Genomic DNA, 288,358 nt, shown 5'->3' with positions numbered 1-288,358 from the left:
ACACATTTTAATGGTTTAGATTTAATGCTGTGGAACGTCCAAGAGACAAGTGAGTTCCTGTTCTCACTTTCTCTCTCTCAAAACACTCAGCTTCTTGTTTTATAGACAAATCAGAAAGTGTAAACTCCTCTGTCCTGAAGACTTTCCTATGCTGGGAATCTTTGCAAAGCAGTATGGCTGTTACAAAGCACTGACACTTGAGACTCCATCCATGAATGTTATATTAATGTCTCCTAACAACAAAACTTCATCACATCAATGACATGTACATTTATTATTAGTCTCTATATTATGTATAGCGTTTGCTATTAAAGTATCTGTGTATGAACTGTTATTGTGGAGACAATAATGTATTAGAATGGGCGCATTAATATAAACCTGTCAGTCATGTTACAGCAGGAACTACTGTCCGAGCCTTCTGATAATGCACACTTTCTGACCAATCAGATTCGAGAATTCAACTGTGCCGTGGTATAAATATAAATATCAGGAGCTGTATTATTTATGTAACTTTGGCTAGTTTGTGTTTGTTGCATTGTTGGTTTTTTTTGTACATGCATGTGACAAAGCTTTGAACCAGAAGTGACAAACAAAATGCATGCTGTTATACAAAAATAATGCACACCTTCTGACCAATCAAATTGGAGAATTCAGCTGTTCTGTGGTACAAAACAGATTGGCCAAATATTCAATTCAATTCAATTTTATTTTCTTTGTATAGCGCTTTTAACAATGGACATTGTCACAAAGCAGCTTTACAGAAATAAATACATTCAAATTAAATTAAATCAAAATCACTTGTAAATGTGTGAATTCACCCCTAATGAGAAAGCCAGAGGTGACGGTGGTGAGGAAAATCTCCCTGAGATGATATGAGGAAGAAACCAGAGAGGAACCAGACTCAAAAGGGAACCCATCCTCATTTGGGTGATAACGAATAGCGGGCCTATCAACAGTCCACTGATGGAGACCTGAATGCAAAACTGCTCACGGCAACTGCAGCCCCAAAGCCACCACAGCAATCACAATCCCAAGCCATCACAACCTCCCATATGAGACCCCCAAGCCATCTCCACAGCCCCCAAGCGGCACCATCCCCAGCAATCCCAATTATATTAAATTAAATACAATTAAATATTAATTGTCAGAACCCAAAATAGTTTAATGCACTTTACCTCCATGTCTTAGTGGCACAAATACCAGGTTATATACACCTGCTTGTCCCCAGGCATGATTTTCCTGTTTCGCAAAAACAGACGTATTCAAGGTTGGTCATTTAAAATATCATTTTGTCACAGCTTCTCAAAGTCAATATGACCCCTGAAGAGTACATCCATTACTAAGTAACAAACAAAACAGGTTAAAGAAGGTAACGAAGTCCACCGTTAAGGAGGTAATAACACTGCAGAGCAAGACCCAGATTAAACTCACCCCTGTCTGATGATACATAATTACTGCTGAATTGTTAGATTTAAGGGTCTTCGAGGTCTACTGGGTATAGTTACATAACCAAGCAAGCAAAACCAACAGTCTTCACACTGCTTCCTTCACGATGTTTAATCTGCCCAGCTAATCTAAATGCACATGTACACAGGATTGCGTTTACAGTAAATGTTTATTGCTTGGTGAAGTACAATCTGTGTATGTATGTGTGTAAGGGTGTGCGAAGGTGTTTGGAGTGGATGCGTATTAGAGAGATTGGTGGAGTGAAGTGGCGGAATACAAAGAATGAAAGGAGGATAGAAAAATATGAGGTGGCTAAGAGGAGAGAGTGCATCTGAGAGAAAAAGCGAAGGGCAGCCCAGTGTCAGAGTGAGCCCATGGTGACACTCATCTGTGTGGATGGGTGTAATGAGACACAGAGAGCCGGGCAGGGTGAGTCAGCGATAGAAAGAGAAGAGAAAAGAGAAAGAGACTGGGGGAGAGGAGAAGAGGGGAAGAGAAGGAGGAGGGGTATTTTTTTTTTTTAATGAAATCAGTGCAATGCTGCTTTAGTGTAAACACCAGCTGTGAGCAGGGATAAAACAGCACCTGAGTCTTTAAAGCTGTGTTCATGTTTGCAGTGTTTCTATGGCTGGAAGAACGTCATGTGTCGAAGAAGGTATCACCATATTCTTCATATTCAGGCTTTGTTTATTTGATAAGATCTGCCTGTGTGCACTCTGCTTTCTGATGAGACTTTCCTTGCAGTACTGCAGTGCCTCAGCCCCACACACACACACACACACACACACACACACACACACACCCCTACTGCAAGCTTATTCAGCAGTCCTGCTCCCACTGGCACCCAGAGAAGACAGAGTGCTCCGACCAGGCTGTTCCCCCTCCCTGTCTCTCTCTCTCTCTCTCTCTCTCTCTCTCTCTCTCTCTCTCGTGCTTTTTCAGCAACACAGGCAGCTCTGTCCTACTACCAATCCCCACAGTTAGGAGAACAGTCAGACGGCGTCCCTTCAGGCTCATTACATCACCCTGACTGACCTGAGATCTGTAATGCAATCTAAACTAAGCAGTCTGAGAACAGCAGTAAACACTACAATACTATCTGAACAAGTGTACGCTATTCTCAGCCTGCTGTTTGTCACAGATTTAAATTATTCATAATGTGCATATATTTGTCTGGCACCGGGGACAGTTTGTGGTTCATAGACCTTACATGAACTTTCAGCAGTATCATTTCATTGCATAGTAGAAAACATTCTGCCCTGTGCAGAGCTAAAGCCATAAAAAGCATTAGGCTTCTGAGAAAGAGCCAAACAAAGGAAGTCAATTGTACGTCAGGTGCTGGTGTCAGTTACAAATAGTAAATAAAAGGTTGTAGAGCCAGATTACTCCTCAAAGAAACAATGGACTGTAAATGTAAAAGGTTTGCATAGCATGATGGGATAGACCACATTTGGGTATTGAAGTTATTTATACCTCGTAAGGTTAACTGAGTGCATTGAGGGCTTACACTGCTTATAAACTAAGAATTAAGAGGCACTAAAAAAGCTTAGTAGTGTTTGTTTTTGAATTTCATAATTTAAGGGCCAATATGTATAATGAATGGACACATCAGTCATTCTTTTATTTGATTATATTTTAGCTAGAAACTACAGATACAGATTATGTTCACTTGTGCAACTGATGGATCCAGTGTCCATATTTGCAATATTATAGAAATATGCACATTGTTGATACAACAATCTCTAAGAGCCAATGTAGAGAGACACACACAAAGTAGCATTTTATTTTACAGTTTTTTTATTCAATTACATACTAAAGTGTGACTCCATGTGAATTAATGGGTAAATATGTAGTAACTACTAAGTAATATTTGTTCTATATTTTGCATGTTGAGTATTCAGTTAATAAGTAAATAAAATTTGTAATCCTAAAATTATGTTGCAATTTGAAGTTGTAAATATAATATAAATATAAATAAAGAAGTACATACATACTAATGTGAGCAGCATACCAGAAATACCAGAAATGTTGCAGTGTTGGTACTAAAATCCACATTTGGACATGACATTATCAATAACAATTTACTTTAAAATAACTTGATTGCTTAAGTGCGTACACACTTTTATAATGTGGCATGTGACTGTGCTCAGAATGAACCAATCACATTCAAACTTATGTTCAAAAGTAATTATCCTAAAGCTAAAAAAAAAAAGTTCAAATAAAGATCAGCTGTTTCTGTTGGATTGTCTTGACACCTTCTTGGTTTCTTCCGACTGCTGAAGCCAAAGAGTCTACAAAACATGTACGGTATCTTATTGATGAATAGTATTGATAAGGAGAGGGGTACAAAAGAATTACTAAAACATTAGATGAACCATGGAACACTGTGAAGGCCATCATCAACAAGTGGAGAAAATGGGGCGCCATGGTGACATCACTAAGGACAGAACATCCCTATAAAAATTGACAAAAGGAAGAAGAAAACATATCAGAGATGCTGCCAAGAGACCTGCTGCAACATTAAAGTAGCTGTAGGCATATCTGACAAGTACTGGTCACTCACTGCAAGTGACAACACTCTTGTATTTGGAAGCCCTTTCTCAAAAAAAAATAAATAAATAAATAAAAATTAAGGCCCATCTAAACCACCCAAACTATGTGGCAAAATGTGTTATGGTCTGATTGTGATTGCACAGGTATTGACCGTCCTTTCTGTGAAACTCCTAAATTAGTTTTGGTAATTCAGTGCAACCAGTTGCCATCGGAAGTCACATATTTCGTTGAATAGAGCCCACCTGTGTGCAAATAAAGTGTCACATGATTTCAGTATAAATACACCGGTTGATGGAAGTCTCCAGGAACAAAGAACATACCTAAACAAACAGCATGAAGACCAAAGAGCTATCAAAACAAGCCTAGGACAAAGTTCTGGAAAAGTATCAATCAGGGTTTGGTTGTTAATAAATATCCTAAACATCCTACAGAACACCATTAAATCCATTATTTAAAATGTAAAGAATATAGCATGACCATGACTCTGCCTAGAGGAGGCCATCCATCAGACATCAGTGATCGGGTAAGGAGGGTATTAGCCAGAGAAGCAACCAAATGGCCAAGAGTAACTCTGAAGGAGCTGGAGAGATCCACTAACCAAACACCAGGTTGGTGTTTGCCAAAAGCCACATTTGAGACAGAAAATTTTTTAATGTAGAAAATACATATCTACACATTTTAGGCTTAGAAACCCAACATCACTCATCACCCTGAAGACATCATCATGGCAGGCAGTGAAGCATAGTGGTGGTAGCATGATGTTCAGCATTACCCATGGCCTCTTGTTTGCTTCACTGACTAATCCCCTCTTTACCCAATCACTGGCTTTTGCAGGCAGTGTCATGGTTGTGTCATATTCTTTCTATTTTTTAGTAATGGATATAATGGTCTTCTGTGGGTTGTTCTTGCTCTTTGGTCTTTTATGTAGAAAAGGTCAAGTGGGTGAATGTTTATACAAGGCACTGTACATGTAGAACATACAGTATTACCTAAAAATTATTATACACTGTCTTTTTAAATACTAAGTGTTGTAAAATGAAATGCTAGTGAGATTTTTTTTTATTAGTTATTAAAAATCATATTCTGATATATTGCACATCTAAGATAACCTCCTTATGTATTCTGTATTCTGTTAACACATTCCTTCAACACTGTTAACAGCAGTCATAATTCAGCCGACTAATAAACACTCTGGTAATATCCAACTGCTCTTACTGCTCTGAAATGACCAATGCTTGCTTGAATTTGTGTGAAATTTCAGTAGTTGAGGGCAGATGGATGCCTTTAGAGCTCCCTGCTGCTGGCCATCTTTCTTCGACTAGTGCTGCACAGCGTCTGCGCTTGGCACGCTCACTCAGAGCCATCGCCTCCCTCCTCTGCTCTCTTCCTCCTAGTTTTTAGAGTCAGAACAGTGAGCAGAAACAGGAGAGCAGTAAACTCTATGCATGCACTGAAGAGCTATAAAGATGAATGAACTAAATCTTGAACAATTACATAAGTCGAGTTGGAGGATGGCATTGAGCAAGGTGTAAAAATAGTGCAAGGATAGGAAATGTGTTTGGATTGAGTAGGCATACAGGCATATATAAACAGTGTTTGTCTTTTGCCGTGGCCCGTTCTGTTATTCAGCTGTAGCTGTGTAGACTGATGAAGTGTTGGTTCATGATAAGCTTTTAATAAAGTCTCACAGCACACAGACAAGTATGAGCTCACTGTAAACATACAGTAATGACATGCTAGTGTGCCAGGATAAATTATGCAATTATCTTTTTTTTTTTTTTTTTTTTTTTTAGTACAGTCTGGGTTGTAAAGCTTCAAGAGCTTCATGTTCCTCTGTATGCAGCGTTATTGATCGCAAATGCAGCATCAAAATTAGTAACTCCAATCAAAGGTGCTTTAGAAGTAATGGAGACAGAGCGAGGGCTTTGTTTTGTATAGTATAGCTTAAAGCAATCACATTGCAGTCCAGTGGTAAACATTAGTGTGTGTAGCTGCGTGCTAGAGCTCATGGACAATAAATCAGTATGGACTGCCGGGGCAGAGACAACAGTACAGAGGTGCAGTCCTTCCATCGATCCAGCGAAGTGGCAATGGTTTCACTGCAGTGGAGTCATGTACCATTCTACCTTGAGGCCATCACGTATACACACACACACACACACACACACACACACACACACACACACGAGAAGGAGTGAAGAAACCTTGAGGAAATCCGTAAGGACAGATACTTATTGTCAGTCACTTTGCACTATCTATGTGTGTGTGTGTGTGTGTGCAGTATAGTTTTTTCATATGCACAGGCAGTGCCAAGTGCGTGGCGTTTTCTTCCTCTACAAAGACTTGAGTCTTAAGCAAAAGTAGGAAAGAGACGACAAATCGAGGCTGCAGGTGACGCAGGCGGACTGGAGAGGAACCCTGCGTTTCCATGGCAACGCACAGGTGAAGGTGCAGAGGGCTAATCAGGTGCTCCATCTGCGGTATTGTCCCACTCCCTTATACACAAATACACGTCCACACCAATCTCTCTCTTATACACCCACACACACCACACACACACACACACACACATGTGTTTTTCTCTTGCCTGAAGTCTTGCATTAAGCTTTCAGTGTTAACGATTAGCAGCACAAGCCTTGAGTCATCAACCGGAACAATGACCTCCACAGCAGAGAGAGAAAAGGGAAGAGGGGAAAAAAAAGCACAGTAGCTGTGTGTAGGAGGATTGATGGTTTTGGTGACACACTCCACTCATCCCTCTCTCCATCTATTTTCCAAATGGCACACTCACCCACAACTCCACAACACCTCCCTTCCTTATAAAGCAGACTCTGTAGCAAAATGGCCGGCTGTGAGTGTGATATCTCAGTGCTATTTTTATTTAGGCCCTGATTTTCCTTATAACGATTTAAGAGTTATAGTACATCTGCTCAGAGCACACATCAGATAATGTCATGCGACAAGGATTACTCAGCTGACACACAGACACACAACCTGAATACACTCATGCAAATAAACACTCATGCAAAAGAAGAAGAAATGAAGCACTTGCAGAAGAAACACACATTTCATTGGTTTCCTGTGAGTTGGCCAGAAGGGACATTGCATTCTGGCCTACTGCACACACACACACACACACACACACACACAGTATGCTACCACTACCATCCAGATCTGATATAGACTCACACAAAAAGCACCTATTATTGTGCAAATTCCATCAAATAGTGTTGCTCAGAGGACAAATATCAAGTTGTCAATTGGAATTCCAAGCGAGTTTACAACCAGGCCCTCAGGTAATGTGAGAAATTACCAGCGCTGATATAGAGTTTTATCAAAGCAATCTGCTTTCTACTTAACCTCTGCCTGAACTCATTCGTGTTGTGTATGCATGTGCATCGTCTTGTTCAGACTGCACTCACCATTGCTATGTGACATTGTTATTACTGTCATGAGTATCTGAGCATCTGTACAGATATAGTCATGTATTCTGTACAAGTAGGTTTCATTAATTTATTCATATTCAGTAGCCACTTTATCCTGGTCAGGGTTAAAGTGGTTCCAGCCTGGGAACACTAGACGCTGGGATGCCTGGGACACCACACATGTATATACACACACCCACACACATTCACATGCTCATTCAAGACACACAGACTGATAGACAGACAAATAAAAATGTGCATTTATCCTTATTTTAATACAAGAAGCTATAACAAATTTCACTTCACTACATTTTTGCCATTATCTCTCTTCTCTTACTTTACACACGGCTCTTTGACACTTCTCTGCACCACAGGCATACAAGCGGGGCCCGATTCAGCGGGCTACGTCCCCACCTCATAATGTTTTACTGCCAGATTACTTAACATGTGCAGATTTTTAATCTCCAAACCAAGCAGTGCCTGTTGGAGAGTCAGAGAATCCTCTGGAGGACTTGGACGTTAGCGTTAGCGCTCCTCCAGTTAGCACAGCTACACAGTCAGAAAAGGGAGATATTGCTACTATTTAGTAGCAATATATTGCTATTGATATAGATACTCTGCTAGTGTTGACCATGGTTTAAATACAAATCCCAGCCAGTCCTACAAATCCTACACTATGTGCATGTTTAACCAGTCCTAGGGCATTTAACCCAAGTTGCTATCAAAGCTAGAACACTCAGTGCATGCACCTGCTTCTTCTGTTGAAGATTTGGGCCCACAAATGATATTGTAAGGTACAGATATTAACTATTAATTAAATTAAATATTAATTTTATTTTAGTCTTAACAGTTATTAACAGATATGAAGCTAAAAGATATTAATTAAAAGGTGAAATAAAATTTAAATAAAACATATTGCAGACAGCCTGCAGTTCTTCATTATGATCCGAATCTTATATTTCATTGGCCAGTATGACGACCGTAAAAGATGCGCACTCAAACGTTATGACTTCACCCCCCCAAGCTACACAGGCTAAATCAGGCCCTGCATACAAAACCTTCACCATTGCACTTATCATTGTCCTCTCAACACTGCCATTAAGACCAAATACTTACCAGGCTTATAATTACTTCATATATTTCTAATACTTATTAGGCTAAATAAGACCTGCATCTGCATCACCAACATGATAATCCCAGCAAGGACACGGCATGTAGCTGTGCTAAGAGTGCTTTCCTGACTTTCCTCTAACTACAGCTGCGAGTGCTAAAATAATTAATTAATCAACACCTTTTGATTTGAGAATTTAACTGCGCTGTGGTATAATTATTGTAATCAGCACATAATCTCTGTTCAAAGAAAACTGATTTGACTATTATTCAGGCGTGACGCCATAGCTCACGTCACATGCATGCTGCTTAAAACTGCAGGGTTTCCAGTGTAAACCCCCTCCCACATCCCTCAATAAAATATTCACCTTTAACTCAAAATTCACAGCCAACTATTCAGTTATGTGACATGTATTGTAAGTTATATGGTAATTATTCATTAACTATAGTAAACATTTATAGTATGTAGCTACAAGAACCAGGATTCTACATCTGGACCCAAGAACAGATCCTTGTTGTTGAAGGTGCTTCAGTTTGGAATGAGTAATTTCAAATGAACATTTTACATGGAGTGGAGGTGTTTAATAGATTGTAGGTTGTGCCCCCTGTGTAGCAAAAACACAGAAGTCATATATCATTATGTTTTGTATGTTGTTATGTAAGGAATAACACACGATAGACCATGTGGTTATATGAAAATAATCCACGCTGGGGTGGTGTGATGTGGCACGATGCGAAGCAGAGTTACTGTTACCACCCTGAAGTGGATTATTGTCTTATAACCGCACAGTCTGGAGTGTGTTAATCCACTTATACAACAGCAATTTTCCAAAGATTACAGTGTTTAATCTATTAATGGACAACAAGTCACACATTTTAATGGTTTAGATTTAATGTTATGGAACGTCCAAGAGACGAGTGAGTTCCTGTTCTCACTTTCTCTCTCTCAAAATACTCAGCTTCTTGTTTTATAGACAAATCAGAAAGTGTAAACTCCTCTGTCCTGAAGACTTTCCTATGCTGGGAATCTTTGCAAAGCACTGTGACCGTTACAAAGCGCTGACACTTGAGACTCCTTCCATAAATGTTATATTAATATCTCCTAACAACAAAACTTCATCACATCAATAATTGTAAGTTTATCATTAGTCTCTATATAGATTATGTAGAACATCTGCTATACAAGTATCTGTGTATGAGCCGTTACTGTAGAAACAATAACGTATTAGAACGAGTGCATTAATATAAACATGTTGTTCATGTTAAAGCAGGAACTACTGTCTGAGCCTTCTGATAATGCACACTTTCTGACCAATCGGATTCGAGAATTCAGCTGCACTGTGGTATAAATATAAATATCACACCTCGTGTAGCAAACAAGATAGCATTAAATAATACAGTAGCTGTATTATTTATGTAACCTTGGTTAGTTTGTGTTTGTTCCTGTTTTTTTTTTTGTACATGCATGTGACAAAGCTTTGAACCAGAAGTGACAAACAAAATGCTATAAATAATGAAGTCAAATCATGACAATAACTATAATAACAATAACTACAATGATCAGTCCAGTGAAATGACAGTGATGTGACAAGGCACACGTTCCCTTGAGTCATCTCTGTGGCCTGTTTCTCTGGAGCAGCAGGGTAGAGACATGTTTATTGGGGGAGACTGCTGAGTCATGGGTAGAGTCCTTTTGCAGAAGCACCACACTCGCCCCCTCCCTCTCTTGCTTTTCAACAGCTCTCCTCCTCCATCCAGTCCTTTCTCTCTGGCCTGCACACCTCCTCCCACTCTCTCCCTCCCACTCAATCTCTCTCTCTCTCTCTCTCTCTCTCTCGCTCTGTTTCATCTCATCTCCCACTCATGCCTGTACAATATCTCCCTGCAACCCCCTCCTAACATCTTACTCTCACGCTCTGATATTCTCTCTCTTTCCCTCTATCGCTGTCATTTAAATAGGAAGAACCAGGCAGTAAGGGCAGGGTCAGAGGTCAGCAGTCAAGCACACACAGAGTCAATAATGCATAATATACAAATCATCATTTGGACTAGCTGTCTCTGATTCAGCATTAAAAAACAGAAACCATATTAAAGATCTGATAAAAGATTCAGAAAGAGTAACATTGCAGCATCATATAAGTAACAGAGCAGACAGATTATTCAGAGCGTAGGAGTGGACAAGGACCATATTTCTGGATAAAACATTTGCACAGTCATGGCACTGCTCTCATTCCAAAATGTGTCTTTATGCCAATCATATTAAAATGTAATACAGCTTTTTGGGAATATTTGCTCGCTTTATAAGATGTAATAAAGAAATCTTGCTCATGAGTATCCATTCAGATTCACTGCGTCTGTGTGTGAGGAGGACCTTCTGACCTATTTCAAAATTTTGCAAGTCATTGCTGTTTTTTTTGTAAGCTGTTGAAGTGTTTGCATCCTTCTGCCTTTGTACTATCCAGAATAAAGGGCTGTCAGAAGCTAAAGCTGAACATTCACTGTCAGGTAAAAAAATATTTCAGAGATGCAGAGATGATTGACAAAGCTCAGTGGGAAGCGAGCAAGAACTGAAAGATGTTATTTGTATCCTTCCACTCTATCTTTCTCTATATCTTTAAAGTGGTGAAAGTGACAGAGAGAGAGAGAGAGAGAGAGAGAGAGAGAGAAAGTGTGTGTGTGTGTGTGTGAGAGAGAGAGAGAGAGAGAGAGAGAGAGAGAGAAAGGGAAAATACAAGACAGTGGATGCCAGTGCATTCACTCCATTTTTCCTTCTCATGAGGATTGGTCACTACAGGAAATTGGGTTTATATTAGAGAACATTAGTGGCTCATTTTTCAGCTTTGTCATACCAAAGTAAAACATCAACATGACATTTTGTAGTAGAAACCCTGCATCTTACATTACAGCATGCAAAACTTGAGCTAAAGCAGTAACTGGAGAGCCTGCTGGCAAGCAACATAAGTAACACAGGGAATACCGAGGGACGTGCTGTGCTTAAACAGATTTCTGGGAAATATGAGAAACACTCAGAGCCCTAGTATTATTATTATTATTATTATTATTATTATTATTATTTGCTGCCTCAGACATGATAAAATACTGAAATACTTTTACAGAACTCAAGATTCAGAAGGCCATAGGAGAATTATTATATAAAGCAGACATATTTAATATATATATTAAATGCTGGAAGAAAACAAAACAAGAAGAACATGAAAACAGATTAAAGATTTCAGATTACAGATCATTTATCATTATTCCCAATCAAAAAATTAGCTCCTGCAAACAAAACAAACAAAACAAAACAAACAAACAAATAAAAATCCCACTTTTTTGCTCCATAGTGGCAGTGGCAGTGAGATGATGACACAGGAGCAGCTCTTGCACCACCACTAACTACATCACTAAGCTTTCTTGTTCTTATGAACCTTTTGGTTGAAAATGATTGACAGTTCAAACCAAAAAAAAAAAAAAAAAAATCTTTCCTTCATTCATTCATTCATTCATTCACGTGTTTTGTTGTCCCTGTAGCGTGTGCAAACGCTGATTTCGGTGTTGGCCTCCTCTTCCCCCCCGCGCCAGACTACTATTAAAAGGCGCTGACGTCAAAGCGGCGGCCATGTTTGGCGCGGGCAGAGCGCGTCTCCATTGAAGAAGAAGCTGCAGTAAAGCCACGCAGCGCCAGCAGGAGCGGGCTTCAAAGCGGTCAGCTGCTGAACAGCGCACATCATCAGGTAAGAGTCTATTCCTTTCAGGACTGGGGGACAATGTGGAAAACAGAGAGAGAGAGAGAGAGAAAGAGAGAGAGAGAGAAAGTGTACATTTTTAGGATGCTATAGAATTCTTTCAGTGTGTGAACCTGATTGCAGATTGATCGTGTTTTCAAGCATTGAGCTCATGTGTATCAGTGGTCAGTGTTAGTGCTGTGATCAGAAAGGTGGATGGGATGTGATCATGATGGTGCTGTGAGGGGTTTGAGTGCTGGATGCCGCGGGCCGGTGCGCACGGTGTGGGCGGATTCTGCGCTTCAGCACCATGGACAGCGACAGCGCTCTGAACACTGAAGCCTGTTCCCTCTGCTTCCTGAACCTGAATAAGAGTTAGCTGGATTATACACTATACTTACACATTATACATTATAGACTATACATTATACATTATACTTTATACATTACAACGTCGAAACGAAGTGCACCTTTTTCTGGTACAAGGGTAAGATTTTTTTTCCCCTGCTTATATATATATTCCTCTAGATTTCTACATGGTCGGTTTGACCATCAGTAATAATAATAATAATAATCATCTCTCTTCAGTCGAACATCATGGCTTTACAGTAACCTGAGAGAGGTGGTGTTTATCTGCTCGCCGAGTAAACACGTCGTATTTAAACACACGCCTTGCTGCGGGGTTTTTACGCACCGCATATGTGCCTTTGGTTTTAGCCAAATTATTGCTCAGACTTCAGTAAAAAAGGAGAAGAATGTTATTAACAAAGTGGCGTGACGTCGAAAAAATCATAATAATAGCTATATAAATATATACATATATAGCATTTATGATCGCGGAGATCACGGAAAAGGGGGGGAACTGGCGTCAGATGGCGTGATAAACTGCGACATAACATGAAAGACAGAGAGAGAGAGAGAGAGACGGGGTGTTGTGGACAAGAAGGAAAGACGTGATCACGCATCAGACATTAGTGGAAGCGCTGGACGCGTTTGTTGTCTCCTATTGTTATTTCCCCAAAAGAAAGAAAGAAGGAAAGAAAGAAGGAAAGAAACAGGCACATCCTGTGTGTATTTACGTGACAGGGGCACTAATTACCGCCCGCGTCTTCTCAGTGACGGTCGGTGGGTGATGGGCGGGGCCTGGTGTGCGGGGGCGGAGAGGGGAGAGACCCGCACTGACGGCGCATCTGCGGGATCGCTGGTGTTCACGTTCTAACGCAGTATTTTAGTGTTATTATTATTATTATTTATTTATTTGAACCGTGGCTCTGGGTGACACAGTCATAATCAGCATTAAAGCTCGTTAAACAGGAGCAGACATGCGGGGCTGCTGCACGCACATCTGTCTCTATCCCGTGCCTGGTTCTTCTGAATCAATTCATCCTTTGTTTTAATGTGTAGAGTGTTACTGCTGTTGTTGTGTTTTAGTGTTTCTAGTTGAGCCATTTGATGTGTACGCCATCATCCTACCTCTGATTAGTCACTGCACACTCGTGACGCAGGAGAGAGGAAAAAAAAAGAACATCTTCATGTCGTGCTTTCTGGGAGAGAGGGTGGAAAATCCCAAGAGCTCTTCTCACTGACCTCAAATATTGATAAAAGCTTTTTTTTTTTTTTTTTAAACCAGACACCCTCTGTGGAAAGGCGTCTATTGTGCAGTGCAGGCCTACATTGTGTGCTTGTGGTTGTGCTTTTGTGAGAGGCAGGTGGGCTTGATCAGGGCACGACTGGTTAATGCGGCTGTTGGACTGCAGCGCTGCTGTTTCTGTTCCTGCTGCTGCTTCTGCTGCTGCTGCTGTTTCTGCTGCTGCTTCTCTCTGAAATGGTGACTCACGACGCCGACCACGTTCACCAACCTGCACCAGTATTCACACCATGCCACTGCTTTGCATTAATAACAGGCCATGTTGTCAAGATGCAACCATTTGTTGATAGACATGGACGAGTGCTGATGCACTGACTGCATTTTATGGCCTTTTTTTTAACCCTTTCGTGCAATTTCTTTTTTTTTTTTTATAAACATCCAGATTCTTTTTCCAAATGTCTCATAATAAAAAGCAAATGGATTGTCCATATGTATATATATTATTTATGCATCATCATCATTATTTATCATTCAGATATATCATACCTGGAGAATATCATTTTTTGGACCTCCCCCCTCAAAAAAAATAATAATAATAATATTTACATGTATGACATTTACACAGTTTGGGATTGTGCCTGATTTCAGAGGTAAAAAATAACCTATCTAGCTTTTGCAGGAAAAAAGATAGAATAAAGAAAAAAGCTAAGGAATTCATTGGAGTATGGCACTTTAAAGTTATTCTTTTCTTTATATAGGATTTTGTGTGGAAAGTCTGTAAATATATATCAGAGCCATGCTGCACTGAGACAGGACAGAAATCAAGATAATTATTTATTTTAAACTGCTGTAATGGTCTCTAGTGATTTGGAGGTGATTTAAAAAAGATTTTTTTTCCAAAAAAACACCCTTAAATTGACTGTCCATAACTATTGGACACTGTGCATGAAAGGGTTAATATGATTGACAGCCAAATATTCCTGGAATAGCATGCAAAATGTGAACACATTTAAAAATATAATTAGAGTAAAAGGTTAAAATTATGCTATTTAGCCTAACTTCTGATAAGAGTGTTTTGTCTGTACGTACAGACCAACTCCACTAGTCCCATTTTGCACTGTGTAGCATATAATTAACACGTGAATATGTGGAATGTGTGAATTCCTGACTATATGGAGTGCATTTATATGGACTAGGTAGTAAAGTGAATATTGTGTTTTGGGATACAGTTGTTTAGTTTGTGCCTCATGGCGATGCGTCAGAGTCGAGGGAATATGACATCACAAAAATATGAGTTCACAAAACGATATCTGGCCTCGTAGCAACTTAATGGGGAGTTTTCCTTATACATGTATAAAACCCAGTTTTAATCCAGTTTTAGTCTGGCCTGAGAAATGTGTAGGCAGTTTTGTAGGCCTTTATATCAGCTGCCTGTTACAAATGTTAACAATTTAATTGAACGTTAACATTAAACATATATGCTGTGCAGTACATAAGGCTATTCAATGACACCGAAAGAATCCCTTTATAATCGTAATATATGTGTTGTTACACAGCTCTTTCATACAGAGTGATGCTGTAAAGGCACATCATGATTCATGTTGTTGGACTTTACAATTAGTGGATCAATAGAGCAAAATAAGGCATCATTAGTTAAAACATTATATTTATGGCATTTGGCAGATGCTCTTATCCAGAGTGACTTTCATTTATCTCATTTGTACACCTGAGCAGTTGAGGGTTAAGGGCCTTGCTCAAGGCCCCAGCAGTGGCAGCTCGGCAGTGCTGGGGTTTGAAATCACGACCTTACGATCTGAATCTGCCCTTACAGTTTCAGATTACAGCCTGCTGATTCAATAAGTCTTGACTCCGTTCTGTTATGTAGTAAACGTCTCGACTACGTTACATAGTGAATGTCATTTGAGATCATTTATTTCATGAGAAAGAATACTCTCAATACTCCTATACAGGGGGTGGGGTCAGTGGGGGTGGGGAGCAAATAATAATAATAATAATAATAATAGTAATAATAATAATAATAATAATAACAGATCTCTTTTCTGTAATGCATGACTGTCAGATTCCCTCAGAAATGTTTACTTTTGTAAGGAGTTATTATCACATCGTATCATCATAACAGCTTTAGCTCTAATCCTGTTGTGATAGCGGTTTGCCAGATTGAAAGATGTAGCTCTCCGTCAGTCTGTGAAGAAGGAGATATGCTTCTTTTTCTTTACCCTTCCATCTTTCATGCATAAATTATTTACAGACATATCTAATGTTGTTTATTTATTTATTTATTGTGATTTTTTTTGCTTAATATTGCTTGTCAAGACTTAGACCCTTTCTAAATATGGCTTATATTAAAAAGTAAATGGATTATCTATATATATATATATACACACACACACATATTCTTTCAGTGTGTGAACGAAAATTGTTAACACTTAAGCCTAAAATATTGAATGTTGTCCAAAATTATACTAAACTTACACAGTTTCAGTAAAGTAAAGTATAGAGGTAAAAGAAATTTGAAAAACTAGTTTTATACAAGGTTGTCAAGGTTGTAAATATGGTTTAATTAATTTTGTATTTTGTGTAGAAACAGTCTAGACAGCCATAGTAATGATCTCAAGTAATATGGGAGTGATTTACATCTTCTAAAAACATATTGACTGTCTATAAGGTTAAGGGTTAAGTGCTCCAAGTTGTTTTTAGACCTGTTCCTTGAGGCTGTATTAGATCTTTTAAATGGTAGATCCCTGCTGCTGTATTTGTCATGTTGGAACAGCTGCAATGCACTGGGTGGTGTTGCCATATATATCTTCCCCCACCCTCTTATTTATTAGTGATGCCTGTCTCCTGCTGCACAATCCTCTGGCTGCACTTACAGTAGCCGAGGGGGTCTGAATAATCGTTTCCTCGTCTGCTCTTTTTTTCCTTTTTCTTCAATGATGCTGCTGAGATTATTGGTTAGCTTACAGAGAGCACAAAGAGAAAATATCCAAAGTGTGGACAAATATAATATGAGATTTTAAATGACCACCACACCAATAAATGGCACGTTCACAAAAAACAATGACTCAAAAAAAAAAGACATTTAAATGTTGAAAATGATGAAGGCCAGAGGAATTGCAAGTGTCGTGCACAGGGGACTGAATGAGACTGAAGGAATCTGCTTTTTCATGAAAGCATATAGCAAATGATAGATAAACATGATCTACTGCTTTATGGAAGCATTAAAAAAACATATTGTAAAATAAACAGCTTCCCCAAAGCAGTTTGAGAGCTATCTGACACACAGTCTCCTGAGAATGGACAGATTAGAGAGGATGGATGGATGTAAGAGGTCAGTTAAAGAACACTGAAGGGAAAAAAGACAAGATGCCCAGAATGATTAGTCTTTCTCATAAATAATGGCTGAAGAGGGTGCAGGGGATTGGGGTGGGATTGGAACCAGGGGGTCATCCGATGCTATTTAAAAAGAACATTTTAAAAAAATATCGGGAATTTATGTCTTTTGGTTTCACAGCACATGCCTGCAGGTCATAAGTTCATGTTTGTATGCAAGAGCAAATCCATTTAACTGAGCTCTGTTACAGGTCACAGGCCAATCTAAAGCCTGAGCATCTGGGATTATAATGCCACACATTAATCCCTTTCTCAATGTGCACGTTAGGCGTCTGTTAGCTGCACACGTTCAGTCTTACCCATTTATAGTCTTTACATTTCACTTCTTATCAATCACTCCAGCAAAAATTCTTTAATAAGAGAAAATGATATAGAGTACGTATGATGGAAAATATTTTGCTCTTTCTTTTATAACATTCATACGTTTGGAATCTATATTTGCTGTAGAATCAGATTTTCAATCCTAGATTATTTTTCTGAATATAATATGCATTGATTTGAATGTGACAATTTAAGTGACTGTGAAGTAGGACTATTATTCATCACAGAAGCACAAACGCCAAGCTTGTTCCCGTTACATTTGTTCCAAAAAAGGGTGTTTTCTTGGAGTAGAAGCTGTTTGCGGTGTTTTTTTCTTATAATTCTTATAATTATTCTTATAATTAATCTTATATAATAGAACCTAAGGGAAGGTATTGTTCATACGTTCTGGCTTTTGGCTCCCTAATTGCTTTTTAATGTCTCTTTTTTGCTGCTCTTTAAATATTTATCACTCGCTGATGCCAAGACCTGCTGCTTTCAGCTTTAAAGCTTAAAAGCTCCTCAGCTCTACCTTTCTTCTCGGTGCATATAGTCAGGGCCATGATCTTCATTGTCAGACTCGCAGCTTGGTTTTTGAGATGCAAATGTGAAACACTGTATTATAATAATAATAATAATAATAATAATAATAATACGTATAAACAGGTGCACATGCAACAAATACACTGCTTGTATATAAGATCTCTGATGAGCAACTGAAAATGGTAAAACACAGAAGATGCTCATTTTGTAGATGAGGCTGATTGATGATGAGGATGTAGCACATACAGATCAGGAATTCTGCCTTCTGCCATTTGCTTTGCTTATTGGCACGGCACCGTGCAATAAAATAATGAGAAAGCTTCATTTTAAACAGGCTTAACCTATTTAACAAGAAGATTTGGTGCCTTCTGGTCAAGTCTTGCAGTGCTAATTGCCTGTCATAAAATACAATTGATCTGTTTTGGCATCCTAAAGAGAAAGGGCAAAAGTGATTGCACAAAATAAACATTAGGTGAAGTATTTAAAAATTTTCCACTTAAGCAATCAAAGAAACTGTGTAGATTTTCTCTAAAAAAAAAAAAATCAGTAACAAGAACTTTGTTTAACCGCATAAACAGTTAATACCATCAAGCACAATAAATAACCATTTAAAAATGTTCAATTGTTTCATAACATTTACATTTAAACCAAAATGCACAGCTAATTTGATTACTGTCGTTAAGGTTCAAGTCGTTTGGAAAGGTTGCACCAAACGTCATTAGAACTGCATGTGTTGTGGTCATGAACACCGTCAGCATGTTCAGCCAGATCAATACAAATATGTTGCAGGAACACAAAATCAATGTTTTGCAACAGCCAACTCAGTCTCAACCCCAGATTTGAACTGTGGTGTGAATTACAGAGGGCAGTCCACATGTGCAAACCCAAGAATCACACGAGCTTGAAATGTTCTACATAGAAAACTGGTCCAAGATCCATCTACAAGTGTAGACATTACAGGATGAGGCTTCAACGAATATTAGCTGTGTGTGCCAATACTTAAAAAAAGTTTTAAATATAAGCTATATATTTTAAATATGTTATAAATATATTTAAATATATGTTAAATATATGCTGTGTTTAAATATATAGCATAAAGCTCTAAATATCACTCATCGCAGTTTACCATGTCGATTTTTGGTTATTTTTATGAAGTGTGCCAATATTTCTGGAAATGACTTCAAGGAGCAGGGAGAAGTAAGGGAAGAGTGAAGAATAAGAGTTTGCTTTTTAAACCTTTCCGTCCAGTTTTTTTTTTTATATATAATGTTCATATGTTTGTTATTTTTTTCCCCACATCTATATTTTTCACATTTTTGTCATTTATTTATTTTTTTCTCTTTTTTCATGTTTATTATTTTTCATATTTTGGCTTTTTTTCATATCCACCTTTTCCATTTTTTTCTGCTCATATCTGCTGCAGTGGACTTTGTTTTGTTTTTTTCAGTAGTCGCAACGTTGCTAGAACTTTTCCATTGGTATTTGTATTCTTTTACATAAAAAAATAATTTGTGCATTATGATGAAGGAAAATCTGTGAATCACGTGACAGTGATTACAATGGACGCTAGGACTGAAAGGGTTCATGCGTGTGCGCTGGTAATGAATCCGTCCTATTAGGGACGAACATCATAAGTCTGGCTCAGTGTGTGGAGAGACTGCAGGTAGACTGCCGGGTGTCGGGGTTGGGAGGGGTTTCAGTGCTGCAGTGGATTCTGGCGCTTTGACTGCAGGAGGATCACAGATGGGCACGTGAAACAGACCCGTGTTAGATCAACTGCAAAGGCATAAAGATTCTCATTATATCACCAGCCTTCAGCAGTGGGCACAGGGAAAGTGCTCCGGCCATAAATACCATTGTACCTTTATCATTCCAAGGCTTCCTATTGTGTTTCCACAGAAATAAATGCATTGTCTTGCCTGATGATTATAAATATAGTTTAATTATACTGAGCAGTAAAAAGAAATATCATTTAAATTAGTAGCATGGCACTATCAGCAATATAAGCTCACAGCATTGTTCTATAGGGACTAGAGAGTAATGCCTACCTTTGCACAATTTTTTTTCATGGTTTCTGCATTTTATTTGGCTTTTTTTTTCTGGTGCTGTGGGCTTCTGTTGATGCAGTATGTTACACATAAACACATTCCCTAATTTAGCTCATTAAAAGGCTATATTGCATTACTTATAGTTCAGTGGCATTTCAAGTACAAAGCACTTAACTTTGTACTTTAAAATTACATGTGGGGTGTTAGGCTTGCAAGTGGCGTATGTAAAATAAACAGCTTTTGAAGAAGAACGCTTTACTTGTCACAGCACAGTGAAATTCTTTTCTTCACATATCCCAGCTTGTTAGGAAGCAGGGGTCAGACATGATATAGTATCCCTGGAGCAGATAGGGTTAAGGGCCTTGCTCAAGGATCCAACAGTGGCACCTCAGCAGTGCTAGGGCTTAAACCGGCACCCATCTGATCAGTAACACAGAGCCTTAACCCATCAAGCCATGACATTACAGCTATAAAACAAAAATGGTTTGGATACATGCTTACTGTCAGGTTATTCTTGTGGCACAGGCACTCCTCAAGAATGTGGATACATCACTGAGAGAATAATGAATGGCAAGAAGTGAAAAACTAAGAAATCCCTATATCTAGCATATCCAGAATCCTGATACCTTGACCAGATTTCAAAGATAATGGTACAGAACTGGTCTATTTCCCTAACTCTAAAATTCAAGGTTGAATGCGTTAAGTTTATTCCCCTTTCAGGGAACAGAACTGCTATTAGAACAGCTACAGGAGAGACGGAGGCTGCGAAAACAAAATGGCAGCCAGACTGGCGCAAAGACAAGCTGTTCTGATTAGGCCTGTGTAAGAAGGCGTTCCAAATTTTCACACCTCTCCCAATTTTTTTGGGGGGGAAAAGCTTGCAGTTTCTCATATGAATTTAATTTCAAGCACTACATGCAGTGGTGGAAAGATTACAAAACAAAGTGCTGCTACTGTGGTAATAGTTTATTTGAGTAAAAAGAAAAGTAGTGATCAAGAAAATGACCCAAGCAAGAAATAACAAGTCATCTGGTGAGTAATTACTTCACAGATGACTTTTTTTTTTTTAACATGTCTACCATTGCCACAACTAATCCAAAAATGTTCTACCCAAGGGATCTATGCTGAAGTGAACATGACACATTAATACATACATGTTTCTCGGTACATAGTTAGCAAAGTTGTCCCTTACACACTGTCCTGAGAGTTACCTATAGGCTGTAGCAGCCCTTTATATTTAACACAACAGACAAAAGCTACTGAACATCAACGTGACATCTTATGTTTAATACAGAGCCTTCATCGTGTAAAGCATTGAAAGATCTGGCTAGCTCATTATCACGCTTTCCTCTGAAGAATTTAAAACTGAAGATACTTGATAAATTGGGCTCAAAGGATGCTCATCTGTCTTTAATGTCTCAGACATTGTGGCATCTGAAGGAAACAGCTTTATTTTGATTTGGTCTAGAAAGTAAGCATTTTTTAATTGGCTTACAGGGGGTAAATGCATTACTATTATTATTATTATTATTATTATTATTATTATTATTATTAAGGGTGATTAATAATAAATATAGCAGAACTGAATATTTAACAAGAAATATTATAATAAGACTTGTAGCCATTAGAACACTATAATCGATGACTATGCTTTTATAATTAGTATGTTCTTGCATCCTCATGGTCTTCAAGGGTTATTTTTTTCACATATACTGTACAATTTGGACAATTTGCTTAAGCCATGTGTTGGTGTTAATATCATGCCTGCATGAGCACAAATGTGATTGTTTCTGATAGTGGTTTCAGTTAAATGCAGCTGTCTGTAAAGGGGAATTGAGGTAAGGTGTTTTAGTGCTGAGCTGCGTTCACTATAGAGAAAGTGAAAATAATGACAGCTGTCAGGGACTGGAAATGAGGCACTCCATTTTTTTTTTATCTTTTTCATTACACTGCAATAGTTGATTATGTTGCTGAGGACATTTCACAAACCAATGCCTTTACAGTGTAATGAAATATTGATGACAACAAGAGCTAAATAATGCATGTCTAATAAAGCCAAGACGTGATGCTGATTGAGTATAAATGCGTTACATTACTGTGATCTGTCAAGTGAAAGCAGGATTAATAAACCCGGTAGAAAAATGGTTGCAATACCTAAAGAAATTGTAATAATATGCATCGTTGCTCTGTACTCTGTACTCTGACAAAGTCTGTCCTTTTATGCTTTTTTTATGCGTTTGTTTTTCACTCTAAAGTGCTCTAGAGAGAATAATCACTGCACTCTGGGTGAGATCAGGTCTTTGAGTCAGGATGGGGGTTTTATCTCTGGACATAGGCTCTCTGACCTTCACTGAAATATGGTCAAAACAGGATATGAGGTCACAATAGTCACAATATGAGTCCAAACAGAACTGTCTCTCTCTCAATGCAAACTTAAGCAGGTGGACAGAATTGCAAAATCTCATTTCAAGAAATTATTACGAGTATTTTTCTACATATTTGATAAATTTATCACTTGGAATGGCTTACGCAACACAACAACCAGCAAGCGATGCCACTGATTGTTGATTGTTTTGTATAGTACTGCAAAAAATGACATCTTAGCAAGTTAAAATATCTTGAATCTAGTCAAAATGATCTAGCATTTCCTATTAGATGATTATAAGAAACCAAATATAAGATTATTAAACCTATTTCTAGACTATAAGACTACATTCAAGATATTTTCACATGGTAAGATGTCTTTTTTTGCTGTGCAGTACTTTAATGGTTTATGATGACTGTTGTTTTTGGCACGTGCATTCTCCTTGTTATTGTGTAATCTCTTTAGTCATGCTCTCTTGTTTGGATCTCTGCTATGTTGTTGTGGTTGTTGTCCTGCGTAACTATGCCCTGCCATTTAGTTAACCTTGACCAGTCGAGGAAATCAGTGTGTAGCTTTTACTTTGTCAGAAGCATATTTTACTGGTCACAAAGGTTTTTTTTTATTTACTCAGCAAAGCACAAAGCAGGTAGAAAGACAGAAAGATAGAAATGGAGTAAATGGCACATTAAAGGAGCAGGAGGATTAAAGAATAATGGTACAGATGAAAGGGAGAAGGACAGAACAGAAGAAAAGGAGTTTGGCATTTTTAGCATAGATGGACCTAAACACTGCAGTACTTTAATGGAGACATAGTATTTATTGTATGTTTAAGTGGGCGTGGTCTTGATTGTTTTTAATAGCAAGAGCTCCGGGTTTTCTCCTAAAAGTGTGTATTTGAAATCCATACCATTAAGTGAGATCAGCATTGCTATGATCTATTACAAATGTTGAGGAATGGACTTTTATGAACTCCTTATTGCGGAGTTACATATCCAAACCACATGAGCTTGTAAAGAGTGAAGGAAAAGGAAAGGACGGACAGTAAAGTAGCTTAGTGTTAGTACTGGGTTTAGACTTAATATTGATCATCTCTGCCAGCTGTCAAGTGCCATGGGACTTCATTTTGTTTTACTTCAGAAATTCCCTCCATTGCATGAAGATAATGCTCAACCCAGGTACTGCCTGGATTCTCTGGTTATTTTATGGCTGCTTTCGGCTGATATTTGTTTTAACGTGTCCTCGTTTGCCAGGCTGTTGGTGGTGAATGTGGCTCGCTCATTAGCATTTTGCTGGGTAAATTTCTAGAGATCATTTTAGACACTAACCATTAACACACAAACCAGATAAATAATGTGATAAAAGAAAGAAATCCACATCAATTTTCTGCTCCGCCATCGATTAAGAGGTTTTGTATACTGACTTGGTGCCTTTGTCATTCACTAAAGGTGAAGTCCATGATGAAGTAGGTTTCAGTGTCTCTGAGATTCTATCCTCCATTTTCCATTGCAGTATAAGGTCAGGCTGCCACATTAAATCTAATTGCTCAAGTTCGGTTCATGTAATGAATAGAGGGCATGTTCAGATTTTATAGCACCTTTAATGTCTGCTCAGGCCTAATTGAATTTTAATTGTAAATGCAACATCTGAATATGTGTGAACTCTATAGCCGCTACTCATATTTGACTGCTGAACATCACATATCATACGTTCGTTCCTGTACTGCTAACTGTATAATTAGAATATTTTTAAGTGTGATAGTTTTCTTTGGGAGCAAAAAAAGGAGAAACATTTTTTGTTTCCACCAAAATGTTCTTCCAGCACCCTGGGGATCCTGCTGGCTGTCAGCAGAGAAAGTACATAGCTATCTAGTAATGTGCATGAGAAGAGAAAAAAGTGATGGTACACCAAACTCCTTGGGGTTGAATTTTTATAGGCTGAGTTCAACAGACATGAAGATGCTTGTTACATTCCCACTCATAAAGGTTGCTCTGCCTTCATTGTTATACAAGTCTCTGCTGCTTCATCATTATACAATTCCCTAAAAACTCCAATACATAACACAGAGCCACTAGGTTATGGAACTGGCAAAGTAATTGTATAAGGAACCAGTCTTTTTTTTTTTCCCCGAGGTGTTTATTGATGACATTTAAAATAGCCTGTGTAAATGAAATGGCTTTACTGCGACTATAAATCCAGCTGACCTCTGCAATTGCGAATGCTGTGAAGGAGGATAAATCTTCGATGGAAATGGATCTGAGGAACCCTTTAAATCTGACCCAGCCTGACACAAATCCTCTCCCAACCCTCGCCACTATTTAGGAGACCTGCATGGTTAAATAATGTACTGTTATGTAGGAGCTTCTTGAAATGATTAATTTCAAACAGTCCTGCGATGTAAATAGTCTAACTCGTATCTCTTCACTCTCTGTCCTATTTTCTTCCAGCTCTCCCCATCTCCCTGTAGGACCTACACTTCCCAGTTGGAGGTCAGCTCCACCGACTCCACCCCAGCAGCCATGGCAGATGACGCAGATATGCGCAATGAGCTCTCGGACATGCAGCAGCGTGCCGACCAGCTGGCCGATGAGGTGAGGATGAGCGCCAGATTTTAAATTACTTTGCATTAATGTCTGTTCTGCTGTTTGGTTCATTAGGTTATCAGTATATAAAATGGTGGAAGGAGTATTTTCAGCATTCATTAGAATTGTGTAATGAATACTCATTTCAGTCATGCGGGGGTTCAGTTATGACTCATTTCAGTGGTCGTTAGAGTTGCGCCTTGATGGTAATTGTGTGGCGAGGCGAACTTTTGTAGTTTTTGCATATGTAGCTGACGTGGCAGTTCTTTCCTTTGCCACTAGAATGCTTCAGGCTGTTTGCCATCTTGCTACAGGGGGAGAAGCTGGGTAAAATGTAGACATTGTAGACATTTCTGCCTCCATTTGCTAAAATTCATGTGCCGTATTTATGAGCAATGTGAGGAGCAAAGCCTTATCTCATGAGAAATTTATACCAATTCAAATGAACTAGGGTGATGAGGTTGGAATGAATGCTAACCAGGTACAAATGCTACCAAAGCTCCTACACTCTCAATATACATATGTAGCTTTTACATATAGTAATAATGTGGAACTACAGAGAAGCGTTTGCCCTCTCATTTGGAGAGTAATCCCACAGTTCAAATCCCACAGCCATCCAAGGCAAGGAGTCCAAGAAAGCAAAATGGGCCATGTGCTCAGTGAGGGCAGGGTGACATACTCTTTCTCCCGTACCAATCACAGCAAAACTAGCCAATCATGGGCATCTGTGAGCTCATGCATCCTGAAGCGGGTGGATAGCACTGTCATCCAGGTGTGTTACACTACCCCCTGACACTTGAGCTGGAACTCACATATTTCACTTAAGTGAAAATTCTAAGAATTATTTTTTTCAGCATGGTTGGAAATGTAGGAGTTGTTAGGTTCCTAAAGCCAGGAACCCTCTCAGATAGGGAAATCTATACTGTATATGAGCCTTCAAACAACAAATGTGATATGATGGTAAAAGAGTTCAAATACTCACATGATGCCTTTCATACAGACATGTATTCAAGTATGACTGTGAAGGCCTTTAGATGTTCAATAGGAAATGAACAAGCAGTAATGGCACAGAGTTTAGCATTGATTATTTTGATATATGTTGTATATAATAGAGTGAGAGTAAAAAAAGAAGAATTTCAGTAACTTAGTGCTGTCAATAATAATAACTGCTCAATCATTAATTACCATGTACATCTGTTCTCTACCATGCTTCTCCCACATATATAAGGTCTTAAAGATCTTTATCTTCTATCTTTCTTCTGTTTATAATGTTTTGTCTCTCTTTCTACAGTCACTGGAAAGCACTCGTCGTATGCTGCAGCTCGTGGAAGAGGTAAGCCATGTATACTGCATATAGTGTATTCTATATAACAACTATATATAGTATGCTATCCATTAAGGAGAATGAAATGTGGTCAATACAATTTTAAAGCAATACGTTAATACAAAAAATGCTATCTTTAATAATGAAATGAAATGAAAAACAAAAGAACAATGTTAGAGACTGAGACTGCATTAACTAGCCCTGACTAGAACAATTCTTTGTTAGACATGTTAAAGAAAATTATTTGAGTAATAGTGAAATTGTAGTATTTTGTGTGTGGGGGGGGGATGAATTACAAGATGGGAATCAAAACTGATATTTGAATAAGAATTGTTGTGGTATATCAGTTGGGTTGTGTGGTCTCTGTTGCATTTCTGTCTGCTGCCTGCTGAGCTCAACTGACAGATGGACTTTGTGGCCAGGAGCAAGTTTAGTCTTTCTTAACAAGGCTAGACAGGATGACAGTTGGGCGAGACGGAGAAAGGAGATGGACAAGAGAGAGAGAGAGAGACTCCAGTGGCATATATCTCAAGGTCATGTTTATAATCAGTGTCCATAATACTCTTTTATAATACATGGCCTCTAAAGTAAGGAACGGTAAGGAGTAAGGACAAACCGTAGGTGATGGAGGACAAGACTGACTGAATATGGAGACATTCTGGCTCGCAGCAAATAATTATTCCGTTATTGACAAGACCTAGATAAACTAGGCTGCAAAATGTGCGATACATTCTCACAGTCCAGACGGTCAGCAGCTTATTTCAGGTTTTCCAGAGCTGGAAGGACACCCTGACACTAACGCATTAACCCCTCAGGATTCATTTACTAGCCGAAGCAGGCGTGGCTGCCGTGCTCCATTTCAGCCTGATTTATGCCACCATGCAGCCTCTTGATTATAGGAAACATTGATGCTGCTTCCACCGCAAATGCTGACGCAGCCGCTCTTCTGATTTAAGCTCAGGCACATTAATTGATGCTTCCAAACAGTGGAGCGAAAACATCCCAAGAAACACACCTGATTTTGTGAAGAAGGTTTTTTTAATAACTTGTGTATAAAAATAACGTGAGAGGTGGGAGATATACACAGGCCAGCAGAAGTCAATACTTTCACTAAAGCTAATCAATGACTCTGAGTATTCAATATATCCATGTCTGTGTCTTAGTGTTTCATAACCTCATCCCAACGTAGTCTCTGAGTGTAAAGGGTACAACTGAACTAGTAATGTAAAAAAAAACTCATGTGTGCCCTGTTCAAGAATCAAGGATACCACAGTGCTCTAATTTGTATAGCGTCATTGTGCATTGACATTCACATGTTTTCATCTATAGCATAGATTCCCTGCTTTGTGGCTTTTTGCACATGTGGTAAAAGTTAGCTGGATCATATAATAATACTAAGAAATGACATTCTGAATGAAGATAATCTGATTTAAGTCATTCTCACTAGTGATGATTAAGTCTAACCTGATATTATAATTCCCAGAAGTGACTATTTGCTGCATCATTTTCATAGTGCAGTTATTTGGCCAAAGCAGAAGGGTTCAACACTTACGTTTTTGCTCCTGAATCCTAAAAGTCGAACTCCAAACTTCATACGGAAGGAATTTATCCATTCTAAAGGCTTCCTTAATCCTTCCTTAAGGATGCCACTAAGCCATTCATTTAAGAACTTTAATGGTTTCCATGATAAATAAACTACAACAATTGGACTATAATCAGTGCTGACCCAGTCCATAGATATCACCTTATCGCCTCTCTAACAGGTTTCTCAGAAGCAATGTTGCATGCCATACATAATTAAGATTCATCACGCAAATGCTTAAATCTGAGGAAAGGAAGAAGGCAGTGTGTTTGGTATCTGTGCATTCTTAACTGCTGATATTTATCCTACACCTTTCCCTGAGTCCAACTCATAAAACAACTCTGTAACCCTGTAACCTGACATTTCGTTATCCTGCACCTTTCCTTGACTCCAACTCATAAAAGAATCCTGTAACTTCTCCTAGTGATCGTACCTCATCTTTGTTTCCACTCTTTCCTACTTTCTTTCACCATCATCTACGCCAACCTCTCCATGCCTCTTGGTGCATAGAGTAAAGATGCTGGTATCAGGACTTTGGTTATGCTGGATGAGCAAGGAGGTAAGTCTAAATGCTTTACAGATGGATAATGAAAGCATGATTTGCTAAAACATGATTACTTACATAGAATCTGTATTTCTCATTGTAAATGTATACCAGGTATTAAGTAACATTAAGTAATATTAAGTAATCTAACTGATTCGCAGATGATGAATCAAATTGATGACTTAAAGAACCAATCAATAGTTCGATTTTTTTTTTTAATGTTTTAGGGTGTTTATTCACTGTTTTCCTTTCAACTAACATCTTTCTGAATCTTTCCTTATCCTTTATTTTTCTGTCCTTCCAACCTTTTGTGCCTCTTTACTTCAAGATGCACACTAAACAGAAAAAAGTGTGGCCACTGAGACTCTCAATTAACTGTCTTTTGTATTTTACATCTGGTCAGTTTAAAACTGTACCATCAGTAGAGAAAATTTTAAATGTAAAGAAGAATGAGTTTCTTTCTCTGTGTGGGGAAAAAAACGATCGATTTAGCTGGTGATGACAAACATCACTCTTTCCCATTAAACACTAATATCTTTTTTTGTATAATCCCTGGTTACACGTGTCAAAAACATGCTATGTAATGTGATTATGTGGCATACGATATCAGAAAATGAATCCACAGTGCCAACCAATGTCCAGTGACTTTGCCTCGAGCCCTGATTAAAAAAACATGAGCTTGGGACATTTCAAGGAAATTGGAATTATTTGATGTAACGAAAGGCAAATTGTAATTCAGTAAATTTCATTGCCACTAAAACCATTACATTCTCACCATTGCAAATGTTTAAAGTTTGAGGTTAATAATGGTTACATTTAGGAAAAAAGACCAGGTTTTGTGCACTGTAAATTGTCTGAGATTTCTCTGAATATGCCTACATGCTAGAAACCAATAAATATGGCTTCAAAGCCAGGGATTCTACAAATCTGATGATGGTGCTGGGCTTTCTTCTTTCCAGACCCATCCACAGTCTGCCTTTCTTTTTCTCCCCTAACAACATATCTAACAGTGCCAGACTGCATCCCCACTGATCACGCAGCCACCTCCGCCATGTTCATGCCTTACCCCCACCCAGACAAATAAACTGTGATTTACACACACTGTTTTAGTGAGACTCGCAGACTCTGACTCAGCATGCTATAGCCTTGGGCTGGGGTGAGAGAGTTCTTTCCTGAGGTTTAATTAAAATCAAAAGAGCTTTGAAATGCTGCTGGGCTCTTGTCACTGTTACTGCTTTTGACCTCAGGGATCTGTTTCAATATTCTGTGGACCCTCCCATTATGAAGTGGTCAATTTTTTTGTTCTCAAACCCATTTAATTTTAGAAGGAAATATCTTATATATATATATGGAAGGTTTTCAAGTGTAGGTATCGTTTTGCTGTCAGTAGATCCACTCAAATGCATGCTGTCCCCTCTAGATAAGCCACATCCAGCTTGATAGTGTTCATTTCTCCAAAAAAATAAAAAAACAATAAAATTCATTCCACTGCTGTCATCCCTTTGTCCTGACCAGAACAACTCGATCGTGTTGAAGATGGCATGAACCATATCAACCAAGACATGAAGGAGGCCGAGAAAAATTTAAAAGATTTAGGGAAATGCTGTGGCCTTTTCATATGTCCGTGTAACAAGTAGGTACTGACCATGTGACGGAGGGGTCTTTTGCGTATGTGGTGGCGTCCGTTTTTTTCCTCCTTTGTTTTCCTTTTGTCACAGTGACTGTCTGAAGTTTTTTTTTTCTTTCTGTCTTCTCTTCTTTGTCCTCTCTTTCCTCTTTTCTTTCTTTCCTCCCTGTCTTCTTCTGACGTGCTTCGTTCTGTGGGGGATAAATTGCTTGTTGTTTAATCAGAACAACTGGAGCGCATCGAAGAAGGGATGGACCAAATCAATAAGGACATGAAGGATGCAGAAAAGAATTTGAACGATCTAGGAAAATTCTGTGGTCTTTGCTCCTGTCCATGTAACAAGTAGGTGCTGCTTGCCTGCCTGCCTGCCTGCCTAAAAATATTAGAACATAAAATAATACACCCTAGGAGTCTAGTAGCCCTATAGCCAGCAGTAGCCAAACTCACAACCCACGCTCTTCATCACGACCTGCCCCAAAGGAAACAACAAGCATGAGCCATTGGTCGAGCACACACACTCTCACACACACATACAGCTGCCCTGCAGACTTGGCTCTGAGTCCTCTATGAGAGAGCGACTCTCCATCAGATATACGAAGTAAGGCATGCTGCACTGATCCTAAAGTAGAAACTGCTCTGAGAACCGCATGCAAAGATGAATAGGATGGTCCTTTAGAAAACTTTAGAGTTTGAATTGTCAAAGGATCCACCATAAAAACTGTATGGATGTGCCAAAGTTGAATTATTAATGTAGGAATAAATTTTTTAGTGTGTGTGTCAAATCGGACACTATAGTCATTTTGGTGAGCTTTTGGTGAGCTAATTTTTCAATCACAAATCAATCATGGCAATTTTTTAAAAAGTTCAGCCTTGCTTTAATTTATTATAAAAAGAACAAATTCATTAAACATCATAAGCTTACCAAAGTAATAAACTACCTTCCATGCAACTTTGACAGCACATCCATCAATGCCACTGGCTTGAATGACTGAAACAGCATGTCCCTGAATGCCAAATGCATGTTGATGCAACTCTTGCTATTAATGATATTAATCTTGATATTAATGCTGCCTGTTAAACCTGTTAAACAATGATACATAATGACACTCACAATGCTGAAGATTAACACATATTGTTTCTCATTAAGCACATCAATTAACACAACACTAAGCAGGTCTACATTAGGATTTAATACAGGAGTGGTAAGGAAAGAAGAAGACGACTGATCAAAAGACTGTGAGATAGCATGTGCGGTGGAGAGAGCCATGTTTTCACTGGTTACCCCCAAGGGGAGAGCAGGACAGATCTAGGTCAGGCAGAGAGGGCTACGGTGATGTCTGCTTTAATTTGATTATATTGGCCACTGTTAGCAATGCCTTTGGTTGTATAAGTCAAATAAAAGAATATCCAAGCAAATAAAACTTGAAGTAATAGCTTTACCTCTGACTGTTACAAAGCTTTGGCTTATGTGGAGCATCTGCCATACAAGTCCCAGTGAATTAGTATTTAATATCGCAATTAGCTTGAACAAATTTCAACCTTACTAAAACATTAAGCAATTAGTAAACAAGCTCCAACCTTGAGATGGATTCACCTGCTTTGTTTAGCAGTGTGATATAAAGCATCCTAAAGTTAGTTATAGCTTAGATGTTAGATATATCATACCTGTGATATATCAGTCCTAAGAAGAAATCTTTGTTAAATTCCTCAAAACGGCCAATTTCCTTCAAATTATTGGTTATGACTATCAGACAGGGGTTAAAAAAGCATGTTTGGGTCATATATTTCAACATCACATTTTGATTTTCAGATTTTACATGACATGCAGTATATTGCTACTGATTACATACTGTTTAGCATTTATAAGTATCACATGCAGTGTGTTAAAGCAGTTAAAGCATCCACTAGCCTGCAACATTAAATAAAGCTAAACACACTGCCAAGATAGTTAGATGGTGGAGAATATAAATAACACTGCAGTGGGCAGTCTAGCTTTGTCTCAGCTTAGCTTCAAGATCTGGATCCCTGATAACAGTATTTATCCATGTGAACAATCCCAGAGATAAATGTTCTGGCTCATTTTAGACAAACGATGCTAAACTAGATTGCACTTTAGGAGGATGACAGATGTTCATATAACGGATGGAACAGAACGAGAGTAAACAAAGTTTAGGTAATCTAAATTTGATCATTCTCAATCAATGTAAATTTTCTGAAGGATTTGTGGCATCTAATACTATACTAATCATACCGTAGAGACAAAACTTAATATAATTAGTTCGTTCCCTGTTATATGCCGAGCTAAAATGGTCAACGTTATAATAATCACCAACCATAAATATCACTACTGTAAACAAGGCGAAAACATTTTACCAGTGAAGCCCAAATTAAAATGGTGGCCTAGGAATGGGTTCTCGTCCCTCCAGTTTCTTTTCTTTTGCAGTTGTTTGCACTTGTCTCTGACAGTGTGGCAGTCCTGTTATTCTGTGTTGTCTGTCTGCCATGGCCTGTCTTCTTTGTTATTTGTTATAATTAGAGATAGGGAAACAAGCCATTATCACTGGGAAGGGGAAGCAGTCCAACAAGAAGTAATGCACTGATGACCTCTGAGTCCCAGATTTCTGTTGCTAGCTAGTTTCCCCTTGTTTTTTCATCTGTTAAACAAAGGTATGTGTTTTAGCCAACAAGCCATGTATGTTATATGTCAGCAAGGCCTAACATTTCAGCTAGAACTGATTTGGTTATGCCTGTTACTGCCTGCCTGTTAGTCCAGCATTTGTCCACTGTTGCTACTGTGTGTGGGTGGAAACACTGGTCATATGGAGGCTCTCAGGCCACCTTGGCGCTTATGTTCTTCATGATTCATGCAGAATGAAGAGTGGAGGCAGCAAGGCCTGGGGCAACAACCAGGATGGTGTCGTGAACAGCCAGCCTGCCCGTGTGGTTGATGAGCGGGAACAGATGGCCATCAGCGGAGGTTTCATCCGCAGGTGAGGCTACTTTGGATGAGAACTGGATTTGTCCAGAGGGGGCACACAGGGATGGTTAAGACAGCTATACCGCTGAGACAGCTTTGATAAGGCCAGTTGATATACTGTATATAGCTAGGGGTGAGGCTAACTTAGTCTGCTGTGAGTAAATAATAGTGTGCATGCTCAGAACAAGTACTCATTCATCTTCAGTAACCACTTTATCCTGGTCAGCGTTGACGGGGACATACCCAGGGTGGGACGCCAGTCCATCCCACACACACTTATGCACACTCATTCATGCCTATGGACAATTTAGAGTCACCAATCCACCTACTGGCATGTCTTGGCGATGTAGGAGGGAACCAGAGCACCCAGAAGAAACCCACTTTGACATGGGGAGAACATGCGAAAGACCTAACCCAAGCTCAAATTTGAATCGGGGAGCCTAGAGCCATGAAATACTCCTATAATGTACTCATGTCCTGTCCTGTATGTGATTGTCTGTTCAGGGTAACAGATGATGCCCGGGAAAATGAGATGGATGAGAACTTGGAGCAGGTGGGAGGCATCATTGGTAACCTGCGCCACATGGCCCTTGACATGGGTAATGAGATTGATACTCAGAATCGCCAAATTGACAGGATCATGGACAAGGTAGGTCCCAGTAGAACATTCCGATTTTTAGAGGAAGTGAAGTTTTATCATGCGTCTGTCTATAAAAGTTACAAAATGCATCACATTACTAATATATATTCGTTTATGATTTTAACAAAAGGAAATGCATTTATACGGTCACATGCTATTTGCACCTGGGTGAAAATAGGAATGTTGGAACATTTAGTTGCTACCACTGTAACCCCTAATGTTAGCTAGGTGATTAGCGATCTTGGTTACTAGTTTTAATGACACAATTTTTTATTATTAGTCTAATAACTTAGTTAGCTTGCTAGTCAACTTGGCTAGGGAATTTTTGTTAAATCTACACATTAGCTAGCTTGCAAACAACCTTAACTGATGGTATTATTTACGTTTTATATATATATAATAGTGAGCCTAGGATCAGCTAGGAAAATTTTAAATCACCCAATGTTCAAGAGGTCACATTTGCTACTGTTACTGTAAACTATTATATTGCGTATTGGATAGGCAGTATTTTATGCTTGGCAATAAGTCTACTAAGTCAGATTTAACACTGCGTACTTGTATGGGGGGCACAATGCAAAGTACAAAACAAAATGCTGTAATAACTTGGATTTTCTTTTTTGTTGTTGTTGTCTCTCAGGCTGAGTCCAACAAGACCAGGATTGATGAAGCTAACCAGAGGGCCACAAAGATGCTTGGCAGCGGTTAAGCGTCTGAAATGCCTGCTTTTACTAACCATGCAGTTTGTCAAAAGGCGCAAACATGCTTTTATCTTGGTATTTACCTTCTAGGTTTGCACACATGCACATATCACCCCTACATTGTAAATGTTGTTCTGTGTGCTGTCTGTCGGCTTTTTCAATGATAGTCCTCGTAAAATGATTTCTTATACTCTGTATCATTCTTTCCAAAGGTTGTATATAGTGCTGGCTCGATGGCTCTAGCTCACTTGTGAAGTTTTTATTCTTTTTTTGTCACCTATATATGTATGTGTATATATGTATACATATACACACACTTATATATGTATACATATATATTATATATGATATAAATCTCTTTACTGGATGAAATATATAATAGGAATGCTCTACAAACTGTCTTTCCTTTTCAGTATCTCAGTATCGTCTTAGTAAAACTGTGTCATTTCATTAGGCTACTGTCATGCTCCTTATTTTGATGTTGTCATGGCAAATGATGAATGGGTAAAAGATGATTAATTATATGATGATGATACAAAAGCACTTACAGTATCCTTCCTTGGTTCATTTTCCTCATCACAAACATAATCAGTTACTGTTTAGACAAAGTGCAACTAGATTCTGTAGCTGTAATAGACATTGCATTCCAAGTGGTGTGAATTGTGCATTATGCATGATGAATAGTAGATTTTAGAGTCTTATAAATAAAACTTGTCTTAAAAATATAAAAAAAAATCATGGCAGTAGCAAAAATTGACAAAGCATGCTCAGTATTAGGACACAGTTGAACGTTCCATATTCCTGCAAGTTTGCAATAGTGCTCTCTTTCTGTCAATATATATTTACAGACTGTGACCATCGATGTAACATAATGCAACATGACCGAAAGAAGAACTGTAACAGACATGACAAAAGTGGTGGTTCTGCAAAAATGACCTGTTTTCTAAATGATTATGCAGCCTGGAAAAGATAATGACTGAAGTGCTGAATGGTGGAGACTAGTTGTTTTCTGTATCATAGGTTTTGGATGCTCTGAGAAAAAAATAAATAAACAAACATTTGCAATGTAAAGCAAAGATGCATATTTCTGAGAGATCTTACTTTTATAAGAAGACTGTATCCTGTTAGTTTACTTTCCCTGTGTGGTTTGTTACTGGTTTAAAAAAAAAGAAAAAGAAAATAATCCATGACAAAAAAAAAAGGGTTTTTGTTGCTTCTGTACTTTAGAGCTATGCACACCAAATTGCTACGATGTTGAATAGTCTGTATAAGAAGACAAATAAATACCTTACCTGAATGACACATAGGTTAAACTGTGAGACTGGTGTCCTCAATGCATGTAATATTAAAAACTCCCTCTGTATCCTGTCAGTCTGTGACGTGGTTGACATTTTGTAGCTAGCTGAATTAATTAAAATGAATATAACCCCTCCTGTATGGGTTGTCATTATTGTTTTGCATGGATGTATGGAACTGGAAACTATCAGAACTGTCTTTTTTGGACAGATCCTGAATGGTCAAATTTGATAACCCTGATAAAACCTAAGGGGGGGTTATGGATTCATCCAAATTTAACTATAAAGCATTGCTACTTCATAGCGCGTAGCCTTCGTAACCATTTACCAAATGACTAAATCTTACCTGATTAAAAAAACACACACACACACAAATCAAAAATATTTCTTCTTTAAAACATCTGCGCTTGTAAAAGAAGTGGGTCGTCCCCAAAGCTGTTGATTAATTAAATAATGTTGATTAATGCTAATTAAATAACTCTATGTCATTCATTTTACTACAACAGATAAGATAGTGAAACGTGATCTAGAACATTAAATATTAATTCTTTAACCGAATTTCTCATCTCTTGATATTAGATGGAGAGACTCATATTTTACTATAGTTGGAAACCAAATCCTAGTTTTAGTTTAATTACTTATGAGATAGGATGCACCACAGACTACGGATGCACAGACTGAGGTATAGCTGATGTATACAATAAATAAAGCAATGCTAAATTTGACCAACAATGTTGTTTCATACTCTAAGGCCCTGTTCACACCTGGCATTAATGTGTCCTGGGTGATCCGATCATAAGAGACAGCACTATGTACAGTACATCCAACATCTGTAGCGTGAACGCAAACAAAGAACTGCCTAATCGACTGCACCATTGCCCTAGCTGGCAAATACGTAATCATTGCGAGACACTGGATAAAGTTGATGCTGTAACCTCAGAGACAAAAGCAGCTGCATTTCGTAGCTTCTTTCATCATCTCATCTTCCATTCGTTTATAAGTTTCGTTAACAGACCACGCGAGTGAAACATTTGAAACAGTCAGTACAGGTACATGACATATGATTCGCAGGACATTTCTACCTGAAAACAAACGCAACACAATGATGTAATAAATGTGCATGACACCCTTCCTCCAGCGGAAATGATGTACGAAATCCCATCACAAGTTCTCACTGGTGACGTCTAAAATGCCAGGTGTATACGTTTCGGCTGTCCACTTGTGATCGGATCACTCGAGACGGATGTTAATACCAGGTGTGGACAGGGCCTAAGACCTTAACTAGTAGCCTAATAAACAAAAATATCCACAGTAGCTTTTTTAACCTATTCAATCTTTGTTCACACAAAACCTTTAGGAATTCTAGGAGGTGAGAGTGATTTCATTAAGTTTCATATAGAGGGAGTCTCTAGAGAAAAGAAAACCCTGCAACAACACTAACCTCTATTTTATACAAGCTGGCTCTTGGAGATTCTTACAGAGCTGCACTTGTGAGACAGTGGAACTGGAGTTGTTAGAGATGTTCAGAAGCTTCGTTGCAACTGAGGGCACATATGTAACGGTCAGATGAAGGATACAGCCTTACAGAACATTCCTCATATCTACTGTCCGGCTTGATCATTGCTGGTGTATGAACTGGTGGAAGGTATACAGTATACTGTTCCCTCCGAAAGTATTGGAACGGCAAGGCCAATTCTTTTGTTTTTGCTATACACTGAAGACATTTGGGTTTGGATCATGAGCAGATCCTTTCTTTCTCCACACTTTGACCTTTCCATCACTTTGCTAGAGATTAATCTCGGTTCCAGAACTTTTGTGGCTCATCTCTGTACTTCTTTGTGAATTCATATCAGACCTTCTGATTCTTCCTGCTGATGAGTGATTTGCATCTTGTGGTATGGCCTCTATATTTCTGCTCTCGAAGTCTTCTTCGAATGGTAGATTGTGATACCTTCACCCCTGCCTTGTGGAGGTTGTGGGTGATGTCACTAACTGTTGTTTTTGGGTTTTTCTTCACAGTTCTCACAATGTTTCTGTCATCAGCTTCAGTTGTTTTCCTTGACCTACCAGTTCGATGTCTGGTTGTACTAACACACCCGTGGATTCTTTCTGTTTCTGAACATTCCACACCATTGTATTGGCTATAAATATCAGGAAATGAAAGCTGAAATTCTGATCTATCATCATATCATCATCTTCATCTTTTGCTCTCGAACCCAAATTTCTTCAGTGTATAGCAAAAACAAAAGAATTGGCCTTGCCGTTCCAATACTTTCGGAGGGGACAGTATATGTTGCATTATATATGGATCTGTTGTTCAACAGATGCTGGCTTATTGATAGTGCTTCATTCATCATCTCTGTCTGCATTGTAAACAGGCTGACATCTGTTGCGTTAGCCTGCAAACAGATCTGCCTGTTCATGCTGGCATTGTAAGGTGGTGTGGGAGAATAATACATCCCTTTGTTTTCCTCCTGAAACAGACAGATACACAAGGCAGCGAGAGACACCTCTTTTCTCCGTTATTTCCCCTATCTGAGCTTGTAAAAATGAGCGTGTTGAGTCGTAGCCCCTCCTGCACTGGAGTAAAATAGGATTTCCTTTCTCCCCCGCACCAGGCTGACAGAGGAGGCATGGCTGGCTGTGTTTGTGGCACTGCAGTGGTGATTAAGCATGATGGCAATTGATGAGGGAGAAACAGCCTCTGACAGATGAGGGGATGATTCCTGTTCAACAGCACCTGCCTACAGTCAGCTTTCTGGATTTCCAGATCCTTCATTTTCATTCTCTTTCTGTCTCACACGCTGAATTTCATGTCCTCAATAACTCTCCTGATATGCCATCACCTCCTCCCTGCTTCCCTACATCAAAGAAGACATGTGGATAGGCTGAGCTGATAAAGGCCTTGCCCACACTGCAGTGCCCACATGCTTCTTACTGCTCTGGGGTGTGTAATCTGCATATAGCCCTCAGAGCAAGGGAAGCTGAGAAGACAGGAAAGAAAAAAGGATGAGTGGAGGTAAGCACTGTGTCGAGTGACAAATCGGCGTATGTGATGGGAATACCTGAACGCAACAGAGAGATGGAGAAGAGAGAGACATGGAGAGAATAAGGGTGGGGCTCAGTCAGATCACACTGCATTCTCTCTCTCTCTCTCTCTCTCTCTCTCCCCATTATTTTGCTCTCTCTGCTTCCTCTCTCCTCCCCCTCTTTTCCCACCCTCTCAGCCCTCAGTAATGTAGGCATGCGTTACACATTGCCTTAAATTATGCCATCATCATCATCATCATCATCATCATCTTTTCTCATGGAGTGTGAACATACAGAGCAAAAAAAAGCTGCAGTGACTTCAGAGGAAGGTCACATGACGTGTGACAGGATGATCTGCTGTGTTGCGATTGGTGCGTTGGGCTGCTCACGTAAGATGGCTGACTCATAATCACATAGCCTACTGACTAGTGATGGGAACTCCAGATCTTTTCAGTGAGTCAGACAAAACGACTCTTTCAGCTCAACAACGACTCATAGACAGTTTGCATGAGAACCAGCCAAAGCTTTTGGGCTTTGTTTAGTAAAATCCTCTCTCTTTCTCTCTCTCTCTCTCTCTCTCTCTCTCTCTCTCTCTGTCTCACACACACACACAAACATAAGGCACTTCGGTACTACTGAGTACCTAAGAGTCTCGAATAAAGTATTAATAAATCTATATAAAAATGCCGCAGAGGTCTAGAGTCCGGCTGGAAGTCGTAAAATTAATGAAAACATTTCCTTAATAGAACATTTGATTAAATACAGGATTAATCTAATCAGTGGTGTCCAATCTTATCCAGAAAACGCCAAGCCAAGAAAACCAAGCCTGAAAGCCAAGATCCACTGATTAAACAGGTGGAAACAGGTGCGGCTCCGGCTTGGGTGAAATGAAACTGCACCCACACCGGCCCTCTGTGGATAAGATTGGACTGATTTTAATGAAATGGCTGTATGAAGAGCACTGCTCTGTCGCCACTGGAGCTACTATTGCATTTGTCACTATTGAGTGTGAACAGGTTTGGGTTCAGAAGCTAGCACATAAAGTAGCATTTATTAGCCAGAGATTTTCATGTGGCAAAGCGACATAAATAATGACATAGCCTCAAACAAAGTGAAGTCGAGATGCTGCCACACTAGTGAATTTTTAGAGGAATCCTGTTATAGGCAGTTCAGAGTTGACCACAGTTATCCAGAAGAAAGGCTATCAGCTTGTTTTGAGCAGTTTTAGGGTGTTTTCACACCTATGCTTGTTGGGAGCATTTGTCTCAAAACCTGCTTCGTTTTCTCCCTTGATTAGGTTCGTTCAGATATATATGAACACAGCAATCGGGCTCGGATCCGCACCAAAACAATCGGGCTGAGGCCACCTTGTTTAGCTGGTCTTGGACTGATTGTTTTGGTGTGGATCCAAGCCCTTGACCTGTATCTGCATGATTTTGTTCATTGCTCTGCTGCTACTTGATTGGCTGATTAGATAACTGCATGAATGTGCAGGTGTCCACATTTTCCTAATAAAGTGGACAGTGAGTGTAATAGTGTGATAAATGCCCTACTTGAGCACTGCTGATTTAATCTTCCAAAACAATCAACATACAAGCAAACCAATGTATTACTCTGATTGCTTTTTATGCTGAGTGTGATACAGTTAGAGATAACAACATATACCTTTTGCAGTTTCCCAGGTCTTATAGGTAGAATTACTCCAAATACCAATTACTAAAAAAAAAAGTACAGTGCCTCCAGAAAGTTTTCACCCCCCAGTGATTGTTACTCTTTTCAGTGTATTAATTGCTCCAGTACATTCAAGTTCAGTGAAGGGAACTCTTAAAGCTACAGTATACAAAAACATCCTATACAATTGTGTGCCTCCAACTTTAGGAGGCAATAGTTTGGGAAGGCCAAACTGGGTGTGATGGTCAGGTATCCACATACTTTGGGCATATAATGTATCTCAGCATGCTTCATCAGGTCAGAAGTTGTATCTTTTGAAGCAGAGAGAAGTTTGGTTGCCGGCAAACACTGATTGCTTTGCTCTCTTATGTCACGACCTTTGCTGAATTTAAAAGTAAAATGCTCCCTGTATTTCCATGACATTAAAGCATTTAGCTCATGTCTTCCTGTGTCTTCCATTCTCGTGTCTTTTGAGTCAAGCACGCTACACATCAATATATAAAAAACAGGGTGTGCTCTCTTTTTTTAACATGAGAGGGTATATAAGAAATAGCCTACACCGAGTTGCCTTATTTGATAGATTTTCCACCTGAATAATTATCAAATGAAACAAAAAGACAGTAAATTCCTTCAGTAATATAGCTTTTTTTTAGAACGTAACTGTAACCTAAACTGTAATTTACAATGTAATCTGATTACCATTTACAACTTAAATTGTAACTCTAATGAAATACAGTTTTTGTATATTTGTATACAATATATACACTGTATATTTGTATACAGTGACACTTGTGCAATCAAGCTCACTATCGGATTTTAAAACATTTGTAAAGGAATTGATTTGCAGGGCTGTTTTTAAGTGTTTTCACGGGTAACTATTGCAATGTCTTCCTCACTTGTAAAAGATTTCTATCTCAGTGTGACTACCCTGTTTGAATAACAGGTAAATACTTTTTTTTTAATGAATGAAATCTGTACACTGTGGAATAGCCCAATCACTCAGGTGTCTGGCTGTACTATAAAATGGATTAACACTGGCAATCAACTTATCGGACATTTTCGGTCAGTATAACAGGTAAATACATTTAAATAACAGGTAAATACATTTTTTTTAAAGATAAAAAAAACTGAATTATTTTATCACCACAAGTCTGTTATAAGGTTAGTCAGGACACTGTTGGGTTTCTGTGTGTAGAGTATCACGACTCTGTATTTAGCTACTGGTGAGTAGGATGATGGGAAAAGGGAGGGGTGTGAGCCACCTGCTGGGCAAACAATTCACACCTCTCCATAGTAACACTGGTACAGAGATAAAATGAACAGCACAACTAAAGCTTTTTTGGTAGTAAAACACGGTATACAACTGCCACAATAAAAGTATAACAGTCAAACCTAGTAGACAAGGTAAAAAAAAAAAAGAAATAAATGCAAATTCCTAAAGCCCTGAGTGTCTACTTTCATATGAGCCATTAACCACTACTGTGGAGTGTGACATCACAAATAAATTCAATGCTAAATTCCATGCTGGTGAAAAGAGTTATGAACTTGTCCAGTGTGGACATGTGCCAAGGAAGTATTTAAATTAAAGTCTTCTGCCCATTTCTGTTTCATGCCCATTTCCACAGCCAGCGAGGCGTACTTCATACGTCTCTAACAGCATTATGCGGCAGTTAGGTTAGGGTTCCTCTCACATTCTGCCCTGAGATACACAAAAGGTCAGGAAAGTTGACGAAGTTTCAACAACTACAGACTTGTTAGGATTATAAGATTAGTAAGTGCCCATGCTGCTACACACCAACTTAAATGTCCAAAGACCATTGATGCCAGAGTGTCTGAAAGTGGTCCTTTTATTGACTAGTAAAAGCTACGGCTAATATTACAGTGAAAAGAGAGTGTAACAATGAGTCTACCTTGTAGATCACATTTGCTAGTCACTGTGCAGAAGGATATAGTTAGCCAGCTTGCTATATCACTCTGGCTATTGAAAACTGTACTGTATTATCTAGATCCACACAGTGGCACCATTTCCCAGCTTGTTTAACTCTCCTTCTCTTTCTCAAGCCATTACTTTATGAAAGCCAACATGGGAATGTGTGTGAGGGACCTGTGGAGGAATATTTCGTACTGTAATAAATACATAAAAATCTTTGTGCAACATTTAATTATTTCTGCTTGATTTTCATTTTGTTCATTCATTCATTCATTCATTCAATATAGTCTGAAATATTCCTCCACAGGTCCTTCACATGCATGCAAGATCTGAATAACTGTCATGCCGGCTTTCATAAAATAATGGCAGCATTGGAAAAGCAGAATTATTAAAGCTGAAGCTGCATCTGTTCTCATTAGGAAAAAAGCGCACCTCAGATGGCAGGCTGATTTGCACAGCATTTAGAAGATGCACTTTTTCACTAGCATAAGCAAAACTGGGTACAGAACGAAAACCCCACAAGTAAAAGAGATGCATTGGCAATATTCTTTTTCCTCATGAAACTCTAATGAAGGAAGCTTGGCTCTACCACCTCCTTAAATCCCAATCTAACCAATACCCAGTGCTTCTCTGAATGCCCATAGCAATGGGTCACTCTCATAAGCACAATATTAAACTGCAGAAACACACAAGGTGTATCAAATCAAGGTGGCAGCCAGACAGGACAGACTTGATTTTTAGTTCTACATGTACTCTGCATATAATCATACTTTATATTTAGTGTTAATTTAGAGAGTTTATAAGATAATTTAAAATCAGTGGAGGAAAAAAAGACAACAGGACTCCTTAATATGTTATTAGTAAGCCACAGTAAGGCAGATGTTAATGGCCAGAGTTCTTGCTCAGACTGTATTCAGAGCCAAGATGGCTGAATTCCATGTCACACCATGGCCGCAGTCACCACTATGATAAAGACAGAAAGCTGAAGTTCAGCCAAAACACTCTGCAGGCCACAAGTCAGACTCAGCATAGGTCTAATTCAAACAGCTGATTATAAGAGCCAAAAAATCTTTTCAGTTGAAAATGTAGCTCAAACTAAAATGAATCTCATTAATGGCAAACCTTTAAATCACCTTTAATAAAGGTTGTACATTATAGCAACATGATAGACTTCTGTCATAAGCACTTCAAGCTACCTAGTTAGGGAGAAACATACTGTAACTGGGTAGCATTAATTAAATTTATAATATAATTTATAATTATAATATAATTTTCATGTGACATGGAGAGTACTTTGAGTTGAGCCTTGGTTTATTTTAATAAAGTTTATATACCCAATCATACCCAATGGCAAATTACCAATTTGGGGTATTCCTTTGTGTCCAACTGAAAAAAATTCATGCAGTGTTTGTTGAGACCAAATTTTTCAGTCATTGCAAATTTAACCACAAGCATATAATGGGCCATATTTTTTCAAGCTGGATATGACTGGATTTATTTCTAAATCTTGAGTTCAAGCATTTACACAAGAAATTTGAGTAACACTTTCTATGAAGCCCATGTTCACAATGAATTATAGCGTTTACTGTTCTATAAATACATTTATAAAGACGCATCAAGACCTATACTTCATTATAATAACCGTTATAGTTACATTTATATTTATATATATTTACACTTTTCTCTGACCCATCAGAATGCTGTTCATAGACTTCAGTTCAGCATCCAACACAATCATCCCACAGAAACTGATAACAAAGCTGAGCCTGCTGGGTCTGACCACCGCCCTCTGCAACTGGATCAACTGGACTTTGACTGGGAGACCCCAGTCTTTCAGGATCAGCAACTCCACCTCCAGCACCACCACACTGAACACTGGCGCTCCCCAGGGCTGTGTGTTCAGTCCACTGCCGTTCACACTGCTGACTCATGACTGTGCTGCAAAGTTCAGTTCTAATCACATCATCAAGTTTGCTGATGACACTACTGTTGTGGGCCTCATCAGCAACAATGATGAGTCAGCATAAAGACAGGAGGTGAACCAGCTCTCAGAATGGTGCAGAGACAACAATCTATCTCTTAATGTTAATAAGTCTAAAGAGATGATTGTCGACTTCAGGAGGACCCAAGTGGACCACTCACCACTGCACATCAATGGGACACCTGTGGAGAGAGTCAAAAGTTTCTTGGTGTGCACATGACGGAGGACCTCTTCTGGACTCTCAACACCACCTGCCTAGCCAAGAAGGCACAGCAGCACCTCCACTTCCTACGGAGGCTGAAGAGAGCCAGATAGAGCTCTTCTACAGATAGAGATCATCCTGACCAGCTGTTTCACCGTGTGGTACGGGAACTGCACTGCCTCTAACCACAAGACCCTACAGCGAATTGTGAGAACAGCTGAAAAGATAATCAGACTCATCTTATGGACTCTACACCCTCCTGCCATCTGGCAGAAGGTACAGGAGCATCTGTGCCACCACCAGCAGCCTCCGCAACAGTTTCTTCCCTGAGGCAGCCAAATTACTCACCACCCTGCTGCCTCCCAATGCTCACCTGGGCTAGTCCAACACCTTACCCAGTATGACTCAGTACCACTGCACACCTTTTATATACAGTTTAATATAAAATATAATAAAGAGATATAACATATAATAAATAAAGATAAATATTTTAAAAATTAAAGAAAGCAAGCCAAAATAAATCCATAAATTAAGACAAATAAGACCTGTCATTCAGTTCAGAATGAGGCTGTATAAAAGGAGGACAGGCCCCGGCGGTGTATATATCCGTTCTGTTTGCCGCAGCATCTTCTTTTAATGCTGTGCTACACTTTATTAGAGCCAGATAATATATCTCAAGCTGCATTGTATACACCTCAGTGTTCTGCAGACCATTGGCTTCCTGCAGACACGTACCCTTCTGCTTTTCTAACATGGCTCCAGGGAGGGTGTGAGAGATTTCTGACCAAGAGTCACTGAGACATTTGACTTTGAGTAAAAAACAATTAAAAATAGCAGTTTCTTTGTGCAATGTTATTGGTTTTTCTCCATTTTCATGTCAAACCATTTTCTTTCTACTTCACTTACTTCACATCTAATTCACCTTTTTCTGAAATTTGGCTCCTGATTTTGGCCTTTCAGGTGCTGTTACAATGACAAATATAATATATATTTTTTACTTGCATAGAGCTGAGTCAAAATAACTTTCACTTCTACCTCAGCAAAAGTCTTTTTTTTTGCCTTTCACTCATCATTTCAGCTGTGTGAGCTTTGCCTTTTATGGAGTTTTGTGGGCGTCACCAAATGCAAATCAGCTGTGCCGTGATTTATCAACATACACATGAATATGAAGAAAATCGTCATTTCTGAAACTTTTTTGTAAATCCAGCAGAAATTTTTAGCTCAGTTTGGCAAACATTTACAACAACTTTACTAAAAGATTGATGAATCAGGCCCATTGTTTGTCAATCATTAATCCAACATTTTATTGGATATTGGCCATTTAATCAGCACAATTTGCCACTCTCTACCCTTGGTGGTGGATTGTTCTGAGCACAGCAGTGACACTAACATGGTAGTGTGTATCAGACGCAACACAGTGCGTACTTGCTGGAACATACCCGTGCAGTGCAGTTATAGACTGTAGCTCATCTTTTTTCCCCATGCATATCTGCCCTTACTCACTGTTAATTTCTGGTCACATACAGTATAAATGGATACGTACAGTTTGAGGACTGTTTTCAACAGCTGTGATACTGTTACAGGAAAGTAGTAGAAATGATTAGTAGAAAGAATTTGGAATCATTGTGCGTTTATTTTATACGTATCGTACATATTTTGCACTTTATGGGTCCCTATAATTTCAGGTTTGCCTGTATTTATATTCATATTTGTATGTATTTAGCATAAAATATATACATTATACAGTTCACTTTTTTATGTCTGTGTGATTGAGGGCACACTTAACAGAAGCATTTTTTTTTTTCATACAGACTTTTAAGAATGGGACAGTGAATATAGCTAACAATAAAGTTCGGAATATGAAAAAATAAAAATGAAAAAAGACGCATTTCAGTGTCTATCCATAAATGAGTCTAGCCATAATTATGTACAAATTATTAAATAGATTCTCTTAACAGTAAATTCAGAGCACATACTACCCTGCTTTTCATCTGGTCCTCTGCTGCGACGAATCAACCTTTTTTTTTGCACATCATGTACATCATGTACAAAGAATTTCCAGATGTGTGCACTTGTGAGTCATAAAAGATTGTGAGCATAAAATATTGCCTGATATTATATAATACAAAACAAGGTTAAGATTTATAAGCAAGCAAATTCTGTGGTGATAAAGTTGTCAACTGTGCAGTATAAAGTTGCCAGTACATAATTAAGGAACATTATTTCTTCATATTTCAACAAAAGAAATAAAATAGAACTGGTGAAACAAGCCATCAGCGGAATTATCTCAACAGAGTTATTAGTTAATCGGATGCAGTAGTTAATATAATGTGAATTCTACACAATCTGTGTATAGTGGAAGCTCAGACTCCACTAACTGACATTAAGTTCGCCTGCTTTTACACATGAATGCTTGTCCAGTTGTCTTCATCAGGTAAAGAGGTATCCTTTGTTTCTGCTGTTTGACAATGAAAACAGATTAGAAGGAAAAACAGGAGTGTGTTACCAGTGCAACAGGGCTATGATGATGCAGGAATGAACCAGTGTGTGAGAATGTCCACCACTCGGCGTATAAATCCAGAGCAGAAGTCCATGTTGTGTGAGAAATCAGTGCAAATATTTGAATAAGCCCCACCCAGGAAGCAGTAGAGCATGGTACCTCCCATGCTGATGACCACTGTTACCAGGCACAGGAAAAGGAGGAACAAACAGGAGTCTTCACCCTCTTCATCTGTACATTGATACAATACGAATATTACATACTAGGATGTATCACACCAAGTATAAAATTCTACATAAGAAAATCATACCATTGTCCAGTAAGGCATCTGTTTCACTGAAGCGGACTTTGAATTTGGAGGAGGTTCTGGGTGGAGAGTGATTGACAGGACTGGATTCCTCCGGACATGTTCTCTTCTTCAAGATGGAGATGAGACCATTGGAGGGAAAGGTCTACAATAACAACAAAGGCAGATACCCATTAAATACCATCCATCCCTCTAGACCACAACACTGGGGAAAAGTGTTGCCCGGGTTTGTTCAACAGCCACTGACCAGAATCACGTAGATTAGAAAAACACCGCAAAATGACAGAGTGATCACATACACTTCTCATTACTGAGGTAATGAAAAAGAGTCACCGCATGGGGTCAGTGTGAACAGCAATTTATTCATCATCTCGGCCTGCACCTCACACTTTTAACCATTTAACTGCCATGACTTGCAATAAATGTTAAATGCTGTCTGATTGCACACAGTCCAAAGTAGGTCTAGACTCACTGAAATGTCATAGTCAACTATTATTTCACACACTTTTTACACACAATATTTTATTAGATTTAATGTAATCTATTTTATATGTAAATGAGATATACAGTACTGTGCAAAAAAGTCCTTTGTGGGATTCAGTTAAAATACATTTTCCCATCATTATTGTTCATTATTTTTATTATTCATAAATCACATGAAGTTGTTTAACACTATAAAAACAGTATGAAATCTGTAAATATTTTAATATTGGCAGTTTGAGTGAAGACGGAATTAATGCACTGTACATTTTCCCATTATATATATGTGTGTGTGTGTGTGTGTGTGTGTATATATATATATATATATATATATATATATATATATATATATATATATATATATACATATATATACATATATATAGTATTTGCATGTATTCCTCAGTGTGAGCACATTAGACAGTTACATATGCCATTTGAGACAAAGCTTATGTTTTTTTTTTGTTCAGTCCAAAAGAGAGAATCTTTGCTGCTTTTCTCCAAAGGGCCTGTGTGTTATATAAGAGGCCCACACCCAGCCGATCAGCAAGTCATTACTTTCCCTCAACAAGTTTTCCACAGATTCCTTCAGCTGGCTGTTGTAACTCCTGCTGGTGACATTATAATATTTTGTTTTTAGAGGCCTACTGGACTGACCAATGGAGCCAGATAAATAGAAGCAGATGCTTTGAGGCTTGGTCAGTGATTACTGAACTGCAGTGTTGTTTACATCCTTAGCCAGGCCACTAAAAGTCTAAAATCCTAAATATAATGATAACACCTCGACTTACTGTGACACCAGTACAAATGTATATTGACTCATAATGGAATTGCAATATGGCAATGCATTCAGGCCAATTTGACAAAAAAAAATCAAGTCGTCCACATACTGAGTAAATAAAAAAAAACTCGCTTGAAGGGTATATTTTAAGGGTATATTTTTTAGACTGAAAGACGTTGCTGTACAAACCTACTTATCAAGCTTCTGTCTAGTACAGATCCTGTGTGTACATTAAAGATCTCCACAACACAACATACAAGAGTCCTCTTACCTCCTCAACTTCAATGGGTTCAGTCAGTTCTTCCCCAGATAACTGCTGTCTTCTGGCCACCGCCTCCTGCACCACCTCAGTCAAACTTTCAGCCTCTCTGTCCTCTTCTTCACCCCCATTTTCCTCTTCTGGGTCACTCCATGGCTGCTCTGTCCACTCCTTCATTTTAAAAGGATTTCCTGTACTTGAACTGTACTGAACTGTAATGCTCTCCTTGGTTACCTGCTTTTCCAGTGTCAGATCAACCATGGTATATTAAAAAAAAAAAAAAAAGAAAGAAAAACACAACCTCAGATCCCACATACTGTATGTCCAACCCTATTTTCAGTCATTCTAGCTTTATTTGTGAAAAAAGAGAGAAGCTCTTACCTTTTCCCCACTGCGATTAGGTCTGGGGAGAAAGAAGCGGTGTGAGTTCAGGCATGTTATCTGCATGTTTAATAATTATTAAATTTACACTGCAGCACTACTAAATAACTTTATGTGAAGCACTGAATTCAGAGAACACGTAGGTGTGGTAGACCTGCAGTACAAGACAAACTACAAAACACATTCCTATAAATCTAAAACGTTTTACTAAAGGAAAAGCCAAAAATCATAAATTCAGGAATGCATTATTAATAAGATGTGGTTTCTTGTCTAGACATGAATCTTTTTGGGGGGAAGATAGCTGTGTTCACCCTGCCTTATGAACAAATTTATATTCAAGTTTACCCAAAAAAATGAGTATAAATGTTTCAGGGCTCATTAATATTGCTTAGTGAAAACCAAATGAGGTTTTTCATTCAGATAGAGTTGCATCAGAGCAGGCATACAGGACACATTAAAACAAACATCATCAGATTCTTTCAGCTTTTTCAAATAAACCTTTGCTCTCAGGTGCAAAACTAACCTTGTTCGTGTCTGTTTGGGATGAACATGTATCTGGTCTGTAGAATTATCTTTACATTGCCTAAAAATGAAGCTTTTGACTTGTATGCTTCTATACCTTTGGTGTGATCTGCAGATGAGATTCAGAGAGTTCATGTGCTTTGCCTCGGGCTCAGTATAGTGGATCTTCACAGGAGAACCATTTTTGGCTTGAGAAACAGCCTTCCACCTGGATTCTGAATGCAACCATGGCAAGACACACACATATACACACACACACACACACACACACACACACATTCACAAAGTGAAAGTTCACTTTCACACTCAACAATGTCTACAATCATCATCACTGCATTTGGCCTTTGCAAAACTGATATTATTATATTGTAAAAGATTTGCATACCAATGAGCTCACCAACCAAAGTTTTTTTTTTTTTTTTTTTTTGCTCTGAACATCTTTGACCAGCCCCAGATCTTCTAGATAAGAGCTGCGGATGTGGATGTTTGATAACCAACATAAAACCTCTGGTCAAAAGAAGTTTTATTTTATTACAAATGGCAAAAATAATACAATTATTGGTGTTTTATAACCTAATCATTGGTGTCTAAAATCTTTAAGTAAAAAGATATAAAATGTGACAAGCTAACCAAGGCATTCAGTAGCATTGCCTTCGTGTTGTCGCTTTAATCACATGAAAAGCAGAGAAACCATGTACATACTGCTGAGGATGTTACTAGAGAGCAATTTTAGGCCTCCAGTGTTCCACATTCAGTTTTTGAACTAATTATTGTGCAAAGAGTATGCTACTATGCTAGCTTTTAAGCCTGTTTTTTTTATCTCCAGCTCACTTACCCCAGGCCTTCTGCATGGAGGCCAAGTTGGAAAGCAGTCTCTCATGATATAGCATCTCCAAATGCAGGAAGTGAACTGCCCACTGATCTGGCAGAGTCAGCGAGTTAAAGGTAACACTAGAAGTGACATTCATAGTATGTAGTTACCATAGCTGTATATTGTATTTCCTTTGCATGCAGATTTTTTTTACATAATAATATTAAAAAATCTCTAGTTATTTCTGCATGGGACAGTAATCACCTCTGATTTTTGCATATAATTTGTCTTGTATATAATATTACCATTTACTTACTGTTTATGAAATTCCTACCAGCCATATTTTTGTGCCATCATAAAAAAGGATACAGTCTTCTTCAAGAAAATAAGCTTCTGCTATCTATAACAAAAGTAAACGATTAGAGGAATAAAGCCAACTTTAACTCAATTAGGTTTGGCTACAGTGTTCCTACAGTTGCAAGTGCTGATCTTAAAGCAAACATGTGTTACCTTCTAATCTAATAAACATTCAGTTTTAAGATGGCAGTTTGACAAAGTGATAGTGTGTAGGCCAGAAATCTAGGTATCAAGCGAGATTTAGCTCGTATATCACAAAAAGCAGTCGCTATAGCAGTAATTTTGCAAGATATAATTAGAATCATGTCAGTGTACAGTGAGTGTACTGATGTCACATTAACCCCAGGCATTTTGAAGACACGTGAGCTGACTGCACTATGTATTCAGGGCAAATAGAAATAATGCATGTGAATGCTTCTATTAGGAGTAGACTCTACAGGATAATGTCATGACTGTACACTCAATGTCATGGTTTTCAGTATATCCTGTTATCTGTTTCTGAAAACAGAAGGTTATGAATGTAGTGGAAGACTGTCAGTGTGGTTTCCCTCAGAATGATTAGAGGATTCTTGTGTGCTTGTTCCCTTGTTACTGTACTAATACTGTTTTTTCATTGAGGATAAGAATCACTCAGCATCTTGATACTGTCCTCTATTGAGGATGAGTATCGCTCAATCCCACTGGTGCACAAGCAACATTCAACCTGTAAAATCTGATGAATCTGGACCGTGATATCATGTTGACGCTTCACAAATGTCCAAAAGTGCTTGTGTATGTGTATGTGTATATACTGTGTGTGTGTGTGTGTGTGTGTGTGTGTGTATGCCCCCACCATAGTGAGAAACTTTAACCTTGCTTTCATACAGCGGGAGCCTATATGGAGCACACACACTAATGAGAGCATGTCTGACCCTCACCTGCATGACCAAACATGCCAGTATGCTGGGATCAGACCCATCATTTCGAGGTGTGTGATCTGCTGTATCACAGTGACCTGTTCAACTGAAACCACATGTCTCACGGATTACCATGTTGTAAATTTTCCTAATCCCAGGTCTAAGGTGACACATTTTGTGAGTACCCTGGGTGCCGAAGCCAACCCAAAAGGGTGTGTACGTCACTCTGTTGATGTGAAAGGGGAGAAACCAACTGTATTCCACAGCAAATGGAATGTGAAAATGAATCTTTTATCAGAGACTTATTAGTTGGCATGGCTTTCATGTAACATTCTGTGAATAATGCCCTGAAAGCATTGTCATGCCTTGATCTGGCACTGACAAAATCCAACTCTAGTAATGGCAGACAAGACCACCTAACATATAGTCTGCTGCCTCAAAATGTCAAGGTTGTTTCTGGACAGAAGGAGGTAACAGTCTAGTGCCTCCTAGGCTTGTGTGCCAAAGATCTGTCTAGATACTAGCAGTAGTTGGCACAGAAAGTTTTTACCAAGCAGCGAGAATGGTATTTGAGCTAACCAACTTGCCTTATCCTCTGCATTAATAAACTTAATGATCTACTTCAGTCCACTGCTCTGTTGTTTGAAATGTTGCTTGTAAGATTTCATTTTGCCTGCAGTTATGGGCATTATTTCATTAAGAGCCAGGAACAACTGTGCCAGAATGTCAGAGGATGGATAATGAATAGTCAGCAGTATTTACAGTACCTAGCCTGCAATCTTTACACATTGGTATTGGCATCATTTTGAAGTTAGGGCAAAGCTTTTAAGAGCATTTCGAAGATACTCCAGTCAAAAATAATTTATGTATCGATTATTGTCCATCATCCAACTTCATCCAGCTCACTGTCCTGCCCTGAAAGCTGAAACGGTTCGGAAAGTTAAAAAAAAAAGTTATGAATTTATAACATAATGAAATATATGTTTGGTTTATAGTTTATTTTTCTCAGGTTTGATACAGGAAAATAATAGCAAGTTAACTAACATTGTGTGTGTTTATGAGACTGAACATGACTTGAATGATGAGCAAATTCATTTAAGGTAGAAGAAGTTCACTTCAATCTTCACTATAATATGTATGTATAATATATCCTATGTAGTTCTCCCGTTAGTAGTGACATGCTAGAATTCCACTCTACATACTCCTTTGACGGAGCAGATTTGATAAGAAAATTAGCAAGAAACAAAGGATTAGCGCTATACTTAGTATCTTGAATTCACTTCCTCACCTCCTCAGCAAGATGAGAATGGGAAAGGGGAAAAGTGTGACATACCAGAAATGTTTTGTAGGCAACCTACGTGGTTGCGATTGGTACTCAGTGAAGGAAAAAGCACATGAAAATATGAAACTAACCATGAAGGAAAGCACCTTGACAGTCAACATTAAACTTAATGTAAGACTACACTCTTAAACGAAAATCTAGATCCCTTAATGGTTCTTTGGTTGTCCCTCAGACTGAGACCTTAAGGGTTCTAAGCAGAACAATACAACTGAGTGTTTCACTATAAGAAATAATTTCAAGTAGAAAGCTAAGAATCCACAGTAAAAAAAGATGTGTCGTGACTTTATCCATACAGTATAACAATTTCACATGAATGAAAACTCATCCAAATGAGTTAAATAATAGCACTATACTTAAGGGGGTGGATAGAGTAGCAGTAGAACTCACATGCTTGTATAAATCCACACCATGACCTCACAAATTACAAACTGAGGAGTGTTGAGCAGTTGGCACTACTGAAATCAGTTTCAATTCCACAGTGAGGCTTTAATTGTTAACTTTGCTAGTTCCTCAATCACTCAGGCTTGAAAGTCATGTTACTATTAAGTCTAGCCTGTAAGCCTTTTAAGCCTGTAAAATCTGTAATGAACAGCAATATAAAGTTTTTACATGGACTTGAACCCAAATCTTGTCAAGAGTCGCCATCCAAAACATCTAGAAAACATCCAATATGCACAATACGGTTTAGTTAAGACAACAAAGCCAAAAAGAGTAATACTATCAATAATAATAATAATAATAACAATAATAATAATAATAATAATAATAATAATAATGAGCAGCAAGATTTAAATTCTTGCTTGTGTATCAATAGCTGCAAAGAAAAACATGTATATATTGTATATATTGTAAAACATAATTTAGTCAATTTAAGCTTAATGTTAAATATAGGACTTTTTAACGTATACATGTGGGACAGACTCTGTTTCTGCCATTTGACTGCACAATCATTTTACAGTTAATGAAACCCACCTGATGTAACGAGTGAGGCAAGAGCATGTGATCGGTGTGTTCACCCAGAGAAGCCAATGCAGCCAAAAAGGCAGGACTGGGCCCTGTAGCACTATGCAAATTACCTACAACACCATCACACCACCATCATTAATATCATTATATCATCAAGCCATCATATGACAAAAAATATTTTAAGCACTTTTTCAACCTGCTCTGTCAGACTAAATGGAAAATCTCATTGAGGAAACATTCCGTACATCATATTTCAGAAAATCTTTCATATGACTGTGTTTGAGGTTTCTATACAGGTTATATGTAGATATCTTTTGGCATCCTGACACTTTTCAATTCTCATATCAGTTAAAATAAATAGGAAAATATATTTATATTAATAATATATATATTATTTATTTATTTATTTATTTTTTTGAAGGTAGCATGCAATCTTTAGTCATTTTGAGTTACCAGCTGTGAAAGTAGACAGAAGCAAATTAAATAATAACGTAATTAGCTGAAAGCTTTAGTGACATTGTGCTGTTTCTAATTTTGACCAAGCTTTCTATGAGTTCCCAAACAAATACTAACTTTTTACTCCATTTTGTTAGTATGCTACTACAGAGTCTAGTCTTTTGATTGTGCCTCTGTCTAAAAGGGAACAAACTTCTTGGAACAGAGCAGCAACTTGATGGAAACTGGCCAGGTCCTGAGCCCTGAAGGCTGGGATCGATGGCAGAATTAAAATTTATACTCCTGCGGCTTTGTCATCAGAACCCGCTGCTCCGACGTAGTTACCACCCAGTGAGCAATCTCACTTTTTTTTTTAACCGAAAGCATCCTGAGAGCAGCACCTTGTCCTTTATAGATGGGATCCTTGGGGCTCTTTAGTGGTAGAGATGTTTTTTGGAGGTTGACCCATGAGGTAAGTCAGGGGTACTTAAACGCCTGACAGAAGTCTGACAGACACCTGACAGATGTCTGTTTGGGGCTCATAAGAAGTTGCTATAACGTACAGTATGTAGCTGCTTAACTGATCAGCCAGGTTGTGGCAATTTAAGAGAGAGCTCCTGGTTAAACCATTCGTTTGTTCTGGTCTCTGATTCTAAAATGCAGAGGGAGGCCCACAATGGGCCAAACAGAAAAATGGAGTTGAACCCACACATGTTAGCAGTATGCACTAACTTCACATACTCAACAGTGTGAGCACAGTATGGTGAGAGAGCTACTCAACCACGCTAGTGGCAGGCATTACAGACCTGCAGTTTATCGGATGGTTCTGAACAACTCAGCTTGTCAAGGAGAATTGCATTCGGCGAGTCGTACACAAAGCCACTTGAAAAAATAAGAAGTTACTCTATCACCAGTTTTGGAGCCACAAGCTGTTACAAAGATAGCTTCAAGATATACAAAAGCATGTACAAGGTGAGAAGGTGAAAGGGACAGACAGCCACTAACAAGGGTATTTTATATCAAATACTACATCATACAGTCACCACGTGACTTCTCCCCTTGGTGGTTTGAAGGGGTGAAACAGACCTCCACACAAACAGTAACCCAAGCTTCAGGAACCTGGAGCTGTGAAGTTGCAGTGCTACTCACTGTGCTAGCATGCCACCTAATTCCATTATTTATTTTATATAAGAAATGTCAAATATTTTACTCAGTTTTCTAACGTTATATATTGAGTCTATAAAATAGTAATGGACGAAACACTGCTCCATGTTTCAGCCCATCATCAAAAAATTGCTAGGATGTGACATGTGGCATGAAAATTATGACATACTTGAGACATGTTATGAAAGTCTGCAGGTGCAAATGTGTGCCTTACATTTATGTGCATTAATGGGAAAGAAAGCTAACCCTAGCCTAAGCTTTCAGACAGTTAGCACCAAGAGAGAATGTATGTCTCTTTAGCTTGGAGTGGAAAGCCTAAGGCCTGTTCACTGTAGTGCACTGACAAGTTTACCTGATGCACTGCCATCTAAGGAGAACCTTATGGTATTGTTCTCAGATTTCTCTTCTGGCTTGTTATTCATCATGTGTTGTTTCTCCAGTGGCCAATCCATCGTTTCTCTCATCATCGATTTGTTCTGGTTCTCATGAGAAACAGAGAGGTCTGAGCTGATGATCGCTTCTGTACCATTGGGCCACAGAGTGATGTGGTCTTCCTGTCCTCTCATGTCCTCTTCTGTTTTGGGGTCTCCCATAACTTTAAAATATTCTGGCAGGTGACCATTACTTATTCAATGTTCAAATCTGCCAAACAGAATTGTATTTATTTACTTATTTATTCTCTGTCAGTAAAAAAGCTTACTATCTTTGTAAACACCACTGACATGAGCCAATACATACTTTCTGTTTAAATGTACTGTACATTATGGTATAGAGCATCACTGCACCCTAAAGCATGATCCTCTTTGATGGAGTAAAGATATCGTTCACATTGCTGCTCTTATAATGTTGTTAAAACCAAAACATCTTTTAGCTAGTCAGAAGTCTTTTGAATGATTTTACAGCTCACTTTAATGTATATTAATACAGTAGTTTTATTACTTGTTTTACAATTATCTGATACCTTCTGTATTGTCTGGATTATTTTCCCATGTCTTTATTTTCTCCAACTGTTTTGCAGTACTGAAAATGAAATGTTAGGTCACAACAAGTCAGCAAGTAAAGCCTGATTTTTTTCTTTTCAGTCAGCTTGTCACAAGAGCTATACATACAGGCAAGTACATCCAAATTCACATTGTACCATAAAAGGCAATTTATACATGGTGTAGTCTGTTATTGACATATTTAATATACTAGGCTTCATAATTGCACTACCTTTTTTCTTTTTACCTGTAAGAAGATGCTCATTTGGCTTCCTATTGATACATGAAATGTGTGCATGCATAATTAATGTGTAGGCTCCCGGCATTACCTATGCAGCCTATGCAGCATATACCGTTGCTCCGTTTATTTTACAGTACGTCCCTTCACACTGTCACACAGCCTGTGCCTGCTCTTCTGCATTTCATTGCAGAGCTAAATGCTTCTCCATCATGCCACAGTGTTTCGTTCGGTATAGGTCTACTTACATTTGCATTGCAAAGCGAACACCATAAAGACCTGCAGCTGCAGCCGTAGTCCAGTGGTTTCTGTATGCAGAGCTTTGCCTGGTTGACACACACATCTGGAATCAGGTTTGGGTTTTGGCTTTTACAGCTGTGTAGCTGTTTTCGATGAGGACCAGGGGCGTATACTCTTTGAGCCCTTGTTCCATGCTTTTAATAAGTTTTTAGTGCCACTTGCTGGCTCACTGGAAGAAGTACACCATATGGCTAAAAGTAATATACTATATCTTTATAAAACACCATTTTAAGGGGCCAAGTATATAGTAGAACCCTCTTGCTTTCATTTTATTTCATTTTTCTCAGCTGTAACTGATCTGTAGGTTTGATATTACTGAGATTGATTGTAATCAGATGTAAAGGTTTACATGGTTATTATTCTTCTAGTCAACAGATTATTAGGCTGCATGTATACGTAAATACAGACAATCGGAATAGAGTAAACCAAGTGAGACCAATTTGAATGAATGATTTTTAGCTTTTTGAACAAGGTGGGTTAATATTCTGGTAATAAATAGATTAAATAAAAGTATAACAGCCATGTAAAACTTTGCATCGAATTAGTTTCACAAACACAATCACGGCACGTGCCTTCTATAACATAACAGTCGTATAATAAAACCCAGTTCATCTTATTTATATTAATCTTTATATAATAATTGTGAGGATGGATTGGTGATGTGATGGACGTCAGACTAACATTCTGAGGCAGATGCAGGACGCAGTAAAGTTCAGCGTTTTTGTCAACCATTAAGTGAGGATGTATAAATGGTAAAAACAAAGAAGAAAAACTTTGATTCTTTCTCGTGCCATTATTCCTAATATTAATATTGCTAACATTGGTAACATTGGATAATGAGTAACTTTATGTTATTTTCAACAACCAGAGCATCCATGCATTTGTCATGAAAATGTGAATTAACGAATTAAAAGCCTTTTAACTTTACTGAGGTCATCAACTCTTCTTCTCACTCTCTGTTTAATAACCACACTTGGATCTTTAAAAAAAAAACGAAAAACACACAAGCTACCACAAGCTAGTGTCCAGTTTAGGAAACATATAAACAGTTCATACTGAATCTCATCCAGATTGACAAAAATCTTTGCTTATAACCATAGCCAATTATGTGTTCACATTAATGTTTTTTTGTGTTCTGATCGAGCATTCAGTCATGTTATTAACAGATTATTAGGCTGCATGTCAACCCCTGACTGTATATGAGTGGATAACATGGTGCCATTCACTGCCATTGTGCAGTTTTAAGATTTTTTTAGGGTCAAAATGGGAGTCGCCATATTGTAAATATTGGATCCAGAGCCTGCGTACAAGAGACCAGGGGCAGAATTAGCACTAGGCAAAGGTAGACAACTGCCTTGGGCCCCCAGAAGCCAAGGGCCCCCTAAAATGCAAATTCTATATATTTTTAATTATTGATGCTAAATAACATATGCTGAAAATTTTAATATTTATGTTAAAACACTGAAATGATTTATATCGCTGTTATTTCAGCAGCGTCAATGCAAGTCTCCTCCCCCCCAACCCACCTCATGCTATGATGGAATATCGAGGGAAATGTGTGCAGTTGAATAGGGCCCCATCCCTATATTTTGCATAGGGCTCCCAAATCACTAAATCCACCCCTGAGAGACCTTAGAGGCAGAGCATGCACAGTAGATAGAGTCGGTCGGACAGTAGGTCCATCATTCGCCCGCCTACGTTGGTGATCAACACTACTTACCTCTATATATCGCTATATCAGGAGAACAAACGCAATTGTGGATTGGAATCAGATTAAAAAAGAAAATCTGTCTTATAACTATCGTTTTAACCATTGTGTGTTCCAACTATCATTATATTATCAATCAGTGTAATATTGTACATGATTGAATTTATTCAACCTAGTCTCAAATACTCAGTGGGCTAAACCCTTCTCTGGTTTGGTGTTTCACTGGTCGAGGAAAGCTACACAATAAAGCTCAGAAATCTTAATTTGCTAAACTACGTTTACATCTGTCAAAAATAGTTATACCCAAATATGTTAAACTAAGTAAGTAACAATGTATAATCTTGAAATAAATGCATTACAGAGGAAGCAAACTCTGTGCAAAGCATACGAATGATAGATTCTTGTTACATCCAAGATCTCCATGACTTCAGTCATCATGTCATGGTTACACCAACTTCATTTTGATTGTTTGTTTGTTTTCATTAAACTTTAATCTGCACTTGCATCCGTCTTCACCTCCGTTACATGACACATCAATATACAGTGCCATGAAAAATATTATTTATTTATTCTATTTTTGCATATTTGTCACACTTACAGTAATTGTTTTAGAGCTTCACCCTAAATTTAATATCAGATGATGGGCCTCATTTATCAATCTTTTAGTAAAGTTATGTGTAAATATTTGCGTAAGCCCAAGCTAGGTAAACACCTTAAGTTTTTAGTGCCACCTGCTGGCTAACTGGAAGAAGTACAGCATATGACTAAAGGCTCCCCATAAAGTCATCTACTAATCTTTATAAAACACCATTTTAAGGGGCCAAGCATGTAATAAAACCCTCTTGCTTTCATTTTATTTCATTTTTCTCAGCTAAAAACCTAGGTTTGATATTGATGATATTGACTGTAAAGTAATCAGATGTAAAGGTTTACAAGGTATTTATTATTAGGCTGCATGTATACGTAAATGTAGGCAATTGGAATAGAGTAAACCAAGTGAGACCAATTTGAATGAAATTTTTATCTATTTGAACAAGGTGGGTTAATATTCTTTTAATATTAATATTCTTTTAATTATTTAATATTCCATTAAATAAACATATAATAGCCATGTAAACTTTGCATCGAATTACTTTCACAATCACGATCAGTGTGTGTGTGTTTGGCACATGTGTGTCTGAGACATGGTACGTGCCTTGTATAATACAACAGTTGTATAAGAAAACACTGTTCATCTTACAGGTTTTAATCTATATAACATAATTGTGAGGATTGATTGGTGATGTGATGGACATCAGACTAACATTCTGAGACAGATGCAGGAAGCAGTAAAGTTCAGCAAGGTAAACAAAAGTTTAGGAAAGGCTAATTTTCTATTCTCAGGTGTGTATGTTGATCATCTGTACTGTGCAAAGCACGAAATGAACTGTCAGGGTAAAACAGAAAAACAGAGCTGGAAGTTATTTTGACTTCTTTGGGAGTCTTGTGTCCCATTACACCTGGCAAAAAGCTAACACAGCATTCCACAGTATGAACAATTAAACATGGTGGTGGTAGTGTGATGGTGTGGGGATGCTTTGCTGTCTCAGGGCCTGGGCAACTTATTTACATGCATGTGGCTTGTGAGCTAGGGCTAGAGATAGGGTTACCAAAACCACATGCAGATTCTGATTCTAACTGATTCTAACTGATAACAATGCAAATGGGTTTTGTAAGACAATCGTCACTCCACAAAACTATCTTTATGATTTTTAACTATTTTTTTGCATGCATTACTGTAGGCTTAGGGGCCAGGGCTAAGTTTAGGGTTACAGGAACAGGAGGACATAAAGCTTCCAAAATTAATATTCAAGCAGTTAATAATACCAATAGGTTTGGAAGCCAACTGATTTTTATTTAGCCAACTTTCATGATTTTTAACAATATTTGCATGTATTACACCTTATACACAAACAGAAGATTCTTAAAATCAGCTCTGAATTTAATCAGGAGCCAGTGCAATGAGGCATGAACAGGAGAAATATGATCCCTTTTCTTTGTTCCCGTTAACAGTCTGGCTGCCGCAATCTGAACCATCTGCAACTGAGACAGGGTGGACTGAGGCAGACCAACATACAGGGAATTACACCAATCCAACTGAGATGAAATAAGTGCATGGATCACAATTTCAAGGTCCTTACAAGAAAGAAAGTGTTGTAATTTTGCAATAGCTCTAAGGTGGAAAAAGCTATTCTTTACAACAGCATCAATTTGCTTATCAAATTGGAGCAGAGGATCAAGACAAACTCCAAGATTTTTTGCATAACTGTTACGTAGAGAGCCTAACTGATTTTTAAGTGGATTGTTGGATACCTGAAAGCCCAAAAAGAGAACCTTAATTTTGTTTTCATTTAACTGTAGGACGTTCTTTGCCATCCAAGTCTTGATTTCAGCTAGACATGGAAAAGATGGTCAAATAAGTATTGCCTGGTTTGGAAATCATCAGCATAAGAATGATACTTAATGTTATATTTTTGAAATATGGACCTCAGAGGAAGCATATAAGGGGAAAACAAAAGAGGCCCCCGAATGAAACCCTGTGGAACACCACAGGAAATGGGTGCAGGTGTTGAAGAAAAGGACCCAATGCTAACGGAAAAAAGTCAGACCCTTTAAATAAGAAGCAAGCCACTGTAATTCCAGGCCCTGTACACCAACTACACATTCAAGGCATTTTAAGAGAATCTCATGATCGATAGTATCAAATGCTGCACTTAGATCTAACAATATCGAAATAGCAGATGATCCAGAGTCAGTGACTAACAAAATGTCATTTGTGACCTTCAGCAACGCAGATTCAGTACTATGAAAAGCTATAAAACCTGAATGAAATTGATCTAAAATGTTAAATGTATCCAAGTATGAGATGATTTGAGAAAACACAACTTTCTCTAAAACCTTTGAGATAAAGGTCAATTTGGAAATGGGTTGGTAATTATTATATACAGTGGGGTCAAGATGAGAACCTTTCAATAAAGGTTGTACAATGGCATGTTTAAAACTAAGTGGAACTACCACATTTATCAAAGAGCTATTTATTATAGCTACAACAATAGGACTATATAGGTATCAATGACCTCCCTAAACAAACAAGCAGGCAATACATCTGACTGGCACGTGGGCTTCATCTGGGAAATTATTTTGGATAATTGATATGAGGACAAAAAATGAGACCTAATATCCTGGATTTTCTGAACAAAAAAATTCTAAAAAAAATTGTTTACATGTCTCAGGAGTAATATCGAGATAAGAGCAAGTGATAGGATTAAGGATAGACTCAGTGGTTTTAAACAGAACTTTAGGCCTACTGGCATTTTTGGCAATCAAGACCAAGAAATATTTTGATTTTGCCTCACTAACAGAGTATTGATAAACAATTAGATGGTCCTTCAGAATCTGGTAAGAAACCTGGAGCTTTTTTCCAGCTACGCTTGGCCCTCCTGCACTCTTGTCTGAGAGTGCAGGTGGATTCATTTAACCAGGGTTGAGAACTAGCCTTGGCCTTACATCTCTTTGGCCTTAGTGGAGCAGCTGTATCAAAGGCAGCAGAACAAACTGAATTAAAAACCTATGTTGTGTCAGTCCAAAGGATATTGGAGAGAAGGGGCTTTTTCCTAGCCACTTCCATGAAAGCCATACTTGTTAAGTCTTTTTCTGATTGTGCTGTCATGAACATTATATTTAATGTGCATATAAAGGCCTGTAGATCACATGGTGTTGCTCTTGGGGTTTTCTTTATATCTCTGGGCATTAAACATTCTGGCCTTGAACTGAATTTGCTGAGATGCCCACAAGATTTGCAACTGATTAATCAGATTTATCTCTGACTTGAAGGCTCTCCATTTGCAAACAATCCTTCTCACTGTAGAATGGTGAATTTCAAAATGTTTGGAGATGGCCTTATAACCCTTCCCAGATTGATGAGCAGCAACAGTTGCTTCTCTGAGGTTAGGTTTCTTCTTGGCATGATGTAGACACACATCTGAGTGCTCTAGATCACTAAAATGCTTTTATAGAGGTAGTCATACTTCTTGATTATTAACAAAATATGTGCATTTCATTAGCAACACCTGCCTGCTAATTACTCTCTTAATGATTATGGAAGTAGGAAGGATGAAGTTGTTTTTTCCCACCTGGTTTCTGAACATTGATTCACTTTTTGAGAAAAAATTACTAAATATTGGAATATGTTGTGTTTTTGTTTTCACCTGAGGTTATTTGTTTATAGAAGCTGGGGAGGACCACAGAATTGTTATTTAGGCTCTGATCAATACAAAAAATAGGATTGAAGGAAAGTGTACTTTCTTTTTCCCATGACTGTACATCTGTAGGCTTGGAGGCTGATACAAGGGAAACCAGAGCACATTCAGTTTCAAAATGTACAATTTTAACTGATAACAGTGCAAGTAGGGGTGGAAGATAATTGTTGTTCCTCTAGACTACCTTTATGATTTTTGAGGGGTGTGCACACTTATACAACCACTTATACAACCTTGGTTTCATTTTTTTATATCACAAAAAGCTGCAGTTTTAACAGGGATATGTAAACTTTATATATCCCCTGTAGGTGTACTACATGGAATAGAAAACAATAACTTTTATGTGATATTTAATGCCCTACAGTGAGCCATTTGGGATTCAACCAATAACTTATATGCATGAAAAAAAACATATATACAGCACAGAAAAAACTAATAAAGAAAGAAATTATTTTTCAATAAATGAATTCATTATTGATAAATAAATATATACATATTTTGAGAATAAACCAAACTGGAAATCAATATAAAATTAGATCTAAAAATAAAAAATCTGAGAAATATATCAATGAAAATTTTCAGTTTTACTTTGGATATAGACATGAATAAAGAGATAAATTTGTCTCATGTAGGAAATTATTTCAATTAGCTGCATGATCACAGATGTAGCCTGTCAAAGTGGACTGTAATATTTTGTGTCTTAATTTTCATATCATAGTTAAACAACTTAAACAGGTAATGGGTCTTTAGTCACAGTCCTTATTATACACAATGCACGCTACAAAATATATCACCTGGGTTATCAACATTATATAATGAAAGGTAATATTAGCTGGTTAGCTAATAGCCAAAGGCTGTTGGGATTTCAGTAGCTTGCTAGGTTTTTAGCTAGCTAGCTAGTTCATGTTAATTCTTATATGCCTCTTACACATTATCACAAGATTGGCTAGTTAGATAACTGCATGAATAAGCAGGTGTGCAGGTGTTCTTGGTAGAGTGGTAGTGGGGGGTAAATATATATTTAATAATATTTGTGAATATGTATGAATATATGTGTATAGCCTGTGTGTGTGTGTGTGTTTCCTAGGTATCTGATTGTTTTACTGTTGCAAATACTGTTATGTATATGTACACCACATCCACAACTTCATAATATATTTTTTTCTATCTTTTTCTTTCCCCTTTGCTCTCTTAATAAAAAAGAAAAAATGAAACATTTAAAACTGAAGGTGTTTGATAAATTGGTCATCTCCACTGCCTCAGTGCTGTTGACTAAGCATTTGGGACCTGAAGTGTAGACTTTCATCAGGCAACTGCTTTATTTTGATTGGCTTTCAAAATTTAATTATTTAACAAAAAGCACATGCTGTCTTTTAACTGTCTTACAGTCTGCAGTATTAATGCATTATTCAGTATTAAATGCACAATAATTGTCCATTCATCCATGCGTCCATCAGAGATTCTCGTCAGCACGATATCTCAAGAATGAGTGGTTGAATGTCTGTAGGATTTATATGGAATTATGCTTGTAACCAGCTGATGAACTGATTAGATTTTGGAATTGATCCAAACAAGGTCAAGGTCTGAAATGTTTTTTCTTCAATAGCTTCCTTCCTGTTTAATGTATATTTTAAGGGTATTTTAAGGGTATTTCTGGCAAACAAGACTTGTTGACTGTTGGTGTGTCGAGTTCCGCTTGCTTTATTGTGTTCAGTGTTAACTTTTTGTTCAATATTGTGTTTTTATGTATTTAAAATATTTTTATGTATTTAAAATATTCATTGCCTGATTTGTGCAGGTTGCCAACCATCTATTTCTTTTGTGTTCTTTGGGTTTCACCATGGTGATAGATGAAAAAGTTATTTCGCATGTCTATATATATATATATATATATATATATATATATATATGTGTGTGTGTGTGTGTGTGTGTGTGTATATATATATATATATATATATATATATATATATATATATATATATATATATATACATATATATATATATATGTATATATATATATATATATATATATATATATATATATATATATATATATATATATACAGTTAGGTCCGGAAGTATTTGGACAATGACAGAGTTTTTGTGATTTTGCCTTTATACACCACCACAATGGATTTGAAATAAAACAATCAAGATGTGATTGAAGTGTAGACTTCCAGCTTTATTTTAAGAGGTTCCACAAAAATATGGCACTTACCATTTAGGAATTACAGCCATTTTCAACAAAGTACCTCCATTTTCAAGGGCTCAAAGTTATTTGGACAAAGTGACATAATTGTAAATATAACCATAATTTTAATACTTGGATGAAAATCCTTTGCAGAAAAATCCAGACTGCCTGAAGTCTGGAGCCCATATTCTCAAAACTCAAATTCTGAGTTTCCTCCCTGGAGATGCTTTGCCAGGCCTTCACTGCAGCCACCTTCAGTTGCTGCTTGTTTGTGGGTCTTTCTGCCTTCAGTCTTGTCTTCAGTAAGTGAAAAGCATGCTCTATTGGGTTGAGATCAGGCGACTGACTTGGCCATTGAAGAATATTCCATTTCTTTGCCTTCAAACTGTTCCTGGAGGTACTGCAAAACCAGGTCGATGCGTGGAGTGGACGGAGCAAGCTCCTCTTCCCGCTCTCTGCTCTAAAAATCCTCGAATGGAGGACGTATCAGTTTAATATCTGATACGTCCTCCATTCGAGGATTTTTAGAGCAGGGAGCGGGAAGAGGAGCTTGCTCCGTCCGCTCCACGCATTGACCTGGTTTTGCAGTACCTCCAGGAACAGTTTGGGGGCAGTCGTGGCCTAATGGTTAGAGTCTCGGACTTGTAACCTGAAGGTGAACCCGAAGGTCGTGGGTTTGAGTCTCAGGACCGGCAGGGATTGTAGCTGGGGGGGAGTGAATGACCAGCGCTCTCCCCCACCCTCAATACCACGACTGAGGTGAGACCCTTGAGCAAGGCACCGAACCACCAACTGCTCCCCAGGCGCCGCAACAAAAAAAAGGCTGCCCACTGCTCCGGGTGTGTGTGTGCATTTGGATGGGTTAAATGCAGAGCACAAATTCCAAGTATGGGTCACCATACTTGGCTACACGTCACTTATTATCCACCTGCACTGTGAAGCGGCGTCCTATCAGTTTTGTAGCATTTGGCAGAATGTGAGCAGAGAGTATAGCCCTATACACCTCAGAATTCATCTTGCTACTTCTGTCAGCAGTCACATCATCAAGAAACACCAGTGAGCCCATTCCATTGGCAGCCATACATGCCCATGCCATAACACTGCCTCCACCATGTTTGACACATGATGTGGTATACTTTGGATCATGAGCTGTTCCTTTCTTTCGCCGTACTTTTCTCTTCCCATCATTCTGGTACAAGTTAATCTTGGTTTCATCAGTCCAAAGAATCTTATTCCAGAACATGGGGGGCTTTTTTAGATGTTTTCTGGTAAAGTCTAATCTGGCTTTCCTGTTCTTGAATGTTACCAGTGGTTTGCACCTTGTTGTAATACCTCTGTATTTACATTCATGAAGGCGTCTCTTGATTGTAGATTTTGACAATGATACGCCTACCTTCTCCAGAGTATTCTTGACTTCTGTTGATGTTGTGAAGGGGTTTTTCTTCATCAAGGAAAGGATTCTGCAATCATCCACTTTAGTTGTCTTCCGTGGTCTTCCAGGCCTGTCGATGTTGTTGAGCTCACCAGTGCTTTCTTTCTTTTTAAGAATGTACCCAACTGTTGATTTGGCCACACCTAAGGTTTTTGCTATCTCTCTTATAGATTTATGTTGTTTTTTCAGCCTAACAATGGCCTCCTTCACTTGCATTGAGATCTCCTTGGACTTCATATTGGTAGCTCCAGTTGAACAGCTGCCAAATGCCAACTCAATACCTGATATCAACTCCAGTCCTTTTATCTGCTTCATTTGTCTTGAAGTAACAAGGGAATGGACCTCACCTGGTCAATTAACTTCTTGTCAGTCAATTGTCCAAATACCTTTGAGCCCCTGAAAATGGAGGTACGTTGCTTAAAATGGCTGTAATTCCTAAATGGTAAATGCCATATTTTTGTGGAACCTCTTAAAATAAAACTGAAAGTCTACACTTCGATCACATCTTGATTGTTTTATTTCAGATCCATTATGGTGGTGTATAAAGGCAAAATCACAAAACCTCTGTCATTGTCCAAATACTTCCGGACCTAACTGTATATATATATATATATATATATATATATATATATATATATATATATATATAAATATATATATATATAAAATCAAGAATAATAAATTGTTTTATAATAATTACAAAAATGATGCTTTATGCACTTACAAAAAAAAAAGGCAAAAGAAAAAAAAAAAGGAAGAAAATAAAGGAAACTAGTATGATAATAGATAGTATAATAGATAGTATATGTAGATAGTATGTCCCTATCTACTGTGCATTCATATCTTAGAGTGGAGATAAATCTGTTAAATCAGCTCAAATGTAGGAACTGGAGCAGAAAGAGACAAAACACTGCCCTGGAAAAAGGAATTCTGAGGTCTTACTGAGTTTATGACTACATAGAGCTGCTTTCCTATTTTATCTTAGATGAGACATATTCTTTCTGACAGGACAACAGGCTGGTTAGGTGAGTCACTTTGTGCATTACAGTTTATAGTGGCCTTGTAATATATTTTTCACAGTATGTGACGACATTTCAGTTTATTATTTAAAAAAAACATTTTCACAGCAAATTTCTTAATAAAAATGAATTAAACACTACACAAATTTGTTATAAAGTGCTAAAGAAATGAATGAAATGAAGAAATTTTATGAAAAGCATTAAAACTAATGGTGAATACTGTATGTAGTAAGCAAAATGGGTTTGTTTAATTAAACTAAGAAGCATCCTACATACAGTATAAGGTTATTTGTTAGTGTATATTAGTGAGAACTTCGGACCAGTACAGTTCCCATATTATATACTGAAGAAAATGTATATACATAAATAAGATCAGTGCAAATAAATATGTACAAACTGGTATGACAAGTTGGACAACATTTGTATTGCCATACAACAACCTTACTACAAAGTATATTTATTTTTAAAAACCAGCGATATATGAAGATAAATTGTCAAAGTAATGCATTTGGAATGTTGTTTGCTTGGTTGGGGAAGCAAATTAGGAGCAAAGGCATTTGTAAACTGGTTTTATTGGCCAGCTTGATTTAGGTCCTCCATCTGCCAAGGTCATTTGTATCTCTGCTGTCCAATATGTTGCCTTGACCTGTATCCAAGCATTAGCTGTTGCCAAAGCGGCCATTTGTTTTCAAGTCTGACACGACCAGCAGCAGTGTGTGTTAGCTACATACACTAGTGGTACTTTAAAGCAGCAGTTCCCAAACATTTTTGGGGGTGGGCAAACAACCCCCAATGGACATTATGAATTTTTTGTGACCCCAAGCTTTGACCACTCTACTTTTTTTAATCTTTGATTGAGAATTTAGGACTAGAGTAACATTTGAACATTTCATTATGTTCGTAACATACGTATGTGTATGGTAAATATACGTAAGTGACTAAAAACCAAAGGAATATTCCTTGCACTGACTTACCATTCTAGTTCAAAGAATTGTTGTTATAGGAAAATAATCCATGCCTGGGTGAGGTGATATGGCCCAATGAGAAGCAGAGAACTCTGGTTTATACTTGGCACATGTCTTTGCATGCACGTGCAGAAGCAGAACTGTAAAATGTTTAGCGTTTTCATGCACAGCGATGTTAAACACACTGACAAGCTCTGTGTCTCTTAAAATTTTCCGCTGTTGTCGTGACTGTTGTCATGATCTGTGTCTCAAATCGAAAACTCTGACCTTACATTCAAAGGTATTTAATAATCTAGAAAATCCAGAAGAGGGGTATGCAAAACAGACCTTTTGGTAGGTTCAAAGGCTACATAAGAAATTCAAACTTCAAAAACTAACTGTAATAGGAAACCCGGTCAGTGTTGCTACTCAAAAATGCTAAATCAAAAATAGTACATAAGTATGCCATTTGAGACACAATGCTAGTTTGTTTCGCGGAGGTAGATGGACAGGGAAATTTGTCCATTTTTATTGCTGAACTACATCAGTGCTGCATGTCAGGATAGTGAAGACTAAAAGACTAAGACTAAGACTAAAATTACTTGTACCCTATTAATTTAAATGTGGCTTGTTTGAATGTGACTCTCAGTAACATTTCAAAATATTAGCACACATCTGTCATTGGTATTTGTATTAATTTGGAAAATAACTGAATGAAACAAAAGAGGAGATTGTGAGTTTCTCTCGCAACCCCGTTTGTAAATCAGTAGTCTGGGAAACCCTGCCTTAGAGGCATGTATGATGGTTTTGTAATATTCTTTTCAGCTCTATTTTACCCCACCCAACCTCAAGGTGTGGTAAGAAACACCTGGGTACCTCCTTGTGCATGTGCACATATGCTTAGACGTTCCATAAAGTCACATACTTATGGTGCAGCATTTACAATTAATACAGCCTCTATACAGCCATCTTTCCCTTTTCCTTCTTCTTCTTACCCTGTACACATGTTGGACTACATTTACACAATATGTAGCTATCTGCTTAACAGCTTATGACTACAGTCTGAACTACAGGTGTCTTCCAAGTTTTTTTTCTCTCTGGAAGCTGGGCACCAGCTATATGCAAGTTACCTTGGTATACAGTATGCTCTCAAGGATGCAGTTTCTTCCCACTGGTGAGAGATAATTGCTACAGATGCCTTTGTTACAGGCTGGGAAGTGATGTGGTGTCACAGAGAAAGGGCAGATATGTGGCCCCCTGATTTAAGGTCAAAACATATTACCAAGCTGGAATTGAGGAAGGTCCACATCGTCTTCAAGTTCTTATTGCTTCTGAGATGTTGCCACATGTTGGTCAGCTCAGACAATGTCAGCTATATCAACCATCAGTATGACACAAGGTCAAATGTCTCTATTCCTTGGAAATAATCTCCTCAGGTGGGTCCATCCACTACTAACCTCATTGAGAGCAAGGTATAGGTGGACTTCTTCACCAAGGTAACCATTGCAGATTGTGGTTTTCCATAGAAAAACTGAACAGCCTCCTGGGATGGGATGCTTTGGCCAATGACTGGCCTCACAACCTACTTATATGTCATTTGTCCTCTCTGTACAGAACTCAGCAACTAGGCCACAGAGTCCTTTTTGTGTCCCTGAAATTGCCTGAAGAAGACCTTGGTTTCTACTACTACCTCTCGCTAGTGGTCAGAACATCCTGGTATCTTCCTCCCAGAGGTCTGCTGTCCCTAATGGATAGGAGAATTTGGCATTTGTGTGTGAGGGGGTCTAGCCCTTGTATTGAATCACTGACCGAAGACTGTGACCAAGCAGTCCAGGAAACACTCCTGAACAGAAGAGCCCCTAGCACACAGGTTTTTTTATGCCATTAGGTTGCAGCTGTTGTGCAAATGATGTTTACCTCATTGTCTGGTCCCAGCCCACCTGACAAGAACCTGGCTTTTCTTCAGAGAGTGCAAGACAGCAGCAAGTCCCATCTATGATAAAGCTGTACGTGGCACCATAGCACCATGGATAACATCTCTGTGGGGTCTCTGAAAAGAGTGAGAGGCCTCCATCCTTAATAATGGCTTGATGACTTGAAATGGCCCTCTCTCTATTTTGCTTGGTATCACGTTCACTAAAAGACTTGGTGAGTTACATGTTCTGGTGATACGTACACCTTGCATGCACTGGTGGCTCAATGATTTGTGATGGACGTCATCACAATGGCCTATAGATGGGCTGGACACCCTGTGATATACACCTCTACAAGGAGCAGTCCCTTCTAATGGGCATTAATTATAGGTGGACCACTCCAGGAAGTCTGTGTTGCTGCTACCTCGATATTACCATATACCTTCACCAGGTTCTACAAGGATATCTTTGCCCCTTCCAGTAGTGTGTGTGATGGCCAACTCTGCGCACCTTTCTGGGCAGACCTAAGGTGAATCCAGTTCCTCATGACATTGTTGCTGGTAGTTAGCAGGGGTGAAATAGCATGCTAGTTACATAAAGTATATAAATATGGTTCTATGAATGCCAGTAACAGTTATTGGCTTGAAGAGAAGGTTCCAGGGAAAGATGGCTGTATGGCACAGGTACAGGTATTTATTGCAAATACAACATCATACATCATTACAGGAAGGTCCTTGAGTGCATGCACATGCATAGAAGGTGGGGTTTTTCTCACCTGGTGGTTTCAATGCAGAGTTGTTACAGTGCATACTGTATGTAACTAGCATTTTGTACATCATTAAAAGTAAAAGGTAAAATCAATTAGACTATGGGTTTATGGGCTATATTCCTATGAACCCCTTATAATCAACAGGTGGCCGGTACTTCTTCTTCTGTCTTCGCTTTGGTGAAGCATCAAAACTCGTTACCATCATGACATGTGCCTTGCAGCGGAAGACTTGGCACTCCAGACGCTGTGTCACCAGCTCAAGGGCCTCTAAGTGCTCCAGAGAATCTACTTCAAATGTCTGCCAGAGGTCAACTGTGAAGACCAAAGCAGAAATTAATTATTGAATGAAAATTGTATAGCACTTACTTTTTATAGTATCTACAACAGTCTGTTATAATATTAGGTAATAATAAGTATTTGCATTTTGTTGATACTTTAGCACATCAAATTAACTCTTTAATTTGGTATAAAATGGTTGGTATGATTACTCTGTTACAAAAGATTGAGGAAATATTCAAGGAATATTGCCCATCTCAAACTAGCAGTGTGCTCTACTATATATGTAAGGAAAAAATATTTATGTCATAAAACTCTAATGCCTTGGCTTATGGTATCATTACACAACAAATATTAAAAGTCACATCCTGGTCCAAGACAGAGTAAAAAAAAAATTTACTCGAATGGTGAGCCAAAATATTTTACATCATAATGCTAACTGAAAGAAACCGCTTGAAGAATCAGTGTGTTGCTGGGCAAAACTCTAAAAGAGCAAGGACCAAAGTAAAACATTTTAAAATTACTTTTGTCACTCACATTCATGCATCCATTTCTCTGGATCCACCATCAGATGCTGTTTGGCTAGCTCCAGCTCTCTCTTTAGGGTGTTGTACTTGGCCCTCATCTCTGCAATCCTTTGTTGTCGATGCTCCAGGAATTTCAGCTTGGCACTGAAGCAGACAACACTCTGACAACATGGCCAAAATGAAGTCCCATTAACCACAGCCAAGACCATGAATGTATGCTAAATTTGAATTGAAATTCAAATGTGCCATTACAGCTTATCCATTATTACCTTCATGGCTAGTGGTATAGGGGACAGTATTATAACATAACAACCTAGGAGGGATGTGGACAGATCCACCAAATGACAACTTTATATATATAGACTTTTTTAGATATTACCTTGTTCCCTGCCTTTCCTCTCCTCTGCAAACTATCCACATTGTCGATCTCATAAACTTTAATTTCATATGCATCTGTGGTACCATGATCAACCCAGCGTATTTTGGACCCACTTCCAGACCTCCTTAAAGATGAGAGGGTGTCCTGGGATGGATGTCTTTGATGGGATCCTGTAAACAAAAATGTCAGTGTTAAAAAATAACTGAGAATTAATAGTGAAAAAGGCATTAATTAACATTTCAATTAAAAAAATGATTTATCTATAAATATTTTGCCTGGTAGATGACTTACCTGTGTTGTTTCTTTTCTTGGAACTTCTGGCACCCTTTAGAGTACTGTAGAAGCAGCTCTGATCACTGATTGAGTCATGTATTGAAGTACTACTATATGTGGTTTCACTGTCCCTCTTCAGGCTTTCATAACCACTGCTGACCATACTGTTGCGATCGTACAGCAACGCAGTCTTACACATGGCAGGAGGAAGCTCCCCACTCAGTACGCTTGTGTTATCACTGGCATGCCCGCTGCAGTGGTTTGGTTTACGTGGTGCTGTAATCCTACTGTATGGGGAAGGTAAGGTGTGGCTCAACAGTTTAATCTTTCGTTTTGACTCCTCAAGATCATCGATATCTGAGCTACCTGGGCTGGAGCTAGAGAGAGAGTCCTCACTTGCTCTAAGAACCTCAACCCGTCCATTCAGTATTTTGCTTGGATATTTGGAGGAGATAGAAGCTTTCGCCTGCTTTCGGGATAAAGACTGGGATGACCATGAGATTTGTTTTCTGGAAAATCCATCAGGAGACAGACTTGAGCTCCTATTTATTGAGCGTCTGTTAGATTTTGGTGATACACATAAATTGGGGGCAGTTCCAGACAACTTGTGAACCACTGGGCTAGACAAAACCTTGTTTACACTTGACATATTGGACTGACTATGCTTGCAAGGCTGAGTAGTGTCACTTTCATCAACATCATAAAGTGGGAAAAACCTTGGAACTCTCCTAAGGCTATGGTTAGCCTGAGACAAAGTGAGGAGGTCTGCTTCAAAAACTGTCAGCAAACCAGGACAGGCAATGCTTTTGGCATGAGCTGATGCATATTGTGCTTCCAAATTTCCTTTAGAACCCAAATTCTGGCAATTTTCCTTCTCAAGATGTCTGTTGACCTTTGGTGGGGTACAGTTGCCCTCCATATTCCTCGAAGAACCCTGAGTGAACACAGTATTGCTTTGCTCAAAAGGCTGCACAGCAGCACACTCTACATGTGATCTACTTAGGGATCGGCTTCTGTTTGTTAGCTGCTCCAATTTTGCACTAAATAGCTTAGTGCTCTCATCAATAGGGGATTTGGGGTTTGTAGATTTGAGCTGATTCTCTGAGGTTGTCTGGGTCAGAGTAGGTTGAACTTGTTTTCTATTTTTCTTACTGGGACTGTTGTTATCTGATCTTGGCACTGAAGGCATTGATTTACTATATTCTGCCCATTCCACAAGACTTGGTATGGCAACATAATTTTTTTCAAGTGTTGTTTTTGGACTATATGAAGTCTCATTTTCCCAGCTTGTACAGGGATAAAGGGAGTCCTTACAGGTATGCTGTTTGTCAGCATCAAGCCAAGCTCTTGTAAGACTGCTCGTGTCATAAGTTGAGTAACTGCTGACTATATTTTCTGCTGATTTCATTTGAAAATCTTCTAATATCCTCTGATTTGTTGGAGAAACCTTGTCTTTGAACTCTCTACAAAGCTGCCCACTACTTTGGTTACACTTTCTCTTAGCATCTTCTTGCTCTGCTGCCACCTCAAATGCATTCTCCCTGAACCTTGAGGTCTCATATTGGAAAGTGGAGCCAAAATCAGTTTTGGCCACCTCTATGTCTGTCTTAGACTGGGATTCTTTTGACCTAACATCGAGTTGTGAGGGGTTATTTTCAGTCTTTGAGTTGACAACATGGTTTTGACCCATAGAAATGGTCTTGCCTACAGCTAAATCTGATGATGTCTTACCAGTTGTACCTAAAGCCTGAACTTCAGATACAGAATCAGCAGCAGTTTGTTCCTTTCCAACATTGCCAATGATCTTCACAGGCTGAGACCCTAGTGGCAAGTTCTTAAGAGAATCAAGCTCATCGATATTTGCTATTTTTGCAGCCTTGCCTTTAATAATTGGGCCACTGACCTCTACTTCCTTAACCACAGAATATATAAGTTCATCATGTCCATTCAAATCCAGTGGCTGCTGAACTGTTACAGTGATGGTCGTTTTCTCTCCTTGGTTCTCTGTGGGAAACTGTGGAATAACTTCACATCGGGTGATAGGGAAAGGAACTGGGGACGCTAGGGCAGTAGCCAGGGAGGATGAGCTTTTACCCACAGGAGGTATCCGAATCTTGGGGGGCAATGTGGACTTATCTGATGACAGCCCTTCCACTGGAAAAGGTACGGAAGGAGTCGTTGTTTTAGTAAGGTTTTGGGATTCAGTGTCTCGTTCACACTGCATGGAGCTACTAGCCATGTGAAATCTTGGTGAGGATGGAAGAATTTTTTTAGTGATTTTTTCTTGACCAGTATACTCACAAGGTGTTTCCTTAATGTCCTTAATAAAGGCATCTCTCTGAGTAGGTTGTCCTTGTTCGTGGTTATTAGCCTGTTTTATACATGGAAATTGTTGAATCTCTGGCTTTTCAGCTGGTATCTTCACAACTTTGCTTGAGAGAGGTTCAGATTTAAAGACAGCATTTGCAGGCTGTATCTTGCAAGAATGCGAGCCAGCCATTTCACTTTCATTAATACATCCCAGTCGATTCTGTAGTTCAGCAAAGGTGTTGCACTTGAAACACTCCAAATCAGGAGCACTAGAATTCTGTGGAGTAGGAAGTTTTTTCATCTCTTTTGAATTTTGAGTTAAATGTAAGATATCACAGTGCTTTATAGAGAAGGAGCTTTTTAAGTCTGCCTTGTTCCTTTGCAAAGATGGAATTATCGGTACAAACTCTTGATTCCCTCTGACCTCTTTATCATGGAGGACACCTTTTGGATCCACACAGAACACCGTGTCGCATGACTTTTCACTCCCAGAATAGTCCTCTACATCATCAAAGAGGTGAGGCAAAGAAAAATTATGATCCAGTGAACCTGCATAGCGAAATGCTCTTAGCTTAGAGGAGTCATTCCCTTTTTTTTCTTTGCCCAAGCTTCTTGCTCCAGGTGAGTTGCAGGCTTGTTTCTAATAATGAAAAGAAAAAAAAAATCATTATTTTTTTGTTGATTAAATTAACTGCTTTTATTGTAGGCAATAAATGCTTGCATTTAAAGCTTATAAAAGCTTAAAAGACACACTCTGATCCTTTGTAATCTTCGAATGCGAGAGACAATCTGGATGGTGCACAGAGTTTCAGACAGGTCATCATGAGACGTGGAGACATGGGCTACAATTGTCGTGTGGCAGTTGACATTTCCAAGAGACTCTTGCATGAGCATTGCCAGTTTACTTCCCCTGTTTAAAAAAAAAAAAAGTGACAGTATGTTGGCTGCTCACATCGTAATTTTCCATTCCTGCATTTGATTTCAGTGTGTAACTGAATATTTTATTGACATACTTTTTAGGTACATGTTTGTGCCCATTCAGCTTGGCCATAATAACATTGCCCAGGTCAAGAAGACAGACCTCCGTGTTGTTCTTAGTTCTCTCCCTGGTACAGCTTCCTAAGTCAATTAGGCTCAGCTTGCTTTGTTCCACATACACTGGGGAAGATTTTTTTTTTTTGACACAACAACAATATAATAGCTTACATTATTTTATACATTATATATATATATATATATAAATATTATATATTTTGGTCAAAGAAAGCATGATATCAGAATAGAATCAATGCTACTTACTCCCAGATGTGGGACTGCTCTTTATGTGTTTTTGGCAGACATGAAGAGTGTAGAACATATGGCAGTGATGATGAAACGTCCCTCTGCACCCTCCCATGCCTGTGTTTCGAGATGCTAGGGCTGCATCCAATAGGCAGGCTGCTCTTTCTGCTGTAGGAGCACTTAATACCCTGTTGTTGTAAAGCTAAAAGAAAATTTTGACATGAAATTTTAATTAGCACAATCATAATGTCTGGATTATAATATTAATGAGGATTTAATTTATTCAACATGATTTTTGCTTCCTTATAAATATTCACATAGGATCTAGTCAATGAATAATGCATTTATGTGGACATTTGTTGCAGGTCCACCATATGTTATCTCTTAATAATTTTTTTCAATGCACATTCAGTCTCAACACTGCATCTGAAGCCTTACCTGTATTCCACAGACAGGGTCTTCCTGGAGGTAAACATTTGGCTTATGGGTGTGATCACCAGCCTCAAAACCAGACAGTAAATCCCTGATGACCTCAGTCTCCCCGCACACCTCCACAGCTGACACAGATACCGAGATGTTTGCCCATGTCTTGTCCTTCTTCTTGTTAATGAGCTTGAAAAGCCAAGAAATGGCACAAGGGATGATCCCTAGGTTTGGTGTGCCATCATCACGCCCGATCATTGTGTAAGATGTTCCTGTAAATAACAAAGAGAGTGATCAGGAAAGATGTAAGAAGAAAACAGAATATACACGTATGTTTATGTGTCACAGCTGTGTCACAGCAATTCTCATATGATATAAAATATGTTCCTGAGATGTCATCTCCAATAAAATGCAAGCCACCATTAGCCGCACCTAACCGCAATCTGCTTTAAAAGATTTATAACTTCTGTCTCTGTGCCAGGAATCATGACAGATAGGCTGCAAATTCAATTAGTTAATAGCCAGTGATGTAATTCTCCAAGGTTGCTGCAAGGAAGAATTGTTTTCATGATTTTAGGTGGATAACTATTAATAACCCTCTAAGTGGATAGCCCAAGATGACCTCCATTATAGAGACCCCACTAAAGAGAGGACAACATTAATGCACATCCATTAAGTGTCATTCTAAGTCACCACCACTGGCATTTACAGAGTTGAATCTCAGCCTCTATGTGCTGAAAAGTAAATGGTGCACAGTGGCCTAAAACACTGTACTGTGTCTTTGCAATGTATAATTTATTAATTTAGCTTTAAGTGGGAAAATGAAACAAGTCAAAGATCATGGATCTAGATGCAAGGTGGAGAAAGCAGCTTTCAGCAGCAGGCTTTAATACAGTATACACATTTGCACATACCCACTTTGGTTTGTCCGAAGCTTAGGATGCAGCCATCTGCTCCAGCAACAACAGACTGGAGAACCTCACACAAACTCCTCTCACAGACCTTAGCCTAGTGAAAGGATTAAATGGGTTAATGTGGTTTGTGCAAAAGAATTCAGGTTGTTGTTTTTTTTATCCTAATCTGAATTGATTGCACTAAAGTACAAAGCAGGAAGCTCTTTTTCCAAAGAGTTTTACATTTAGGCTATTATAAAACTCCCCATAGTATTATAACACCTTTGGGGTGTTTTAAATTTGAGTATCTAGCTCATGGCTACAGCTGCCATTACATGTTGATGAGTGATATATTGATACATGCTATGTAATTTCATTTATGTAACATATAGCATGCTGCTATTCCAAGTGTCCTAGATATGAAGTAATTTTTTTTTTTATTTGCGCTGTAAAAAAAAAAAAAAAAAAAAAGCTGTAAATCTGCGATAATTAATTTACAGCTAAATACGGTTTTATTCTTTTACAGGATTGTACTGTAAACTGTACTGTAAAAGGCAGTTAGAGCAGTGCATTGGTTTATAGTAAAATATCAGAAATGCAATGCATAGTGGGATATCTAATGTTTTTGGAAGGGAGAATAGTAAAAAAATTCTCCTTGTGTCTACATTCGGTTTAACTTTATATGCTTTTAAAAATGTTAATTTTTTTTTACTAATTCAGTGGCAGAGGTGGTTGAATCAGTGCAAGCTAGTCGAGCTAGTTGTGGTGGCTCAGTGGTTAAGGATTTGAGTTTGTGTGTTCAAATCCCAGCACCGCAAACCTGCCATGGTTGGGTCCTTTAACCTTCAGTTCAGTTGTATCCGGCATCAGCCACATGAGCAAATGTACTAGATTATGTTTTATTAAATACTATAATTATATTTATAAGGATTTTACTGACAAAACGTAAACATACAGTAATAGACTGTAATTACAGGAATTATCTGTAAAGAAAAAATTATCTGTTGAAAAAAATTACAGGAATTATCTGTAAAGATATACCAGAAAATCATTTCTAAATATGTTAACAGTTATTTACTGTAAATTTAAAGTGCTTTGCTGGCAACTGTTTTACAGTGTGGCTTCTTGACAGATTTAACTAATGTCACATTTTCATGCGAGATATAAATCAGTTTTAGCATAAATCTACTACTACTACTACACACACTACTGGTAATGTTGACAAATGACAAATCAAAGGCCAACTATGTTAAAATAACCATACTGAAAATGAGGGTGGGAATTAGGATCATGATCATTGTGAAGATTGCATGGTAAAGGCGTATGCTTTGAGGTCATCGGACTGAAGTAAAAAAAAAAAAAAAGTGTGATTAGCACCTGGGATGACTCAGGGCCAAAAGTAGCATCAAATGTGAAGGTCTTTGGAGTGAAACTGGTGCCTGCTGCTGATCTCTGCGTGTTTTGTATGGCAGGCTCCAGTACTGTGACCTGTTTCTTATGTAGGTCCACTTTAAGGGCATGGGACTGAGACGTGTCTGCCGTCTGAATCGGGTTGAGTCTCAGCATAACTCTGACCTGGAAACATGACAAAACATATAAATAAAACATCAGCTGGTCAGGGCTTTATTAAACATCATAGATGCCTTCAGTGTGTGTCTGTGGATGTCAGTCGAACATACTATATCACCATTATATCTTCTCATAATGGACTTTGGAAAGTGGGACTTGCTGATATATACAGGATAGCATGTTATAAACACTACTTATAATGGATGTTAACAATTCATAATGCACCATAAAGATAGCTATAAAGTATGATGCATTTTCATGCAATAATTATAATAATTATAACAATGTGTATAAATAATTATAACAATGTGTATAATGCCTTATGAATGCATTATAACATGATACGTACAGTAAGCATTGATAGTTTATTATAGATATTACCTTTATGGAAAATGATTATTATATTAAAGTTTTTAATAATTTAAGTAAATGAGGAGTAAAAAAGTGTTACTTTGTTAATGATAAACTAAGTAATAATTACTTTTCTTTCCAAAAATCACAGGATAAACTGATATTCCATCTCAGCAAGTTGTGACAACTGTGGCAAATACATCATCTGTTTGTTTTCTTTGTTTTTTGGTTTTTTTTGGGTCCGTAGGATAATATGAAGTTCACTCATAGGTTTCTGGAAAGGTAATTTTTCCGATCTGCAGAGTAGCTGTGTGATGATAAAAACTGATTACCCATTACTGAAGCCCTGAGATAACCTGTCTCAAGGAATTATATGACTGACTCGCTAGCTCACTAAACTTGAGTCTGATACAGAATGCACTTCTTCAATGACTGGCGATATCTTCAAGTCTTTTGAGTGTCCTTTTAAATTGCGTTTATGAGAGATGAATTATTTAAAAGTCCATTTGCTCTGGCAGATTTTCTTGGTGCAGCCAGGCTAAGTGCCTGTTCACCAGCAGGTGCTACAGTGAGAGCTGTCTACTGTGAAACTCAAGAAGATCCTCCATCGGTGTGAACTGGGAGGCATGAAAGCAGCGTATGCTTCAATTAAACTGAATCGATTTTTCTACTCTTGGGAGTTGGCACAAAGCAGAGGAAAGGACATTAAAAGGTTTAAGGGCTGTGTGGGTGTGAACAAGTGAGAAATGCAGGATAAAATCAAATCATCTTATCATGCAAAATATTATAGGACCATATACAGATTAATTATTAATTATTAATTAAGTAGTTTCATGCTTTTTAATTTGCATCACTTTCTATATTAGTGATTTAGCGAAGACAAGTGGTACCTTTGCCGTCTCTGGTAAGTCTCTGCTCTTGCTGTGAGTCTGTAAAAGGTTTAAAGGTGCAGGAGGCGGGTCCTTCTGGAGAAGACCACAGAAGTTTGTGGGATAGCAGTCATTTTCAGAGCACTGCTTCCTCCTTCTTGAGGTCAAGTGCAACTTCTGGACAGCCCTGAGGATATGTGGTTTGGTGTCGTTCAAAGGAATCAATACATTAATACCATTTTGTCTGTTAGTTCACTTCAGCGGTCCACTGCATTACAATATACATCAAATAGAAACAATGCAAACTCCCATTTATAAAGGCTTCAGCAACATTTATAATTATTAATAATTAATTCTGCGTCCCAATGTTTTTTCAATAATCATCACTATAAATTCTGTCTGATATTTAAAAAAATCCTCTCTCCTTGTGCTAAGAACACTTGTGTTACCTGACGATGAAAGAGAAAGCTGCAGAGGGTCCAGCAGGTAGCATTGCAGCAACTTTGGAAGTGTTGAATGTCAGAGGACCTCTGAAGCGGCAGAGAACTGTGGAATCATCATCTTTTTTCTTTTTCATACCATCCTGAGAAACCTAGAGAATATAACAGGACTTATTGTTCCACTCACATATTAATTGTTTTATTAAACTACTCATAGAATGTCTGAGTCATAAATTAGGCCGATGTAGATGAATTCCTCTTTTGACCACAGCAATTTGACATAATGTTCGACATTATTACACTTAGGTTATATTTATTATAAATGCTTTTCTTTATTTTCACACTGGCAAGCCATGATCACTCTTTGTACAGGCTTGATCACCCCATCTTACTATTTGCAAGTAGGTTTCCGTTCAGAGGAGCCAAGTCAAAATCACACAAAGAGCACAAGCTGATTCATGTGGTTAGATGAGGTCATGAATTTAAAATGGCTGCCAGAGGCTACAGGCACTGTCTGAATACTCATGGCCCATTTATACTTCCATCTGAAAAGACTTCAAACACACTGTGGATGGAGCAAAGTGCAGCAGTCGCTCTCCAACCTACAGTACCTGTCCACATCACATCCACTGTGACTGGCTAGTAGAGGTGTGTGAATAAATAAGTAATTGGCCAGTAGAAATGTGTGAAACCAGTGGGAGCTCACACCCTTTCCTCAGACGTGCTTATCACAGAAAGTGTTGGCTGTAGCAAACCTAACTGCATTTCTCACAGTGAGAGGGAAATATTGTTCCTTTCAAAGCAAGCAGCTTCTAAATAGTGCAACTATCTTATTGACCCAGTAGCAGAGACAAACACTGCTTTATTTGTATATACTAAGTCATTTTTTTAACTAATGGAGGAACGTAAAAAATTAAACGATAAAACAATGAAACTATGTTTATCTCCACTACTCAGTCATTACAATAGTTTGACAAGTTCATTGGTTGGAGCCAATTTATATTTAGAGCATGATTGGTCGTGCTGTCCAGGTGGGAGGGACGGCACTACTCACTCCCCTGTCAATCAGAGCAACACTAGCCAATGATGGGCGTCTATGAGATCATGTATGAGCTGACAGGACTGTCAGAGTGTGTTACGCTGCCCTGTGAAAATGTAATGTTATTACATACTGTGCCCTGTGTAGAATGAGCAGCAGTTTGAAAAGATACAGTTGGCTGGCTTCACGTTTCTTGCAGGAAGTATCTAATAGCCCTCACCCTCCCTGGCTGGTGACTAGGAGAGAGTGGGTGGGAAGTGGCAAATGACCAAATTGGGAGAAAATGGGGAAAGAAATCTAAATAAATGTTTCTCGATCATTTATTTGAGTCTTTATAACCTTGCAACAAGAAAAACAGCAACATCCTCATCTCAGTTGGAGTAGGCTGCCATTTTATTTGAACACGCATCAATAAAAGAGTGCTTTTCCATATCGCACTTTGCTGTTTATTAGCCACCCCCTTGTCTGATGGACATACTGCATAGGATCCTCCTTTGTTCCTGAGAGACTATAAAAGCTCTAGGCTTCATTTCATTTCCGTCAGCTCTTCAGTCCTTCAGAGATCAGTCTGTGGCCCGTCTCTCTAGATCAGATCTCAGATCAGCTTGATCTTGATTGTGGATCACTCACGTTCATGCACAAAGTGGTGGGGAACTGCCTTTATGCCTCATCGATGCTTTATTCCAGCTGTGTGAAACGGGAGCCCACTGCATGCTTTTCAAACAAGAAAATAATGCCATGTTGTAATGCCAATTACGGCTGAGAGGGATCCTGTGTCTCATTTGGGAGAATGGATGTGCCTAGGTCTCTGTACATCATACTGATACTCCCTCTGCTCGCCTTTTCTTTCCTCTGGCCTCTGTCTACTCTCACTTTGCGCTTAGCTTCTCCAATGGGAGGGGTGAAAAAAGATTTAGTTACACATACATGCACTTCTTCTGCTAAGCCTCCAGCCTCCACCCCTACATCAGCGAATACAGGAGCAAGTGCTGCAGAGAAACATTATTACAGTAGAAAGCTTTCCATTTCGTCTTTATTTATTGCCCTGCACTGTGAGAGTATGAATATTCCACTGGTCATTAAATATTACTATGATATTGATCATGTCCTTGTTTTTGACTGGCGACTGTATGACAGGAATAAATCACTAAAGCACTACTTTGCCATTAACTATAGAAGGCACGCAGCCAATTTCTTGGTTTCTAATTGAGACTGGTTAGAAAGGCTGCGAACCACACACACGTGCCCTGGCTATCATCAGTGCCCACATAAAATGAAAGTAAAGTGACATATCGTAATGAAATGCATGGGGATTGCGTCATACACTGGAGATAATGGCTCTTACTGGTGTCTGTCCACAGTTCACATCCAGTGCACAGAAATGTAATGGATAATCATTAGAAAACAGGGTCTGGGTTCTTTCACTTGCGAGGTTATATATACAAGGTTTTAAAGAAATAACTAAAGATTTGTTCTACTTGGAACCCTGGGTTCTAAATAAAAAAATTAATATTCTAATCATTTGTGCAATCAATGCTAAAAGCCAGCTTTTTCCAATAATAAAAATGGATTCAATGTATTTAAACAGAGTCACCTACCATGTCAGCAAAAGGTGCCATTTCATTATTTGCACACCACAGGGTCTCAAAGCGTGAGTGTTCTCTGACCCAGCTTTCTGTCCTTGGGTTGCTGAACTTCTGGCGTTTATTTGGGCTTGGAGAACGAGAGCTGATGGCTCTAGGCAGAGTGTGAGAACCCAAGGCATCGTAGCCGGGTGAGACGCTGGCAGGGGGAGTACTGGGCCAGATGGTCCGGTTTTGGTTTAGGAGCATGTGGATGGCCTCCCGCTTGAGCTGGCTCAGGTGAGTGAAGCAGACGTCACAGCAACCAGCAAGGCCAATCCAAACAGGCACTCGCAAGCTCTCATAGAGAAGGATGGAGAGTTTTGGATCCTGTGGTAAAAAGAGAGGGAAAAGAATGCATGGCTGTGGCATAATCACTTGCCATTTAACATACATGCATAATGTTTTTTTTTTTAATTATTATTATTTTATGCATGTGAAATAAACTACAAATTCTGTGTAGTAGTGAATAAATTCATGTCATAAATCAAGATGAAGTCTGCATGTAAAGTCACGTCCTTCCTTGCACAACTACAGTAAATGGATATCAGAATTAATGAGTGCATAAGATGCAAAGTCACAATGCAAAAGATGCAGAGTCTACAAGTCCAGACATTTTATGATTGTGACTGGGATACACCAAGGAGTGGTCCACTAACCCATTTAATCTACTACTGAGACAAATGCTGCCCACTGCTACATCGCTGTCTTTTAAATAACATTACATTTTCATTTTATCTTCTCAGTAGGAACTGGGTTTTTTATATTCCACCCATTATTTCCCATCTTCCCTGTGTAATGAGAGGTGGAGAGGGGGGAGACATGCGAGTCACGGCTCTATTGCAGAGCCTAATCGATTTAAACTCGTTTGAGAGAGAGAGAGAGAGAGAGAGAGAGAGAGAGATTAGCTTGTGTGTGTAATGGATATTAAATTACAAAAGTGTGTGTCAGTCCCATGTCAAAAGAAACTGTCGTATGAGGAGTAACAGTGTGCGCCAAGGCATGACGCACAGCCATATCTTCAATATATAAACATATATTGTACATATAGTGTTTGAAATACACTGATTGAGAGTTAGTATAGTGGTGATGTCCTTACGCTGGGGGAAAAGTGACCATCCTTTAACACTCGCAGAGCTTGTTCCTTGAAAACAAGCACACGAGCGACGCATTCTTCACACAACCGTGCCGCGTCTGGGGTTGCCGGTCTCTCGCCTTTGGCTGTGAAGAATTTTGAGTCTCCCGAAGCTCCTGAAGCTCCTGAAGCTCCTGCGCCTTCTGGAGAGAGGCGCTCGGCGCGCGGGACACACGCAGCGCTGCACTGAGCCTGAGACAGCGACTTACTGCTGGTCATCTGCGCGAGCTGCAGGCAATCACATGCACAAGACCGGACACATCATCACCGCAGCCAAGTTACACAGCCACATGTTTGTGTATGCCTGGATGCAGTTATGCGATGTTTAACAACACCAACAATTTAACAACACCAAAAAAAAAACCGTATGAAACAACACCTGTGGTTGCGCATTAGGCGCACTACAGTAACCAGGTGCGTTAGATTCACGTCGCTTTATACTTACATATCTTTGTTTCCGAGCTATTTCCGAAGACCCCATTGCATACAAAGACGCGGTTGGAAAGTAAGTCTGTAACCTGTAGGTTCTCCCGTTAAACTCGAGTGGTGAAAGAAGGTTGTGGGCGCCGCCGCACGCGCATCAACACGGAAACAGTGTGTAAAGAGTTCTGCGCTCGGTGCCGTGATTCACGCGCTCCATCCACTCATCAGGCTCTCACCTGATCTCCCGGAGACGCGCCTTATCTCTTAACTCAGTTTAACTGTGTCAGGCTAATTGTTAAACTGATAGGCCTAATAAATTTCCCTGGACTAGCCTGCTTAGCTGGGAATAAAAACAAAACCAGACAAAAAAAAAAAGAAGAAGAAGAAGAAGAAAAAGAAGCGCTGTTTTTCCGCCTTCATTGTCTTTTCCAAGTCCGAGCAGAAGAAGGGTGCCACCCAGTTATTGTCAGGAGACCTGAAGCTCGGGACCTGTTTTGGTTACCGCATGGTGAGATGCTGAAGGGAGATTCAGAAACGAATCGATTCAGTTAAACGAGTCTTTTCGATTTGCAAGAACACACTGCAAAGGTTCTGCCCAAGTTCTTATTTTAATTATATGTATGTATAAAATTAAAAGATAATCTATCTATCTCTCTCTCTCTCTCTCTCTCTCTACACACACACACACACACACACACACACACACACACATATATATATATATATATATATATATAAAGAGAAAGAGAGAGAGAAATATATATATTTTTTAAAGCATACCATATAACCACAAACATATAAACATATACATAATGTGGTTATATGGTATGTTTTAAAAATTAAATGTGATCTTGGTTTGTCTACCATTCTATTATCATACAAATGCAAGATTCATATAATAAAATAGTTTATGTGGCCTACACAAAGTGACAATATAAAACGGTAAATGTAGATTACTGAACTGTAAATCATCTACACAATGTCACTAGATGCCACTCCGATGACGCAAAGTCGGATATTTCAATTCACTTCAACTGGTCGTTCAGAGGAATCGAATCAGTGCAGTGAGTCTTTCTGCCCTTCACTGCCAGCAGTAACACACAGAAATAGCGCCCCCCATCGACAGGCAGATATGGGTAAGAAAATATTACCACCAGTACACCAGTTTGCAGTCAAGCAGCCTGGTGTAGACTAATTTGATCGAGGTGTTAATGTAGTGTTTCTATTTTAAAGCATTCCAAAGAAAGTTATTAGAAATTGAAATCTCCACAAACCCCCTGTAAGACTCTTATCAGACAAATACACATCTAATCTATTAACCTAGTATTAATTGTTGACTTTGTTAGCTAATAGTTAAGCAACTTCTCATTTACAGTACTTATGTTCATGCATTAAACAGCAAGGCCAGGACTGCAGGACAGAACAAACATGGCACCCATTAAAGTGGACCGAACACGTGACAATGAGGTTTTTTTATTATTATTATTCTGAAAAAGAGCATTATGTCAGTATATCATCTATTCCTAACATTTATTCATTTCCAGTAATTGCTTTATCCAGGTCAGGGTCGCAGAGGATCTAGAGCCCATCTCACTACACCCATGCAGGACACACATACAAATGCATTACTATATATATTATATTATACAGTATATTATTATAGCATTATTATATACAGTATATTGTAGATTGTATATTCAACTGGGATTCACAGTTAGACGGTGGTTACCTGTCTTCTTCACTGTATAAAATTATTTCTGGAGTCAATAAATATAATACGCATCAATTACATAACTTTTACTTAAAATAACTAAGTTAACAACTGCAGTCTGTGCTTTTGGGTAAAATCCACACCAGTGCCCTAATTCACTACAGTAAAAAAACACACTTAAGAAAGGTGATTAAACTTTACATTTGGCATATTACGTAATACAAAATTTCTAGCAAAATCTACCATAATCCTTGTAAAATGTAGCCAATTAAATTACAATCACAGACATGTGCATTAATCTCAGCCCATGCTGAAGGAAACCGGTTCTCTATGGTTCAGTTTTTCTGTTGGATTGTTTGGCACACTGGACATTCACAGTGCATTTCTTCACAGATTTATGCTAAAATTAAGAGTCAAGCACAGTTGTACATGTACTTCTAAATAAATAGCTAAAGAGCCGTTGTAAAATAGTGAGCTAACATTAATTTTTGTGGCTAGCTAAGCCGTATCTAGCTAGTAAGCCACTGTTTGTCTCCACTATCTCAGACCTTGCTACTGCTGACTTTTGATGCCTGAAGCAATAAGTAAAAAAAAAAAATTGCATGTATAACCACTTTTAGCAACAATAACTTGAAGTAAACATTTTCTGCAGGAGTTTATCAGTCTCTCACCTCGTTTTGGAGAAATTTTGGCCCACTCTTCTTTACAGTATCACTTCAGTTCATTGATGTTTGAGAGCATTCATTTATGCACAGCTCTTATAAGATCCCTCCACATCATCTCATTGGGGTTGAGGTCTTTGACTTGGCCATTCCAACACCTTGATTTTTTTTTCTTTAGCCATTCAGATGTTGACTTGCTGGTGTGTTTGGGATCATCGTCCTGTTGCATGACCCAATTTCGGCCCAGCTTAAGCTGCTGGACAGATGGCCTCACATTTGTCTCAATAATATTCTGGTATAAAGTGGAGTTCATCGTTGTCTCAATGACTGCAGGTTTCCCAGGTCCTGTGGCTGCAGAACAAGCCCAAATCATCACCCCTCCACCACCATGCTTGACAGCTGGTATGAGGTGTTTGTGGTGATACGCTGTGTTTGGTTTTCACCAAACATCTCCACCTTGGGCTCATCAGTCCAAAGGATATTGCTCCAGAACTTTTGTGGTTTGTTCAGATGCAATTTTGAAAACCTAAGCTATGCTCCATATTATTTTTGGTGAGAAGGAGCTTTTTCCTCACCACCCTTCCATGAAAGCCATACTTGTTCAGTCTTTTTCTGATTGTGCTGTCATGAACGTAAATATTTAATGTGCTTACAGAGGTCTGTAGGTCACATGATGTAGCTCTTGGGGTTTTCTGAGCATTAAACAGTCTGGTCTTGGACTGAATTTGCAGGGACGCCCGCTCCTCGGAAGATTGGCAACTGTCTTGAAGGCTTTTTTGTGAACAGTCCTTCTCACTGTAGAATGGTGAATTTCAAATTGTTTGGAGATGGCCTTATAACCCAAAATCTTGTGCATTTCATTAGTAACACCTGCTTGCTAATTACTCTCTGAATATTTGTTGAGGTAATAAGTGTGTACTTATTTTTCCTGCCTGGTTTCTTTTTGGGAAAAAATGACTATTATATTGAAATCTGTTGTGTCTTTTTGTTGTCACCTGAGCTTATTTGTTTATTTATAGACGTTGGTGAGGATTGTTATTTAGTCCCTGATAAATAAAAACAAAGAATTGAAGAAGGGTGTACTTTCTTTTTCCCATGACTGTAAAATATATAGATATATAGATATAGATATCTAATTTTTTTATGTATCATTCGTGTCTTAAATACACACAGCAAAAATAGGCAACACAACATACAATAGGACTATAAGGCATAGTGCTCAGATGATGAACAGGTGAAATAAGGATACAAAACCAAAAGGAAATAAATAAATAAATAAATAAATAAATAAGAGACTGCAAGCCAAAATAAATCTCAAAGCAAATATAACATCAGCAGTAGAAATTTCGACATGGATGTGTATTAGTTTAGTTAGATTTATCTCAGGCTCAGGAGGAAACAGTAAAAACTCACATATGAATAAAAACAAATTGTTTTCTCTATTTGCATGCGCGCGCGAGCCACAGCAACCGGTATAGTCAGGCCTCGAGGCGGGAGGTGACGTCACCGTGGGGGCGTGTCCTGCGGCTTGGCTCCGCCCAGCGCTGCCGAAGCGGGAGCGGATTTTACGAGCGTCGGCGCGGTCGGGGATCAACGCGGCTCGGCGCTGTGGAGTCTGAAGCAGGCGGCTCATTGTTGTCCTGAGGCGCGACAGAAACATTTTACATCCGAACCAGACCAGTAATTTCTACTTGTAAAGCAAGAGCAAACATGAGCACGATTAACGTGAAGAAGCTGAAGGTGAACGAGCTGAAGGATGAGCTGAAGAAGCGGCAGCTCTCGGATAAGGGCCTGAAGGCCGAGCTCATGGACCGGCTGCAGGCCGCGCTCGACGCCGAGGCCCGGGCCGGAGACGCCGCGCTCGAGGCGGAAGATGAAGAGGAGGAAAATGGCGCCGAGGGGCATGGCGCTGAGCTCGAGCAAGAGTTCATGGGCGAAGAGCTGGAGGAGGACGAAGAGCCCGCGGGAGAGAACATGGAGGCCGAGGAGGAAAATGGAGGCGGCGGCGGCGGCGCGCCGGAGAGCGAGCAGGGCAACTGCGAGGAGGACATTGGGCAGGACGACGAAATGGCCGACGAGGAGGAGGAGCAGGAGCAGGAGGAGGAAGATGGAGACGCCGGGATTGAGATAGACAAAGCGTTCGAGGAGGACGAAGAGGAAGAAGAGGAGGAGGAGGAGGAAGACGACGCCGCCGATAAAATCGAGGAAGAAGACGGTGAGCGCGAGTCGCAGGCGGCTGAGGGTGAGTTCCGCTGCAGGGGGTTAAAGCGCGAGCCTTCACGCTGTGGCCCGTTTAGCGGCTTTTGTCGCTCGCGCGGTGGATAAAGCGCTTAGTGTAGCGCAGCAAGGGCGGCTTCTCGGCGGGTTCGTGAAATCTTTAGCTTATTGGTGTCCTGTTTATTTTATCAGGAGAGTTTCTTTCTTGCGCTTATTGTGCAGGTTCGGCCCGGAATCCCGGTGCACTCTTTACCCCGTTAGCCAGCGAGCTAATTAGCTTAGCCTAGCCTAGCTTAGCCTATCCGGGTATCCTGGAGACGGAGAGAGTCTGTGCGAGTCACTAGCGCCGCGCTGCTGCTGCTGCTGCTGGGACAATGAGCGGAGAGAGAGAGAGAGAGCTCATGGGGCCTCCAGGGAGCTCCTGCTATTGTCCAGGCAATTAATGAACGTTCTTGTACGGCTGGTTTTTTTATTTTTATCATTTTAAAAAGATTTTCTTCGGTCACTAGAGATTATAACTGATAGATACACGGCGCCTCTGCTGGTGAGGAAGCTGTTTTTTTGTCTAGCATCATTTGCTAATTTGTTAGTCTTAGCCGACTTTAGAGGTTTTAAACACGGATATGTTTTTCGGTTCTGGTGCAGGACTGCAGCTTGTTAGCTCTTTTTCTCTCTATAGAAATATAAATATAAATAAATTTAACAGTATATGTGTGTAATGTGGGTGTACATGTTGACTAATCAGATTAGCCCTGAAGCTAACCGAGGTCACGTCACGTACCGCGTCAGTGCTGGAAAAATGATCAGCATGTAAGTAACTGGTCATGAAGTTAAACCCTTTCCAGGTGTATTTATACACACACACACACACACACACGTTTATTCTCCCTTTATTTTGTGTGGGAGGGGGGCACAAAGGACTGAGTGTAAATATAAAACATTATTGTTCCTCATTGCTCATATTATTTGAAATGTAATGTTAAGCTTCTGGTCCATTTCCACCAGAATGGGCTTCTCACCCTGATATATTTATATATCTAGAGCATGAATACACTTTTTTTTCTTTTCTTTTTTTTAAACTCATCAGAGGTGGTCAACTGAATACTTGAGTAAGCGTGTGGGAAGGAGGCCTCTGAGAGCTCCTGGATGTGTGGGCCACCCTTAACCAGGGTCCAACACGCCTGAGCATTTCATCACTGTTTGTTTTATTTTCAAAGGAGATGCGGACAAAGACATCAGTGCTGATCAGAAGAATAAGAAGGGTGTTAAGAGACGCCGAGAGGAACATGGAAGGGGCTACTTTGAATTTATTGAAGAAAGCAAATACAGCCGGTAAGGATGGGAGTAATGGCCTTCATTATCCCCGAAGTGCCACTTTTAATATGTATTGGCTTTAAAAGCCAATGCCTTACCTATAATATAATATAATATAAAAAAACACCCTCTTTAATAAAATATAAATCATTTGAGGGTTATTCTTTAAAAAAAAAAAAACCTTACCTTGCAGTGCTTTTGTGTAAAATGTCTGAGAAGACTGCAGAATCTCTATATTTATTTGGATTTAAGTTTTAAAACCATGTCATTGTTCCTCATACTGTTTGGCAGGGACATTGTTATACGCACATATGGTTTGTGAAAGCACTCCTTTGGCTCACAGGGCTAAGGGATGAGGGGCGTTATGTCCAGATCTCAGCGTGTCATGTAGCCGAACGCATGCCTTGTGGCGATTGAGGTGTTCCGGTAATGAACCACATGCAGGAGATAACGAGCACGATGGGGTCGTTGTGGCAAAGTTCCAGCGTTCATTCTTCGTGGCTTGCATGCATTGCACATTTAGCTGTTCTCTGACTTAATGTTCTCTTCCAGGATTATTTATTCAAGTTTTTTTTTTTTTTTTTTTTTTTTTTTTTTATTGTTTCTCTGGACGTCCAGTTTGTATTGCGTTCCTTGTCTTTGTATTTCTTGGTACTGGTTTCGTTTTTACTTTGAGTGCGTTTGTGTGAGTGAGTGAAGGTAAGACAGTACGTTTTTATTTCTTGCTTGTTAAGCAGGTGAGTATTATATTTCCTTTTATGGCACATTAGAATTGAACACTTTTTCTTCCCATGAAATGTTTATTTCTTAAAATCGACTAGTTTCAGACCTACCTTCTGTAGGAGTCCATTCCTGTGTAAGTATTTGGCTCATCATGACCTACATGAGACACAGCTTGGGGATATGAATATACTGGAGGGCTTTTTAATAATTTAAACACCTTGAAAATCATGTCTCCTCTGATCAGTGACGAGTCTTTATCTATTTTATTATTAGTTTCTGTAACAACAAAGCCCAACAGCTTTTTCTTAGGACCCATGCTGTCTGATTAGACCTTAAAGACACTTCCTGTGCAAAACCAAGCTAAGTCTTATGTCCCGCCATAATGATGTCCGTGTTTTTATTTAAATCTCACTGCTGCGGCAGAGGCAGTCCTTTACTCTGGATTGTTGTGCCAGTGTGCTCCAGTCAGGGCTCGTTAGCCCTTTGTCTTCTGGGTTTAATGGCTCTGCCTCGTCTGTTTCAGGGCCAAATCTCCCCTGCCACCTCTGGAGGAAGAGGACGAGGAGTTTGATGATACTCTGGTGTGTCTGGACCCATGTGAGTTATGCTTCTCTGTGTGATAACGTGCATCCGACACGTGTGTGTAGAGTTGTGTGCGTGTCCGTGACCCTCGTATCTCTTTGTTTGCGTAGACAACTGTGACCTGCACTTCAAAGTGTCACGAGACCGCTACAGCGCCACTTCACTCACGATGGAGAGCTTTGCCTACCTTTGGGCCGGTGGCCGAGCTTCCTACGGCGTGAGCAAAGGAAAAGTCTGCATCGAAATGAAGGTGAGAATCGCGGCCCTTCATACACTGCGTGCGTTTTATCTCTGCGTGTAGAGTAAATCGGGCGTCTGAATGACTTGTGATAAAATAAACCTGCAGATTATTGAGAAGATCCCTGTGAAGCATGTGAAGAGTAAGAACATGGATGTCCATGATGTGCAGATTGGCTGGTCCCTGGCGAATGGCAGTTTGCTGCTCGGTAAGTGCACTGACCATAATGCTGTAGACAGACACGTGCAACACGTCATGACCACAGCGCGTCATTACAGCGGGGGAAAACGCCATGAGCTGCTTACAAGACTGCTGCAGCTGCGATCTCTAATGTCTCTAGCGTTTTATTTATTTATTTTTTTTTTTAAAAATACATATAAATATAATTACTTGTTAAGAAGGTGAGGAATGCTGCAGTGAAGTCAAGACTAAATAAACCTAAAGTTATTAGCTGTAACTAAGCTCATTATAAAATTGAAATAAAATTATATAAACTACACACGTGCTCTGTGGTGAAGAGCATCGGAGATTAATTATTCAACTCTTGTATAACAAAGTCGTCCTGATAAACAACGTTTCATTTTTCATTTTCTCAGTTTAATCCTCTGTTCAGGTTTTGCGAGTGAAGACTTTCACAGTTTTAAGGGAAACTAAGATTCATCAGAAAAAGATGTTTTCATAGTCAGACAGCAGGTTATTAAGCTTCTTATAGGATGATAAAATAGGTGAAAAGGAAACACATTACACTGGATATAACACACTTTTTTTCTGTTTCTGTCGATCTTGAAGCTGCAGACACCAGACATTTAAATCGCAGTAATTCGTTGGCGATTCCCATACTGTTCGTCATGCCAAGCCTAGTGTTTAGGTTTGTGTGCCATGAAAGGAACAGATGCATCCTGCGCTTTCCCCGGTGTATTACTCCACATTAATGTGTGATTTATATGCCTTTGATTCTCACTAGGAGAGGAGGAGTGTTCTTATTCTTTCGCAGTCAAGGGGAAGAAGACAGCAAATTGCGTGACTGAAGACTACGGCGAGGCTTTTGATGAAAACGATGTTGTTGGCTGCTTAATTGTAAGAATTGTACCCTGTATTTCAGTAGAATACGAGTAGGCACTTGGTCTTCTTGTCTACGCCTTTTTTTTAATGTGTCTATGTCTTTAAAACACAGAATTTTGATGGGGATGAAGTTGAAATTTCCTATTCCAAGAACGGGAAGGATCTCGGTGTGGCGTTCAAAGTCGGTAAGGAGACTCTGGCTGGACGTGCGCTCTTCCCACATGTCCTCTGCCACAACTGCGCTGTGGAATTCAACTTCGGGCAGAAGGAGACGCCGTATTTTCCTCAGCCAGAGGGCTTCACCTTCCTTCAGCAGATCCCCGTGGATGAACGCGTGCGTGGACCCAAGGGGCCCGATACCAAGAAAGACTGTGAGGTAACTTCAGCAGCCCAGCAAGTCTCGTGTTGTGTGGTTTTTACTTTTTCTTTATTTTAAATGACTGCTATTATGTACCCATAAATACTTTTCCCTTCTTGATCATCTAGGTCATTGTCATGGTTGGCCTCCCTGGATCCGGAAAGACCTCATGGGTGATGAAGCATGTCGAGGAGAACCCTGGAAAATACACAATCCTGGGAACCAACACCATTGTGGAAAAGATGATGGTGAGCATTCTCATCTGTTGCCAAGTGCATTTCTACAACTTATTTAATCTTTGTTTCAAGCAACTGTAAAGCATATGGCTAAACATCTCTCTCCATCTACAGATTAACAGTTTGAAGCGACAGAACAAAGACACAGCAAAACTCACTGCCATCTCCCAGAGTGCACCGCTCTTCCTTGGCAAGTTCATCGAGATTGCTGCCCGCAAGAAGAGGAACTACATTTTGGATCAGGTAAGAGCTCGTTGGCAGTTTGTGTCCGTATGGATGGGAGGAGGTTTGCGTGTTTTTTAAATTATTGATGTAGTACTGAGTTCGCTCATCTGCTCCTTGCTTTTCTCCCTGCAAGACCAACGTTTCTGCTGCTGCCCAGAGGAGGAAGATGTGCCTCTTCGCTGGCTTCCAGCGCAAAGCTGTTGTGGTCTTGCCCACAGATGAGGCCTACAAGGAACGGACTCAAAAGAAAGCTGAAACTGATGGCAAAGATGTTCCTGAGCATGCTGTGCTCAAGATGAAGGGTGAGCTCTCCTTTAGCCGTATGTCATTTATAGATACAAGGAGTGTTCTGAGTACTGCAGTCGAAAATTTATTGAAAAGAGAAACTAGAGATTTCATGGGGGGGAAAAAAAAAACTGTAACAGTTTCTATGTCCAAGAGTTTTATTTACTCCTAATCACAGGTCTCTATTTTGAGATAAAAATAAATACATACATAAATAGTGTGTATTTTCAGTGCAGTAACATGACTGCACTTCACACAGGTATTTCCCAGTGGTAGAAGATGATTTATAATGACCATTGCTCTACAGTTGACGCTTACATAATATGCTGATAATTTTAATTAGTGCAATAAAGAACATGAAGGTATTAAATGTGTATTTCCACTGACAGTATACCTGCCTACCACTGTACACGGAGACAGTTGTGACCTTATAACACTAAGGTCCTATCTGTCTTTTGATCTTAACTTAGATAAAACTGTATTATACCTTTATAATAAGGAGATCATGACTTGTTCTCGTGTTTGTTTGGTGGCTCAAATGAAACTGTTTAAGCAGTGCAACAACATAACAGTTGTTCATGAAGAGTCTGTGTAATGCGCGGCTACACGGCGTCCGGTAGTCACCCGTCCGCTGCAGGGTGGCGCGCTCCATCGCTCACCGTAGCAGTTTTTACACCTGTGTGTGTGTGTGTGTGTGGGTTTTTTTGTTTTGTTTTTAAGAAGGAAGGGTAAAGACGTTCTACTTCTGTGACACTTAAATTTGTTGAGACAAAGACGGCACCCTCATTCTCTGAACCATGTGGGTGTGTTTTAAAATGAAAAGGACAGTGACCAGCGCTAGTTAACACACAATATCCTTCATTTTCGGCTCTTCAAATGCTGATGTGGCCCAAGCTGAAATTGAGTTTGATGCCTCTCCTGTACAGGTATATACACATTGCCAGAAGTTGGCGACTGCTTCTCGGAGGTCACCTATGTGGAGCTGCAGAAGGAGGAGGCTACCAAGCTCTTGGAGCAATACAAAGAGGAGAGCAAGAGTGCCTTGCCTCCAGAGAAGAAGCCTAACCAAGGCACACCCAAGAAAGGCGGTGCTCGCAGCCGAGGGGGCAAAGGCCAGTTCAACAGGGGAGGTGGCCCGGGTCCACGAGGGGGCAGAGGAGCTTTCCAGAACCGTGGCAACTTCAGAGGAAGTAAGGACATCACTTTCCACCTAGCATACATTTCTTCTCTTGGTCTGTGATGAAATTTATCGCCATGTTGTAAATGTAGATTGTAGAGTATGTGCAGCCTGGCCACTGGACATTTAACACGCTTAATTGAATGTAGTTGTGGCTTTGTGATAATTCCAGCCGCCTTGTCTTTAATAATCTAGAAGATATTTTAACTCTATGTAGTAAGAAATTATAACCCTAAATTAAAACCCTAAAAAAGAAACAAATGTGGAAAACCAAGCAACAGAGCAGGAGTTGCGATAGCACATGATATCTAGATTGTCTGTATACGAAGCAGAGATCTGTTGAATGATGAACTTGCCATGTTCCAATTTACCAAACATTTGAGGTAAAAAATGTTTAAGGTGGTATAATACTGCAAAATTAAATCTATGGCAAAATCTTCAAAAGTTACCTTATAGTCCATAGGATTAATGTTAACCTGAAAGTTTATTCATTCTCTTTATAACACTGAAATGAGACCCACACTGGTCACATAAGTTTGGGGGAAAATGCTTTCCAAATGTAATAAATGAGGTTTCCTGGGTTTAAATGAGACACTTGTTAGGATTCTAGTAAAGATCTTCATGCGGCAGAGCTGTTGGACTTCAGTGTCCATCAGAGCAGAACCAAATGTCCAGGGGATGAAGTCGGACCTGATCCACCACGTCCTACCTCGAAGGAGTTGAAATAAAAGTCCAGAGACAGTCTGTCTGTCTGTCTTCTGTTTGTACATCATCTCAGGGGTTTGGGTTAAAGGATCAGGTCCAACTCCACCCCCAGGACTTTAGGTTCTGCAGCCAGTACTGTCCCCTTGCACCTGTAGGCTGCAGGAAGGTCTGAATACCATGTTCTTACAGGATACTGATTGAAGATTAACTGTTTTCTGCTAGTGCCTGGTCCCCGTGGGGGCTTTGGTCGGCCGCCCCGAGGCGCTCTGCCACCTCCTGCCTTCAGAGGCGGCTTCCCAAGCCGTGGCAGCTTTGGCCGAGGCGCTGGAGGACCCCCCAACAGAAACATGGTGCCTAGAGGAGCTCCTGCCAGAGGTGGCATGGGCAGCATCGCAAACAGAGGTGCAGCCATGAACCGTGGAAAGCCAATGCACAGAGGCAACATGAACCGTGGAGGTGGACATGGTGGTGGACCCAGCAGGGGCAATTTCAACCAGGCAAGTCTGGCTAACATGCAGAGAATCCTTCTTTAGATTATCTTTTTTAAAAAAAAAAAGTAAACCAGTGTCACATCCGTATCATTTCATGCCTTACATATGTGCGTAAGTAATGTTTTGTTTGTTTTTGTTTTTTTAAATAGAAATTCCGTGGCCGTGGAGGAAACCAGCAGAACCGTGGTGGATTTGGCAACAGGAACGGAAACTTTGGCATGAATAAAGCCCAAGCCTTCAATCAGAGCTGGCAGCAGGGGGTAAGTACTGAAGAGTGTACTGATTGTAAAGACTGCTTTGCTAAGTGAGAGCCTTGGTGAAGAATTGTTAAAATTGTGAAAATGAATGAATTCAAAAAGAATAACTTAAAAATACACCTTGTGTTAAGCACATACTGATGTGTTGAGCTCCTTTCTTATGATTATGATTAAGCCCTTTTTCTTAACCCCGTAGTTCTGGAACCAGAAGCCGTGGAGTCAGCAGTACCACCCAGGATATTACTAAACGGGCTTTTGTATTAAAGACTGGTGGCATGTGGAGAACTCCCTCTTGTGGCCACAGAGCCCCAACGATCTACTTTTACTGTCTTTTAAAAAAATAAAACGTGTTTTAAGATAATTTACACGTGGACATGCATTCCACATCACAACATCAGGTCCCCCATAGATGTGAGGGGTTCCCTTTTCCATACCTGTTTGTAGAAAGAAAAAAAATTCCCCCTCTCTTCTTATTTTAGACCTCATGTTTTGATATCATTATCAAGAACCACATTGTTCTGTTTGTTCTGCATGGGATGCTTTTGAATTTCAGAGTTGTGGATTTTATTGTCATTTTTACTAAGTGTAAATTATTATTTTGCAAGTACGTTTTTGTGTAAGGATCATGGCATTTGAGAATCAGATCTTGCAGATCTGATGGTCACATTTTAGAGGCTATTAAAGGAAGTTGTAGTGATTTAGCAGCAAAAAGCCTATTCATTGATCAGAAAACCATTCTATTTTACCCCTAACTCGTTGCTTTTCCTGTCATTTTGTGTTTCAGTCCAATATGTACTAGTTAAACTCCATAGGTTTACAATAAATGGGTTATTTGCTTTTGTACAACTTGAATTGTTTTTTTTTTTATTTTTATTTTTTTTAATTGACTTCTATAAGCTATATCAAATGAGCTAGCCTTTGAAGAAGTTGATAACACTTCTCTTTAGCCCTTCTCGGCTTTAGAATATGAAACATTAAGAAAAATTCTGAGCTTATTCTTAAACTTGGTTATATCCGCTCCAGAACTGAAAGATACAGATGCACTGATGCTATTCATATTGGAGATCATAGTTTTTTTTTTGTCATCACATACTCGCACCAATATGATCAGGTCTGTTTATAAGTCCTGTAATGACGCATTTTATTTTCCAAGCCAATGCTACTTTAGTAGTAACTGTGCAATTCTTTACACAAACTGCAACTTCTTAAGTGTAGTATAGGTCTACATGCTTCTAGTAGTATGAAACATTTCATTATTTTCTTCTGACTGGTCAAACAAAGTTTTACCTGCTTTATAGAAACATCAAGCATGTCATTACACTCTGATAGATAAACCGTGAAGCTCTACTCTTGAATGTCCATTTAGGTGCAGACGCATTACACCATTTTATTTTGTTGAGTGTGTACAGGAAGGATGATAAAGTAGAAGGTAAATGACCAATATGTAGCCTCTGGAATATTATTTCTTTAGCAGCTGGTTTCAGAAATTCATCATAAACAAAAAAAAAATGCAATTAATTGTCAGTCAGTACCAAGATGTAGTTGGTGTTACTTAGAAGCCCTGTTCTTTTGTGTTTGAATGTTTGTCTTGGACTGGTGCAATTCTAGGTATGTGGTGGAAAATGACCACCGATATCTTGGCAGCTATTTTATTAACTGTAATTAGGAAACTTGCACCATACTGAAGTTTGTGTGTTTTACCATGGAGCATACTAACTGGTATTTCACACTGGCGTTTCTTTCCCCCTTAAATTAGGTCTTTTCCAATTAAAATATAAATACTGTATTAATATACTTCTTAGGAGCATGAGAGTTGAGAATCAGCGAGATTATAACAAAGGTCTATTAAGCGGTGGTGTTACATGAGTGGGTTTAGGGCATTGTGGCTTGATGCATTAAAAGTGTCCTTTGATTTACTTATAAAGTTTTGTATTGTGCTATTTATCTTACAAGGTTAACCTGTTCTAGTTTGATATTGCAAAGGTGTCCATGGCGTTTAAGACTGTAATAAACATATGAAACGGTTTCCGCTGGTGCTGTTTGCCTTACTTCACCACTCTTACCCTTCTAAACGATGAACTACACAACCTGCAGCATCGCAAACGTTCACTAGACTGATCTGCACGTCACGTTCTGCACCACATTTTCACTATGGTATTTGCATAAGGTTAGGAGACCAGTATTCTGCGGTTTCTTTTGAATGTAAGGTCAGTGTTTTCAGTTTGATTGGCTTTTTTTATCCCCCAGTTGTACACAGGCAAATGTGTGAACAGAGCTGCTCGCAGCCAGCCTGTTTTCCTACAACACCACGCCCTCTCGTAATTTATTCCTTATGTATCGTTTGACGCTAAATGTGACGGCAGAAAGAGATGTGCCCTTTCAAACAACTGACTTTTTTGTATCAAGACATGCATGCTCACCTTTCCTACCAGCCTGGTAAGCCTGTGCAAGGAATAGTCTTTTGGTTTTTAGTGACTTGCTGTTACAGTCCTAAATTTGGGGTCGTTGGCCAAAAACCATTTGAGAACCCTTTTATTACTGCATGCTGCAAAAAGAAAGCTAGTCATGTACACTCACTGTCTACTTTAATAGGAGCACCTGTACGTTTACAAATGTACCTGTACAAATGTATATATTTATGCAGTTATCTAATCAGCCAATCATGTAGCAGCAGCACAATGCATAAGATCATGCAGATGCAGGTCGAGAGCTTCAGTTAATGTTCACATCAAACATCAGAATGGGGGAAAAGTGTGATCTCTCTGACTTTAATCATGGCATGGTTGTTGGTCTCAGATGGGCTGGTTTGAGTATTTCACAAACTGCTGATCTCCTGAGATTTTCACACACAACAGTCTAGAGTTTACACAGAATGGTGCGAAAAACAAAAAACATCCTGTGAGCAGAGGGTCTGCAGGCTGAAACACCTTGTAGATGAGAGAGATCAGAGGAGAATGAGCAGACTGGTCTGAGCTGACTGGAAGTCTGAAGTAACTCAAATAATCACTCTTTATAACCACAGTGAGCAGAAAAGCATCTCAGAACACACAACGCATCAAACCTTGAGGTGGATGAGCTACAACAGCAGAAGACCACATCAGGTTCCACTCCTTTCACTCCTGGCTTTCCCTCGATAGTAGGGGTAACAGACGGAAAGCCCACTGTGTTTCTGGCCCCATGTGGCTGCCATACAGTGAATGTGGGAGCCCCATCTTCATGAGTGTGATGTGGAGCCCCACTGTGACTGCTGCTGGAGTACGGGTGGGCTGAACCAAGCTCTGAAGCACTTGCCGATCTTCTGTCTATGCCTGCGGTAGAGCCTGGAAGCCTTGCTAAAGCTCAGCGTGCAGCTGGTGGAGGGCTTGATGTTGGCTGTTGTGAATGCTGGCGAGAGGCGATGACTCCATGACGGCCTCGATGCATATGTTTACTTCTTGAATGTACCAGTTTACTGATATCATCAGTGATTACGAACAATTATGGCAAAGTGGCACAATTGTAACATTGCAAATTTCCCCATTGGGGATGAATAAAGGATTATTTTATCTTGTCAACTGTAACATCACACAAAATGCTGTAAACTTACATGTATATCAAGAAAATCAATGTTAAACCATCATGCATTCATTCCTGATATGCCTTTGAGGTTAGCTTGCAAATTTTTAAGTAATAACAGGTAGATGATTGCTCTTTATGCCACACATGCAGAGTAACACACGCAGAAAAATCACCTATTAAAATGTATTGCACTTGCTTGATGCTGCAGAGCTCATGAAGACGTTATCTTTTTTTAGTTGTGTTTGTATGATATATGTTTACAATGATTCAACATATTTTGATATTATATGAACACAGAACACCAAGAACAAATGACAAAACTACATAAAAACATGTCGTTCTAAGTAATATATAATGTAATATGTAATGTCATTTCTTGCAGCAATAACAACTATAACAGAGTTTAGAAAATTGTCAATAATTTGCAAATTCATAACCATTTTTCCCCTAAAGGTCAGTATGAACAGACTAACTAAAATCACCACCACTATAAGCTTTTACAAATAATTTCTTTCTTGCAGTAGCAGCATAAAACAAGATTATAAATTAAATATCAGTATCAATCTCTAAAATGATATGGCCCATTGGGACAGGAATCACTCTGCCCCATGCTCGGGGGAGGAGCAGCGGACAGGACAGTTCGTTACAGGGTTGTAGTTTTTTTAGCCAAATTCGACTACTTTAAAAATATTCTACAGCCACCAAGATATTGTTTTATAGCAAATGACTGGAATTAAATGTAATACATTTGGCATAGTGTAAGAGCAGACAGTGTGTCTATGATGTACCGAAGCATTTCTTTTGTAGGATAGAAGATAAGATTGAGAGAGGGAAAAGGGGATTATGGATTTGATAATGTCACAACATCCCAAACAAAGGCTGAGAAAAACATGTCTGTTTTCCAGTGGCTGAGGTTTTTGGGCTAGTTTCAGTCTTGTGTGGTTTTTAAAATGTAATGCGCATAAAGTCCATCAGTGTGTCGTTTAACCATAGTTGTGGGGTGTTTCATGCATTCGTTTTAGACTGTTCCAGTTAACCTGTACCATGCTCTACCATTTTTGTACCATTTTGAAAAATAATTAAATTATAAACATACGTGCCTGATTTGAACTAACTTATAGAATCTGTAATTAGCATATGAACTAGCATGTGTAATTTTTCCTAAACCAAAATTTTAGGATCAACTTCCAGTTTCATGCTGACCACGCCCATTTATATGATGTCACATGGATTAAGCCATGCCACTTCTATCAAGCAGTTCCACCACAAGGGCTTAGTAACATACAGTTAAGATAAACTGTTCCAATATTCACTATATGGCCAAACATGTTATAATAAGCTCCACTCTTCTGGGAAGGCTTTCCACTAGATGTTGGAGCGTGGCTGTGGGGATTTGTGATCATTCAGCTACAAGAGCATTAGTGAGATCAGACACTGATGTTGGTGAGGAGGTCTGGGGTTCAGTCTGTGTTCCAGTTCATCCCAAAGGTGTTCAGTGGGGTTGAGGTCAGGGCTCTGTGCAGGACACTCGAGTTCTTCCACTCCAACCTTCACACACCATGTCTTCATGGAGCTCGCTTTGTGCACAGGGGCATCGTCATGCTGGAACAGGTTTCAGTCTCTTAGTTCCAGTGAAGGGAAATTGTAATGCTACAGCATACAGACACATTCTATACAATTGTGTGCCTTGTGGCAGCAAAATTATAAAATTGTGGCAGCATATAGTGCACCTGATTTTATCTTATATGACATCTGATATTAACTAACATGCTATTTTCCATGTCATTTAAGCCATGATTAAGTGGTTTTGGAGGAAAAATTGGAATACACGTCATGTTTCATTTGATAAATGAGTTGCCAGCTGATATCATTGTCTATGTACAGTATTGCCAATCTTCCTACTTCACTCAAGGGCAGGAGCTTTGCTATTTTTGCCCCCTATTTTCAGCATGCTTCTTCTTCGTTTCCAGTTTAATTACATGCGCAAATTCATCACACTTGGAGAGAATCCTTCTGACTCACAGCCTGCGACCTGTAGCCCGAGTGCACTGACTTCTACTCCTACGTTACACGTCACTTACATGAGGCATAATCCACATTTTACAAGTTTTACAAGTTTTAAAAGACATTTGACGTTTTTTTTTTTCAGATGTCAGATAAAGTGCTGCATTGCACGCAGTGCAGGTCGTGTATGCAAATCAGAGTAAACAAAGCTGTGATGGAGTTGTGTGCCAGCAGTCTGCGCTCCATGCAAACACAAACACTGCAATAAGCAAAGCTGCGCATCCAAATGAACACCACGAGCTCACACACACACACACATCAGTGAAAAATAGTTTACTACATACACACAACACAGTGAAAACGCAGTCCAGAATATAACTACCAATTCATTCCAGCGTTTCATGTCGGTTGCCAATGCAAAAAAAATGAGCAATAACAATAATAATAATAAAAATAATAGTAATAAAAATAATAATACGTTTCATTACACCAAATACATACAAACTTCATACAAAGTGCTTGAGGTAGTTCAGCCAGGCCAGAGGACAATGTTCATTAGAAAAAAGAAAGAAAGCAGGGAAGAAAAAAAGCTTAAAAGAAGCTGTAAGTACTGTGTGTTTGTTTGTAAGAGGGGTTTGGAGTTACACAAGGGAAGTGTTGTCCATGGCGCAGCCGCACTTCTCCACGATCATGTTCGGAAATTCGGCCACTTCGATTTCGGTGTAATCGCCCTTTTTCACCAGGTACATCATGGGCAGCGGGGCGCTCTCCACCACCGCGCACTTCCTCTGGCCGTACGGGTAAAGCCCGCGCTGCGGCTGCCTGCAGCCCCCCGCACAGCGGAACGCCTGATAACCCGCGGGCTCGATCACCCAGTACTGCGTCCAGGTCAGAGCGCGGAAGTTAATGAAGTACTCCTCACGGCAGCACAGCTCCTTACTCCTGTTCGGCTCGCAGTCACCGTGTGAACTGGAGGAAGGAGGGAAGTGAATATCTGATCAAAAGACCATTACGCGTGCATGGTTTTAGACCAAAGATAAGCAGTAATTAATAACCATAATAATAGTAGTAAGAATAACAATAATAATAATAATAATGAATGAATGAATGATTGGATGGATGGATGGATGGATGGATGAATATGTAAGTATGTAAGTAAAGAGCTCTAGTAAATCAATGCGTAAAGATAAATGCTGTTGGCTAAATGTATGGTTATGGAATCATGTTATATACAATAATTGCATTCGAAAATAAGAAATATATTGTGGATATGTATATATATATATATATATATATATATATATATATATATATATATATATATATATATTTGTAAACCTTTTCTACCTTTATCTTATGTATCTTTTACCTAGAATGTGTAAAGAGGTAGCCTAAAGGACAAGTCGCACTACATCCACACTTCCAAGTGAAAGGCACAGAAAATATCCACTTCATATAAATATACCAAATATACCAAAATATACCAAATATACCAAATATACCAAAATATAGCACTAACAGGGAAAGGTTCAGTTTGGCACTGTTTTTCAGAGGCCCACTTCAGTTTATAATTCAGACAAGAAAAATCTGGAAGAGCACACACACTTTCTTGAGATAGATACATAGACAAGTTGTCATGCTTACCCAAACTCTTCAAGGTTAAGTGTGTAGAGGACGAGCTCGGGTTTGCCCAGTATGTCGCTCGGCTCCTGAGTGGTAAACTGAACGCTCTTGGCCATTTCCGCTGCGTAACTGCCGGGTCTCTCGCCCTCGATCCACACCTCCAGGTGCATGGGTGCGTTCTGCTCACTCTTGGACCAGTAATGTACAGCCTGCGTGACATCGAAGCTCTTCCAGCCTGATTCATGGATGGGAATCAACCTGGAGAGAAGGCAGGAGCGCACAGTGAGCGTCTTGAGCGCATGACAGTGAGAGATAGGAAGTGATTCAAGGCGACACATGGCGTGTGCGCTCTCGGCGTACCTGGAGTCGACGAGGGAAGTGCGGTTCGAGCCGTTCCCGAGCACCTCCACCCAGTAAATGCTGACTCGCGCGTTGTTCACAGGCCTCTGCCCCTTCCTCTCGGGCATGGATCGCTTGTGTGGCGCTTTCTTGTACAGCTTCAGCTCGGCCATGGTCACCTCGCTGTTGGCTGGAATCCTTGAGTTCATCTCGAACACCACGCGCTGACGCGTCGTGTCAGAATACACCAGTTCTCCAGAGATGTCTAAAAGATATAACACCTATTAACCTAACGACCTAGTGATGCCTATAAGATAGCCAAAAACATTGCGCGCACATCGTTCTAAAGGTCTAACAACAACAATAATAATGATATTAATAATAATAATAATAGGCTCACCTGCGTTACCCGGGATGCCGCGTAAAATCCCTGCCAAACTGGGAAGAGAGCGGCGCCTCCTTTGGTGGTGAAGCTTCAGCATGGACACGTACTTGTTCTTAATGTGCGCTGGCACCACCAGGTTCTCCAGGTCCCGCTTATGAATCTGAGGCACCTGGTCGAGTCCTAGTTTTTTCAGCAGGGCGTCCTTCATGTCGTCGTGCGTAAAGGCTTCTGTCAGTGCCAGAACGAGCGCGCAGAGGAAGCAGGAGGCAAGAACAGACGCCATGGCTAGCTCCGAAGAAGTCCTGAAGTTCTTAGTCCTTCTAGCACTGAGTGGAAGTGAAACACTGGGGCTTTGACAGCGAGCTTCGCACTTTATATGCACCCGCGACCCCCAACTGTTCACGCGCTGACAAAGGTGGAAAGGGAGGGTGTGTGTGTGTGTGTGTGTGTCTGACATCAGGGGTGGGATGGGGAGGGGGGTAGATGGCGACATAAAAGCAAACATGTATATAAAATGCTTAAATTCAAAGTGTAAAACTGGCCCATGATTCCTTCAGTTATTGAATGTCCTGGAATTCAAATTCCCCCTGTGACCAGTTACTAACTCTTCATTAACATTTATTTGTTTCTATATAGTACAAGCCATAACTTGAACCACATATATGATTATTTAAAGGTGATCTATTGGCACAATCTTTCTTAAAAATGGTTTTCTTAAAAACCTGTATCTCACATGGGCCTTATAAAAGTGCTGGCCTTATAAAAACGAAATCTATGCAAATAAATAAACACACAGTTCTGCTTTTAAGTCTTAGGGATTTTGGAACATACCTATCCAATAGTCTGATATCACAATAATTTACTAATGAAAAATATTCTTCATCTAAGAAAGGACTCAAGCAGGTGCATGCAATCTAAACCAATTACTGATAAATAAATGCATTCAGCATCCGTCTAGTCTCTGATTATTGATAACATATTTATCTAGACATAGTGAACCTCGGATTCGCTTTCTTGTCCGGGTTGCACGAGTGTCACTGTACCACCCTTGTTCTTCATGTGTACATTCCCCTGGACATTGTAAAACATTCCTAGTCTGGCAAGTGGACATCTTGACTTATGTGTCTGACAGCCAGTTCTGGTGATCAACTTTAACCATAAGGCTCATCATCATCAACTGATAAGTCTTGAAGGAAGTTGAGGCAATCGGATGTTTATTCCAAGACTACCACCCTGTTTCTACATCCCCAGATTAAAATTATTAGCCAAACAGACAGCTAATCCAGGGAGGCCGTGTGGATGTGGATTGGGGAGCTCTTCACAGGTTGGTGATCATCTGATTCCATTGCCAAATTTGCCATGCCTTGTTTGGTCACACAAACATAAGAAAAGGGCCTAGTGGCAGTGAGGGGCCACTGTCTGAGTTTGTGTATTGGCCCCTCTATTTGCTCGGAGATGTCAGACAGACTGAGGTAGCTTGCAGCAAAGGAAGGGCAGATGACTTTTCTTGCGGTTTGAGAAGGAATGAATGGAACACACATACAGACACAAGCTTATTGACATGACCAAATATTGCCATTTGTGTGTTAGACTTTATTTATGTTTAAATATAGGACACTTGGTGCATCCAGACATGCATTCAAACTTCAGAGTTTTAACAAAAAAAGATCACTCCAGGTCAAAAGCATCGTTAAAACGGAGTGGCGTGGAAATATTAAAGGGTTAAAGCATGTTGATGTGAAAGTTTTACAGAGTCTACATGAAGAAGAATACACAGCGCAATGTATTTCATGTTGAGAATTCTCACAATAAAACCACACTGACTCAACATAATAATAATAATAATAATAATAATAATAATAAAATTTCTTTTATATAGCACCTTTAAAAAGGCCTCTTAAGGCATTTTACATAGGAAAAGGAAATGGAAACAGAAGTACATAAAAGTATAAAACAAACTATAATACGCATGTGGCAAAAACAGTTAATAATAAAACAAAAAAATTCTATAATAATAATAATAATAATTTAAAAATAAAATGAAAACAAAATGCATGAGCACCCTGCTCTCTTCCACAATACACACACACACACACACACACACACACACACACACACACACACACACACTCACACACTTCAGTAAATGGGAGAGCCTGAATCCCTTGTGTGATATGTGTCAGTCTTCTCCCCTTCCCTTGTCAATTATCCACAGGTCCTTTGGTCCACACGGAGGAACTTATCATTCTCACGGATGCCACAGCTCTTAATCAAAGCACAGAGAAGAGTCCCAATCAACAAAACACGTGCTAATTAGCGCCTAGCTCGTGCATATGAAAAGCAGTGCTGTTTAAACGGATCCCGGCCTCTGCTTCATAAAACAACAAACAATGCAGCTGTAGTGAAATGCAAGGACGTGAAACAGATTACAAATCGGTGTGTTTTTCTCTTCTGTGCCTGCATCCCACACTGCATCAACACAACTGCTCCTGTGGTTCAGCCCATAAACCCCAACACACCACAGTACACCACTGTACCACATCTCCAGCTTCAGCACAACCCACTGGTGTAGTGTGCACTGCTGAGGCGGGGCTCCAGGTTAATAAATCTACCCCACTTCCAGTTTAGTGCTCCTAGCCTCTTACATGACATCTTACATCAAATGTTTTAACATGAAAGACATGATTAGCACCTTGTTAATCGCTCAGTGTGTGTGTGTTTGTGTGTGTGTGTGTGTGTTGGGGTGTGTGTGGGGGAGGATTTAGATTTTGTTTGAATACCTTCATAAAAGTTCAAAAGAGTTCTTGTCACAGGTTCTGCCTCACATGGAGCACTGGACCTTCACATGAACATCACTAAATGTCTTCAGAGAGCAGTTTAAGTGCATATGCTACACCTCTACTGTATATATACAGTACATGTAGTTTTGTTTGTTTGTTTATTTTACACATCTTTATGATGCATGTTCTAGTGTAAAAATATGAATAAAGAATCAAGATAGTTCAAATCATAGCTAGCTAGCTAGCTAGCTAGATAGATAGATAGATAGAGTACTTTACTGATCCCTGAGGGAAGTAGTTTTGTCAGACAGTTACAGACATAACACATGACATTACAGACAGCAGGTTCTCCCAGGACACGCTTATCTGTAAGTCGATAAGTAAGCCAGATGCATACAGTGTCAAAAGTGTCAATCATGTAGAACTGAATCATGTTCAAGATCTCCCAAATGACATAAAATGGTTAGAAGTGAAGGAATGTAAGGAATGGATAAGCGAAACACTCCACTTTTATGCGCATTAAATGGTGTTTTTATGAAAGATCTTAATAATCAGGGGAATAAGGTAGATAAGGTAGAGTGGGAAATACAGAACATTACTCAACCTACTACTTAGTATGGAAATATTTTACTTATTATATTACATATACATATAGTTTTAGAGATTAATGTTGGTGTTTATTTTTTTTAATTCCTGTATTATGTTGCTGCCGCAAGAAATAAATTATAAGTTTTACTTACCCTTCAGTGGTGTCACAGTAATTTTTAACTGAATTTTAATAAAAGTAATTTTAAGAAAAAAGATTGGTCATGAATTTGGAAAACACTGAAGCTTTCCTAAACCCAGTTATTGCTGTTATTGCTGTAAGAAATGAATTAGACAATGCTACTCAGACCAACATCTTAATATGTACTTCGGCTGTTGTCTTCATATAATTGTAGAATATGGTGATGATTAATCTGGAGAAGATTTTTTTTGAAATAATGTTTTAAAATGTGTTGTTGAAAAACCAATGAATACATGTGTCCCAAATGACCGAACATTAAAAATGATTCTCAGTCACAGTTTTGACACAAGGGTAAAGCATGCTTCTTCAGAATGTAGATAGTAAACACCTTCAGGATTACAGAATGTATCACGTTTTGGGGTATTTATTTTTTACTAATGGCAAGAAAGCCTTAGATAAAGTGAAATATATATATATATATATATATATATATATATATATATATATATATATATATATATATATATATATATATATATACTGTGCCTATATAGCTTTTATATCAAAGAGGCAGAATTACAGATTTCCTTACACAGTATCAAAAGGTTACATATCCATGCATTATTTTTATTTTTTATTTTTTGCAAATTCAAATGTATTAGCTAAGTATGGCCAGAAGATGGCAGTAGTGCTCATTTTTTCATTAAAATAACCCATAACTTGTAGCATGTAATGATAATTGTGTTTGTGGCCTCTTAAGACGTCTGAGATGATGATACTCCTGTAGGCTCGCAAATGTTAAGATAAACAAAAGGACTGTATAAATTTGACCCACTTACTGTGTAAATACATATTTACATATATGTACATATGCAGGCTTATTTTCTTTATCTTTATTTGTGTACGTGTGTGCACATGACCCCTTACAGGGAGGGGTCACTGCAAATCAAATGTGATTGCAATTTTTTTGAGATTGGCCTCTTCCGGGATGACAGCGCCCCCAGTCACAAGGGACGAGGGGTCACTCAGTGTGATGAGTATGAGAGCATATACAGGATATTTTGGGGTTGCTGTATTATGTAGCACGCTACCATTTACATTTATGGCATTTGGCAGACTTCCTTATCCAGAGCAACTTACAGAAGTGCTTTGAAGTCTCTGAATACATGTATCACTGAATACATCCTGATACTGGTTCACTAGGTCACAGACTGAGAGTACCATCAGGCTTTACCACTATATGTCCACTATATGGCCAAAAAGTCTGTGAACACCTGACCAATCACACTCACATGTGCTTGCTGAACATCTCATTCCAGATTTATTCCCCTTTGCCGTTAGAACCACATATTTTTGGCCATATAGTGAATGTGTATATAGATTGGGTTGATAATGTGCAAACCAATAGCTGGTGATACACATCTTCAAGAGGACAGGCATATTGCATCAAGATTCATTTTCTGGGAATTTCCACGTCCACTGCTGATTGGCAACATAAAAGAACTTAGCTGCAACTTAAGAAATGTATGTTTTTGTTCACATTTAACTTTTTTTTTTAACTTTTTAAATTCAGTTGAACTTTTTATATTACTATATATTTTATTTATATAGTATATATTATAATTATATTGCTGTAAACATAACATTTTAATGTGTACTTTGGCTTGATAGCCAAATGTAATCCTGCAGACAAAACATATGCTAGCTAACTTTTAAAAAATAAATAAAATAAAAAAATACGGCTGAAGTCGGCTTAATGTAATAAATAAGACAAATCAGTATTTTTGTAAGAAAAAAATTAGAAATCAATTGTTATATAATTATATTTACAGTCACCCTTTAATTTACCTCATTTTGACCTGTTACCAGTGGCAGTTTTTCTATAAGGGCAGAACCCCACTATTTATATTACAAACATTAATCTTCATAAAATCCTTAATCACAACTCAGACAGATATAAGGCGATGTTCTGTTAATTTGGTTGCTTTCTTAGATTTTGCACCACTTCCATAGAGTTATTATGCTCCTAGTGGTCAAAAATGAAAACTGCAACAAGCGCTAATAGAGGCCCATTGGGGCAAGAATCACGTTGCCCCGTGCTTGCTTTTCAGCGGAACAGTTTAAATACTCCGTGGCTGCAAAGATCTTGTTTTCTAGCAAATCACCAGAATTTACTCTAATAAATTTTGACAAAGAAACAAAGCGTAAGTGCAGACAGTGTGTTTGTAATGTACAGAACTGTTTGTATTGTAAGATATTTTGCACTGACTGGGAGAGAGAAAGAGGGATCATGGAGTGGATAACAAGCATTTCACACTCGGAGAAAGGCTGAGAAAAAGAAGAAAATGTCTCCCTTTGTCCATTCCCAATTTTCTGGGCTACTTTCAGGTCTTTTGTGTGGTTTTTTGAGATGTCATTGGCTGGAAATGTTGCTGAAACCTTTCAACCCTGGTTAGTGATATTACCTCAGACTCAGCTGAACAAAAGGCACTGCTCAGAAGGAGCTGTTAGACTGTAGAGGGAAAGCACTGCAAGTCTAGCGTGTATGGAAGTGTTGTACTGGATATGCTGCGATGAACAGGTCAAGCCTGTCTCTTTCATTGGAATCGCTTTATCCTCTGCAGCTTGTGGCTTGCAGTTTAAAAAAAAGGAAAAATCAGAAATCAGCCAATTTCCACTCATCATACCAGAGCTATCAGTCTGGGAGTGTGAAGGTGATCACATGCTTCCTCCGAGACATTTCAAGCCAGCAGCCATCATCTTTTCGAGCTTGCTGTGAGTGTAACACGCTCGGAGGAAAGCGCTATCCACCCACTTCCACATGGATAAGCTCACAGACGCCCATGATGGGTTACTGATTGACAGAGAGTATGCCATCCCTTCCACTCACCGAGCACGGTCAGTTTCGCTCTCTTTAGTTAAATAAGGTTTGGATTCCTGGCCACGGATGGCTGTGGCATCATCAGGATTTGCACTTGTGATCTTCAGACAGTGGGGCGAACACTTTTCTGTTGTACCACTCAGGAGCCCGTAGTAGTGAATCTGAAGGAGAAAACTGGGAATAAACAGCAAAAGGGGAATTGAAATGGATATAGGATAGAGAGTGCAGAAATTAAACTAGAAAAAGGGGGGAAAAGGAATTAATAAAATACATATTCACTGACTCAAGATGTGCAGGCTACTGGATTTAAAACAATGCAAAGATCCTTTTGCTTTGCATTAACTTTGATTTTTCTTACTACTGATGACGTGGTGTCTGGGCTACATGCATGGCCCCTCCCCCAACCAAAAAAATGAAATAAAATAAAATAATTGAAATGTATTGAAACTTTATTAAAACTGAAGGCGCGTCTACGTCATAATGTGAACGCAGTGATATTATGATGACGTCCGCCATGATGCTGCCGGATCCTGCCTGCAGCAGTGACGCTACAGCAGAGAGAGAGAGAGAGAGAGAGGGAGTGAGTGAGAGGGAGAGAGAGAGAGAGCACGAACAAGGACGTGTTTTCAATGGAGCTGTTTGGAGCAGGGCTGTATTTCCCAGGAATAAATAAAATGGTGTCCCGCCGAGGAACAGTTCATCTGTAGCTGGGATTTAAAAACGGACAAAAACTAAACTCGCCTGAAAAAAAAAAGCCTTGCCTTTTCGCAGAGGAGGGGCGTACGCGCTTTTGTAGCATTGCAGATCCCGGACTGATGCATATTCCTTTTCAGAGTGTGTGTGTGTGTGTGTGTATGTGTATGTGTGTGTGTGTGTTTCTGTGTGTGTGTTAGTGCATGACGGATGAGCGCATATATATGTATATATGTGTGTATGTGTCTATATATATATATGGAGAACTGAGGAGGTCGCTTTTTTGTTGCAAGCCCTGTCCTTTAAAAAGGATCCAGAGGAGTCTGAGTGTAAAAAGGAAAGGAAAGAAGACACTTGAGTCTTTGGAGACGTCAAATCTACCAGCCAAGGCAGGATAGCATATCTTCTTTAATGTGTCTAGATGAAGGGAAAATGATACTATGTGTCACACCGAGGTTCCATCAAGGTGTGTGTGTGTGTATGTGTGTGTCGGATCATGACTGAAGTGTTTTAGCTATGCAGCACTTCAGATCTTAAATGCTGAGGTTATTCGGAGGTGCCACTCGTGCAGTCCAGTGGAGTTTGGAAATTGGATCCTGAAGCAGAAGCCCGTCAGAAGCCCATCAGAAGCAGCTGTGCATCATGTCTGGAGAGGTGCGTTTAAAGAAGCTGGAGGAGCTGCTGCTGGATGGACCTGCTTGCGCAGGGGGTCAGTGTCTCAGCATGGAGACAATGCTCGATGTCCTCGTCTGTCTCTACGATGAGTGCAACAACTCTCCCCTCAGACGAGAGAAAAACATCTTGGAATTTCTTGACTGGGGTAAAAAAAAAAATATATATATATATCATGTTATTAGAGAATGGTTATTTTTTTTCAGCTGTTAGACAACAACTCAGGCGCATGTAAATAATCTTTATTCCTGTCTGTTTTGCTATGCTATGACAGTTGCATGTCAGGTAACCTCAGGGAAATGTGTGTGTGACCCAGCAACACAAACCGCATCAGGAAAGGGGGGGGAAAATGACATGACATCATCAACTGACTGGATTGTGCATGAAAGTGGAACATAAAATCCACTGTCCTTAATTCAGCTGCCTGTTCCTGGTGTTTTGGCCCTAAACAAGGACAGAAGGCCAGTTCGCACCTGGTGTTAACATGCATCCTTATTGGACAGCGCTAAATTCAGGTGTCCAGTGTCTCCGATCATGCAATCCAACTATGTCCACATACCATTAGTAGTGTGAACGCAAACGTGTCCTGTACAGCAACGAAGGACCGCCTAATTGACTGCATCATTGCCCTAGGTGGAAAATACGTAAGCATGGCAAGACAGTTTGGAAATTGTAGAGTACTCCACCGCTAGGCTAATGGATAACGGTGATGCTAGCTTCTTTTGTTGTCTCATCTCCCATTCATTTATACGTCTTTTTTTTTTTTAGCAGACCACACAAACGAAACATTTGAAACAGTCCGTACAGGCACAGGAGATAACGTAAGACTTGCGTAATAAATGTGCACAACACCCTTTCTCCAGCAGAAAAGATGTACGAAATCCCATCATAAGTGCTCGATGGAGACGCGTTCAGAATGCCAGGTGTAAACAGCTGTGTGTTTCAGCTTTTCACTTATGATCGAATCACTTGAGATGGATGTTGAGACCAGGTGTGAACAGAGCCTGACAGGCAGCGCTGAAGTCCACAGCCAATCACAATCAAACATAGCACTTCTACTAAGATGTATTACTGTTGATGTATACCTTAGATGCTTTCAGTGACGTCAGTTATTGACGGATGCCTACGGGGCAGATGCTGTTCAATAGATTAAGTATGTAAAGAGGAGATGACGTGACTTGATAACTTGGTATGTGTCAGCGATATTTGACTCATCTTGACTTGCTGAGTGGGATGTCAAACCTGAAGTTACGTAATGTTCTACTTCTGTGCGTTCAAGCTACAAATAAGGTGGGGTGGGGATGGGGGTTACGGGAAGCATGTGTACCTCTGTGTTCGCCTTTTTTAGCAACAAGCTAGCCGGCTAACTGTGATGAGTGATGTATATTTAACTTCTCAGAAAAAGAACTGTATGGTCAGTTTTATAGATATAACAAGCAAGTATGTCTTTATGTTGATTGATCTGAAGCAAATACATGTATATACAGTATAACTCATTTAAAGGTAAGAAGTGCTACTTTGTTTACTGCTGATGCTGTGGGCAGCCATGTTGATTTGACATCATTTCCTGAAGTCAGGGTTGAGGAGACCGTCCTGCGTTTATGTTTTGTTTTTCCTAGTTGGAGTTTGAAGATTCTGAGTTATGAGTTTTAGTCAAATGCAGCATTAGCCTATTGTAGCTATAGGAAGATAAGCATCATGAAATGCACTCAGGAAGTAATTTATTATTATTGCTATATGTCGCAGCTTGGGAAACCCTTCACATGGTGAAATTTTGACACTTTCTACTATATACACTCACCATCCACTTTATTAGGAACACCTGTACATCTGCACATTCATGCAGTTATCTAATCAGCCAATCATGTGGCAGCAGCACAATGCAAAAAAAACATGCAGATACAGGTCAAGAGCTTCAGAATGAAGAAAAAGTGTGATCTCTGTGACTTTGACCATGGCATGGTTGTTGGTTCCAGATGGGCTGGTTTTAGTATTTCAGAAACTGCTGATCTCCTTAAATAACCAAAGAGTTACCAATGATTGTTTGAAACATAATGAGCTCTGTAGCAGCACCTGAGGCATCATTTTAACCAGAAATAGAGCTCCAACATTGGCTAAAATGCCCGGATTCTGCACCCTCTTACTCGGACACTGTAGATCACAGAGGTGCAGGGCTGGTGAAAGTCACCAAAGAGCTATTTTTAATGGTTATAAGATGGTTGTGTATCCATCTAACGTGTCGGCCGTTGTGATCTGGAGCTATCGGGCCCAGTGCGCTGTCTATATATTTTAACTGTATGGGTTGTGTAGATTGAGTTCTCTGGTGTTCAAACAGTGCAGTTGCATTAGATGAATAATTAATAGATTAAAAAATGATGCATCACATTTTTTTAGCATGATGCATCATGTCAGGATTCATCATTTCACCCCTATAATTTTATAAATAAAACATTGGTTGCCTTATGATTTTGAGTGAATGTTGATCGGTCGTATTCACATTTGACATAAAAACTAAAGAAAGTAGCAAGGAACCTTCACATTTCTTAATAAAATAGAATTGTCTCAGCTTTGGACATCAACTCACAACAGTGTAGTGCATTTTTGAAACAGTATGTCTTGTACCAGTATCACTTGCTAAGCATTGTAATCTTTCTTCTTTCACAGTCTGTTCCGACAGCATTAAAGTTTCCCATTTTATTACAGTGGTTTATACTTGACATCAGATTTGACATTGGTGCTGCATGTAGCTTGGTTTCATGGTAGTGTGCAATAGAGACCAGAGTAAAAAAACCCCAGTCTCTTCACTGTCTCAATGTCTAAACAACACTGTAGGGTTGTTGGATTTGTGTCCTCATTAGTTAAAGTTAGTTTCGTTAGTTAGTTGAGATGCTCTTCCATGGGTTTGACCACTACCTACTTCCCAGGAAGCAGTGTTGTTAACAAGACAACTGAAATCTTCATATATATATATATATATATATATATATATATATATATATATATATATATATATATATATATATATATATAGTGAATAACGTTGATTATATGGCACCTGGGGTGGGATATGTTAAGCAGCAAGCAGGAAAAATGGGCAAGCTGGGATGATGACTGGGTCAGAGCATCTCCCAAACGGCAGGTCTTGTGGGGTGTTCCAAGTGGTCCAAGGAAGGACAACTGGTGAACCGGCGACAGGGTCATGGACACCCAAGGCTCACTGATGCATGTGGGAAGCGAAGGCTAGCTCGTCTGGTCCGATCCCACAGAAGAGCTACTGTAGCACAAATTGCTGAAGAAGTTAATGCTGGCTATGATAGAAAGGTATCAGAACACGCAGTGCAGTGCAGCTTGCTGCGTATGGGGCTGTGCAGCTGCAGACCGGTCAGAGTGCCCATGCTGACCTCTGTCCACTGCCGAAAGCTCCTATAATGGGCATGTGAGCATCAGAACTGGACCATGGAGCAATGGAAGAAGGTGGCCTGGTCTGATGAATCACATTTTCTTTTAGATCATGTGGACGGCCAGGTGCTTGTGCATCACTTACCTGGGGAAGAGATGGAACCAGGATGCACTATGGGAAGAAGGCAAGCTGGCAGTGTGATGCTCTGGGCAATGTTCTGCTGGGAAACTTTGGGTCCTGGTATTCATGTGGATGTTACTTTGACTCGTACCACCTACCTAAACATTGTTGCAGACCAAGTACACTCCTTCATGGCAACAGTATTCCCTAATGGCAGTGGCCTCTTTCAGCAGGATAATGGATCCTGCCACACTGCAAAAATTGTTCAGGAACGGTTTGAGGAACATGACAAAGAGTTCGAGGTGTTGATTCGGCCTCCAATTTCCCCAGATCTCAATCCAATCGAGCATCTGTGGGACGTGCTGGACAAACAAGTCCGATCCATGGAGATCTTGTGGAGTCCAAGCCTCGACGGGTCAGAGCTGTTTTGGTGGCACAAGAGAGATCTACACAATATTAGGCAGATGGTTTTAATGTTATGGCTGATCGGTGTATATGTGGGGAGGAGGACATTTTAAATAGTAAGATTTGTTTGTAAAGATTTCAGTTCTTTATGAAATACATCATTATGTAGACCAGCTGACAGGACATTGGTGTAAAAGGTACTCTTCTGCCTAAAGTTCAGAATGTGTGTGCGAGGGTTTGAATGTATTTGTGTGCCCTTTTCCTGTGGGAAGCTCACCAGGGCAGAGTCAGGAAGCAGCCAGCAGCCACTGGACACACGGTGATGTCATACGGGGAAACGGCTGCACATTGTGTTTGTCCTCTTTGTGTGCAGGACTATTTAAAGAGCCTCCGGATAGATCCTTTACTTATGAGCTCATTAACTGACCTACACACACACACACACACACACACACACACACACACACACATCTTCATTCACTCCAGAATGAATGTCCTTAGGCCATGGAGGTTCGGTGACTTCACCAGGGACTGTGTGTCCTGTCTCTTTACAATACAGCATTTACAACATGCATTTAACATCCGTAATATTTCAGTCAACCTGCTCTGCCTGAGGTTCAGGAACATAGAGAAGGAAGCCAGAGATGAGTTTTGGTTTCCCAAGTCAAGAAAAGCCTTAGTACTACATATACTTTTCCTCATCACATGGTCCCAAAGGATATCAGTTTATTATACATTTTAAATATATAAAATGTGTGTGTGTTTGTGTATGTGTGTGTGTGTATATATATATATATATATATATATATATATATATATATATATATATATATATATACTGTATATATATATATATATATATATATATATATATATATATATATATATATATATACTGTATATATATATATATATATATATATATATATATATATATATATATATATATATATAGTCAGGTCTGGAAGTATTTGGACAATGACAGAGTTTTTGTGATTTTGCCTTTATACATATAGATATATTTACACACACAGTACTGTACAAAAGTCTTAGGCACCAGCAAAGAAATGCTGTAGAGCAAAGATGCCTTCAAAACTAATGAAATTAAACGTTACATAAAAAAGTACTATAAGGAGCAATAAAAAGCAGTAAATGAAAAAAAGTCAATAGTTGGTGTGATGGCTCTTAAAAAAATATTAGTCTCAGGTACAGTGTGTGCAGTTTTATAAGGAAATGAGCTGTAAGTGTTACTGTTGCAAAAGCAGCCACAGTTCTTCTGGAGACTTTGACTGTCACACTTGCTTCTTATTTTTGCAGCGAAACCCAGCAGCCTTCATTATGTTTTTTGTCTGAAAAGTGTCTCTTATGTAATATTCTGCTTTTTTTACTGACATACAAACATTTTTCTGTAATATTTAATTTTGTGCTGGAAAACTAATGTTTGGAAATCTAAAATGTCTCATATATATTTTTTTATTTATATACATTTTTCTTTTTCTATTGGCAGATAATTTAATCTAGAAATAAATGCTTTTGATACCACAGAGCTGCTGCACTCTCGACCGTGATTGGTCAGACGAGAGAAAAGTAGAATTGTTGATATGGTAAAGCTTTCTGTAAGGAGACATTTATTAAACCTTTACAGAAGGAGTCTCTTATGTCAGGGCTTTGTATGAGTCAGTAAGACTCCGACATCTGACAGGACAGAGGATGGTCCGAGCGCTTTCCGGTTTCTGTGTGTGTGTGTGTGTTTTTATTAACTTCAAGAAAAAGACAAAAAGAGAGGTTGATGTGGGAACAGATGTTTATAGCTGCTATAGCATAACAGGAGCTAATTTGTCTTGTGAACATTCCACAACATTAACTGTAACGGTACACAGTTCACAAGTATGAAGTGACATTCATTAATAAATAAAAATTTTAATGCTTAGCAAACATCTGTGGTATAAGAGGAATAAAACACTTTAATAAAACACCACACCAGCCCATCGTTGATTATTTTTCTATAACAGCCCATCCCATCAAGCTTTATTCCTTACGTAATAATAGTTCAGTTGAGGACAGGGTCTGGGTTAAATGGAGTCTTGAAACGTTCATGGTGAAAAATTGGAGTCACATGTACACAAAGAAGAGCCTACTATTCTGTGCTTAAGTGAAGAACTCTGTGGAATGCTGTAAACGGTCAGTAAACATACGCCCAGGGTTAAACTGCACATGATGAATGATTCATTCCCAATTTGCTCCTTTCTTTGCTAACCAAATCTAGCATCTAGCGATCTCGTTTGGTGCTGATTATTATTTCACCTCTGAAAGGGTGAATTCATGCAGGCTGCATCCACCACGATCCTGACCAAGATAAAGCAGTTACTGAAAATGAATGAATGAATGAATGGATGAATGCTGTAGCTTTTTACTGTTGGATCTACAAGATTCCAGTATTGTTTATGTACTTGTTTTGACTGAATTCATACAGGAGTTCAAGCACAGTGAGCTAGGGCTGAGTGATGTGACCAAAATACTGTATCAGGATTCTCAAAGGCATTTCTATGAAATGTATCATGATATAAAGGCTTGCTCACAAACTTTTTTGAGGAGTGCAATTCATTTAGAAAAAAGCTTTTTTGATAATACTTTGTTTAATGTCAACAAAAATACATTTATTTTAATTATTTTTTTAAATGTACTTTTTTATTTATAGAAAATAATTAAACATTGAACACTGAAAAGGAAAGTTAAAAATCTATAATATTAATAATAATAAAATAATATTAATTTTTTTTTTTTTACAATTTTAAAGATGAAAAACAAAATTTTAACACCACGTCAGCTGCTTCTGGTTAGTTTGTAATTAAATTTCTTTTTCTAAAATTTTTAAAAAATTGAAAAGATATCACAATATCCACAATATGTCAGAAAAACGCAATGTGAATTTATTACAATATCAGTATTATATTGTCAAATCGCCCAGCCCTTCAGCAGGCCTTAACTGGACAGCATTAAGCAGTGTTTTGTTTCAGACAGACACACTGTTCCACATCTTAACACCATTTAATCCTTTGTTTCATGTTATGAAGATTTACAGCTTTATGGGGAAAAAAAACAGGATTTATAATGAATGAAATTAATGAATGAAATTTAATCTCTGTGGTAGGCATGCGCAAATAATCAATAAAGTGATATATTGCAACCTTTCAGGAATCATGCACAAGATGACTGATATAATTATCACTCTATCAACAGTCACTCCACATAGCACGCTGTCTTGGTGCACACCTACACTTCATTTTTAACAATTTGGAATTTTGTTGTAGATATACTGTAAAAAAGAGGTACATTTTTTAAACTGGACTATTTAAAAATTCATGGGATGAAACCATTGGGAAGCTTTTGCCCTTGACTATAAGTTTACGAATACAAGTTAACTGATACAACATAGTCTTGAAGCTGACATTTTCTTTGCTGTTTACCAGGTTTTGTAGATTCCCAAGAGTCAGATGCTTAAATCTGTTTTATACAACAGCGCGGTTGAATTCTTGAATCTGATTGGTCAGAAGGTGTGCATTATTTCTATAACAGCACGGCTCGGACAGTAGTTCCTGCTGTAACATGAACAACAGGTTTATTTTAATGCGCTCGTTCTAATACGTTTCTATAGTAACAGCTCATTCGCAGGGACTTGTACGGCGGACGCTCTACATAATCTAAGACTAATAATCAACAGATTTAAAAATGTGTTGTTTAACAAAATAAAAAGTATTGTTGATTTGGTAAAGATTTTTTTAGGAGACGTTTATTTAACATTTATGGAAGGAGTCTCACGTGTCAGCGCTTTGTAACAGCCGCGCTGCTTCACAAAGTTTCCCAGGACAGGAAAGTCTTCAGGACAGAGGAGTTTTCACTTTCATGTTTCTCAGTAAAATGACAAGCTGTGTTTTTTCGATAGAGAGAGAGAGAGAGAGAGAGAGAGAGAGACTACATTGCTACGTTGCTAAGTTGTTACATTCCTGTAACATAAGTGAGAACAGGAACTAACTTGTCTCTCGGACGTTCCACAACATTAAATCTGACTATAAACCATTAAAATTTGTGACGTGTTGTTCATTAATAAATTAAACATTGTAATCGTTGAGAAATTTGCTGTGGTATAAGTGGAAAAACACACTCCACCTAATACATTATTGAGAATTGAGGATTGAGAAGCTAGTGTGCTAGATATTAGCTAGCTAGATCTAGCCAGTGTGCTAGATTTTTATTATTTTTTTTTTTTTGTTGAAATTGTTGAAAGTTGCATCAGTTAACGATAAATTCATTAGCTAGTCTACCAGGCAATTAAAACCTTAATGACTATGCTAAAAAGCAGTAGCTAATGTACTAACACACAACCAGGTAATTAACTTGTTAAGGGCATTAATGCAGACTAAGGAAAATATGAATATGATATGAATCACCGTGTAAGGGTCAACTGTGCAGCCATAGTCCCTATCCTTTCCTGATTAAGTCGTACAACGTCACGATAGCGACTTCGACAAAATCATTGGCAGAAGTTTTGGCTTTGATCTGTTATTTTCTCTCCTCACATTGCACGTAAAATATATCATTCAAGTTTGGACAGAGTCTTTTATTTCTCTCGGTATGTTGGAATGCGAGGTGACTGCGTGTAGTAAGCAGGATGATGGCTTTGCTTTGCATTTTATTTGGCTCCATTTCATAAGCGTTCCTTTCTGAAAAGATCGTCTGTCACATGTGCATGCTTATTAATCCGCCCAGTAAAAAAAAACATCTCCTGTCAGCCAGATCGCTCCTCGGCTGATGTGTGTCGCACCTCATCGAGGTACATTGCACCATCATGTTTACACACACATTCCAAATGACAATATGTGTTTTGCAAAAGTCAGTAGGAATTAGGATTTATTTTCTTTCTCCGGTTGTTGAACCTATTTGTCCTCCAGGCATCTATGCAGAAAGAAGACTAATAGACTGCTGCACATGAAATCTGCTTGTCTCAGGTGTCTGGGCTAGTGGTTTGTCCACCCCAGAGCAATATTTTAAATAGTTATTGTACTGGAAATCTTAATAAATGGTGAGAGAATTACTGTAAAATATATGTAAACTGATATATTTGTATACATAGATCTTTTTTATGTCTGGAGAATGTGAGATTCTGTTTTTTTACTGGTAGAAGTAGACTTCACTTCACCAGCCAGGATGAGTTTCCTCCTGTGGGCTTGGCACCCAAGGTCTGGTGGTAATATTATGGTTAAAAGCTAATTTTTTTTTCTCATCTGCTCTTCACAGTGACTGCTTTTAAAGACATATTTATCTACAGTGTGCATAGTGCATGTGTGCTGTAAATGCAGAACGTATTTCTGACAAACATGGACTGGTTTGGGGTTTGGGTGGTGCGTTTGAACCTTCAGGCGTAGCTGTAGGTGAAGCATCACTGCATTCTGCTCAGGCATGAGCGGCTCTGGATGGGGGTGGGGGAGAAGAAACCGCTGACTCAGAGCTCCAGTTTGCAGAACGAGGACACGCACAATACACACAGCTGTTGGATTTGCCTCTCTCTCTATTGCTGTCTTTTACTCAGATCCAAATATATACATATGAGTAGTATATAGACAGCTTTGCCTACATGTTCATCTATACATTAGGTTTTTGTTCTCTCTCTTTTCATATTGATATGGGTGTGTATACTTGGTGTAGTCTGTTTGTCTTTGTGGCTGTCTCGGGTCTCCATTAGCGAGCGGTCTTGACAGAACTGAAGAGCTGGTGCTGTCTGATGTCCTCTAATTCTGCTGACTCGCTATATCGAGCAGGAAGGGATCAGCTGGCTGTGCTGTCATTTGATTGATCTGAATTCTGTGTGTGTGTGTGTGTGTGTGTGTGTGTGTGTGTGTTTGCAGTTCTCATAGTGCTATGCCCTTCTTTTTAGTGCATTGCTGCAATACAGGGTCAGCCATTCTATTTTTGGGGCTGCTGTACCGCATGCAGAACGATGCTCGGCTGCATCCTAAATAATTCCCTCTTGCTGAAGGCGAACACAATTTATCATCTAATACGAGATGATCATTTTATTTTCAGCCTGTTGGATTATTAAATGTCTCAGTTTTCACTGAGGTGAGAAAGCAGTAGATGAGCTCAGTATTATCAGTAGTTCTACAATCAAGATGGTAGTCAAAGAACATGGAGCATAAAGAGAGTCTTATCTCGTAGGGTTGGTAAATACTTCAGCACTGAAGCGTATTCAACGTGAAGCAGCGTGCTATTCCCTGAAATCCTAAACAGCGTGTAGGATTTGTTGTCATCAATGCGTAAACTTTAGGCAAACACTGCTTCGTTGAGGTGGTGAGGTGTGACCCTTCTTCCAGGGTTTCACAATAATATTGCCAAATAATCCTTTAATCTGACTGCAAACCTGGCATCACCCTGATGCAGCACTGTAATGCATAAAAATCTGTGTATTTCAGAGAGAGTATGCAGTGGGTGGGGCTTATTCTATATTCTCAATTAAGACATGGCTGTTTCTGTGGAGGGAAAAAAAAAAATCCAAACTGTCCCCTATCTGGTGGACTTTCATGTGGCATCTATGACTTAGAACCAGGACGATTTCTCGTTACTTCTGTATTGACCTTTATTTTAGTGGCCACGTTCACATTAAATGCAGGTATGAAGGCAGACATGTATTCGACTCTCTACACACAATGTCCTGATGTATGCACATATACGCAGAGGCAGAAGTATAAACCAGACCAAGTACAGCAGCATCATCGCATTACCCCTACTGTGCATGATTTCCACAGACAGGGATGCATGGAACTAGCCATTGGCATTTTTATGTTTGTTTTGAAAGGGATTAATGTCCACACATGATTTGATGTGATATGTACCAGCAAAGATGGCTAAGTTAAGTGACAGAAAAGATCCTTTAGGCAGTCAGTAGCTGGAGGATTTTTATACGGCAGTGAATACAAAGGTCTCGGATAAACCAGGGACCTATCACAAGGCAACGCCCCCAATACCTTTTTTGAAAGTGTAGTTTTCAGAAAGAATTTTGTAGTAGCTCATGACAAAAACAGAAGAAAATCACTTTCTAAAATATCAGTTCAGCTCTATTAGTTTCTGGGGGTGGTGTCTGTTATTAAATGCCTCTTCTGTGATCTGGAAATTTTCGCATCCGGACAGCTATAACTGAACACTCAGACTGAGTTGCTGTCAGATTCAACCCCGGCGTTTGATGCTTGCTTCATTTACACAAAAATCATGACAACCATGACAAGCTTAATCGTTGCATTCCTAACACAGTTATGGGAACGCTCGCCATCAGTAAGGAGTGTGTGGCTGCCTCCAGGTTATGAGCGTTTTGCGAAAACAATTCTCATTTTAACACAAAAAGGCACAGGACCACTCTCATTAAAGTGTCTTGCCTATCTGTCTCACTCCTAAGGCCGAGTGCACACTGCACAACTTCCAAAATCTCTGAATCACTGACCCTTTCATACTACATGACCTTAAATCAGTTTGTGATCAGTTGTTTGGTGTTCTAGGAAATTGCACCACATGATCGCTTGCAGACGAGGTTCACACACTACACAGTCATTCACCTAGAGAAAACTCTGCCTAAGCATGCCCGAACTCCAAATCTCACTTTTACACAAAAATAAAATCGAGACCTGTCTCTCATGTGACTGTCACCATTTTACACAGAAACAAGAAAAAAGAGAAATAAAGGAAAATGTGGAAGAAATATTGGTTGGGGAGACATAGACAGTGAGGACTGTCTGTTCTGCAAAGAGAACTGGAGGTTTTTTTTTTTTGTGCGTAACCAGGAATCATATGGTGTTTGTTTTGTTTTTTTTACTGTTTCTAGCAACCGTATGGGTCTGACATGCTGAATGATTTCTGTTATTATATTTTGTCCTCACCTTTCCACACGAATAGATGGATGATAAACTAGAATCAGGGATCTGTTTCACATGAGCACAGAGGAATTTGATTTCCTCTCAGACTCCCATTGGTTGTTTCTCATCGCTTCGCTTGCAACTATTCGGTGATTCATCGCTGAGAAAATCAAACATCATTGAAAATATTCAAGCCCCAGGGATCGCTTGTAGGCTGAGAAAATTGCATCGCTGAATCATTTGCACTTCATGAGCAGTTGCAGTGGAAATGCACAGCAATGGGGGTAGTCACTGAGCCCTGTAATTAGTCAGCGAGTGGGAAATCGGAGCTAAAATCAGTGTTTTAAATCCAGTGTAAATATGAAAATAATTCAGTGGTGCAAAACAAACAGAATTATTTCTCCATGACTGCACAAACTGAGATCCTTCTTGTCATATTTTTTACAGCAGTTTGTTTTTACTTAAATAATGCTTTGAATAGCAAGTCTTATGGTGGCCCATACACGTAAAAACTGATTAATAAGCATAGAAATGCAGTAGCAATTCAGGAAACACAACAGCAAATTCAGTAACACATGACCATTAACTCAAAATGAAAAAGGTAGATCCTTATTGCTCGCTGCTGATTGGACATGCCATATGACTATCACATTAGCCTAGCGAACAACCCGGCTACCTTTAGGCAGATTTTCAGCATTCAGCATTTGTATACGTATATGCGTTCAAAGTTGACAACATATCTAAATGAACATCATACGAAAGCCCTTGATAAAGATAAGCATGAATAGAAAATTCATTTCCTCTCATTTTCCTCCTACTGTAAACATCCTCCACCTCTCTGTTTTCTGTGATCTCTCAAGACTGACAGGCACGGTAGCCAATCAGCAACGAGCAGGTGCTGTTCAGCAAGGACCTACCCCCTCTGTTTTCATTTTGTTGTTGTGGTTTGTTGTTGCATTTTCTGATTTGTTAATGTGTTCTGCATTTGAATGGTGAAAAAATGGTGGATCAGACCTTGCAGAAAACATATCTGAGCTCGCCTCCTGTAACAAATTGCACAGATTGGAATTGAGTTTGGAAATAAATTTCTTTTTGTACTGGAAAGAGATTTGACTGTTTTTTTCTTCTGGGTAAATCCCCCTCAAATCACCAGATATTTAAAAAATTATTCCCCACAGACCATCTCAGATTTGCTTCATACTTTCTGGAAATATCATCACTATTCCCAATAAATAGTGTGCAAGATTTCAGGCTTGTATCTGCAGCAGTTCCGGAGATATAGAGGCTTTAAAAAGGGGCGTGGCCTTAATTTTGCTGTAAAAATGAGCGCTACAGAAAAAGTTCTATAAGTTATTTGAACTATTCATGCTATTATGGCTGTATTTTTTTTTCCATGCTTTGGTCCTCTAAAAACACATCTTTCAAATTTTCAGATTTTCATACCTAATACTCATGTTATAGTTCTTTTTTTAGCAACTAGGTGAATGTCTGAAATAAACTTTCTGATTTATGAGGTGTTAAAAATGAAAGAAATGATGTATGACAAGGTCTCAAAAGCTAAGGCATTTCCTCTCGTAGTAAAACATGGCATATTTGATAACTTAATTAATATAGTTTGGTTCATATTTGTGCATTTGTTAATTAAAACATGTTCTTTTAAGTGGTGTAATTCTTTTTATGGTAGAACTTGTCATGTATGGGCAATATGCCTCCAGTGCTTTCACCTGGATTGACTCTTTTGTTAGGATTGATTTAAAGAAAACTGGATGGGTGTCAATATTGGCTGATACTCAAGGTTTCAATAACGTCAATATCGGAAAAGGAAAAGTGGTATCATGCCACGTTTACCGTGCCACCATTGTTCACATTGATCATCTTTGGTTCAAGATGGCTGAAGGCTAACTGGCTTTAGTGCTCAATGCTTTTAGTATAGCAGCGAAGGTCAGGTTTGGTTCCTGTCACATTGGTCTCATTACGAGTGCTGAGAGAGTCTCCGACCTGCCGCAGGAAGATGGAGGGGGTGGAGTTGTAATAGTGGTGAGGGATTAAAGCATCCACAAGCCTGTTTTAACCTAGCTGTGGTGCTAACAGTTTGGTCCTGGAATGATATTGTGCTTGGATATGCATAACAAATCAAGCCTTGTGTGTGTGTGTGTGTGTGTGTGTGTGTGTGTGTGTATACACTCTTTGGAAATTCATGACTTGTTCCCTTCCTTACCGTCTACTGCTTATCTGTTCACCAGGCAAGATGTTTTGCAATATCTCTTTTGTGAGCTGATCCTCTCTCTACACTTTTCACGGAAGCACTCGTCGGGACATGTTTTGTCATAATGCATATTTTCAGGATAGCTGTGGGTTTATGACCCAGCCATGACACCTTTCTTCCGCAGGTTATAATTAGTGCTTTGTTCCCAGCCTAAGGGATCGGCTTTGGCCTACAAAGTGTCTGTCCTGGAACACTGCAGAGAAAATGTTTACATGCTGTTTGTGTATATTTATTACTTATCCTTGTATTCTCGTATATTTTTGTGCCTTTAAGGTCATTGTGGCCTCCTGTTCAGGGCTATCAGAAGTTCATTTTTCATTTTTTTCACAGGCTGTGTGATGTGGAGGGAAAATAGGATGTGGGTTAGAGGAAGGTATAAATACACAAGTAGTCCTTATTCTCGAAGATCTTACTGTGAGTCTTCTTTTGTGAAGCTTTATTTTTCATTTATACAATACATAAACAAATAAACTTCTTCTAGGGAACACGGGGTGACAGTGGCAAAGAAAAACTCCCTGAGAGGACATGAGGAAGAAAACAGAGTCCAAAGGGAACCCGTTCTCTTCTGCGTGACGGCGGATAGTGGGATTTTCAATTTAGTGGATATTGCTAATGTTTGAATATCATGGGAGATCATTTGCACTTCTGTCCTGATAAGTCAGCAGCTGATGTATCAGTGTGTGTAGACCAGTATTTTAGTCTTTTAATGAAAATACAAAGGTGTTTTTTGGTCACTTTTTGGTCAAATTTTCGTGCATCCCAGTATTCGAATTTTTGGAGGCCATCTTATATTACGGTCATTTCATTCTCATTCTCAGGTTAATAAGTTTGCCAGTTTTTCGATACGCTTTCCTGCTGTTTGTGTTCCTTTGAAGACATCATGACCAGCTAGAGCGGGATTCAGTGTTCCATGTATTTTGTGTTTTGTAGGGTTTCACTAAAGGGAGATTCTCAGCCTTTATTAACGAAGTGGAAATGCTGAGCTAACATCTGGGTTTGTTTAGTGGCATAGTTTGACAGAATGTTTCGAATGTAGGTGCATAGAAGAAGAGATACATACAAATAGATGATACTTGGACTATTTCTCAGGATGTCATGTTTTCAATTTTTAAAAAGGTTAAATATAAATCAGATTTTGTTAATTTGCCTTTTCACACACTTTGCCCCCTCAAGCTGGGCCGCATGTGAACGCTCCAAATCAGCTCGGGACGTGGTCTGAGTACGGTTCGTTTCAAGTCAGCTTTGTGGTTGACGCATTGTGAAGAGCAAGCGTTTATTGGAAATAGACTGAGGTCTCATAAGAGCTGAACCAGCGAGTGAGCTGAGTGCGCTTTCAAGGCTAGGGACAGTATGAACACAAAGAGAGCTGAGTTCTCTTTATATCAGCTTTAACTCTTTATATCACTTTAAGTGGACTGAGTTTGGTTCTTTTATAGAGGGACATACATGAAAACACCCTTAGTAAATCAGCACAAAGATCGAACAGACTTAAGGTGTGTTCTCACTAGTGAGAGGCAAAGTGACAGGAGACCATTCATTATTTAAGAACATGGATGACACACAGAGCCACGATACTGAGATTTCTGAACTTTATGCAAATTAGGCAGTAAAGCAATAAATCCAAACAATTGCCTCAATTGATTCCTCTGACCAACTGCATGGCGCGCATGGAGCATATTTCACTTCCCCCTCTCACAACTTCAGTTCTTACCTGCAGTGAATTAGTTCCATCAAAAAATGGAAGAAAAACTTATAAACTTATAATCTTATCCTGTTATATATGACCTCTTGTTAAATGTGTCTAGAGATTTTATGAAGAAAAATAAAGCTTGGAAGGAAGTAGTGGAGATCGTTGGTGTCTCTGGAGAGTGTATTGTAGTACAAGTACAGGAAGCTTCTGCTGCTAATCTGCTAATAGCTAATACAAAGAGCAAATTGTGCATTGTTTAATTTGTGTAATTCACTAGCTAGGAGAAGATACAATATATAAATATATAGGTATATGGAGGTACGTCTGGTGAGTGTATGTCGCTAGTAGTGCTAGTCGCTAATAGTAGTCGCTAGTAGCGCACACAGCTAATCTTTTAACAAAGCTAATACAATGTCTGGCATGTAATGTGCATCAAATGAGCAACTTTCCCACTTTTTATTAAAATAGTACAATTCGTTTAAAATATATTTTAAAGATAAATAAATTGTATACTGTTGTAAATCGCAGATAAGAGACAAGCTACAAGCGACGCGTGTGACTTCTCTCTCACTAGTGTGAATGCAGGGTTACAATGCACACACACACACACACACACACACACACACACATATATACCTTAACAAAGCAAACAAGTGCAGACTGACAAATGCTAAAACTGAAGTGTTGAACACAATGAGTGTAACACAACAGTAAGTAAAAGAGAGTTTGATATTTATTGGTGATTATGTTCACACAATTATGTTGCACATAAAAACAGTCTTTATTTGTGTCATTTCCCTATGAAGGTGGCAGTCAATCATTATTTTCCACGAAATACGCCTTTTCACTCCGAAATAAGTTGGAGTGACTTATAGAAATAGAAAATCATTTCTGTGCCTGTTTAAGGAATAAATATGAAAGGCTGCATGATGCATTTCTAGAACAGCTTTCGTGGTTTTCTCTGCTTCATGGTGCAGTGGGGTTTTTAACCACAAGCCCTTTGTTAAAACTCTTCACCTGAGGCTCTGAGACTCCTGGATCATAGATCCCTGATTCTCGGTGTGGTCTGTGTTTGTGTTTTTCTCAGAAGACCATTCATACAGAAGTCGTAACACAATCTAGATCATCTGTGTATGGCTGTGTCTTATGGAGACTGTCCTGTCTTTGTGCGTGTGCTACTCTTTTTGTTCTTTAGAAGTCTGAGGAACATTTTTAAAGCAGGAGAACATTGCTTTTGAGGTTCAGTGTTGTATAAACCCAATTTAACGCCTCATTGCATGTGTATGCAGTATGAAAGTGATTCTCGAGCACATTTCAATATGTTTAGATAGTATGAATGATTTACAGCTTTCCCCTGTCCCTGATGAGTGTGTGTGTTTGTGTGTGTGTGTGTGTGTGTGTGTCACTCCCCACAAACTGCATGAATTACAGGGCTTCTACTCTGTATTTGATTTTGGCTAGCTGTTCTCTTTTAATATCACCAACCGCCTTCACATCACATTCTGCTCATGAATGAAAGCCCACAGCATCAATTTACATCTGTAATTTATCCACGCAGTGCCACAGTCTATTCGAGACAAAGTTAACCACTAGGGAGTTGCTCTCATGGTTCTCAGACTCGTGTGCGCTTGCTGAAGCCATGTACGCTATTTACATTTACATTAGTGCCAATTTAAAAAAAAAAAAAAAACAAGAAGATATCACTGTTTGGATTTAAGTGGGAATGGCTTTGCTTGCTTGCTTTCTTCATCCCTCCCTCCCTTATCTTTTCTTTTCTTTTCTCTCCAGATGTAAAAGTGCCATCACTATGTGAATTCCAGCTCTGAGAGATCCTTAACCTCGGCTACATTACATTATTTTTTATCTGTAACTGCCTGCAATATTTTCTAAAGAATTCAGTTGCTTCTCATTCATTCAATCATTCATTCATCTTCAATAATTGATTTATCTTGGTCAGGGTCGTGCTGAACCCGGAGCCAACCCTGGATGTGAGGCTTTACCTGGTTCTTTTATCTCATTCCTTCGCAGTTCCAACAGAATAGTGTGCGTCCTGTCCATATCTGTATTTGCATTTTCTTTGATTTTCATTTATTTATTAATTTTTTTCTTATACAATTTTATCGTATCTGGTTTTTTTTTTTTTTTAATTATTATTATTTTATCTTTTTGACTTCTTGACTCTTCATTTTCCAAATAGCAAATTCATGTTTGGATATATTCCTCATATTTATATACTGTAATATTTTATAGTCGTAATAGTTGTATTGTTATTTAAATACATATAAACTACAACTACAGAATACTACTCATATGTTGAAGTATTCTATTAATATTATCATGGAGTCATTGGTGTGTTTTTTTTGCACTGCTAAATGCCTCTAGACTCTGGAAGGTGGCAGGAGAAGCCATTTCCCAGGTCCTTCATTCTGCTCAAGGCGGCATTTTTGTGCTTTTACCTCACCGCGACCGTAAATAATTTCTCTTATGGCTTCCAGATGTCCCATTGCCAGATCTGCAGGACAACACACACACAGAGCACATATACACACACAAATACATGTATATACCACTTTGTGGACTTCTCTACATCCCTTGCTACACGCTCCTCAATTCTGAACAGAGAGAAAGGCAAATTTATATCAGCGCTCACTGTTTCTCAGCCAGTTGTGGAAATGTTTTTACAGTCTCACACTGCAGCAAGTTCACTCCGGTTACTTTCATTCAGAGTGCAGGTGGGATTGAATGATCAGTCCAGTATCACAGTTTTCTGTGTATCACGGCACCTAAAATGCAGATACTGGGTTTCTTACGACTGCACGTTTTCAAAATGGATGACATAAATGATGTGCAACAGCAGTGGCAGTGTAAATATAGGTTTATTTGGTCATGATCATTATCAAGGTTGCTCTTTGCCATAAGCAATTTATTAATGTATTTATGTTTTCCATGATTTGCACATTTTAAAGGTAGAACACTGTTTTAATTATGTTTCATGTGTTATACTATAATTTTCCTTATCATGCTTTCACCACAGTGCTGTCGAATGCTCTATTCTGATTGGTCAGAAGATGTCGAGTTTCTGTAACAGTAGTTCGGCCTAAAAAACGAGTCACAGGTTTATATTAATGAGCTTGTTCTAATGCATTATCATTTTATGCATGGCAAATGCTCATAATAAACCAATCAAAACATTGAAAGTCTCCTGGACAGTGGACTTCTGCACTTTGTGAGAAGATCCTTTTTTTTTTTTTTTTTAATTTACTTCAAATGAGGTAAATAATGTGGGGGAAAAACACATTATTTCTGGATGAGGTGTGTCCCTTGACTTATAAGATTTGTTTCAAAAGAATATCCTACTTTTTTAAGGTCAAGAAAGAATCTGTGGTACTAAAAATGATCATATTTCTGTTTAGGATGTCTCGTTTTTTTCAAGGAAAAAAATAACACTTTGAATGTGTAGCTGTGAATTTGGAAAAATTTTGCTGTGGCCACAAACTGGAACAAATTGCATAGCACGTCATTATTAAAAGCGTAAGTAGTGTTGATGTAGCCACTGTTCAAGTGCTTCCATGTGGGCTGAGTCAGTGTGGAAGTGTAGAAAGGTTTTTTTCCCCACAACTGGCTTTCTCCAGATGAAAACATTCACAAGTCATTCTGATACATGATAGATGGTAGATGAGAGATTTTGAGCCTCCTCTTTTATAGCCTACAAAGTTCTTCTTGCAATCACATGGCAAAAACAAAGCAGGGTTCTTCCTAGGTCACTTGGAAAAAGACTTTATTTTTTAAATTTTAAACAGAAGTGTGGGTGTATGATTGTGTTTGTGATGCGGATAAAGGCGACCCACTTCTTTATCAGAGCGCTGGCCTGAAATCTAGCGCCTGCCCTTTTCAGCTTCCAGTTTCCACTGCTCCTCAGAGAGTTGGGCTCCTTCATCCTGGATGTAAAATAGGAGACAAGTCAGTAATAACGTTCCACAACAACAGTAACTGTTGTGTCTACTGTGCCAGTGTGACAGCCCATTTGAGGAGTAACGTGTTTAAATGCAGTGTCACTTTTGGAAGTTGGGCTGCTCAAATGGTCATAGGATTGTGCCTCAGATTCCTGTTCATGGCTGACAGGACTGGAACACGATGTGGTCTTCTGCTTGTGTGGCGCCTCTGCCTCAAGGTTTGACGTGTTGTGCATTCCGAGATGCTTTTCTGCTCACCATGGTTGTAAAGAGTTGTTACTCGAGTTATGCTATCCTTCCTGGCAGCTCAAACCAATCTGGCCATTCTTCTCTGACCTCTCTGATCAACAAAGTGTTTCCACCCACAGAACTGTCAGTTCGTGTGTTTTTTTTCACACCATTGTGGGTAAACTCTAGAGAATGTTATGCGTGAAAATCCAAGGAGTTTCTAAAATACTCAAACGAGCCTGTCTGGCACCAACAACCAAGCCATGGATAAAGTCACTGAGATCACTTTTTCTTCATTCTGATGTTTGATGTGAACTATAGCTCTTGACCTGTATCTGCATGATTTTATAAATTGTGCTGCTGCTATCTGATTGGCTGATTGGATAATTGGATGAATGTACAGGTGTGAAGGTGTTCCTCATACAGTGGCTGGTGAGTGTATGTCTAAAGATGCATAAAGCAGCTCTTTCCTTGCTTTTTTTAAAGTGATTTTTTTGGTATTGAGTATAAATGTGCCATAATGTTAGAGCTGTTGCTTGTTGCCTTCAGTTTAATTTCAGTGTCTGTGACGATTAAGCAGCTTTATTTCCATTCATCATGTCCACTCCTGCAGCCATTGACAAAGTCCTTGTTATCCTGTGCATCAGGTGGTTTTAATCCCAGCTCCTCATATGTGATTTGATATCTCTTATACATGATTTCCTTTTGGTAATCGGTACATTTGGAAGTTTACCTCCACCCATTAGCATTTGTTACTGAGGTATTTCAGCATTTTGAATTGATGCTTATCTGATCACATCTTGTCTCTATACAGCCAAACCCTTCACAACGATGGTGAAGCAGATGCGCCTACACAAGGAGGACTTTGAGATCCTGAAGGTGATTGGTCGAGGAGCATTTGGAGAGGTATGCATACACCACGTGTAATGAGTTATTCCCATTTCCTCCATAAAGCCCAACGTATCATTTTAGCACAGGATCAGGCCTTATAAAACAATTTTGGAATGCCTCAGTGGATGGTATTAATTTACTAAGAACAAAAACAGCCCAACGTGCTGTAGGATAGTCGGCTAACTGATCATAAATCAAATTACATAAAAGTGTACATGTCTGCACATTTTCTTTTTGTTTGAGTTGGCGAGGGTAGGCGACAGTCTGTTCCTCCACGTACATTTCTTTTTCTTTTTTTTTAATTCTCAATATTAGCCAATGGGACAATGATTCATCAGTATGGAGAATGTTTACATTGTAATATCAGCTTCTAGAGTGCAAAAACATATTTGATCAAGATCTTAAAGGCTTAAAGGTGGAGTTTTAGGATCCTTGATTCTTTGTAAGCATGCAAGAATGTTTATTATACTCAGAAGATGGGTAAAGGGCCCTCTTCAGTACATCTGTAGAATAACTGGTAATGTCACTCAACATGATGCATTCACTGGGGCATGTGTGGAAGACAGGTATGCCAAGAAAGCCAATGCTTTTGGATTACATGCCGAGACCTGGTTGTTGAGCATTGGCCCTGTGAACTAGACGGCTCTGGAGAGAAGCCCAGCATTGAAGCCCCCATGGCTGGCTCAACACACCTTTTTATTGGGGTTTTATTTCACAGTAACTCAGAAAACTGTGTTGTGTCTCTCAGCCTGTGCCAGCTTAGCCTGCATTGCTTTAACACATGAGAACATTCAGAGCCAGAGTCAAAAATATCCAACTGATTTGGCAACCTGCCGCAAATTAACATGGTATTTTATTCATTTGTGCTAAGGCGCATTCTGAGTCTCGCCCTTCCTGTCAGACACAGCTGGAACCAGCAGCATATGGTAATACAGCAATCTTGTTATATTATGGGGCCTTTTCCAAGGAAGTAAAGCTGAGGGGAACTCAGCAGGGAAAAAGATTTGGGACAAGTTATCTTCACGCTCCAGGGGGATTCAGTGGGGTTGGGATATTTGAGTGACCCTGAGTTTGGAACAGGAGTCCATTTTTACCAGGGGTTTTACATTATGAGTTCTGTTTATTTAGTAGCAAGCCATCCCAAGCCATCTAATTGTGATACTTACCAGGACTAACAGGACTCCTGGAGTTCAGTTGAAGTACAAGTGAAATAGAAATCAAACATGGAGTCGTTTACAAAGACAGTGTGGCGGTGCAAATCCTGAAATGACACTCAGCAGTGGCCTTATTCTTTCTGTTCTTATAAAGCTTTCTATGTTTTAATTGTTTCACAGGAGTGGCCTGATGAAAGCCTCAGACTGAGGAACTGGCATTTTAAATGTTAGGGAGCAAAGAGAACCGTGAAAGCTAGTCCACCACGAGTAAAGCCAGAGGCCAAGAGCAGCGCGTTCCCTCCCTGATCAAATCACCATGTAGGGAACAAAAACACTGCCAAAGAATTAGTGTTGTGTTACTGTATGCCTAGTGGGCACTGCACAACTTTTGAAATCCTACACTACATGACATTTAGTGCCTGCGGTCTGCTGTGTGGTTGATGTAGAGGTGCGCACTAAAGAAGCGAGCGCAACGGTTTCCTGTTGGTGTTCCACCAGTGAGTGAAAGCTAATTGTCAGAAGAAAAAAAATCACAAAATCCATTCCCTTTTTTTCCTTTCTCTTTTTGTTAAATTTATTGTCAATTGTAATTTAAGGTCCCATGTCATTTCCTCTCTAAAACTTAGTTACATAATACTGTCTGGTAAGAACTTCTTTCCAGTATCTTAACATAGTTCCTGTCAATTTCAACCCACACTTCCATTAACTGGACGCAAGTCCGTGCACACTTGTTCTTGTGCGCAACCTGCGGACGTTGTATAATGAGGTGCTGCGACTGATGGATGAAAATCTTTTTTTTCCCTCTGCAAAGCTTGCAGTTTAAAAGTAAAAATGATGTGTTTCTGTTTTGAAACAATGTGCTTGGGTCATTTAAATTTGCTTAGGAAGAAATAAAATAAAATTTTAAAAAAGCCCTGACCAGAATTCTGAGTCCAAGTCCTCTCTTGGGCATTTTGTATGGAATATTTTCAGTATATTTTATTTTCATACACGTACAAAAAAGGGAAGTGGTGGCTCACTGGTTAGGGCTTTGGGCTGCTGCTGCTCTGATGGTCATGAGATCAAATCCCTGCAACACCAATCTGCCATGGTTGGGTCTTTAACCAAGACCCTTAATCCTCAACTAAACTGCAGTTGTATCCTTTCTCAATTATAAGCTGCTTTGGATAAAAGTGTTAGGCAAATGTAAAAACATGTCCTCTATTTCCATTTCCTTGAGTTGCTTGTACTGCTTTTTGTTAATAACTTTGTGAATTGTCTTTGGGCTTTGGAAAGATATTAAATTCAAATGATTTGAATGAATAATTCATTCATTTATTAATTCTATGAACTTCCTGTGAGGAGTGAGCGGTTGTTTGCAGCTCACAGGGAGACATGGCTAGTGTAGTTAGAATGGTGTTTAATTAAAAAAAAAACATTTAAACAATCTCAAACATAAAGTTTCACTGTTAGGTCCTAAAAACAAAAAAAAAGAACAAGAGCTTCTTTTCTCTCTCTCACCGTATTCCAGTGATGTTTAATGCCGTATGAATGAGAACTTCAATGCAGACGTTGTGGAGACTGTAAACATTGGACTCATAGTTTTATGTTGCAGTTGTGCAGAGACTCACTTTGGCTAGTTAATGATCTTAAGATGACAAGCACGATGATGTTGTTTTAGGATGAAATTTGAAGCTTAAGAGCTTCGAGCAGAGTGTACAGATGTGGAGGTGAGAAAGCTGGACAGATTAAAGGAACACTAAAACATTTCTCTCTTTAGAGATGAACGAGGGATAATAAAAGAAAAATGGCATTGTGGCTAATAAAGGAAACTTTGAACCAAAGTGAAAAATAGACCAACATGTTCATTATGAAGATTATTGTACAAGGTGGATTTTTTTTCCCTTTAAATGCTTTATTGTTGTCATTATCATTGCCACCGCTGACAATGCTCTCGTTCACAGGTAGCTGTTGTGAAGGTGAAGAACGCAGACAAAGTGTTTGCCATGAAGATCCTAAACAAATGGAAGATGCTGAAGAGGGCTGAGGTGGGCATCGCTTTACAACCCCAGCTTCTTTTTTCCAGCACACTGAAATGGGTTCGGGGTTTTGGACGTAAAGCTAATGATCTTTTCATAATTAACCTGAAATGTTTATGAGCTGAAGTGTTCTTGGAGTGTTCAGGATCTCATAGATGAGCACTAATCCTTATCCTTATCCTTGATTCATTTTACTGGAACGTATGCAAATCAATAACAAATGGGTTGCATTCTATGACTTCATATTGCACAGATGAAGAGTTTAGAAATACACTGACTTCCTGTGACAGTTTTGCACCTTCCTTTCTCAGACGGCGTGTTTTCGGGAGGAGCGGGACGTTCTGGTGTACGGGGACAGCCAGTGGATCACCACTTTACATTACGCCTTCCAGGACGAGAACAACTTGGTGAGGAATTTCCCACGATTTTATTGGGTAGTAATATCGTTGGATTCAACGTTATTGCAGTCTACAGAGGAAAGAGCAACCACACCATCAGTGAACTTTCCGATTCTCTTAAAGATATTAAGATCTTTGCATTGAAAAAACCAAAAGGTGGTTACTGGCTGCTGTCTGGCTGTCGATGTCAGATAAACCTGGGAACTGAAAAAGATGGGTTTGTCCCTGAATCTACTGTTATCGACAGAACGTTTCAGGGGAAATGATCTCACAGCTGGTGTGTGTGTGTGTGTGTGTGTATAGATGTTTTTGACTCCTGCTGAGAGAGACTTTCCCATGTCTGTGTTTATGGAGCAGGGGAAAGAGGGAGGGGGTGATTTTAACAAATGATATTCGTAGCTGCAATGAGGGGAAATTTGTTATGGCATTCAAAGATCTCTGTGTTTCAGCGTCTGACTGCTCGTCTGTTTTATAAGTAGATTGGCACGATTGTGGTGCGGAAGTGATGCGACTAAACAGGGCGCTTTAGTTACAGTCACAGTCTGCTGACTGCAGAGACTAAAATTGTTATTTTGATTAAGGTACAAGCAATTGTGGCGTGCAATTTGTGGGAAAAGAACACGAAGAAAGCCTGCAGAGAGGATTTGAGGTATTTAGATGTGAGATTAAGTGTGAAGTAGAAAATAGGTCTGGGTTAAGGAGTGATGGAAGTATATCAGGAAAGGGAATGAGATGAAGGGATGACAACTCGGGAATTTTGTGCGGTCCTCTCAACTCCGAGTTCAGCAAGTGACGTCAAATCAACATGGCTGCTTACAGCGTCAGCAGGAAACTACACAGCACTTCTTACTGTTATATGAGATATACTGTATATACTTTCATATTTGCTTTAGATCGATCAACATACAGACATATTCGCTTGTTACATATCTGCAGTTCGCTGTTTTGAGGAGGAAAATATACATCACTCATCACAGTTAGCTGGCTAGCTTGTTGCTTACAAAAGATGAACATGATGGCGTGGTTTTTTTTTTTTTTTTTTTTGCTTGAATGCTGATAATGACATCATTCCAAGCTCTGAACTCCCACTTCTGAGGTAATCAGCATAAGATGCATTCATAAGGTCTGGGTTCAAGCTGCCAGTGTAGGGCCTTTAAACCTATCTGTTCTAGAGGCACCATAACACATCTGACCCCAACTTCTTCTTCTTCTGTTTGCAGTGTTGCTGTACTTTTTGTTGCTTGCTGAGATTATTTTACATAATGATCACGTTTCCTGCAGTGCGACGGAAACACAAACCGAGAGTTCGTTTTTATGACAGGTTACGTCAGTGGAAATGCACCTAGTGACGTGTTTCACGTTCAGACGCTTTAGATTATCTTTCTCTATCTGTCTTGTGTGTTCCCATAGTCTCATATTAGTTTCTTCTTTCTCCTTTCTCTCTGCAGTACCTGGTGATGGACTACTACGTCGGTGGTGATCTGCTGACTTTGCTCAGCAAGTTCGAGGACCGCTTGCCTGAGGACATGGCTAAATTTTACCTGGCTGAGATGGTGCTGGCTATCGACTCTGTGCACCAGCTGCACTACATCCACAGGTGAGCCGACTGTTTCAGTCTCATCACCTTAGCTTATCGTAGCTTAGCTTCTCACTGGGACCATTCTGGAGTTTCAGGATTTTTTTTTTAATTATGTTCCCACTATTGTAAGGCTTGTAATCATAAAAATAAATGTCTTCTGATAGTGAGCATCAGTCATCATGGAATGAGAAGGAGATTTACTGAATGACCGAATGACAGTGTAAAGTGGGCGGAGCTACCCAAAGAAGTTGAGCTGAATTTAAATTTATGCAAATAAGAAGCAAAGCTACGTGGCAGTTTTTTGGTTCCTGTTAAATATTTATTCCTAGTAGCAGCTTCTTAACCTGTCAGTAATAATCGCTGTGTTGATGTGAACACTTGAAGTGTTTGATGAACAACGCCTGTTGTATCAGGACCAAAATTAGATAGCAGCAATCGTTAAATGCAAATGTTTATGATTTATGAACATAATATGCACGAGTCCTTTCCCTCCAGTTGAGGTAATACATCTGATTTTAGTGAGCAAAACATCTCATTTTAGTGGGAGGATGTGGTCTAATAAGTGGTTGAACTTGCATTCTGTAGGAGTGTGAAATGTAGTACGCTGTTTACGCTACAGATTTGAGCCTTGACAAAGAGCTGCTCATGAATAAAAATCACGTAAAGCAAATGCCAGATTGCTGTAGTGTAACAGGATTTTCTTCAGTCAGACACACACACGTGCGAGTGTTGCTGGGAAACCTGGCGCTGTAAATACACAGGAAGTGGCTCGTTCTTGTTTGCTTAAAGATGAGCACCGGTAGCGCCAAGCTTTACTGTGATTGATGTGTTTGCGCTCGTGAAGGGTGGGACTTTAATCAACCCTGCAGAGAGAAACACACAACACCCCCCTCCCCCAAACACCACTACCTATCCCCCCTGTAAAACACATAAACACATTCTCACATGCGTTTAGGTTTATGCACACCCCCAACACACACACCACACACACACATGCACACACAAATACACGTTCTATTCTTGCTGTGATAATTGCATGCTGGTTTTGGGGTTAGTCGGGGGAAGCAGTGAGGCGGTAATGATGGGGTGAGAGGTGTGGTCAGCTTGCTCCCGTGAGAGTTTGGCACATCTCGCTATGGGAGGGTGGGGACGGCGTGGCCAGCTCCCCTGAGAGCCAGCAGTGTGTATTAGAGGGTGTGTGTGTGTGTGTGCGCTTGCATGCTGAGTAACGTGTAAAAATAACTAGTGCACAGGCATCCTTGATGTATATTTGTATTTCAGCAAAAATAACACAGACAGACAGAAAATATCCAAATTGTGGAGCACTGAGACAGAACACAGTGCACCAAAAAAGAACAATGTATGTGAATAAATAGTAAATAAGTACAGGCTAGAAATAGCAGCATAGCACACGTTCTCTAAAAAACACTCAGATTAAGCCTCATACAGACCCCTCCGAAAGTATTGGAACGGCAAGGCCAGTTCTTTTGTTTTTTTGCTATACACTGAAGACATTTGGGTTTGAGATGAAAAGATGAATATGAGATGACAGATCAGAATTTCAGCTTTCATTTCCTGATATTTACATCTAGATGATTCTGTCATCAACTGCTGCTGTTCTCCTTGGTCGACCAGTTCCATGTCTGGTTGTTAGTACACCAGTGGTTTCTTTCTTTTTCAAGACATTCCAAATTGTTATATTGGTTATGCCCAATGTTTGTGCAATGGCTCTGACAGATTTTCCCTCTTTTCTCAGCTTCAAAATGGCTTGCTTTTCTCCCAGCTCTCCAGACAGCTCTCTGGTCTTCATGTTGGTTTATCCTTTATAACAACAAATCCTTTATAACAAAAAAATCCAGGGCTGAAACCAAGAGTAGACATTCAGAGCTATTAACTGTTTAAACAATCAATCTAACAGGGCACACCTGGGCAATAAGAAGCACCTGTCAGTCACATGTTCCAATATTTTTGATCACTTGAAAAATGGATGGGTTCAAACAAAAGGTGTTCAGCACATTTCGATGTAAATATCAGGAAATGAAAGCTGAAATTCTGATCTAGCATCTCATATTCATCTTTTGATCTCAAACCCAAATGTCTTCAGTGTATAGCAAAAACAAAAGAATTGGCCTTTGCCGTTCCAATACTTTTGGAGGGGACTATAGGTCCCAATTTTAAATAATTTCTGAATAAATGAAACAAGGAGTAGTGAATGAAACAACAGGAGGATGGAGGAAACCAAACAAATGTTAACAACAGCAAAAATTAGTTTAGACATTCGGGCTTGGAAAAAAAAATACTCAGTGAAATGAGTACGTTTTGTCAGGACGATAATCTACAAGCGTAAGGCAATATACAGTACAGAATCAAGCAGTTTCATTCCCACATGCATTGTTTAGTTGCTTTCTCAGAAAGAATCTTATTTTCTTTGTGTCTGATAATAGACATCTTATGCCCATATTTTAGATTTAGATTTGTTCAAATGCCTCCATACACACCAGCCTCATACCTAAGATGATACGATAATGCTAATTCTCTGATCAGTGCAGAAGCGGCCAGACTAGAGAGAGAGGTGCAGTGTTTAAGAGCTGTGCTCTCCTGCCCCAGATATTTGCATGAGCTCCTGCTGTGCTCAGTAAACCCTCAGCAAAGAGGAGTGGCCCATGTTTCTGTAGCCACAACTGAACCCTTCTCCACCAGACACAGCTGCATCTGTCCCTTTGTGTGTATGTGTGTGTTGTGTGTGTGTTTGGGGGTGCGTGACCACTTCATTGTGTGTGTACAGCAGGATATTGACCTGAGCCATATGCGCATTGTATTATTGATTAGTGCCATGTGTGCGATCACAGAAGTTGTGCTGAGCTCAATTTTGGTTAACAAAACCTAACGACTGCTCCTTAAAACAGCATCGCATGACTCACACTGGCTATGCAGATAACCTCGCGAAGAGAGAAAGGTACAGTAGCAGCCTCGGGCTGCAGTGCATTTGGGTTTAAAAAGTACCAGCGCATGCAGATGAGCTCAGCAAGACGTTAATTTATTGGATTGAGAGACGTATCATGAAAATTTGTAGCTTAAATGGATTCAGTGTTGCGGCTTTAATCATAAATCTGCAAAGCAGAGTAATTTCATTGCCAAAGAGACCAGCATTAACACCCTGCCTCGCTTACTTCCCATTCTTTCTCTCATTCTCATTCTTTTTCTTATTCGTAGCCGGGTTGCCAGGAAGCACACCCACATGGCTGTAACAAATGGATTAACACCACAAACCACAACAGGATCATGACCCTAGCTTGGTGTTGATGCTAGACGAGCATCATGTCTGTTTATAGTCATTACTAGACGTCTCTAAAACAGCCTCTTAAGAAAGTTGCTCAGGTTCTGGTGGTGTGTTTTTGCTTTTTTTCATATATTCTCTTGGCTTAAAGCTGCTGTAAGAAACGTTATGTTAGCATTGCATCCTAATCTCCACCAGGCCAGTGATGGAATCCATTCCACCCCCTTCAATCCCAACTCGTCTGTCCGCTCTCTCTGTGCAGTCGTAAGAAAGTATTGAAAAAAGGAACTCCGGAAAAAGCAACCCCAATAACGTCTACACTGGTTTATAGCATTATAGCATTAGTTCACTGTGCAACTGGTTGCTTGGAAAGTCCGCAGCCACAACAGTGCTTTTATCCAAGCAAATGACACTCACAGCTAAACATCTTAGTGTTGCTAATCATGTAGCTAGCAGCTTGTCATAACAACTAGACGTGACTAGAGGACACATGCACAATATTATTTTTACATATATGGCATTTTGCAGACACCCATGTCCAGAGCCACTTTTATCTCATTTTATACAACTGAGCAGTTGAGGGTTAAGGGCCTTGCTCAAGGGCCCAGCAGTGGCAGCTCAGCAGTGCTGGGACTTGACCTCACAACCTTCTGATCACTAGTCCAAGGTTTTAACCAGTGAGCTACCACTGAAAGTAACTAACAACATGATCCACCTATCATGCAGATAGGTGGATTGGCTAGGATATATTACCCCTAGGTGTGAATGAGTGTGTGAATGTGTGTGTGCATGGTACCTTGCGATGGTCTGTCGTCCCATTTACGTTGTATTCCCACCTCACGCCCAGTGTTCCCAGGAGAGGCTCTGGATTTACCCTGATAAAGGATTCAGCGCTTGCTGAAGATAAATGAATTATAATGTACTTGGGAGGGCCCTGAAGTATATAACCCGTGCAGTCCAGTGGTATTTCTCTTGAATTCTTCCACTTATGGACAGTCGGATGGACTTTATTGATCCCTGAGGGGAAATTTGGGAGGTGTAATGATTTTTCAGCATCACTGTTAATGTATGGACTCAGTAATGACTCAGTATGATCTGTGCTTGCTGGTGCCCTAACATTTCAGAAGACTGCAACACATTAGAATCTCTGTATATCTGTTCATTTGGTAGTCATGTGAGCATGTTTGGTAAGTTCTTCTGGATGAAAGCGTGCGCTAAAGGTCTGCTGGATTAAGCGATGAGTCCTGCAATGCTCCTACATTGATTGGCTGAGGTGCAATAATGATTCGTTCACACCCGTGTTAATGGATTGACTCCGAAGGGGAAGCCCATTTGTTTATTTGCTCCGAGCTTGTTGATGACTCAGTGTTGATGACTTCCAGCTCTGTAATTGCTTTACCGGCAACTCGTCTAGCTCACGCTGTTATTTTAAACATATGTTTTAGGAGGCATTTTTTAATGATGTGCTGACACATTCAGAATCAAAGAATGGAATCTTTTGGAGTGGGTTTAGGGATGCACCAATCCTACTTTTATTTCAGTGTTAATACAATCCTCTGAATATTAACCGATACTGATCCAGTACTGATATCCGAGTCCGTCTTGTTAAACATCAGAGAAGCAATGATGCACTTCAAGACAAGTTGCTCATGTGCAGGACCTGTGTTGAGTCAGTCGACATCACACGTGTTCACAGCATAAAATACACTGTATCAGTGGATCAGACTGGAAACTATGTCAAATCCGATCCACTCAAGTGTTTCAGGCCAGTTTCTGCCCCGACTCGGTATCAGATCTATTTACTCCCAATCATGGTTAGAAAATACTGAAGTAATTGTACTTCGTTAATATACTTCAGTATTAATTTAGTTACATTGTCAAGGGAAAAAACAAACTTACATTTTTATTTAGACCTTGGAAGTACTCATTACAAGTCTCAAAGGTCTCTTCTTCTCTCATCCAGCCAGTGACTGTACACTATATATCAATCGAATGGGCTCAGTTTAGCATCTAATCATTTCAGTTTAGCATCCAATCATTTCAGTTTAGCATCCAATCAAGTTTATCACTGTAGAGTGTCAGTTCATCATCTGCAGTGACCTTCTCTTGCTACACAATGTAGTTAGCTATCCATGTGCATGTGAATATGGATAATCCACAGACTGCAGTGTTGAACTTGAGCATGCACGTCCCTGGCCCTACCTCAGCAAAATGGTTCAGTATGCTGGAGAAACTCGAATAAAATGTTTTGTCTCTTGCCTCCAATGGAAAGCATGAATTCCATCTAATTTGCAAAAGCGTTGAGACAGACAAGTTTTGCTAATTTGCTAATGTTACCTGACTATAATTGACTAAGTGAGCCTGTTTTCTTTGCTAATGCCAGGTTAGACGAGCATCGATTCCAGTCTCTAACATAACTGGCTGAGCAGCAAGTCAAATTCTAGCTAAATATGGTAAATATCACAAACTTACATTGATCGAATTATGTTTTCAGGCAAAATGGCGTTGTTATTCAAGTAAAAATCAACAGTTTTAGATAAGTAACAAAAAGTTACTTTTCACATGAAAACATGACATTAAGTTAGTTTCATCAGTTAAAACATTTACTTATTTTACTTACCTTTTAATGCTTCAGTACTTTTGAAAGTAACAATTTTTTACTTTTGTAAATGCTTGAGTACATTTTTTGGCTGGAAACTTCCATTTTTAATTGAGTAAGATATAAGACATCGTCTACAGAACTATTATTTCTCAGTAATTTGGCCAGCGCTGCTCACGATGTAATGTTGTGATGCCAATTATATTAGATCAGTTATCACTTACATGTTAAAAGAAAAGTAAATAAGCCAATAAACAGTTTTTATCCACCAGACCAGAATAAATAAGGAAATTCATCATAATGTTAGCTTATGGGCTTTTGTTTTTGTTGGCTTGTTTAAAAAATTACTATTATTTTTTTTTCATTTTCAGTCAGTTGAGGTGAAGCCGAGTTCAGATGAAGGATGAAATAGTCGTACTTGTGGAAATAGCCGTGTCTATACAATGTCAATGTTTGGCCTTTATTGTGTGTGAAGTTCACAGAGTGAGAGAGTCGTCTATTACCTGTTTACTGTTCAACAACTTACTGTTTTTTCATATTGCATGTGAAGATCAGGCTTTATGAAAGATGGCTTACAACTATCAAGGTCTTCACAGCTGGATCCACATCTACATACTTAAGCACTGTAGAGCTTGACAGCAGGAGGTGGCAATCTTCTCACCTCAATTCAGCACACGCACACACACACACACACACACACACACACACACACACACACACACACACACGCATATGGGCCACACTTTTGCTAAACACTCCATTGCCTATTGTATTGCTCAGCAAAGTTAACAATCAACAGCTGTAGAAAAAATAATCTTCCATCAAATGCTGACGCATTTCTTTCATCATGGTGGAAATTCGGGAAGCACGTACACACACACATACTCATATAACACGTGCAAGTTTAAATGCTCTTAATGGCTACATTTATTGCTTGCTCTTAAGAATGCTGATTAACAATGTGCTATTATGACACTATTAAAAGCACAGAAGTGTGTGTGTGTGTGTGTGTGTGTGTGTTTCTGTGTATACCTGTGTGTCCACATTAAATGCTTCATGTATTTCAATATAAACTACACAGTCTGTTGATCTCTTTAATGATAATGAGAAAATGAATTAGAAGTAACATGGTGCCTTTTCCCGTTTTGAACTCTTAATCTATTGGAGAGCTGAAGTTGGTTAAAAAAAAAGGTGTTTAAAGGTGCACACTATAATTCACACACACAAAAAAAGTAGGTCTCTCAGTAAGCTGTCATCAGAGCAAAAGCAGAAACAGCTGGAGGAAATGAGCATGCAAATTAAAAACCAGACTAAAACTTGCTCATGCAATGATCTGTCTATCTTTAGTATAACTCCTTCATAACATATCAGCATATGTGACAAAACAGATCACAAAATCAACCACACACACACACACACACACCCACCCACCCACACACACACACACACACACACACACACCCACACACACACACACACACACACACACACACACACACACACATACATACACATATATATATATATATATATATAATATCAGGGACAAAATATTATATAATATATTTGGACATACCATAATGCTATCTTTAAGATGGCTACACAGTCACAGTTAAGTTGTAATTAAATGAGACTAAACGTTGCCAGATGTGAATCTTGGGCTTACATTTCAGGCAGCACACATTTTGGTGGTGGGAAAATATGACAAACAGTTATGATGAATGCGGACCAACCTACAGTACTTGTGGCTGTTCTGCAGCGCCACAAATGCTCCGTAATGCTGTAATGCTGTAACGCTACTACATTTCCTCAGCTTTATGAGCCTGATATTGTTAATAATGAATTATATCAGGAATAGAACACAGTGGGGCTTGCAGTTATAGAAAAAAAATCAACAATGGGGCGATGTGCTGCGGCCCGACATGAAGTGGAGTTACTGTTCACCCCGAAATGATTATTTCTCTATAACAACATGTCCTGAAGTGTTTCCTTCCTCTTATATCAGAGCAATTTGCCAAATATACAGTTTTTTAAAATTTATTAATGAACGACACAACTAAGACAAGTTAGTTTATTCTTTCACTTATAGCAGCGTTTCTTGCTCTCTCATGTCTGGAAAATTACTGCCTAAATGTTTTAAATAACTGTTTTGTTCAATCACAACATTTTAATGCATTTATTATTAGTCTTAGATTAGGTAGAACATCTGCTGTGAATGAGATGTTGCTATAGAAAAGGTAATGTGTCAGAACAAGCACATTAATAAAACCTATTATTTAAATTATCGCCAGAACTAATGTCAGAGCTGCTGCTATAGAACATTAATCAACACCTTCTGACCAATCAGATTGCATTGATGTTTATTAATACTAATACTAAATATACCACAGTGTAACTAAGGAACTTAGTTTGAGTTTGTGGTCTTTTTTTTTTTTTTTTTTGCCAAACAGTTCTACTTTGTAGCATTGTCGTACAATATAATACTTTCCTACACATTTTACAAAATTAGATTTTTATCTTCACTTCCACCAGTCCTCATTCTGTCTGGTCTTGGCCCTTCTCTCTTCTTACAGCCCAAATATCAGGCTCCAAATATTCCTAATTCTGTCTCTCATCTAATAAATCTTGCACTTAAAGCTGCTGTCAGTATCTCTAATCCTCAACCTCTTCGGTGATTCATCCTCTGTTCATAAATGTTTTTTTCAACATACTTTACAGCACAGACTTCTCTTCTGAGAGTTGTTAATGTTCTTCATTTTGTTGATGTTGGTGTGCTTTTTCTTCTTTTTCCTTGACCTTTGTGCTGTCTTTTAATAGTGAGACTCATAATATATACTTTTATTCTTTCTTCTTGATTGGTATTGTAGCCTGTTTTACATCACCTCACTGAAAAACATTTGGAGAACATAAATCCTCCTCCAGTCCTTTGCTCAGGGATTAGTTTTTGGCCCCTATTCTTGGTCTTGTCAGGTCAATTCCCACAGTCTCAGAGAACTCGATTTCCCAGAACACACCACGGCCTACAAGTATGGCCGCCATGGACTGCACCTCCCAACAACGGACTTTGTCACGTTCACATCCACCTGATTTTAATCACACACCTGAGAGCAATCACAGTTCACAGTATATAGAGACCTCGGGTTCATGCACTCATTTGCGGAGTAATGCTCAATGTGTTTATACTTGACTTATCAAGCCATTTGCTCTACTTTGTTTATCTGGTTTGTGATCTTCGTCTCTCCCTGGTTTTTGCTTTCTGGTTTTGCCCTGTTTGTATGGTTTGCACATCGCCTGAACTATTGCCTGTTTTTGGATTACAACCTTGCCTACTGATTTAGATTTGTTTGCTGGTGCATTTTACAATAAACTCTCAGTGCATCTGTATCCATTTCAGCCTACCTTATATGACAAGTCTACATACACTATATAGCCCAAAGTTTGTGGACACCTGACTATAACTCATTTATTCAGATTTATTCCCCCTTTGCTGTTATAATAAGCTTCTGGGAAGCTTTCCACTAGATGTTGGAGCATGGCTGTGGGGATTTGTGTTCATTCAGCTACAGGAGCATTAGTGAGATCAGACACTGATGTTGGTGAGGAGGTCTGGGGTTCAGTCGGTGTTCCAGTTCATCCCAAAGGTGTTCAGTGGGGTTGAGGTCAGGGCTCTGTGCAGGACACTCGAGTTCTTCCACTCCAACCTTCACACACCATGTCTTCATGGAGCTCGCTTTGTGCACAGGGGCATCGTCATGCTGGAACAGTTTTCAGCCTCTTAGTTCCAGTGAAGGGAAACTGTAATGCATCCAATTGTACAGTATCCAAAGATATTCTATACAATTGTGTGCTCACAGCTTTGTAGCAACAGTTTGAGGAAGAGCCACATATGGGTGTGATGGTCAGGTGTCCACAAACTTTTTGGCATATAGCGTACACTCACTGTAACCTGCAAAATCCTCCACTACTGTGGCCTCGTTCATTTCATTGTTCTCCCTCTGCTTTACCACCCTGCTGCATGACACTGTGCAGCTCTTATGACTTATTACTTTCACAAATGACATACAGAATGAACGAAGGTCTTACTGGTTGATCCCTAAATCCCTTCCTTCCATGAAGTTAAATTTATTCATACTGAAGGTATAACATGCTTTTTATTATTTACCAAATTGATCTGTGATTTCTCTTTCACTGGGTCCCAGCTAAAACGCAATAAACTTCTTAAAGTTCTTGAACAGCACCCATCTCAAACAGCACATGGCAACCCCACAACATAAACACTGGCTTATATTTTATTGTACAACAAGATTGAATCATATTCAGTACATAAAATCCAGGCTGTAGATCTGCTGAAGTTCAACAGGCACTGGTTCAGGAGTATAAACTTGGAGACTCGAGCAGGGGAAGGAGCTTTATTAGCACATGGTTTTATAGAAAACAAACTGAAAATGACGTCTTTATGGTTGGGTTGCAGACCATAAACAACATTCTTAGCTTTCCAGACGGATTCTCTCCATCTTCCAAGGCTAGAGAGTGCAGTTTTAAGGACCTCTGGACTAATCCCACTCCAGCTCATGATGGAATTCTGATCAACCCTTCACGCGCCACAGTTTTGTTTGCACTGGATGAACATAGTTCTATATTTCAAAATATGAACAAATGTGTGATTTAACCCTGACTAGGAGAAATGAATCCAGAAGATGAATGAATGAGTGCAGTAAATGCGTCATGCAGCACCACACAAGCACCCATGGCCTTTCTTTGTACCGCAAGCTTTAAAGCTTACAGTCAGCTCCCATCTGCATGGAAGTGGAAAAAAAATGCTGGCTTCTGTGACTTTTTTTCTGTCCTGAACCTCCCACATCTTTACCATGAACCTAACCTGAAACTGTCTTCTTTATAACATCAACTCCACCTTATAATATCTGCTATATGTTGCATGCGCTCTGTAGTTTTTTCACTTCATGTACAGTATTTAAACTTGAGTTTCAGAACGCTGTTATGCTTAAATAGAATAAAACTTTGCTTTTATTAATAATGTGGATTTGTTTTTTTTATGTGTCTGTACATGAACAGGGACATCAAGCCTGATAACATCTTGCTGGACATGAATGGCCACATTCGCTTGGCCGACTTTGGCTCCTGTCTCAAACTCATGGAGGACGGAACAGTAAGTCCATCCATACTGAAACCTGGGTGCTGCGTTATTGAGCTATGTTATTGATCCCCAGAGCTTGAGGCTCAGTGATGGTTTCTCTGAGTAACTCTGAGTAACGCTGTGGTTCACTCAGGTGCAATCCTCGATCGCAGTGGGAACGCCAGACTACATCTCTCCCGAGATCCTGCAGGCCATGGAAGACGGGAAAGGAAAATACGGGCCCGAGTGTGACTGGTGGTCTCTGGGAGTATGTATGTACGAGATGCTCTACGGCGAGACGCCCTTCTACGCCGAGTCGCTAGTGGAGACATACGGCAAAATCATGAACCATAAGGTGGGCACGCCATGCGTTATAACTTGATAGGTTGCATGTGTAACTCAGAGGAGTGCTTTAATCATTGTCTTATTAATTTCATTTAATTAAATTAAGTTGTTTTGATTTTTTAGAGCAGGAAACATAAGTGAGTGGGGTCCTGTTTAATTTGTCTTTCCTTCACTGAATTATTCTGATTCTGAATTAGTCACCTCATCTTCTCAATGAGGTCATTAACCCTGTGTATCAAGGCGAAATTCAGCATTGTGTGTTACTTTTATACTTTAAAGACCAGTAGAAGTACTAGTTCAGTAGAAATACCCTTCATCTGCTTTACACTAACCTGATTTGACATGTATTTATATATTTCAGCTGCTCTTATCCCTCACTTCATCTTGTCCTATTTGTTTCTCCACAGGAGCGGTTCCAGTTCCCCACGCAGATGTCTGATGTATCTGAGGAGGCCAAAGACCTAATGCGTAGGCTGATCTGCTCTCGCGAGCACCGGCTGGGCCAGAACGGCATCGAGGACTTTAAGAGCCACCCCTTCTTCTCAGGCATCAACTGGGACGACATCCGCTCTTGCGAGGCCCCGTACATCCCCGAAGTCAGCAGCCCCACCGACACCTCCAACTTTGACGTGGAGGATGACTGCCTAAAGAATTCAGTATGTTGTGGAAATGGATTTTTTTCTTTCAAGGAGATCAGTTAAGCCTAACCCTAGACTTTTAACCAAAAACATGACAATTATAAAAGTCTAGTTACACTGTCAGTCGCTTTAGCTGGTCTGACTTTACGTTTTGAGACAGCAATGCAGGAATTAATTCCTCATAGTCTCCTGTACGAGGCATTTGACTTTCAGTACTGAGTTTGCTGTATGATAAAATTTACATTGTAGTGCCTTGCATAAGTATTCACCCCCTTGAATTTTTCCACTGTGTGTATTGCTACAACCTGGAATTAAAATGGACTTTTACTATATGATTTACACATTATGTCTTAACATTTGAAAGTGAAAAAAATATTTTATTGTCACACAAAGTGTAAATAAACGCAAAAGCAGACTTTTACTGGTTGCATAAGTATTCAATCATAAGCAGGGGTGGAAAATAACAAACTATATTTTGTACTCTCATTACAGTAGTTGAGACATGGTTCACTGTAACTGTACGTTTTTCAGTATAATTAAATCATACTTTCCTTTAGTTTTTTATGCCTCCGCTACTAGGTGTGTCCACGCGTCCATCCGAGATTCTTCTGATTGTCTGTTTCGATAAAATGCTGTAAAAACGAATGTGTTTATGAACACTTGCTGATTCTGACCCCCAACAGCACAATGCGACATTTTAGAAAACTAATTCTGGCTTGCTCTTTAAAATCACTAGTCTCCTGCTATGTTTCTGCAACCAGGAGGAGCGACTGACGTCGCAGTGACGTGTCTCACTCAGGGGTCTATGATGGAGGAGATGCTCACTTTCCTGCTCACGTGGTTAGTTAGCATAATAACAGATTAGAAAATAGAACATTTTTTGTGTTAGTTGTAGACATACTGTATGAAAAAGTAATTTGTAAAGTAATTCCTCGAGTAGGTTTTCACCAGGTGATGTATTTACTCTTACGTAAGTACTTTTCTTGGTGAATACATTTACTTGTGAAGTATGGATTGAGGACGATGTTCTCAGGGTGATGAGCAGAGCTGCATGTCTGCCAAATGTAGCACCTGCTGCCAGAAAGTTCACTTTTGGTCACATCAGACCAAAGATCCTTTTTCCATGTTTACTGAGTCCAAATGGAATTTCATCTGGATTTTTTTCAATAATGGCTGTCTTCTCTAAGTTTGTACAAAGTCCAATATTGGGAACAGATTCTCTCATCTGATCAGTGAATCTCTCCGGCTCCCTCAGAGTTTCTGGTTTCTTCTCTGACGTATACCCTCCTTACCCAGTCACTGAGTTTTGGTGGAAGACCTCCTCCGGTTGTGCCGTATACTTCACATTTTCTAATAGTGTATTTAATTCCCTTTTGTAGGATGTTTAATGTTTTGAATATTTATTATTAAAAAAATCTTGATTGATGATTTTCCAGAACTTTGTTCTGGACTTTTTGGCTTAATGATGCTGTTAGATTAAGTATGTTATGTATTAAGTATTTAGGTTTTTACTGTATATTGAGATGATGTGACACTTTAATTGCACACAAATTGGACTCTGTTCAACTAGTTATTTGACTTCTGGTTGAACCAGAACTAATTTTGGGCTTTTTTGGGGGGTAATGCAGTTGAAATTTGACATACTGTATAATCCAGGTTGTAACAAGACAAAAATGTGCAACAGTTCAAGGGGGTTAAATACTTAAATGCAAGCCACTGTGGGAACCATTAAGTCATATTGATGCAATGCATTTTAGGAAACATTTATGGTAGTACGTTTCAAAACTGTTGATTTATTAGTGCTTCATTATCACAGGAAACGATGCCGCCACCCTCCCACGCGGCCTTCTCTGGACTCCATCTCCCGTTTCTTGGCTTCACCTACACTAGCAACTGGTAAGTGTTCAGTGAGTGGGATTTTTTGTTTCAGAACACTTCAGGGAAATCTGCCATGATCTGAAGCATGTTATCATAAAAGAGGAATTTGTCAGCGTGGCACAGTCCACTGCTCAGCTATACAACTAATACATTCAAGCTTCATGTTGAGTTATGTGTAACTCTATAGCCTTTGGTTTGGAATGATGTGGCTTTTGGGTGCAAGTTTTCCCTCACTATTCAAATGATAATGGTAAAGCAAGCAGACTCACAGCATCCATATTTATCTAAAATTGACAGTCTTTTGATATTAGATATGTGTGGCTTGTGGTATTCGCTTTGCTGGGATTAGTGTCGCGTACTGGTTCAGAAGCAGTGCTTCTGCTCATGCCACTTTCTGTGTGTGTGTCTGTGTGTGTGTGTGTAGCTCTCTGTCAGACCGGGGCTGTTTGAAAGACTCTGGAGGCTCTTCAAGGGTGGATTCCTGTCTACAGAGAACTTTGGAGGACAGCTTGGCCTCTGAGGCCTATGAAAGAAGGATCCGCCGACTGGAGCAGGAGAAAACTGAGCTTAGCCGCAAACTCCAGGGTGGGCAGAAACGCACATATACACTCACAGAAAAAAACAACATCTGGCACTCGAAGTGGTTCTTCCATTTTGGGGGAACCTGAAAGGTTCTAATGTTTTCTTTTCAAAAAAAAGGTTTTGAATAAAAAGAGCTGATAACTATCCAAAGAAACTTTGTGGGACTTTGAGTGTCTAGTTGAAACCAGAGTGTTTCCATACCCCTATGCTAAAGACATTCAAAGTTTTCACAGTTCCACACATTTAAAGTTAGCATACATTTCCTGTGTTAAGTCAATTAGGACATCTACTTTATTTCCATTACAGTTTTTTAATAATAGCTAAGAGATTTCAGATATTGTTAGTCCACATTGTTAGTATTTGGTGGCGAAGTAGCCTTCTATAAGCTTCTCACACTTCTTTTTCCTGGAATTTTTGCTCACTCCTTCTGACTGAACTGGTGTAATTCAGGTTTGTGGGCCTCCTTGCTCAGACATGCTTTTTCACTTCAGTCCACAATTTTCTGTGGGATTTAGGTCAGGGCTTTTTAAAAGCCACTCCCATACTTTCACTTTGTTGTCTTTAAGCCATTTTGTTACAACTCTGGAGGCATGCTTAGGATCATTGTCTCGGTGGAAGAACCAGTTGTGACCAGGTTTTAACTTCCTGGCTGATGTCTGGAAGTGTTACTTCAGTATTTCTAGCTAATCCTCATGATGCCTATCTATTTTCTGAAGTACACCAGCCCCTTTTCCAGCAAAACACAAAATGATGCTGCCACCCCCGTGCGTCACAGTTGGGATGGTGTTCTTCGGATTTAAAGCCTCACTCTTTTGCCTCCATACATAGCACTGATCATTATGGCCAAACAGTTTAATTTTTGCTTCATCTGACCAGAAAACACCTTCAGACTGGCTTTTGTACACTGGGGCTTCTTCTTCTTCTTCTTCTTCTTACGTGACAGCCTTTCAAGCCTTAGTAATGTAGGACTCTCTTAATAGTGGACGTTCATACTTTGGTACCTGATGCGTCCAACTCATTCACTAGTTCCTTTGTTGTTGTCTCGGTTCAGTTGAACCTTTCAGACCAAAGTTTGTTCATCACTGGGAGATAATTTGTGTTTCCTTCCTGAACAGCACAGTGTACAATTTGCATCCAATTGTTCAGAAGCTTCTAAAATCTTCCAGACTATTGAAAGAGAGAGTCAACTTGGTGTATGTAAAGTTCTGACCCACTGGAATTCTCATCTAGTGAATTAAAGCTGAAATAAATCTGTCTCTGTTTGATGGTTTTAAAATGACTTCTGATGTGAACAAAGTAGACTTGCCAGAGAAAGGTATGGTAACATGGAATGTGTGGAGTTGTCAGAAACTGAGATTGAATAGCTTTAGCCTAGGCGTATGTAATTTTTTGTTCTCAACTACAGATGCAGAAATATATTTAATATAATAATATATTAGGAATTTTTCTTGGTGTTTGGTCACAACACGATACATTCAACACACACATCTCGGGCAACACAACACAATTACCATCCTGATAATCCAAATATTACACTTAATATACAAATATGTAAATATTGCACCCAATATACAAATATTACACCATAAGCAGAAATGGTAGGCTTAGTTGTAATTTACATTACAGTGGAGGTAGAAATAGCAGCTGGACGCAGTTCAGGGTGCATTAAACAGAGTGGAACAATTGTGATATATAAATAATAGCAATGATATATAGTACATAAAAACTTTTAGTGCAGTTTGCTTGTTACTGGCAGGTCAGCATTGTAGTGGTTACTGAATGCTGCTAGCCAGCCTGGTTAATAACAGAAATTGCCGGTGGAAAGAAGCTGTTGATGGCATGCAATTTTTGTTATCAGGGATCAGAATCGCTTTCCTGATGGTAGTTTTTGGAACCGAACCCTGGTGCACTTTCACTTCGATGTGGTTCCTTTGGACAGGTGAAAACACAGCAATCTCACTCACGTGTGGACCAAAATAGCTGGTCCAAGACCATGTGAGCGAAGTGATCTCGGTTGGGTTCCAAATGAACCGTAGCGTGGTTCGATTGCAATGAGAAAGTGATTCGACCCTGAATGGACCAAACTACATGCAGTGCACATGCCGTGTATGTTGAGTTGTGCGCAGATACAAGCTGTTAAACTGACCAGTAAGGTGCAAACTGAGCCAAAGAACAGAGCTGTAGAGCTGCAGAAATGCTACATGTTCTGCATATTTGGATGATGAATCAAAATTATTCCTCTTCATGTTCTTAGTTTTTTTTTTAACCTTTTGGTTCGTTTAATTATGTGCGGTGTGATGCTTAGTGATATTCATTTCCCTCTCGCAGAGTCCACCCAGACGGTACAGGCCCTGCAGCACACTAACTCCAACGTGCCACCAGGTGCCAACAAAGAGGTGGAGATAAGAAGCCTGAAGAATGAGATAGACATCTTGAAGAAGCAGATAGCAGGTAACAGATCTACACATACATACAACATATTTGATCCAAGTGACACTCCTGGTCTGATTCTACAGTGTGTCTCAGATTCAGGTCATCTGGAGCAGCAGCAGTCTGAGGAGGCCAATGTGGCACGGAAGGATCTAGAAGACTCCTCTAAGATAATAAAGACTCTGGAAAGGCAGGTCCAAGGTGTCACACTGGAGAAAGACAGCCTGCACAAGGTGCAAATTATTTTCGTACTGGAAAAATTTGCTGCTAATTCAGTAGTTTAGCATAATGTTTTTTTCAAGGTAGTGCATCCTTGTTTAATGTTGCCATATACCCTTATTGTAATCAGTAACTTAGTACCCTTAGGCATAGGTACTGTTATTTGTATAGGCATAGATACTCTGTATACTTGTGTCAGGTGATAGTGTATATAGTATTCAGTTAACACAAACACACTTTGGAAATGAAGAGCCTAAAGAGAACGATAAAGATATCGAAGCGGATAGCAGGTAACAGATCCACACAAGGGTAGGAAAGATTTGGTTTCTGTCTCACTTCTATAATAGTATATGTATGTACTGAAGGTTCATAGAGCTCACACTTTTTATAACACTGTAATGTGACAGTTTTGGTGCATCTCATATTTATTTGTTATTTGTTATTTGTTCTGTGGTTACCAACTGATAGCAATTATCAAATAGCAATGTTCAGACACAGTCTACATGTTTGAACTGTTCTGTATAGGAGCTGCTAGACACCAAGGAGAAGCTCAAGGCCCAGGGAAAGGAGCTGAAGGAGGCACACAGTCAAAGAAAGATGGCCATGCAAGAGTTCTCCGAGCTGAACGAGCGCCTCACGGAGCTGCGCTCACACAAGCAGCGGCTCGCTCGCCAACTTCGAGACAAGGAGGAAGAGGTGGAGGGGCTTTCACAGAAGATGGAAACGCTGCGGCTGGAGATACGTAAGGCTGAGAGAGCACGCAAAGAGGTAGGAGCGGATCTCCTCTACTTCAAGTTTAATCGGCCATCCTAAAATGTCCTGTTTTGATTTGCCTGGTTCCATCTGGTAGCCATAGCTGTTGTTCCTAGAGCTTAAAAAGAAATGTGGCTTAATAGGGAGGAAGTCCGTCTCTATCCTGTGTGCATGAAGTTTGCATGTTCTCACTGTGCTTCAAGGGTTTCCTTCAGGTACTCCAGTTTCCTCCCCAGTCCAAACGCACGCATTGTTGCCTGATTGGCATTTCCAAATTGTCCGTAGTGTGTGCGTGTGTGTGATTGTGCCCTGCTATGGATTGGCACCCCGTCTGTCCCCCTCCTTGTGCCCTGAGTCCTCTGGGATGGGCTCCAGATTCCCCACAACCCTCAGTAGGATAAGCAGTACAGAAGATGGATGGATAGGTGGCTGGAGGAAGTAACCTATTCTCCTGGGTTGCCAGATCAAAACCAAAGAGCAATTTTACAATAAAATCTTTTGCTTGTGCGATGCTTAAAGCAGGATTATTCACCTTTACAGACAAGGCCATGGTTTCTTACAGGCTTTTTGTTTTTTGGTGCATGGACTAGACACAATCACAGTTGGCTAAATTGATGGATTGGACACAATCACAGTTGGATAAATTGCCCCTAGATGTGTGAATGTGTGACTGTGACTGACTGGTGTTCCATCCAGGGTGTATTCCTGCCTCACAGTGTTCCCAGTGTTCCCGGGATAGGCTGTGGATTCATCATGACCCTGACCAGGATAAAGCAGTTACTGAAGAGTAATGATTGAATGAATGAATGAATGAATAACAAGGACTACAACAGCCAACATCGCGTGGGCTGAACCAGAATACGCAAAAGCCGTTTGAGATAATCAGTTTGTTATTGTTGTATTATAAAAAACGACCAATGTCTGCATGAATGTGGTATGAAAATGCTACCTCTTTATTTGTTGTTCTCCTTCACCTGCTGTAAAACAAGTGGAAATGTTGGAGGCATACTATAAAGCTTAACATCTTTTTAAAATTGTTCTTCATCACAGCTCTGCTTTCTTAAGCAGAGTAAAGTGAACAAGTGAACAAGTCCTTGCCAGTCTATTCTAGCTGTGAGCTGGTGCGTGAATAAGCAATGGAATGTCTTTAACTAATGTTAAGTGCTTTGGTTTTGATCAGTTGGAGGTGCAGGCTGAGGAGCAGGCAGCTGAGGTGCAGAAAGAGAAGAAACTGCGAGAGAGAAATGAACAGTTTAGCAGACAGCTCGAGGAGGAACTGGAGGGGATCAAGGTACGATTACCTTTAAGGCAGGGGTTCCTAAACTTTCTTGGGCAAACAACCCAAAATGGACATTAGGAATTTTGACCACCTTACATTGCATTTCAGATTTATAATATAGGACTATTGTAACATTTGAACATTATATTATTACGTCAGTAACATAGGAACAATATGTGTAACATAAGTGACTAAAAACCAAAGGAACATTCCTTGCACTGACTTACCAATCTAGTGGAAAGTGTTGTGTTGTTATAGGAAAATAATCCCTGCTGGGATGATGTGATACGGCCCGAGGTGAAGCAGAGGAGCCTGGTTTATACTTGACACATGCATTGTTTACACACTCACTGCATCTTATGTACATTTAAAGGTGACATTCACTAGACAGTATGTCAGAGCCACAACATCCCAATCCATCAGGTTTCCGAGTCAGACAGTAAAATGTTTAGCCGTTTCATGCACAGCGATGTTAAACATGCTGACGAGCTCTGTCTCTCTTCAGACTTTCTGCTGTCATCATGAATGTTGTCATGAGCTGCATCTCAAACTGAAAACTCTTACATTCAGAAGTATTTACTAATCTAGGAAATTCAGAAGACCGGTATGCAAAATAGACTTTTCAGTAGGTTGGAAGGTTTTTAAAATTCAAACACTAACTGTATTAGGAAAACCGGTCACTGTTAGTACTCAATAACAGTCTATAATAAGCATGCGAGTTGAGACACAACGCTAGTTTGATTAGCAGAGGTAGATGGACAGGGAAATTTATCCATTTTTTGCTGAACTGCACTAGTGCAATGTGTAAGGATTGGGAAAAAGATTAAATTAGCACACACTCTATTAAAATAAATGTGGTTTGTTTGAATGGGCCTCCCAGTAACATTTCAAAAATATTAGCACCCAAAAGTCTTCAATATTTCTAATATTAATTTGTAAAATGATTGAATGAAATAAAAGAGCAGAGTGCCTGTAAAACAAATTAAACAATTAAAACAGTGAAAAGCCTCTCCTTCCCCCTACTGAGCCCATCTCTGCTGAAGTGTGCCTTATGAATGACTTGCCCTTGAAGTTGAACAGAAGCCTGAAATGTACTGTATATCTCAAATCACATGCTATATTTAATATTATGAGATTATTACGGGCCTAGAAACACTTAAACAATGCAATCAGCATCTTTAATAACAAGCCTGTGTGTTTGTCCCATGAAATCTGCAATTTTTTTTTTAAACATTTTAACCCTTATAAAGGATAACACAGCTCCTGTATGGGTTGAAGCAGGCTGTGTATCTCATATCACATACTATATTTAATATTATGAGATTATTACGGGCCTAGACACACTTAAACAATGCAGACGGCATCTTTAATAACAGGTTTGTATTATTTTGACCAGGATTATTACAATTAATAGATACATTTAATGACTTAAAAAAAAAAATGCTCAGTTCTTAAGCAACGTGTGTGATTTGAGTGTGTTTGTCCCATGTGTGTCCCATGAAATCTGCAATTTTTTTGACATTTTAACCCTTATAAAGAATAACACAGCTCCTGTATGGGTTGAAGCAGGCTGGACCGCTGCACCCAGGAGCGAGTGCGGAGCAGCAGCAGCAGGAGGTGGCGTGGCTGCGAGCTGAGCTGGAAAAGAAGAGTGTGCAGCATGAGGAGGAGCTGTGTCGCAGGGAAACACAGCACAGCGCTGAGCTCAAGAGCCACAGGAAGGAGTTGAGTGATGCTGAAGCCCAGCACCTCACTCTGCAAAAGGAGATCCTTATGCTCAAAGACAAGCTGGAGAAGACACGGCGAGAAAAGTACGTTCATGAGTGGATAGACTGAATAGATTCTGTTCTTCTTTGCCTGTTATTCTCTGTGTTTCTCTGCAGTTTGAGAGTAATCTTTGAAGTGAAGTGAAGTGAAGTGAAGTGACTTGTGGCCAAGTATGGTGACCCATACTAACTTCTATTCATTCTAACTTCATTCATTCTATTCATTCTAACTTTCTCTTTTTTTAGGATTCCAGTGATGAGGTAAATTAGATAGATGTGTAGTGACTTACTGCCATGTATTTTAGCTTATACTGTTTTCTAAAGATGAGATTTTGGAGGATCAGTGATTCTATGAAACTGTGTAACTACTAGGAGCGGAGTAAAATGAGTGAATAGCACACTGTGTGCGTACGTTCACACGCCAGGATACACAAGAGGGTCAGATAGAGACATCAGATAGAGATAGAGACATATGATGCATTATTTGCAGTAAACACCACTGTCGTATCATCTGGTGCAAATAACTCTGCAAGGCATGTATCAGGACCATTCTGACAGTTGATATGATCTTGGGCAGGAAACCTGGATTCAACCAAAAGATAATTACAGAGCATCTGGCCACCAACACAGCACTCTAATTTACTCTAAACTAAACTCTCTCAGTTAGCATACTTCAGTGTTTGTAAACAAAAAGAGACACGTGCACTACCTGGGTGCAAAAAGACCTGAGTAATCTAGCAACCTGACACTACTTGGTTATAATCTGACTAAAGAATCTATCATGCATTTTATTTAGGAATGGGATTGACAGCTAAAATGTTATCCACTTATTGTTATGGATTAGCGCTAAAACAAAGGGTGTGCTATTCGGCTAAACAGGTGTAACTTATGATTCTTATTTCTTGGCGCCTGGTCAGTGGCTAAATGCTAAGCAGTGGTCTAGCCTGCAGAGACAGGATGTGTGTATACAAATCTCACAGAAACTCTCATGAGCGTAACATTCTTGGTGTTTGTTGGCATGTTCAAGACGTAAAGTTTTACAATCACGACACTGACTGGAAGTCGAGGTGCTGCCCAAAAAGACGTCATAAATTTATTTATAAGCCGAACAAAATTAGCTAGCTGAACATGTCCATTACAGGTGACTCCTCAATAAGATCATGACCTAGCTATGTACTGTTAGATAGCTAGTTTCCTGATGTAGATCTTAGATCAGCGATGTAGGTTTGTTAGAACAATCTAAATTAGGCTTTGTAGCTAACTAGCAAGCTAAGCCTGTTACATTCGTAGTTAGTTCACTGATATGATAGTTAGCTACTTGAAATAGAATTACTTGAAAGAATTATCTCGCCTAAATGTGCCTGTAACCACAACCAGCTTGTTGTGCGAATGTGTTTATGAACACTTCTCCGATTCTGACACCCAACAGCACAATGCGACATTTTAGGAAAAAATTCTGGCTATTAAAAGTCACGATAGACTCCTGCTAGGTTTTTGCAACCAGGAAGCTCAGCCGATGTCACAGTGACGTCACACTGAGCATCTTTATGAGCCTCCAGCACATACTTGACAAGGCATTGATTTCAGCATTCACTGAGAACTGGTTTAATTATGCGACGTGGCACAGAGTGTGCTCTTCCAACTGTTTGAACAAAGGTTCAAATAGAATCAAAATGAAATGAAATCTCTGAAATGTAAAAAAATAAAAACAAAAAAAACCTGCAAGTGATACGTGTGGAGCAGTAGACTACGCAAGGGATTAAAAAAATAAATATATTTTCATTCTAGTGGATGCTATAGTGTGCATTAGTGTTTTAAAATAATGCTATATGATAATATCTTGGCTTGCATGTGCACACACACAAGGCCTTTCTCAGGTGTTATACACCACCCCTGGCTGTTAGGAGAGGTGAAGGAGAACTTGTTTTACCACCCTCTGTGTGAACGAGATAAATAGCTGTGGGCTCAATCCTATCCTTTAACTCTAGTGTTTTAATACAAGATCCTCATTGCCTTATTTGGCATTTCTGTGTCTTCCTTTCTATAAAAAGTATAAAATATGATCTTTTTACTAAAAACTTACAATGATTACTTGAAACAGTGATTATAACGATTAGAAAACACTGAAGTATGAGAGAAGCAGTGAATGTGTTGATGATGGTTGTAATGTAGACATGTGTGTGTATGTGTTATGTGTGTGTGTTGTGTGTTTTATTAGCCAAAGTGAGCGTGAGGAGTTTGAGGCGGAGTGCAAACAGAAGTATGAGCGGGAAAAGGGACTTCTGGTGGAGGACAATAAGAAGCTAGCTGGTGAGCTGGAGCAGGTGAGCTATCTTATAATTTCATGCATCTGCATTTTGAAAAGTTGAGATGTTTTAGAAACTATGAACTGTGTAAATTTTGATAAATCAGGAGTGCTGATTTCTGCACATGAAATACATTGCTGGAATGCCATAATCACGGTCGCTCAAGTGTTACAAAAGTGTTATGAGAATAAAAAACACATCTGCGTGTCTGTCACAGTGACTGTATGTAAGGATGGATGCAGTAACATGTGATACCAAAATGTCTCTGAAGCCCTCTACTGGTTGGCTACAGTACAGTTTTTAACCCCGCCCATTCCCATGTTAGTGAATGGGAAATAAGACAAACTTACATTATAATTTACATCTGCACCGTGTTCTGTCGTGTTTACAAGTTCAGCTGACCTTGTTATCTCCCCCAATATTCTTCCTTACGATAAAGTCATTGATCAAGTCGAGGTTTATATTAATTAGTCTTCTTATGAGTAAATTTACACACACGCAGGAGCACGAGTAGGATACGAACGTTTTTTTCAAATTTTCTCAGGATTTTCATGAATACCAAATTTCTTGTGTAAATGCTCCTATGAATGATTTACACGTAAATCCATTTGTATCCGTTTGAAAAGTACTTTATAATTTATTACTATTATTATTATTATTATTGTTATTAAAGAGACATACACACAGTACACTGAAGAGGAGTGAAGATAGAGAACTTTGAGATAGATATAGAGTTCATGCTGCGCAGTGGCTCTGCTTTGTCCTTTCCTCTTCTCTGGTATTTCGTCTACAAGCCTGTCTCATATTATTGTACATTCTTTTGGTGCTTTTATAACCCCAAATGCTTATGCAAATGAAATTGTCTTCTGGATCTCTGACTGTTTGTCTTGGATGGAGGAAGCAGATCACTGTGAGGCAGTAGCTCCCAAGTAAAATAACTGCTAGGGATTTGGACATGTCAAATATAAATGTCTGTTTTCATTTTTGCGTAGCAGAGCACGTAGCAAACATCATTTATTTCGTAGAAACCTATGACACAGATGCAGATCGTGCTGCCAGATTGAGTGGTTAAAGAAAACGCTGATGACATTTGGAAAGAATTGATCGTATGTGTGATTACACTTGATTAAATTTATGTATGCTACATTTTGACCAGAGGGACATTTTACAATTTTATATTTTTTATGTTTGGTGTCTGCTGAAAGTTAAGAAATCATCAGTGCATAATTCAGTGCATGAATTATTATGAATTATGGTATGATCTGGAATAATGTTGTTGTTGCTTTAACATTGCTGATGTTGTGTTATTCATTGTTCTCTCTTTGCTTGTTCCTTCACTCCTACTTCTCCTTATCTCGCTCTGTTTTTTGCTCTCTACTTTCCTTCTGTACTGTCTGTGTTTGGATTTTTCTCTTTATATTTTTAACCGTCATGTTCACTGTCATCCTTTCTGTTTTTCTTTTCACCCCCCTATCCACTCCCTGTCTCTCTCCATCAGTCTGATGTTCTTCTGTAATGTTTTTTTTCCTAATCCCAAGTAATTCTCTCCTAACCAACTCTTCCTCTCTTCTTTCAGCTGAAGTCCATGTACGAGGCATTGAGCAGTAGCCACAAGCAGTTGGATGAGGAGATGAGAGAGCTGGCTGATAAGAAGGAGAGCGTCGCACACTGGGAGGCTCAGATCACGGAGATCATCCAGTGGTGAGTGGATGCAGCCACGTGCAGCTGCTGTGTATTACACACAGACACACACAGACACACACATGCACACACGGTAGCTTTCTATCCAGTGAGCTCTCCAACATGCATGCTCAATATGCTGCTGGATATACACACCGATCCTTTGCAATGGACTCTACGATCTTTCTCTGGTGTTTAGATGAATGAGCGTTTGCAGAATTGTGGAGAATTTATAATCGCACTATCCGGTATCAACCAGAAGAGGATGGCTTCCCTTTTGAGTCTGCTTCCTTTCAAAGTTCCTTTCTCATGTCATTTCAGGGAATTTTTCCTTGCCACTGTCACCCCTGATTTGGTGTTTAGGGATCTAAATCTACATCCAGATTTCTGTCGAGCTGCTTTGTGGCAATGTCTGTTGCGTTTATAGGGCTCATGAGTGGTGCAACTGAAAAGCATTTGTTCTTTCATCAGGACATCTCACGCTCTACAGCCGTCTGTGACCGAGAGTCCAAAACTGACCAGACAGTATACACTCTCTCCCCTGTCAATCAAAGCGCCATTAGCCAGTTGTGTTGGACTGTGAGCTCATGTGTGTGGGTGGATAACACTTTTCTCTGAGTGTGTTACTCTGTCCTGTGATGCAGCATTAGCAGCAGTTCAAAAAAGATGCAATGTTTGGCTTACTGGAAGGAAGCATCTGTTAGACTTCCTGGCTCATGTCAGTTAGAGCTGGCTAGTGGGTGGGAATTTGCATAATTTGACCAAATTAGGGAGAGAATTAGGGGAAAATAAAAAAAAAAGAATATATAAGTATATAAATGAAATTGAATTGAACTGAAGCATGATTCTGGTCTGTTGTGATGGATTTGTGAAGTCTCGACTTGTGGAATAACCCTGAAGGGTGAAGCTCCTCAGAAGAGCAAATTGTCTGTAAGGTAATTGCATAAGTCCGGTCACCTTGACGATTACTACATTACAAACAAAAGATACAGAACTCCAGTAGAGAATTCCTATAACATTGTCATTATTGCACCACAAAGTCAGTTGCTTTGATTTGCTATTACTGGATTTCAGACATCAACACTGTCATATTTCATGCTACGTGAACTTACAAAGCATTTCATTTCCTGAAACATCCTGTAGTATGTCCTAATTAGCATTTTCCGTTCGAGCAGTTTCAGCGTAACGCCTTGATTGACACCAAATCAAAAAGTGCACCACCAGTTCTACCAGCACATGCACCACACTGATTATATCATCTTGCAAAGAAAAAAAAAAGAAAGATGAAGACACTAGCGAGGATGATGGGAGTCTACACGGTTTTGTTCTTAGCAGACGGAAGCCAGTGTGATTTCTTTCTTCGTAAAGAAACTTTGGCAGTCGTGAACAAATCACCATTATGACACAGTGCTAAGTGTACTAACATGCTAATTGCAGAAACAACAAAGTTGGAAAATTAACTCACTGACTTTGCAAACAAGAGGGTTTGTTTTCAGTACTGACAGCACAGAAAACAGTTTGTGCAAGTTTGATTGTTTAGACCAAAGCCAAAATGGAAAACAGATTTGGTCAAGTAATTAGGGGCCTGTTACATACGCTGCATTCAGCTTACATCAGAAGTGAGAAGTCGAAGCTCAAAATGATGACATTTTTTACCTCAGTGCGTTTGTGGTACAAAGTGGGACAAAAACATGGACGCCTCCATGTTTGTCTTTTGCTAGCAACAAGCTACCCATCTAACTGTGATGAATGATGTATATTTTCCTCCTCAAAACAGTGAACTGTATAGTCAGTGTTATAGATTTAACATGGAATATGTCTGTGTATTGACTGATCTAAAGCAAATACTTGTATATACAGTGCAAATCATGTAATGGTAAGAAGTGCTGCTGTGTTTAATGCTGAAGCTGTGAGCAGCCATGTTGATTTGATGTCACTTGCTGAACTCGGAGGAACCCACTCCGAGTTCCAGAGAAGGATTTCCCAGTTGTGGGGACGTTTTCCTAGTTTTTCTCCTGGACGGTGATCAGGAATTTTGACATATGACCTCTAGTCAGACGGAGCAAAACTCTACACAAGCCAGTCCATGAACACAAAGGGGTTCCACAAGGGGGCGTTCGCAGCCTACATGTGCGACCAAATTCTGTATCGCACCACATTGTTCCATGTGTCGCTGATTGAGACGCTATATACGAACTTTATCCCACATCTGAATCACATCAAAACTGAAGATGAATGCATTTCCGGAAAGAGTAGCCATTTTAATTCTCTGTAATGCTGCCACCCTTACTTTGCTGCCCGCTTGTGGATTAAATGTGTATGTGTGTGTTTAAGGGTAAGTGATGAGAAGGATGCTCGAGGCTACCTCCAAGCACTGGCCACTAAGATGACTGAGGAGCTGGAGGGTCTGAGGAACACCACCCTCGGAGCCAGAGGCACAGTGAGTCTTTCTTTGTCACAAACATGCTGTTATTTTACCGCTGTATCAGCAGAAACAGCTATAAGATACAGTAAACCTCTTGGGATCTACATTTTTCTCTCAATTCTTCTAAATGATCAGGTATTTCTCTAATGTATATATATCTGCTCCTGATTATGATTAATATGGGTTATTTCTTTTTTCCAGGACATGCCGTGGAAGATGCGCCGTTTAGCCAAGCTGGACATGTCGGCTCGTCTGGAGCTGCAGTCTGCACTGGACGCTGAGATCCGGGCCAAGCAGGCCATCCAAGACGAGCTCAACAAAGTCAAGGACTCCAACATCTCGACAGAGTGGTGAGATTCCAGCACACACACACACACACACACACACACACACACAAAGAGTTAAGTTTCCTGGACAGGAACTGAGTTTCTCTGTGTCATTTCTTCCTGGTTACATCTCACCTGTCATTAATAACAGCGCCAAATCTATCAGGCGAGGATTCCACCAGTATCTTCAGATCGTTCCTGACAATTTTAGCCCACACTTTCCACACTTTCTCACTTCAGATAGAGTTTATGGGTGGCTGTAATGTAATGTTCCAAATAATCCCGCAGGTTTTCTACTGGATTATGGCCTGTTGACGTTTTAAAATAAGGTGCTTTTATTGGTGGATGTGACTGTTTTTATTTTTCTCCTCCAGGGATCTCTTTTAAGTAGGTCAGGATTATAGTTAATATAATAAAAAAGGTTTTTTTTATTATTAGTTTATAAAAGATTAAGGAGACTACGGATTCAGGCAAAGAGCATTTCGGTTATTATCTAATTATGTATGTTATGTGTGTTAGAGTAGAAAACTATGATGGTGTTTTAGGGCCACTGTTTAAAAAATAAAAATACAAAGATTTCAAGAATAAAGTTGTAATATTTAGAGAATAACTTCAGTAATTTGACAATAAAGTCATGATATTACGAGAAAAAAGTTGCAATATTTCGAGAATAAAATTGTAATATTTCTAAAATATTGTCATATTATACAATAATACGAGAAAAAAACCACAATATTTTGAGAATAAAGTTGTAATATTTCAAGAAGGCATATTTATGATAATATGAGAAGAATGTCATAATAATTCAAGAATAAAATCATAATACTATGACAGAGTGGTGCATATCATACTTTACAAACAGAAACACTTAATCTTCTGCTATACCAGCATCAGATTATTATTAGTATTTGAAATGACTGTACAAGAAATAGTGTTTATTTAGAAGGATGGACCACACGAAGTTGTATTGTGCTCATCACAGCACTTCATGGACTCGCCATAAAGCTTAGGTTTATTGTACTAGTCCATGTAATATAAGATATTGTGGGCTTTCTCAACGTCTCAACGTCCCTGTTTTAACACAATTTTTGTCATTTTAGCACCATTTTGTCATAATATGACTTTATTCTCAAAATATTGCAATTTGCTATTCTAATAATATCATATATTATTGTATTACATTATATCCAATATAAGATATTGCGTCTTTATTCTTGAAATATTGTGGGTTTTTGGTTTTTTTAAACAGTGGCCCTAAAACACAGTTGTAGAAAACACATTAAGTTCTGCAGTGTTTTATTATCAGAATCTCTCTGGAAATCTGTTCGAGCTCAATTCATTCCATTATGTCAGTAAACTGCAGGAGTCCGAGAACAAGAACCGGATGCTGCAGGCTGAGATCGAGAGGTTACAGAAGGAGACGGAGGACCTGCGTCGCAGAAGAGGTAGATTGTTTTGTGTTTGTGAATCCTGAAATTTGATATTACAATTGTCGTATATGTGTGTTGTGAATAATCTCTAATACTAATAATAACAATAATAATAATGCATGCAGTATACTCAGTCCCCTCCAAAAGTATTGGAACGGCAAGGCCAATGCTTTTGCTTTTGCTATACGCTGAAGACGTTTGGGTTTGAGCTCAAAAGATGAATATGAGACAATAAATCAGAATTTCAACATTCATTTCCTGATATTTACATCTACAGTAGATGTGTTAAACAACTTAAAACATGGCACCTTTGGTGACAGACTACCCAAAAGTATAGGAACAGATAGTCTTAAAGTAAATTAAAGTAAATAAGACTTATTATTTGGTTGCATATTTCTTGCTTGCAATAACTGCATCAAGTCATTCTTTGGGTCATTGTCTTGCTGCATGATAAAGTTCCTCCCAATTAGATTGGATGCATTTCTCTGTAAATTGGCAGACAGAATGTTTCTGTAGACTCCTGAATTCATTCTGCTGCTACCATCATGAGTTACATCATCAGTAAAGATTAGTGATCCTGTTCTAGAAGCAGCCATGCAAGCCCAAGCCATGACACTACCTCCACCGTGCTTGATCGATGAGCTTGTATGTTTTGGATCTTGATCAGATCCTTTCATTCTCCACACTTTGACCTTTCCATCTCTTTGGTAGAGGTTAAACTCAGTTCACAAACTTTTGTGGCTTATCTCTGTGTTTCTTTGTGAATTCATATCTGACCTTCTGATTCTTACTACTGATGAGTGGTTTGCATCTTGTGGTATGGCCTCTATATTTCTACTCTTGAAGTCTTCTTTGAACGGTGGATTGTGATACTTTCGTCCCTGCCCTGTGAAGTTTGTTGATGCCACTGACTGTTGTTTTTCCTCACAGCTCTCACAATGTTTCTGTGATCAGCTGCTGTTGTTTTCTTGGCCATCCTGTTCCATGTCTGGTTGTTAGTACACCAGTGGTTTCTTTCTTTTTTAGGACATTCCAAATTGTTATATTGGTTATGCCCAATGTTTGTGCAATGGCTCTGATAGATTTTCCCTCTTTTCTCAGCTTCAGAATGGCTTGCTCCTCTCCCATAGACAGCTCTCTGGTCTTCATGTTGGTTTATTTTTTTTAACAACAAATGCAGTCCTCAGACAAAGAATAGATATTCAGAGCTCTTAACTGTTTAAACAATCAATCTAACAGGGCACACCTGGGCAACAAGAAACTGACAATCTATCAGTTACATGTTTTTGATCACTTGAAAAATGGGTGGGTTCAAACAAAAGGTGCCATGTTCTAAGTTGTTTAACACATCTAGATTTTAATACCAGGAAATGAGAGCAGAAATTCTGATCTAACATCTCATATTCATCTTTTGATATCAAACACAAATGCCTTCAGTGTATAGCAAAAACGAAAGAAATTGGCCTTGCTGTTCCAATACTTTTGGAGGGGACTGTATACTGTATATGTACAAATGGACAAGCCCATTCAGAGAGAGAGTTAGGGATTTCACAAACATTGATTTGTCTCAGTTCTTAATAAAACAGTGTGCTTTTGTGTGACTCGTTCTGAAATGGTTTTGCTATCAGGTGTTAAACATCAGGATTCTCAGAACTCCTTCCTGGCTTTCCTGAACGCTCCCTCTTCTGTGCTAGACCACTTCGAGGTGAGTTTCATGCTTGTGTCGTAATGTTAGAATACAATATCTGTACTCCAGATTAGCATGATACAGAAAGATTACCACGAACAGTTTAGCATTGTACTCTTTGACATGTCTGGTGTTTGATCTGTGTCATATTCTCCTTCTCTTTTGTAGTATTGTTTTTCTGATGACTTTTGCCCTTTTGTTCAGTACAGCATTTGTATATTTGTTTATTTGTTCAGTACATTCCTTTTGTCTTTTTTTATTTCCTTATTTCATTGTCCATCAGGACTATCTTTCTTCCTCCTCCTCCTCCTCCTCCTTCTTAATTGAGTACATGGATGAGAGTGCATAGACTTTGCTGTCTTTTCCAAAATGTAACCCCACACTAGGACACTTTTAATTACACAAAGTCTGATTCATGCATTTAGCTCTGAGAGCAATGAGGTGCTAAATCTTCTCATTCTTCTCAAACCTGTCACTAACACTTAAGTGGTTGTGTTTGTTTAGTGATGGACGTGTACATGAAACCCACACGCAATTCCCCTTTCCTTAATGACTGATTGTGTTCTTTTTATCCTGAACCCAGTCGTTACATATGTAAAGTGACATTGTTGTAACACTGTATTTATGTACAATCCGACTGAAAACAAATCACGTGTTTATACTAATGCGCTATTTCTAATATGTTATCAATTCTGAATTCAATTCAATTCAGAGTCTATGCGAATTATAACCGTGGTGTTAACGTGGGTTTAACAAATAAAAATGTAATTGTTGATATGATGATTTGTGTAAGGAGGTGTTTAACATTTGTATAAGGTAAGTGTGGCAACAGAAATTAGTCTGGAGTTCAAAATTGGCACAACAGAAAAGCATTCTCCGGACATGACAAGTTCAAATCCCAATACAGCGCAATACGACATCCAAATGTGGTCTGGAGCCCAAGAGAGCAAAATAGGTCTGGGTTAGAGGGTTGGCATTAGTCTCTCTCTATCTCTCTCCTGTCGTTTAGAGCAACACTAGCTGATTATGGAGGACTGTGAGATCATGTATGCAGAAGAGGGCGGATAGCGCTTTCCTCAGACGGTATTCAGCTGCACTGTGATGAGCAGCATTAGGAAAATATATAATAGTGTCTCAGAGGAATCACATGCTAGCTCTCACCCTCCGCAGTTGGTACTTGTCGTGTGATGGGGAAAGCTAGCTAGAGGAAGGGAATTGGCAAATTACTAAAACTGGGAGAAAATTAGGTAAAAGTTTTTAAAAAATCAGCACTTTGTCAGTAAATTTTCCACCATGGGAGAGTCTTCAGGAAAGAAATGACTAAAAATAACTTAAAAATATCTTGAATAAAGGCACATTTAACTAATATTTGTCTTTTATTAGATTGGTTTTAAACAAATATAAGATTATTAGGCCTATTTCCAGATAATTGTACTAATTTCAAGCTTGAAATTGTCTTATTCTATTGGCAGATAATTTTGTTTTTTTCAAGCATTTATTTCTAGAAGGAAGTAAAATTATCTGCCAACAAAATGAGACAAGCTTCAAATGAGGAAATATGTCTAGAAAGAGGTTTAATGGTCTTCTATTTGCTATATAATAATTCCATAATGAGAGATATTAGATAACTTTTCCTTTATTCTAGATATCCTAACTTAAGATATAATATTTTGCAGTGAGAGGAGTTTGTGCTTTGTAGATTCACAGTAAAATGACAAGCTGTGTTTTTTGTTTGTTTTTGTGGCTATTTTTTGTCTTATTATCTTAAGAAGAGAGAAAAAAAAAGAGGGGCTGATGATGAAATGACCGTTTATAGCTGCTGTAAAGTAAGTGATAACAGGAACATTAAAAGTAATTATAAACTATAAAAAAGTGATTTTTGAGTGTTTTTTGATTAATAAAAAGTGTCATTGTTGGTATATGACTGTGGTATAAGAGGACATGCTGATATTGTAAAATAATCAACCTTATTCGTGGTAAAAACTGCTTCGTGACGGACCTCATCGCACTAGTCCATCACTGATTATTTTTCCTCACCCCACTGTGTTTTGTTCCTTACTTCATTGCTCACTTCTCTGAGATCTCTCCCTTCTTTCTGTTAGTGATTCCTGCTGCAGTCTCTCATTTGTGCTGATCCGTTTGTGCTACAGTCCTGAAGAGCCTCCAGAGATTCAAAAATGCTCTACTTTTCCTACTTTCCTCCATTTTAGCAGCTCCAAAAAAACCATTAAACCTCGAATCACAGCTAAGGCACTTTGCCGTTGTCATTGTATAAACGACTAACATTTCTTTAATTCTGTCTTTTCAAAGCGCTCACCATCATGGGGTCCAGGAAGCAAAGGCCGACGTGTAAGACTCAGTTTTGTTGCTGAGTGTATTTCATGGGTCATGTGATCTCCGCTCATGTTTGTGTGCTCTGTGTATGGCATGGGTGGTGGTTGCGTCTGTACTCTATTCTTTATTGCATGAAAAATCTTCTAATTGAAATGTGTCTGAGGTTTGGTCATTATGCTTTTTCTGTCCCGCGGCTGATGTATTTAGAAATCTGGTATGATTTTATATTTGCATGCCCTGCTATTATGTGGTTCATGGTTTTGTGGTTGAGTCCTTTTCCCCTTTTGTCCTGCACGTGGGGGTGTTTTGGATGTTTCGGGGTGCTTTGTGTTTCTTTTGGCTTGAAGCCTTTGCGTTTTACTTTGTTGAGCTCTATGGGTGTAACCAAAGAGCCACACATGTGTTGAAATGTTGGGCTAAGGGTTGGTCAGTTGTTAATTCCTGGACACTGTTGGGTAGAATACTGAGGAAACACAATCCAGCACTGATGAAAGATACAATCAAAAAACTTGCTATCTATCTGTTTATGTTTTATTACTGTTGGAATACTTCTCATTTATCTTGTTTATTTGGTTTCATATAAAGCTGCATCAGCATCAGAATTATTGGCACCCTTGGTAAAGATGGATAAAAAAGGATTATAGAAGACCTTGCCTTTGTGGTTAATTAACTTGCAGTCCATCTCACTGAAAATGTGAATGAACTCTAACTGCTAATTGAAGTAAATTTATTCTAAGAAAATAATAATAATACTACTAAAAAAACTAGAAGAAGAACATTTAACATTCACCTAGTGGCTACTTTATACCTGCTTAGCTAAAAAAAATGAATAAATAAAATAAAAAAATAGTGAAAGTGTACTTCATTGACATTTTATTAGCTAAATGTTGTAATTTACTCAAATTACTACATAAACACTATAACTTTTTTTTTTTTTTAGACTTTTTAATTTTTAGGCTGCTTATTACAATACAGTCTAACTTTTGCTTCTTTCTAGAAAAAAGACTAAATATTAACATATTTATCCGGCAATAGAACAAGACTAAAAAAAGTTTAAAAAATGGCTATGCTTACTAAGCTTAAATTTGGTTTATTGTACTCTTATAACAATACATACTAGATAAATTTGATTATCTTCAAGATATTTTCACTTGCCACTTGTATTACCTCTAGACATATCTAAATAAAACCACATGGACAACATCTCAGTCTTCGCTAGTGTCTAGTTCATGGGCCCAATTCAGTGTTCTACAAATGAACTCTTAATAATTAACTATTAACTATTAAAAACTAATAATACTATTAATAACTATTCATAAGCGATGTTAATTAATAAGCAATGTCATCCCTTAGTCCAGATTACTGCCTAGCACTTTGCACTGCGCTCAGTTGATAGAGGTGTACATTATAAACAAAATGAAGTCATTCCTCCACCTCTCTCTCTCTGTATCTCTCTCTCTCTCTCTCTGTCTACCGTTCTGTTTCTCCAGATTGACTCGGGTGACTTTACTCCCTATAACACTCCATCGCGGGATGAAGATTCCAAATCACGCCGCATGTCGCGCTCACGCTCTCCATCCACTGCTAGTGACATGGAGCCTTTAGAGGTAATCTGGAGCATACTCCCTTTGTAGCCTTACTGTAGGAAATGCTGTGATGTCTGACACTACTGGTTTTCTCCTTCTGCAGCTGGTGGATCACTCGTCACGTCTTCACACCCCGACTAGCAGATCCAGCTACAGCAGCCAAGAGCATCCCTGTAATAAAGTAAGCACATGGATTACACTCTCATTGGACAACAGGGGTCTGATACTCAGTAATGTGTAATTGTATATTTAAACTCTATGGTAATGCTTTACATTAATGTTCTCTTAAACAGCATTACGTACCGCCTTAGTTTACATTAACAACTTGTGAACTTCAGTATTAATATTCAGAAACATACTTGCTTTAACATTACATTACAGTAAGCTAACACGTATTAATTTATGTTTATTCAAACTCTGATTAAGCAACATCAGTGAGTAAAAATAAAGTAACATCACATTCCTAAACGTTGATAGCTTCTTTGCTTCAGCCTCAGTTCTGAAATTTGACACCTGCAGACATGTGAATATGGTTCATATTGGTGATTGTGTTAATTATACTCGTTCATGTTGATTATTTGGTTTTAATATATGAAAAATTAAATATTACAGGTGGTAGTTACTTTGTTAACGTTACTTAAGGTGTATTCATGATGAAGTACTTATTAATTAATAGAGAGTATTAATGTAAAACATTATCACTTCTATTCTGCAGCCCAAGCCTCATCAGTTTGCGGTGAAATCCTTCAGCGTCCCCACCAAGTGTAACTACTGCACCTCGCTGATGGTTGGTCTCATGCGGCAGGGCTGCACATGCGAAGGTGAGAGAGAGAGAGAGAGAGAGAGAGCGTGAGAGAGAGAGAGCGTGAGAGAGAGAACCGGGGTGGACAAATTACTAGCCCAGGCACTCGGTACAAACACATTATGCGTTCAGGTTATTTATCTCAGGTTAATCATAGTTGCCTAGTGGACAATAGGAGGATTTTTGTAATTAAGTGTGGAATAAAATTGCCAAATCAAGATATAGTTGGTAGATTCTTACTCAAAAACACTGAATGCTATATGACAAGCATAACATGCTTTAACAAAGTATTAGTTAAGGGGTGTGTACTCTTCTACATCCAGGTCATTGTAAGTTTTTTCTTTTTCTTTTTTTCCCTAAAACGTTTCTGTTTGTTTCTCACTCAAATTTTGTTGGTTGCTATGTCACATTAAAGGTGGAAAAAGCTAGGGAATTTATCATTTCTCCACTCTTAAGTGGTGAGTCTACTTATAATTGCTTTGGCAGGATGATAAAGAAAAGTCCATTGCCTTTTTTGCCTTTGTTGTTGAAATTGAGTGAGAGAGAGAGAGAGAGAGAGAGAGAGAGAGAGGAAAATCGGGCTGTTCATGGATGTTATTATAAAATGACAAAGACCTAAAGAAAAAACTTGAATATAATAATTAATTAATAATTAAGAGAATTCTTTAAGATTTCTTCCGTGCTAATGCCGAGTCAGTTCTAATGATCTTGCGTATTCCTCTGTGCTTTCAGTGTGTAATTTCTCCTGTCACGTGATGTGTGCGGATAAGGTTCCCTCTCTATGCCCGGTCCCTCATGATCAGAGCAAAGGTCCTCTGGGTATCGACCCGCTGCGGGGCATTGGCACCGCCTACGAGGGCATTGTGCGGGTGAGCTCCGTCCCAAATACAGCGTTCGGAAATCTTCATGCTTGGTGAAGTCAGGAATAAAAAGAAAGACTTAAAGACTGTGGACTGTTTCTGTACACCAGGTGGTGCTAGTGATAAAACTCTGACTCAGGACTTGTGTCCTTTAAAAATCTCACCTGAAGGTGAATTAGCAGGCCATTTTCTGAAAAAGATTGAAGATTCTACCACAAAAAGCCGAGTTCATGATACGCATAGGTTGTTAAAGCATTCATATGTCTACAGTTCAGGTCATTTTGAAATATCAGCTCATCACTCATCCTAAGAGCTTCACCACTTACATTTTCTGTGTGTGTGTGTGTGTGATGCTCACTGAGGATGTTATGGAATTGATATGAGCGAGCAGTACCACGTTGTGTCCCTCAGGTGCCGAAGCCTACGGGGGTGAAGAAGGGCTGGCAGAGGGCGCTAGCTGTAGTGTGTGACTTTAAGCTGTTTCTGTATGAGCTCGGTGAGGCCAAAACGACTCAGCCCAGTGTGATAGTGAGCCAGGTCATTGACATGAGGTGAGCAGGAATTCCAGTGCTAGCAAATCTTTTTTTTTTTTTTTTTTTTTTTCTTTAGTCTGACATCTCATGTCTCATCTCATCACATGTTCGTCTTGCTCTTTCAGGGATGAAGAGTTTTCAGTGAGCTCCGTCTTGGCCTCGGATGTCATTCACGCCAACAGGAAGGACGTCCCTTGCATATTCCGGGTATGAGGTTTGGGTTATTTGTTCTGTGTGTGTGTGTGTGTGTGTGTTACACATTGTACAAGAATATATAATAACTCTTTTCCAGTTTCAAATGAACTGCTGTATATGGTACAAGCTAGCACCCTAAAAAGTCTAGATCTACAACCAAGAGCAATTAAAATAATTGTAGGCTGTATGTATTACTCAAGAATATATTATTTATAACTAAGAGAATTTTTTTTTTGCTGTTTCATAATCTTTGTGAGAAATGTAAATGTATCCCAATACTCCGCTTGTATCTCATTTGTTTCATTTCTCAAAATTGCATAAATCTAAATGTTTATTGTAGCTACGTCTTAACAGTGAATATCTCATATTATCTAAATTAATATGATCTCTCCGGTAACTAACACAACTTTTGGCATGTATGTAGATGGAATACAGTTTTACAAAATTGCATGTTTGGTCTTTTCCACAGGTAACGGCGTCTCATCTGTCGTCCTTGTGCCAGAAGACGTCCATTTTGATTCTGGCTGATAGCGATCACGAGCGCACCAAGTGGGTCAATCTGCTGCTTGAGCTGCACCGCATTCTCAAGAAGAACAAGCTGAAAGATCGCTCTGTCTACGTGCCCAAAGAAGCCTATGATAGCACGCTGCCTCTCATCAAATCTACACAGACTGCTGCTATTATAGGTACTGCACTAATGCACATCCAACATTGCTAATGTGTTTTTTAGTAAGTGCATGATGGTGTATTTCTTCATTGTTTTCCCTCATTAGACCATGAGCGTGTGGCTCTAGGTAATGAGGAAGGCCTTTACGTGGTCCATATCACCAAAGATGGTAAGTCGACGTGTCTGTATTCTTTAAATGCTGCAGAATTGAACTTTTTTGTATGCATAGTAACAATGTACAGATAAAGTGATGCCTAAATGGGAACTCTGTATCTTAAAATTCTTCTGCATAAGCCGTGAAATTCATAGTTTATGATTACGCAATATGTAACTGAACTTCTACGCTGATGCTGGTGTGACACTCTCGTTGCACAGAGATCATCCGTGTGGGCGATAACAAGAAAGTGCACCATGTGGAGCTGATGCCCTCCGAGCAGCTGCTGGCTGTGATCTCAGGCAGGAACCGACACGTGCGTCTCGTGCCCATGGCTAGCCTCGACGGCCGCGACACCGACTCCTTCAAACTGCTCGAGACTAAAGGGTGTCAGCTCCTGGCTTCAGGAAAGCCTCGCCGAGGTGCGCACGCATGCCTGTGTGTGGCCATGAAGCGTCAGGTCATCTGCTACGAGCTCAACAAGAGCAAGGCACGGCACCAGCGCCTCCGAGAGATTCAGGTAATCATCATCATCACGAGGGGTTTTTGCTACATTTTGGTACACAATCAACAGTGTGTGTAAATGTTGGTTATTATTGTATATTATTGTATACAATAGACATGTCTATAACTAGCCCACAGTCAGTATTGAGGTTTTTTTTTTATTGCATTTGTCAAGGAACTTTCCTCTTTATGTTTTTTATTATTTATTTTTTTTTTTTTTTTGCAGTTTGTAATTTGTAAAATTGTTGCTAGAATTTCTTAAATAGTGAAATATGAGATACTGATTGCAATAAAGAATGTAATTTTTTTGAGTTTTTAGTTGACTTTAGTCCAGTCCTGTAATAACACACACCACATATGTATATGTGTGTGTGAGTGTATATTTATGTATATATATATATATATATATATAATATAGTGTATATATATTATTAGTTATAAAGCTTGTGCCATATGTCACATGGTATCATAGTGAATAGTGACGCTTGCATTCATTATATGTAGACAAGATTATTATAAGAGAAACCCCAAAACTACACTTATTTCAAATTGCCCTTTATAAACCCATGTCCCTTCGTTGTTCCAGGTGCCTGGCGTGGTGCAGTGGATGGCGTTTTTGAGCGAGTATCTCGTGGTGGGCTTTCAGGGCGGCTTCATGCGCTACAGTCTGCACTCGGACACTCCTCCTGTTAGCCTCCTGCACCCGGACGATCACACGCTGGCCTTCCTCACGCAGCAGGGCATGGACGCGTTGTGCGCCGTGGAAATCTCCAGCAAGGAGCTGCTGCTGTGCTTCAGCTGTGTGGGTGTCTGTGTGGACCTCCACGGCCGACGCTCACGCCAGATGGAGCTGATGTGGCCCGCTGTCCCCACCGCCTGCTGTGAGTGGATCAGACTTGCCTTAAAAAATCAGAGCTAGTCTAATCTAGGGGCATGATGAGATCAGCTGATGCTGTACTGCTATAGATCATGATGTCTCTGAACTCCAGTATTACTTCCTGCACAAGTACATCTTAATGTGAATAACATGAATACACTGCAAGAAACATCTTATCAAGTGAAAATATCTTAAATATAAAGTCAAATATAAGTCAAATTTCCTATTATTATAAAAAAAATTCCAATCAAGAAGATATATGATTATTAAATCTAGACATTTCTTACTCATTTCAAGCTTGAAATAGTTCTATTGGCCGATATTTTTTATAATTTTAAGCATTTATTTTTAAAAAAGAAGCAAAAATATCTGACAATAGAATAACTTTAAAGCTTGAAATGAGTAAAAATATCTAGAAATAGGTTTAATAATCTTGTATTTGATTTATGGTAATCTCAGAACAAGAAATACTAGATACATTTTACATTTCACTTGCTTTTTTTTACTAACAGATCAGACTTCTATTAGAGTTTGAAATGCAGAATATCTTGATTATTGTCACATTTATCTGCAAAATTTCTGTTACGATCTGTATAAAGATAATATCTAGCTAAAGCGGTAAAAACATAAATGTGAATCGTGTCACTGTGGAAGGGGATTTTGATCATGTTTGTCATATCTACTGAACATGCTGCAGGCTACAGCGCCCCCTACCTCTCCGTGTACAGCGAGAACGCAGTGGACGTGTTTGACGTCAACACCATGGAATGGATTCAGACCATTCCTCTAAAAAAGGTAAAAACTGTTTCTCCGTAATGAATTGAATCATAATCGCAGGAAGAATCATTCATCTGTAGCATCAGGATTTTTCAAAAATAAAGCACAAAGAGTAATTACGCTGCAGCTCGGCGTTTTTAAAATGTAGCAGTGTAACGTATTGGGAACTTTCTCTGTTTAAACGTATATTATGTGCACAGATGCGGCCACTGAACACAGACGGCTCTCTGAATCTCCTCGGCTCAGAAACAGTAAGGCTCATCTACTTCAGGAACAAGACAGCAGGTAACAAGCAATCCTCAGTTCACCTCAGTTTAGTTTGAGGTGTGTGTTTCTGGGCTATAATCTCTCTGTGTGTGTGTGTGTGTGTGTGTGTGTGTGTGTGTGTGTGTGTGTGTGTGTGTGTGTGTCAGAGGGAGACGAGCTGGTGGTGCCAGAGGTGTCGGATAACAGCCGCAAGCAGATGGTGCGCAGTTTGAACAACAAGAGACGCTTCTCATTCCGCATACCTGAGGAGGAGAGACTACAACAAAGGAGGTACATGAAGGCACACACACACACACACACACACACACACAACACAAAAGCTTTACATGTCTCACTGGGCATATCGGAGAGCAGATTGCCTTTTTGTGTTGCTAGATGTTCAAACTTTTCAAACTCCATTTCAGTCTTGCACAGCAGGTGTTTAATTATATTCATGATTATCCTGAATTATATTCTGCAGAAGGTACAGTGTATCATAGAAAGGCACAAAACGATGCCACACATGTGGAAACACCCCTGCCCCAACAAACACCTGCTCTTTATATAGATATGTAGGTGTACTCCTTCATTGTAATGATCACAAGGGGAAAATCGGGAAAATATGTGATATCAGAACATAGTGAGCTGGTGTAGTTTAATACTTGCTTGTCATGTGTTCAATACTAACAATAGGATTCTGGCCAAAAGTTAGTGGACCCCTGACCATCACACCTATATGTGCATATTGAACATGAGTGTCAAAAATCTGGTCATCGATGCAGCAGCTGGTGCTGTATGCACTGCATGTTCTTTATAAGGAAAATAGTCATTAAAGTATTACGTCACCTGTAACAGCTTAAAAATGTCAATATTGCTGTGTAAACCAACTCAAGCAAAAGTTGTGCCAACTAATCCCCACTAGCTTTAAGTCAGTCTTAGCAGCATTACATTCTTGGGTGCAGTATTTTACTAATGTCCTGTGTATGTCTTTAGAGAGATGCTGAGAGACCCTGAGAAGAGAAGCAAGCTGATCTCCAACCCCACCAACTTCAACCACGTGGCTCACATGGGACCTGGAGATGGCATGCAGATTCTGAAGGACCTACCGATGGTAGGAGACGCTGTTTTTATCAACACTGGCCGGTTGTTGTAGTGGTGTGTGTGACGAAGTTCACTGGTGAGCAATGATGCATTTTTACAAAAAGGAAAATGTTGTATGGAGGAAATGGTGCATTTTTAGAATGACCAGTCAAATATTAGGCTAAATAATGTAGTCTAGTTCAGCAATTAATACGTGTGCTCTCTACTAACCTTGGCCTTGACCTTGTCCTAGGACTTGTGCTAAGAATATTTACTGTATTTGTACATTATCCACATGTAACAAAGCAAAATTTGACACGAATTCTCCAATGAATTGACTTTATCTCACTGTCTGGTCTGTTTTCTCTGTCTCCTGTAGAACGTGCGTGCTCAGGAGAACCGGTCCGGCTTTAGTGGCTCAGTCAGTATCCCGTCCTTAGCGAAGAATCGGACTGAACCAGGTCGCTCCATGAGCGCCAGCAGTGGCCTGGGAATACGTGAGTTTCTCCATCCTCCACATGCTAACACCATCCTAAGACTCCTAGAAGTCCCTAAGGACACTGCGATATTCCTTTTCCCTCCCTCAGTACTTCAGTCATACAAAGTAGCCATGTAAATATGAATCATTCTGTTGTATCAGTTATTATTATTATTATTATTATTATTATTAGTGTTTAATCCCGTGTTGTTATTAAGTTTTCTAACTCCCATGAATTAATACAGCCCAGAATTGCTTTATCTGTGATGCTGTGATGCAGTATGATCCATTTAGTAATCCATTCATACTATAAAGGATTCAGATTAAGTTCGGATTATTCAGTATGTAGTTATGAGATTAAGGCATGGGAGTCTGAACCCATCAACAGGAGTTCAACAAGGTCTTAATGTACACCAAATGCCACAGCCAGTGGCACAAATTTATTTTTCTTCCACTGAGGCCTACATTTTTCTACATTTGACCGCACTAGTGGCTTTTATTTAGAAACACATGCTATAGACATGCTATAATATTCTATGCATATGCTCAAGGAAGCAGGACCCCACCAAATTAAATGCATTATTGCTGGAACAGAAAACATTTACTGGCTACTTCATTAGGGACACAATGATGTAACATAATTTATAATATCCTGTGCATACAGGTCAAGAGCTTTAGTTAATGTTCACATCAAACATCTCAATCGAAGATTGGAAAAAAATCACCTGGTCTTTTTTTTCAGTCTTCATCTGTCCAGTTTGGGTGAGTCTCTGCCCATGATAGCCTCAGATTCTTTTGTTCCTGGCTGACAGGAGTTGAACCCGATGTGGGCTTCTGCTGTTGTAGCTCATCCACCTCAAGATTTGGCACATTGTGCGTCCTGGGACCCTGTTCTCGTAGCCTTCCTGTCAGATCGAACCACTCTGGCCATTCTCCTCTGACCTCTCTCATCAACACTGTGTTTCTGCTCACAGAGCTGACACTTACTGGGTGTTTTTTGTTTTTCCACGACATTCTGTGTAAACTCTAGAGACTGTTATGTGTTGACAGTTGATCCCAGAAGATCAGCAGTTATAGAAAAACTCAAACCAGTCCACCTGGCACCAATAAGCATGCCGAGGTCAACGTCACTGAGATCATATTTTCTCCAAGTCTGATGTTTGATGTGAACATTAACTGAAGCTCTTGATCTGTATTTGCATGATTTTAAGCACTGTGCTGCTGCCACATGATTGGCTGATTGGATAGCTGCATTAGCGTTGTGAGACTTGCATTGAACGAAATAGAGATCATGTAGAAAAATGATCAAATATTGCAAAAATATTTGAACTGCAGTAATAAAAGCTCAAACTACTTAAATTATGGTTAATTTTGAAATGTAAATATTATTTATTGAAGGGTAGGTTTAAGAATGAGTATTCAGGTACTCGTTTGGAAACAGCAACAAATATTTGAAGCTTGTAAAATTTCGTTTGGGCGAGCCCTATTGTTTTAATCTTTTCTCTTTCATTTGCTGTCTGTCTCTCTCTCTCTCTCTCTGTCTCTCTCTGTCTCTCAGGTTCCTCTTCTCAGAATGGCAGTGCTCTGAGGAGGGAGCTCTCGAGCAGTAGCTACAGCTCCAAGCGGCAAACCATGACATCTCCGTCCGAGAGCTCTCTGTCGTCGGGTGGAGGTATGGATGCAGGAGACGCACCGCTTTCTCAGTTTGACCGGGAGGTGAGTGACATGCCTGTGAAAATGAAACTTCATGCCTTCCATTCTGGTGGTTAGCGAAAAACATCTCCATGGGGGGAAAAATCATTTCATTTCATTCATTCTGTAGATGTCAGTAGCAGAATCTCCTTCAACACGTCTATTTAAGAATTCTGTTATTCAAAAAAAAATACGGATGACCTTAGAAAGATACAGTAGCAGGTTTCAATGGTAAACTTTTTTTTCAGACGTGTATAACATCATGTCACTAAATACCTGATAAGAACTGAACTGACATAACAGCTGATGGCTTCTATTAGTTTTATTCTAACAGCAGGCTCCTGTACAGCGTTTATCTCCTGACACTCCTCATTCAGCACAGTCATATTAGCCAGTCCTGTCCTGCCTGAAATTCTCCCATGCCCTCCTGGCCAAACTGTACAAGTCTGGCTTTCATTCATCATCCCTTTCAAGTATATATCTCGCCTCCACTGGGGCCTTAGCTCCTGCTACACCACCACGTATACCCATACTATAGCAGTTTGTATCCTTTCCCCTGGTATGGAAGCCACTTTTGGGCTCTCAGTGTGCCTTTCCTTCCCAGTGGCAGGCTGTCTCGCCCTCGGAGAAGACGCCCGATCTGAAACGGGCATTAAGGACCCTGCTTAGTAAGATGAAGGTAAAGTTGATGCACTCGGCATTGAAAGCACTCCCTCATTCCCTCTGCCAGAGCAACCACATTACTGCTTTTCTTTTTTTTTTTTTGTTTGTTTCTACTAAAGTTCTCAGCCTCTGATTGTCAAATCTCCATAACTCCAGGATTATGCTATGTTTTTTTTTTTTTTTTTTACATTTACGTTCAAAGTGACACGCATGCTCTACCTCCATCCTGTACGTCCAATTAGGCATTGGGGAAAATCGCAAAAGAAAAGATGATCGATTGTCTTCCTGAGGCTGATAGAACCCATTCAGAGCTCTGCATGCATCTGAAAGCATATTGTGTTAGTAGGAGCACCACTTCAGTTTACATTTTATTTCAGCACTTCTGAAACGCTGTGTTTGAGGATGGACACTTCTGCGAAGGCCAGCAGGAACGTATGACTCGTGATTAAACTGAGCAGTTTAATTACAGTTTCCTGTCAAACACCCAAGCAGCTGTTGCAAAGTGACTTGTTCCCAAAAACAATCCATGCACTGTAAACATGGCATAGCAGTGCTACACTGATTATTGGGAATGAAGTGCACTTTTAATTTCACTGAGCTTTCTGTCATTTTCAACATCAAAGAAAAAAATGCTTTATTACATTGAATTATAGGAACAATTGATATTAAAAAAAATAACGGAATGGAAGGAAAACAGGACCAATAATAGTTTAATAATAAAAGCAATATAAAAGCAATAATAAAAGCAAATTATGGCTTGTAATTATTTTACATGAACTGCCAGTCTTGGGTTTGGTATTATGCCACATTTATTGATCTTGATGTTGAAAAAGAACTAATAATGTGCAAGAACACATTGTGTGCCGTGAGAGCGCTGAGCTAGTCGCAACTCTCATCCATATTCATTCATTCCACTTGAAGGCTGGGATTTCAAAGGATATAAGCTGACGCTTTGAGAGAATATGAACCCAGACCTCAAATATTTATGTGAGATTTATGCATGTGCAGATTGAAGCTTTAAATATGCATCTCATACGCATCTTTAGTAGCTGTACTGTTTATCGTACACTGATTATAATACATGTCTCTGCTTCTTTTGTGTAGCCGCACTTACGTGTTGTGTTTGTGCTGATTTCAGGCCTAACAGCAGTTTTACTTAATAAGCATAAATCATTTATGCTTAAAGGCATGTAATGGGTGATTGAGGTGCCATTTAGCTCTTATAACTTGGAAAAAATAACTTTATTTTTTAAAAAATCATTTTTCAAAATTGAATCTAAACAAACATGTATTTAATGGATAGCAAATAGACATACTGTAGAAATGTAGTTATCTAGCATCCATGCTCATGGCCTGAGGACATTATTATTATGTTGGTTAACAGGGTTGTACTTTGAAAGCGACTTCATTAATCACGGTATCATTGACAATAAAGAAAAAAGAATGAGAACATTTTTCTTCTCCCTATAATCTTCAGGAAATTCGAATGATGCAACTTCCTGTTGAACATGTGACTTGTGGAAGATTTCAAATATGTCACAGGGGTGAATGTGTTCAGGTAACAGGGCTGAGTGAACTAAAATGTACATTTTTCAAAAGGATGTTTCAAGCATGAGATGTTATATGGATTCAATATGAATGCAAAAAATATGAATTTTCAAGTATTTCCATGATTATATTTCAAGGTAGAATGTAAAGAGTTGAAGTTGTTTATCTGAAACAGGCACATAGGTTGTTGTGAAGGACACACTACCTGTCTTTTACCTTTCTAATTGTAATGTCAGCACAAATAGCACCCCACTCAGGGAATTACTCTAACAATAAAGAGACAGATGATTTAATCGTGTCTATGAGGTAGAAAAATGATATGATGGCTTTATTAGACAGTTCAGCCACAAAGATGCAAACTGCAAGCAGCATGTAGCTAATGCTTCTTGGTTAACACTTTGGTTTTATCGGGACTTGCAGGACTCAGACTCGCCGCGTCACTCCACTGCCTCCAACAGCTCGACCTTCAGCAGCCCGCCCAGTCCTGCATCACCGCACAAGACCAAGTCTCTCTCCTTGGAGAGCACGGATCGTGTGGGCTGGGACACATGATGGACGCATCACAGGACCAATGGCGGGGCGTGTCCTGGCCCTGCGTACCCGCCCATATAAATAAAACGCAAGCACTACTGGATCCTCTCTCCTTATTTATCCAGCTTCTCAAGAGAGGAAAATATATGGGGGGGACGTGTGGCTGTCAGCAGGGCTGTGTGTGTGTGTGTATGTCTCTCTCTGTGTGTGTGTGTGTGTGTGTGTGTAGGGCCAGGGCACCATTGGAATTCCTCTCGTTTGAGTCGGACCTGAGCCATTTCTGAGACACACTACATTTGAACTTGACTGTACTGATGTTTGTATATAAACTGGGATTTGGGGTGAACTATTTATTTCTCAGTCCAATATTAGCTGTTTAAGAACAGTTTTTTTTTTCACACACTTCAACTGTGGACCATACCAACCACCACATTTGTGGGGATAAAAATGTCTCTCTCTTTTTTTTTTTTTTTTTTTTTTTGCTCTAAATGTGATGAGTCTCGAGACCTGATTACTACTTAAACTGCCATTCTGATTGGCTACAGCTTTCTCTTAGCCGACGTAGACATTTGCTACCTGCCCTACACTCCAACACTCTCAGACCCCGCCATATTAACAGTGCACAGGTCACATGCCACCTTCAAACTACACCGATATCGTGTTATTGCTGGGGTTCACTACCTAGATCCCTACTGCGGGATTTCACGAGTGCACTGGATATTCACCACTGTGCTGCCAGACACAACTACAAAATGTCAGACTTCAGAAATAAAGCACTATATACACAGGATAGAGAAAAGGACGTGGTTACAGACTAGAAATGTTGTTCTGTGAAGTTCTGTTCAATCGAAGCCTTCCACAGACCACCGCAAACCAGTGACGTCAGATTTCCATCACAATAATGTACATAGGCTGAAAGTATAGTATAATATATAATAAGGAAATTCTGTAGAGAGAAAAACAAACAAAGAAACCATCAGTTTATTTCTTTAGCTGCATTTTACCAACATTATTTAATTTGAATATTTTTTTTATCTGATTCCTGAAAACTACAACATTATTTTATATCTTGTGAAAAATCGATCAGTGTGTCGCTAACAAAATTTTTATTTTAATTTTCCATGAGTAGAATTGAAGCATCTGTGCTGGGTTTTTTCCCCCCTCTATTATAAGAGACCCAAACAAGGTTATACATATAATTTATTGGTTGAAACATATTTTCGCCCACATTTTAACATTCCCAACTTAAGAAAGATAAAAGAAATGTGTTTTGATCGTGATATTTAATTGTATATTTACTGGAAATATTGTGAACAGGTTCCACTTGATTATGAAGGCTAGCTGCAAAACTTTGTCATCATTAATTAATCTTTTGAGATTATATTACATGATAAACTCAATGAAGTGGTCTATAGACCATTGTTAAGTTCCCCACTAAAAGCTTTAAGAGTTGGACACAAGCTTTTCCTCTGTGATCTGATGTGATTATGTGCAAAAATATTGCTAAAAGATCGCCATGCTTTCTTTCCTGGAAACCATTTCTGACTCTTTTTTCAGTGCAAGTTTCACTTGGTCAGTAGAGTTCGGTTATACTGTGTTGCTGAATAATTGGCGCCCCTCTCCAGTGCAAATTTAGATTCCTGCTCTCATTGGCCAGCTCACAACTCAGGATTTGCAATATTGTTTCAGCTGTAGCTCGTATAAGCACGTGAAGGAAGGCATAAGGCAGCTGTTGCACAATTAGTGACATTTCTGCAGTAGTCCACATCAGCTCTCTTTGCTATTATATATATATCTATCACTTTTTTGTTTTGTTTTGTAATAATTTGTACAGTTTTGCATGCTAGATGTACTCATTTCCTGGTTCTGTTACAGGGCTGTATTAGGTTTTGTCACACTTTTGGAAGGTTGAAGGTATTTTCCTGACGAGAGCTCACTGCTGGCAATTTTTTTTGCACAGATATCAAGCAGAAGATCAACCAAATCTATGGACTGAATTGATGTATTTCTATAAACAGATGATGATGTGACACTGGGGATTTTTTTTCATTTGGCTGAGAAATAACACTGGACCTGTTCAAAATAGGTCAAATTTCAGAGTTTATAAAATTGTACACAACTGAGATCTACTTCAAGTTAGTGAGAGACTGTAAATGAGAAGAATTCATTTTCAAGACCAAACTGTACTCCTATCCGATACCTATAAAGTGAGACATAACAGTTTACTCGTCAATTTATTCTAAATTATTCTACATGAAATGATTCTACATTTGCAGCAAGTAATTGAGTTTCAGTCTGTTTGTTCTGTAATACTGCTCTTTACATGCCAAATGTTTATCACCAATAAAACATTCAGTCATCACTCACTTCTGTTGTACTTAGTTATGTGAGAAATCGTGTGGAACTTCAGGAGGAAGACGTATTGTGTGTGTAAGTCTAATCCAAGAAAGTCTACACAAAGTGCAATAGAGGAACAGTGGAACATAAACCTGTTTCCCTCTATAAAGGTTAAAAAGGTTCTTAAAAACATACACAAAATGTACACAAAAGTCTAAGCCTGAACATAAAGCAGCAAGTGCTTCAATAGAGTATTAAAAAGATAATATAGCAAAAGCCCTTAGTGTTTACCCTGTTGATACTGAACTCTTTGATCAGAGAGCTTTCCTAAAGTTCCTGCTGCGTCTGCAGCTAATGGTGTATCAGGGCTTGCAGTTCTGTTTGACATCCACCATGTGCTTCATTTACAAACTTGGTGTTTGTAAAGTTCAAGGGGTGGCTCCACCTTCCTCCGTGACAGAGTGGATACCGTTAACAGGGCCGCTTTGGGCCGCCAGCTGCGCGCTGCTGAGGTCCCGGGTGCTGGCGTGTCGTGACTGGCTGTCTAGGCGCTGTGATCCGCCGTGTCGTGATTGGCTCTCCAGTCGAACTGTGCTGCTTTGCTGAAGCTGCTCGTGGAGGCGGGATACACTGACGTGGGGGAGGCGGAGCTCCTCTGCACCACGGACGCTACAGGCCGTGTACCTGCATTGGGAAACAGACACAACGCAGGGGAGGTGAGCTGCATCTTCTGCAGCGCTGATCTACATTCGGTTTGCTTTTCACATTACCGAGGTAACGGTATATGAAATCATGAGTGATCACCAACACTGGCCTTCCTACAGAATTTACTTCCAGCTATAATTCAACAAAGCTGATTCAGCTAATGGAGTTGCCTGGTTTTCTGGACCTGTGCATGTGAGCAATGCTGAGAGCTGAAACAGGGCACGTGCAACTCTGCTGCATCACTCCACAGTGACTCTGAAGATTTTGGAATGGAGACGTGAATGATGTATTATGTAAATGCATATGAATAAATTACTCCATCTGTTTACATATTTCCAGGAGGATTTGTGCTGCAATCCATTGTACTCGGACCTTGGAAAAACCCGTCCTCTGACACGGAAAAGTGCAATGGAACGGTCATTCAACTCGGAATTCCAAGTCTTGAACTTGAGCCTGAATTCTCCGACATAAAGAAACCTGACTTCGCAGAAATATGTCGGTGCACACAATCAATTCTCTTTACATTACTTTCTACTTCATAAAACTTGATTTTACTTGAGATGGAGCTTAATGTTGTGAAATTGTGTTTTATCAGCTCTGTAAGGTTATATTTGTGACGTAATTCTGCTGATTTGAGCCCAAATTTACTAACACGATAAGACCATTGTGACAATAAATATTTTATTAGATGAACAAGCTAGTTATTTTTATTATACGTCATCTCTCTTTGTTAATCATGCAGTAATTATTTTTGTATCTCTTATTAATATGTTTAAGAAATTAAGAGACTAGACAGACAAATATAACCTCCTTCTGGGCATCCGGGTTTTTCCGAGCCAAAGAATGATTTTAGATCAGACCTCGGGAAAATCAGCTTGGAAGTGTGAGTTCTGAGTACAATGGATTGAAGCATTACAGTCAGCTCCAGAATTATTGGCGCCCTTGGGTTAAAAAAAAAAAAAAAAATTATTATTTATCATAAAAGATTATGAAAAATGTCTTTGTGGTTAATTAGCTTGATCTCACACTGAAAATATGAGAGAAGTAAAATAAACAATAACCTGTTTCACTTCCATGTGCTCACTCTGTAAAATTCCTGTCACTCAAAGGGGGAAAAAAAACTCTCCAATTGCGCTCCAACATTGTTTCTTGCCTTAGACATTGCTTTCTTTGTATGATTTTTTTAGTATAATGTAGGCCTAGTTTAGTCTACTGTACAAACCTTACAAGTTTCAATCCATTCAAAGCTTTATAAGAAGCCTGTGCAAATGTCCAGGACCACTAGTTCAGCAAAAAATTTACTTAGTTCAGATGAAAAAATTTAGGTTTTATGCTTTACCAAGGAAATTTAAAGCAGAGACAAAGAATATGTTCTCAGAATTGAACAGTTTTTACTTTTGCCAGAGTGCAAAAATGGTACGAATTCCATCATCTCTCAAGCACTTTTAACTTGTTAACTATCTAGATCAGGTTGTGAAAATCCAGTGTGGTACTAAGATACTCGGGAAGTTGGAGTGGAGAGTGAAGTGGGAAAGAGTATTACACGCTCCTTATGCACTCACATGCTCTGCTAGTTGAGTTACACTGTATAGGTTCTCTCTAATGACAGCAGTAATACTGCTAATGATCACAACATTTCACTTCAGGTCATTTTGTCTTGTTCTGCATCAAGCCTGTTATTAATCTGAAACAACCATCTTGGAGCTATTTCAAAGCTAGGCTCTCTAGGAGTGAAGCCTGAGAACTCTGCTGACCAAATACTCTTAAAAATATTTATATATAATACTTCGAAACTACAGTCATGCTGCCCTGTACTCAGCTCGTTCTCTCTCACCTGCCATCGTGAGACTGGCGCCGGCTGCTGTGGAAACTGCTGGCTTTGCTGTGCACACTGCTCGGACGGCTGCTACCGCTGTGTGCCTCATCCAGCATGGCCAGGTGGGTGGAGGAGGCATGCGTGGAGGTGCCCTGTGTGGAGGTGCCACGGGAATGGCGCACCACGGTAACTCCAGGCTCGCGCAGCAGCAGCTGAGTAAAGTCAGGCTCCTGCAGCACCTGTCTACTGTCGTGCACCACACTGCTGGTGTGCAAGGGGGAAAGAAATGAAGAACACAGGTCAGAAAAAGAACATAAACAGGAGGGGAAGACAAAAAGGAAGTAATAGTATTTAGCAATTTTTGACAAACTGTATCTGAAAAAAAAAATAAATTGAGAGCCAGAGTGGCTACAGGTATTTATTCCAACCAGAGCCACATCTAATACATCTCATCATTCGAAAAACAAGACCAACTCAGGGACAATTAGACTGGACACTGCTTATTTCTTCAGGAGACTCACTCTTTTTTGTGATGGCCGTGAAAGAAGCTGGCCCACTCAAAGCAGGTCTTCTTACTGCCCACCCAAAAGACAGAGGGGATGCCCACCACCAGCATCATCAAGTACTTAATGAGGAACAGGGCAACATTTGGCCTGCTCATCTGCTCCACCTGTACAGACAACAGTCCAAAACTCACATCATATAATACTTTACAAATTATACTGTTGCTAATGACAGCATGAAGCCTGAAATATTTTCCTAAACAGCCTTAATTTGTTAGGCACAAAAGGATAATTTTTAAAAAATAAAAACATCCCAAATCCATCATATCGTTCATATTTCTGCAAACGTTTGGACTGAATCGAGTCCAGGTTTCCATGCACTACCACAGTGACTTGGATGACTTTGGAATGGAGAAGTAAATGATGCAATAAATTACTGTGTCCATCTGTTTACATATTTCCATAAGGGCTTAATTATTGGCACCTTTGGGGAAAGATATGTAAAGAAAAAAATATCTTTATGGTTTATGAGCTTAATCTCACACTGAATAGATAAGAAAATAAACAAAAACCCTTATTTTAAAAAAAACATAACAACAAAACCATGTGTCACAATTATTGGCACCCTTCTATCTAGTGCTTTGCGCAACCTGCCTCTGCTAACATAACAACAATACGTTTACATTTACAGCATTTGAAAGATACCTTTATCCAGAGCGACTTGCAGAAATGCTCTGCAGTCTCCACCAAAAACACCTCCTCAAACTAGTACAAACAGGTCTAAGAATAATATCAAGCTAAAACCCTGTTAAAGAGGAGTACAAGTAGTACAAGTTGAGGATTTTTATTTAATTAATGCTCACTGAGTTTTCTGCTATAAAGCTTAATGAGATCCAGAGTAAGGAACCTGAGAGCGTTCCTCTCTCTGTGGACTCTGTCCAGATCCTCCATGGTCTAGTGTCCTCTCTTGTGAACTGTCCTCTTCAGCTCAGCACACAGGTTTTCAATGCGGTTTAGATCAAGGGCTGGGGTGGCCATGTCAAAAGCATGATCTGGAGACTTGGTGTCCCTAAAATTCTGCTAACTTCTGCAAATCTCAACTGTGATCTTCGGAGAAACCTCTGCCTCTCTAACTTTCTTCTCACTGTGCAAGGGGGGTAAAATACACCTGTGTCCTCTTCCAGGCAGGTTCAATAGATCTCTAATTGTTAATCATTGCCTAATCAGTGGATATGGACATTTTCAGGCACAAATTTGTCTCATTTCATTTGTGTATTCTCTATTCTTCCCCATGATGAATGACTACAGGAATCTGGCCTCTGTGTCACCTCATATTTATACCTAGTGAAACAGGAAGTGATGGCTTAAGAGGCTTTAACCACTCTTTAAAAAAATTATATATATTTATATATATTTAAATATTTAAACATTTTTTGATAAGCATGTTTTAGTTTCTTGGTATAAATTGACTTCAATTAAAAGTTAGATTTCACTCATCTTTCAGTGTGAGATTAAGCTAAAAGACGTTTCTACCATTTTTTAAACCATCTTTACCAAGACCAATAGTTCCAGGTTCATTCATATGTAGTAAATGCTTTATCATGGTCAGAGTATTAGGAACCAGTGTCTGCACACAGAAATTGTCCATTTTAATTTAACATTAAGGCCAAATGTCAGTATCTGAGAGACACTGGCTTCATTCACAGTGAACTGTTTCCTCTACCTACAGAATGCCTGAGGAATATTTTTCTCCAACTTTACTTTACTGTACAGTCATGTGGAATTAACACTGGGATTTGGAGTGAGTAATATTAAAATAAACCCAATTTTAAGATGCATTTTATTCAAATTTTTAAAGATGTTCTTATGCAGTCATTTTTAATGCATGCTGGTATTTGAGTCCTGCCTCGTATGGCTGTCTGTGTAGATAAAAAAAAAAACAGATAAAATAAAATAAAATAGATGCAATACCTGTAGTAATTCACTATAGACAATAATTACTATGAATAATAAGGTATACATACTGTATATTTCAACAAAGTTATGCTTTCCCCCTAGTTATGTGATACTCAATATACACTAAAACTCAGTGAAGTAAATGGGGCCTCATTAAAAACAAATTTAATGCCGGTTCTGCAGGCAAGCACAAACACACACACACACACACACACACACACACATACGCTATGTAGGATGGATTGAGTCAGCGCACAGCAAATCAGTGTAAATAGTCATTTCCGATCCAGCTGCTTCTCTGCTGTTTGTAGATAATGCACTGTACACACACAAGGGCTCGTGTTTATCTATTGCACCAAATTCATATTATCCGTAAAAATCTACATGATGATCTCTTTTTAAAGATTATATGGAATCTGAGCAAATTAGTACATGACATGAAAATGGTAATATAAATGATTCAATGTAATGTTTCACTGTAATCTACATTGGGGGCCTTCACACACATCTCACGGAGATATGAGAGAAAAGGCAGAATGTGAGGGAAAGACAGACAGAGAGAGCTACATGCAGAGCAAGTGCTTGAATGCATGTGTGTGAGTGTATTTAATTATTAAGAGCTAATGGAAAAGACTAGGCGTTTGCCTGAGGCTTGTGGGGACCACAGTGAAGCATTATGAAAGCATTATGCATCGCTGTGCATCATGAATTTATTACAAGACATCCCTTACTGAATGCCATTTTTCTAACTAAATATACCGCATGACTGAAATAAATTTGTGAATCTACTAGACAGAATGTTTATCTTACTGCTACGTAGACACTCTGTGAATCCTACCTTGAACGGGCAGGGGATGTGGTAGTTCCTGCACTGCTCCTGCACCCATGTTATCTCCCACACTGGCCTGTAGCTCTGTTCGTACATGAAGCAGCAAATCACGGTCAGCAGCGGCACCAGGTACAGCACGGAAAACACGCCTATGCGGATCATGAACTTCACCAGCTTGTCTTGATTCTCCTTGTCCAGCGGGATCTCCATGCGGACACGGTTCAGTGCCACAATGCCAGCCAACAGCAGCACAACTCCAGCAGTCACGGCTAGAGCTAGTGGGGCCAGGAGGAACCAGCGCAAAGCGGTGAGATCGTAAAGACCCACGAAGCACACACCACTCACACCGTCACCCTCCACCCTGTTCATCGCCATGAGCGTGACGGTGAGAACGCCAGGCAGTCCCCAGGCTACTGCGTGGAAGAGCAGCGCTTTCTTCTCGATCGCCTCGCTGCCCCACTTCGGTACAGCAGCCAGGAACCATGTGACAGTGAGCACGACCCACCACGCGCTGCCCGCCATGGTAAAGAAGTAGAGGGTCATAAAGAGCAGCGTGCATGCTTTGTTATGCGAGCCCTGTGTGACAGTGGCAGCACGGAAATGTCCCGGTGCCACCTTGTTGCATGCCACGCGCTCCTCCAGCAGGAAGCCCAGGAAGAAGACCAACGATACCATCATGTAGCACACGGAGTAGAAGACGATGGGCCGCTCGGGGTAGCGGAAACGACCCATGTCGATGAGAAAGGTAAGGAAGGTGAAAAGCGTGGCTGACAGGCAGATGATAGACACCACAGCGATGAAGTAGCGAGCAAAGACAAGCTCCTCCCTGCTGAAGTACATATTTGGGCATGGGGGCGAGCAGTCACGAACACCTAGGAACCTGTAGCCCAGCTCGGGGTCGACCTTCAGCTCGCGCGGGCACCAGAAGCCGTAGTCACGTTGTACAGACACGGGAGATTCCTCTGTGGAGTCAGCACCTGAGAGGAGGTCCTCGGCTCGTGGATACGGCTCGTCACATTCAGGAAACCTGACAAATGATTAAGAATATATGATGCCTCATAATTTTGTCATCTCTATAATGAAGGATTATAGAGAAGGTTTGTAGATAATTAAAATGTGTGACTGTTGGGGAAAGTTAATTATTTATTTTCAATCATTATTGACCTGGGACATGATTAGGGCTTCACAAAGATCTTAATCTTGACTTCTTTCTCAAAAATTTGTTTCAGAAAAAGAAAAAAACCCAACATCAGAAAGCTAACCTGCAAGTGAATTTGAACAAAAGTAGCTTACGAGTTGCTATCAACAGAAGAACAGAAACAATGCCACAACGAATGATCGCTGGTTTCCCTTTAACTTTGGCACCCGAATATGATTAAATCTGATTTTAATATGATTTTATGCTAAATAGCAGTTATTTTTCCTCAGGTTGTTGACTATCACAGTACAAATGTGTCAGTAAATCAGTACAGACAAACGATTCACAAACATCCATGAGGAAAATGTAGCTACCAGTAATGTACGAATTTCATAAATAGGCATATTGTTCTTTTCAAAACATTTAAAAACATTTAAAAAAAGACAAGGTTTGTGCAGCCACAGAAAGGATATGGGACAGCTAAGTGTAATAAATTAAATTCTCCTTACTCCCTTATCAGTCTTTCACTAGAATAAACAAGTGACTAGTCTGAGGGTGAATAAGTATACATATAAACTTCTGGAAAATTGTTTTTCCGTACAAGGGCATGTGATATAATTTACCGGTTACAGGCCATCTCTTCAGGCCAGCTTAATCCAAAGATGTCCATCAGCTTGTAGCAGTCTCTCTTGGCCCGCTGGCACAGATGGCGACACGGCAGGGTTACACGGCCGTACTCCGTGCACACGGGTGCGTAGAGGGCACAAAGGAATGGACGCATATCAGCCGAGCACTCCAGGTTCACCATGGGGTGGAAGGGCTGGCAGGGAATAAGGATTCATTAAGGCATCACTAACTGTAGCTTTCATGGCACTACACAGTCTTAACCTTTTTTAATATATATATCAGATTGGATGGTTGTTTTTATGGCTGCAATGCAATCTATTTGTGAATTCTCAGGAAAAAAAAAACAAAAAACATGCTGTTACTCTATGAATGGATTTTTTTTTTTTTTGGTGGTGGTTATAAATACTGGTTATACAGTTTATGTCAGCATTTATACATGTGCTGCATTTTTTTTAGTTGTCCAACTGACCAAGTTGCTAAAAAGGGACCATTACACACACACACACACACACACACACACACACACACACACACACACACACACACACACACACAATGCAAACCATCACTGTTCAAAAGCATGAGCTCTTAGGGCACCTTTATGTGGGGCAGGGAGACGTGCTTTATACTGAGGCCAACTATGCATTCTGGGATTGTATGATCCATGGGGGCTGGACTTAAATATGCAAATCGCCAGTGGGGGCCGAACTCCACCCAGTACAAGACGTATTCTACATTCGACTTACCTCAGAAGTGGGAGGTCGCAGCTCGGAATTATGTTATAAAACATGGACGCCTCAATGTTCGTCTTTTGTTAACATTGGTGATATTGGTGCATATTTACATCCTTGAAACAGAGAACTGTATAGTCAGTGTTGTAGATTTAACATGTAAATATATCTGTGTGTTGACTGATCTAAAGTAAATACTTAAATATACAGTGTAACTTATTTAACGGTAAGAAGTGCTGCTGTGTTTACAGCTGATGCTCTGAGCAGCCATGTTGATTTGATGTCACTTGCTGAACTCGGAAGAACTCGGAGTTGAGGAGACCACCCCAAGTTCCCGGGTAGGAATTCTGAGTCGAGGGGGTGTTTTCTGAGTTTTTTTTCCTGGTCAGAAGTCAGGAATTACGCCCTCTAGTCGAATGCAGTATATGTGCCATGGGTGTTGGACTTGAGTATGCAAATTCCCAGTGGGGGAAAACTCCACCCAGTACGAGACACAGTATCTCTCCGGCTTTGTGTTTTTGCTACAATAGCTTTGGGGTGACTGTGCAAAAAAATCCAGATTTTGCTTTTTTTTTTCAAAGTGAAATGGTTTCCAAAACATGTACATGTACATGTACAAAGCAAAGTGTACATTTCTATAAATGTCATATAAATGACTTCCTGCTTCACTGGGTATAAATATGACTTTCTATAACAGTCATTATCAGTTAAAAAGGTATTGTGTAACTCTTTTAAACACATAAACTGAAACCCCAAAAAAACTGATCTATGAAGATGAACACAAGGCCCGGACAGATTTATGAGCAACTGTGTGAAAATGTAACGTTTGAAAGAGACTTTTAACTCCAGGCTAATGTGAGAAATTAAACAAACCGGTAGTAAGGATGTCACAGTCAGCCATTGCAGATGTAGGATGTTTTGTATGTACATATTAATAACTGTATGATGTTCTTGCCGAAACAGTTTCTACTAAGCTGCCACCCAAACTGAATGTAAAAAGGATTAGGATGGATGTTAGTCTTGCCCATATTGACACAAAGCTTTCTCATCAAGGCATCTTTTCCTCACACCTAATCCATATTTAACATGGTAAATTCCGCATGGATTCAGACTTGACACAGACGTGACACATGAAAAGAGACGTGTAAGTGTGTGCAGCATTCAAGCAGCTGACGGCGTCAAGTCTCGGAGGAGTCTTCAAGTCTACGCAGGAGAATGACATTCTTTTTTACATTTATACTTTTGATAGATTTTTATTTATGTTCCCAATACAATGTTTTCAGGACTGTAACTGACTGTGAGATTTTTCCCAGTAACGAACTGCAGTCCAGTATTTTCCCAGTGATGAGAAATTTAATAGCTGCCCCCCCCCCCTTTTTTTTTTTTCTTATGCTAGAACATTGATTGCAAGTGAATTCAATAATTCCATTACATTTATATTTGTGCACCCAGGCCAATCTACTGGACACATATTAGCTGTAAAGTGAATAAAACATGACCTGGTTCAGTAGACAGCATTATTCTTGTTCTGGTCTGCACATTACTCACACTAGAATCCCAATGTGTGCATCTTGATGGCCAATGATTGTCCTGAGGGAAAAATCTGTCCACTCTGTATTGTCCTTGGCCTTTTTTTTTTTTTTTAATAGTTTCTAGAAAGCCTTTTTGTAAGCCACAAGCTATGGATAGAAATTTGTGAGGACAGGGTGGGCTTTCATACATTATTTAGAATATAATATATAGGTGATAAACAATGCTTGTATGTTTTTTATTATTATTATAATTATTGATAGACATGAATTTTATGCTACTCGAGACTAGAGGTTGTAACTCGTAACTCTTGGCCTCTGACCAGGAAAAGCTAAAGAAAACATCCGCAACTTGAAATAAAGCTCCTTCTCAGGAGCTCAGCATAGCCTTCTCAACTACAAGTTCAGAGAGTGACATCAAATCAACCTCTGAATGAGTTAAACTGTATATAAAATTATTTGCTTTAGACATATTCACATGTTAAATCTGTAACGCTGACTATACAGTTCGCCGTTTTGAGGAGGGAAATATGCATCACTCTGCTTACAAAAGATGACCATGGAGTCGTCCATGTAATTTTCCCCACTTTGTACTTTGAATGCACAGAGGCATTATAACGCGCTCATAAAAGTGTTTACAAGAAAAAATACACAAAGGGAGAAATAAAATGCAGACTTTTCATCTATACTAACACCAACAATTAGGCCTATGTTTAAAAACCAAAAGAATGTCAGAATAAAAGTAGAAATTAATCTCTGAAGCACATTTTAAAAACCCTTTTCATCTTTGACTTTATATGGCTCAAAGTCCAAACCACTGCACTGCAGAAAAGAGTGAGTTTTGAGCTTCTCCAATACCCTACACCTCACTACACCACTTCATGCTCTGCTGCTTATAACTGTTTTATTTTAACCAACATGTCTCTACTTCTACAACAGTCGCCTCCTTTTATAATTACTATGACTCGGTTTGAGGGAAACCGGTCACTGTTCCTGGTAACTGATTTGAGCACAGCAGCTGTTATCTACCAGGGATTGACTGTATAACTTCAGCAATGACAAACAACTCAAATTCAAATGATTGCCTAAATTTAATTCCAGCATTATCTCTACAAGGGACCTTTTTAGCTCTAAACGTCTTAAAAAAGTCAGACGCAGGCATTTCAGACAGCCAGTGATCGACACGTCTGCTGGAGTGAAATCCTCTGATTTATAGGACATGAGTTTTAGATCCTGTTAAATATAAAAATTCTAATTTTAAAGCTTAGAAAAAATTATTGGATCAGTATCGGATGATTCGCAAGGTTTCAGTGTTAGTACTGACAAAGAAACTATCACTAATCTATTCTCTTTAATCACGACTCTATCTAATCTACACTCATATTTTCTTATTTACATTTCCCCTCCGCAAACAAAGACCGCGCACAAATAACTACCACAGAAATATATATAATGTATAATATATAATATAATATATATAATATAATATGAAAATAATGAAAATCTCACTTAGTGCACACAGTTAAGACTTCATATAGCCCTAAAAATCATTTTAAAAAATCATCCTGCTTTTGTTGTGTTTATTGAAATCAGATTGAATATTCTCTTTTTTTTCTCTCATGGCTGCTCGGGTCTGTGCATATCCATCTTGCTGTCATGGCAACCAGTGATCCAGGCAAGGGCCCGCGTTCAGTGAGGGGTCTCTATGGAGCAGGGTCAAAGGGCGTGGTGGTGGAGGGGAACCACCTCCTGAGAGAGAAAAGAGCCCTGTTCTTTTGTTGCAAGACAATTGGGACTCGTTTCCAAAGCAACTGTGCTACTTTATGTGGGGGAGGGATGAAGAAAGAGAGAGAGAGAGAGAGAGAGAAAGAGGAGGAGGAGGAGAGGAACAGACATAAAGTGGAAAAGGAACAAAAGACAGTGGTGTTGAAGGGGGAATGATGGGTAAGCCACTGGCTTGGGGTAAACTGTGCTGAATAGTCAAGGTGTAAAAATAACAGTCTGCTACAGTCTGATCAGAAAGAATGAATAAATGTCATTAATAATGTTGCTAGTAAGGATACAATAAAACATTATGAGTAAAGAAGATAAGAACATAGTAGTTATAGGTACACGAAAAGTCTATGTCTTTTGTAGACAGAATATCCTGAAGATAACGGTGCAGCATGTTAGTAGCCATAGATGAAGGATCAATGAACAGCTTTAATGAAATGAAGTAAATGAGCCGTGTCGTGTTACAGTGGTCGAGGTTTAATGCCAGTCTTTGCTGGAAAACTAAGGCTAAAAAAAAAAAAAAAAAAGCAAATACTGGAACATAAAAGCAGCACTGAGTTGTCCATGACAACATTAATCCTGCCGAGATATCCCCGTCATTCTGTCAGCACAACAGTCCCTCATCCCCTTTAGGCAAACGTCTCATTTCACAAATGAGGTTACACAGAGTTCAGTCTACAGTGGTGCATCTGAAACCTCCCATCTTCTGGGGTCCCAAAAAGAAAAGCCTGACCTGTTTTTAAAAGCACATGGGAAACGTCTATTTTTCATTTAAAATCAATTATTAAATAAATAAACAAATAAAGACACAGATTAAGAGGAACACTATGGTCCTTCGAGGCAAGAACCTATTTTTTTCAAGGAGTCTAATTTCCATTTATTGTTCCTTGTCATTTTTTTTTTTTTTTTTTTTTTTTTTTTTTTAGGATTTTCCCCACCCATTAGTTCTGCCTTCTCCTGCACGAGAGTCACGATAAAAGGTTTATTTTAAATAATTGAGTCATTTGCTGAAATCTGGGACATCCAGTGCCTTCAGAAAGTATTCACCCCCCCAGTGATTATTTCTCTTTTTGCTCAAATTTAAGTATATTAGAATGGAATTTATTTCTCTACATTTCAAAGCGAATCTCTGCAGAAATAAATTAAAATATTTAGATGTCCTCAGATTTATTTACAAAATAAAAAAAGGCTTGATTTTGACGAGTATTCACCTCCTTTCTTTTAGCAATGTAAATTAGCACTAGAATTGAATTTTCGAGAGCTCACACTAAATATGTTAAACAGAGTACGCCTATGTTCATTTTAAATCCACTTGTATCCAATTGTATGCTTGCACAATTAATATCTCTGACTTTGAAAGATGATGTTAGAAGGAAAAAGGCTTGAGAGGGTTAAAACATTAAAACTTGGAACCTTCCCAGGGACATTGTGAAATCCATTATAACATCTATTATTAAGCGGGACAACCCAGACAATAGAAAAAAGAAATATGAGAACCTGTGCAGAAGATTTTGTATTCTGATTAGACTAAAGTTGAGCCATAAAGCCCAACACCCAGGTAACATCATTCCTGTGATCAAGCACGGTGGTGGTAGCATCATGCTCTGGGGTTGCTTTTCAGCAGGAGGAACTGGAAAGCTTATTGCCATCACAGTCAACAGGGATGAAACCAATCACAAGCAAACTGTTGAGGAGAACCCACTCCAGTCAGCCATTTAGGGTGAAAATATATGAGCCAAAGCACAGGGAGAAAACTACAAAGGAGTGGCTTGAAAAAACATTTGTGGAGTCAAAGTCCAGACATAAATCCAACTAAAAATCTGTGGCATGACCTGAAAATTGCTATCCACCAACATTCTCTATCTAATTTGGCAGAGTTGGAGAACATTTCTATTGAGGAAGGGAAGAAAATGCCCCAAAATCAAAATGTGCAAAGCTCACAGGGACACATCCGAGACAACACAAATCTGTAACTGCTGCAAAAGGATAATTCACACTGACGGGATGAATATTCATCAATTAAGTAGTTTTTAGATTTTTTTAAATTTTCAAATAATTCTGAGGCCATCTAAATAGTTTATTTTAATTTCACTTCTTTAGAGAGTCATTTCAAAAGAGCAGGAAATAAAATCCCATTCTGTTATACTTACAGTAGGGGGATGAATACTTTCTGGCACTATGTATATAAATATACATGTACATATATGTATATAAATATATATATATATATATATATATATAAATATATATATATATATATATATATATATATATATATATATATATATATATATATACACACACACACACACACACACACACATCACTATGTTCATATGTCAATTCATATCTAAACTAAAGCGTGAATGCAGCCTCTATAGCATAAGTAATATTTCAGCATATTTTATATTTACTTTGAGCATATACTTCCTCATTTAAAAAGCACCCAGATATTTGTAAATGAAAGAAATGATGTGCCTGTACCTCCATGGCGAGGGCTGCGGTTTGCTGATCGTAGTGATTGAGCAGGTTGGGCATGAAGGTGGTGTTGTAGGAGAGACCCTGGCACATCCGCAGTGTGATCGGCTCACACGTGAAGGTGCTGTGGCTGCCTGCTGACTGCACGTTGATAGCTGTGCATGTTGTTAGCATGGAAAGCACAACCCAAGCAAGATCCATTGTCCTAAACCCAGCCAGAAACATGGCAAGAACGGAATGATGTCACTCTAGGCTGCGTCTCTGGGAGGGATAGGTGTGTGTTACGACAGCTGGAGTTGCCTCATTGACTCGATGAGAGCTGAAGTATTCCGGAGGTGGTGTCGGTGGAGTAGGTGATCTCCATTGTTGTTTGCTGGAGCGAAACTAGAATATCTTCTCAGTAGAGTTCCATCTTCAGCTGTACTTGTATGGCCTTGGTTTTTGTTTTTTGTTTTTTTAACTTATTTACTGGTTTACTGCCTCAGCATGTCTGTAGAAGAAAGAGTGGACTAAATATTACATGCATAACCAGTGACAAATTATTTACTCAATGTACACAATGCTTTAGACTACTCTAGCAATCAGAAACCAAGCTTACATCTAAAATACCCTGAATCAGGACAGTATTACAATCTAAAGATTTGTCAGCTTAGAAACAATTAAAATAACAGTAAGCCAATTAGTGATGGTAGATGATGATTTTTGTTTCTTTTTTGTTACACATATACAGTGAGGGGAAATAAGTATGTAGACACTTTTGTTTTGTCTGGTCGGAAGAAACAATAAGAGAACTCTGTGGCATTAATTCAACTCATCATATTTCGAGAAAAAAGGGTTGTATGTGTGTATGATCCCAAGAACACCACACCCACAGTGAAGCATGGTGGTGGGAGCACCATGATATGGGGCTGTTTCTCTGCAATCGGTCATTGAAGAAAACACGAATGGAGAGACGTACCAGGACATATTAGAGGAGAATTTAATCTCATCAGCCAAGAAACTCAATCTGGGGAGAAGATAGATATTTCAACAAGACAACGACCTCAATCTCCTAACTTGAATCCCACTGAAAATTTAGGCTATTTTAAATGTTTAAATTGCGAGACCATCAGAAGGAACCTGGTAACCTTCAGGAATTAAAGACAATTTGCCAAGAGGAATGGAGTCACAAAAATGTGGAAGTATATAAAATAACAAAAACAAAAGTGTCTGAATAATTATTTCCCCTCGCTGTACAACGAAGTGTAAAGAGACTTAAGATTTCATCATAAATTTTCCTCGTATCGTGGTGTTTATTACTACTGTGATATTTGTAGACTAGGTTTTCATAGTGTGAGAATTTCCAGAAATATTCATATAAAATTTACAAAACAGAATCATTTTGATTTAGAATTTTTTAACACTTAATTATTGGTTATTCAGTAGCATTCATGTCTCATAACACATTTACATTTACACATTTATACACTACATGGCCAAAAGTGGACACCTGACCATCACTCCCATAGGTGGTTCTTCCCCAAACTGTTGTCTCAAAGCACACAATTGTATAGAATGTGTCTGTATGCTGTAGCATTACAATTTCCCTTCACTGGAGCTAAGAGGCTGAAACCTGTTCCAGCATGACGATGCCCCTGTGCACAAAGCGAGCTCCATGAAGACATGGTGTGTGAAGGTTGGAGTGGAAGAACTCGAGTGTCCTGCACAGAGCCCTGACCTCAACCCCACTGAACACCTTTGGGATGAACTGGAACACCGACTGAACCCCAGACCTCCTCACCAACATCAGTGTCTGATCTCACTAATGCTCTTGTAGCTGAATGAACACAAATCCCCACAGCCACGCTCCAGAATCTAGTAGAAAGCCTTCCCAGAAGAGTGGAGCTTATTATAACAGCAGAGGGGGAATAAATCTGGAATGAGCTGTTCAACAAGCACATATGGGTGTGATGGTCAATTTCGGTGACCCAAATATCGCATTGGAGGTACTTTGTTGAAAATGGCTGTAATTCCTAAATGGTAAATACCATATTTTTGTGGAACCTCTTAAAATAAAGCTGAAAGTCTACACTTCGATCACATCTTGACTGTTTTATTTCAAATCCATTGTGGTGGTGTATAAAGGCAAAATCACAAAAACTCTGTCATTGTCCAAATACTTCCGGGCCTGACTGTGTATATATATATATATATATATATACACTGCATTATTTATTGCAAATAAGGTCTCAATCATTTTTCTACATAATCTCCATTACGTTCATTGCAATGCAATGCGTGTGTTCCAGTTCTAGAAAAAAAGGAAAAAAACATCGATTCAGTTGTAATTTATGTCGCACTTTTTTAAATAAGGTTTTTGATTTGACTCACCCTGATGCATTACAGTGAAATGCAGTGTGTAGGTGCTGCTGCGTCTTCACACTCCGTGAAAGAGAAAGTAGCTTGTACAGATGCATGCATCCCACGCACGAGCCTTCTTCTCCTCCCGGTTTAACCCGGTTCTGCGCTGCCCTGCTGAACAAAAGCGCGTGCTTCAGCTGTGTTTGAGCTGAGGGAATGCTGGTGCTACCTGAGAAGGCGTCTCTGTTGTCGTTTCCTATTCCTCGGGTTGCTCTTAACGAATCCCTGTAGGCCTTTTTTTTTTACTGAATCACGCGCAGGTCTGTCAGCACACAGCGGCTGCTCTTCACGTCCTCTGGTTACGCGTGCGTGGAGCGCGGTGCGGTGCGGTGCGGCGCGCGCGCGCATTCATCGCGTCGAGTAACAACAACAACAGCAACAACAACAGCAACGGCGCTGTCGTCACTCTGCGCGAGCGAGCGCGTGAGAGGGTTACAGGCGCTATTAGCGACAAGCTACCTGGTAAACATTAGTGATTAGGGCTAACATGTCTGAATGCAGCAGCCCTGAGCACTGAGTAGTGGTGGTGGTGGTGTAGTAGTAGTAGTAGTAATAGTAGTAGTAATGGTGAAATGGTGGTAGTGGTCTGGAGGTGGTGGTTAGGGGTGTGGTGGTTGTGTAGTCAGTTGCTCGGAGGTGTGTGAAGGTTTAAAGAGGCGGCGCAAACAAACTCTATGGAAACCAGTAAACGAAAACCATTCAGAGGTAGATATCTCCTCACTGCTCCTCACTGCTCCTGAGTGCTCCTCACTGCTCCTGAGTGCTCCTCACTGCTCCTGAGTGCTTCCTCGGCTTCTGCAGGCTGCTGCTGACGGTATGTCTTGGTTCCTCCTGGTTCCTTTCCAGTACTACAGAAGCTCACTGTGATTCAGCTTTAAAGCCTTTACCTTGTGTCTTAGCTGTACTGTGTACTGTAAGGTGCAGTAATGCACTACAGCCAGGGCTGGACAATACCTGAGCAGCTGCACTTGCTTACTATAATCAAGTATTAGTTTGGTGTGTTTATACTTCACCTCAGTACTATGAAATTGAATACTCTTACTTGGTTACATTTCCATTAAAAAAAAACTTCTTACAGGTTTGTTTACCTTCAGAGTACTCATTACAAATCACAGAGGTCTCTGAATCGTGACAGCTGATCCCCGGACATGACCTTCTGCATTTTACTGCCTCAGAGGTGCCCGAACTCTCTCCTGGGCAAATAACCCCAAACAGACTTTATGAACATTCTGCCACCACAAGCCTTGAGCACCCTACTCATTTGTTTCTCTTTATCTTTCATAAATTATTATTTCTTTAAAAAAAAAAACCATCCAGATCCTTTAGATGTTTTTTATTGCTTAAAATTGCATATCATTCGAATTTGGATGCTTTTTTGTTTTCCCAAATAAATATCACATATGTTAAAAAGTACTTTGAAGGAATAGCATGACTAAAAAACTAAAAACACAATACATTAAGTTATTTTTTTAAAAATCTTCCAATGTGGTTGTAAACAATATTTGTTAACATTCAGGTCTATATATATATATATATATATATATATATATATATATATATATATATATATATATATATATTTTTTTTTTTCTTTCTTTTTTTCCTGATGTGAAAATGAAGTTTAGGATTTTTGCATGATTTCAGAAGTATAGACTCTTTTTGTCTTAAAATACATCTTAAAAATAGTTTTAAATAAGATACGAAGTTCATTGGAGTCTGGAATAAAGATTATTTTTAATTTAATTTGAAATGTTGTGTAGAAAGTTACAATAATGCTCTCATGTGATTTGGAAATCTCATATAATCTTCCCAAAAACGTAAACTGACTTTCCAAAAATGTGGACACAATGCATGAAAAGGTTAAATTCCAGATTTATAATATAGGACTGTACTACTGTAACATCAGAACATTTTATTAATGTCAGTAACATAGGTATGTGTAACATAAGTGACTATAAACCAAAGGAATATTCCTTGCACTGACTTCCCATTCTAGTTGGAGTATTGCACACACACTCGCTGTGTATGTTCTGTACATCCAGAATATTTAAAAGTGACATTCTCTAGACGTAACGTCAGAGCCCAAACATCCCTGACTGTCAGGTTTCCAAGTCGAGCTGTAAAATGTTTAGTGATTGTATGCACTCAGATGTTTAAACACGCTGACGAGCTCTGTCTCTCATAAAACTTTCCCCTGTTGTCGTGACTGCTGTCATGAGCTGTGTCTCAAATTGAGAACTCTGACCTTACATTCAAATTATTTATCTAGAAAATCCAGAAGACTGACAAAACAGCTTTCGGTAGGTTGGAAGGTGACATTAAAATTCAAACAATAACTGCTCTACTCAATAACTACTCTAGAATAGTACACGAATACAGTATTTGAGACACAACACTAGTTTGTTTAGTGGAGGTAAAACGTGAAAAAAGACTAAAATAGCACTTATTAATTTAAGTGTGGCTTGTCTAAATGCCACTTTTCACCACTCAGATATTTCTAATATTAATTTGTTAAATAAAAATAAACTCTTGCGACCCCATTTGTAAATCAAGTGGCCAGACATGGGGTCACGACCCCTAGTTTGGGAAAACCTGTGCACCATGATGTAGTTAGCCCTATATTTATCCGTGTGTGTGTGTGTGTGAGTGAATGTGGATAATTCAGCACACTCCAGTGTGGAACTTGAGGATGAGTGCCCCTGGCCCTACCTCAGTAAAATGTTTTAAATACCGGAGTAAGCAAAGACTCATATAAAATGTTTGGTCTACTTTGTTTACCTAGAATGTATGATTGCATCTAATTTGAAAAAGCACATTGAGGTAAGGTTTGCTAGTTTGCTAACATTACCTGGCTATAATTGGCTAAGTTAGCCTGTTTTCTTTGCTAATGCTAGGTTAGATTAGCATCGATTCCAGTCGCTAATGTAACTGGCTATGCAGCAAGTCAAATTCTAGCTAACAGTAAAAAGCTTGCAGAGGTTGAATGATGTTTTCAGGCAAAACGTCATCTAACAAGAACATACATCTAACAGTTTCAGATAAGCAACAAAAGTTACTTTTCACATAAAAAAACAATAGGACAAAAGGACATTAACAATCAGTTAAAACATTTATTTTTTAATACCTGAGTACATTTAAAAGTAGCAACTTTTTTTTACTTTCACTTGAGTAAATCTTTTGGCTGGATACATCCACTTTTAATTGAGCAAGATTTTGACACAGTATCTATATTTACACTTTTATATTATATTTTATATTATATTTAAGTATAATTTTTGAGTACTTTGGACCACCTCTTAATACAACTAAATGAAACCAGATAGCTATTCAGTGTGTAACAGTTAAATGATTTGCTAAAATACTCAATATATTCATGCTTTAACATTGATACATGAATGCAAAAAAAAAAAAAAAAAAAAAAATGCTATCATAAAAACATTATCGTGCATGCTTATGGAGAAAATTAATATTGCTAACATACTAACTGTTCTGTGAACATAGCAGTTCAAATCCATGAAAACAGATTGCAGTAAGAAATATGGAAATTATGATTTCAAGAAAATGTATAGTTTTGGAAGAAAGTACAGACTGTTCAGAGGGCCATGCCCCTGTTTGGTGAATCAGAGGTGGTAAAAGTGCTGTAGTATACGATTTTAAATAAATAAGTGGATGAGATAAGAAGGGGATATGTGATGGGAAGAAGATGGTGGTGAGGAACATAGGAGGTGGTATTCTGTTAAAAAATGATAATCAGTGTATTCTTTCATTCAGTAAGATGTTGATTTACTTGTCATTTACTAAATGAATGATAATGATAACGAAATGTATAATTAATGAATGTAACCATGTATCCTTCAATTTTCTGTCTCAGCCCACGTAGCACTCTGAGGTAAGGTAAGAGTGGCTACCTGGGCTCATGAGGAATTGCTGACTGAATAAAATATTTACTTTGTAGTGTTGATAGTGATCTCCCATTTTACAGGTGAATTTCCAGCACAATTTGTCCTTTGGCGTTTCTGGGTGGGTTCCAACATCTCAGTGGAGGTAACTGTCTGAACGAAGGACTACAAGCCAGCAAGTAGATTGGAAAGGAGCAAGATGTTTCTCAGCAGCTGAGTCACTCTCCTGAACGTCAGCAGACGATATACTGAGTGACGGAGCCATAAATTTAGTAAGCACACAATATCTTTAATATTCTGTTCATGAATGAATAGATATCAACCATGAGAGATATATATGTATATGTACACAAAATGATATAAAACTTCTAGAATGTTTTAAGATTGATTTATGACGACTCTTTGCTTTTCAGCTTTTTGTAGAAATACAGAATTCTTAAAAGACTTTTAAAATGGTCTTCACACGTGAATGTAGTTTTTTGACACTTAACCCGTTGTGTTTCACACGTTTTTCACATGTAGGGTTTTTGTTTTCCCCACATGATTTTTTTTTTCCTGAGTCGTATTAATTTTTAGGGCATGCATTTTTATTTTTCATACAATAAGTGATCACGTATTTTTCACATGATGTTACACGTTCATTCATCTTCAGTAACCTCTTTATCCCGCTCAGGGTGGCAGTGGATCAGGATTAAACCCTGGGTGGGACGGCAGTTTATTGCTGGGGTACCTTGCACACACTTATTCACACCTGCGGGGTTAGGGTTAGTGTAGCATAGCCAAGCCATCGAATGGCATGTTTTTGGAAGGTAAAATGAAAAACTTTGCATAGACATTAACTGAAGCTCAGGTTCGAACACTAGAGCTGTGAGACAGCAGCGATACCATGTCGCCTGATATCATATGCATTCACTTGAATTCACAGCACGCAGTTTAAGGACATCTTCGCGTATTTTTCATATTACTCACCATATGCGTGATTTTTTTTTAGCGTAGGAGCTTTGCACTTGTAGTTTTGTCATTATCCATAACAGTATACAATACTGATACAACTGAACTAATGGCTATTTACATAACTGTCCTAGATTCCGTTATCATGTGTACAGTTATACAGGTTACATTACAGTACTTCAATTACCTGTTATTTTACAGGAGTGTTTTATATGTGACACTGGAATGCCTTTCGCTCTTAGAGAGACACTTGGTAGTAAGATGCAGACCAAGCGGAGCTCCTGGACACCACTAAACCACCACCTGTCCAACAGCCACGTATGTTTATCTGACCATTCTTAAATCGTTTCAGCACAACAGTTATTACTAGTTCCTCCTTTTTATAGAGGTGATGCATCTAAACATTCCAGATGTGTCGTTGTTTTAATCCTTTTGTATTTGATCAATATTGCAGGTCTTTGAAGAGAGGAAAAATCTCGTTGGCAAGTGGGTGAGGAATAATATTCAGTATTCTGGCTTTCTGTACTTACTGTATACACATACACATCACTGCTTATTCATCTTAGCACTGCACCAATCTGTTTCTCAGTTTGATAAGTGGTCCGATAACCAGAGGAAGCAGGTGTTACAGGACTTCTTTTCCCGTTGCTCCGTGGCCCAGATGAAGTACCTCAGACAGACTCTGTGCGCTCAGGTGCCTGAGGAAGCGCTGGACTTTACTACTGTTCTGCCCAGGGTCATATCTCTCTATATCTTCTCATTCCTCGACCCAAGAAGCCTCTGTAGATGTTCACAGGTAAATCATTTCAAGCACAAGGTTAGAATTTCATCATTCAGTCTTGCAATACTATTCTAGATTTGTATTGCTTAAGCAATTCATGCATAAATTATTTAAAAGCATGTACACATTCTTCTATTACTTAAAACTTTTTTTCTAAATATAGCTTACACTAAAAAAAGTCAATGGACTGTCCTTGTGTAGGAATATCATGAAAAAACCATTAAACCTGGGGAAAATCTTCTTTATTATTATATTATAATTTATGTCTTTACATTATGTGTAACATAAGTGACCAAAGGAATACTCCTTGCACTGACCTACCAGTCTAGTGGGAGTGTTGTTCACTCTCTTGCTGCATATCTTATGTCCATCTGGAATATTTAAAAGCAACAACCATTAGACATCACGTCACTTTCCGCTGTCGTCATGACTGTTGTTGTGTCAAGCAGGCGAGGACACAAGTGCAGGGTGACAGGTTTTTAATAATCGTGGCAATCAAAAAAAGACGAGATTCAAGAACAGGGTTGAGGTGCAGGCAGAGGTCAGGTGATCAACAAACAGCAGAAACCAGCTCAGGCAAGAGCAAGTCAAGGAAACCAGAAACAAGATCATAAGCCAGGATAACGAGCAATATTCACAGGCTTGGTAATAACTGGTGAAAATCAACACAGCGCTTATACTTCACAAAGGGAGTTTGAACTGAAAGTCCTTTCATACTGTGAGGCTGTAATTGTGCACAGACGTGTGTAATCAGTAATCAGGTGAATGTGGTCGTGACAGTGTTTTCTGATGGCTGTGTGTTGTAGTCTTTGGTGGCCATGTTTGTAGGACACGCTGTATTCTGGGAGCTGTAGTTCGATGCCGATTCCGTGTGGCCACGACACTTTAATGTTTAATGATGTCTTTATGAGCAAAACTGGATAAGATTCAGGTGTAAAATAAATGTTGAAGATTATAAATATTGTAAATAAATATAAAAATGTAATGTAAAATAAAAGTTGAAGATTAAAATGATAGAAAATACCATTTTTGAACAAAATATAGCAATATTCTTGACATGTAGAAAATGTTGATTTTAGGATTATTGCCTGATGCTGCTGATTTTGGAAGTAAAAAAATCTAGCTTTAATAAAAACTGCTAGTTTTTAAAAAGCTAAGGTCCTCATTGGGGTCTGGCATTTTTAAAAAAAAATTTTTAAGAAATTTTTAGAATTTTAGAAAGTTTTATATAAGAGTCATGCTGGCAAATGGTGTAAAGAGCAACAGAAATCAGGAAGTTCAATTAGAGTAAGTCTCGAGTGATTTAGAGGTGAATTGCATTCTTATGTTTTTTTTTTTTTCCCAACAGCCTTAAATTGACTGTCCATAAATGCCTGACATGTATGCCTGAAAGGGTTAATACTGCATTATGTTTAAGTTGTGGGTGTAACCACAAACTGCCACGTCCTTCAACGCAGTATTACTCATGCAAAACATGGAAAGTAATGCTTGATCTACTTATTCTGAACCTCTCTAAGGTTAGCTGGCATTGGAAGAGCCTGGCGGAGCTGGACCAACTCTGGATGCCAAAATGCCTGAGACTGGGTTGGTGTATCACATTCACTCCTACACCATTTGAGCAAGGAGTGTGGAAGAGGCACTACGTAGAGACAGTGCAGGGGCTCCATGTAAGCCGACCCAAGGTGAGACTCAATACAGAAGATATGCTCTGGAGGACATGGCATAATTCTCAAGCTTGGAAAAACATAACTCATAGATTAAGTTAATTAATATTTACAGTTTATTTATTTATGCAGTTTCTCAAAGTTCCATGTGGACGCTTGATGATTTTTGGTTATAAAACTGTAATTGTGAGTTATCTCCATATCCAAACACTAGCATTTTTTTTTTTTTTTCACAGTCTCTCGACAAGGAGGAATTCATCGTTCCTGAGGTGAAAGTGATCGGCAGTGAATTTGACGAGCCGACTCTGGAGAACGGAGAATCGAGGCCCAGCGTCCTGAGTCAGCAGGGGCGGAGTTTACCTGGTCATGCCTCAGTGGCTTCAGCGAAAGGACTTCCACCGTGGAGAGACTCAGACAGACACCCCACTGACACGATACGCTTTAACTACCTAGACAACCTCGACCCAATCGAGCATGCAAGGCAAGTGTAAGACACCGTCCTCAGTTCACTGCGCACACACACGCACACAGACATGTACACACACTGATCTAACACACACTGTCCTGAACTAGTAAACAGTTTATCATCCCCAGTAAAACCCTGGATTCTTCACCCTCACCATTACTCTAATACGATCAACAAATGTCCTGACCCCCTGCTCTGCAATTCCTGTGCATATGTACAGCATGTGTGTGTTTAGTGTGAATTGAGAAATGAAAACGGTTATTTCTGGTTATTTCTGCAGACAAGCAAGAAGCAGAAGGACTAATCCCAACACAACACAAGAGAGCACACAGAAGAAAGCCCTGTCTGCTTCATCATACAAACGGTGCAAGGTCAAGTCTATGGTAATCTCATGCAGTGTGACTTATTCTACTACTCATTCTTACTCAGGGCTTCCTCAGAAAAAAAGAAGTGTGGAGATTATATATACTGTATATGAGAGGAGTTATGCGTTTGGACGTATGGAGCACATACAAACTCTCGTCAGAAACATCTGAGATTGGTCGGGATGTTTACAACATTAAGGGATTGGTTAACAAATGAAATCCTGAACATTAGTTATCTGCGTATTACAGCTGTGTTGTTTCTCAGATATTCTCATCGCTGGACCTTGGTGCAGACAGTAAGAGAAAGCAGAGCAGGCCGCAGTGGGCAACGCAGAACATCGTGCCATTCTCCAGTAAAGACCCGGAGAAGAGGATCAGGTCAATCCAGTGGAATGCTGGGATACGGCCGGGTCCGGTAAGGAATCCGGTACCCAGACTGACCGAGAAGAGTCTCCGAGCTTCACTAAGATCCCACAGAAGCACACCAAGTGAGGACTTTAATATGGATATTCATTTTATAATATGGTTATGATCAGCTTCTGTATCGTATGTATCAATACCAGCTGGTACGTATGGGCTAGCAGAGCTAATGGTCAAGAGAAACTGTACATAACTGTACATAAAAATAAGACTCAGTTTTTGGCATGCACATAGTATTACTTGCTGTTACCAAGTGGATTATTTATGACTTTGTTGGAACCAAGAGAATAACACCACACCACCAACGGTCGTTATATGATATGTTATGATATATGATTTCTTTCTTTCTTTCTTACTTATCTACAAGACTACCTGAATTTCCCTTTGGGGATTAATAAAGTTTATCTTATCTTATCTGATATGAGATATGAAATGTACACCTTGTGGTGTTCTCTCCTCATATGACCAATGTATACACTACAGTCTATAAAATGTCTCCTGTGATATTTAAATATGAGAATATTTGGTTTGTGCTTCATGCCTGATAAAGACAATCAGCACAGTTTCTAGCCGTAAGCAGTGTAAGCAGTTTCATAATGTCCACAAGCCACCAGAATGTTTTTAAAGTCATAAGGGACAGTGAGCCTGAGATTGTTACCATGGCTCAGGCTTTCACAGGAGGCTCGTGGACTACAGCTTGAGAGGTGAGAGGACTGGAGTGAGGGTCACAGGTAGTATCAGGGCAGCCCTGAGGAGTGTATTATTATTATTATTATTATTATAGTCAGTATAAACGTGGAGCTTCTGGAAAAAGAAATTGAAACAGGCACATCTGGAGTATCTGTATCATAGAGTAATCGTGTATATATTACTGTACAGTTATCAGTTAAATGAATATATTTTGCGTTATTTTATTGCAGCAGTGCTACTGGCTGAAGGACAGACTGACTTTGAGGACGCCAGCCTGAGATGAAGACTGGCACTTTCTCGTCATCTGGTGGACAACATGAGCGCTGCATGAGAATACTGCTTTACTTCAGCAATGTAAAATTTGTAGTTTTATGTCATATACACATATTCAACTTTAAGAATTTAGTCAGATGTAATCAACAATATATATATATATATATATATATATATATATATATATATATATATATATATATATGCTATAGTAATACATATATATATACACACACACACACAAGAAAATGGTGGTACACAGTGTGAGTGAGTGAGTGTGTGTGTGTGTGTGTGAGAATGTTTTCTAGCCCATAAATAAATAATGTTTGGGAAATTATTTTACCTGATAATTAAAACCCATTTAAACATCTCTTTACCTGGCTAGTTGTAATGTTGGTGCTGTAAAGTGCAAGTGTACTCTTCTTTCTTTCTTTTAAATGGTGGTAGGTTAATAATAATGTGATTGTGTCTCCAAAAGACTGTGATTTTTTTTTAACAATGCAAAATGTTTTTAATAGTTGTTTTTTATTTATTTATTTTGTAAGTGAATTTGAATTGACATAACCTCTAATGGCCACTAGGCTTCACTACAGACCCATAAACCTCAGCATGTGTTTCTCCACAAAAGCTGGGAAATCAGGGGCTTAAACTCAGCTGTTACTGTAACACAATATGTAGTGAGCTGCAGATTCAGAGCCCAGATGCAAAGTAGTCAGCAAAACCTGTATCCTGTTATATTTTCCAAAATCAGGTAACAGTCATATAACACCGATAATAATGTAACCAGTTTCAGACATTTTTCATTGTTGTGGGTTTTAATAATGTTACTAAATATAACAGTAGCATTGTTAAATAAATTAATATAATGTATTTTTTCCTTATAAAAAATAGCAGATTTACTAATAAAAGTGTTTATTGCATTTCCTTATAAAGTGTTTATTAGATTTTATTATAAAAATGTTTATTAGATTTAATTGTAAAAGAGTGTTTTAGATTTTATTATAAAAGTGTTTATTAGATTTTATTATTTAAAAAAGTGTTTATTAGATTTTATTAAAAAGTGTTTATTAGATTTTATTATAAAAATGTTTATTTTATTTTATTATAAAAGAGTGTTTTAGATTTTATTATAAAGGTGTTTATTAGATTTCATCATAAAAGTGTTTATTAGATTTTATTATAAAGTGTTTATTAGATTTTATTATAAAAGAGTGGTTATTAGATTTTATGTTAGGGAGTTTTTTCGGTGATTTACTTTAAAATAAAAACAAACCCGACCGTGTAGCCGCCATCTTTAAAAGCTCTTATTATGGCAGTTTTCACTTTTCTGGCTCGATCCCGATTCAGGAAAAAAAACCTGTCTCACGCTCCCTTGTGTCGACGTCACACGGGAAATACCAAAGTGCAAAAGGGGGGAGACGTGTCTGTTGTGAACCAACGCGTTAAAATGGCGCAAATTTTCAACAGTTACTTACTAATTTATTGTGTTTAATATATTTATATTGTATTTTAGTAATATAGAAATAGCTTACACGAACAGATTTGGGTACTATTTAAAAAAATATAACCCCGGCGCACCCCTTCATGATGGACTTTCCCAAACCTGGAGCGATAAGGGCCGGTGTGTGTGAGTGTGAGTGTGTGTGAGAGAGAGTGTGTGAGAGAGGAAACAGTTGAGAAGTGTGTGGAGGCATCAGTGTGGAGGAAACTCAGTCAGAGGGAGCGGCTGAGGAGGAAACACTGGTGAGTAGCTTTTATTCTCGGGTTTCATGTCGCTTATTTGTTTGTTTGTTTGTTTAGAATTGCGCGAGCTGACTTTTGGGCCTGTGTGTGGATGAGAGGCCGTGTGTGTGTGTGTGTGTGTGTGTGTGTGTGTGTGTGTGTGAGAGAGAGAGAGAGAGCTTTAGTGCAGCAGGATTTCACTTTCCAGGTTAAATAGTTTCCTCCAGTTGGAGTTTGTTGTGAGCGGAAGTCGCTCATAAAGCCGCAGGAAGTCGCAGTCCTGTCGTGCAGGCTGAACCGGAAGTGGCTGATGAGCCTGAGCTGACCTGAACACACTTTCTCTCTGTTCTGGTGTGTCCTTTAAAGCACTAAAACAAATCAGACCCGTTTCATTTCAGCTGTATCCCGAGTGAGAGAGAGAGAGTGTGTGTGTGTGTGAGTGTGAGTGAGAGTGTGTGTGTGTGTGTGAGTGAGAGAGAGTGAGTGAGTGTGTGTGTGCGTGGGTGTGTGTGAGTGAGTGAGAGAGAGTGTGAGTGAGTGAGAGAGAGTGTGTGTGTGTGTGTGTGAGTGAGTGAGAGTGTGTGTGTGTGTGTGTGTGTGAGTGAGTGAGAGTGTGTGTGTGAGAGAATGTTTTCTAGCCCATAAATAAATAATGTTTGGGAAATTATTTTACCTGAAAACTAAAACCCATTTAAACATCTCTTTACCTGGCTAGTTGTAATGTTGGTGCTGTAAAGTGCAAGTGTACTCTTCTTTCTTTCTTTCAGTACTGCACTGTGCTCTTATACATTAATGTGCAAATTAGTTTTTGTAACTCATAACTAACATGGCAGAGAAATCAGAAATAAAAATAAAAACATTTCCTGCATTTTATTGATGAATCATCCAGGGCTTTATTTCCTCACCAGAACCTGAAGGCGTGTTGATGTCGTGTAAATACAGCTGTGTGGCGTTAGGACGGTGTTGGGACGGCGTTAGGACGGCGTTAGGACGGTGTTGGGACGGTGTTGGGACGGCGTTAGGACGGTGTTGGGACGGCGTTAGGACGGTGTTGGGACGGCGTTAGGACGGCGTTGGGATGGTGTTAGGACGGTGTTGGACGTTCAGCAGCACAGCGCCGCTGTAGAGGCTCTGCTCCTGTCAGAAAGACGTGGCTCTGATTACAGCACTGATGGAGGAAGCACTCAGTGGCTTCCTCATTATCGTAGAAAGTTTTCTCATTGTTCACACACGCAGTGTTTTCACCCTTTCAGTGCTCCAAGTAATCTCAGATCAGTGATGTGGGGTGTGTGTGTGAGAACACAACAGATGATCTCAGACCCTTCAGGCAAACCGCTCTCAGATCGCCTGCAGAGATACTCAGGGGTCTTGAGTACGGTTCGCTTGTGGCTCATTCTGTGGTCCACATGATTCACATGTTGTGAAAACCAGGTGGTCTCAGTCCACTTTAGTTTTCTTTATGGATAAAGAACTTGCAGGTTGCTGTTATGGCCAAAAGTATGTGCACCCCTGACCATCACACCCATCACACCCATATGTGAACATCTCCTTCCACATTTATTCCCCCTTTGCTGTTATAATAAGCTCCACTCTTCTGGGAAGGCTTTCCACTAGATGTTGGAGCGTGGCTGTGGGGATTTGTGATCATTCAGCTACAAGAGCTTTAGTGAGATCCATCTCGACAGATCTAATCACAAGTAGACAGCTGAAACACTTAGCCTTTTACACCTGACATCATGAACACGCCTTTAGTGAGAACTTGTGATTTGGATTTTTCATACATCATTTCCTCTGGAGGAAGGATGTCGCATGCATTCATTACATCTGTCTTCCACTGCATTTACTTTCAGGCAGAAATGTTCTGTGAATCATATCTCATACATACCTGTACAGGCTGCTTCAAACCTTTTGATCACATGGTCTGCTAACGAAACGGACGATAAACAGCAAGCCGCTGTTGTCGTAGCATCATCTTTATCCATTAGTCTAGGAGAACATGAGAGCTCTACCATGTTAATAATTACGTATTTTCTAGCTAGGGCAATGACGCGGTGGATTAATCGGTCTTTTATTGCTGTCTGGACACTTTTGCCTTCACACTACAATTATGATGTGGTCATTTGCGTCCCAGACCACGTCCGAATGTGGTCCGAGTGATCGGATCGCGCCGGACACATTGGATCCTGTTCACACCTGGAGCGCACAGTGCTGACCGCTTTCCCAGTGATGGGAAGTTGTAAAGCAACAGCATATAAAGAAATCCTAGACAGTTGTGTGCTTCGAACTTTGTGGCAACAGTTTTGAGAAGAACCACGTATGGGTGTGAGGGTGGGGCTTGAGGGTGGGGCGTCCACAAACTTTTGGCTATGTAGTGTGTATGGTGTATGTATTGTATTGGTGGATCAGCAACAAAAAGTCCCCCAGATGCGTCTTGTATTTCACTTCAAATCAGTGCATTGTGTAAAGCCACCATTTTGAATGAGACTATTCATAATTCAGTGTTACAGTATGGTAAAGGAGTTGTGGTAAATAAAGCACTGAAGTCATTTGTGGTTGGTTTCCTTTCAGGGCCACTTTAACTGGACTGAGTGGTTCATTTAAGAATACCTAAGTGTGAAAACGCCTATAAAGGAAGCCACAAGTTGTGCTTTAGCCTCAGCAGGTGCATCGTTGTAAATGTTTGCTTCGTGAATATAACACATGCTTTAAAATTTACGCTTCATTTACTTTTATTTATTTGGCAAGTGCTTTTATCTACTTGTAAGTGCAGTGAAAAGAGAGTAGCTGTCGAAGGAGCCGAGAGCGACACTGATGAAAGCGCTGAGGAAGAGCGAGAGGTTGCACATGTGGAAAACGTTGCAGAAAGTTAGCAGCATGTAAAATCGTTTGTTAACACGCCACCTTTCGCTGCGGTGTATCTCTAACAATGAAAACAGGATGCTCATGGTTAGTCTGTTTTGTTGGCTTTTTTTCTCTCACACTGCAGGCTAGGAAGCTCTAACGTAATGATTAAACTGTTTGTTTAACAGGATCAGATTTGTGGTTTTAGACTTTAAATCAGCACATTAGCAAACTGATGAATCGAGTTTGGACCAGATTAATATGGGTGATTTCAAGGAAAGTTTCAGATCCCTGAATAAATGAGGATGTTGGTGATGCTTATGAGAAACTTCTCTTACTTCACAAGATCGAAAGCAGATGTGTGCGAGTTTATTTACGCTTGATAGTTTTAATTTCTAACATTTACAGCACAAATAATTTTTTTTACAAAGTACTTGGTAGTATTCAAGCAAAATGAACATTTTTATAGGTTTTATTTGTAGTGATGTTGAACAGTAATTGCAATAATAAGTTGTGTAAAACTACTCTTTGTACTTTTTAATAATGATGAAAATAAAGTAGGAGGGAGATGGAGATTGTAGTGGATGAACGATCTTTTATAAATATGATAGTGGGGCTGGAGTAGCGTAAAAGAAAACGTGGGATTTGAAAGAAGAGCAGTTTATTGAGAATGTCATCTTCTTTGGCTTTTGAATCATGTTTTCTCTAGGAGTAAACTTGTGGCTATATATATGGAGACATTTTCAGTAAGGAGACGTTTATTTAACATGGGTGAAAGAAGTCCACGTGTGTCAGCACTTTGTAACAGTCAGCGAGTTTTCCTCCATGGGAGAGTCTTCAGGAGCTGCATGTTTTTTGTTTTGTTTTATTAACTACAAGAGAAATAATTTAAAAAATGCTGCTGAAGCGATGGGAAGCTGGAGCTTAGAACGATGTCATTTTTGGTCTCTGTAGGAATTCCCAGTTGAGGGGCATTTTCTTTGTAATTATTTATTTATTTATTTTTCTGGTCGGAGGTCGGGAATTGCGAGTTACAATCTCTAGTTGACGCAGCATTATTAGGTTAAATGTTAAAATGTAACCATAAACGTAGGGCTGTACATCACACTCCCGTCACGATTCAGTTCAATTCACGGAACTGGCTTCATGATTCAATTCAAAATTTAAATGAAGAAAATTATGACTGGAAAGACTATTCTTTTTTTTCTGTATCCTAAACAATGCAAACCAATGTTCATTTTTGTCTGTATGAAATGAAATAAATAAAAAAAATTGCTACCAACAGAGGTTTAATACTGTAAACAAAATGTACTACAGGTTCACCATATATCTTAAAAATGAATGAATAAATTTATTAATTCTCCTAAAAATTTGATTGCCTAAACAAAGTCTCTGACTCGGGGAAAATGATTTGTTTGAATTTATTGAGCTCTGTATCAGCTTCTTGGGTGTCATTTTAACTCTAATAGAGCTCCAAAGTGGGCTAAAATGCCCGTCTAATGCAACCTCTGTCTCAGGCACTGCAGAGGTTCAGGATACCTAATAAAAAGTATGATGAGTTCTTTATTAATAAACAAATGTAAATGATGATGGAGGACTGCAGTACATGGTGTAATGGGAAAATAATCAATTTTCCCATGCTTTGTGTTTCATTTCCTTTTTTAAAGACCGCTGAAATCACACAAACCAGCTTTTAATGAAAGAAAACTGCAAACTACATCAAAAACTCAGAGCACTGACATAAATACTGTGATTTAAAGTCAAACACAGCAGTGAGTCTGTTATATAACATTATGAAGTGCATATGAAGGGTCTGGAGGTGTGATGACAACAAATATGACCTGTTAAAACCACTCAGTGTTTTTCAGAGTGGAGGAAAATGTGATCTAGGGGTAAATTTTTCAAATTTCTCACAAGACAGTTAAGATCAAAAGTAATTCTGTTGCTTTTGGAAATTTCACAACATTCCTGTCGAATTGCCTTTTTTTCAATCGAATAAAGATTGCAGAAGCACGTGCCGAGCAGTGCGTTACAGTATTGCACATTTCGGTGCAGCACAGAGTGGAGAAAAAAGTGTGATGTTTTCTCTCATTCTCGGCACTTCCTGTTCTCATTTCGCTTTTCGGATACACATCCTGTGTATCAGAGAGAGAGGGCTACACGCTGAGATCATGTGTTTTGTCTAAAACTGTTATGAGAAATGCCTCGGTGATACTTCAGTGCAGGTTCATGTGTTAATTATGATAGGAGAATTGTGTGTGTGTGTGTGTGTGTGTGTGTGTGTGAGATGTGTGTAGCTTGATGGGTGATATCTGCTGTGAGCGATGAGAGATGTATTCTCAGAGCTGACTCGGCAGCTGACTCGTGACCCGTTTCTTTCAACAGCTGCTGGAAAACTGAAATTTATGATGTTTTTATATCCATGGTCACAGTTGGTGACTGCAGCATGAATATAATTCCTCAATGCACAGACATTGTGTTAGAAAGTAGAGTTAAATAATAGGCTAAGTGTGGAACTGAATATGAACTTAGTGTTGGATTTTTCTTTTTTTTTTTTTTTAAAAGAAGAAGCAGCAGGCAGGTTAAACTAAATATATTTGTATTGAGATTATATTATTTTAAAGTTACAAATGTGGAATTAAAAAAAAATAATAAAAATTCTTGTACCGATAATCTGGAAAATATGTAGAACATGGCCTCAGCACAAGCGTATTAAACGGCTGTCAATTGATTATTTTGTTAATCAGTTTCAAATAATCATAATCAAGTAGTCGATATATCTTGTGGTGTCTTAAAACCTACCTGTACAGACTAGATAAATGCTATATAAAGTACTTCATTTTATTATAATATTCTGTCTTTTAATGAAAAATGATCAAAAATTACTGTTTTGTTTTTATTATAATTTAATTTTTTTAAATAATGCATAGCTTTCCTGATCAAAAATACTATATTTAATGAAGCATTACTGTTTCTTACTGTCAGGGAGACAAGGAAGAGAAATTAAAAGCAAATTCTTAATCTCAGTTTAATAACTTTAAGGGTAAGAAAATATAGATCTATAGTTTAAAAAAAAATACTACTAAAGTAGCTGTTAAATCCGTTGTAATATTTCTACGTTAGCGCGTGTTTGTGTGGCGATGCAGAGGGGGATCATGGGTAAACATGAGACGCAGAGACGTGCTAGCGCACAGTCCCCTCATGAGCTAACTACACATGGGGCGAAAGCTGATTGGTTGGCGGGGAGGCGTGTCTGATTGCGTATAAGGAAAAGATGTGACTTTCTATGAGTTTAATCAAATTCAGATTAATGTTGTTTAAATCAGAGTAATACTGTTCAAAGTACATCTGAAGTGTAAACAATAAATTTTGCTGAATACTTCATAATGTGAAATTTTCATCAAGGATTTTTTTTTTCTACTCGAGTAGTCGATTACAATCAAATATTCGTGACAGCACTAGTGTATTACTTGGCTGAGAAAACCTGTTCTTTATGGGCCGGAGTGCTTGTTTGTGTTTAAAAGGGTCTTCTGTCAGTCATTTCATAGACACGCCCCACTGCCCCTTGACTCCGCCCACATCTCTATCTGAAGCCCAGCGCAGCCGGATAATTCTTCTACAGACCTTTAAAGAAATGCTGTAATGCTGAAACTGGAAGACAGTAATTTTTATCGGTTTATTAACGTTTTTATTATTTTAGGAAATATAAATGAGAGTTCCTCGATATTTTGCTGTCTTTAAAGCAGAGTTGTGTTTGTATCTCTCCTCTTTAAAGGAAATAGTGTGTAAGAGATGATGCGTTTGTCAGACTATGGCTTTGATTGAGACTCCTAGCTGTTCTTTTATTTTCTGTTATTTTATTCTTCTTTGTAGTTGTTCATTGTGTTGCTTTGCGCCACTGATCGTTGTATATGTTTGTACGATGCCTTAATATTGACCTTACACAATTAATAATAATAATAATAATAAGATTATTCTCCTGCTTTGAAAAATGTAACCTCTTAATGACAAACGCAGTAAAAGCAGAAGAAACTCTGGCAGCGCTTTTCCGTGATGGAGTAATTCATTACTGATGATAAGGGATGAGGCAGAATTAGTGATGTTGCTCCTGGCCATGTCTCTAAACACAGTCTATATAAAGCTTTTAATTGTTTGAATGACCTGCTTTACAAAGTAGCGTAGGACAAAGCATCAAAATTCTGCTTCATTTTCCATTCCACATCTGTCAGCACTTTCGGTTCTTTATTTCAATATGGTGACGTTTTTTCCTGGGCAAATCATGTTACATCAAGAGTGCGCAGTGACGCAAAACACACACACACACACAGACACCATATAACAGGATAAACTCATGGATAAGGAGAATCCTCCTGGTTTCCTTTCAGAGTAATCCCAAAGAACACGCTGAATTTGGTGAAACATCTGGCTGACAAACATCCCGACCCTGAGCGAGAGCTTAGCTAACTGTCCTGTGTACAGTATCGTAATGATGAACATGTTTAATAGGAGAACACACTACGTATAGTTTACATAAAACTATATTATTAAAATGTGATTTTAATGCTTATACTAAATTTAATTTAAGCAATTTTCTAATTACCAGATTGACTTATATTCTAAATTTTTTTCCCTGAGACTAATGATGACTACAAGCTTTTGTCTTGAATAGCTGTTTCTGTGGACTCAGGTTATTTAGTTATTCAAAATAAAGTCGTGTGGACAAATCTTATCAATTCATTTAATGTAATTAATAATAAGTTGTATTTGTAATCAGTGCAGAAAACAGTGTTCAGACTTGATATCTGGTAAAGCATCACTTTAGCCATAATATCATACTAGTATCGAACATTATGATACTGAAGCTGGAATTGGTAATGAAGTGAAAATTCTGGCATCTGCCAGATAGCAAGGGCGCTCTTGAGCATTCTCATAAATCACTATGAATTTTGTGTGTTTTTAGCGTTATAACTTTGCTTTCAAGCAGCTGTGTAGCTTAAATTGCTGAAACTGGAGGTTTAAAAAAAAACTCAAACTTGTTTCAAAGAAAAAAAAAATAAGACACTGACTGCACTCATGAACGTTACCATCAGTCATTATTAGCCAAATATTAGCCATGTTTTTTGTTAGGAGACGTTTATTAACATTTTATAGAAGGAGTCCTGGGTGTCAGTGCTAAAGTTTCCCAGCACAGGAACAACTTCTGGAGAGAGGATTTTACACTTTCCGGTTTCTTGGTAAAATGACAAGCAGCATTTTTGAGAGAGAGAGGGAGAGAGAGAGAGAGAGGGAGAGAGAGAGAGAGAGAGAGGGAGAGAGAGAGAGAGAGAGAGAGAGGGAGAGAGGGAGAGAGTGAGAGAGTGTGACCGCTTATCACGACTATAATGTAAGTGAGAACGGGTACTAACTTCTCTCGGACGTTCCATGACATTAAATCTAACTGTAAACCGTTAAAATCTGCCATTCATTAATAAATTAATAAATAAACATTGTATTTGTTGGCAAACTGTTGTGGAATAACACACTCCAGAGCGGCTGTTATACGAAAATAATGTGCTGTTATTCCTTACGTAACTCTGCTTCCAAGGTTCTGAGGATGGGCTCAATGAGTTTTTAAAAAATAAATAAATAAATAAATAAATAAATAAAAAATCCACCTAGCCTGTGACCTCATTAAGAGAGATCTCGACAGATTTTGACATCTTAACATTAAGCATTCAAAAATGTAAAATCGTCCCCTTGAGGTAAATTATCAGTGATAGATTAACAGTTAAGATTCTGTATAGTGGCTATGAAGTAAAACAACAATAAAAAAATCCTACAGCTGCCAGAAAGCCACCGCTGTGTTCTTGAGCTAAGGCCCTAATTTTTTTTTTTTTTTTTTTTTTTAAATGCAGAAATATAACTGTAGTCACTCCATCTCTGTTACAACTGCTGTAATTCAGACGAAAGAAGCGTAACTGAAGATGTGAAGCCACTGATCTCACTAAGAGATTTTCTTTCTTTATTTATTTAATGGAGAGGAACAGAGGCAGCAGTCAGTTAGAGGCTGATATTGTGGCAGGCCTAACAGTGATGTCTCAGATGGGGCTTGCTGATCAGTGAAGACCCTCTGTCTTCTCCTCGACCCTGAGACACGGCGCTTTTTGTGTGCCGCTGCTTTTGAGATGCGTTGACTTCACAATACAGAAGTGGCATTCAGACCAGCGGCGATTCATAGGAGGAATTGTGTGCCCCTGACTCCTACACGTTTTTACGACTGGCCACGGAGACCCCTTCTGAATACCAACCCCACCACCACCCGGTCGCAGTTACACCCTGAAGCCTTGCTGTTGATGTCCAGCTCCTTTAGCTCCACACCTTATTAAAAAAAAAAAAACAATACTTCTAATTAAACTAAGGAGGAACTCATGGATTTAATGGACTCCACCATTTTGTCTTGGTTAGAGCTGATTTTGTGTGTGCATGCGTCTGTCTTTGTGGCTCTGCTGTCAGTATGTGTGAGTCTGATCCACTTCAGTGCTGTTTCGAGGACTGTGATATGGCACAAGAGGCAAGAAGGCCTTTGTGGGTTTGGACTTGTTGCCCCTTGTTTGCCCCCACCTCCAGTGGCCATATAAGGGCAAAACTGAGCCAGCTGCTCTGAACTCGGTCCTGTCACTTTTCTTTTAACCTATTTTCTTCTTTTTTTTTTTTTTCCCCTCCAGTGTCATTTTTTCTGATTTGATTTCTGAAGTACATACATAAACTAGAGATGGTGTGATACCAAACCCTTGAGTGCCTGGTGATGCCAAAACCCTTCCAATATTGTTTTCTTTAAATTGTATTTCACATTTCACATTTTAAATGTATAAATAAATTATAAATATAATCAAATCAGTCCAAACAAAAGAAGAAAAGCAGTCTCTTTATATGGAAACATTTCTACTTCCAAAAATAAATTTCTTTTACAAATCTAATTCAAATTCTTTGCCATTTGTTACATTTGATTTCTGTGATATCTGAGCCCCCCCCCAAACACACACACACACACACACACACACACACACACACACACACACATTGCCCTGATACTGATACTAAGGGATCAGATTGTTGCCGTGATATTACATATACATTATATATATATATATGTATGTATGTATATATGTAAACTACTGTAGTTTAATAATATAATATAAACTATTAGTATGCAGTAGTTTATAATATAAATTATTAGTTTATATTATTCAGCTACAGAAAAAAACTTTTTATCTAATGTGAGCTTGCTGTCAAGTTTAATTAGCTTTGTTTATTACTATTGCACACACAATAACTTAACAGAAAGTAAACCACAAAAAATCCATAATTTAGGACAAGACTAGCCATCCGATAAAGACAGTGTGTTTGCCGATGCCCTGCAGCGGCTACGATGGATTACTGAAAGATTTCACGTGCACCATGCTTGAGCTGCTCCTTCTCCGGCACCATTTAGTCGTCATTTAGTCATTTATAACTCTCTTTTATGGTGTTTTGTGGGCGTGGCTAAATCTAAGCGCCGTGAATGTGCTTGGCAATTTACCAGGGATTGTCAATTCATCAGCATACACACGAGTAAAAAAAAAAAATCAGTGTTACTGAAACTTTTGTAAATCTGGTGGTTCAGTTTTGCCCACAACACACACAACTTCACTGACAGATGAATAAATTCAGCCTGTTGCAGTCGTCTCCACAGGACCGCACACTGCTCCGGTGTTCAGCAGCTGTTAGTCCTGTTACACTGGCTGAAGAAAATTCACTAGTTTTATAGAAAACCTAACAAAAGGCAGTCTCTGGCAAAACATCATATGCAAGTTGTGTGTGTGTGTGAGAGAGATTGTGTGTGTGTGTGTGTGTGTGTTTGTGTGTGTGTGTGTGTGTGTGTGTGGAGATGTTTTAAATTCTTCAGTGTGCTCGAGGACATTCCCAGAAGTGTTCTTTGGTCTCCTTCTGCGAGAAGTCACTGTTTGCCTTTTGTTTGCAGTGTAGAAGGCAGAAGTCTGAGTTTTTGGTGTCTGATGTAGAAGAAGCTTTATTTGTTTGTTTCATGTTATGTAGCTCATCTTGTGTCCTCCATCTTTCAGAAGGGTCTGACTTCTGAAATGGACATTTCCATATATAACCAGCCATCTAGCTCATTTGGGTGGGAATCACTGTGACAGGGTGGTGATAGTTTAGTAATCTGATTTAGACCAGTGTGGCACATCAGATCTAGGTCGGATTACTATTGCTGTATGATGTGGTAACTAGTAGGGAACTGTCGCCCTGTGCTATGGTAACTAGTAGGTAACTACTGCAGCGTGATGTGGGAACTAGTAGGGAACTGTAAAAATAGGTGATGGATGATCTAAGGATTGGTGGTTAATTTAAGAGAAGTCATCATTAAGAGATTGCTCTGTATTCAGTTGTGTATTTTTTCCACAGAAAATCAGGTTGTAATGTGTAAATTTTATTTAGCACTCAGTTACTGCAAACCGTGGTGAGACTGCATTTCTGACGGCGCATGACTGACCACCAAGCACACGATACCCACAAACCTACTAATGTGGCTTTGTCAGAGACTGTACTACTTTTTTGTTTTTTTAATAAATCATTGGCTTTAAGCAAATTGGTTTTGTGCTTTCAGGACTAAAAGATTGCATTTAACAGTTAATGTATCATTTGTACTGAGCTGGACCAACACACCTTGCAGGTTCTGTCAGTTATATTTACTCAGACTCTTCACAGCGTAATCAGGACTGTATAAAAAGTGCTCCAGACCGAGGTGGTTTCACACTTCCCAGAGTGGTGTCGCAAAATTTGATGAATGATTTCTGTTTAAATTTGACGTCATGTTCCCATGAGGATCATTAGCAGAATAGTTCATGGATGTCAGGATAGTTTATACGCTTTTAACATGCCACAGTCCCACAAGCTTCTAGTGCAAGACCACAAGTCTGTCTGGGGTTAAGTGGTTACTTTCTGGCATTGGGCAACATGTTGACCATTCAGATCACTGAAATGCGTTAAACTTTGCTATTTCAGACAAATGCCATGGGCTTATAACTTACTGATATTGGGTCTACTGCCTGCCTGCGGTCCTTTTTTCTTCTTTTTAATAAAAAGAGCATGAACTCAATTAATAGTGTTGCTCCAATAGTGTTACTTTAAAAATTGGGAGCTTCCCGTGTTGTTCTTTTGCCCATGAGCACTCTACTCACCATTCTGAATACAATCTTATTTCCATTTCCCAAGCCTTGTGATTTCATTTCAATCCCTGTTGTTTACTCTTGGGATTTTGAAATTTTAGGTCAAAACTTTCTGCCATTTTTTTTTTTTTTTTTTTTTTCCCCTCCCTCTCTTTCTCCCTTCCCTCTTTTCAGTGGCGTCTCTAGTAAATGTAGTTAATTAATGTTAAATATGTACTTGTCTAAAGTTAGCCAAGAACTTGCACTGCTAGATTTCACATTAGACAACTCTAAACATTCTCCATGTACCTTGACAGAAAGCAAGGACGCTACACCAGTCCAGTCAAGAGTGTGTGAAATGGAGGGAGTGGGGCGGGGCTTCCAGGGGTTGGACAAAACACCTGTGCAAAAAAAAAAAAAGACTGTTGACTGGCTTGTTGAGTAGAAAAGGATTGCTCTTTCGGTATATTTCTTTGGTGTAAGTTAAATTGCAGAGCTGCTTTGCACAATGCGTGAAGGTTGGCAGGTGTGGTAAAATAATATAATCTGAGTAAACATCACTGGATGTGGTGGCACTGTAAAGTGGGCTATTTAAAATCATATCATCACACTATCGTGAAACCCGATATCAGCCAGCATAAGATTTCTGAAAGCGGATATCCAGGAATCTTCGATATAACAGCTCCATAATTTCCAAACCCGCTGTAATGGAGTGTGAATTTGTCAGGCTGTGATGGACTTTGGATTTTTTCCATCTATTTCAATGGAACAGAATCAAAACCACTTCGTCATGTACAAACTCGTGGAGCTGCAGTTTCTCTAACGTGGTCAGTCTGTCTTTGGGAGCAGAGCACTGTCTGCTTCTTCACAATGAGCTGACTCGCTGAGGATGTCTGTCCATCTGCAACGCTGAGCATGATGAAGCCGAGTCCTGCGTCTGCTGCTCACTCACTGCTAGCTCATCAGCACGTGACCTCACTGCAGAACCGCCATGGTCCTGTTCTGTTCTCTTGATGAATAGCAGTTATCTATAATGAGACCTGAAAGGAGATGTTTCAGATGAACATGGATGCATTTCTCTTTAAGTTGTTTTGGAAAGTGGAGGTGTGCAGATGCTCCCTGGCTAAAGGAGATTGGACTTAAGGTTGGACTGCATCAGTTATTTCGAAACATGTCTTTTATTGCTCAAATTGAATGTGATTTTTTTTTTTTTTTTTTTTTTCTTATTTTTTCTTTTAATTCTGTTGACTTCTTCTATGAATGGGTCTGGAGAGCAACAGGAATGAGAGTGATTTAGAGTTGTTGTATGTCTTATATTTTTCTAAAAAAAAAAAAAAAACAGAATGAAATGTACTATCTGTGAGTGTTTACTGCGCATGAAAGGGTTAATGCCCTTGAACTTGAACTCATGCGGTGGGGAAGTGAGCACATCGAGCAACCACAGCTCTGGACCTGACCACATAAATCCTTTAATGAAGAAGTGGGGAATACTGCTTTTTTTTTCTTTTTTTTTTTTTTTTATTGTGGCAAGACATTTGGAAAAACACTTTGAAGAGAACTGTTTATATTGCATGCAACTATTATATCATTATTCTAGTTTATTGTTTATATGTAATGACCTGGTTTCCATAGTGACTGTTGATTGGTGTGGATGTGCATGTCATGCAGAGCGTTTAGGGAAGCAAAGGCTTTCAGATGTTGAGCTTTAGTTCCATCAGGTATGAGGAAAAATCGATCAGCTGCACAATTGCCGTCTGTTTCTCGTAGAACATTTTAAAAAAAATGTTTGCACGCCCGTCTGCCATTTCCTTCTTGGCGATGGTATTCTCATATTACAGCACATGCTGCAGCGTTCCGCTTGTCAGGAATTCTCCAGGTTCAGTGCACTGAGTTTGACGTATATAGGATCTGGCAGCTGCAGACGTTACGGGTCCTCGCTTCATCGCTTCACAAATCTCACAGATCCGAAGTCTACAGTTTCAGTTTTGAGCAGCTTGTGTTGCTGAGATGAATGGAAAATTCCGGTTGCGAGCTGTGACCATTTTCTGGGAATTTTAGTACCTAAATTTGACAAGGGGGGAAATACCACAGAGAAAATATCACCAGCTACTTAACTCAAACCGCCTCGATCTCCGGTTTCTCTCAACTACCAAAGACCCTGTGTAAGTCAATTGATGACCGATTATCTGCCGGAAGAATTCCTCTGGCTTTGCAGAGTGTGTGCTATGGGCGACCCTTTTCTACTGAAAAAATGCCAGTTCTACACTTTTTGGTTTGGTTCCACCACCTAAATGCTGCCACAGTGAAATCATGGGGCTTGGAGGTAGCAGTTAGTAAAATAAGTAAAATAAGACATGAACATTGAGGGTTTTATTATAGATTTGTTGAAAAAATAAGTATCTCAATCAAGCTTGTGATTTCTGGCTAATCATAGTTTTCAAGTATCTTTAATTATCAAATGTCTATCTAAGACATAATGAAAGGATATTTGGTAATGAATGCACAGCGTCGCTTTTACCGAGTATCAGCTCAGTGTATCAGCAAGCTTTGTTCTGCCATTGGTTAAAATTCTCCTACACTGTAATTGTGAAAATCTCCCTGGATTAATAACCTTTATGTGATCACAGTGGCAAGCCGTGTTTATGATAATCTATCGGTCAGTACAGATGTATGCATAGTACAGCTTTTTTGTAAATCAATCAGTGGAAAGTAAATAAAACGTGTAAAATGTAAGTGGTTGGGACGCTTCGCACACGTTGAGGCCCTGTTCACACCCGGTATTCACATTTATCTCGAGAGATCCGATCACAAGTGGAAAGCTGAAACGCATAGCCGTTTACACCTGGCGTTTTTATACCCGTCTCCTGTGAGCACTCGTGATTGGATTTCATACATCAAGGGTGTCGCACATTTATTGCATCTGTCTTCTGTCGCATTTGTTTTCGTGTCTCAGGTACCTGTACGACCGTTTCAAAAGTTTCAACCGTGTGGTCTGTTAACGAAACGTAATAACTAAAGGAGAAATGAGAGAACGGAAGAAGCGACGAAAAGCAGCTGTTATAGCATCAACTTTATCCATGAGCCTGGCGGTGGAGAGCTCTACCGTTTGGTGTGATTTCCAAAAATTACGTATTTTCCGGCTAGAGCATTGACGCAGTCAATTAGTTAGTCCTTTATTGCATGAATGCCCGAATAGGCATCATTTTTTCGGGTTGTTCGTCCAGCTGTCCGAGATTCTCGTTAGCATGATATGTGAAGAACGAGTGGTTGAATGTTTGTAGGGTTGATAATTCCATATCATTGTAACCAGGTGATGAATGATTAGATTTTGGAATTGATCCACACAGGGTCAAGGTCACAGCAAGGTCAAATGTCTGAAATAATTTTTCTTCAACAGCTTCCTCCCTGTTTGGAGTATATTTTAAGGGTAGAAGTATATACAAGTACCCAAGTACTCCAAACCCTTAGAAAACAAAACTGCACAAATAAAAACGTGTTTGTGTGTAACCGTTGTTTATGACTATACTTTTGTGCTGTGTATAAATACTGAAGGATTTGACGTGAGATGTAGACACTATATGGCCAAAAGTATGTGGACACCTGACCATCACACTCGTATGTGCTTGTTGAACATCTCATTCCACATTTATTCCTCCTCTGCTGTTATAATAATCTCCACTCTTCTGGGAAGGCTTTCCACTAGATTTTGGAGTGTGGCTGTGGGGATTTGTGATCATTCAGCTACAAGAGCATTAGTGAGATCAGGCTCTGATGTTGGTGAGGAGGTCTGGGGTTCAGTCGGTGTTCCAGTTCATCCCAAAGGTGTTCAGTGGGGTTGAGGTCAGGGCTCTGTGCAGGACACTCGAGTTCTTCCACTCCAACCTTCACACACCATGTCTTCATGGAGCTCGCTTTGTGCACAGGAAATATACCAACTTTACAGCATCCAAAAACATTCTAAACAATTTTATGTTTCCAACTTTGTGGTAACAGTTTGAGGAAGAAGCATATGGGTGTGATGGTCAGGTGTCCACAAACGTTTGGCCATATAGTGCATGTTCTTATGGTTATTATTTTAATACTGTACAATAGGAGCTCTCTTTACATAACAGTTTGGCTTTTCAAGTGATGGCCAGTTTTTAAAAACGTCTTTCACCTCATCCTTGAAAAAGGGAATGGAAAGTGCAGAGGTGTGGTCATGGGGTCACTCCATCCAGCACCAAAACTTGGGTACTTCATCCCCATGTGGAGCAGACCCAGTTTTACCCCAGTCGTCTTTCTCTTCAGTTCCTTGTGTGTGCGTGTGTGTGAGTGTGTGAGTGGAGTGCAAAAACTGACAATGGAAAGTGAGCTAGAGGGAAGGAACAGTCTTGTGTCCTCATTCTCACATTTCAAGTCCACCTTTGTTGGTGCTACATCAAGGCGAGAGGCAGATAGATTAATTAGGGGCAGTCATTAACCAGAAGGGGGGACTCTGTCTGGGGGAACCTCATGACCAATCACCAAGAAACTGAACCAGGTACTCGCTAATGTGCTGTTAGTCAAGGGAGCTCCAATTTTCTCTTTCTTTTCCAGATTATCATAATGCGTGTTTATTTCCCTTCTAGAAATGGGTTTGGGTTGCTGTCAAGGCATTAGAGTTTTTTCTATGAAAAAGGTCATTTGAAACATACACTGTAGGAGCTTAATATTCATTAAAAGCTAGAGAATTAAAGAATTTTTAAAATCATGATCACTTTTACATATGAAGCTGTATGAAAGCTTTTGATATGCTGCACAAATCTAGCTAATCAAATCTTTTTCCAAACTTGTGTTTTAGAAATCAAGAACAAGCGGATGATCTAAAACGAACCACAAAATTTCCTCCAGATAAGGTAAGCTGATACTGCAAATGTAAATAATGATGATGTAATAATGTCAGTCATGAAGTATTCTGGTACTCCTGATTTAGTTTGCATTTGTTAACAAATAATAAGCTAGGTTTCTTATTTTTAAGAGATGTCTGGTTAAATATTTGTTGCTGTAAGAACCCTTTATAAAGTGCATATACTTTATTCATTAGATGAAGCAGGGGTGGGCTAATCATAAATTCATTAGCTAGCCCACCAGAACGCATCTAACCCAATCGCATTTCCATCTAGATGGTTTGGTACAGAATGCTCACTTAAACCATTTGCTTACTGTAGTGAAACCATTGAGGTATGCTGTCTTAATCACTGACCCACATCATGATTCAGCAGCACAGCAACCCTGTAACCACTCACGCAACTCCGCGTTCATTGACAGATGTTTTTTTTTTTTTTTTTTTTTTTTGAGTTCCCTCCTACCTATCAGTTAGAAACAGATCTACAGCATTGTTTTTTGCTGGGTACTGGGCCATTGTGGGCTCTCTGGCAAAGATCAGGCAGACATGGCTGCTAAAAAGGAGTGGAATGAGAAGCAGAGTGAGAGTGCCCTATCCCGTCATCAGACCTCAGCCCGAACTTGAACTCCTATATTGTAAGCGAGTAACAAGTGAATGGGATGAAAATGAGGATAACAAACTGCGTGAAATCAATCCTGTTATTAGCAGAAGACTGAGTCCTTCCTTTAAAACTTGCTGGGATCCGACTGTGTACACAAGATGTCGCACAGATCACTCAAGACTATCACGCGCTTTTATTAACGTGTGAAGAGGCACCATCACGTCAGTCATGTAGAACTCCTCTGACTCTAAAGCACGTTTTATTGAACCGTTCTGTTTTTAACGTCATCAGATAAAGATATTACTCAGTAAGGTCTGTTAAGATGTATTGGACAAGATAAAGGCAGAAAGAGTTTTACAATTTTTATCCCGAATTAATTTGAACAATCAATCCATATAGATGATTACCTTACTCGGCGTGAAATATTTTATATTTTTGTATTGTGTTACTTTTTAAAATATCTCCTGTCCAGTTGTGTTAATTTATTTGTTCACCTATTTATTTTTGTCTGCCTGTTCTTATGAGTGTCTCTCCACGTATTCATATAAACATTTTTGTTTCATTTATTATTTATAACCTTGCTCCTGTCATGAATATAGCATTTGATGCTGACATGGTGTTTAATTTTTAACACCTCGCCTTACCAACCCATCAGTCGTTACTTAAACGCTAGGAGATATTTGGCTGAAATTTTCTCATGTATAGATCCAGGGATTGTGACTCCTGTGGTAGCTATGATGCATGTGTTTACCTCTGATAAGTCTGTTTTTATAGCTGATACACACTCACCATCCACTTTAATAGGAACACCTGTACACCTGCTCGTTTATGCAATTATCCAATCATTCAGTCATGTGATGTTTTCAGCGTCCGTTAATGTTCATCAAACATCAGAATGACTGAAAAAGTGTGATCTCTGCGACCCTGGCATGGATGTTGGTATCAGATGGGCTTCACTATAGACTTCCTGGCAGCTCAGACCAGTCTGCTCATTCTCCTCTGATCTCTTTTATAAACAAGGCAGTTCTACCCACAGAACTGTCACAAACTCAGTGTCTTTTGTTTTTCGCACCATTCTGTGCGAACTCTAGAGAATGTTGTGTGTGTGAAATTCCCAGGAGGTCAGCAGTTTGTGAAATACTCAAACCAGCCCATCTGGTTCCAGCAACCATGCCACAGTTGAAGTCACAGAGATCACACTTTTTCCTCATTCTGATGTTTGATGTGAACATTAACTGCAGCTCTTATTGAACAAAAAATCAGTAATAAATGTAACCAGTGTTACCAGTGCTATAACCGCTCAGCTGAGAGAAATGTAGGAGGATTTGTTATCTGATATATATAAAAATAAAATAAAAATCTGCATTTGTTGAACACTTTGCATTATAAAACTGCAGTCTCAGATCTAAAGTCTCAGAAATGCTGTGCTGATTACTTGTGATCAGTTGTTTTGTGGACAGAAGTGATGTCAGTGAGGCTCACACACATGATTTCTTCATTTCTTATAGAAGCATTATTATTGTGCTTACATTTTGCCCTCGCCTTTATGGATGATGAACAGGATTCAGGGATCTGCTGCGCGTGAGAGGAGAGGAATATGATTTCCTCTCAGGCTCTCATTGCTCTTCTTGTTGTAGAGGTGCTCACACTATGTAGTTTATTGCCAAGAACATCAAACTGAGCATAAGCCATTTGTCCATGGAATGCTCTCATCTTTGCTCGTTATGTTGCTTAGCAACCGAAGCTTACTGTTAACAGGCTACATTGCAATTGCAAATATTATTCATAATAAATTCAATTATTTATTGAACAGTGGATTTGATCATATTGTTTTCATCACTGTTTTATGAAGGCAATAATCCATCGAGGACATTAGTGCATTAGTGGTTTTATGATGGGTAAGAAGCTTTTGCTCCGGTCTGCATCGTGCCTAACGGCGCACTTACCCATGATGAGTAAGAAATGACACGTGACTTATACAAAAATAAACACCTGGGTGGCGTGATACGGTGCGAACATGAAGTGGAGTTACTGTTACCATCTGAAGTGGATCATTATTATAACAGCACGCGCTGGAGTGTGTTCTGCTTAAACAACAGCCATGTGACACATCACACATTTTATAGATTTCTGGTTAAGATTTAATGTTTATGGAATGTCCAAGAGACAAGTTAGTTCCTGTTTTTACTTATGTTACATTTTCACTTTGTGTGTGTGTCTCTCTCTCTCGAAACCCTCAACTTGTCATTTTAGAGAAAGCGGAAAGTGTGAACTCCTCTGTCCTGAAGACTTTCTCATGAGGGGAAACTTTACAAAGCATTGTGACTGTTACTAAGAGCTGACACTCGCGACTCCTTCTATAAACATTAACATCTCCTAAAAAAATTACCTCCACGATTATATGATTATATGTGTTTTTTTTTTTTTTTTTTTGTTAAGCAATAATTTTTTTTAAAATCCATTTATTACTAGTCTTAGATTATGTGGTGCGTCCGCCTTACAAGTCCCTGTGTATCGAGCTGTTACTACAGAAACAATTACTGTTTGTTTCGGTCATTCCTTGCCATCGATAAATAAAGAGAATCTGATTTGTGACATTCTCTGTTTGCAAAACTTGACACTCAGCACTTTAAGTGAAATCTGACTTGCGCATTTGTGGCCTTCTGGGTCCTAGTACCTTAAGTGCATATCGTAAGTGCTGTGTCAGACTCAGACATGTTGAAGGTCGTAATTTTTCCACAAACAGCCTGTCAAGGTCACTCAGCTATTTCTACTCTACAATAACAAGTATTTAAAGGATTTTTTTTTTTTGAAGTGGATGTTTATATGGTTAACATTCATCAGAGCAAAAAAAAAAATTACCTCTCATGAGCTTTAACAAGGCACAGAATGAGACAGCAGCACTGCTTTTAGTAATTATAATATACTTGTATACAAACCACATATAAGATTGTACTGGGTGTTGCACTGGTTCGAGTGCATCATGCACAGCTGCATTGAGGGGAGTTTTAAACACTGTGTATTCTTACCAGCTGCACCTACTTCGTTGGTGTACAGTTAGACTGCAGCTCAGCTTTTCCATGGATTACTTGTGTAAATCATTCATGGCATTTTGTTGTTGCTCCTGTTGTGTGGGTTTTTTTTTTTTTTGGTGGATTTTTGGTGATGCAGTGTTTCCGTCTCCCACCCGATCGTTCCCGGTTCGATCCTGAGCTCAGGTTACTGTCTATGTGAAGTTTTTCCTGTTTTCCCCATGCCCTTTAGGTCCTCCTGTTTCCTCCCACTGTCCAAAAACATTCCACTAGGTGGATTGGTTAAGATAAATAAGTGTGTGAATGTGTGCCCTGCGATGGACTGGCGTACCATCCTGGTTGTATTTCTGCCTCGGGCTCCAGATCCACTGCAGCCCTGATCAGAATAAAGCAACTACTGAAGATGAATTAATGAATGAATGAATGATTGAATGGCGGGACCCAACCAAAACTCGGAGGATCTCTGCTCTCCCCATTATGGCTAAACCTGGATTTGTGCTTTTAAGATGTTTGTTTTAATTCTAATCATGACTTTCTGCATCTCTGTGTTGGAGAATGTGTTTGGTACAGCATTTGGTTTCAGATTGCCAAAACTAATCTGTCGATCGGACGTCTTATGCTTTCATCATGTTATGCTTTCATCATGTTTCATCCATTTTCGTTTGCATTTTCTGAATTAACAGTTTGAGAGAAGTTCTTCAGGCAGCTGGAGTAACAAAGGTGCGACAGGAAGTCTTTTTTGTGAATACGCAGCACCCTTTGTAATATGGTTAACCACATACAACAGTGCTGCTGTTATTTTCATCTGCAAAACTGAATCTTCAGTCTCAAATTCACACTATTTTTCCCCACAATGCTCATCCTGTTTTTAGCTCACAGACTTCTTCACGTATTCACTTGTATCTGCTTATTCACCGTACTGAAAAAGAAAGGCTGTTCAGCTTTTAAGCTTTCAGTCTGTCTAATGTCTTACCATAAAACAATAAAGCTGTGAGCACAGGGAACAAATTTAGTTTTAACATGTCGGCTCATACCTTTCACTCGTATTTAACTTCTCTGTTTGAATTATAGGGAAAATTGCATTGTTAATAAATTAAATATATGGAGTACTGACTGGTACACACACATCACATGCATAACACAAAAATGACATCCAAAACACTAGGTTTTTTTTTTTTTTTTTTTTTTTCCTTTCTTTCTTAAAGATGCATTCCCAAAACAAGACATATTTTCAAATCTATACTTTCTGTGTTTTGTTTCATGTTGTACAAATGATGCTTTCTGCACTATAGGAAACATGTAGTCTTCCTCAAATGTTTGTTTGAAACATGTAGTTAAATACGTAAGTAAGTAAATACATGAATTTTTAAGGTTTGTCTGCATTGTCCTCAAGAGATGAAATGACAGCATAAGCAAATTGACTCTCTGATCTTAAGCTTCTCTCTGCTTCGAGACATTTTGTTAGGCAAAGTGAATGCAAATGTCCCATCCATAATGCTGGAAATGGTTTATAACACACCATCGTGTAGCGTTGTGGATTCATATTTGTTGTTGATTTGGTGTGAAGGTGAACGCAGCTTTAGTTGTTGGCGCATCTGAAATGCGCTATATGGCCAAAAGTATGTGGACACCTGACCATCACAGCCATATGTGGGTCAGCATGACGATGCCCCTGTGCACAAAGCGAGCTCCATGAAGACATGGTGTGTGAAGGTTGGGGTGGAAGAACTCGAGTGTCCTGCACAGAGCCCTGACCTCAACCCCACTGAACACCTTTGGGATGAACTGGAACACTGACTGAACCCCAGACTTCCTCACCAACATCAGTGTCTGATCTCACTAATGCTCTTGTAGCTGAATGATCACAAATCCCCACAGCCACGCTCCAACATCTAGTGGAAAGCCTTCCCAGAAGAGTGGAGCTTATTATAACAGCAGAGGGCGAATAAATCTGGAATGAGCTGTTCAACAAGCACATATGGGTGTGATGGTCAGGGGTGCACATACTTTTGGCCATATAGTGTAACTCAAACCATGTTGTGCCCCCTGCTGGTTGCTCAGTGTTTCATACCCTGTAACAGTGTTAATGCAGGTTTTATTAGTATTTTCTTTCTGCTGTTGATTCCTCTGAGTTATGTGAACTTACAGGTGCATTCAGCGTGCTAATTCTGACCGCAGCCGTTTCCTCAAGTCAGACCAGTTCTACATCTCAACATCTCTTACTGTAAATAAGCTGGTTTAAATCACATTATGCTTTTCTTTGGAACTGGTGACTTGTATTTATTTTGGAAATATAACCATGCAGTATACAGTGTTCAAACAACTAAACAAGCTGTTTATTCTATTCTAATCTAGGTAAATTAATATACACTTAAATTTTGCATGCTGATTTCTGAATTTCAGCTCATTTCTCTCTCACTCACTCACTCACTCACTCACTCACACACACACACACACACACACACACACACACACACACACACACACACACAAAACAAGACTCCTGCACTTTTTATGATATGTATTAGACACTCAAAATCGAGCATTTGGTTCATTTCCCCTTCTAGTTATTGCCAACTCTCATCCATACACTAATTCTCAGCAGCCAACTCCAAAAGGCTGAGGGCTTTGAGATATGTGAAGCCACTACATCACTTTTTTTTTTTTTTTTTTTTTTTTTTTTTTTTTTTTTTTTTTTTGCGCGCGTTCTTGCATGCAACGTGAACCTCCAAGCATGTATGCGTGAACTCACAAAGAATGCCTGTACTTGGCTAGAGTCACTCTGTTTGGCATGGGAGAGAGGAATGCCCTCACTACCAGATTGTCCTTTCTAGGTTTCCTGCCACGGATAGATGTGGCATTGCGGGGATTCAAACATGTGGAATGGTAAAGACATCACATGTGGCAATGCCACATCTGTCTGTGGGAATCCCCTTTTCAAAAAAAAAATGTTTTTAACCACTGCTACAGGTTATATTTATGTGTGTGTTTGTGTGTGTCTGTGTGTTTTTAGAGGGTTAAGGGCCTTGCTCAAGGCTCCAGCTGTGGTAGCTTGGCTACCTTCCGGTCCGTGAACCACCACTGCGCATTAAATACCCATTATATAAAGGGTGATAACAGTAAAGATTAACTTGTAGTACTCTATAAATGAATATATATGTACAAAAGTATGTGGACACCTGACCATCACATCCATATGTGCTTTTTAAACATCCCAGAATCCAGATTTATTCCCCGTGTTTGCTGTTATAATAAGCTCCACTCTTCTGGGAAGGCTTTCCACTAGATGTTGGAGTGTGGCTGTGGGGATTTGTGATCATTCAGCTACAAGAGCATTAGTGAGATCAGGCACTGATGTTGGTGAGGAGGTCTGGGGTTCAGTCGGTGTTCCAGTTCATCCCAAAGGTGTTCAGTGGGGTTGAGGTCAGGGCTCTGTGCAGGACACTCGAGTTCTTCCACTCCAACCTTGTTTTGCTTTGTTTACCGCTGATGCTGTGAGCCGACATCTTGATTTGACGTCACTTGCTGAACATGGGGTTGAGGCGAACGTCCCGGGTTCCTGCATAGGAATTCTGTGTTGAGGGTCGTTTTCTTTGTTTTTTTTACTAGTCGGAGGTCAGGAATTACAAGTTACAACATGTAATATGAATTGTTTTCATGTTCTGTGCTGCAGTTATGCCTTTTGAGAGTAAAGTTAATACTTGAATACGTAAAGTTTTGCATTAAGTCATTAATGTATGACTTCCACTGAACACTCTCAGTATAGTCAGCAATATCAGCAAAAGTTCTGCATGTGTTAAAAATGTGTAATGCACTTACTTTTTTTTTTCACCCAATTCTTTATCATTTATATCTTGATTAGGTTTGCTGGAATGGGTAATCTTCTAAAAGTCCTTACAAGAGAAATAGAGAACTATCCACATTTTTTCCTGGACTTTGAAAGTAAGTTTACGAGGATTCGCAGCCTCAGAAGGGGAACTGTGTAACGATTGATCTTTCCTCCACAGGAGAAGTTGAACCGCCATGTCTGAACACTCTCATAGACCACAGTGACATCTCTGCGTTAATTAAGAAAAGCAGAGAGGGCAGAGCGTGGGAATAACGTTTTGCTCTTAATACTGTCGGTCACCTCAATGCCACTGAGCTTCATTTTGAAGATCAGTGTTTTTAAATAAATAAATAACAGTAGTAATAAAGATCTATGCGAGTGTTTCAGACTTGTGGCAGCAAGATTGAACTACTGCTGTCCATTACATGCAACACCTCTCTCTCTCTCTCTCTCTCTCTCTCTCTCTCTCTCTGTGTTTTTCTTCTGTTTTCTTCTTCCAGAAACCAAATGGGGAATCTTTTAAAAGTGCTCACTTGCACAGAGCTTGATCAGGGGCCAAACTTTTTCCTTGACTTTGAAAGTGAGCAGAGCTTTTGCCTGGCCCAGTCTGTCCTTCCTGTTGTCTACTAAATGTCTGCATGTCTGATTGTTTGTATATCTGATAAACACAGCCAAACATTCATCAGTGCACCTTTCATAATAGCACATCATATAGTGATGATTTGAGTAAATTCTACTGCATGCATTATTCTTGGAGAGAACGTTTGCATGTGCAAATCAGATGAGTTCTATAGCGGGTGTTTTATTGTTTTGAACATGCAAATGTTTTAGTCCATGACACGACCTTGCACCTTTTCTTTCAGCACCTCTTATAGTTTACAGACAAATGTGCGCATAAGTGCGTTTGCTGTTCGTATACATTACAGCCGCTTATTGTCACACTGACTGTAAGTGGCTGTAATGCGTGTTTCCTGATGCATGGCACAATGTTTTACATTCCTACAGTATCTTCTAGATGCTGCTTCATCTTCTTTTTCCCCTTTCATTTGCATGCTATTACATCTTTTCTGAAAAGAAACTAACCTATTAATTTGTCTGTACTAACACTAACCCGTGTCCTGTGCAAATGTAGTAGATATGTTCCTGCTTTCATCATGTTCTTTAAATTTCCCCAGATGTAAAAGAAAATGATTGTGTGTTTAGACACAGATAGAATTTCAGAAGCTATATGAGATTTTAAATATGTACTACTTTAGTTGTATTTGTTCAATATTGTGCATAGAGTATAGGAAAAGGATTTTCTTCAATGCAGAGGACAGGGGGAAAGTCTTATTTGTTAAATACTGCTAATGTAGTTCTGTATGTGAGTAAGGTTTTGTCTGTGTGTGTGTGTGTGTGTGTGTGTGTGTGTGTGTCAGATGCACAGCCCACAGAGTGTGAGCGTGACGTGTGGAACCAGGTGAACGCCGTACTCCAGGAATCTGAGAGCATCCTGTCAGGCCTGCAGGCTTACAAGGGAGCGGGACAGGAGATACGAGATGTAGGTCGCACACACGTACTCGTAACAAACAGCAGCGTTCTTAAGTTTAACCCTTTGGTTCGTGTTTTTCAGGCTATACAGAATCCCAATGATTTATTGCTTCAAGAAAGGGCTTGGAACGCCGTGTGTCCGCTCGTCATCCGACTCAAAAAGTTTTACGGCTTCTCACTGAAGCTGGGTAACAGTCTCACTATTCATCCCACGTCCTTTTGAGTTTTAAAGTAAAGCAAACGTTTCATGTGTTTTCTCCTTCTGCTGGCACAGAGAAAGCCCTGCAGAGCCTGTTGGAGTCTCTGACCTGTCCGACTTACACTCCCACTCAGCATCTGGAGAAGGAGCAGGCCCTCGCCAAGCAGTTCGCTGAGATCCTGCATTTCACACTCCGCTTCGATGAGCTCAAGGTTCTATTTTTATTTCTTCCTAAAACTCCAGCCAACCTGCTGGCAGTTAAAGTCTAGCAGGAACATGTTTTTTTTTACTGATCAAGTATTTTTTTTTTTGTTGTTTGTTTCTTCAGATGCGAATTCCTGCCATTCAGAATGACTTCAGCTACTACAGACGAACGATCAGTCGAAACAGAATAAATAACATGAACGTAAGAAGATCCAGTCAAACTCACTACTCTTTCTAAAGTGGTTATAAGTACAGATGTTGAAAAAGGCCGTGTGGTGTTAATATTTTTCTGTGCTGTTATCTTGATATTTTTCTTGTGATGATGTTTTCTCAGTCACAATGTATTTTCCTCAAGATGTCGAAATGCATGATCAGGCATACATCATGGATGAGCACATCTGGTTTTACTTTAATCATGGACTGAAACAAGAGGAAGTAGCTGTATGTCTGTCAGTGCTAGACAATTTCCTTATTAGTTACTATGACTTGAGAAGGTGACTGAGAAATCTGAATCTAGAGTGATCATAATTGATCAGGGTGATCAGGTTCATTGCCAGCCAGCTTTAGGGACCAGGACGTCTCCATAGTTACTACATGTTGTTTGAGAGATGCTACCTAAATGGTTTGCTGCTCACAACGCCATTTTCTACCTTCAACAACATCTTCAGAAAAAAGATGCAATTCCTGCAGAATCGCCGTAACGCCAGTATATACCACGGTGCCACTGGTCACAACGATGTAATGCTAGAATGACACGGCTACGCCATCTCGGAAAACAACTCTCGTTATCTTGAAATCACAAGAAAAATAAGTTGTGATCCTGAGATAACAGTACAGAAAACAAACAACCAACTCGTGGTCTTTCTGGACTTCTGCGTATATATGAGTTGTGCTTTCTTTCTTTCTTTTTTTCCATAGCTGGACATTGAAAATGAAGTCAACAATGAAATGGCCAACAGAATGTCACTCTTTTATGCTGAGGCCACCCCGATGCTGAAAACCCTCAGTACAGCGACTACGAACTTTGTGACCGAGGTAATACACTCCTTCCTGCTGCTGCCATCCTAAATATTTCTAAATGTTCTGGTCCACAAGTGTGCAACCACTTTCAAGGATTCCAGTTCTGGAGGGTCACAGCTCTATGGAGTTTCAAATTCGCACCCAGATTCAGCCAGTGAAGGCTTTGCCAATTAGCTTACGAGTTGAATCAGGTGTGTTCCAGCACCCGCGTGGTGTAAAGAGTCTAAAGCTGCACTTCCTCTCTCCTTGTAGAATAAGACGCTGCCCCTGGAGAACACCACAGACTGCCTGAGCACCATGGCCAGTGTGTGCAAGGTCATGCTGGAGACTCCGTGAGTAATTCAGCCAGCGTCTCTCATCTCATTAACTACCTCGGTCTCGTTTATCACAGCGTCTGTAGAACAACTTCTAATTCTGTGTGTAGGAAGAAGTGCCCACTTGAACACTGGCATTTGTCACTCACACATTCACACAGATGTACTTAAATAAATCTATACTTGTATATCATTACTTAGAAAGCTGTACTTTATAAAACTTATAAATCCTGCACATTGTAAATTGCTCTGAATGTGGCTACTCATATTTGCATAAAGAAACGCCCCCAAATCGCCATATATGGTAAACAGCTTCCCTTTTAAAGAGTGACTTTATAGCTGCGTGCCCCAGTTACATTTGGGAAACTCGTAATGGCGTAAAAATCTTGTTTCCGCTGCTGTATTTGGAAATATGCCATTATTGCACATGAGCTATATGAATGCAAGTGAGACAGCTCTTAATGGAGTGTACCAGTGACTTAAAAAAAAAAAAAAAAAAAACCCTAGAAAGGACATCAGTATGCGCACGGATGCATTTGTGTCTTTTTTGTTTGTGTTTGTTTTTGTTGGCCTGTCCAAAAGAAGGGTGAGTTGCTGGCAGAGATCAACTAAAATTGAACCAGGAAAACAAAATCGACTGTCAGCGATCCTGAAAAACACATGTAGAGCTGTGTGTGGCAAAATCTTGACATGATTTTACATTTCATCCGTGTCACCTGTCTGCACTTTTATTACTGCCTGTTACGCTGATATGATTAAGGATGAGTGTGATGAGAGCTTCTGATTATCAGTTTACCTGCAATTGTGCTTTTCTACCACATTCTGTATGCACACGGGTAGGAGTAGCTATAACGCTGCATTCATGACCAAGTAGGAAAGATTCGTTTGAAACAGCTCTACAACTCGTAATTCCTACTCAGAAAGTCGAAGTTTACGAAAGCTCGGCATGGCGGCTCTCATAGTGACGAGAAATAACAATGTGACTTAAGGTTTTTAAGCACAATCTTGAGTTTCTCGTTATGGTTGAAATCACTGAATACTGGTTGATACTTTGATCATTGAAATGTTAATTTGCTTCCAGCAAGACTTCATGTACTTCTCTTCGCTATTAACAGCGACTGATCACATCTACTTTAAAAAATAATTTAAGCCCTAACCAAACAAGTCTTCCCAGTTTTTGTAGACAGTGACGGAAGAGTGTATTCATTTTAATTTCGGCTTCAGAAGGTGTGAACGTGCTAACGTGGGAAGTAAGAGGTTCCGAGTTGTCTTAAATACACCATAAATATATACACAATATACACACTTGATGAATCCAATTCTATACATAGAATACACGATTAATGTATAAAATGCTCCATACCCACGGTTGATGAGAAATGAGAGCACTGATTTGCTTTTGGGGTTATTGTTGTTTTAAACAACGAAACTGTGTAGTTCAGGTTCTCTCTATTCTCTTGCTCATATTTTCTTCCTCAGATCTGTATATAAAGTTATAAATGACCTATGTGTTTTAAAATTATGTCTGTAAGCATTAGTCAAAATGAAGTGAGGCCCATGATGTGATATTTTCTTTTTGTTTTTTCTTTGTTAGAGAGTATACAAGCCGGTTTAACAGTGAAGACACACTCCTCTTCTGCATGAGGGTGATGGTGGGCGTCATCATTCTCTATGACCACGTGCATCCCAACGGCGCCTTCACCAAGTCCTCAAAAATAGACGTGAGACCTGCTATATTATAATGCTCTTTCAGTCTTACTCTTTCCCTCTGTTCTCTATATTTCACTGTATTTTTGGTGTGTGTTTGTTTATACAGATGAAGGGATGCATAAAGGTCCTGAAAGACCAGCCAGCTGATAATGTTGAAGGACTCCTTAATGCCCTGAAGTAAGATCTGGTTCTATATTAAGCGCTTAACAACCCACAGTTCATTCCCACTAATCATTAGCGCACTCGTCCAACCATGTTTAGAAAAATTGCAATAGGGAATAAACATAAGAAAAACTGTTTGAGTCCTTACAGTAGAAAGAGGTTTGTAATCCTTTCTCATTCTTTTCTTCCCCCTCTCTTTTTTTTTTTTTTTTTTTTTTTTTTTTCCTCAGATTCACCACAAAGCATCTGAATGATGAGTCCACTCCAAAAAATATCAGAACAATGCTCCAGTAACCTTTGTTTTTCTTTTTAAGTGAAGAGGATCAGTGTACAGACCTCAAAAGATGTATATGTTTACATTTATTTAAGAAAATGATGTTAATACTTATGTGTATTTACATAGCCATTCCCTCCAATATACTTTAAATTAAATTGCCTATACTCTGTCAAAGCACAAATAAATGAAAGCGTATAGCCTTACAAAAAAAAAAAAAACAAAACAAAAAAAAAACCTCTGATATGGTTCTCCATATCGCTTTAAAATCAAGAATGGCGATTGTTTTTAACCAAAGTAGCTAATGGAGTTGTGGAGTGTCTGTATTCAGGGTCAGTGACGCAGCATAGCAGTGAAGTGATAACAAGCTAAAACACACGTGTTCTCAGTGGGTGAATCGAATCTGTTTACGTGGTGGTGCTTTTCCTTTATGGAACAGTGAAAAGAGTTTAATAATGCCACAGATGCTCTACTTTTTTTTTTTTTTTTTTTCTTTTTTTTTCCTTTTAAACTGTAGTTTGACATGTTTTTGATGTACACTTTTTCTTTGTGATGTGTGCTCTTGTTTGTGTGCCTCTGCCTCTAACACATTCATTACTCAATGCCACAGCTTTAAAATTTGAAATAAATTGACATTTTCAGTATATTTTAATATTTTTAGCCTGTTTCAGTCATTCTGATGATACAGCAGTACAGCTGGATTCAGCACATCTGTGCACCGCACACTCGCTCTACAGGTGGCGCATTATGCCCTGCAAAAACTGACATCTTAGCAAGAGAAAATATCTTGAATATAATCACACTTGTGTAGTATTTCCTATTATAAGATTACAATAAAACCTCTTTCTTGAAATTTTTTTTTTAGTAATTTCAGGTTTTATGTTCTTACTCTGTTGCCAGATAATTTTTGCCTCTTTTTAGAAATAATGTAAATGCTTAAAATGAGCAAAATTATCTGCCAATAGAATAAGACTATTTCATTTTTTTGTGGTGTGAGAATCTGAATTTTGGGTGTGTGTGGGTGGGTGTGGGTGGGTGTGGGTGGGTGTGTGTGGGTGTGTGTGGGTGTGTGTGGGTGTGTGTGGGTGTGTGTGGGTGTGTGTGGGTGTGTAAGTATATAATATACACACACACACACACACACACACACACACACACACACACACACACACACACACACACACACACACAGTACTGTGCAAAAGTCTTAGGCACCCTATTTTTTTAGTACAAACTTTGTTATAGATTTTTATTTTATGATTTCTACATTATTGATTTAGTACAAAAACATTTTAGATTCCAAGCACAAAATTAAATGTTACAGAAAAATGTTGCATGTCAGTAAAGAAAGCAGCAGATTACATAAGATTACACTTTTCAGACCAAAAAACATAATGAAGGCTGCTGGGTTTCGCTGCAAAAATATTTTTATTCTTCTTTCCAGTGATCTCAGTTACATGCTAAAGATTAGCACTTTAACAGATGATGGAGTGGAAGAGACAAATTACCTTTCGCTGAATCTTGAATCTCCTCTCATTTTGGAGGAAAATGAGAGAACCGTGCTCCTTAATTTACCTGTGTCTTATTTTATTTTTCTCCAACACATGATGGCAGCATTTTGCCGTGCGGCAAGTGCGTACCTGACAGCTGTATTTTCAGCTTTCTGTTTGAGCACTGAAGTCAGTACTGTACAACACTACACTACAGTATTTTTACAGTTCAGTAGCCAGTTTTATTAGGTAAACCTACCATGTCGATATCTAGTTACTGACTGTAGCTCATCTTTTCCTCTGCTCAGCTCATCAGACCTCCTCCATCCCATCCATCAGTGGAAAGGGTCCACCATGGAACCACCACTGACCATGTGTTTGTATAAAAGTCATAAACGTTTATTTTATCATCACACCAGTGACACTGAAGTCGCAGAGGCATCTATCTTAATGTGCTCAGGCTTTTTATTTGCCTCCGTGTCACTTCAGTTATAGTCCTCTAACCAAAAACCTAGAGAAAGCAGAACAATTAGTGCAAATTGTGCATGGGAAAAGACTCTTAGCTGTGCATCTACTGTTTCTACCAACGAGGTATTTGTGTCTCATGGACAAGGACGCTACAGCAGGAGGAGGAGTGGAACGGACAACGCTGGACTAAATTTCAGACCCTGCATTTGCACAGGACCTAGAAATTTGTCCCAAGAAGTGTGTACAATGCTTTAAAAGCTCAGCAAAGCTCAACAGAAAAAAGCCCATGTGGATTTATTGATCTTTGGATACGGAGAGCAATGACGCACATTGCAGCATCAATTATAATAATATTACGGTTCAGATGATTGATAAAAATGCAGGTGTGTTATTGTTTTGAGATTGCAGAAAGACATTGCGTCAACACTGACTCATTATTTATGGTATCGATATTGAAGATACGTCCTCCATCATCTTGTGCCATTGAAATGATTTTCTCCCAAACAACACATACTAAATATGCATTAGCAGTGACTAAACGTTAGGTCTAATGCTCATTAGCTACGAGATGCTTCAGTACACGTGGCTGTATACAATCACACAATAAACACTAAAATAAAGGGAAGAGATTCCCTATTCGTTCCTAACACTTGTTAACAACATGATGGCACAATACAATATTTAGACTGATAACACAGTTAGCATAATGTTAGATTGCTAGCAATCCTGGCTACTGGTTTTAATATAACAGTTATTCTAATTTTAGGTTACTTGCTAGCAAGCATGGCTACTGAATTACACAATGTAATACAGTAGTTATGTTTGTTATTGACTACAGCAACAGGTTTACAAACTAATATACTGTAGTTAGCCTGATATTAGCTAGCTTGCTAGCTTGGATATTTCAAACATGGCTGCAGTAACAGCCTAACATTTGCTTGTTGGTGGTTTTTTAAATGAGTCTAACATTAGCTAGCTTGTGCGTGAACTTGGCAAGGTAAGTCAACTTGCTGCTGATGGGGAGGTAATGCTAGTTAAGCTAGCTGCTTAGCTGGTAACATTGGCACAGCGCTGTGTTTAGGGAGCTCTTTAGCATAGCTAATATTGATAAATAAGGATGTTATTATTATTATTATTATTATTTTTAGGGGCCAAGCACTGGCACATAGGCACAATATTGTTATTCTATGTTTTCTTCTTCCTCTTCTGGCTAGGGTGTCTATGGCAGGCCATAGACCCGTCTCGTAAAAAGTTGTGAATTTTGGCACATTGATTGTTGAGGGTCTAAGGAACATTCTGACCAGGTTTGGGCCAAGTGCTGCCAACGCTCTAGCGCCACTATCTGGTCAAATTTGGGCCTAATTTGGAAGTACATTTATGGTCATAACTTTTGAACCATGTGTTCAAAATTTAAACACCAGGCATCCCTGGATTCCCTGGGTCGAGACAAGTTCAATGTACCCTGTGACGTCAATTTCCTCCTAATCAGATTTTCCGCCATCTTAGATTTGTCAAAAAGTTTTTTTGCTACTCCTCCTACAAATTTTGTGCGATCATCACCAGAGTAAGCCTAACAAATGTTATCAAAAGAATTTTGAATAGTCCAAAGGGTTTGTCCGTAATGGGCCAACGAATCTGATGGCAAAGCCACCAAACAGGAAGTGAGGCGGTATCTCAGCAACGACTTTGCACACTGACACAAAACTTGGTAGGCATCTTCAGCACCATGACCTGAGGCTATGCAATAAATTTTGTGCCAGCACCCCCTATTGGTCAAAAGGAACAATAACATGCTAAAAATGCTTACATCTAACTGCCATTTTGGCTACTCCTCCTCCAAAGTTTGTCCAATCTTCACCAAATTTGGCTAACATCATCTTGACACCTATCTGAACAATGCTGTAGCAAAGCCACCCTGCTGCCCATTTGTTCTTCTAGATGTTTCTTCCTACAGTCAGAGAATTCCACCACTGTCCATGGTCAAAACAAACACATCATAAGTGAAACTACAAATCACTCTTGAATCTCTTTGCCTAAAGTTATGGCTCTGTCACTATCTTTTTGTCTTTTTTCATGTTAATGAGAAACCATAAACTGTTAGAAAAGTTTGTTACAGCTTTACTGCTATCTGGTAAAGTGCTGATACTGGAGATAAATGCTTCCATAAATGCTAAATAAACATCTTCTCACAAGAAAATTTCACCTTATCAGCAATTACACACTTTTAAAATGTATTTGTGAGCGTTCCCCATACAAGTCTGTGTCAGTAAACTGTTATTATAGAATTAAACAATATCACACGAGCAAGAAGGCGGTTACACTGAAGATCGTCACGGCTGTGATTTGGCCTCAGGCAAGAAACCCACACAGCGATGGTAGTAGGTAATCACAGCCGTGCCAGTATTCAGGATAACCAAATGATTGCAAATGCAATATTGCTTTTATACAACAGTTCTATAAACAAGAAATTAATATCAAGTAAGTGACATTTTGGACACAATACAGTCAATTGTTCTGTTTATTTTTGCTCCGCTAGCGGAAATAGATCTCGAAGAAGCCACACTCACTTTATAGCCCATTGGTAAGCTGGCTAGCTAAATTACATTGATTTGTACTTTCCTGTTAAAGGTGCTTCTCGTGCAATTGGCACCAATTTTCATCTTCATCTGAAGAACTTTCATATTTAAGTCATTTCCTGAAATGTAGCATTTGACATGTCCACTGATGATTTCACTAACTCTACTGTAGTAACCGTTTCGAACTAGGAAGTGGAGTTTTACCTGCCGAGCACAGACGAGTGGAGTGATATGCACAGTTAAACGTCCCAGTGTGGTTATAGTAAATATAGGCACCCTGGAACGCCACTCATCCAATCAAATTAGCGAACTGGAACTAATTGTAGTATTAATGCTAATATATCAGAATGAGTGCATTAACATAAACCTGTGATTTGCCTTGCAGCCTGAACTATGTACTGTATATACTGCAAAACATGACATTACATGGTTTATTCATATTATTAATAAGACAACACAGTCTTGGAAAATTTGTCAATAATGGCACAAATGTCAATAATAGACTTTCCAAGTCTAAATGTACAACATGAATCTTTCAGTGAAACCTAACAGCACATCCTGAAATCTACCCCGGATGCAGACTGTTCATTCGTACCTTTCTTCCTTGGCCTGGTTGGAGTAAAACTCTGAGAATTCACAAAGCACTGCGAAGAAATACTCAAGCATGCCGTCTCCTTCTCCTGAATAATAGATTCATTTTTTTATCTCAGAAATATACATCGAAGACTTCGCCATGTGCTCGAGCTGAAGTGTGTCGTGTTGCGTAACCCAACCACAGGGATGGTACATTCTCGATTCCATCCAGGACTGTTGCGTAACAGAGAAAATTCACTTGGAAACTTTCAGACCCCCAACTTTGTTTTTGATTAAAACAGTCTTTGGCTTTTGACATACCTCCCTCACTACTGTAAAGCGTTACATAATGCCTGATCATTTCCATTCCTCCCACTCCCCACATGTTTGGCAAAGACACCACTCATTTGTCTAGTCTTTTTTGCCAGAGTGATAACAGTCGTGCAGTCATTCAATCTATCATTCAGTTCATCAGTCATAACATTATTCACTTTTAACATGATGGTAGAGGTGCTGGAGAATTTAGGAAAGGCAACTGTCAAAACACGTATGATGATATCGGAGGTTTTATGCAACTTTGTCTTTGCATGGAAGAGAAAACTACAGCCATCAGTTATCATTGTGAGCTGACTGAATGAGATACCGTGTTACTGTATTTCTTATTGATATCTTGCAAGTTATTTGCTTGTTTTTACTTTAGAAAGCTGTAGAAGGTACACATCGTGCTTCAGAAGAGTGCTATAAATGTAAATTTGATTAACTTTGATTTGACACTTAGAAGTATATGCAGCTGTATTGCAATGGGGCTCCATATAGATTTTAATACAAATGGGCCGAGCATTAAATTCCATCCTCCTATAAGAAGCAGCTATTGTAATAAAGTTTCAGGGGAAAAAATGGCTCTGCATTTGTCAGGTGTACTCACGATATCTACTTCTTAGCCCCAATCCAGTACAGTTTTTTAGTTTTGAAGCCCATATGCCTGCCAAAGTAATGATTTTAATGCCCTTAAAGTACAGTGTTGATCAAATTTACATTTATGACACTTGTATGAAGCACAGTGTGTACCCTGTGTGTACAACTTTCTCAAAGTATCATGTTAGTAAAAACAAGCTAATAGCTCATAACAAGATATGGAAAAAAAAAATAAATACAGTGACACAATTTCTCAGTCAACTCAGAATGATAGTTGATAGCTGTTCAAAGTTGCATAAGACCTCCAATATGATCTTTGGTATTTTGACATAAGCCTTTCATAAATTATCCAGCACTGCTTTATAAAATATTTATGCAATGCATTTGAATGTGTTATAAAGGCAGTATCACACTAACATAGTTTATGTAGTCTGTCTGTATCTAACCATCCAGCATTGATATGTGAAGGGAAGAGTAACTCTTGGAAATAATAGCAGCTTGTATTTTAATCAGTCACTTGCATCTGTTCTGAAGTATACAGATGTGAAGGCATTTTGGCTCACAACAACAAGATAATATCCTGAAATTTCTCATTTATTGTTAAATTCATAATAATTTTGTTTAAAGCTTCCAACATGATGACACAGTGGCATGTGGATGGGGCGTAGCAGCAGATCAGTCGTTGGTTAGGAAACCCTGTGTGATCTGCACTGTAATGTTTGAGCGTTTTGCTTCATGCAGTTGACTGTAATATGCGGGGAGGGGAGAGCTGGGCTTCCCACCCCATCCCACAATCCTCTGATTGGTATGCGAGACCAGATGCCTTTTTTCTGCAGTATGGCTTTTTGAATAGCAGCACATGTCAGAGTAAAGAGGGGGGACATACTGCAGTGGACAGGAAGGAGGGGGGTTGAGGGAATACCGCTGAGTGCCAACACACACACACACACAGAGAGAGAGAGAGAGAGAGAGTGTGTGTGTGTGTGTGTACTGCACCAGGATTCCCTGTCTGAAGAGATTAAAGTCATGCACTGTACATTCATGCTGGAAATTTGCAGTTGGATCATGGTGTAGGAGTCACCGTGATAAAAGACATGAAAAAAAAATGCTTGTGGTATAAATTATTGTGACTGTTAACATGTTTTTTTTTCAGCCAATCGTGCATTCATATATTTAGGAGATATGACGATAAATTAAATGATGGTATCTTTATCAGAGTAGCAGATTTGTAGAGGTCGCCATGTTTCTGTGTTTTCCACCAATGGCATAATATACTGTACTATTTAAAATGTAAAATGTTTCTACATGAAATACATTAATATGTAAAATGTTTCTACATGAAATACTGATGTCACAAAATGTATTTCCCAATTCCTGTAACTGTTTTTTGAAGAATAGTTGGTCACTATGTATATATTTTTATATATTAATACTGTTTTTATATTAATGTGAATCATTTGTCAGAAATAGTCTTGTATTGCACAGCAAAAGAAAAAAGAGGTATCTTAGCATGTGAAAATATCTTGAATATGGGTAATTTTATCTAATATTTCTTATTAATATATTATTATAAATCAAATATAAGATTATTCAGCTTGTTTTTAGATGCCTTTACTCATTTCTATTGCTTCTTTCTAAAAAATAAATGGTTGAAATGAGAAAAACGACATTTTAAGCTTGAAATTAGTAAACTGTGTAGAAATAGGTTTAATACTCTTATATTTGGTTTATTGTTTTATCTTATAACTGGAAATAATAGATTAATGTGACTGTATTCAGGATATTTTTGCTTGCTAGGACGTCATTTTTTTGCAAAGGTACGAATGAGCAGTCTGCATCCGGGGGAGATTTCAGTGCACTCCCTCAGTGCACAGTTCAACCCAATTAATCTCAGGCCAATAAATTCCTGATGATGCTATTTCCATGCTAGACCTTTGGCTCCTTTGTTTCCTCATCATCCTCCTGTTCTTTTGTTACAAATCTTTCATTCTCCTCTCTCGTCTCTGTGCCTCCCATCCCTTTACTCTTGTCATCTCCCTTTAATCTCTTTAGCCTCCCCCCACCTCCATACTATCTTTAGCATCTTTTCCTTGCATCTCTCCTCTCACCTCCTCTCTGTAGCCTCAGAGCTCTTTTTTTTCCTTGTTCTCTCCCTTCCTCCCTTGTGTTTCCTTATTCGATTTGCTTTGGTGAGTGCCCTTGCTCTTTCTTTCTCTCTCTCTCTCTCTCTCTCCCTCCCTCTCTCTCTCTACACACACACACAAGCACACATTAGGAGGCATGAGGCTGCAAATCACACCCTTTCTGTACAGTCATGTAGTCTCTCTGAATGTTAGACCTCCTGTACATGCTGTGTGACAACATAAGCTCAAATTCCTGCTTATTCCTACGTTGTCATCTGGATGCTACTGTCCTTTATTATTCTATTCTATTATTTAAAAGGGTTAGGAATACAACATGTATATCCATTAGAAAACGATTCAAAATGATTAGTGCTTTTATTATTTATTTATTTTAGACATTTTAGTTATTTAGTTATTTATTTGTTTGTTTATCTGTTTTCTCCTGGAATCTGTATTTTCAGTTTTTGCTCCCATTCGTCGTACTTTTTTCCTGCTGGAAGCCTTCCTCTAGCTTAATTGTGTTCAGTGATTTTGCAGGAGCTCTGTCAAATCCTCCAGCCCAACCCATCAAGCATGCTGCTAAATAAATTGTATAGCAGCAGGTATGAAACCCCCTGTGAGCAGTAGAAAACGGTGAATCATGCTCAGTGTTCCCTTCATGCTGCAGCATGGATGACATAGACATCTCATACAAGCTTAAAAACTTCTATTTTTTACACCTATTTTTTATCAGTTCGTGTTAATAATTCAGGACTCCTGCACTGTCATGTCCATCTCAGCTCATGAATGGTGAGATGTTAGTGCCAAAACTACACTACCCATCAACCCCTGCACATTTACATTTACATTTACATTTATGGCATTTGGCAGACGCCCTTATCCAGAGCGACTTACAATTTCTGCACATCACATGAGATCTGTCTGATCTCTCACCTGTTTCCTGTTTGCACCTAATTACCACCCTTATTTAAGTCTTAGATTCTGTGTGTTTTGCCTATCTATCGTTTGTTGTGTGTTAGCCATTTTCAGCATTATTTTTCCTAATAAATTACCTGCACTTGCATCCAACTCCAATCCTCTAACAAATGGCTGTAATCATCTGGGTCAATTTGTCTACATACAGTATGCTTACTAATATACTATACCATATATTATTAGAGAAGCTTACATTTTTGGACAGATCTCTTGGCTCTTTAGTATTCATTTGCAGTTTTGCTGTAGTTTGCAAACACTCCTGCTGCTGTATAATGGCCTTTACAGTGTTGTGTTTCATTGTGTTTTTTTTTCTTTGCTAATAATTAATTTAATGTGGTGGGGATTAGGGGAGCTTATTCTAACAAGTTCCCATTGATGTTTATTTATATATTTAGTCACTGTAGCTGTTAAAATTCCTTTAAAGGGTGAAGAGATTTACCAAGCAGAATTACCTTTACACCAGGATCATGACTGTAGTGTTATATTTTTCTGTTAACAATGATTTAATGATGATTTATTTTACCTCTGTGATAACTCAGTGCTGTCTGGTACTACATCTAAAACAGTGAATATACAAAAATCAACAAAATGCTTCTGTAGCATGTGAGGAGAGCTTTTACAAACAGATGGCTGAGGTGCCATCCTTATAGGCTTACGTGTGGGTGTATGTGTGTTCAAGCATACTGTACGCTTGTGTTGTGTTTTGTAGAACTCAGCACGGTTCTGGCTTGGGGCTTTGCTACCTGATGGGAAAGCAGGAACTGCCAGGTTGTTAGGGCTTTAATGAACTGAGAAGAGGACATGGTGAACCCAGGGTATGCTTCCTTGCCTGCAAATCCAGTCAGGTCTGATAATATCCTACTGCAGCACAAGACAGGGACAAACATTTGCAAATGATTGGTTCTTTTTAAAATTATGTTGAACATTGGAAAAAGACAAGGCAATGTTATCTGATCAACAAGGCGTTTCCACCTGCAGAACTGATGCTCACTGATGCTCATTTTTTTTGTTTTTCGCACAATTCCGCGTAAACTCAAGAGACTGTTGTGTGTGAAATTCCCAGGAGATCAGCAGTTTCTGAAATACTCATGCAGTCCATCTGGCACCAACAACCACTGAGATCACAATTTCCCTCCATTCTGATGTTTGACTGAACATTAACTGAAGCTCTCGACTCTATATCCACAAGATGTCTTGCATTGTGCTGCTGCCACATGATTGACTGATTGAATAATCTCATAAATGACATGTGACGTGTTCCTGTGTATTTATTTATATATCGTAGGCAAGATGAATTTGCAGCAGTCTTATCAATTTTGGGAATATTGATATGTTATATATATGCCCATGATACTGTACCTCCACCCCTCCAATTGCACACTTTGCAGTTTTTGTTTGTTTGTGATCTAAATAAGCAAGAGCATATGGGGGCTGTAGCACATGGTCCATTTGCAGCTGAAACCTAGATGGCATTCAAAAAAAGCCTAAATTGAAGAGTGACAAATTGAACCGGATGGAGGGAATCTACCAGTAGCCCTTAGTCGAATCAGAATCAGAATCATTTTATTCGCCATATACATTTATATGTATTAGGAATTTTTCTTGGTGTTTGGTCACAATATGATACATTCAACACACACATCTCGGACAACACAACACAATTACCATTTGTACCTAAAGTACAAATACTGCACCTTATGCAGACATGGTAGACTCACTGTAATTTACTTTATAATAGAGGTAGAAACAGCAGGTGGACACAATTCAGGATGCATTAAACGGAGTGGTACATTTGTGATATATAATAAATAATTGCATACAGTAACAGTGTACACCAATCAGCCATAACATTAAAACCACCTGCCTAATATTGTGTAGATCCCCCTTGTGCCACCAAAACAGCTCTGTCCCATCGAGGCATGGACTCTACAAGACCTCTGAAGGTGTGCTGTGGTATCTGGCACCAAGACATTAGCAGCAGAGGTGCGAGGTCTCCATGGATCAGACTTGTTTGTCCAGCACATCCCACAGATGCTCAATCAGATTCAGGTCTGGGGAAATTGGAGGCCAAGTCAGCATCTTGAACTCTTTGTCATATTCCTCAAACCATTCCTGAACAATTTTTGCAGTGTGGCAGGATCCATTATCCTGCTGAAAGAGGCCACTGCCATTAGGGAATACTGTTTAGGTAGGTGGTAGGTGTCATCCACATGAATGCCAGGACCCATCGCACTGCTTCTGCCAGCTTGCCTTCTTCCCATAGTGCATACTGGTGCCATCTCTTCTCCAGGTAAGTGACACACAAGCACCTGGCCATCCACATGTTAAAAAAAATATATGGTCCAATTCTGATGCTCACGTGTCCATTGTAGGCACTTTCCGCAGTGAACAGAGGTCAGCATGGGCACTCTGACAGGTGTGCAGCTACGCAGCCCCATACACAGCAAGCTGAGATGCACTGTGTGTTCTGACACCTTTCTATCATAGCCAGCAGTTTGTGCTACAGTAGCTCTTCTGTGGGATCGGACCAGATGGATTAGCCTTCGATCCCCACATGCATCAGTGAGCCTTGGGTGCCCATGACCCTGTCGCCGGATCAAGGGTTGTCCTTCTTTGGACCACTTTTGGTAGGTACTAACCACTGCATATGGTGAACACCCCACAAGACCTGCTGTTTTGGAGATGCTCTGACCCAGTCATCTAGCCATCACAATTTGGCCCGTTTCAAAGTCGCTCAGGTTCTTACACTTGACCGTTTTTCCTGCTTCCAACACATTAACTTCGAGAACTGAGTGTTCACTTGCTACCCAATATATCCCAAGCCTTAACAGGTGCCATTGTAATGAGATAATCAATGTTATTCACTTCAGCTATCAGTGGTTTTAATGTTATAGCTAATCAGCGTATAGTAATGCAGTATACAGTATATAGTAGTGACAATATGAATAAATAATAATAAATTTTATAAATAGTTTCATTTATTAATAATATTTAAAATAATATATGATGTAAAAAATAATAATACAATTATTCGTAATAATATTAAGTTCTAGATTGCTTGTTACTGGCAGGTCAGCATTGTAGAGATCAGCGTTGTAGAGAATGCTGCCTAGCCAGCCTGGTTAATAACAGAAATTACCAGAGGAAAGAAGCTGTATCAGTGGCATGTACTTTTGGTTATCAGGGACCAGAATGGCTTTCCTGATGGTAGTTTTTGGAATAGGTTTATTAGCAGGGTGGGATGTGTAACCGATCATTTTTCCTGCTTGCCTCTTTGTCCTGGTGATGTACAGGTCTTCAAGTGATGACAGACTGCAGCCGAAGATTTTCTCAGCAGTCTTGATAGTGCGCTGCAGCTTCCACTTTTCTCTTTTTGGGGTATGGTCTCTGATAGAATTGCACCAGTATAGCCTGGGGTAGGTGGAACATAACCTTGCCAACTGCCATATAAAATATATCCTTTGCTAAGTTTTCAATGCTCTCTGATGAATTATTAAGGATGAGTGGGGACAGGGAAGAGAATCCAGGATTGAATAAAAAAATTTGCCATGCTTAGCTGATCCAGGAGCTCATCAATATTAGGCATTGGATAGGCATATATCCAATTTTGAAAATGCATTCACTTTGCAGAATGCAAGGCAAACAGCAGTCACTGTGTGACTGTGTTACTATATAGTTACTCTTCAGTTACTGCTGTTTGCCATAACATCATGGCTAGGGCAATATGAGGGTATAAACTACTAATTAGGTATAGCATGCATAAAAAACAAATTTGACAATAAATTATTCCCAAAATAAAAATAGCATCTGTGTAGTGAATCATTGAGCATTGTTTAAGCATTAAGCATTGTTTTGATAGAATCATACATCTTTTAAAAAACCTCCGAATAATGCAAATAATTCCGGATAATTGTTATTGAATGCGACTGGAAGTAAGTCCTTTTCATTGAGATCAGGAAGGTTGTAAATTAGTGTTCCTAACAAGATGAAAATACAGACAGACAAATGAAACAGGAAAAGGGAGAGCAGAAAGAGTGTGACAGAAACATAAGACAATGGAGACAGACAGGATATAAACGACGGAATTAGGTGAGTGATAGACCTTTCACAGAGATGGAAACGCATTAAGGAAAGAGGAAGGATGAGATCTGTGTACATGCAGAAATACATCAGTGATTTCTTGATGTTTTAATCAGTCTTTACTTTCTCAAACTTGTCCAAAGTGTCTGCAAACCATGAGGAGTGTTTGGCATGGTCAGTAAAAGCAGGGTTTAACCTAGGTTTTTCATGGCTGCTACAATGTGCTACAATATCTGTTTCTGTAGTGTAGTGTTTAATTCACTACAACAACAGACTATAAGATTTAAATTTTCCTTTTTTGGCCATTTTGAAATCAAAATGATATTGTCAGTAATATTGTCTGATGCTTTTCTGGCAGAGGTACATGACACAGTAAAGTATTTTGAGGTGGCAAAGGGGTGACGGAATTTTGGCAAGTTAGTGCTTTCATGTGCAGGGACGTGGGCTTCATGTATGATTTTCTATGTCACATATCCTTTTGTCATGTGTATATGTGATGTCTTTGTAAGCTCAAAGTCACTATTAAACTGGTGTCACTAACAAATTATAATTGATATCAGACTAATTAATGATCATTTGGAGCAAAAACAAGAAAAAAGTTATTATTGCTGTATTTATATTTGGGTGCACATTGAGGAGGTACCATTAGGTGGCACTAGGGTCGTTCCTACCTAAGGAGTTATTGCTATTTCTTTGATAAGAAAAGAAGTGAACAAAGGTGGCTGAACACCCAACTGATTCTACTGTGTCCATATGATAAAAATACAAGTTAGTTGTGTGTATGGATTAAAATCTAAAATTCATTTTGAGAATATAAATGTTCAGGTTGCTGAAAAACTATAAATTAGTTTGTGGTGAGGATGGCCACTGGGCAGTGGTCTACGAATTGACAGAATCTCCAGATTAGAGAGTCCCAGTAAATGACGACATGACTCCCAGTAGTTAGTCAACCACTGCCACCTTCAAGGGACACCAATAAGAGGTCAGCAATACTCCACCTCAATTATACTGTTGGGTTATGGCAGTGAAAGGTGTGCACAGGATAATCACAGCCAAAGAAACCATCCTGCACATTAGCATATAGAGTAGTCCAATTGGTGGAAAACGAATGCTACTAGTGCGTAATTGGAGATCAAAGAATGAGCACACTGCCCAGACACTGGGGCTCAAGTGAGCATTTTGGACCAGACTTGGAGGGATAAATGTATGACAGTGCATCCGACCAATGACAGACCTTATGGGGGCAGACCTAGGGGTCTTTGCCATTAGTAGGGACAATCTTCCATTTGATGGTTGGGTGAAAGCAATAGTAAATCTCCCAGGAATTCATGAGTGCATACCAACCATCCAAGTCCCCTTTTTGGTTAGTCACTTGAAGAAGGACCCATTTGGGGGTTCAGTGTAGTTGAAGAACTCCTTATTGACCAGAGTGGAAACACCAACACGCTGAATGCCATAAACAGCCTTCTTAGAGGTGCTAAACTAACCCAGATGGTAAAGCCTCCAAATATCTATAGGTCTATAGGTTATGTTCATACAAGACAGGTGGAGATGGCTCGCATACTGGTGGGGCCATGGAGCATCACAATCAAACTAGGTCAAGTGACTCCTACCTTTGATGCTTTCAAGCAGACAGTGCTGTTTAAGGTAATTTAAAAAAATAAGCCACCATTGGAAAAACTGGAATTGGAGGAAGGACTATTAGTGACTGTGAAGATCGCAGTCGGGAACTATGCCTACCATGAAGTCACTATTCTGCATAGACAGATCAATGAAGAACAATGGAGGCAATAAACATATCAGACCTTACAGATCCATAAGGTGACAGCATATCCCTTTGGCATCAACCATTGGATCTACTCCACTGTCATGACCAGCAGGTCATGAGCTGCAGTTATCTTATGAAGAATCAGCAGTTTTTTGCTAAAGATGAGAATGATATTGATTCCTGAGGCCACTGAAGAGTTCTTAGGTTCCTATGCTAATACAAGGGCTGTGTACACTATCCACTGCTGAGAATTACTGTCTGCACTCAGGATAGCTGGATTTCCTCACCCTGAAGAAGGGAGTCTGCGAAAAATTCCAGGACTATCTATACTATGCTCCCACTTTACAGATAATAATCCTCCTCACCTATGTCAGCTAAATGTAATGCTGCTGCCCAGTATACGATGGACGAGTACACTAAAAACTGCAATGAAATCTTGTCAGTTGAAGCAACCCAGACTGGAAGGAAAACAGAGTTGCAGAAAGAAATGAAGTTGCATGGATAGAAGTACTGGCATAAAATGCAACTGATGGAGAAAGTCCCAAGCTCAGAATATGCCAACTCTTCCTTAGCGGCATTAAGGGAGGCCCAGTGAGAAGACCCAGCAATTAAAGCAGTCTCTGAATTGAAAGAAGCAAATAACAAGATGATCAAATATAAGAAGGGTGGCTCAGGGTGATAGAAAGAGGTTCTTGTGTGCGTGAACCAAGCTGCATATTAAGGATGCTCTCCTAAACAGGTGACAGTTGGTGCTACCAAATACAGAGCCATTGTACTAAAACAACTTCCTATACTATATGAGCCACGTGAAAGTAGTGAGATTGCTGCACCTGCTGAGGGAAACATTTTATTGGTCATATATGAAATTGGGTGTAGAGCAGTACATGACCTGAAGATGCCTGTGTATAACCCAAAAATGGAAGTGACACATGTCCATGCACCCATGGGGGAGATTGTTTCAAGTTCACCCCTCAATGTAATCTCTATAGACTACTTACATTTGGAAGCCTCCTTTGGTGGGTTTGACGAGCAGAACACATGTCTGAATCCTATCAATACAGGTCATAACAGAGGTGAAAAAGACAGAACAAAGTGAGGGAGGTGAGATGAACACTTGGAGGACCTCAGGATTCTGATGAGAACGCATTGGCTCAGATAGAGAACAGAGAATAGGTTACTCCTGAGACGACCAAGTTTGACCCAACTAGAAAATCTAGAGAACAGAGCATCCAACAGCTCTAATCGGAAAAAGAAATGAGAAGCATCGAAACTTGCCAGAAAGTGTTAACAGATTAGGTCCAACAAACTCTTGAGGTTAATGTTCAAGGAAAGGATCCCAGTCTGGAAATGGAAGGTGTGAAAGAAAGCCTGCATAGAAATTGACATACCCATTTCTAGGCCAACCCACATTCTAATGGTGTACCACTTGGTACACAGAAGGTACAGTATAGTTTGTCCCAAGGATACCTGCTTTGTCACACACATGGTTAGGGCCTATTAAGGGAAAGTTAAAAAAAAAAACATATTTTTCAGAGTTCACTTGACTTATACTGTTCACAAGTCTTATGCTGTTATTGAATATTCATTTGTTTATATTTGATCTCTGATCTAGAATCTGTGTTGTATCAAAATGTATTACATTACTTTTGTATTGACATTGAACGTTTTATATTACAAGTGTAGCCAATGTTGCCTTTTTAGATTAGTTACATTTTTCATTTTTACTGTGTAGTTTTATTCAGCTACACAGTCTATTTCCAATCATGGCTTTGAACTGTAGTTCAAAGAACAAGAGACACGCAGGTTTGGGCTTGCATTGTGTAATTAAATTTTAAAATATACATTAATTGTGCAACTTTTTCATGTTGAATTTTACACAGCTGTGGCATTTGCTCCATCTTTATTCACTCCTTTCCAATGGAAGTTCTGCAATGCAAATGCAATGCACATGAAGCTGGAGATGTTTCATAAATACTTACAACTGGTACACTAGTTTGGTGAATCCAAACATGAATCATGGATTTTTTTTATATATATATTCACACTGAGCTCATTAATTTTGTTTCGGGGAACTTGAGCTGATTAAAGGCATACATGACAATTTTTACTTTGTCTTTTTTTTTTTACTTTGTTTACTCTGTAGTTATACAGTAACCTATATTCTTCTCATTTCTAATAACTCAGTGAGCAAGGGTACCTTAAAATTTTAAGAAACTTTGATCAAACAAGTGATTGTTGTTTAAATGAGTGTGCAATACAAGTTTTTTTTTAGTGTGCGTTTTGAAATAACTTTTGAAGAATGCCCAGTTTAAATTTTACCCTTCAGTTCTGAGGAGCCATACTTTATTAAAATGGAAAAGCCTCTTAATCATTTTTTTTAGGTTTTAAAACAAACCTGATGGAATGGATGAAAGAAATTCAGTTTTGGAAGTGATACTGATGGCAACAGTAGTATGTGTAAATGGAGGATTATTCATTCCTTCAGACATCACTGAAACCTGAAAAAGTATGTGGCAATGTGCAGTATGTCTAAGAAACTGGCCTTCAGAGGAAGCACTGTGTTTTAACAGGAGGCCAAGCAGTGATGGAAGTGAAAAAAAAACAAAGCCTAGCAGAAGATAGAGTGTAATGTGTGAGTATGATTTTGCAAATCACATAATAATAATTTAAAAAATGGGCCACAAAATGAACAGGTACTGCTTGACTGCTAACAAATCACCAGCTTTTATATAAACAGCACTAATAATGAAAACAGTAATAAGGTTATTTATGATAATAAATGAAGCTCTAATGAAAGACTAAGCAAAACAATCATGATGTCTCATCAAAACTGTCTTGCATTATGAAGCTTCAATGTGATGGCTATTTGAATAGTTTCACAAACACATAAATACAGTGGTAGCAGCACAAACTTGAGAAGTCACTTTACTTTCAGGGTGTTTAAATAATCTGTCCCACCTTGTGAATCTTCCTGCTCTTTACATAGTTTCCACTTTTCAAATCAACCAAGTTAATATATATTCTGTGTATACCAGTGGTGGGATTAATACTCAGACCTTATCCTTGTGTATGGCTGTAAATTAGATAAACGCATACTCACAAGTGCTCCACACAGACACTCGGGAATACTGGGCTCCAGTGTGGTACTTCTGCTACTGAGGCCAAGGCCCTGATTATGGGAGGTTTGTCTGGACACTCAGCTGACCTTTCCATCTGGACTGATGAGCATTCATGGCTGAGCTTGATAGGCTGGCTCTTTAAGTCTTCTGCCAAATCAGTCTGCCAATTTGACATTAAGAACCTGTACCACTGCAGGCTGTCCTTGATTCAACCAGTGATTCATTTCAAAATGTCACCAAAGTGATTTGTCATTCAAATGGCCTGTGTTTGCTTTAGTAGATCAACCTTCCTTTGTACTGATTGCCTCAGATCTGCTGTTCCCTGCTATTATTGTTATTCTGTCACCATCCTTAATTACAGATGTACCGTATGTGCTGGATGCTGGCACTAGTCAGATGAGACAGGGTAGGTCATCTGAGCAATCTCTGGTGTCATACTTTTCACTTTAGCTGTAGGAGCAGCTATCTGATCCATCTGTGTGTGTTATCCCCACCAGTGCAGTAAAATCAAAGAGGCTTCAGACCCACCCAGGCCGTAATTCAAGCACCCAAACAAGAACCATAGATCAATGTGTGTCAAGCCTAGGAGCCAATCAGCAACCAGCACACCACTAATCAATATCTCATCATTGTCTCAAAATATCTTCCAGTGCAGTCTGGAAAAAAAAAAACAAAAAAAAACAAACATTTGCAGTGGCATATGTTTAAAGCTTCAACCATTGCTAAAGAAGCACATAGTTAATCGCTTCATAGAATTTTTTATTTTGATTCTCCTAACTGCAGTATTGAACTTTATAGTCAGACATCCATTCACGTTGGTTTAAGGGGGTTGTGACAATTATTACCCCTGTGTGACTCTCTCCTGCATTTATGCACCATGACCAATAGGTATAAATACACCGACTGATAAAACCTAACATGGAACCTGAGATGGATAATGACAAGGAACAAACTTGTGCGAACAGATTAAACACAGTTGCAACCTATGATCAAATGATGTGGGAAGGTAGCGTCTGCTTGTGTTCACATGGTATTTATGCACTCACTCAGATGAAAATATCACTTTTTTATATTATGTTATTATGTTTTTCATTTACAGCATTTAGCAGTATGGGGCGCCAAATGTAAAGAGTTCAATATTCTTTCTCTTTAGAGGCCATTTGAGGCCATTTTGATAGCAACTTATGTCAAATAATAGTTTTAAGTTTCAGTGTAAATATTAAATTTAAATAGTAGAAATAAATGGTAAAAATAAATATAAATGTAAAATATAACTGTAAATATAAATGTTAAATATACATATAAACATTAAATGGAAATGTAGAACTTGAATGTTTTGTTCATGTGCTAATTGGCCCCGCCCTCTCGGAGTGTATGTCATGGGAAAACACAGCGCTGGTAGGGTTGCCAGGTTTACACTATACTGTGCTAGTTTTGGAGCAAAGTTGAAGATGTGAAAAGTAAGTCTGCTGATGGTATTTTTGGGGCTGATTTAAAAACAGTCTGTGGCAGCCAAGATCTTGCTTTAAAGCGAATAATTTCTACAAATATATGCTGTGGGAAAATTTAAATGCAGACAGCGTATCTACAATGTACAGAACCATTTCTGTTTTCTACGGCAGTCCAGAAACGCCTTGAGTTGTTGTTTTTTTTTCTTGTGAACTCAAGATAACAAAAGTTATTTTCTCAATATCACAACTTATTTTCTCATAATGTTGACATGCAGGATTAGACTTGATTACACTCAATAAACTCACAGTTATTCTGGACAATAAACAGCATCCTCTTCATGACCTCCTGGTTAAACAGGGGAGCTCCTTCAGGCTCCCTCAGCTCTGCTGTAGAAAAGAGCGGTGGAGATCGTTTGAACCAACAGCGATCACAGTGTCCAACAGCTCAGCACTGGGCTGGGACACTGTTCTGCACTGAGCCAGTCTAAAGATAAGCTCATTGGACAATGGCTGAACTTTACCACCATTTCACTGTTCATATTTCTATGCACTTCCACTTTAATTCTATTCATTTTTCCCTTCTCTTTCCTTTTCTCATATTCACTCTATTCAATACAGTATATCTCTGTTTATTTTAACGCTGTTTACAATGTTTACTATAATGTTATATATAATGTTGCACTGCCACTTTAATTTAAGTCTGCTGCTTATATCTACGGTGTTTACACCCCACTGCACTACCACATCACACTCTTATACTGTATTCTTTTTTATATATTTATTCTTATTTTGTTTCATTTATAATATTAAATTACTTTTAGTATACTTCTAACTCTCTGTGCTGCTGTAATAGGTGAATTTCCCTCTGAGATGAATAAAGTGATCTATCTATCAATCTATATATCTATCTAATCTGTCTATCTATCTGTAAGTGAGCACTGCAAGTGGAATTAGATGGGGCAGTGATAGAGCTTCTGCTTTTACTCTTCAGTGCCAAAATCATGGGTTCAATCCTGTGCTTGGGTGACCAAATGGAGTTTCATTTTATTTTTTCCAAATTTCCTCTTGTAGATCAATAAAATACATCTATCTATTGATCGATCTATCTATCTGATATGCTGAAAAAATGTTTTTTGAATTTACTTGTTTTGTTCTCATACAGCCAACCTGATTTGATCATGTCTTTTCAAAGCCCTGGAATATAAGTGAACTCCACACAATAACCTGAGTTGAGGATCAAACCAGGGTTCCTCAAAGCTATGAGACAGTGATACTACTTCCTACACTACCCAACCATGCCAGGTACTTGAGCTAATTTACAATTGGTCATTTCTTACGGTCATTTCTTACAGTCATTTCTTACTGATTGAACCCACAAGTTTGGTGTTGAAAAGTAAATGCAGAAGCTCCTCCACTGCACCAGCTATTATATCTTGTAGTACACACTGATTAAAATAAAAACACACATACTCATCCATTCTGCACATCATATATGCCTAATCGTGCATCAACCTGATGAGAAAAATAAGTTGTGATCTCGAGAAAACAACTTTTGTTGTATTGAGTTCACAAGAAAAAAAAAAAAAAAACTCAAGGCGTTTCTGGACTGCTGTAGAAAACAGAAATGGTTCTGTACAGTGTAGATACGCTGTCTGCATTTAAATATTCCCGTAGCATATGTTTGTAGAAATTGCTTTATTTGCTTTAAAACAAAATCTTGACTGCCGCAGACTGTTTTTAAATCAGCCCCAAAAATGCCATCAGCAGACTTACTTTTCACATCTTCAACTTTGCTCCAAAACTAGCACAGTATAGTGTAAACCTGGCAACCCTACCAGCGCTGTGTTTTCCCGTGACATACACTCCAAGAGGGCGGGGCCAATTAGCATATGAACCAAACATTTAAGTTCTACATTTCCATTTAATATTTATCCATCCATCCATTTTCTGTACCACTTATCCTACACAGGATTGCAGGGAGCCTGGAGCCTATCCCAGGGAACTTGGGGCACAGGGCAGGGGACACCCTGGATGGGGTGCCAACCCATTGCAGGGTACAATCTCATGACTTTGGACTGGGGGAGGAAACCGGAACACCCTGAGGAAACCCCCAGGGCACAGGGAGAGCATATGGACTCCGTGCACACAGATCAGAGGTGGGAATTGAGCCGCCAACCTGGGAGTTGCGAGGCAATTGTGCTAACCACTAAGGCACCATACCAACTCCCCCATAAGATTTATATTTACAATTAATATTTACACTGAAACTTAAAACAATTATTTGACGTATGTCACTATCTAAATTTATCAGAATGGCCTCAAATGATAAAAAAAGCCAGATAGAAAAGAGTATTCAACTTTTTACATTTTGCGCCCCATTTAGGGAATGCCCTTATCCAGAGCAACTTACAGATGTGCTTTGTAGTCTCTATCTAAAACATTTCCTCATGCTAGTTCACAAGGTCGGAGACTAAGAGTATCATCAGTCTAAAAACCCTGTGGGGGAGGTTAGTACAGCATGAAAAAAAAAACACAAGACAAAGATTATTTTAAAAAAAAAGTAGATTAATATAGTGCTGATTCAAATGCTTCATGAAGAAGTAGGTCTTTAGTCTTTGTCTAAAGACAGCTGGGGGGAATTCCTTCCACAACCTGTGCGACAGGACAGAGCAGGGCCTTGCTACATCTTCCTTGTACCCTGAGAGATGGTGGGTCCAGTCCAGCAGTGCTAGAGGCCTGAAAGGAGTGGGGTTTAGAGCTGGGTGTAATAAGTACTTTGGCAGTGTATTACGTCTGATGCAGGCAGTTATAGGAAACCAGTGGAGGAAGTGTAGCAATGGGGTGGTGTGGAAGAACTTGGAAGGGTTGAAGTCATGCAGCTGCGTTTTGGATCAGTTGAATGGGTTAGATGCCAGGTAGGGGCAGGCCTGCCAGTAGTAGTGTTGCAGTAGTCCAGTCTTGAAATGACAAGGGACTGTACAAGCACTTGAGTGGCCTGTGTGGATAGAAATGGCTGGATCTCTCTGATGTTGCAAAGGAGAAACCTGCATGCCCGAGTCAGTTTAGCGATGTGTGGAGAGTTGTTTGTCCAGGACTACACCAAGGTTGTGTGCAGTGACAGATGGTGAGATCTGAGAGCTGTCCAGGGAGATCATGAGATCTTGACATTGGGATGCATCTCCAGCAGCTCAGTCTTGCTGGAAATTAGTTTCAGCTGATTAGCTGCTATACATGAGGAGATGGATAGGTCTCTGACTGACATGCTGAGATCTGAGCAGAAATGATGAGTGCCTGTAGGAGGAAAGGAGAGGATGAGTTGAGTGTCATAAGCATAGCAGTGCTATGAAAACCCGTGTGATGATAAGACCTCACTGAGAGGGCAGGTATAAAGGGAGAACAGAAGAGGGCCCATAGTCTTGTGGGACACCAGTGGAGAGTCTTCACGGACCAGATGTGCATCCTCTCAATGTCACCTGATATGACCATCTCTCCAGGTAAGAAGCAAACCACTGAGGACGGACAGGAAAGTCTTGAGATTGACTGTGTTGAAGGCTGCTGAAAGGTCAAGGACGATGAGGACCAATGACAGTTTGGCTGATCTAGTGGCATGAAGCTTCCCAGTAATGGCCACTAAGGCATTTTCTGTGTAGTGTGCTGCTTTGAAAGCAGACTGGATCTTGGAGATCATTCTGGAGGTCATGTATTCTTTGCTCAACTGCACATGACCTTAATACTGATAATTCTTAGTCAACCTCTATACACTGCATCAAAGAATAATCAAAATATCATGCCGAAATGCAATTACAAATGACTTCATAGAATGTCTGACCATTAGATAACTAGATAAATCCATATACTGAATCCATAACTGAAGGAGAATCCAGGGAGTAACTGCAGTGTACTCACAATTGCCAGCCAATTGGATGGGTTCATGCCAAACTCCGGGCTATTTTTGGTTGTGGTGCTCAAGCCCAAACTCCTGAGTTGCACTGTACTTTAGTAATAAATGTAGAGCTAGTGAAAATGGCAAATACACAAAGTTTCCAAAGAAAAAAGACATTTCAGACAATCTTCCTACATGAGCCATGCAAGCAACGTGCTATATATATATATATATATATATATATATATATATATATATATGTATTAGGTTGTATTTATTGTTTTTTTTTTTTTTCTTTTATTCAAGTTTTCTTTCCTGAGGCTAAATTTACAGCTTACTCTGAGATGATGAGGAACATGACAGGACTTGCAGACATACTGGTCCTTACTGTTTCTAATCTCCCTTATTTCATGGGATGAATATCAGTGATTAAAATACATAAGAGCCAGTATTTAGTTGCCATAGCTACAGTGGAGGGTGTGAGGGAATACCCTGCATTTGTCCTTGCAGATGACTCCACAACCATCATGCTTAGTGCATGCAGGTTATACAACAGCAATTTTCTGATATTCAGGTTAAACAAATCCTATTCTTACTAACTGTATTATTTACATGAAATACTGTCTTGCATAAGTATTTATGCAAGTATGAACTTTTCTCTAGTTTGTAGTGTTACAACTTGGAAATGAAATGCACTTAACTGAGATTATATGTCATGGATATGCAAAAAAATAGCCCATAATATTGGGGGGTGAGGGGTGTTTACAATATAGTTGTGATTGCATAAGTATTCGCCCCCATTGGAAAGGTTCAAGCAGTGTAAATATTTACACAAATTGCTGTGAAAACTGACCCCAAAATGTATAATAGTAATTTATAATAAGTCCTGCATTTACAATAATGTCCTGTATTTACAATAAGTCCTGCAAATATATATATATATATATATATATATATATATATATATTCAACTGCACACATGTGGAGTTGAAATCCTGTCACTTTTTTATAAGGATGATGTCAAAATCCTTTACTGTATTATATAACCCTGAGCACCCAAAGTCAACAGCTTCTTTGTAAGTAATTCCTACATTACATCTATCATTACATCTTTGCTTACTGTGTATACTTATGTATACCTTGTCGTGGCCAGTTATAGCAATGTTGATTAAATAGGATCCCCAGGCTAAAAAAAACTGAATCAAACACCAATTTTTCAGTCAAACCTCAGAGTACTTTTTCAAGTGTAGATTATACTGTATTTGATGTACTTGGCCTCTGGTTTCTGGGAAGTGTGGAGCTTTGCTGACATAAAGCAATATGTTTACTCTGCCTGGCTTTGCCACAGTCAAAAGAAATAGCCTGTTGAATAATGAAACACGGTGAAGCTAAGAGGGAAAGAGGTCCTCTCTGTCTTTTCTCACACCATTGGATTCACAGAGAGATTATTGATATTGAGCAGAATGTGGGATTCACCTTTTCTTTGCTGGTGGTGCTGCTTTTTTGTTGATCTGTGCATACACTCCTGCAGTGAACTGGACTGATTTCAATATAAATGCGTCTTTCTATTGATCCTTTGATGAACACTGTACTTGTAGTTATTGCTTGTCATTTCTAAATCTCACACATTTGACTCCAGGCAAAGCTAAGGATGAATTCCTCAGGAGATATTCAGGAGTTAAATAATGAATATGTGTTGCACCAGCCTTGCTATTGTGGTTCTGTGTCAAAATGAATAATAAAAATGGCAAGCCATCCTGCCAAAGTATATTTGGCTCTAATGGTCAGCTTCTAGGACTTCACATTCAACCTGGGTTGAAAAGCTGGTGATTTATTTTTGTGATTTATAATTGTGATTATGCTTATGTATTTGGCAATAAAAGGCTGTGCCCCAGTCCATGAGAGTATTTTTTGGCTGTCCAAAGACACATTTTGAGTGGCATGTCTATGATGTGACTATTTCTCCTTGAATGTAACAGTAAGTCTGGGTGACTAGACTAGGAATAAGTGAATAGGTGTCTGCTTCATCGAGGCCCCAATTGAGCACAAGGTTTTTATTTTAATGTGCAGTTTAAAAAAAAAAAAAAAAAAGTCAAAAATCACACAGAAATACTGAAACTAGCCCAAAATGTTTGTATATCAGAAAAGGTAGACACATTTTATTCTTTTTCTCATTTTTTTTTTCAGGGGAAACCAGTTACCAGTGGTGTGCATTTCTGATTTGCAGATGCAGACCCTGCTAATGGAACAGCATCACGTTCATTAACATTATACATTATACAAAGAATAAAACCATTAAATGAAATAACCATCAAAAACATATTTCTACAATATTTCTGAACAAACAATAGAAATGCTTTTATTTACAGCGCTGCTGTTCCACACAGTCAGCTCAATTACTCGGTCACATTAGATAGAAGATACAGTTAGAAAGCTTTGCAGGAAGTTCCACGGTAAATCTAAAACAGATATGAATCTATTGAGCACTAAACAAATGCAGATAATGGCATTGCATTACACCCCTGTTACTTACTACTCTTCAGAGGCATTGGTGCTTCTTTGGGGAAGTGGACGCTGTTGTTAATCAGCAGTCATGTGGAAGGTGGAGAATTCAGGAGAACTGCAGCAGCTCTCAGACGAGCTGGAACACTGAAACTTTAATGAGGTCGTGTGCTAGGTTATAAGCCACTGCAGAGTAAAGTGTGGCCTGTGAGGGTGTGTATGGGTCAGAGAATGAGGCAGAGGGGTTGAAGTAGTCCATACATAACGAGATTAAACAGAGTTTTTTTTTTTTTTTTTTTTTTTTTAGCAGAGGAGCATGTTGGAACTCAATAGCATGACAGGAAGTTGATAGCACTCTAACTAATGATCCTGCAAATGCAACCCAGACAGCTGTGCAATGATGTAATGGAAATGGCTGCAAACTGACTACAAATTTAAATACAATGAAGTACTCACTATATGCATTCAATCATTCATTCATTCAGTAACCACTTTATTCTGGTTAGGGTGCAAGGCATCAATACACCATGAATGGTACGTCAATCCATTATAGAGAATCACACACACATCAGCCTAGAATTCAAAGCAACAATCCTCTGCTATCCAGCATTGACCATTATCACTACACTCCATCTGTGTTAGATATTCATTTAAACAGAATGAAGTTCACTTAATTCCAGCAGCACTATCCCAATGCTCTGGCCGATTTCTTCCAGGCTTGAGCCTGAGCTGCTCTTTGCATGTTAGTGCTGTCTGTTAAGATGAGAAAGATGATGCTAATTAACAGTGAGATTCACAGAATGGTGCTGCTGCTGTGTTGCTTAGGTGGCAGTGTGGACAGGTGGTACCTTATGCATATTCATGGCGCAACCCCCCACCGTTCCCCCAGAGCACAGGTGTGCAGAGAAATAAGCAAATGGCATTCAGGGAACAGGGTGCATGGCTTGTTACCATAGCAATTGGTCTCCAGTCACACTGGATAATTTATTGCAATTTTTTTGTACACATGTCTATGTGTGTAATGCTGCACACCAAAAATTTACCAATTTTTCTCACAGTTCTGCAGAGGAACACATGAGTAACAGTGATATGTCAGTAAACCGGGATCACTGTGCAGCACAATAAACAATCACTTGAATTTAATAACATTACTTGTTTAGCTCTTATTACAATCCAAAGCTGAGTATAGATATCACTGTACAGTAATTATGATGTACTGATTACCAATTTGTGCTACAGATTTGTCATGGATAACATGGATTTTCATCAGAATCTCCAAATAACTACAGGGGAGAGCAGAGAGTTATTGAATATGCAGCATGCGCAGGCGTGTTGACCCTCAGCCCACAGAGGTCACGAAGTGAGCAATTGATTTCTCACACTACCTGATTCCTGAATGTTTGCCAAGCAAACACTGGAGAGTGGAACCATGTAGGTTTAACGAACATACACAAGCACGCTGTGTATATGAGGCTGTGTGTACCAGGTGACTCATTCATGACTGAGCTAGAACAGGGTAAACCGAGGTGGGCGAAATGCATGGACTTGCCATGCCAGTTCATTCCATACATACATCCATACATCCTTGGCAGGTTTGAGTCTTGCTTTCTGTTTCATGTTTTCAGTTTTGAATTCAGTCCAATTTGCTCCTTTGAACAGTAAATTTATACCCAGCCTTGCAGCTCTGGCAATCAGCTCCTCTCAAATAATTCTCGTTAGATGTTTTGCTGCATTGCAGTCCTTATTTGCTCTAAGCCTATGCCATCGAAGGGATGGGGAGGGGGATTACAATCCCTCCATGCTTGACACGCCCTTCAAACGAGGGAGGAAACAAACACAGTGGCTCTCTTCATCGCTTAGTATGTCTGTCTAGCAGCATAACTTTATCATGATTCTTATGTCACCTCCAGATTCTCAAGAACAATGCCAAGTTCATCACATGCCTTTGTCTGGTTGTTTCAGTTCCTGTCCCTGACTATCACTGTCTATTCTCTTTTTATACATATATGTTTTGTACACTTTGGATAGTATTGGAGTTTGCTTATATCTGATCAGTGGATATCAAAATCTACACACCCCTGTCAAAATTGGGATGTTTTTGTGATGTGAAAAATGAAACCAACAAAAATCATGGCAGGTCTTTTTCTGTATTAATTAATTAATAAACTTCAATGTATTAATTATTGCAAGTTTGTGCAAGTTATTGTAAATTTTTTCCTTTTCTTTTTTCCCCACTAAAACATTTCTATTTCTTTTTCCCTTGAATTTTGTTGGTTGCTATATATTAAGTATGTTAAATGTAGGAAAAGATCTGACATGATTTATCTTTGTTAAATTTTTAATATAAAAAAAAACCTGTAATTTTAACAGGGGTGTATCATTGATGCTGTGTGTGCAGTATGGTATCTGGAGAGTTTTGACACTGTAGTCCACATAGTAGTATTTTTGGACTTTTTTACTGCAGCAATTCAGTAACAGTGTCCACCAAAAATTCAGTTTTTGTTCCAGTAGGTTTTCCTGTCAATGGAGTGATCGAAAGTTATTAAAACACTAAATGTTTTAATAAAACGTTTAATAGAATTTGTAACTATAGAATCCAATGATATTCATGAGTCAGTAAATTCATTGTGTAACTCAGGCAAATTTCCTGCCAATTAATGTGACTCATTCGTTCAGTCATCTGCAGTAATTAGTATCCTGGTCAGAGTCATAGTGGAGTCTGGAGTCTATCCTGGGAACACACAGGGTGCGAAACAGGAACACACCCCAGATCAGACGTCAGTCCATCACACGGCGCCAGTTGAAAATATAAAATTTACAGTACAGTGCAATTGTTGTAAACACAGATCTGTAATTTTGCATCGTTACTGTAGTCGTCATTTAAATTGCTGTGCTGTTGTATTTTTGTCTTCTGTAGTTATTATCAGATTTGTAGTTTGAAAGAAACAATGTCTAATCTAAAATGTTGCATTGTTGTCAATATACAAGTTTGGTTAGGTTTTAATGATAAAACCTGTTTATGGCGATGACTGCAATTCATTAGACCATTAGATCTTGAGCAGCAGATCTTGTCCAAAAGGCACCTATTCATGGATAATGACTCTTATACTATATAAAGGGAAAAGGGCAAATTTAGCACTGATATGTGGTTATGGTAGGACTAAGATAATGGATTGCTGTATGCAATTTATACTGTCTTGTGAAAAAGAGCTATATCACTAAACCAGACAAGCATGAAATAACACAAAACGCATAAGTAACATTAGGCTACAAATATATAACAACCTACGGTATCTGTCTAACTAATGTCACAGCACTCTTCCATAAGCAGGTCTGGATATACTCTAGCACACATATTGTAATATTACAGAACTGATCAGCTTTCACCATGTTTGTTTTACTGTATTGAACTGTAAGTATTGAAGCCAATGTTACATATATACAATATTTCTCACCCTTTGCTTGGTGTATAAGCAATAACTAGCAAGCAGAAGCAAAAAAGGAAATTTTCTCAGATCTTGGTGAGCAAAATTATGGGTTGACTTATGGGTAGTTATTCTGTGTAATGAGTAAATGCACAGCTGGTGCAACATGTGCACAAAAAGTTGTTAACATATAAAAAATTGTGTATGCAAGTTTTCACACACACACACACACACACACACACACACGCACACACATAGGGATGCATAAAATGACAAGAAAATATGACATGAAAATAAATGTGCCATTGCACATTTTGTTGGGTTTTGTTAGACAATTTATCAACCCCAGGGGACATGGCGGCTTGGTGGTTAGCATGTTTACCTTGCACTTCCGGGGATGGGGGTTTGAATCCTGCATCCACCCTGTGTGTGTGTGTGTGTGTGTGTGTGTGTGTGTGTGTGTGTGTGTGTAGTTTGCATGTTCTCCCAGTTTTGGGGGTTCCCTCTCGGTACTCTGGTTTCCTCCCCCAGTAAAAAGGCATGTACTGTAGGTTGACTGGTATTTCCAATTTCTCCACAGTGTGTGATTGTGCCCTGCGATGGGTTGGCACCCTGTCCAGGTCCCCTGCTTTGTGCCCTGAGTTCCCTGGGAGAGGCTCCAGGTGCCCCCATGAAAATGGATGGATTATCAATAACAATTGGCAAAGCAGTGGAAGTACAAAAATGTCTTGATAATATATTGAGAAAACATGAATAAAATGCACATTGTCAATGTTTAATATGTACATTTGGGCATATGTCAAAAATATATTCAATTAATATGAATGCATCTCTTTTAATAATGTCTTTTGCCATTGTGTCTTAAGAGAGTGGGGTTGCCAGGTGTGTATTACAAAAGTGTTTCAGTATAACTATCCCAAAAACAAGCACAAACCCAATACATAGGCTATGCCCCTTTCAAACCCTATACACAGGGTCACGGTGGTTTAAAATTAGGCTACTAGTTTGTTTATATTTTGGGAAACTATATTCGCTAGAAAATATTGTGGGCAAATGCATACAAAAAACAAGATCTACGCAAGTGGGATTAAAAAAAACAGTCCTGTGCACATCTTTACTTGAGACCAAGGAGTGATATAGCTGAGATTTAGTAACTATCAAAGCAAGAATTCAAAATCATGCTGACAGTGTAAACATTTCTACATCTGGGTTTTTTCCAGTGTTTTTCAGCATTGTCCAGCTTTTCTGGGGGCACAGGGGTAAGGACTTTTTACTTGTTTTGCTAAAATCAGATTTTTTTTTTCAGTTATCAGATTACTTTGCACATGAACACACTCAGGGATTTCATAGTCTGATGAACACTGAACGATGTTTCAACAATCATTACCTCACTACTCCATTAAAGGAATAATTTTTCGTTTATTTAAATGCAATGTTAATGTAAATGTAATGTGATTTCAGTGATATTCTCTGTGAGACGTTAGGCCACATTAAAGAATGATTGGATCTTATTATTTGCTGTAAACAAATTACACAGAAGAGCATGTAGGAGAGGAGCAGCCCCTAATGTCTTAAGAACTTCAAAAGGATGGGAGGATACCTTCTGGCTTTTTATAGGAAACTTTGATGTCTCCCTGTCCGATCAGTGTCTTGCTTATCTCTTTCATGTTACAGGCACAGTTGATTTGTTTTAGATAAACCAAGGTTACCATTAATGAAGTCAGACCTCCACCTCTAGAAAACAGAACACCTTGGATCACTGAACTTCCCAATGAGAGATGTTATATATAGAATGTGTACACACAGTGGGGTCCAAACGTCTGAGAGCCCTAATGAAAATGCTTCTATTTTGCATTCTTTACTAATTTAATGCAACAATTTTTATTGCAAATGATTTTATTGGCAATAACTTGAGTGAAAAGTAGAATCTTTTAAATATTTACATGAATTTAAGAGTTTCTTAGTATGTGGTATCTCCCATTTTTGCTTTAATGACAGCACAGCAGTGCACACGAGCTGGCATGGACTCCACAAGTTTGTGCAAAACGTTACGATCCATTTTAGACCAAATGCATCAGAGTGTCGTCTGAACACACGCTTCAACGGAAGAGATTAGACATGAGGAAAATCTGACCTTTTGTATAAAGCAGTTAACATGGTCAATATCACAAATTTGCTTACATATAAATAGGGATCCAGAAATAGTGCCGAATCTTTGTTTTAAATATTTCAAAATTCTAAAAACCTTCTGTTTATTTCCCATTTTAAATGGAAAAAAATAGTGAAGTGGTCTGCATGGATATAGAATGACTTTTTCTGTCATAATCCTTGTAATTATTATTTTATATTTAGAGAATAGATTGATTGCTCTGCAAGAAAGAAGTTAATGATGGTGAGGTTTTTGGTCCAATTTGATTACCTTGTTGAACTTCTGCCAGCATGGTGCCATAACACAAGTCTGCTAAATGGCTGGTCTGCTACAGACATTACTAATGTACTTCTAACTGCAATCTTTCGTTTCTTCAGCAGAATATTAAATATTCAATAACAGAGTGCAGAGACAAAGTGCACTAATGCATGTGATACTAATTTAAGTTCCTTTCTTAATAGTGATATTTTTAGAGCTTGTACTTCCCACACGCCCTTACTGAACTAGTATTCTTGCATGACTTTTTATATATCAGACTCTAATAAAAGTTATCATTAAAATTGCCAAATAATTTCTAAATATTGTGTTACAGCAAAGTAGTCTGTTTCCTATAGTGTCTCCAGGTTTTAAGCCTATACTACAGTGACTGGCAGTCTTTTCTTAATATGCAAACAAACACCATGAACATTAGTGAATGAGAAGTTCCAAACTGTGCAGCTTTCAGAAAAATGTATGAAATATTCTTTCCCAAAATGGAAATGAACACTATTTGCTGAGTGAATGAACATAACACTTATTTAAAATATTATTTGCCAAGTCATTTTTAAGCTTTATGTTCTTGATTGTCAGTATATTTTGGTCAAATGGAAATGCATTAGATTCTCAACAAGAAAAAAGCTTGGAGAAGAGATGAGAAATTAAATGATAGAGCAAGGGTCATGTTGAATACTCGCTCTGACAGATCGAGTGAATTCAGTAGTTTCGAATGTAGAACTGTGCAAATATCTAATACACAAACATTTAAAAGGTTTATTAATGACATTTATTTTTATTCATTCATTCCTCTTCACTAACCACTGTAAGATCAGGTTTGCAGTGTTAATGAAATGCTTCCTTGACCTTGGAAAAAATATTATAGAAGAGTTAAAGTGTGTATAATGGCTCGGTAATCATATGCACTGTAATGTCCTCAGTATGCATCTGTTTTCTTCGGTCCTCCATTTTCTGCACTTCAGCCGACCTGGCTTACAAGGTTACTGTCCTTTCTTCACCCACTATATCCTGCTTAACCTTTGATAATGGTCAAAACTAGGTCTAAGGGGGCTGCAGAATTGTAAATAGCATATGATTTTCTTTAGCTTGCTGCAGCATTATCAGATGTTAAGATATTCAGTTTTACTGGAAATAGACTCTTGGAATTATTGGCATGTTGTGTTGAAACCTAGTGATCTTCATGTGTCCTTGAAGTGAGGGGCAAATTTCAAATGAACTCCACAGCAGTAAAATCTGCCTTAATGGAGACTCGCTGCGTCATTCTAGAGCTGTATGACACCAGTTAAAAGTTGTGTAACAGTGGTTAATGAAGCCATCACATTTTACTAATCTAACAACAGTACCCGTCTGGAATCAGAGCACTGGGGTGATTCTCTCGGGTTGTTAGGAGTTCAATAACACCAGCCTGCTAAACGGCTGGTCTGCTATAGACTTTTAATGTACTTCTAATTAAGATCAATCTTCTGTTTCTCCTGCAGAACTTATGCATATTCTTGCAAAGTGATCAAAATATCTTTTCATTATAAACTCTCAGAAGATTGTGCACAAGGGAGAGATGAGACAGAGGAAGAATGTTATCAGTAATGGTTGGATAACTCCCTTAGTCACCGATATCAATCCTGATTAAATGTTTAGTCCCTCTGTACTCCAGTCATAACTGACCTCAGTGCTGTCTGGTGTCTGTAGACTTTGTATTGGGCTTGCGAACGATAGTTTGCAAAGACACTGCCAGCCCCTAGTGAAACTGGAATTACACTAACCAAATGATGTGTGGAATCTTCAGTTCTTGCAAGGTTTATTCAGGCCATTAATTCCCAGAGAAACGAACAGTTACTCATGCATTAAGGGTCTAATCCTGTTAGCTGTGAACTGAAGTGCTCTTGATATGCATTGCTATGCTGCTATGTAATTGGTCTTCCTGATAATGTGGAATCAGTTATTTTTCCTGATAATGAACACTGGTCGTGAGGTGGGAATAATTCCTGGATAGGACACCAGTCCTTCACAGGGATCCATGCACACACATATTCAGACACTCACTCACACCTACAGGAAATGTCTTTTAGCCAATCCACCTACTGGCATGTTTTTGGGAGGTGCAGGGAAACCAGAGAACCTGCAGGAAACCCACATAGTCACGGGGAGAACATGCACAGAAACTCCAAACAGGCAGTAACCCGAGCTCAGGACTGAACCAGGGATCCCGGAGCAATGCTGCAGCGCTACTTGCGGTTGTTTAACTGTGTGCCATATTTTTTATAAATATTTTTTCCAATAGATTTGTCTGAATTCATACACTGCAAAAACAATTTAGCAAGTGAAAATATCTTGAATATAATAAAATCTAATATTTCCTGTTATAAGATTACAGTAAACTAAATATAAGATTATTAAAGATTATTAATTTCAAGCTTTAAATTTTCTTATTCTATTGGTGGATGATTTGGCTTCTTTTTCAAAAATAAATACTTAAAATTAGCCAAATGATCTGCCAATAGAACAAGACTATTTCAAGCTTGAAATTAGTAGAAAATGTCTAGACATAGGTTTAATAATATTATATTTAGTTTATTGTAATCTTATCATAGGAAATACTAGATACATTTGATTAGATGTATTCAGATATTTTCCACTTGATGTCATTTTTATAGTGTGCACTGTTTGACAGATGATCTTAAGAAATGACCTGGACAGATATGATGCTGGGTTTTTTTTCTTCAGATAAAAATTGTATTATAGGTTTAACTATAAACACAGGTCAAGCTGGTAGACTATCTTTGCCAGTTATTAAGCTGTTTCCATCTTCCTAATGACTTGTTTAAACTGATCAATAAACATTTGAGATTTAATTGCCTTACTGTTGTATTAATTCCTAAGAACAGCTTGCCTATTATGTTTCATTAGTAGCACAAATTTAGAAAGTGTTTGTGCTTTCCAGCTTCACCAGCTCAGTGCGTTTGTCAGCAGGCAGCTGCTCAGACCAACCTGGATTTTTCAGCAGGGAAATACACTATATGGCCAAAAGTATGTGGACACCTGACCATCACACCTTTATGTGGTTCTTCCCCAAACTGTTGCCACAAAGTACACAATTGTATAGGATGCCTCTGTATGGTCTAGCATTACAATTTCCCTTCACTGGAACTAAGAGACTCAAACCTGTTCCAGTATGACAATGTGCACAAAGCGAGCTCCATGAAGACATGGTGTGTGAAGGTTGGAGTGGAAGAACTCGAGTGTCCTGCACAGAGCCCTGACCTCAACCCCACTGAACACCTTTGGGATGAACTGGAACACCGACTGAACCCCAGACCTCCTCACCAACATCAGTGTCTGATCTCACTAATGCTCTTGTAGCTGAATGATCACAAATCCCCACAGCCACGCTCCAAAATCTAGTGGAAAGCCTTCCCAGAAGAGTGGAGCTTATTATAACAGCAAAGGAGGAATAAATGTGGAATGAGATGTTCAGTATGCACATATGGGTTTGATGGTCAGGGGTGCACATACTTTTGGCCATATAGTGCATTTACAGTTGTGTATCATTTGTGTTAGTGTTAATTTGTTATTCTAGCAGCACATCAGGCTTGTGCAGCTGCGTGCAGAAGAGAGAGAGAGAGAGAGAGAGAGGGAGAGAGAGAGAGAGCTCGCGCGCGCTCGGACGTTTCTCGTCTAGCGTCACTCCATCTGCGGCGTCGCGCGCTGACGGGTTTCTCCTCCTATCCTGCATCCGTTTCTGCTGCACGACTTCTCGCCTTGGAAACACACATCTGCACTCACCTTGTCTTGTCACTCGAAGCGGAAAACATAGACAGGATTTTCTGCTGCTGCTGCTTGGAAAAGGTAAGCACGGAGCGCGTGCGTTTGAAAATGTCTACACGTTATCATCCACCTTCAATGCTTTCAGTGACAAAACCCTGTTAAATGCATTTCCTTACTGAGATCAATAAATGTAGCATTTAAAGCCTTTAAAATGGCCTTTAAACCAGGACCTATCTGCATGATTAATTCCTGCAATAATTAAACAAAATCAATAAAGGACACACCATGGTTTTGTGTGAAGGGGCCACTGGTAGCTATTTACACCTAGATGGACCTTGAAGGTATTGCTAATGTTTTTATTCTGTCAATATGCGCTTCATATTTTCCCCTCTCATATCATGCACTTTATCAGTTTGCTGCGCGTGAGATTGGAGTCCAGGGTTAATCCTAATGAGAAGCAAAGTTCCTCTGCAGACTGCTGGGTGTCAGAGATTTCAGCATCTCAGAAGGCTCTATTACAGTCTGCTGAAAGTGCAGGGAACTTAGACCCTCAAGGTCATCCCAGAAAGAAGAGAAATAATGGATGCAGGTCCACAATGCGCCTGCTCCAGTACAGCAGATCCTCTTTCAGTTATATCCAAGTATATAGTCTATAGGCTCATCTGCATCCAGAGTTAATGCTGCACAATAATGACAACATAGTGCATCGCAGTCATACAGCTCCATGTAGAGATTAAGACGTAATGTATTAAACACCTTTGGATGTGGCATGGGTCTTCCTTTTTCACCAGATTTGTCACATATACAGTTTTGGATCAAAAAGTCATTATTTAAAAAGAAACCCCCCATAAACTCTCATAAAAAAAAACCAAATCATCTGAGACAGGTCAGGATGTGTGTTCCAGCCCTCTTCAATATCAGCCAACAGCGCAATAACTATTAACAAGAATATATTGTGTAGCACAAAGCCTGGCTTCATGTATATGGAAAAGCTCGTGATGAGAGCTTCACACGGCTTGTCATTAGCTTCTAAAGCCTGGTCAGCATTGGACTATTTAATAACCTCATATCCAATAAACACCATAAGTGCTGTTTAAATGATAATGATTATGATAATTGTTTCAGAAGTGGTAATAAGATAATGAATGTACTGCTGAGTACAATTATTAGTCATGAGCTAGTTGTGAATGTGGACAGGACTGGAGCTGGATGTGCTCTGCTCTGCCCTCAATAACAGCCTGTTTTTCTCTCTGTGTGTAATTGAAAAAGATCAATTTAATGTAGCTGCATTAAAGCAGCATTGCCTGAAAAGCCAAAATCATTCATACAGATCGATTCAACCTGGTCTGCTTGTATAGGGAAAGGCTTCTCGCTGGGTTTTCTTTTGTTGTTGCTGTTGTTGTTGAGCTTGAAGCATTCATAACAGTGATATGGACTAAATAGAAAATAGCCAGGAGGTGATAGTTGCTTGTTTATGACTCTTGTGTTCAATTCTACCACTAAACTGATAATCGTTGAAGCTCATAAACTACACATCATACACTTTTTTTCTGTAGGGATATCTCATTTCTCCCTGAATAAGACCTGATATAGTATAAAAAACACATCCTTTTGAATGTAAGGAGCATTCTGAATGTAGAAGATCGGCCACGGTAGGATGGAGTGGCTGATGCACATTTTCTGCAAATGCTCTGCACTCAAAAGAGAAACCTAATCAACAGAAAATCTTGCTTATGCTTTACAACATGTCTGCATGCTGTTTCTACAGAATGGCTGATGCGGTATGAAAAATTTATGTAACAATAACCACAAAAATCAATATCAGTCTATCATGCTATCTGTTTAGGTCTTGTAACTACGTCTGTAGCATGATCCAATAGATATATCACACCTGGTAATGACATTTTTGTGATTTTTGTTATTTTAAAGAAGTATATATAATGTTAACAATATAACTATTTTGAATTGTCCTTATCAATTGTATCACATTGTACTGCAAAAACACTCTGATAAACATTGACTTGCCAGGACTATAATCTATAAAATGTTTGAATCAATTGGGATGTTGGTCTATTTAAAGAAACAACCCAGTTTTATATGTTAAGTCTGGAATTTGTTTATAATTACACTTACTACATTCCATAGAGAACCAATCTGTGCTGCTTTTTCCCTGATTCAGAGCCCATGAGGGTACTGTAAATACCCTACAGTGACATCTGCTGTGTCACATAAAAATGCTTGGGGCAAGCTGGAGGATGTGAAGAGAAATAATCTCAAAAGCCCTCGGTTCCTGCATTAGCACCTTGTTTGATGTAGAGCCATTTTGTCATCATGATGCAGCATAGGCTTTTTTTTTTTGTGGATGTGATGTGTTCTTCAGCCATGACCTCTGACCACGGCTTGCTCGAAATGTTCACGGTTCCAAGAGCAGTGCAGCGTGGGTGGTGAGGTGAGATCTGCAGTGGAAGGCAAATCCTATTCTTCATCCACCTCCACACAAGGAAAACACATGAACAAAAAATGTTGTTAAACCCTCTTTTTCTTTGGAAATGAAATACCACTTGTGAGAAATTTAATTATGGTTTGTATTTATTACCCAAATTCAAAGATGACTATGATCTCTGTCTCTGTTTGTTTGCTTATTAATTGTAACAGTGCCTCTTTATAATTTTGTAAATGACATCAGTCTGCTTACTGAACAATCCTCCAGGAAACACTGCAATATCTGTGTGTGTATTCACATGTGTTCGTCTGTGACGGAGGCGCTGAAGCAGGTTCAGAACAGCTGCATGCCATACAGATAAACAGTGGCAAGTTGGTTGAAATAACATCACCCCTCTGAAACGGACAGGCACAGTGGGGAAGATGGCAGCAAATTCTGGGATCTGAATGGATTTGGCTTCGATTCTGATGTGGTTTTTCGAGAAGCCATCTGCCCTGTTATTCCATCAAACCTCCACAGAGTTTTCTGGAAGGCTCTCTCTCTTTTCTAAACTGTTATGCAAGCTATGCAAGTCTAATTTTCTCGGCCCATGCATACGCCTGTGTGTTTACCAGAATACATTGTATGCAACATTGTTCCCTGTGGTCGTATTAGGTATTGTAATTTGCCCATCACTTTTGATTGCTCATTCTGTTTTTTGTTACGGCTCTTTTGTCTGGTTAATTACTGATATCATCCCCACTGACTGGCTGTATTCATGATACAGTAGCTATAATATGCACCAAATATCATGATACAGCCTTTGTACTGGGCCTCAAATGTTTATTAATATCAGTATATTTGGCGCAATTTGACTCGTATCAAGGTATGGCACCTTCCGTATTTAAAACACACACAGATGATAGTGTTGTTAACATAGTAACATGCAAGATTACAATATACTATATAACTGATTATCAGCACATGTGTGTCTCCTAACTGCGGTTATTCAAAATGATTGTGTAATCAAATTGCTGCACCATCATATTTCAATGAATTTTTTTCTCTTTCTCAAGGGTTTTTTCAAAGACACAACACATGATGTAGTATATACACTCACTGGCCACTTTAATAGGAACACTACTACCCCTGTGCATTCATGCAGTTATCCAATCAGCCAATCATGTGGCAGCAGCGCAGTGCATATAATCATGCAGATACAGGTCAAGAGCTTTGGGTTCCTCTCAAGTCAGCAAGAATAGTGGGCACAGGCTCACCCAAACTGGACAAAGAATAGGTTCTGCCCACAGGACTGCCAGACACTGGATGTTTGTTTTTCACACAATTCTGTGTAAACTCTAGAGACTGTTGTGTGTGAAAATCCCAGGAGATCAGCAGTTTCTGAAATATTCAAACCAGCCCATCTGGCACCAACAGCCTTTTTCTTTTTTATATTATAAATTATTATATATATATATATATATATATATATATACACACACACACACACACACACACACTCGCCGTCCACTTTAATAGGAACACCTGTAAACCTGCCCATGCAGTTATCCAACCAGCCAATCATGTGTATTTCAGAAACTGCTGAGCTTTTGGGATTTTCAGTGGTGCAAAAAACAAAAAACATCCTGTGAGCAGAGGGTCTGCATGCTAAAACACCTTGTCGATGAGAGAGATCAGAGGAGAATGAACAGACTGGTCTGAGCTGACAAGAAGTCTGTAGTAACTTTCTGCTCACCATGGTTGTAAAGAGTGATTATTTGAGTTATTACAAACTTCCAGTCAGCTCAGACCAGTCTGCTCATTCTCCTCTGATCTCTTTCATCTGCAAGGTGTTTTAGCCTGCAGCCTGCAGAATATATATATATATATATATATATATATATATATATATATATATATATATATATATATATATAGAGAGAGAGAGAGAGAGAGAGAGAGAGAGAGAGAGAGAGAGAGAGAGAGAGAGAGAGAGAGATAAAAAGAATTTAACTAATTTGGGTAAAGGCCAAATTAGTTTTAGGTGAGAACTTTTGTTTATCTATCTTATCTAGTCGCATATTGTGCATATTGTGTGTTGGAAACTGAAGACGCATTCATATTTTGTATATATTATATATTTTTGTAACTCTACGTTTAAAAAATGTTTTTGTATTTGAGCATATGCACCTTTTCTGCATCAATTACTTAATTGGCCAACTTCGTAATTGTGATAAATTATAGACAGATGTGATCTGTTCATCTTTCTCTGGCCTGTCTCCTACAGAGACACCATGGGGAAACAGAACAGCAAGCTGACCCCTGAGGTGCTGGATGACCTGGTAAAGAACACAGAGTTTAATGAGCATGAGCTAAAGCAATGGTACAAAGGCTTCCTAAAGGACTGCCCCAGCGGCCGCCTCAACCTCGAGGAGTTCCAGCAGCTATATGTGAAGGTGAGCATTACTTAGCATTTTCTCACATTGTTTGGGTGGGTGCTTTGCCACATGTCTGTGGAACTTCTAGACAGATGTTAATGAAGCCTTAACATAAAGTGTGTAAAACTACAGGACGTATGATTTTTTTTATTTCGCCCTCTCTGGCAGAATAATGATATTGGGGTCTACATGAACATTTCCTAACATGGGTTTTGCTGCGTCATTCTGTGTCCCAAACCACACAATGCACACTAAGTAGCATGGCTAAATAGTAATGACAACAATGGCGTAGTGACAGTGAGTCCTATTTAGCATGGCAGAATGCAGTTGGTATTTGCAAGCGTAGGCGACTCATGATTGTTGAGTATTACAGAAGCTTTATTGTGCACATCAGTGTGACTGTCACAGTTACTGAGTACCAGATGAAAGAGGAAAAACCACTCAATAAGAGTCTTTTAGCTACCGTTAGCTTCACTGTGACTGTCTTCTGTAAGTAAACTAAATCATTTCTCGACATGGGTTACAATTCAAACTCCACAAGGATGAAAAGTTGTGTCCTATAATCTATCATTCACTACACAACATTACTCAAACAAACAACCAAAAAAAACTATGAACTGTAGCATTAAGTTCAGGCATGTTTTGGATTTTCATACATTTAGCAGCTAACATTTTCTGAGACACTATCAGAAATGTATCAAACTCTGCCTCATAGGGTGCAAATGCACGTCACACACTGCGTCTCAGCAAGCGAAACTATCTCAAATACAGGTAAATTTATCTAGTACTTCCTGTTATACATTTACAATTAACCAAATACGTGATTATTAAACATATTTCTAGACATTTTACTCATTTCAGGCAAAGTTTTTAAATAATTTTAAGCATTAATTTCTAAAAAGAGGTAAAATCTATCTGCCAGTAGAAGAAGAAAATTTAATGCTTGAGTTAAAGCATCTAAAAACAGGCTGAATAATCTTATATTTGATGTATAATAATCTCATAATAAGAATATTAGATAAATTTTCACTTTTTATGATATAATCACTAGAGAAGGTAGTGTATATTTAAAACATATTTACGGTACATAATCGGATCTCAGGACCACCTTTACAAATATTGTTACATTTGTAAATTTGACAGTGACTTTTACCATTACGTTATACTGTTGACTGTAAACATAACTACATTTTTATAGCACATTTACACAGTTTTTACACTCCATGTAACTGCATTATATTAATAAGACACACGAGGAGTTCCTGACATAGTGGAGACCATTATGTAGCCTGCAGGATTAAAATGACAAAAAATTATAATCACAAAAATTCGTGTAAATACAGTTCCTGAGGAAAGTCTTGGAACAGCGAGGCCAATTCTGTTATTTTTGCTATACACTAAATACATTTGCATTTACTTTAATTTATTTTAAGACTATATCGACTCTTTTAGCCATGTTGCTTAACACATCTAGATGTAAATGTCAGGAAGTGAAAGCTGAAATTCTGATCTATCGTCCTATAGATCTCAAAGCCAAATGTGTTCAGTGTATAGCAAAAACAAAAGAATTGATCTTGCCTATAGTTTTAAAGGGACTGTATATTTCACACCTGGACTAAATGATCACTTCAACCATCTGCACTGTTTTGAGCCACTCTGCTTGCCAGATCAGCTTTGCGCACAAAGGAATTTAGTCTGCTGGTCACTAACCCTTTTAGCAATTGTCTGATGTGTTTCCCAGCAACAGTGTATCAGACAGATGGTTTTATTAAAATCCAGAGGCAAAGATAGTGAGAAAATGGATGACCTTGTATTATCAGGGTGGTGTGGGGCTGGGAAAAGTGTGCATGTGTGAGAGAGAGAGAGAGAGACAGACAGAGTGCGTGTGTGTGTGAGTGAGAGAGAGAGAGAGAGAGAGAGAGAGAGAGAGAAAGACAGACAGACAGACAGAGTGTGTGTGTGTGTGTGTGTGTGTGAGAGAGAGAGAGAGAGAGAGACTTGTTCCAGGAATGATTCACTCAGCCTTCCTATCACAGCTTTTTGACATGCACACTTCATGCAGGACTGTAACTGTAACCTTACAACAGGAAATACGAGCTAAATTTAACTATATTCACAATATTTTAACTTGATGTGATTTGCAGTGAATATTTTCTTATAAACTTTCATTCTTTGCGACATCTTTGCATTTTGTGCAAAAAATATTTGATATTGCACACACCAAGTAGTGAGAAAAGCACACATTTTACAGAAATGACTACAGCTACACTCACACAAACACACACAAACACACACACACACACACGTTTGTGTCCATTTGAATCTGTGTGAGGACCATTAGCTGACATAATTATTAATGCAATCTAATCCTAACCTTAAATTCAGTAACTAAAAGTAAAGCTCTTGCCTCTTTAAGGTTTTTTTTTTTTGTTGTTGTTGTTTTTTAAATAAAAGATGCAGTACAAGCCAAGTTTCCTCACAAGATCAAAACTGTCAGATATTCCAGACATTTGTTCCCCACCAAGATATAAAAATCTCTCTCTCTCTCTCTCTCGCACACACACAC

At 39.0% G+C, this 288,358-nt stretch overlaps 10 protein-coding genes and 1 pseudogene across 22 annotated transcripts in view; 7 read left to right on the top strand and 4 right to left on the bottom strand.

Annotated features, from left to right (window-relative positions):
* Positions 1-12,114: 12,114 nt before the first annotated feature.
* snap25a (synaptosome associated protein 25a) lies at positions 12,115-35,920 on the top strand. 2 transcript variants are annotated; one of them, XM_026946951.3, is made up of 8 exons: positions 12,115-12,268; positions 24,959-25,102; positions 26,385-26,426; positions 28,510-28,558; positions 30,059-30,176; positions 33,041-33,160; positions 33,652-33,796; positions 34,425-35,920. In XM_026946951.3, exons 2-8 carry the CDS (start codon positions 25,031-25,033, stop codon positions 34,491-34,493), a joined length of 615 nt encoding a protein of 204 aa, XP_026802752.1. In that variant the 5' UTR covers positions 12,115-12,268; positions 24,959-25,030; the 3' UTR covers positions 34,494-35,920. The 2 variants fall into 2 exon arrangements, with proteins under 2 accessions (XP_026802752.1, XP_026802750.1); XM_026946949.3 differs by lacking the exon at positions 30,059-30,176 and adding an exon at positions 30,395-30,512 and having other exon boundaries at positions 12,116-12,268.
* A 9,386-nt stretch (positions 35,921-45,306) lies between these two features.
* cnstb (consortin, connexin sorting protein b) lies at positions 45,307-57,423 on the bottom strand. 2 transcript variants are annotated; one of them, XM_026946818.3, is made up of 10 exons: positions 57,262-57,423; positions 56,148-56,437; positions 54,203-54,306; positions 51,005-51,035; positions 50,660-50,746; positions 49,922-50,039; positions 49,303-49,324; positions 48,934-49,158; positions 47,405-47,546; positions 45,307-47,325 (listed from the first exon to the last, which is right to left on the bottom strand). In XM_026946818.3, the coding sequence occupies exons 2-10, from the start codon at positions 56,386-56,388 to the stop codon at positions 47,114-47,116; spliced, it is 1,182 nt and encodes a 393-aa protein (XP_026802619.3). In that variant the 5' UTR covers positions 56,389-56,437; positions 57,262-57,423; the 3' UTR covers positions 45,307-47,113. The 2 variants fall into 2 exon arrangements, with proteins under 2 accessions (XP_026802619.3, XP_026802620.3); XM_026946819.3 differs by having other exon boundaries at positions 48,934-49,155.
* An 8,540-nt stretch (positions 57,424-65,963) lies between these two features.
* Positions 65,964-66,125, top strand: LOC128321829 (uncharacterized; annotated as a pseudogene).
* Positions 66,126-67,600: 1,475 nt separating this feature from the next.
* Positions 67,601-85,917, bottom strand: kif26bb (kinesin family member 26Bb). 2 transcript variants are annotated; one of them, XM_026946966.3, is made up of 15 exons: positions 85,422-85,917; positions 84,941-85,204; positions 83,818-84,171; positions 81,190-81,332; positions 80,762-80,927; positions 79,329-79,526; positions 77,973-78,066; positions 77,074-77,330; positions 76,654-76,837; positions 76,368-76,512; positions 76,108-76,264; positions 73,063-75,994; positions 72,772-72,941; positions 72,403-72,553; positions 67,601-71,901 (listed from the first exon to the last, which is right to left on the bottom strand). In XM_026946966.3, the coding sequence occupies exons 1-15, from the start codon at positions 85,455-85,457 to the stop codon at positions 71,702-71,704; spliced, it is 5,451 nt and encodes a 1,816-aa protein (XP_026802767.3). In that variant the 5' UTR covers positions 85,458-85,917; the 3' UTR covers positions 67,601-71,701. The 2 variants fall into 2 exon arrangements, with proteins under 2 accessions (XP_026802767.3, XP_026802768.3); XM_026946967.3 differs by having other exon boundaries at positions 71,762-71,901; positions 72,403-72,536.
* A 3,399-nt stretch (positions 85,918-89,316) lies between these two features.
* On the top strand, positions 89,317-98,488 carry hnrnpub (heterogeneous nuclear ribonucleoprotein Ub). 2 transcript variants are annotated; one of them, XM_026946894.3, is made up of 14 exons: positions 89,317-89,987; positions 91,207-91,321; positions 92,550-92,623; positions 92,719-92,858; positions 92,955-93,054; positions 93,811-93,923; positions 94,021-94,284; positions 94,395-94,514; positions 94,617-94,745; positions 94,861-95,029; positions 95,939-96,202; positions 97,117-97,391; positions 97,535-97,645; positions 97,839-98,488. In XM_026946894.3, exons 1-14 carry the CDS (start codon positions 89,483-89,485, stop codon positions 97,887-97,889), a joined length of 2,430 nt encoding a protein of 809 aa, XP_026802695.2. In that variant the 5' UTR covers positions 89,317-89,482; the 3' UTR covers positions 97,890-98,488. The 2 variants fall into 2 exon arrangements, with proteins under 2 accessions (XP_026802695.2, XP_026802694.2); XM_026946893.3 differs by having other exon boundaries at positions 89,318-90,014.
* A 4,950-nt stretch (positions 98,489-103,438) lies between these two features.
* On the bottom strand, positions 103,439-105,906 carry lft1 (lefty1). Its single transcript, XM_026947002.3, has 4 exons — positions 105,567-105,906; positions 105,188-105,431; positions 104,849-105,085; positions 103,439-104,173 (listed from the first exon to the last, which is right to left on the bottom strand). The coding sequence occupies exons 1-4, from the start codon at positions 105,832-105,834 to the stop codon at positions 103,846-103,848; spliced, it is 1,077 nt and encodes a 358-aa protein (XP_026802803.1). The 5' UTR covers positions 105,835-105,906; the 3' UTR covers positions 103,439-103,845.
* Positions 105,907-112,511: 6,605 nt separating this feature from the next.
* Positions 112,512-186,036, top strand: cdc42bpab (CDC42 binding protein kinase alpha (DMPK-like) b). Of its 4 annotated transcripts, none has more exons than XM_053242057.1 (40): positions 112,512-113,452; positions 134,079-134,170; positions 137,253-137,336; positions 137,639-137,734; positions 139,174-139,322; positions 150,254-150,347; positions 150,469-150,669; positions 151,067-151,315; positions 153,114-153,193; positions 153,600-153,760; positions 156,086-156,208; positions 156,284-156,420; positions 156,932-157,174; positions 158,340-158,450; positions 160,008-160,249; positions 162,423-162,528; positions 164,087-164,211; positions 166,525-166,630; positions 166,817-166,965; positions 168,295-168,386; positions 170,000-170,076; positions 172,369-172,407; positions 173,883-173,999; positions 174,082-174,159; positions 174,694-174,799; positions 175,513-175,649; positions 176,052-176,191; positions 176,299-176,380; positions 176,838-177,054; positions 177,142-177,204; positions 177,411-177,709; positions 178,280-178,574; positions 179,268-179,365; positions 179,548-179,632; positions 179,761-179,884; positions 180,587-180,704; positions 181,053-181,170; positions 182,710-182,867; positions 183,448-183,522; positions 185,475-186,036. In XM_053242057.1, the coding sequence occupies exons 1-40, from the start codon at positions 113,275-113,277 to the stop codon at positions 185,604-185,606; spliced, it is 5,376 nt and encodes a 1,791-aa protein (XP_053098032.1). In that variant the 5' UTR covers positions 112,512-113,274; the 3' UTR covers positions 185,607-186,036. The 4 variants fall into 4 exon arrangements, with proteins under 4 accessions (XP_053098032.1, XP_026802658.3, XP_053098033.1 ...); XM_026946857.3 differs by having other exon boundaries at positions 160,005-160,249; XM_053242058.1 differs by lacking the exon at positions 172,369-172,407 and having other exon boundaries at positions 160,005-160,249.
* A 507-nt stretch (positions 186,037-186,543) lies between these two features.
* Positions 186,544-204,915, bottom strand: fzd3a (frizzled class receptor 3a). 2 transcript variants are annotated; one of them, XM_026946863.3, is made up of 7 exons: positions 204,378-204,915; positions 202,014-202,497; positions 195,493-195,689; positions 193,741-194,758; positions 190,965-191,113; positions 190,462-190,704; positions 186,544-188,606 (listed from the first exon to the last, which is right to left on the bottom strand). In XM_026946863.3, exons 2-7 carry the CDS (start codon positions 202,230-202,232, stop codon positions 188,351-188,353), a joined length of 2,082 nt encoding a protein of 693 aa, XP_026802664.1. In that variant the 5' UTR covers positions 202,233-202,497; positions 204,378-204,915; the 3' UTR covers positions 186,544-188,350. The 2 variants fall into 2 exon arrangements, with proteins under 2 accessions (XP_026802664.1, XP_026802663.1); XM_026946862.3 differs by having other exon boundaries at positions 190,462-190,707; positions 204,378-204,913.
* Positions 204,916-205,009: 94 nt separating this feature from the next.
* On the top strand, positions 205,010-214,822 carry fbxo16 (F-box protein 16). 3 transcript variants are annotated; one of them, XM_026946866.3, is made up of 10 exons: positions 205,010-205,221; positions 208,390-208,578; positions 209,500-209,575; positions 209,712-209,747; positions 209,847-210,053; positions 211,556-211,720; positions 211,939-212,183; positions 212,449-212,551; positions 212,799-213,021; positions 213,874-214,821. In XM_026946866.3, exons 3-10 carry the CDS (start codon positions 209,519-209,521, stop codon positions 213,924-213,926), a joined length of 1,089 nt encoding a protein of 362 aa, XP_026802667.2. In that variant the 5' UTR covers positions 205,010-205,221; positions 208,390-208,578; positions 209,500-209,518; the 3' UTR covers positions 213,927-214,821. The 3 variants fall into 3 exon arrangements, with proteins under 3 accessions (XP_026802667.2, XP_026802665.2, XP_034169408.1); XM_026946864.3 differs by having other exon boundaries at positions 209,459-209,575; XM_034313517.2 differs by lacking the exons at positions 205,010-205,221; positions 208,390-208,578 and having other exon boundaries at positions 209,482-209,575; positions 209,712-209,743; positions 213,874-214,822.
* Positions 214,823-215,513: 691 nt separating this feature from the next.
* fam49a (family with sequence similarity 49 member A) lies at positions 215,514-246,052 on the top strand. 3 transcript variants are annotated; one of them, XM_053242251.1, is made up of 13 exons: positions 215,514-215,659; positions 232,481-232,535; positions 240,021-240,100; positions 240,488-240,567; positions 241,406-241,527; positions 241,600-241,705; positions 241,792-241,928; positions 242,045-242,122; positions 242,839-242,955; positions 243,193-243,272; positions 244,849-244,975; positions 245,071-245,141; positions 245,357-246,052. In XM_053242251.1, the coding sequence occupies exons 4-13, from the start codon at positions 240,495-240,497 to the stop codon at positions 245,418-245,420; spliced, it is 975 nt and encodes a 324-aa protein (XP_053098226.1). In that variant the 5' UTR covers positions 215,514-215,659; positions 232,481-232,535; positions 240,021-240,100; positions 240,488-240,494; the 3' UTR covers positions 245,421-246,052. The 3 variants fall into 3 exon arrangements, with proteins under 3 accessions (XP_053098226.1, XP_053098225.1, XP_026802756.1); XM_053242250.1 differs by lacking the exon at positions 240,021-240,100; XM_026946955.3 differs by lacking the exon at positions 240,488-240,567.
* A 34,759-nt stretch (positions 246,053-280,811) lies between these two features.
* vsnl1a (visinin-like 1a) overlaps positions 280,812-288,358 on the top strand; it is a 31,966-nt gene continuing 24,419 nt past the window's right edge. Inside the window, exons 1-2 of the mRNA XM_026946997.3 lie at positions 280,812-281,013; positions 285,642-285,810. Of these exons, the coding sequence (XP_026802798.1) occupies positions 285,649-285,810 (162 nt within the window). The 5' untranslated portion in view covers positions 280,812-281,013; positions 285,642-285,648. The remainder of the gene's footprint in view (positions 281,014-285,641; positions 285,811-288,358) is intronic.

This window comes from Pangasianodon hypophthalmus, chromosome 19 (genome assembly GCF_027358585.1).
Source record: "Pangasianodon hypophthalmus isolate fPanHyp1 chromosome 19, fPanHyp1.pri, whole genome shotgun sequence".
In the NCBI taxonomy this organism is placed as follows: Eukaryota; Metazoa; Chordata; class Actinopteri; order Siluriformes; family Pangasiidae; genus Pangasianodon; species Pangasianodon hypophthalmus.
Note: the sequence above shows the minus strand (reverse complement) of the source record. Positions and strands in the feature narration are given on the sequence as shown.

Coding starts and splice junctions, on each gene's coding strand:
- snap25a (XM_026946951.3), top strand. CDS start 25,031: ATGGCAGATGACGCAGATATGCGCAATGAGCTCTCGGACATGCAGCAG. Junction 30,177..33,040: donor TTCATATGTCCGTGTAACAA/GTAGGTACTGAC, acceptor TGATTCATGCAG/AATGAAGAGTGGAGGCAGCA. Junction 33,161..33,651: donor AGCGGAGGTTTCATCCGCAG/GTGAGGCTACTT, acceptor TTGTCTGTTCAG/GGTAACAGATGATGCCCGGG.
- cnstb (XM_026946818.3), bottom strand. CDS start 56,388: ATGGGAGACCCCAAAACAGAAGAGGACATGAGAGGACAGGAAGACCAC. Junction 50,040..50,659: donor CTCCATGCAGAAGGCCTGGG/GTAAGTGAGCTG, acceptor GGTTGCATTCAG/AATCCAGGTGGAAGGCTGTT. Junction 47,547..48,933: donor AACCCATTGAAGTTGAGGAG/GTAAGAGGACTC, acceptor TTGTTATTGTAG/ACCTTTCCCTCCAATGGTCT.
- kif26bb (XM_026946966.3), bottom strand. CDS start 85,457: ATGGGGTCTTCGGAAATAGCTCGGAAACAAAGATAT. Junction 77,331..77,972: donor CTTCGGACAAACCAAAGTGG/GTATGTGCAAAT, acceptor TGTTATTTACAG/GAACATCTTACACAATGATC. Junction 71,902..72,402: donor AGAGAAATGGATGCATGAAT/GTGAGTGACAAA, acceptor TGGTCTTCACAG/TTGACCTCTGGCAGACATTT.
- hnrnpub (XM_026946893.3), top strand. CDS start 89,483: ATGAGCACGATTAACGTGAAGAAGCTGAAGGTGAACGAGCTGAAGGAT. Junction 90,015..91,206: donor CGAGTCGCAGGCGGCTGAGG/GTGAGTTCCGCT, acceptor TTATTTTCAAAG/GAGATGCGGACAAAGACATC. Junction 96,203..97,116: donor CCGTGGCAACTTCAGAGGAA/GTAAGGACATCA, acceptor GTTTTCTGCTAG/TGCCTGGTCCCCGTGGGGGC.
- lft1 (XM_026947002.3), bottom strand. CDS start 105,834: ATGGCGTCTGTTCTTGCCTCCTGCTTCCTCTGCGCGCTCGTTCTGGCA. Junction 105,432..105,566: donor CGGCATCCCGGGTAACGCAG/GTGAGCCTATTA, acceptor TATATCTTTTAG/ACATCTCTGGAGAACTGGTG. Junction 105,086..105,187: donor ACTTCCCTCGTCGACTCCAG/GTACGCCGAGAG, acceptor CCTTCTCTCCAG/GTTGATTCCCATCCATGAAT.
- cdc42bpab (XM_026946857.3), top strand. CDS start 113,275: ATGTCTGGAGAGGTGCGTTTAAAGAAGCTGGAGGAGCTGCTGCTGGAT. Junction 174,160..174,693: donor AAGAGCATCCCTGTAATAAA/GTAAGCACATGG, acceptor TCTATTCTGCAG/CCCAAGCCTCATCAGTTTGC. Junction 176,381..176,837: donor ACGTCCCTTGCATATTCCGG/GTATGAGGTTTG, acceptor TCTTTTCCACAG/GTAACGGCGTCTCATCTGTC.
- fzd3a (XM_026946862.3), bottom strand. CDS start 202,232: ATGTTTCTGGCTGGGTTTAGGACAATGGATCTTGCTTGGGTTGTGCTT. Junction 191,114..193,740: donor ACATCCCCTGCCCGTTCAAG/GTAGGATTCACA, acceptor TTGTCTGTACAG/GTGGAGCAGATGAGCAGGCC. Junction 188,607..190,461: donor CGCCAGTCTCACGATGGCAG/GTGAGAGAGAAC, acceptor TTCCCAATGCAG/GTACACGGCCTGTAGCGTCC.
- fbxo16 (XM_026946864.3), top strand. CDS start 209,483: ATGCCTTTCGCTCTTAGAGAGACACTTGGTAGTAAGATGCAGACCAAG. Junction 212,184..212,448: donor GACCCAATCGAGCATGCAAG/GCAAGTGTAAGA, acceptor TTATTTCTGCAG/ACAAGCAAGAAGCAGAAGGA. Junction 212,552..212,798: donor GGTGCAAGGTCAAGTCTATG/GTAATCTCATGC, acceptor GTTGTTTCTCAG/ATATTCTCATCGCTGGACCT.
- fam49a (XM_053242250.1), top strand. CDS start 240,495: ATGGGGAATCTTTTAAAAGTGCTCACTTGCACAGAGCTTGATCAGGGG. Junction 241,929..242,044: donor TCCGCTTCGATGAGCTCAAG/GTTCTATTTTTA, acceptor TTGTTTCTTCAG/ATGCGAATTCCTGCCATTCA. Junction 245,142..245,356: donor GGACTCCTTAATGCCCTGAA/GTAAGATCTGGT, acceptor TTTTTTCCTCAG/ATTCACCACAAAGCATCTGA.